This window comes from Molossus molossus, unplaced genomic scaffold, assembly GCF_014108415.1.
Source record: "Molossus molossus isolate mMolMol1 unplaced genomic scaffold, mMolMol1.p scaffold_m16_p_11, whole genome shotgun sequence".
Classification (NCBI taxonomy): Eukaryota; Metazoa; Chordata; class Mammalia; order Chiroptera; family Molossidae; genus Molossus; species Molossus molossus.
Genome location: NW_023425346.1, coordinates 68,093,088 through 68,381,445, shown reverse-complemented (window position 1 = coordinate 68,381,445; position 288,358 = coordinate 68,093,088). Strand labels below are relative to the sequence as shown.

The following is a 288,358-nucleotide window of genomic DNA, read 5'->3' as shown; positions in this document are numbered from 1 at the left end:
ACAAACCACTTTCCTCATAGTTCAATTATATGATTTGTAAATAAATCTTTAACCATTTTTGAAGAATTCACTTGGGGAGTAACATTTTCCTTTCATTCTCTTTTATCCTATGGCAAATGATTGCACTGTTATCCCTGGAAATGTTAATAGTTATATTGAGAGGCCCAAAAGATTTCATGTTGAAATAAACTTTAGAAATAATGAGTTAAACAAAGTTAAATCTTTAAAAAAATAAAAAGGCCTTCTCAAGTCTTTAACATTCGTTATGACTGGCTAGGGTAAGGGGAGATGAGGATATGACATGCAGTGTTTTCCAAATTTTTTTCATATAGAATTTTTCTCTCCAGGTAATCTTATTGAAATATAAAATGCTATTGTTTGTTTAATCTGCAATTCTACTTACCTCAAACCTCTCAGCTCCCCTTTGTCTTACTAAAGGGCAAAAAATTTGGTAAACTGCATCACTATCACTTTCTGATTATATTCTGAATTAGAGATTTCAATACGCAAAATAAAAGTTCCCCCTCTTTTGGTACGTGCCTCTAGCAGGAACCGAACCCGGGACTCTCTGTCCACAGGTCAACGCTCGAACTGCTGAGCCAAACCAGCCAGGGATACAAAATAAAATTTTTATTCTATAAATATTGTTTAAGAATCAGTACCATATCTAGAACCAAAATGCTTTAGCTGACCTACTAGTAAATCTTGTTTTCTAATTTTGAGGTATTTGTTAAAATCTGGAAAAGCAAAAAATAACTAAAGTAATTTAACTGAGCATGTTTCACTTTTGATATAAGCTTTTCTATTTAAAACTGCCCAATTTAACCAGAGTGTGTTTTTGTCCTAGTCTGAATTTGTGGCATTTAAAAAATTCAGCTGCATAAGCATGAAGGTAGATGCCATTTAATAGTATAAGAATAATCTCGCATATGAAATGGATTTTTGCCTTCTGCAATGTAATAATTTCCATAGCTATACTAAGCCAACTGCTTTATTCCATGTGATCCCTATATCACTGGGAAGGTAGTCATCATGATTGTTATTGCACAGATGAGGAACGCGATGACCAGAAATATTAGTTGTCTTGCTCTAGGCCATACACTAGTAAGACATAAAGAGAATTCAAACTTCAGTCTGACACCAAAGACCCCACTGTTTCCACTATATCATGCTCAGTGGAATTATCCACATGTAATCTAAATTCGTTTCTTTCTCATCTTGTGAGCATCAGTGACTCAGACATCAACCTTTATGCAGAATTTCTGCAATGTGGATTTGCAGTTGATCTACAATACAGTACTTGTTTGGAAAAAAATCCTTTATGAAGCAAACAGCTACACTCTCCTCATGTGTGGTAGGACATTCATTACTAAATAAATAAAACACCTTGGCATTAAAAAAAAAAAATCCTCACCCAAGGATATTTTTCCATTTATCTTCAGATGCAAGGGGTATGGGGGATGACACTGATGTGAGAGAGAGAAACATCTATGTGAGAGGGACACACTGATTGGTTACCTCCCGCTCAATCCCTACCAGGGCTGGGGATCAAACTGCCACTGAGTTACATGCCTTTGACCAGAATCAAACCCGCAACTCTTTGGTCCTTGGTCAGACACTCTAACTGCTGAGCCACACTGGCCAGGGCCATTTTTTAAAATCTCAAAGTTGAGAATACACTTATAACCCTTACTTTTAAAAACAGGTTGCTGTTTCAAGGATTTCCTTCTCTGTTATTTCTGTATGTAACATTTTGCATTAAAAACTACCATGTAGAAGAAAACATGATTGTGCTATTGGAGATTCAACGATTGCTGTTACCTGTTGGCAATTTTTCTTTACTATTTGACTGTGTGGTTTGGTTTTCAAATATAAATTATGGATCATTATTGCTTTACTCAAGAATTCTTTGTTGTCTAAAAGTGTGTTTAAACAAAATAAAACTAAATAAAAGAATAGATCTTAGGGAAACAACACGAAGAAAATATTTTCTCCATTCCACTGCCCATTCTGAAGAACATGAAGAATAGAAAATGTCCTTCAAAAGAACTCATTGTTCCTTGTGGGACTGGCACTGTATTAGAAGTGTAAAGAGTGCAGGAAGAATACCAAAGAATGTTCTTTATTCTCTCACAGTTTACAATTTGGCAGGGAGGTCAAATATATCCTCAGAGGCCAGTTATATTATTTACTGGTCCCCAGCTAAATTATATAGATGTTATTCAGTTGCATATTAGAAAATTACGAGAGGGTGTGACTGGGAGTGGTGGATAAATGTAGTGGAGAAAAAATTCTGGCTCAACCAGATCTTGAAGACCATGAAGGTACTGGACAGAAAGAGCAGGAATGAATTGAGAAGTGAGGACATAGAATCTGCAACAGCCTGTGGAGATGATGGAATTGAGCTGGGAGCAGCAGCTGGGTAGGATGGGTTCCACCAGGGCCCAGTGAAAAGGGAGACCGTATACTTTGTGTCTTTTGACCTTTGAGTGCCACCTCCTCCCTGTCTCTCCCCTTACCTTTCCTACAGGCAGCTCTACTCTGGCCTATTTTGGAGGGTCTTTAAACTGTTAGCTGCTTTTAGCTATGGGACTCTTGAAGGCTGAAAAGTCTTTAAAATTTAAAGAATAATAGTGACATTTCAAACCAATAATATAAAAGTATCACTGTTATAGCTCCCTTCATATTTTGCAGAATACATAAGGCCCAGAATGATATTAAGATGGTTCTGGAAAGTTAGCATGGATTTTGGATATGATTTTATAGATACTGGTAAACCATTAGAAGTTCATGTCTGGCTTTGAAGAGGATTTTATAGTCTTCCTGCTGAGATTTTAAAAAATAAAACAAAAGGGAATGCTCAAACGCATTTGAAAAATAGTTCTGAACCTTGACATCACTTGTTTCCTGTAGTATCGTGTTGCACCAAAATCCAAGCACATCTTCCCAGCCATTCCTTGCTCTATTTTTCTTTCCTTCTCTATGTCCAGCTTCAATGTGGAATTTCCAGATTAAATATTCTTTCTCAATTCATTTGCATATATAACACAACCATCATAAACAACTTTCTTAAGCACGACTGCAGCACTCCACGAAGCATGGTCTTTTCCAGTTTTGACATTTTGACAAGATGAGGACGACGAGGACGCACCTCTTTCTTTCATCTTTGCCCACAAGTCCTTGGACACAATTCCTTGGACATCTCGGATAACTCAGCGAGCCCAAGCAGACACTTGTTTTGATGCGGTGAAGTCCCTTTAGTGAGACCTGGCCTTTCCGCACTTTTCTGCTTTGGAGTACAGAAGTCTCGAGGAACAGAACACTGTTAACAAACTAGCAAACAAATCTCACCCACTCTGTGGGGCAGCAGGTCCAAACACACCGCTCCCGCCGCGCTGCTCCGCGCCCTGCCCCGCCCCGCGCGCCCCCAGCCGGAAGGGGGCGTGGGACGCCGCCGAGGGAGGGGCGCGCAGACGCGCGGTGGCGGGCCAGGCCCAGGGCGCGTCAGGCTGGAGGCGGGAGGCGGGGGTGAGAGGCAGGGGGCGGGGAGAGAGGCGGGGGCCGGGGGGCGGGGAACTGGGAGTAGGGACTGGCGGGTGCTCGGCTCCCAGCGGCGCACGTTCGGGCCACTCGCGCTCCCGCGCCGCCGGCTTCATGTGAAGCGCCGGCCCTCCGCCTCCTCCCTCCCCTTCCTTCCCTCCCTCCCTCCCATCCCCTCCTCCTCCTCCTCTCCCTCCTCCTTCTCCTCCTCCTCCAGCTCCCGCTGCCCGGGGCCCCCAGCCCAGCCGGGCGCTGACAGCAGGGGCGGGGGTCTCCGCCGCCGCCTTGTCTCGCGCAGGCTCCGGCTGGAGCAGCGGAGCCCCCCGTGAGGCCATGGACCGGCCCCTGGTGGCGTCGGCGGAGGCGGAGGAGGAACTGGAGTGGCAAGTGGCGAGTCGCAGGAGGAAGGCCTGGGCCAAGTGCCGCGGGTCCTGGCAGGCGTCGGAGACGGAGGACCTGTCCACAGAAGCGACGACGCAGGAGGAGGACGAGGACGAAGAGGAGGACCTCCCGGACACGAAGCTGCCGGCGGCCGCGGGGAGAGGTCGGTGCGCCCGGCAGCTGCGGCGGGCGGGGGACTCGGGGAAAGACGGGCTGGCGCGAGGGGGAAGTCTCGTGCGCCTGGGCGACTCCGGTAAGTTGTGAAAGATCCTCCCGGGCTTGATAGGCCGAGGGGAGAGGAGACACTTCCGACCTTTAAACACGCGCGCTTGGTGAGGTGCCTCCAGCGTCAACACAGGCACCCCGGTGCCGTCGCGTTTCTCTTCTGGTGCACCCTAAGACGTGTTGCCTAGGCTGCATTTAGCCCCCAGTAGATTTTCCTGCTTGGAAGTGTCCCGGTTTATCCCGCCTTCGGAGCCCTCCCGGGTCTGTAACGAGCTGTCCCTTCCCTCTGCCCCGCAGGAAACGTGCCCAACGAGAAGATCGCGATATGGCTCAAGGACTGCCGGTGAGTCCTCGCTGGCGCCGCTCGCGTCGCGGAGGGAGATCCACGCAGATGGGACGCCCGAGCCCAGGGACTCGGCTGTCCCTGTGGGTCCCATGCTGTTGTAAACTATGCACCGGAAAGTGAGCCTGCGGATAGCTTCCTCCTTTAAGCGATTAGAAATGGAAGTACTGTGACCGCTGATTATTTGACGGCCGTGTTGCCTCTCCAGTTGTTAGGACTTGAGCTCCGATGCATGATGTGTTTATCATCAAAGATCGCAAACCTAAAACAGATAATCGTGCCATGTTATTATGTTTGCCTGGTTTTTATTCGGAAGGATTTTCACATTTCACACAGTATTTCATTTTGCTTTTTGACATCTGTACATCTGGCCTCGAATCATTTCCCTTTCAAATGTGTTTTAGATTAGTTTAATTAACTACGTTACACTAACTGGGCTTTACTTTTGTGTGTGCCCTAATTCTATTTGGAGAGCTATTAAAACCAGCTAACTTTGTTCTTGTAATTTACTTCTTGGAAATGCATTTGTCAGATGGCGCTGGAATTCACGGAAGGGAAATAGAGCTTTGAAGGCATTCAGACTGCATAAATCTGTTTAATTACATGCTTTGGCAACTGGTACAAAAATGTTTGATAAAGCACGGAGGAGATGAATCATATTGCAATTAAGTCTTACCAGAGTGAAATGTGCTTATTTCACATTTTAATTATTTTTTTCCCAATTTACTTGCTACTTATAAAATCTCAAATGAAGACTTTTGCTTTTTAATTTTGATTAAGATGTTAGCTCCTGCACATATTTTTTGCCACAACACTTCGTACTTTTCTTAATCTTTTTGTTCAAGTACCAGAGTTTGGGAAGTTTTTTTTTTTTTTTTTGCAGGGGTGGGGGTGGGGGATTGATTCTCATGTATGCCAGTTTATTCTTCTTTCCTAAAGATAGATAAAATATTGACCACTACTTTATTGATGTCCTGTTTTAATGAGTTGCCTGGAGCCTTCCTGAACACACTTTATTACAGAACTCCTTAACCTTTGTTGGGAGTGTCATAGACCCTTCTGAGATAAGATAAAATATATAGACCTTCTCTCTAAAGATGCACACAAAAAATGTTAAGAGTAAGAGAAGAATCACATTTTGTTTGTTTTATGATGTAAAGGAATTAACATTGTATTAGAGTATCAGGTGGATCTCCTTGATTGTATCAAATAGTAAATAAGTGCATCTTTTAAGATAAATGCAATAAGCAAATGTTAGTATTCACCAGGACACATTATGTCTGAAAATTCCAGAACTTTTATTGCTAATCTTGATTTATTTAGGCAGTTTCTATAGTCTGACACTCCTTTCCTCAAAGGTTTCCTTTTTGTTCTCTGCAGTTGCATCTGTTCTGTACAAAAGTGACATTCATTTGTACCTGGGAAAGCTAGAACAAGTCTTTTTCATGTTTGCTTTATTATTACAGATGTGACTTCTAGGATATATGCAATTGTGGTTTTTTTAAGTTTTTTTTTCTATCACGATTTAGGAGCCTTTCCAGAGTTGAGCATCTATCTACTTGGTACATTATGTACAAATGATCTGAGAACAGCATTTTTTTTTCTTGCTAAGTTCTCTAACAGTCTTTTGTTTTCTTATTGCGGTCCATGTCCTGAGTAAAGATACCATGCTGTCTTTCCTTAAAGGGAATCTTTATTTTGATAACCTTTTTGTGGCTAAGTGGAAACAAATTGCTTGAATTAGCATCTAAGAAGGGACAGAGTTTTTGCTAGAATTTGGAAGAGAGTAATTCTAAGAGTGAGATGCTTGTGTTTGAAGGAGAATGCCAGTTATATTCTGCTTATTTGCCACTTTGTGTTAGTGCACAGACCAGTGGATACATCTACACAAGAAGTAATACAGTGTTTTGTTCTAAGAAAGGAGCCATCCGGAAGAATGACTTTTTGATGGCATACATTTGAGTTTTATTAAAATATATGCAAAAACTTAGGTCAAAGGTTTTATTAATATCTTTATGGTAGTATATGATTATTTTACTGAAAACGAATCATAAACACTAATTTTGCTTAAAAAGCATTAATTTTTGAAGAACTGCCATTGCTTGTATATTTGTTTGCAGAAAGTCAGCATGTAACTTAACTGGCATTTTAGTAACATTTGTTTAAAACTCTTATCTCTTATTTTTATGTTGATTCTCTGATGGAATTTTAACAGGTGTAAATTGTTATGAAAGTAGAATTTTCAAACTAAAACAATCTGTTTTTTAATGTAGTTTTGAGAAAGAAGTGAAAAACTATTTTACATTAAAAAGATTTCTAGGTTATCTGTGAACTATAAGAATGAATGTGAAAGGATTTTAGTAATGGCTAGTTCTTAAGGTTGATTCTCAAGCTGATTTTTTTAAAGTAATTTTCTTTCCAGAGTTAAATGAAAAATATATGTACTTTTTAGTTTAAAAGCAGAAAATAAATCTCCAGCCTCTTCATTTATATCAATAAAGGTAACTGGGGTAAGGGAGGTTCCAAGTGTTGCTCTAAAATGCAAGTGATAGATTTAACAGATAAGGGTTAGGAAAACTGTTGAACCTTATTTCTAACTAGATCTGACTTTTAAATTTTATTGAGGTAAAGATTTGCTTTCTTTTAATTCTGTTTCCTGTTTCTAGGGAGCAGACTGAGGGAAGCAGACATTTTCTTAATTCCTGCTGTCATTCTCTTCTGTTTTTGTAAAGAAATACCAGTTCATATCATTTGTAATTGCCATTCTTGCTCTTAATTGCTGGCAGATCAGACATGTGATTAAATCATTCCTGGTAAACTGACTTGACATAGGTATTTGCTTAGTTAGTAGCATATTCCTTATGTAATCCACTTGCATTCCTTGTGTGTTTGGGAGGAGAGTTACACTGTGATTAGAAGCTTGCTTAGCTATAACCCTTTAGTGTTAGGCTGTGTGGTGACAGCTCTCCAGACAGCTTTTCAAGACTAAGGTTTATATGTTTATGTGGTTTCAGTACCCCTTTGGGAGCCTCACTGGATGAGCAAAGCAGTAGTACACTCAAGGGTAAGAAAAAGTTGCCTTTCTAAATCTGTTCTTTACAGGGTCCTGCTTCATTTGTCCTCTGAGTAAAAGTGTATATATATGAATTACAAAAGTGATATTCACGTTTAAAATATGTTGTTCTGCGATAGAAGCCAAAAGGGAGAAATCTTGTCAATAAACTTTAAAACATTGGTGAGTTGAAGCAAATTACCAAATGTTTCCACAATGTGAAACTCCTATTTTTTTTTTGTCCAGCTAAAGACATTATAAAAACCAGGTATAGAAATGTGATATGCGAACATAAGGAAAATATATATTGGGTGAACTAGATCAGCTTGAGTGCAGCCTTTCTTTGCTTACATTAACTGAAATTGCCACACCTGAAATTTTACCACAGAATCTGAAGTTCAAAGTACGACAAGAATGTGCAGGTAGTGGCAAGGCGTATAAGAACCATTTACAGGAAAATCTAGCTTGAGCTCCTGACTTACTTACTATAGGAGCACGAAAGAAATGATGGCTCCAGGATCTGGTTTTCCATGAAATTCTTGGGTAAGATTTGTTACTTCTTTGAACATCTGCAAAGGCATAAGTATTAAATAGACTGTAGATCGGCTTCTAAGAACTTCACCCGCCTACAAATCATGGTTTCTTTATGATAAAGTTTATACTTATTTCTTGAAATTGAATAATCAGAATAATTTCTGAGGGCATTCAAGTCTGAAACACCTTACTGTATCATATACTTTCCTTGGTCAATTTGATTTACTAAGACAGTGATTTTACATGGGGGTCAGGAAGAAGAGAACACCAGGATGAGTCTTCTATTGTTTCTTTCAGGTGTGCTTGTGAGAAATGGAGGAAGTTTTGAAGATGATTTGTCACTGGGAGCTGAAGGTATGAAAAACCATTGTGAAATGTCCATGTGTCTTCCTTGGACTTAAATGCTCAAAGGAACTGTTTGGAGGCAGACAATGGTGATATAACCTAGGGAAGAATTACCCTGCAGAAGGAAGGAAACTTAAATATTTATACATGAGAAAACTAAATTGAAGCTTATTTTTAGTATGAGGTAGCCTTATGTCAGACTTACAGCTGCGGCTTGTCTTTCTCTTTGCATTCAAGTGTCTCCCGTCTTTCCCTCTTCCTCTTTTTCCAGATTTTTAGGAGATTAAAGGATAAAGACAAAATAGAGTTACTAGAATTTTATTAGAAATAATTATGCTGATGTGTATTCCAGACTGCATTAGCATTTTAGGCGTATTGGGCTGTGTTTAAATTTTCACAGATTATATGATCTTTTCCTGTGGGTTCATAACAAAGCTTTCTACAATGTAAAATTAAGAATTTATTATTTTATAATTTTACTGGCATTTTAAGATTATTGGTAGCTATATATAGCATGCTTTTTATAAAAACGTTAATTAAGGATTTTATTAAATCTTTTAAAATTGTAATTTGATGACTAGTGAATTTATCCACTGAATTTAATATCCTTGATCTTTTGCTGTTTTAAATCAATCTGTATGTATGGTTTAGAACCTTCTAGTAAATATTGAAAAGTCTAGAATATGTTAGTTTTTATTATCACTGGTAATATGCTCTCAAGGAATAAACTCTGTGTAAGGAGCTTAAACTTACTGCTTTCCAATCAGTACAGTTGAGCATGTTGTCAGCCCATTTTTAAATGCATTTCAGTATTACTGTAAATAACACTGACATTTGTCTTAGTAGTGTCTTCGAAATATGAAATTATTTTTTAAGACTTTATTTTTTTAGAGCAAGGGTCACAAAAAAATGGAGGGGAAGGTACAGAGATTTCCCATGTACTTCTGTCTCCTTTATGTATAGCTTCCCCGTTTATCAACATTCCCCACCACAGTAGTACATTTGTTGAACCTACAATGAAGCATCATAATTACTCAAAGTGCATACTTTACATTAGGATTCACTCTTGGTCTTGTTCATTCTATGAGTTTGAACAAACATATATATATATATATGTATATATGTATATATATATATATGTATAATTACATATAGCCATCACTATAACATCATATAGCATGTTTTCACTGCCCTAAAAATCCTCTGTACTCTGCTGTTCATCCATATTGAATGATGTTATAGGAAACCAGACCCTAAAGGGGTGTCCCAGAAAAGAGTGGAGTTATGTTTTACTGAAAATTATTTTCATTCATTCAGTAAATATTTATTGAGTTGATATGTGTTAGGGATCTTTCCGGTTGATGTACAAAGAAAAGAAATTATGATTTTGCAGATCAGAAATGAAAAAAATTAATATGCCGAAATAGGTGTTTTAAATTAATTTTCTTTACGTTTGTCTAAAAAGTTAAATGCAGTAAGTTTAACTTACTCTAAACTTAACATTAACCACATTTATCTGTTTAGAACTTTAAGTCTGGGGTAATCTTGAAAGGCAATTTTAAAAGAAAACTTACATTGAAATGAGTAGAAATTTTCAAAGTATGTGCATTAAAAAGTGGTTGTAACTGGAGTGAATTTTCAGCCTTAATAAAATCACATTAGAAACTGATGCATACTATTCCCTGCATATTAAAATAGTGCTGAACCATGCATTTGTTTTTAAGATACTCTTTATTAACATCTTTTAAACTTAATAATTAGAACCATATATACCACATATACTGTACGTCTTCTTACCACTTAATGAAGTTTGATTGGTTATCTATATATCTTTTTATTTTAAACATCCAGTGGAGGTAGTTTTACATTGCTATTTCACAAAAACACCCTGGCATATTAGGCATTTAGCAATAACATTCTGGCGAATTTACTCCCTTAATGATTGTGTCATGGTAGTGACTGCCCTGAGAGTTGTGCTCCACAGTTACTCTTTTTACTTGCAGCCAACCACCTCCATGAAGCTGATGCTCCAAATGAAAACTGGTATGTAAAAATGTTTGTTTTCCTTCTTTTTAAAAGTGAAGGACATTTAGGAAAGTAAGGTTTTATATCATCCAATTTTGTTTATAGCAGCAATATCTTGGCCAAAGAGAGAAGACTACAGTTTCATCAGAAAGGGAGAAGTATGAATTCCACTGGATCTGGGAAAAGTAGTGGGACAGTCTCAAGGTAACTTCCCATGAAATTATGCTGCAGTTACACTGTGCCATAGATGTCCTACTCTTGCCACATTTTCAAACTTGGATTTGGCTTAATAGTCTGAAAGCAAAGGGAATCCAAAGTGTTTCATGGTTCAGCATGATTGACAGGAGCTCTTTTTTTTTCTTTTTTATTTAAGATGAAATAAATAGCAACAAGTATGTTTATAGTGCTGTTTGAATTCATGAATAACTAATTTGAGCCCTATGAACAACTTGAAAGAGGAACTCCATAGTGGAGTAACTTCTGCCTCTCCAAAATTCTTTATTCTGTTAGGGTCTTGAGTTACACTGACATAAAAATCACAATAAATCTTTCTGATTTAAAGCTTGATATTTAAGCACAGATTTTTCTTCATACTAAACCAAAGGTCTTTATACTATATATTAAAATAAATACATGTGCCTGTGGAACCAGTTATTCAAATTATTATATTAGGATCTGGGCATTTTCTTTGAAACCGAAATTTTCTTCTGTTCAAGTTCTGCCTCTAACAGTCCTATTTTTCGCAGCAAGTCTCAGTGGAATTAGAGTAAGAAGTTACCTTGATGTAACCCGTACTCACCTTACTCCTCCTACTTCCTGAGTGGAAGTGGTTAGGGAAAAGTTGAAAGAAAGCTCCTCCCTCAGTTTCCTGAGTGCACGTTGTTACCTGTACTGCCTCTGCAAGGACAGCCCAAGATAGCAGAGGAGCTCAGGTCTGCCCAATGGCACTTGGTGCCAAAGTTCTACCAGCTTCCTAGTGTGCTTTCCCTTTTCATTTCTTCTTTGGTTCTTTGTATTCCTTATTCTTCCGTCTTTCCTCTGATTGTTTTGTTTTAGCTGCTTTACTGGGAATCTCTTAAAATGACAAAAAAAATAAGGTGAGGAATCCCTTAGAGAATCTCTGACTGTGTTCTTAGAGGGTAGCTCTTTTTCCCCAATGCTAACAGCTTGAGAGAATGGACAGTTTTTTAAGGGTTATTCATCACATTGACATTTAGTACACAGTGTAGAAAGATACTGAAATAATAATTTAAAGCTGTGGAAAATTTTTTACCATAGGAAAGCAGAAATATGAATGTACTTATAATGTAATGTGGACTATAAACGTATTTTATATCCTGGTGTGTTGTTTTCTTTTTGTAGTGTTTCAGAACTGTTGGAACTTTATGAGGAAGATCCTGAAGAAATTCTTTATAATCTTGGATTTGGACGAGATGAACCAGATATTGCTTCAAAAATTCCTCCCAGATTTTTCAGTTCATCATCATTTGCCAGAGGAATAGATATTAAAGTATTTTTGAGTGCTCAAATGCAACGGATGGAAGTAGAAAACCCAAATTATGCTTTAACGAGTAAGGTTTTTGAATGTTAGCATATTGTTTTTAAAATTAAAGCATCCTTAGTAAGATGGTCTTATTTTTAAAGCCTTACTAATTTCTAGGAATAGCACTGGTGATTTAATTACTGAGGTTAACACAATAGCTATTTTTCATATTTTGAAATTTTATTATTCTATTTATAGAAGTTAATTTACCTATTCTTCTCCTCTTCCCAGATTCTTAACTTAAGTGCTACTTTACAGAGTTACACCTGCTACCTTGTGGAGTGGAATTTACTTGTAAAACCTTAGGTTTATACCTGTTTCCAGATGGCTTTTGTTCTAGAAGCAAAGAAGGGGGGGAGGGGCCTTGTTACCATTAAATGAAGTCAATTTTAGTTGATTTTCAGTAAATCTAAAATAGCATGGCTAATTTGGTAAATTTTAAGTCATATTGTATTTTTGCTTATTTTTCTCTGTTGACCAGAAGTTCCAAAAATAGTATCTCTAAGTAGTCCTTGGATTAGATTTAAGAGTCTATACATCTACCCTTCCTCAGTTAGATATAAAATATATACTACTTGTATGTACTTTATTAGGATAATTTTTGCAAGAGGCATAGTGGAATCCACAACCTAAAAACAGAATCACAGCTGTAGATCAATACCTTGTCCTTTCTATCATGCTTTGTGCTTCTTTCTGATTTTTGAAACTAGAAATTCTAGTGCTTAGAGTGAAAAATCATCTCCACAGTAAATGTAGAGAAGTTTTAAGTGTTCGGTAGGGGAAAAAAATTCTGGTTTCATGATCTTTTTTATTTAAATGTAGTTATTTGAATTCTGAATAATAGTAATGATTTAATATCTACATATATATGAAAAACATAAAATTATACATATAAATATATAATTAACACTTTCTTTTTTTGTAGGTCGTTTTCGTCAAATTGAAGTGCTTACAACTGTGGCCAATGCGTTTTCTTCTTTATATTCCCAAGTCTCTGGGACTCCCCTGCAGAGAATTGGAAGCATGGCCTCAATAACCTCTAACAAAGAGACAGACTCACCTCCACCTTTAACCCGAAGTAACACTGCAAATCGCTTAATGAAAACACTATCAAAACTAAATTTGTGTGTTGATAAAACAGAGAAAGGAGAAGGTAGTACTTCTTCCCCAGCAACTGAAAAAGGAAAGATTCTGAATGTTTCAATGAGCGAAGAAAGTGGCAGTAAAAATGACCCAAAGTCTCAAAAAATTGTAAAGAAGAAAGACTCATCTTATATGTTGGCTACAGTTAAAGAAGAAGTATCAATTAGTTCAGCAACTATTACAGAGAATGCTGACATTGAGAAACTCTCTGATGAAGCAAACAGTAATTTTAACAAAGAAACTGAAAGTGAACAAAGTAAAGAAACTCAAAGTCATGGTAAACTGGGTGAGGAATCTGGTATAGGATCCGATTTAGGTAGCGATGTCAACATGGCCAGCCACAGTGAGCTGGAAACTAGCAGTGAGGAGAAAAATGTCCATGTGTCCATAGCTGAAAAAGAGCCATGTGCACCGTTACTGATCCCATCCATAAGAAATTTCCTACCGCAGAAGGACTCCTTTGAAATGGAAGAGGTAGGTAAAACATTACTAAGACCTGTTTCAAATACAAAGTTAGGGGGGAAAGTGCCAAACAATGTTTTAAAAATGAAAGGTGGCTAATAGACTTTTACCAGAGGGAAAAAAAAAATCCTCATTTTGACTTTTCAGGTTTTTTTGTTTTGTGTTTCTCAAACCAAGAAGTGGCCAAAGGAATATGTGAAGTCAAGATTATGGTACTGTTTATCCAATGTATCAGCTCCTCTAGATCCTCTGTCGTCCACTGCTGATACAATACTTGAACTTTAACCCCCTTTCTCTCATTTTAAGATCTTGATGCCCTGAGGAAATCCTGAGAGAATATTCATAGTCAAGTCAACATTGCAAAATGGTTAAAAACACAGGCTCTGAAATCCAACAGGTTTGAGTTCTGTCTCAGCCACCAAACTGCTCTGTGCCTTTGGGCAAGCTTTTATTAATGTATCTCAGTGAAGACGACTTTGAGGATAGGTTTGGGTATGGGACTGGAAAGAACAGAAAGACAGGTACTTGAAGGGGAGGATTGAGAACATCAGGAAGGAGGTTTGAAGGGCCACTGAGGAGGATTCCTGCAGGTCCAGAAGAGCAGTGTTTGGTTACTTTTTTCTTTTACCTGGTGATCATCCTGCTACTTTACATACATTTTTAATTGGACAAGATAAAAATAATAATTTTGATGAGGTTCACATAACAGGGCTTTTGAATAGTGGGAGCTGATACTTATGAGTTGGAGCTATATATCTTGGGGTAAAAGATTGAAGTTTATCAAGCACCAAACCCACCTTGGGGCAGGCACTGTACTGGGCCCTTGAAGTGCTTTTCTCTCAGTCTGGGAGGCAGGCAGTGGTGGCCTCATTTCACACAGGAGGAAAGTGAGGCATATATATGTACTACTGAAGAGTTGTGGTTGTAAATTATGTGCAATTTTTCTTTTTAAAATTTCTTACAGAATAGTTTTAGTAATAGCTCACAGTAGTTTTAGAATCATATGTCATTATATTAGGGAATTGGAAAATAGGATAATTGATTTGTCCATAAATGCCCCCCTTAGGTGAGTGTGTAGCTCTCATTAGCCAAGATTTTCTCACTGCAAAATTCTGTTGCTGAACTGATACAGCCATTTACCTCTTTGTGGTCTTTGAATGTATCTTTTTTTTTTTTTTTTTTTTCACCTGAGGACATTTTTCCATTTTTTGTTCAGATAGAGTGGGAGGGAGAGAGAGGAAGAGAGAGAGAGAGAAACATCGATGTGAAGGGACACATCAAGTGGCTGCCACCCGCACGACCAACCAGGGCCGGGGACAAACTGCAACCGAGGTATGTGCCCTTATCGGGAACCGAACCCGGGTCTCTCTGTACCGCAGGCCGACACTCCAACCGCTGAGCCAAACCGGCCAGGGCTGAATGTATCTTTTAATACTTTAATTCCAACTAAAAAGAGTGAAATAAAATGAGCCAGAGCAGCTTTGAAATATTTTCTCTTTTTTGGTAAGCTTTTTTGTCTTTCATATATTTTTATATTTATACTGTTTAATTCCTAATATATTTCTTCTTATAATGAATTTGGAAAATGGCTGATTAAAACTTTTTGTTTCATTTCATTGTTTGATTTATTTTTTGACTATTGTGATCAAAACTTGTCCTAACACTCATAATTAACGGTAACCTCTTGCCTTTCATTAGGGCCCCTCTCTGTGACAGATATGACAGTTTTCTTGTTTTAATACAATAGCAGAGTATAAAAATGTAAACAGTTTGTTAGATTCTTGCGAATCTGTTATCGGTGACTCAGATGAGAAGACACTCTCATGCTGCTTTTTAATTTCTAGAATTCCTGAATTCTGAGCTCTAGTTTTAAAAAATTGTTGATACCATATACGTAAAAAGTCTTTGAAATTGTTTATAAAGTGCTAGATAGATACGCTTTGGCCACAAGTTAACTTTTAATGATAGATTGGACTTTTTTTTTGCTCCCTCTGCTGGCAAAAACACTTGATGGAAAGAAAATGATGTGACATTGAACATTTTTTTGAAGTACATGATTATAGGCATTGGTGGTTGAAGAATAGTGGAATATTTTGTTTTAAAAAAAGTAATATATGGTCAACCATAGCTACATTGTAAATATGGGGAATTTTCAGAATGACGAATCCTTCTTCAGATATATTTGAATATGGATAAAAAGCTCCTGGAATGGAATTTTAATCTTTTCGGGAACTTCAAGGAGAGAGCTTGTAGAACAATGGATAAAGAAGGGAAATAATGTGTTTCTTTAATTTCCTCCCCTCCCAAGCGTTATTTGAATCATAGTGACAAATGAAGAGAACAATCTTACTGAAGCAAACTTTTAGGTCCTATTCAAAGTGTTGTTACTATTTTTCTTTTGGATTCCTTTCCCTTGAGGTTTGATTCCCATTTGGAAATTTCTTCCTGTAAAAAGGGAATAAATATAAGTCAGAGCATGCACTCCCTCTCCCTCAGTAAGCCAGTTTTCAAACAGAGGAGCTGCCCGCTGCCTTGGGAGCTAGGTAGGAGAAAATGTCCCGGGCACGGCTGTGCCATGAGCGGCCTGATCCCTTTGAGGCGCAAGGTAATATCTGACAGTTGCCAGGAGCAAAGAGAGGAAATATTTGATTGTAAAGAGAGTTAAATAGATGACAGGAATGACCCAGGCCCTGGAGAATAAAAGTGACTATTGTATTAAGAAAGAGAAATAAAAAAAAGCCATAGACTATTTTTAATTAAGTCAGCTTACCTTATAAAAAATGTCTTGTAGTCTATTTAAACTGTTTCAGTGTGTCTAAAAGTTGTAAAATATACTCTTGAGTTTTCTAATTCTTCATGACTTGCCTGGATAAGTTTTGTATTTTTGAAATGGTTTATTTTGAATAAATACATCATGGTAACTGTACAGCTGTAGATTACTAATATGAGTGATTCACAGTTACTCCAAAATTATTCTACTCATTAAGCAATTGTTCTTTTAGGTGTAAAGTAAAAATTCGTCATACTTAAATGTGAGAGGAAGGAGGACTCTTATATGTATATTTCTGCAAATAGATTGTTCTGTGTCTTGTCACTCTGTAAATTAGTATATATTCAAATATAGATATTAGTGGAAGTGTACCTAATTTTTAAGCAACCAGAGTTTTGCTAAGTGTTTCTAATCCTGTCTTTACACTGATTGTTGATTTAACTAATGCACCTTGTTATGGTTGGTCCTCAGTTAACATTGTTTTATTCAGCATTGTTTTGTTATGATGTTGATGAGTGGCCACAGGAGACTGACTCTTGTTTGTATCACTTAGCCTATGGTACATTTGGTTTTGTTACACACTGTTCACTTCAAGTCGCAAAACCTATCCGCAACGTTAGGTGAGGACTTACTGTACTTACTTTAAGCCTTTTAAAAATATTTATTGGCCTGAGTTAAAATAATTCCAAATCAGTCAGATACTTGACAGTTAAGTTGTCCCATTGACCTTTCAGACTTAACTGTATGTGTTCTGAAGGCAGGTATTGTGTCTGCAATAGAATATGAACTCTAGCACGTGACATATGCACCCATGTCTGTTACTTCAGAGCTCAGTTAACCACTAAGTTTTGTTATTTGGTATTTATCTAAAAGAGCAAGTTAGCTTTTTTTTTTTTAAAGTATTTACCTAATAGTAAAAGTAAGCCATATATATGCATATGTATATGGGGTTTGTGGTGAAAGGAGAGAGGGAATGTATATGTGTTTTTAAAACTTGGAAAGGTTTTTTTTAGAGGTGAAAATTGCAACTAATTATAGAACCATAAATTAACAGAGAATGAATTCTTTGAATTCATTTTCCAGTTTTCTCCTTTTACAAATGAGGAAGCATTCTTCCCTCCCTAACACTTGATGTTACTTGACAGCTTTGGTTCTCCATCATCTTACCAAGGGTAGTAGTGTTCCCTTTGATAGAAGCACCTCACTGAAGGGCAGGGAAGGGGGGGTCCCTGTAGGGAGTTCCTAGAGGGTGGCAGAGAGATCTGTTCTAAGTCTTCCCCACTTCACTGTTTCAAAATACTTATAATCACATTTGATCATCCTAAAAACCTGTGAGGTAGGAGTTTCAGTGTTTATGTTGCAGTTAAGAATTTGGCACAATTATAATTTCTGAAGGTCCAGTGTTTTTGTGTTTTTTAAACTGCCACACAGGTCTTTTTAAACCTAGAGGAAGGGTTATTTGAGTTAGAACACTCCACATACTGCTACTCTGTGAAATACAATACAATAGTATTGTGCCTAAAAGATAAATTGACAGATGTTATACAAAAAATAAAAAAAAGTAGGTGTCTACCATGGTAGCAGGACATTGCTTCAATGTTTTTAAAATGAAGTAACTCAAATGTATGGGTTACTTCTAAAGCTGTTATTATACAGTTTTAAATCCCCAAACTGAAACCAAGTGATTTTGTCATTTTGGTTTGGGGGGGGGGGGGGGTGTTGTAATTTTATTATGAAAAGTTTCAAGCTTACCCAAAGATTAGATAAAATAGTGTAATGAACACCCATTGTCCATCACTGAATTCTGTAATCATTATTGAGCTTTAGTTAATTTAATGAACAGCAACCTATAGCAAATGACAGAGTTCTACCTGAAATTGAAACCATTGAGTGGGGAAAATCATGCCACATATATCAAAGTTCTGTGTTTGTGTCATAATTTTCTGTGGTGCACCCCATCTTGAATATGACTGCTTTCCGTTGCACATCTGTGACTAATAATGAAACGTAATAAGCTATAAAACTCAGCCATTATCACTGGAGTGTCTGTTTCTACCTTCAACAAAATGATTGATTTTGCTGAGTGAGTGGCAAAAAGATCCTGGCGTTATTAGTAATATATGACCCTCACAGCTTTTTTTTTTTTTTCTTTTTCAGAAGAACCCTTTTTTATCAATTTGGGGTTTGTGGTGAAAGGAGAGAGGGAATAGATTGATCAGTTGATTATTTTTTGCCATAGAGAAGCATCTTGAAGGATAGTATACTGAGGCTACATATTCATTAAAGCCATGCTGTTTTATGGTTAATTTTGTAAATCTAAGGAACAGACTGTGATAATTCTGTATTTAAAAAGGAGAGTTTGTACTTTGTTTTATCATCGTGCTGAGCTAAGTTGAGATTCCTAGAACATAATTAAAGAGACATTTGTATTCTATACTTTTCTGGTCTGTTTGATATAAAACTCTTTGAAGTAGGCTAGGCCTAAATAGAGACTAATAATAGACCCTTTGTTGAATATAAAAAGAAAATGCATTTTGTTTCCTTGCACACAAAACAATGGTTTTCCTGTTGAACTTATGTCTGCTGCTTTGAAGAATATATTATAATGTTTCAATAACAAAGAATAGTAGAAACAATTTTTGTATGTGATTTATAGGAGATGGTTTTATATGGCTAGTGTGCCTTCAGTTTTCAAAACAATCAAACTTGGATTCATGGAATTGTTTAGAACAAAGATATTACAAATTAGACCAATTTTTAAATTAGGTAATAGCATCTTTAACCTCAGCTTTTTTTCTTGTTAACCATTCCACTCTCATGCTTATGGAATATTTATTTTTCTTGAATGGTTTCATAGCCCCAAACTTCCAGGGTTCTACCTAAAACCTATTTTGTGTTTGCTCTCTGATTTGTTCAAGATTGAAATCCCATGTGTTTGGCTAGTTTGCATACATTAACAACTAGGGTGTTATTTATTATTTAAGTACTAATCATTATAGGATTTAAAGTGTTGGGAATTAGTGTTCTCCCCACTAACACACCAGTGTTCAGGCTTAGTGTAGAGTTAGTTATGTTAGAATAGATGGTAGGTATGGTAAGGAAGAATTTGAACATTTGTAAATTATGTAGTAGTACAGGTGGGAAAAAGAGTGTAAAGAGACTGCTTTTGTGGGTTTGATCTCTTTGCGCAGTGTCAGGGAGGATTTATGGTTAATGATCTTTCAATGTTTTAGTTATGTCTTAAGAGAACAATTGTGTCTGGACAAAGGAGTCTTACACACAAGCGATTGTGATACCAGAAATTCATGGGATTTTATAGAATTTTGCAATGGGAGCACAATGTACTGTTTTTCAAAGCTACGGGACTGGTACTTGCCTCAGCTGTGTGTCAGCCATGCCCTGGTCTCCTGCAGTAAACCTATTAGCATTTCTCCTGGGACTGACATTACGCTTCGAAGTTTAACATTTAGAGAACTTTTTTTATGGATCTATTTTTCATACAATAGCAACTTTTTTAAATGAGGTCGTTTCTACATGTAGTCATTTTTCTTTGCTAGCTACAAGCTTGCTCTCCTATTACATAGATCTGGGACATACTAATTTTGAGATAAGGTGTCTTGCAATTTTTAAACTTGTGAAGCTTTTGTACCCTTTTAGTTGGGTTGGTATGTTTAATAAATGATTATTAAGAGGTATTCTTCCTTGCTATAAATTCTTTGAATTTTAATTACTTAAAACTCTTCTTTAGGTTCAAAGTACGGAGGGAGAAGCTCCTCATGTTCCAGCCACTTACCCGCTGGGTCTTTCTAAGCCGAAAAGAGGTAAGTAGAACAATGTCCACAAGATCCCAACCACCTTACCAAAGTGCCCTCAGTTGATTTGGAAAAGGAATTTTACCCACCAGTATTTGTAGTAGATAAAAGTGTAAAATGACAATTATGAACACAGGTATGGATGCTTCATTATGGTTTGGTTATACAGGTTTTTTTGTATCCTTGAAGAGTTTTGTGCTCATAAAGTAATTTTAGTTTGCTTATTCTGTAATGACCTCATGATACAATTCTGTGCCCTTTAATTATTTTTCAGTTCTGCATATAGCTAGATGGGAAGTGATAGAACAACAGATTCAAGCCTACATTTTGATGTGGCTATGATTGAAATATATACCTATATTATCTACCTCTGGGTTTTCATTATTTTAATATGGCTCCTAGGTATGATACATGAATATGCCTCTGGCAAAAAACACCATCTCCGTAATATTTAAAGCTAGTTAAATTCAGTTCAAACTGTGGATCAAAGGTGAGTGGCTGCAGATACCATTTTTCTCTTGAATTATTAATTATTGACCAAAAGACCTTTGAATCCATTCCTTTCACTTTTAATTTACAACATGAAAAGCATGTCTGCTCTTCTTTAAAGTCACAAAGCTTTTGAGATTTAGAGAAAAGGAGAGAGGAAGTAAAGGAGTTAAAATGACCACTGAAGGTAGGACTGTTTATTTTTAAAACTTTACACATGCTGAACCACCCTGGTTTTTTTAAGCAAAGATTCATATGTATGTTCCTAGAATAGGAAATTATATGTTTGTTTTCTTCTGATCTCTGAAATGACTTCATAAGAGACGATTTGCATATAATTTTTCTTTTATTGCTATATGGTACTACAAAACAAGAGTTCCGCTTACTAGGTCACTATAGTTCTCATCAGACACAGAACGAATTTTACTATTTAATTTTCTTCCCCTTGTAAGTCCATAATGTATGTGTTTCTGAGCTATAAGGTAGAGTTCACAGCCAACAAAGAATCTTTGTTATAAGTAGGTAGACAAGGATTATATTGTGTCAAAAGGGGTAATAGTACCTTTCACCTTTGAGCTTTTTTTCATGTCGGTCATTCCACTCTCATGCTTATGGAATATTTCTTATTCTTGAATGGATTCATAGTTCAAAACTTTCAGCATTCTACCTAAAACCTTTTTGCTATTTGCTCTCTGATTTGTGCAAGGTTGAAATCCCTTATGTTTGGCTAGTTTGCCCACATTACTAGGATGTGGGCAAATTTTATATATTTAAATAAAAACAGTATAATTACTTTAAGATCTTCCAAGAGTAAGCTTCCTGTGGTAGGAAAGATGGAATGTGGTTTGTATTCACTTCTGGGTTTCTTCCTCTTATCGATATAGGGTTTCTTATTTCTGGTGGCATAAGTAAGAATGTTAACTTTTTTTTGCCATGTTATTAAATACATTTCATTTTATGTTAAAAATTTTTGTTTATTTTTGTTACAGATGTTTTTTCCCCCCATTGACACCCTCCTTCCCTTCCCTCCATGCCCTGTCCCCAGCTTTGTAGTCCATGTCCATTGGTTATGTGTACATGTGTATAAATTCTGTGGTTTATCGCCCCCCCCCCATCCCTTCTGGGGATTGTCAGTCTGTACCCTACTTCCATGTCTCTGGGACTACCCTGTACTTCAGACTGTTATGTTCATTATATTCCACAAATAAGTGAGAGCGTGTGATATTTGTCTTTCTCTGCTTGGCTTGATTCGCTTAGGATAATACTCTCCAGGTCCTTCCATGTCATCTCAAAGGATAAGAAATCTTTCTTTCTTACGGCTGCACAGTACTCCATTGTGTATATGTACCACAGCTTTTTTATCCATTCGTCTGCTGATGGACATTTGGGCTGTTTCCAGATCTTAGCTATTGTAAATAGTGCTGCTATGAACATTGGGGTACATATACTCTTTCTGATTGGTGTTTCAGGCTTCGTAGGGTATATTCCTAGAAGTGGGATCACTGGGTCAAATGGCAATTCAAGTTTTAATTTTTTGAGATAACACCATAGTGTTTTGCATCGCAGCAAATTAAGATACCTAGGAATAAACTTAACCAAAGAAGTAAAGGATCTACAGAATGTTAACATTTTTTGAATCACATTTTTATAAATTGACAATAAAATGGTTTTATGAGTGCATGAGAGAGAACAATGTAGTGTTTTAGTAATTTTTTAAGATAGCCTGTCAAATTTTGGTAATACAAATATGAAAGTATCTTAGGTTAATCGTAATTGCAGAATTCTAATCACTGGCAATATATTTTACAACTTTAGTAAAAATGCATATAGTATATGTATAAAAATATTTCACACTTTACCAACAGGACTTTTGATATTACAATGATCTTAGTATCACATTCAGTCTTGGCATTTACATACTGAAGCCCAGAGAGGTTTAGTGACTCATCTCATGTCATAAGCTAACATTCTGTAAATATTTTGAGAGCAGGGCAAAATTTTCCTTATTACCGAAGAGAAACAATATTTTCTGTAGTCTAACAGAGTGTACAGGTGTTCTGTTTTGTTTCTTTCTGATACTGGTCAAATAAAATGTCCAGGTTTTGTTTGTTCTCACTTTAATTAGTTTATGCTACCTTCCCAGTTTTTAATGAGAAATGGCTTACCTCTTCTGTTAGGACAGAGGTCTTTTTCTTTTTCGTTCCATCTTTTTCTGTGGAGAGCAGTGCTTTCTGTGAAACTGAAATGTCTGACTCAAGAACCTAGATTGTGATTTACAGGTTACAGAATAGTTTTACTTAGTTCCTTAAGTAAGCCTGTGAGATAGATAGAATTGTTATTCTGTTTTGCAGAGGAGAGAAGTTATTGCTTACAGAAATAAAGCAAGAGCTTAAACTCGGGCCTCCTTGTTCTTTCCTCTGCCTGACACCTGCTCTGAAGGCTGAGAAGTGTACACTTTGACCTGACCTGCTTAACTCAGACAGGGCTAACCACGGACGGGTGAACTCAGCACAGACTGGGCTCCACAGCAGATGAAATGACCTTAGCAGACAACCTGAGTGTAGCTGGTTCAGGCTTCCCTGCACTCTCGGGCAGCTTGCCCTTTGCCCAACCAGATAGGTAATGTCACTTCTAAACATTTAAGTGATTGCTTAATTCCACTGTAGTTTTAAGGAGATAGTTATCATTGATTCATTCCGTAAAAATTTTTTTTTAAATCCTCACCCGAGGATATTTTTCCATTTATCTTCAGGTAGAGGAGAGACAGAGAAACATTGATGTGAGAGAGAAACATCGATGTGAGAGAGACATATCGATTTGTTGCCTCCTGCACAACCCCAACCAGGGCTTCGGATGAACCGCAACTGAGGCATGTGCCCTTGACCGGAATTGAACCCACGACTCATTGGTCTGCAGGCACTGAGCAAAACCAGCCAGGGTCATTCAGTGAACATTTTTTATTGTTAGCTTGTGCTAGATACTGGGATACAAAGAAGAATGAATAAGGTTCCTGTCTTTAGAATGCTCACAATGTAGTTAAAAAAAAAGACATACAAATACATAATTAAGGTGATAACTGCTGTAACATAAGATGTTAATTGTTTTCTTAATATAATGCATAAGTACCTATGGTAACTAACAGCTGATTCCAATTCATTTTCACAATTATTGCAGTTTACATAGACTTATCAAGCATACGGAGCAGTTTCTTATATTTCATTATTCAGTCTTATTAACTCCCAAATGATGTTACAGAATTATTCTAGATTATTAATGAGAAAAAAATATTATTTCATCCCATGATGCTCTAGGCTGAAACTGAGGAAACTGGGATATTTTTCAAAGTCAGGCACACTTTAATTGATTTTGGATTTGGTTCAAACATATTGTAGAGTTTCTTATTTCTATCATTCAAATCTGCAATGAACGTGGATTTGGTGAGCACACTTTTTTTAGCATGTTAGTTTTGAAGTTCTACACAACTTGACTATCTCAGGAAGCATCTCCCTTAGTAAATGAAAGTTGTGAAGTCTCTCCAACTATGGTACTTGTAGTGTGGATGGGTGTGTGATTCTGCATGTTCTACTTAGTTAGCCTTTTTACTTAATGGTGTTTTTTTAGGTTCTACTAACTGGGAATTAGAGTTTTGTGACCAAAAACTAAACATGGTTTTTATAAGATTAGCAATATTATGTACTAGTTGCACCTATTTGACTGAGTTTTATGCAGTTGTTATGAAAAAAATTGTTTAATAATTTACGAATGCTTGCAAATGTTTGACATTTAGGTACCTGCATAAAAATTACTTAACTTATGGGTCTTAATTATATTTTTATTTTCTTATTAGGAAGATAATTGAAGTTTTTATAAATTACATTTAAATTTCTAATTTTACCTACTGCATATTTACATATGTCACCCTTACATTTTTAATAATGGAAATGGTTTATTTGGGTTTTTTTATTTTTTTAGAGCTATTTTTGTTGCAAGAAGTTGTCCTCTAAGAATAAGACATTAATTGGACATACAAAAATACATTATAATTAGAGCTTAATTAGCACCCGAACATTGAGAATTTCTGGTAGATCTGATTCAGTTTTTGTTTGAATTTGACTTAACTCCTATGCGTTGAAGCCACAGTTTTGCATAGTTGCTGCGTATTTTTCTAAGACAGAATACATGTTGTGCACCCTGTGTCTGCTGGGAATCGCATATGTGTTGTAACATCGTTCTCATGGAAGTCCTGTTCAGCAGTGTCGTATAACTGCGTTTCTTTTGGCAGATCAGCTGTTACGTACTGCCAGCCAGCATTCTGATAGCAGTGGCTTTGCTGAAGACCCCACAGACTGTGTCTCCCTTAATCATCTTCAGGTAAAATTTCCTACTGAAGTAGGTACTGTGAGTAACTTCTTCATATTCAGGTGATTTTTTTAGTAGGTGTATATTTCAAGACCCAATCTGTGATACCTTTATTTTTCAAATAACAGTAACAATAAAACTTTTTTCTGGGATGCAGATGTAATCTAAGCATTAGACTACAAATTCTAGGTTTCACTAATTCTTCATCTCTCTCTGGCTGAATATTTAAAAACAGCAAAAAAAAAAATTCTTTATTTTTGGACCATCAGTAAACAGAGGTTATTTTAATCATTAACCTAATCTGTTATTTTTACTTTTATTTTGACCATCATTGTGTTTTAGTATTTTCCAGGAATTGTGTATTTAGTAACTAACACTAAGTGTGGGTCCATAGCTTGGTGATTATCATATGACTTTTATGTGAGAGGGTGTTAGATTACCCAGAAGTTAAGCACATAGCCTGTATGCAGTACACAGAATGTATGTAAAAAGTGTGTAAAACGCCTATATGGAAATTTTAAAGAAAATTGGAATAAGAGAAAAGAGAACCCCAAAAAGAGCCTTTAGAAACAGCGTTGGGGTGGACATATAAAAGAAGTGTCTAAGGAGACTCAGAAAAAGTAATCCACTGGGCATAAAAGTTGGGAGATGGAGGAGAAACCTTCCAAAGGATAGCTGTGGCCATCGGATGAGAATTTGGTTGTTTGGAAATGAAGTAGTTGAGTGAATAGTTCTGATGCAGTAAATGAGGCAGAAGCACAATTGGAGAGTAAATTGATAATAAGGAAGAGAAGATACGAATGTTAACTTTTTTCAAATAAGGACGATAATTTAAGGGCGATAGGTCTTTGTGTTGCTCGCGCAGCAGTGACTTAGGGAAGTTGTTAGGGAAAGGGCCCTAAGAGAAGAGAGTTGGATGCAGAGAAATCTAGTATGAAACTGGGGACAGATCCTACTCTTGGAGAGGATGTGATCAGAAGGACAGGTTGGAAGAATTCATTTTGGAAAAAAGAGTTTCCTTTCAGAATGAAGAGGAGGGAATGATGGGAAGAGGTGTGGAGATGTGGGGGAAGAGAGCCAGTTTTTGCCATTTTCTCTGAGTCAGTGTCATGTGCTGGCAGAAAATGAGATGGGTGTTGAGAAGGGAACTGAAGGACAACAGTAAAGGTCTGGAATGACCTAGAAGGACATTGGAGGGGTGCTGACTTGGGGCAGTAAGAGCAGTTTGAGCAGCATCCGGTCACAGCGGAGGTGGGAGACCCTGACAGTACAGAAGCATCATATCTCTTTGGCATTTCATTCATGGGACTGTTTTGAGTTTCTCGCTCTTCCACCGTCTTCCTTGCACAGGTCCACGAACCGCTGCAAGCCATGGGGAGTAGCGCCGACAGCTGTGACAGTGAGACAACCGTCACTTCCTCTGGTGAAAACCTTGCCGCACCAGCCGCGCAAGGCCAGCCGCACTCCAAGGAGGCCGAGAAGGAGCTCCTTGTTCCTCCGCAGAAGGAAAGTGGGAAGGCGGCAGCAGCTGCTGATGAAGGAGGGTCAGATAGCCAGGGTTCCCCCCAGCGCGGGACTGTTGAGAAGCCAGGAGAGGGAGAGCCCACCTGTGGGGGGGAGACGCCGGGTCCTGAAGGTACCGAAAGGAAAGCAGATGCGTCTCCAGAACAGCCAGAGGAACTGCAGCGGGAAGCGAGCGCGGACAGCGATGTGGACAGAAGCACGGAGTGTGAGTTTGTGCAGTATACCACACACCATATTCTTAAGTCGTTGGCTTCTCTTGACGCTAAAGGCGGCGAGAAGGGCTCTGAACATAATACGGGGCCTCCCTCTTCTGTGGACAGAGTTAACACAGCTTTGCAGAGAGCTCAAATGAAGATCTGCGGTCTGTCTAATCAAAGAGTAGGGCGTAGCCTGATAAAATCGAAAGACCTGTTAAAACAGAGGTACTTACTTGCAAAAGCTGGCTACCCTCTCAGAAGGTCTCAGTCTTTACCAACCACCTTGCTGAGCCCAGTGAAGGTTGTGTCGTCTGTCAATGTTCGACTGTCCCCAGGAAAAGAGACCAGATGCAGTCCACCTTCCTTCACCTACAAGTACACACCTGAAGAGGAACAGAAGTTAGAAAAAGAGGTGATTGAGCATGATGGTCAGTCTTTAGTTAAATCCACTATTTTCATCTCTCCATCCTCTGGGAAGAAAGAAGAAGTCCCTCCGAGAGAGGCGAGCCCGTTGGAGGAGTGTCATCATCTGAGGACTCCCTCCTGTTCCCTGTGTGCGCCAGCACTCATATCTCAGTCCACCTGCTCCCTTCACTCGCTTCACTCCGAGTGGCAGGAACGGCCCCTGTGTGAGCACATGAGGACTCTGAGCACTCGCAGTGTCCCCAACATATCCGGTGCCACCTGCAGTGCCTTCACGCCTCCCCTGGGGTGTGCTTACTCACATAGACATGCTGCCTCGCCTTACCGAGCAGGCTCTGTGAACCCTCCTTCTGCCATCGAAATGCAGTTGCGAAGAGTGTTGCACGATATCAGAAACTCACTGCAGAATCTTTCACAGGTATGAGAACAAGTGTATGTTTCTGAACGTTGTTTTTTCTTTCAATGATCTGAGCCCCTCTTAATTCACTGAGAAGCTGAAACCCGCGAGGCATGAACCTCCTCAGCTTCATATTCTTCCATGTCTAAATTACCTCTACCTGCCCTCCTCCTGTGTTCTTCCCTCCTGTCTCAGGAGAGGCTGTGACGAAGGCTGAACAAGGTTCATGTCTGCTCACAGTCTCCCTTCCAGAGAAGAGATTTTGCCCATGAGGTATCCTTCCTTCCTTTAGCCTCTGCTCCGTTGTCTTTGTCTTAAGTTGTCCTTATTATTCAAACAGCCTCCCCTCTCAAGTACTTTCTCTCCTTCTCTCCGTCGTCTGACAGTGTCCACCACCCTTCCTCCTAAGTGTCCGTCCCCTTGGCCTCAGTGCTGCCGTGCTCTGGCTCTGCTCGTAGCTCTCTGCCCACGCTCCCCCACCCTGCCTCCCGATGCTCGTCTCCTGGCAAGAGTTAGTCTGCCTCCACTGGGCTCACAGGCTGAAACTTCCCCAGAAAAGGAAAACATCAGGTAAAATGTGAATTTGAGTAAAAATGGTGTGTGTCTCGTCACTTAAAGTCACTCCTCCCAGAACTGTTTGTGGGCTGGAAATAATTCTCCTTAGAAAGCTTCGAAAATAAGTAAATTGGCCTAAGGTTTGCCTTTCATATTTCACCTTTTCTTTATATATCTCTTTCTGAACGACTTAAATTCAGGCAGAGGAAGGAAGCCAGTGGAGTGTGCAGTGGTCAGTGTCCGGGAGGCCTGGAGTGTATGTAGTAGATCTCTCATCATGACGGGAGACAAGAAGCCACTTGGAAAGTCAAAGTTGAAGTTGTAGCTTTTCAAGTTATGTAGTAGTACACTTTTTTTTTTAAATATAGATTTTATCCTCATGACAGTTAATCTAATGATTTCCATCTAACCAGAATGTGGGTGTTTTTTTTTTTTTTCCTCTTTACAAAACGTAGTTCTGTCTGTGAATGAGGCATTTAACCTTTCCACTGTAATTGTGTGAAACCGGGGATTCCCAGGGCCCTGTCTACCTCCGCCTTTCTTTCCAGGCCAGCTTGTTCTTCCGCCCTGGGTGTGGTCTTCTCCCCTTGGATGTCCCATCAGTAACTCAGCCAGCTGGTTTCCACTCCCCACCTGAGTAGACAGATGCTCTCCATGACCTGGGCTCTGCCTCTCTCCGGACTTAGTCCTTATGTGTGTGCTCCTGTTGTTACTGGATTGCATGCAGGCCCCTAAATAGTCATGCACTTCTAGGTATCTGTTTTCACACATGCCACTCTTTTTAAATCTTTTTAAAACCTGGACTGGCCTGCCCTTGCCTTTCTTTGCCTGACCAAGTCCTGTTCACTGCTAAGGCTCAGCTCCGTGTCCACACTGCTGGGAATGCATGCTCCCTACTCCGGATTTTTGTGTTTCCATCATAGCATTCCCCTCTACCCAGTAGTATAATTTTTAAATTTCTCTATTATTTCTTTCTTACACCATAAGAACACTGAAAAGGGAATGCCATTTATCTTTCTTTTATCTTTTTTTCACTGCCTAAAATAGTGACATATAGTAGATGCTCAAATGTCTAAGAATGAGCAGTGATGATGGACTGCTACTCTCTCCATCCAAGTCAATAGTTCTTTTATTTTAGAATGACTTTGCTAATGCTTCTACTTTTTTTTTTTAAATCCTCACCCGAAGATATTTTTCAATTTATCTTCAGATAGAGTGGGAGGGATGGAGAGGGAGAGAGAGAGAAACATCAACGTGAGAGAGACACATCGACTGGCTGCCTCCCACATGACCCCAACCAGGGCGGGAGACGAACCGCGACCAAGGTGCGTGCCCTTGGCCAGAGTCAAACCCACGACTCTCTGGTCTGCAGGCCGACGCTCTAACCACTCAGCCAAACCAACTAGGGCTGCTTGTACATCTTTGAGTTTTATTTGTCTGCTTTCTCACGCCAAGAGGAAAGTCCTATAAGGCGTAGATGAACTGGATCCTTTGCTTCAGCCTCGTTCCAAGTAGACTGATACCTGAAAGAGATGGAGTGATCAGTAGCATGAGGGGACTGACTGATTCGGTTCTTGCTTACAATATGAAGTTTGCTTTTATTATTTTTGCCTCAGAGAGAAAGATACAGAGGCCTTAAATGCATATTTTTAGCACTTAAGATTATTTGGAAATAGTCACTTTGACATTGATCTGTAACCATACCTTCACTTTTTTGAAGTACCCCATGATGAGAGGACCTGACCTTGCTGCTGCTCCTTACAGCCCTCAGAAACCATCTGTTCTACCTCTTTATGAAGTAAGTTCTCACTTAAATCATTGTATGCAAAATAATTTGTGTGTCTAGAAGTGTAATTTTGTTGCATTGTATTTTAGAATACTTTTCAGGAGCTCCAGGTGATGAGACGGAGCCTGAATTTGTTCAGAACACAAATGATGGATTTAGAATTGGCGATGCTACGTCAGCAGACCATGGTGTATCATCACATGACTGAGGAGGAAAGGTAAAAGTTTGTCTTAACGTAACTCAAAATGTTCTTTATTCTACAAAGTACTGTCAAACTTTTTTTTTTTTAAAGCTGAGTTGTATTTCTACTGCTGTGTACCCTTTACCTGTTTTGTGAACCAGTGTAAATAAAGTTCCTAAGTGAACATCCCTGCCTTCCGTGAGTGAAGGAAGGTAGTGGCTGTCATCCGTTTTCAGTGTTCAGGACATTTGTGAGAAAGGTGGGGGGAAAAGACCAGTTGTCCTGGTGGTTACGCCTATTGCATCTCTACTGTGCCAGTTTCTAGAACTTGGAATTTCACCACATTCTCCTACCTGGTGAGAGAATCGTGACTGAATTTGCGACTGCTTTATTCAAACTTTGTGCCTGTCCCCATACCGATAGGTATGAAGTTGATCAGCTCCAGAGTTTGCGAAATTCAGTCCGAATGGAACTTGAAGACCTGGAGCTGCAGCTGGAGGAGCGTCTGCTGGGCTTGGAGGAGCAGCTGCGCACCAGGCACCTTCCTTCCTCCTTCCCCTCCGCGGCACTTGTGGTACGGTACCCGGGTGTGCTCGTAGCTTTAGTGAGAATTTGCTTATAGTGCTCCATGTCATTTAAAACAAATGCCTTAACTTAAAAATGTGTTTGTTAATGGCATTAGAGGCATGCAAACTCTGTAAGGAGTCTTGTCCCCAAATCAGTTGAATGTACACATTGTGATTATTTTCTTCAATACTTAGTATATATTAAATTTTTTTTCTTTATTAATTTTTAGAGAGAGGAGGGGGGAGAGAGAGAGAGATAGGACCATTCATGAGAGAGAACATCGATTGGCTACCTCCTTTATGCGCCCCACTGGGGACTGGGCCCATAACCTGGGCATGTGCCCTGACCAGGAATCAAACCAGTGACCTCTTGGTGCATGGGTTGACGCTCAACCACTGAGCTGCACCGGCCGGGCTACATTGAAAAATTGTAATAATAATTTTTAATAATAAAGAATAAGCAGCAATACAGAAGTTCAGGGGTTTTAAGGGAAAATGATATATATATTTCACTCAGTTTTTTCCCCCCTTTTTTTGCTTTTGAGTAAATAACTTTTCTTTAAGCTTTTCTTTTATTTTGGATTCTTTCTATTCTTAATTTTAAGGAGTCAAATGAGATCTTTATAAAGGCAGAAAATGTATACAACCAAGAGAATAAAAAGAAACACTTTATACTTTTAAAACTACCATTTTTTATACTTCTCATGTTTCTTTGAATGAAATTTGAACTTCAGTAGTTGTAGTCTTACTTTTTTTTTCTAATCCTCACTGAGGATACTTTTTGCATTCATAGAGTGAGAGGGAGAGAGAGAGAGAGAAACATCGATGTGAGAGAGACACATTGACCCACACAACCCCAACTGGGGCCTGGGACAAACTGCAACCAAGGTACATGCCCTTAGCGGGAACCAAACCCGGGTCTCTCCGGACCGCAGGCCAACGCTCTAACTGCTGAGCCAAACCGGCCAAGGCAGTTGTGGTCTTATTTTTGCCGACACCTTTGCAGTTGTAGAATATATTGCTTTGAAATGGTGAGATAGTGACCCTTTCTCTGTTACCTGAACAACCTTTTGATTTTGTATAATAAATGGATAATTACCACACACATACACATATATACAAACATATGGTAGAAGCAATAGAATAGGAATGTGTGTGTGTGTGTACACATATGTGTGAATAGCGTAGAATAAGAATATTCTGTATCATTAATGAATATCTTTTTCCAGAGAAGGCTTTAATCCATTACTCTGAGAAATGCGTGTTGGTGACAGCAGGTGTTATGTACTCACCTTCCATCACAGCAGCACATTTTATAGGATCCCATGACAGTTGAGGGTGGACTTTGTGCTCTGGGGTAATAATTAGCTAGTTTATTTTATTATAAAACTGTTGCAGTTTGGAAAACTGTGCATACATACGTATATTGTTCTTTCTTCTTCAGGGTCTGTATGGCAGTAGAAGTGCTGACAACTTGTCCTGCCCGTCTCCACTGAACGTAATGGAACCAGTAAGCCTCTCTCCTCCTAAGTCACAGGGGGCAAATGACACACAGCATTCCTCCTGTAGATGAGTGTTTTCTTAAACACAGAACTCGATAAGTTATTTAAATTGGAAGTGAGTTTGGCAGTCTCTTGCCACCTTAGGCTGCTGGAAAACCAGTTTATTGCGTAGTTGATTTATCTTTATGGCCTAAAGGAGTTAATCCATCATAAACGTATTTACTTTATACTCCAGGGGAAATGTTCTTTTACAGTCTGATTTCAGATTCTTTAAGTAGTTGGGTCTATAAGATGACTACTATTTGAACAAAAGGCTGATTTTTTTTACGTTAAACAAATTAGTTTTGGGGGGCAAAAGCCTAAGTAGCTATTTTGTTTTTCACTAGTTACTCTTCCTCGAACACTTATGTGGTAACAAATGTTATCCAGCTAGATATTCTAGTTGCACTTTTTACAGCTTGATTTCACTATGAATTTAGATTGAGTAGTTACTAAATGAATGAATTAAATCATATCTTTACAACTTAAGTGACTTTTGGCAATCCAGCTAGGACTTTGATTCTTTTTTTAAACTACCAATCTTAATTTCAAGAGAGAAGAATTACAATTTTTCTGATCTCCAGGTCACTGAACTGATGCGGGAACAGTCATATCTGAAGTCGGAACTAGGTCTGGCACTTGGAGATACGGGATTTGAAATTCCTCCTGGAGAAAGCTCAGAATCTGTTTTCTCCCAAGCAACTTCTGAGTCGTCGTCTGCATGTTCTAGTCCCTTTCATCCTAACAGAAGAACTGGAGTATCTTCTAGTGACTCAGCACGCAAACCCAAGACCCATCGGGTATCGAGCAAGAAAGTGTTCCGAGCCTCAGTGGCCCTCACACCGACGGCTCCTTCTCGAACAGGCTCTGTGCAAACGCCTCCAGAAGTGGAAAGCTCTGAGGAAGTTGGTGCAGCTGAAGAAGCTTCAGAGGCTGTAGGACCTAAATCTGAAGTGGAAGAAGGGTGTGGAAAAATCCCATTGATGCCAGCTGCTGAGGAAGTGCATAAAAATGTGGAGCAAGATGAGTTGCAGCAAGTCATACGGGAGGTGAGTAAAATCCACGGTTAATGATTTATTTGGTGATATGTTTGGAGGAGGTTTTATTTAAAACATTAATTATTATTATTATCATTATTTTTTATCCTCACCCGAGGACATTTTTCCATTTTTTGTTCAGATAGAGTGGGAGGGAGGGAGGGAGGGAGGGAGGGAGAGAGAGAGAGAGAGAGAGAAACATCGATGTGAAGGGACACATCGAGTGGCTGCCACCCGCACGACCAACCAGGGCTGGGGACAAACTGCAACCAAGGTACGTGCCCTTAACGGGAACCGAACCCGGGTCTCTCTGGACCGCAGGCCGACGCTGCAACCGCTGAGCCAAACCGGCCAGGGCAAAACATTAATTATTTTTAAGGTATTCCTTTGATTCACTGTATTCAGTCATTTTCATAGAGCTTTTAAATTAACCCCTTTGGTCCAGCTTATGTCTATTAAGATGTTTTTGTAATATCTGTAATAGCATTTCTGTCGACTTTATACTACAGTATGAAATAATTGCAAGTCTGTATTATTCAGTGAAGAAGGTGTTTGTTGAGTTTGAAATAGATAAACATGTGACAAACTCTTCAGATCTCTGTTTCTGCATCTGTAAAGTGAGAGATTACAATTTAGATCTCTTCCAGGATATTATAATGTCATTTTATAATGTCTTTTTTCATGAGAAAATGGTGTTGTGACACCATTTATAGTCAGTATAAATAATTTGATCTGTTTGGTTTAGTGGATGGAGAAATATGGAAATTATATGACTTGTTCAAAGATAGAAATACAGAATAAAAAGGTTTACCCTGGAGGATATTAATTAGTGTGCAACATGAAGCATTTAACCATAGTTCTAATAACCAGAATCACTGCAAAAAATTAAGAAGGTGAAGCCCAGCCGGTGTGACTCAGTGGACTGAGCATCGTCCCATGGACTGAGAGGTCCCAGTTCGATTCCCAGTCGGGGCACATGCCTGGATGGCAGGCTCGATCCCCAGTAGGGGGCGTGCTGGAGGCAGCCAATTGATGCGTCTCTCTCACATCAATGCTTCTATCTCTCCCTTCCTCTCTGTCTAGACAAATCAATAAAAACATATTTTTAAAAATTGGAAGGTGAATAGTAGAAGGTCAAAAGTTAATTAAGAAAATTAGCAAAACATCTGTGTTGGGCACTAGGAATAGGTACTAAGAAGGAATAGTATATATATTTTAAAAGGGAGACCAAGTTGTTTCCTAATACTTTAGTCATGTTTGAGACAAATTGACATTTTCAGAACAAGCATTATAGCAGGAGAGGTTGGATGTATGTAATTTCTTTCCCTGACATTACCTTCAAGTTTGAAAGGTCTTTTGTCCTACAGGTGTGATTGCTTTTGTAAGTGGGCTGTGGCTGACTATGGGTTATAGAGTTGTGCCCCTGCTGCTTGCTAGGTCAGGTGCGACCTATTACCATCTCCTTTTATTTATGTTTTATGTCAAAGTAGATTTTTCAGTGAAATTAAGTAATTGTTTTTCTTCACACTATTATTTGTTAACTGAGGAAGTAAGTTTCAAGCTACTCCCCCTCCCCCCTTAGAAATGTGAATATTTTTGTTCCTGTTAGCTTGATTTAGTTTGAAAGTTTTCCTAGAAAACTCAACTTTATGTTACTAATTTGTCACAAATGCTCCCTAATGCACACTTGAGTCCTCCTTTTTAAAGTGATTAATGGGTGGCTGATGTGTGCTGTAAGTACTTTCCTTGGAGTAAATCATTCCTAGACGAGAGCCTCGAGTCAGACTCAGAACGTAGGGTATAGAGAGTTGGTTGTTCTCTTGATTCCAGAGAATTACTTAAACATCTCTAAGAACTGCCCATTAAATGTAGAAGATTTTATCATTTGAAGACATTTCAACTGACATGCAAGGCACATATTTCCAAAACTTTTCAGAATTTGTTACTAAAACTGTTAGACACTCCCAAATTTCAGTATTTGGCATAGTTTGGAGGAAATATGGGCTTAACATTTATCCATTTACGGTCTAAAAAGAATGACTTATCAAACAAGATGTATAGATCAAACAATGTGAAAGAGGAGTATTTGTGTACTTAAGAAAATTAACTATTTTGAAGCATTTTAAAGCATATATTAATTGATAAATTAGTCCATTGCCATTTATAATTTTTAAGAAATGTATTAATATCATCTTAGCTCAGTTGGAATGATATTCTGTTAAATTTTGTTTACAAAATATTTAAAATTCAGGTTAGTCTCGATTCCAATTATTTCAAATCCATAATCTCTTTACCTAAATACATTTGGTACCGAATTCCAATTTTTTTTTTTAAGTTTATTGTATCAGCTACCAAGAAAATTAAATTAGATTCTGTCTTCCCAGTGAATTCTGGGCCCCTGACCCCATTATCAAAGCCACTATTCAGGAAGCAAGCTTTGAGCTCGTGTTGAACAGTCTTGCAGGTGAGGATTAGGCATGTTTGGCAGACACTTTCAGGGAAGTTTTCTTACTTCACTCATGGGTGCATGAAAACAAGGATGTCTGTCAGCCTTTGTTTCCATCACTTCACCATATATGAAGTTTTTTAAAAGAATGCTTTCATTATTGATAATGTTAATACAACAGAATTCTTCTTTTGAAGGACAGAATTGAAAGGAAGTCCTTTCAGACAAATGTTTAATACACTCGCGCAATAACTAAGCTTTTGTCAGAGTGAAGACACCCCTTTCCTGTGCAGTGTGTGTGTGGTAGTGGGGGAAAGTACATTCTCGTGGAATTTGCCCTGGTGGTCCGTGATGCATGTCATCAGTGGCCTGAAACTGTTTAGTTCCTTAAAAAAAAAAAAGACAGTAAATAAATAAAAAGATTACTGAATAGAATGAATTAACATGTGCCCCCACAGTAGCAAATTCAACAGAATTAAACATCAAAGCTTAAACATCGATGGCTTTGTGTTTAGAGAGTTATTCTTTGTTTATTGAAGTTCCTAGGCTTGATTCATGCCTTTTAGTATCTTCATTACAGTTCATCTGACATGCTTCAGACATGTATTTTGTTAAATCCCCAACTTGATTGTGTTGTTACTGTAACTTTTGTTAGTGATCGCTTGATAGAATGGCTGCCACGAAGTTGGCACTCAGTAGATGCATATTCAATAGATGTGTTGCCCCACACTTAGACTTGCAGTCAGTCTGTTTGTGTTGCCAGTGAGCATTCCTTTCTTAATCTCCAGTAGCCTGTCTTCAGCCTATATCACTTTTTGGAAATTGTGTTCTTGAAAATGCAATTTGACTATCCACCCCAGTAGCATTTTCCCACTCCTAACCCTTCCAACCTCTCTGTAGTTTGGGGGACTTTAGAATGAATTTATTTGTCCATACTTTACTTCCTTCAATACATTGTTAAAGGCATTTTATCGTTTTCAGTACTAGTCTGTAGTCCTTTGTTTTTCTACTTTCTGTTTCTTTTTATGTGTGAAATGGTCTCTCACTCTTGTGCTCTCTCCCTCTGTCTCTCTCGGTCTGTCATTGATTCATTCACACATTTATTGAGCACTTATTTTGCACCAGGATACGTTGATAAATGAGACTCAGTCTTCTCCCTGAAGTAGCTCACAGTAAACACCCTCCATTTGACCTCACCCTTTCTATTCTCATTTCTTTCCACTCCCTAGAAGGAACTGTCTTGTCAGACAGGCTAATTTTTGCTCGAACCCTCTCATCCAGGGTGCTCTTGCTACAGTTTTCTATTCTCACTGTCACGTGAAATCATCTTTCCTTTTTCATGAGCTGCTGCCTTCCAGTCCACCTTTCTCTGAGAATTTTTCATTTTCTCTTCTTCTAGCTCTTATTTTTCAAAATTTGTTCTGTTCTTATGTCATTAATGAATTAATAAATAATTTTTTCTCTTAGTAGTTTATGAAAGAGTATTCATTTTGTGTCCATCCAAGTCATGGCAGCCTTGATGGTGGAGACTTTCATGCTTTACTCCAGAAATGTCTGTGCTCCCCAGATATGTTGGCACACATTTTTGGTTTGTAAAGAATACTTTTTGACAAGTTTGTTTTTGAATGATGAAGAATGACGAGATTTAATAAAATGCCTTATTGCATTGAACAACAAAACTGGAAAGACTATACTACTCATTGTCTCATAAATACAGATTTGCAGTGGTTCTGATTCAAAACACATTGTGTTTGTGCTTATATATTGTGGCTAAGATTCTGGTTTTCATAATATTTGTGTCTAACACATATTTGTATAAAAAAATGAACCTGAAATGCTATGATCTTCAAAAACTTTTGATGGTGTTTAAAGTTTAGAATATTGGTAGAAGGTAAAATGAGAAGCTTATATTTCTTTGAATATATTCTGGGTGATGATGGTTTGGTAGCTAAGGAGCGTTTGTTTCTATGTATACTTATGTTCATATAAATCTATGTATTGTGTGTACCAATTTTGCATGACAGATTAATACAGAGCTATTTTTGGAAAGACTTCAATTGAAATGTGTTCAGGATGTACTTAGAAACATTTTAGGAAATAGATCAGGCTGACAGGAAACTATGGAAATGTAGAATTTTAAAAAGCTGGTTGAGAGTCTCAAGTGCTAATTTAGGAAGGCATTATCAGTTTATTTTAGGAAATACACATTTGAAGTCTTTACAGAGGGCTCTTTGAAGGTGATGCTATAGCATAAGAGAGAAAAAGGCATGAATAGGCATGTACTGTTTGGGCATCTGGAAAAGAAAATCTTGATGGAATTGTCATTGCCCCTAGGTCTGTTTGCCTTTTCCACCAATAAAGTGAGATGTATGTTCTTATCTGAAGCTCAAGTTTCAGACAGGCAATAAACATACCGTACAACTAAAAAAAAGAAAAAAAAATTATTTTTGAAGTTTATGGTTGTTTATTTTCATGTTTTAAAATAATCTGTGCTAAATGATCAGTTCTTTCCACTTAAAATGTGCTTGTTACACTTAGAACAACATATAACTTCTTTAGAAGTTATATGCAGTTGGTATAAACAGACAGTACACTTGTATATTGTTCTGCCTGTAATGGGTTTTCTGACAATGAGCACTGAGCACCCTGCTGACTGCCGTGCACAGGTGGGCATTCAGGAGGAACTCCTTCCAGGGTATTTTGAGTCATGAAGCAAATTATTTAAAGGAAGTTTTTTCACTTATAAAATAACAGTTTCTAATGTTCTCAACCTAAGAAATGTGGTATTTTATAAGATAGTTGTCTAAATTTTGGTCACCCAGACCTAGAAGTCTGATGGGGGTCGGGACAGGAAGGTGATCCCCTCTCTCCTCTGTATTGCAGGAAGGTTCGCATCAAGGTTGTCGTCGTCTTTATGGGTTAGATGGTCACAGACATGAAGTGCTATTTATGTTTTTTTGGGAAAACAAGAAATGGATTATAGTTATATTGCTAAATTCTGATTTTTCTCTCTTTTCATTCTAGATTAAAGAGTCTATTGTTGGGGAAATCAGACGGGAAATAGTAAGTGGACTTCTGGCAGCAGTGTCTTCAAGTAAAGCATCGAATTCTAAGCAAGATAGTCATTAAATGGAATTAATAGGTAAATTTACCGACTTTCTTTGTTTAGATTAATGTAAAATAGTACTTAGTTTTTAATGCTTTATTTTCTTAGTGCACAGGTCTGCTTCTCTAACTAAAGTTTAATTTTTAGAATGTATTATCCTACAGTGTAAAAACCTCATACAACCCCTTTTGAAATGTAAGTCAAAATCTTACAATACTAACCTCCATGGGATTGTTATACAGGGTGGAACAAAAGTTGATTTACAGTTGTTCGTATGGAAAATAATACAATAATTAATAATCATACAAGGATAACCTTTGTGTTTCCCATACTCACAACTGTAAACCTACTTCTGACCCACCTTGTATTTTGCCATTTTACTGAAATTTCATTATAGTAAATAAATGCTGGAATTGGGGAAATCAGGACCCTCAAACCTGAGTCTTATTTTGAGTGGATTGGTTATAGTGGTATTTCAGATGTACTATTTATGGACCTAGATTTTGAGAATTAATCACAAATTCTTAGTATCTTTCTCAAGTTTAGCCTTTTAAAGAAATGTTTCCCATAGTTCTATATCTGGTCATATCATAATATATATATAATTGTTTTGTGTTTTCTTTATTAAAATGAATCACTTTATTTTTTCTTTATTGACTTTCAGAGGGAGAGAGATAGAAACATCAGTGAGAGAGAACATCCATTGGCCACCTCTTGCCTACCCCGCACTGGGTATTTGACCTACAACTTGGGCATGTGCCCTGACTGGGAATCAAACCGACTACCTGTTGGTGCATAGTTTGACACTCAACCACTGAGCCATACCGGCCGGGCTAAAATGAATTACTTTAATTATATCTCATAGCTCTAGTTACATTTTATAAAATATATATTAATAGTAGTACTTGGTGAATGCCAAAGTCGGTAATACATGTCAGTAGAATAATGCCTTTAATAGAACTAAAAATATTTATTCAGTAGAATATGAGAAACAAATATATAATTTGAAAAATATCTAATTTCAGCTGTAGAAAATAGAAAAAAATTTATAAACTATTTCATAAAATAACTAACAGGGGTTTATTCAAAGCCCAGGATAAAATAACTCTCAGGAAGATGTATAGAGATCACAACAGGATCGTGTGTGTGTGTGTGTGTGTGTGTGTGTGTGTGTGTATGTGCGCATTTAGAGAATATTCTCATTTTACTTTTAAAGAGCCTTTTAATAGTATTTGAAAGATTTTAAGGTTCACTTTTTTGTTTTTAAGGTTGGCATGGATCACACTAGCTGTGTAATATTGGAGTTAGCATGGTCTACACTGGTGGAGGTGTTATTACGCTTCAGAAGATACTTGCTGCTGAGCAGGGCTGCTGTATACAGTGTACAATGTTTATTTCTTCTATGCATATCTTTTTAAAACCGTACATAGAAACTTAGGCACTTTGCTGACTTTATTTCTCTCCTAAACTGTCAAAACTGTAGCCATTTGAAAAGCCTAATATTTATTTGTATGTCAATATTTTCCAATTGATTCCCTATGTAGAATTAATTTTAAAACTTGAAAGCTTCCAGACTTAACCAACATATAAATAACATATTTCTTTAGACTAGCTTCCTTAAACACTGACCTCTATGAGGTATTTACTGTGCAATAACTGATTCATTTTTTGAGAGCTTGAACCAACCAATGATTTCCCCTCTACTGCTGTTAATTAGTGTCACTTCCAAGAAGAAAATTTGTTCTGTTGTGAAAATTTGCTCTTAGTTCTTGAGGAAGTTACTATTAGCAGTAGGATAGAATTCTCATATGAGGTTTCCTGCAACTACTTAATGTTCTTACACTGTAAGCATTGTTGCTTTATCCAAGACAAATGTAATTTTATTATGGCTTATATAGTATTTTTCTTTTTGAAACTGTGTCTTATATTAAACACTATGTACTTTTTACATTGTCCAGACTTCTTTATTATAAGGAGATGTTTCTTATTCTGTCTTTTAGACTAAATAGTTGAAAATTTCCAAAATAATGGAGCCTGTGACTTGAATGGGTAGAAATAAATAAGCTGTTTTCTGGGTATTTTTTTTTTGTTTGTTTGTTTGTTTTTTTTTCAAAATGGAAGTAATTTAGATCTGTTCTCTTTACAGTAGATGGTTTTAGTTCAGTTTTAACCATTGAAAACTGTTTTTATGGGGAAAAAAGAGGAAAATGGTTTCCTATTTGGTTATATATGTGTTAAATAAATATGTAAAGTAACAACCAGATGTTATTAGAATTATTTCCTTAGCATTTATAATTTTCAACTCCTAGAATATTTCTTTGTGTGAAATTTTAATCAAAAGTGGTTGAGATGTTAACAATATTCTTTGAAAAACTATCTAAAAGGTTTATAAATGTTTGAATTACCACACAAAAGCTGATTTCTAAAAAAAAAAAAAAAAAAAATTAAAACAATAAAGTATTTATTTTGCCTAACATGTTTTTAGCGGCTTCTTTTCTGGTACTACAACATGAAGAAATTGGATTAGATTTGATGAGTAACAAATAACGTCCAAAAGAATTATAGCATATAACCTAATAGATTGATATTTTCTGTTCCTGAAGAATGCAGTTTAGACTAGACCACCCTGAAGAAAGAGTGTATACTAACGCTTCTTGGTCTCATCTAGGTCTGTGGTCCTAATGATTGCCAGCAGAGGCAAAATAAAACTTCTCTTTAAAGTATACTGTAAAACTATTAAAAATAACATTAAAAAATTATCTTATTCTATGGTCAAATTGCTCAACAATTTTGACTAGTTGATTCTAATAACAGTAATGATACGGATAAACCAGGCACCCCATATTAATAGTAATATAGGCATCAATGATTTTTACTACTCAGCTTTGTACCACTTTTAGTTCATTTCTGATAATACAAGATACCCAGAATTTTCTAATCAAAATATAGGATATAACTTGAAATAATAGGCTGAGCCAGTGGGCAAATCACTTAACAGTATACAAATAAAGTGAACCTCAACACTATTGGTTTCATCTTTCCTCTCCCCATTTCAAACCTTTGTGTACTTGAACCTTTGAAAGCAACTATAGTAAAGCCACATGCTAGCTGCTATGTAGACATGAATGAGGAATACCTGGCTAGTGAGATTTCATGATCATGCAGGTGGTTTTCCCAAGGTGAGGGTTAGCCAGTGCACTGCGGGTGTGCTGACCCTGTGATTTCCCCAGATGGGGATACTCAGATACTCAGCTGCAATTTATGGTAGTGGGGGGGCTGCATTCATGCTATCCCCTAGAAAAAAAATAAATGAATGAGAGAGTCTACAAACTAAGTGGAAAAACAAGGCATATTTGTATGGATGTTTGGAAGCACCAAATAAGTATGAAGAACAATAAAAAGAATTTGAGAAACTGTCCATGGATGGTCAGAGAAGTCCTGACCAAGGAAATGTGATTTGAGTAAAGTCTTAAAGAATGGGAAGTGGGAAGGATGGGGTTCAGGTCATCAAGAACATTAGCAAAGAATGCATAAACTCAGTTTGAATTGCTCTGTGCATCATGAAAGGAGTGTTTTTGTAAGAGCCTAAGTTGTCCATAGCCTGCACCCATTGAGCTAAGAGCCTGAATGAAGAAGGCGTAGAAGAAAAAGTATCTTGCAATGGTGATTTGGAAATTAGGAGTCTCTCTGAATGATAATATACCTTTGTCAATAATGGCAGCTTCTCAGACTTGAAGTGCATATGGTTCCTCTAAGAATATCCCATTGAATTTCACTAATGTTTAAAATGCATTATGTCAGTTAAGACTGTTTGCTCAGCTGGCTATCTTCAACTTTTTCTTAAAGACTATTTTTAGAGCAGTTGTCGGTTTATGAGATACTTCAACCTTTTAAAAGGAAAGTAATAATGCACATAAACTAATATAACAAAAAATATGGGGGATCCTTGAAGATATGTACTGTCCATGCATGCTCCTCCCCTTTCCAAATGGAGGTGGTGCTAGGGGAAGAATCGAGCAAAACTGAAGAAGCATAGGTTCTTGTTTTCCTTTTTCCCCTCCTGGAAAGGAAGAATTTATAGCAGTTTAAAGAAGTGGGAAGAGCTCGGCCTGTGTGGCTCAGTGGATTGAGCGTCATCCCATGGACTGAGAGGTCCTGGTTTGATTCGCGGTCAGGCAAGCCTGGGTTGCAGGCTCGATCCCCAGTGGAGGTGTGCAGGAGGCAGCCAATTAATGTTTCTCTCTCACATCGATGTTTCTCTCTCTCCCTCCTCTCTAAAAAAATCAGTAAAGAGGTGGGAAGAGGAAGCATTCTATCTCATAATTAAAACTAAGTTTCTAAATTTTGAAGTAAGTTACGTATGACTGTTGGAATCATGGATATTGAAAGCATTTAATTAGCACTTATTCTGGCTGCATTCGAAATACGTAAAATTAAGATGTCATATCTAATTAATAGCTCCTCTCATACAGTTTTTAAATTTAGTTTTATTACTGTTAAGTCAGACTCTACCTTGTGTCCTTTGTTCTCATTATCACAGCTGATGCTCTGATTCTCGAATAATAGCTTGTATACAAAATGTCAGTATGCTCAGCAGTGAATCAGAAATGTACTCAAAGATAAACCTATCAACCAAATATCAGGGTCCATTTCCTCACGAGTGTCTTTTTGGATACCCCAAAGGAGACGATCTTTTGTGAACAATGATTAGCTTTCTTGCTCACTCCATTCACTCACTCATTAAAAGTTGACTGAACACCCATCCTTAGGAAGATGGATATATAAAGAAAGAATGAATAACAGCATCTTCTCAGGAAAGGTAATAAAGTGCATTGTTTAGAACTTTGAAAGAATCAGTACATTTAGGAATTAGATGGTCTCTCTTTTGGTAGCAAGGATTTAGAACAGTAGGTCTTACTATCTATCTGCCAGATGCTTAGAAGGGAGAAATCTCTTAAGCAGAAAAAGGACATTTTCTCTCTAAGGAGATATCATCTCAGAGGCAACTTTTCATTATAGCCCAAAGTTCGAAGTAAAGCACAAATGTAATACGGCACATAGGAAGGCAAACATAAGGGAACTACCTAAGTCCTGGTGGACACGCAGTGATCAGGAGGCCTGTGTGCAGCAATAAGGGCGAGAAAAGAACTGTTTGTTGTTAATGGCAGCAGGCAATTAAGTCTCTATACTGTGTTGACTGGACCTTGAGAAAATGCAAAGACAGTGTGAGTGCTTCTGGAGTCAACCAGTCAAGAATGAGAATGAGACCCAAAAAGGCAAGAACTGGCTCGGAGATGCTGCAGGAGGTCAGTGTAGGGCATGGAATTTGTTCCAGTCATTGGTATTTGGAGTTGCTTACCATTCCTGTGGGGAAGGGATTAGTGATTAAAAATAGCTATACCTGTGTGGAACACATTGTAATATGTTATTCATGTTCTTGAGTTAATTGTTTAGTAAATCCATCCACGGACGATTCATGTTTTATTTCAGTACATCACAAAAAATGCCTTTTATTATTACTCCAGTTCCACAGTGGAAAAAAATCCCAAGAGGTATTGCAAGGCAGATATTATCTAATGAGTCAATTCACAAATCTTTTGTGCCTGGGCACAGATTACTCGACTAAATCACAGGAGTCATCAGATAAATCCCAGCCGTGAACATTTTGATTTGAGTTTGGTTAGAAAGTACTTACACCATTATTAACCTATTGCGATATATAAAGTAATCTCACTCATATAGGCCTTTGAACAAAAATGGAATGTGTTTACCCAGGTCTCAGCCTGTGAGGACATGAGGGATTGCACTAATGATGACAGACATATTTTAAAATCTTCCATCATTGCTGAAGCATATCCTCTCCTAAATCTCATACATTTATATTGAGGGGGATCCCCAAGAGTGTTTCATATATATTCACAACTGTTCTTATCTATCAATCCCCGGTGATTTCCTCTTCACAATTATATTCATTCAACATATATTTAATGAGAAAGTGTTGAGTACAAAGCACTAATGACCAAGTTAATATTTTTATGACCTTATTTTACCATTTGCTAATTCTACTAGCATTTGAGTCAAAGTTTTTACGCTTCACAACAGAGGGTTTTTATTTTGGTGCAATTCATTAGTGTCTTTTTTGTTATCTTTTGTTGCTCTTTAGGAAGCAAAAAGCAGAAGACAAATAATATCACAATTGTGTCAGGTGTAATCCTAAACCATTTTTTGAGTGAATATTAATTTCCTAGAAGAATCTCACTTAGCTTGGTCCATTCTGCCTGTAATGCCCATAATGGGGAAGGGAAATAAAGGAAACAACCCATATCTTGTGAAATATTTTACTTCTTTAAAATCTAGATACACATTTTGACAGAAATTATTTGTAAAGAAGCACAACCATTATTATCATCCATGGCCAGAAACTGTGTGGGTAACAAAACACGATCTAAGTATCACTTAGATACTAAAATAGGCTAAACCTTCCAAAGATTTTGGATTTGCATCTGCCCATAGGTAAATTACCTTATTCCTTAGAATTTCAAATGACAGAATGCTTGGCTTTGTGAAAAAAAAAAACCAACCAGAAAGTCGATGAGGAACATCAGTGAAACTGATAAGTAGCCACTGACAATAGGTCTTGGCTTATGGATCATCTGAATTATAGCACCACTGGCAGCAAAGCGACCTTCTTTAAAGCACTCAACACTTTCCAACTAAAAACAAAAATAAAGGGGAGAGAGGAGGAGGCAGTGGGGGAATCAGTAATAGCCTGAATATAAATATTATGGTGAGGAAATATTTCTATGATGGAAAAATCCTAACCACAGGTACCTATGTGGATTTCTTTTATAGGGTGTTCTCAATTTCAGCATTTCCTTTCCTTACTTTTATTTCTTCAAGACGTAGAAATTATTTCCTTATGGAGAGATTTTCTGAACCCCACTTTTCTGCTCTGAGAACATTGTTTTCTTCCTCAAATTTGTGCATTATAGTAGCTGATAGAGCTGGATAAAAATATCACATTTTGCCAACAAATGTTCCTTTCAATGGCATGCCAGTCTGAACACTTCGGGTTTGAGACCTTAGATTGTACAGAACAAGTTGGCTCTTTATGTGATCCAGCCGATACATTCGAGTCTCGACTGGGTTTGCTAAAAAACCAAAGGCATCTATGTTCACTTCTTTTTACAAGAAAATATTGGTAAAATTTATATAACTGAAGGGAGTGGAAGAATGTAAACATTAAGAGGTCCAACCTAGAAGCAGACAGGCCTCAGTTCCAGGCTTAGCTCTGCTACTTTCTTGCTTGTTTTAGCCTCACTCTTCTGAAAATAACAATAGCACCTACCTCTGGCTCACTGGGGTAGATGAATAAGGTATAATAAGGACAGTTAGCATACTGCATAGCGTTTTTCTGTATCATTTATTTAAAGGATTTGGAGCTTCAGAAAACTAGAATCCTTGGTTTTGCCTATTTGTAGCCCTTTATCATTTTTTATAAGAATGCCCTTGACACTGATATTCTCTTAGCACTATCCTCCTGTCTCTTTTTCTTTGCTTCTCACTTTTAAAAATAATGAATAATGAATAGCTGAGCTTTGAAAAACCCACTCAGTGTAGAGATTCTCAGTTGGGCAAAGGCAATTTATAGAATGTGTGCTCTGTGTGTGTGTGTGTGTGTGTGTGTGTGTGTGTGTGTAGCTATGCACACAGAATGGGTCCATGTGTTGTTTTTATTCAGTTTTATAACTTTACATTTGGAGAGATATTCTTTTGAAATATAAACTACAGAAAACACAGCTTTTTAAAATCTTCTGAACAAGTGGGGTATGGGTTAAAAAAGGCTGAGAAAAAATTGGCTAACAAATTCAGCCAATTTATTATCAGCAGAGAAATATTACAAATAAAATGTACTATATTCAGAGTGTGTTATAATTATTTACTTCTGAGGGTTCTTTTGTGCAGAATATTAGAGATCTAATTGATATGCACCAGCCAAATGATTTTCAAGTTAATATAATTCTGAAAGACAATCTGAAGTTAAATAAATATTCAACGTGTGGAAATTGCAAATAATTTGTACAACAATATTTTAAGGCACTTCGATGGGACCGTTGGCACTTCTCTGTAGGGGGAGAATTTACACTTCTGGGTCACGAGGATTGCTAAGGGAGGGACACTTACTTAACCAAGCCTGGTGTGTGTACCTTAGCACCTGAAGATCAGGAAGTGTGGACATCAGTATTTCATGACCTTGATATCTCATTACAGGCAAGAAGAAGAAGAGGCATTTTTGAGAAGTGATGTCACTGCCAACTTCCTGGTTTCTTCTTTAAACAAGGAACATTTAGACATCTCTAAAATATTCTGGTACAATGCTAGAAAAACATCCCGTATGCAGAAAGTGCTTCTTCCCAGCCCTCCTATTTTTATGGTTGCTGGTACAAAACTTCATCGTTATTTCTTTAACAATTAAAGGACTTCCAATTAATGACGATGCTGACCTATAAATGTAACTATAAAAAACTTCATAATATTCATCACAAGCCTCTGATTTGGTGGTTAGGTTGTTTTTAAAATATATATTTGACTTCTCCTTGAGAAGAAACGTGTGAACAGTTTCATATACTTGAGGGTTTTTTTTCTTAAATGTATAGATTCTAAGCACATAAAAATACATTTATAGATTGTTCCATGTCATTTCTTTCCCTTCAAGGGAATATTATATGCAAAGATTATGTCATTGAAACAGCCATTTTAGATTACGTTTTACATTTTTCCCATGTTGAAATAGCTAAGTAACAGCTCTACCAAACTTCCAGTTCTGCTTAGCAAATCTTTACTGTCTTTATGATGCCAGGTACCTTGCTGCTTTCCATCAAGTTATGATCATCGAATTCCTTCATATCTAATAACCTTCACTGCTAATATCTTAGTTCAGGCCCTCTTACTTCTTGCCTGAGTTATTGCACTATTTTCCACCTAGGTCTTCCTGCCTATAGTATTTCATCTGAAGTCCATATTCCCCCATATTGTTAGAGCGATTGTCTACATGCTAATACAATTTGATCACCCCTTCACTGCTATTGTTCAAGACTTCCAATGACTCCCCATTGTTTTTGAGTTGGTCTCTTTTTGCATCTCCATCAGTGAAAGAAATATTCCCCCAAATATCAATTTTTTATGTAATCCTTTTTTTAAAACTTAGTTTAACAGAGTATGTTTCCCAAAGATAGGTCCAAAACAGTACGTCCTGTCCCACATATTCTTCTAAAACCTTGTGATTTCCCCCATTAAGAGCTGGAGTCTATATATCTTCCCCTTGCAACTGGTGGAAACTGCATGGGTATTTCAAATGATGGAGTGTGGTAGAAGTGATTATTACCTGTGACTTTCAAGGTTAGGATATAAAAAATGCCATGCACTGCCGCTTGGGTCTTTCCTGATGCTTGATCTCAGAATCCTGCCACCATGCTGTCAGGAAGGCCAAAAACCTCGGAAGGAGAGGCCTATGTAGAGAAGAACGGAAACTTCTAGCCTTTGATCCTGGCTGAATTCCCAGACACTGAGCAGCATCAAATTGCCAACCACGTGAGTCAGTCATCCTGACGTGGGTTCTCCAGTCACCAGCTGAGCCGCACCAGATGATGCCATGTAGAGCTGAGATAGAAATTACAGATTCATGAACAAAAGAAATAATTGGTGTTGCTTTAAGTCACTAAATTTTTGGGTTAGTGGATGTATCAATTGGTCATTGCTGATCATTTTAATACCTAGAAATGAAATGTTGCCATAACAAAAACCTAAATTTGTGGCACTGGAGCTGTACTGTGGGAAGAAGTCGGAGTGGTGCTGAGGAGACTGGGAAAGCCAAGGTCCCAAGCAGTGGGTGGAAGCCTAAAACATCCTGAGGAGGCTGTCAGCAAAGCCTTACAAGGAACATATTGTTAAAAACTGAAGGAGAGGAACCCTAGTTAGGCGATGGCAGAGAGCTTGTCAAACTCTGGTAGTTCTGACAAGCTCTCTGTGGTGATGTGGTGAAGAAGAGACATACCAAATACAACCAATCATCGTGCTAAGGAGACTTCTAGGTAGAAAATTCAAGACGCCACCTGATTTTTCGTCTCATTGTCTATAACAAAATGTGAGGAGAGGAGAGAGAGAGAGAGATGCGCTAAAGAATAAATCATTAAATATAAGAGTCAGAACTTGGGTTTGAAATATAATTATTTCTCTGAAAACAATTATTCAATTGTAAAATGGCCTCTGGAAAAGATCAAATCCAGGATGAATCGCTAGGCTCTCTGTTAATACCTCAGAAGGATATAAGACTGTTGCTCATAAAACATTTCAAACAGAGGAAAGATGCTTAAAAAATCTTAATGCCTACCTGGCCATCTCATTTCAGTTAAATAGCAGGGCTTCTGAGAATCTCGGTGGTGTTCTACTCTTAATATGTCATTGCGAACACACAATACTCTTCTTGATGATCATGGAGATGCTAATTGTCTTCCTAAATTTGGTGTGATTGAAAAATTACATAAATATCTTTAGCCATAAACCCCAGAATAAGGAGATTATGGTGTTAACTGTTCTATTAGAAACAGTTCATGGATTATGAGAAATAAAGTGGGAAGCAAATATCTTATCAAATGTGGCCAGCAGAAACAGTAAGTACTGACAGGATCCTGTATGAATGCTCATTCAGGATGATTCCATGTGTTTCCTTTTATTCACTTCAATTATATTAATTTAAGGAGGTGAATTAGAGTTTCAATGTCTCTGAAGAACTTTCCTTTGGACTTGGCATTCTGGAATTGGAAGCTGGTGTCGCAGCAGGGACATATTTGGGGTTGTCTGGGACTCCATGAAGTGTGTTCCCTGGGTAGCCTGGATCTGCAGGTCAACAGTAACTCAGCATCAGCTGAGCGGCAGGCCTGCTGGAAGGATGGCGAGCCCGAAGACCTTAGCCCTGGTGAGAATTTCCAGAGTAAAGAGTTCGCAGGATGAAATGGAAAAACATCAGCAGCTCATCCTTTTCTCTGTCATCTTGTTTATGGAAACCTAAATATGCGAATGAGCTTCCCTTATTTGTGTTTCCCAAGCTTCATAGAGACACGTGAGGAATTCCACCCAGTGAGTCAGCACTTCTATGCAAGTTCCATAGAAAGGGCTTTCTAGCGTTTGAACACCCAGTCGCTTTTTCTGGGTTCCAAGTCATGTTCTTACAAGGAAACAAACCCAGTTTGGTCAAATTGTTCATTTAAGACCTAGTGTTGAATGCCGGTGGAATTTCACTTCTTAGTTGTCTGTCATTTGATTAGACCAGTTTTGCGTAATTTAAGACAGTCGATGCCTGTCAAATCTTTATTCCTGATTTTACTCTGGCGGGATACTTTTTATATTGATTTATGCGTATTTCCTTGGTTTTTTTCTCACTCCAATACGACACCAGCCAAGACGTAGACTTTCTTGCTTCAGGGTTTGACGCAGGCTGAGTCTCTGACACTGACGAAGAGACTTGTCTTTTTATTTTATTTTTTTGTTCTTGATCCTCACCCAAGGATATTTTTCCACTGAGTTTTTTAGATAGAGTGGAAGGGAGGTAGGTAGAGAGAGAGGAAAAAAAACATCAATATATCAAGTTGTTGCCTCCCCCACAACCCTGACTGGACCGGAGATCAAACCTGCAACCCAGGTACGTACCCTTGACCAGGAATCAAACCCTTGACCCTGTGGTCCGCTGGCCGATGCTCTAAAAGCTGACTCCAACTGGCCAGGGCTGGCCCTCCCCTGTTTCGGGGAGAAAACCCACTATACAAAGAAATGGTGAGTTATTACTAGATGCGCAGAACAGAGCTACTCAGAAGAGGACATTGCCAAGGGCGGAGGACACCAGCCCTGTAACCTGTCCCCTTGTTTCCTAGGCTGACTCCCTAGAGGCTAGAACTGTGGCTTCCACAGGGGCACAGGAGGCAGAGGAGGGATTGCTGAAGAAGCCAACCATGGCCCTCCCTCCTCGCCCTGGGCCCCCACTCTGGAAATGGGGAAAGCCTGACACAAAATAGGAATTTAGATATTTTTTTTCTTTACAGGACTGGACTCTAGTTTTACAATTATTAGACTAGATTGGAACTTTTCATGCCAAAACATTATCTAAGAGTGAGTAAGCTACGGGCCTACAAAAGTTTTATCTTTAACAGTGATAAATAATATATTTATTTTACTTTTTCACTTTATTACTGACTGAAGTGTCACAGAATCATTTTAATGACTCTGCGAGGTAGTATGATTGATGATTTCAGTAGGAATTCTTTTCTCTACTCTGTGATTGAGGAAACTGAGGCTCAAAGAGCCTCCTGGAAGGGGAGTGACTGATGAATTGGACTTGAAAAGGAGGAATCGGTTTTCAGTAAGCAGAGATGAGAGAAAGGGAATTCAGGAGAGAAAAGAAGAAAGAAGCCAAGGCTGGATAGCACATATTCCAGGAACTGTCTGATTTGGATAAAATGCAAGGTCTAAGCAGGGTCAGGGTAAGGTAAGTCTGGAAACAGTTTATAGCCTGTTTTTCTGAAGATAAGAACATGCTATTTCTAAACCTCAGTTGCCTTGTCTGTAGCAGGAAGACCACTCCACAGGACTACTGCGAGGGGTAAATAAAATAGATGGAAATAAGGCAGATGCATGAAGGAACTTGGCAAGCATAAGTAAGTCCCAGGTATCTTACAGGCTGTCCTTCAGTCTGCTCATTCCATTGTGTTGACAATAACACCTCATGTCAACATTTGAAGTGCATCACAGTCAAGATTTTTTTTTAGGCATAGCAAGTTATTGTTTTCTTATAAATGCTCAGTATCAAGTTTCACTTTTCATGTGTCCAAAATTAAATTTTTTGTTTTAGTTATATAAGAAAGATACTTCTGGTGAGAGTAAGGACACTTAAACTGAAAGTTATATATTTCGGGCCTGAAAATTTTTAATGTCCTTATTTGAAATGAATAGAAAGGTACTTAAGGAAGGTAGCAGTGGTAGGTTTTCTTTTCTTAGGAAATCAATACTCATAAAACTCAAGGTTGGAATTGAGAATTAAAAACCACAGTGAGTTTATTTTAAAACATGTAGTCTGTCATCTTTATTTTCCCTTTGGATAACATAGTGTTTATACCCAGAGGTCTATTTAGGCGGCTGCAACTCTGTCGCTGACTTTGAAGTGAACTTTGTAGGGTGCTAGAATCAGAACCTCAGGGCTTAGAGGTCACGGAGTCCAACCCCTTCATTTCAGAAGAGTAAATTGAGGTCAGCGAGGAGAGTGAGTGGCCGGACACCTCCTCCGTTTCCTCCGTGGTGGAAAACGGAACCTGCTGTTGTTCTAACCACCAGGTCCAGCTCGGGGCAGGCTGGGCTCGTCCTCCCCTGCTCACCGATCACTTGCTCTCCACTGAACCTAGACAGTGCACGGCACACACAGACACTCCGTCCAGAGTTCTTGAAAAAACTGAAAGAATTGTATTTAACTCGGAGCAGAGCACTCCATTTCATCAGAGCCTGATTAGAAACTTCGTGGCATTCTTGGTATGGCTTAGGTGAGTCACTTCTCACTGGTTAAAGAAAGAAAGAAAATCCCTGCTTCTCTTTTCCCAGATACACGCCCCGAGGAGCTGCCTGTGTGACAGACAGTTCGGGGCCGATCAGCTCCTGCGAGGTAAAGCAGTCTACTCTCGAACCTTCTCTCCTGCAGATTCGTTTCAAACCCCCCTTTCCTGGGCCCAGGTCGTCCCTCGTACTCCCTCGGCACCTCTCTTCCAGCTGGCCAGCACGCAGGTCAGAGGCCGCAGAAGGGGTCCATTCAGGATCCCAGAAAAACAAAAAAAATGTCATTTATCCTTATGTTTTAAGTTTGGCTGTGCCAAACAAAGTTTCAATAGTGGCAAAAAAAAAAAAAAAATTGTTTGTCTTTTGGTATGATTCAGATACAGAGACTGATCTTGATTTGTATGGTGATCTTCAAGGCTATGGGGATTGGAGAATGATTCATGGACAATGAAACGGTTCATAGTTGAACAGAACGAATCAACTCGGTGGTCTGTAATTTTGGAAGTTTTTGTCTAGAGAGGACATGGCTACATCTGATATAGCAATGGGCTTCCTGTATATTCTCTGTGGGAGAGACCAGCTGCTGTCCCTCAATTAGGCTGAACGGATAACAATTAGGCGCATTTTTTAGAACCAGGTAACTTTCTGGAGTTCCCATAATGGGAGAAAGAACCTCCATGGAGTCCCTTTCACTTGATTTCAAATCCCATCTACCAAGGCCAGTGCCCCTGCCCACTCCGCCTGGTTTATGGATGACTTAGAGCCCGGGCACCCTGCTCGGGGAACTCGGGCAGCTCCCGGATAGGCCAGAGAAAGCAGTGCCATCTGTCGGAAATCACGCCAACTGCTAATTAAGTTGTTTGGACCTAGCAACTCAATAAACCGAAGTATTAGGTATTTCTTTTGGCCTGGGAGTACTGTGAAACACGGACTGAGACCTCCGGGAGCCATCAACAAAAAAAGTTCAAGAACCTCTGAACAAGTATTACAACACACCAGAAAGATCACAATTCACAAGTCAGTCGGCAACAACAACAAATAAATTGCGAACATTCCACCTTTCTATTTATTGCCTGCAGACTTCCCCATTCTGTTCTCAGCTATGTAAACAAAGGCAGATATCCGAAGTCAAAAACCAGGCTCCAACATCTTGCCTGTGATCGGTTTACTTCCACTTTACTGGTTATGAATGCTTTCTATGTATATATCTTCCTATCTGTATCTATAGATAGATGATCTTCAACTGTACCTGCATATATAGATTTTTTTCCAGAGAAGTCTTAAAATTATTTTTAAGAAGTTAAAGATGTGGGTTTCATGTTATGGAATGTGCTAGAATGGAAGCTGTGGAGGTAAAATCCTAACCTAGGGCTGTGAGAAGTGTTGATATGGAATTGGTCTCATCCTAGGTGACCTCCGTCAACTGTACCAGCTCTTTGATCACTTATTAGTCCATTTACAAAACAAAGAAAATAAGCAGATGTTATTGAGGTTTTTTTTTGTTTACAAAATATTCTAGGATGCTCAGGTGCAAGGTGTGACTCCCAGGAAATGCCAAGTGTGAGATAAACTGTCTTACGCGTTCACAGCTAATCCCTTTCTCTGTGATGGAAACTTGGTTTTTTAAAAACTCCTTTGTAAGAATCCTGTTTTCATCGGCTGTGCCTTTTCTCTGAAATCTGTTTTCCTTTTCTTTCCCCTTGACCACAACTGCAAATTGGGATAAATCATTGAGCAATTTCTTTTCCACCAGGTAAATGTACACATTTAAACACACACACTTTCATATTTGTCCATCAAGGCAATAGATGTAGGAAAATGTCTGATTGTTTAATCTCACCAGTACCAACAAAAACAGTTTGGTTTTGGTTGGCAATACTCCCTTAATTTGAAATGTTTTCTAGGAAGGGTGTATAAGGTAATTCAAAGAGATCAAAGCAAATACCTGATTCACACAAGCCTTTATAATAATGTACTTTCATAATATCCCCACTGTCAGGTGACATTCACCCACTAAGCCTCTATTTGAGAGAACTTTAGAATTATAGGGAGGATCTTATACATGATCTTCATACACAACATTTTTCTTTTTCTTTTTTTTTTTGGTACGTGCCCCTAGCGGGAACCGAACCGGGTTCTCTCTGGTCCACAGGCCGATGCTCCAACCGCTGAGCCAAACCGGCCAGGGCCACAACACTTTTCTTGAAGAAGAAAATAAAATGATCCTCAATCCTAGCACACAGAGATAAACATTATCAAAATGTCGGTGTGTGTGCTTCAGCCCAGCCTTTCATCATTTATTTGGGTAATTTTGAATTCCCACTCACTCCAATTTAATTGATCATGTAATACCTAACACTTTCTTTTTTTGCATAAGCTGTTTACAGAAGCCAATTTAAGATTATTTTAGGTATATGTAAATTGAAGTTGTGAGGTATAGATTTAAAACATATTATTTTATAAATTTCCATCTGAAATGTTCCATAATTTTACATTTATTGACTCACTCCGTAATTAATTCTGAAGCTCATGCCACCAGCTGTTCATATTGTAAACCTTAAAATGGATTTTGGGCAAAAAATAATTTGCTCAGATGTTTGAATTGGAATGAGTAGTATTCATGAGCTTTTCCATTGGATAACTGTGCTGTTATCAAGAAAGCTCTTGAAATTTCAATTTATAAAGCCATCTGGGTTTCATCTGGGACAAGCAGTAATTTCTCCATTCTCAACCACTTAAAAATATTTTATGTCCCTCTGATTGATCAAATCATAATGTGCATTCATTCCATTGTTTATAAATAGAATCAATACATATTAATAGTTGAGGGATAGTCCTATATAAAATTCATGAAGTAAGATAGTCTTCTGCTCAAAACAGTTTCTGTTTGAGCCTTATTTCTTCCCCTCCTGTGCCCAAAATCTGTGACTGAAATCTGATATTGCAGCTTGTATCCTGTGGAACGTGTCTGTCATGCCCCACTCCGCTCCCCTCCCAGCAGGGCTTGTGCTTTGGACTTTTCCTGAACATCAGTCTTTGTTTCAATAATCATCAGCAGTGATGCATATCCTGGTGGCTGAGGGTCTGGTCAGATGACTGTATGGCTAATTGCATTTTGCTAAAATGCAAATCATTGATAAGTGTTTCAGGAGTCATGCCTCCAAGATTGTATCTCCATATAATTGAAATCTTTCAAGACCTTAATCCCTAAAAGGGACTGTTTGCAGAACAAACTGTAGGGCCCCTTCAGTTCAAGGGCACTGTGTGGGTACGTTGTGGTCCGGGAATGCTCTGGCCCCCTGGCAAGTCCATCTTCCATTGGCAGACTTGAGGCAGAGGGGGCACGGTTTTTGAGGAGGCCCCTTCCCAGGGTGTTCTCTTTTCCAGGGTCCTTCTTGTCCACAGGAATGGCATTGTGCCTTTGATGTCCATTGTAGCCCAGGAGCTGGGTGACCCTGAGGTGGCGTAGAGCTCAAAACTGTGGCTAACAGGTGAGCCTTTAGTTTCCATGGGTGGCTTTTTGCTCTTCCTCTGCCCTGTCTCAGTTGTTGAATACATTGAAAGCTATTTCTCCCAGTTGCTCAGCGGGAGTCTCGGGTCCCAAGCCTAGGTTCTGTGACTGTTTCCTAATGCCGGGGCTGACTGCTGAATAAAATGCATCCTCAGGGGTGCTCAGCTCTCAGCAGTCTTGGGGCTGATGTTTGTGCACTTGTATAAGCTTTTGCTGATTGCCCCCGAAAAGGGGCGGGGTGTCCATAGCCTGCAATAGTAGATGTATTCAATCACATGACTTGTATGTTCATTTTTCTCCTTACAACTGAAAAAATGTCTTGAAAGATAAAAGATAATGCTTCATATTAAAAGCTGTCTCAAAAAATTGAAGTCATGCCATTTAACCATAAGGATATGCTCTGAGAATGTATCCTGGGTGATTGTATCCTTGTGAGAGCATCGCAGGGCACACTCACATAGCAAAGCACACTCACACATCACAAAGCACTCTCACACCGCAGAGCACACTCACACCGCAGGGCACACTCACCCGTAGAGCTCACTCACACCGCAGGGCACACTCACACCGCAGAGCACACTCACACACCGCAGAGCACACTCACACACCGCAGGGCACACTCACACTGCAGAGCACACTCACACACCGCAGGGCACACACCGCAGGGCACACTCACACCGCAGGGCACACTCACACACCGCAGGGCACACTCACACCGCAGAGCACACTCATACAGTCCGAGCCGGCAGAGCCTCCTGCACCTGGGCCTCACCGCAGCCACTGTGCCAGGCCCAGAGCTCAGCTACTGCACCGAATACTGTCAGCAACCGCAACACCATGTTAAGTATTTTTGTATCTAAGCCTATCTAAGTATAAAAAAAGAACAGTAAAATACAGCATAAAATATACAGATAGTACAGCTATATAGGGCACTCACAGCATAAAATATACAGATAGTACAGCTATATAGGGCACTCACCGTGAATGGAGTCACAGGACTGGGAGTTGCTCTGGGTGAGTCAGTAAGTGGTGAGAGACTGTGAAGACTAGAATATTGCTGTACGCTACTGTAGACTTTACACACACTGTACACTTAGGCTTCACAATTTATATTTTAAATTCGTTCTTCACTAATAAGTTAACCTTAGCTTACTGTAACTTTTTTATTTCATAAACCTTTAAAATTTTTTAACTTTTTGACTCTTGTAATAATGCTCAGCTTAAAACACATACACAGTGTACAGCAGCACAAAAATATTTATCTTTATCCTTACTCTATGTTAATAGTTGCAAGTGTTGCATCAAGCTGCAGACGGTGTTACTGCAGCTGTGGCATTACAATGGCTGTGACTTCACAATGATGATCTTCCCAGGGCTACAACATTGCGACAGCTACGAAGTCATCACTAAGCAATAGACAATTTTCGGCTCCATTATAATCTTATGGGACCCCCCTCACACATGCAGTCATTATGCAGCGGTGACTGTACAGAACTCTGTAAAACCCCTGCCCTCAGCCTTATTGGCTAACACTTTTCTTATACAATGTCTTATCAGAATTAGTAGAATCAGCCACAAAACACATCACTGGGAAATGATGGCTAAAGGAGAGAAAACCAAGGATAAGAGTGTCTGAAGAGAAAAGAGAGCTGCTCATAAATCACGGAAAAGAAGAAAAAGCTTTGTCGTTGCTCTGTCCTGCTCATTGAGGACGTGTGCAAACCATATGAAGGGCACTGTGAGAATATCGGCGGTCTGGTGAGGCCTATTATTTCTAATATCCAATTCATAGAATCACTCAGTGATTAAACAAGAAAAGAATCTAGGTCATCTTGTAGCCATATTCTCTTTCCCAAATAAATGAACTGTGGCTCAGAAAAGGGTCAAGAACAAACTCAGTGCCACACAAAATTTTTTTTTTTATCATTCTAGAGTTTTATTTGCTTCAAAGACACCCCTCCCCCTTCACCCCCCCCCATCTCACCAGGTTCTATTGTTTTTCATTCACTGAAAAATCAAAATTTTCTCTTCCTTAAATCCTTGCACTTTTTATTTTATTTCTGTGTCCTTGTTCATGAAGTCTCTTCACTTACAGATTATTCGGCTAGGCAGTGGGGATTATCACGACATTGCTGCTGCCACCTGAGAATCTATTTCTAGCAGGGAGACATATAAACAGAGCACAATTACTCTTAATGTACAATGCGATATTTTCATAAAAATTAGGAATCAAAACAGGCTCCCCTTCTGTGCCTATTGAAATTGCAGAAATTCTGCTGAAATGATAGAAAATATTTGAATAGATAAATCCACAATACACCCTAAATAAAAAAGATGAACTCAGCAGACTGGGAGTTCCGTGGAATTCTTGGACAGTGAAAAGCAGGTAAGAGGACCATCTTGCTGGAGGAGTGAGAGGAGAGGGAGCTGCAGTACAAGGCTGTTGCTGGGGAAGGCTCCGCCTTGTCTTAGCATTTCCTGGAGAAGCTGAGAGACCTCATGCTCAGCACGAGCAAATCAAAGAGAGGGAGGAGCCCTGGGGGCACTCAGGGCAATTAATTAAAAACTCATTTGAATAGCAGGCCAGCTGGCCTGCTCCTTACCCCGCTCTCCACCTTCTGTGCAAACACAATTGATAGCAGCCGTGTTCGCCCAAGGATGAAACCTGGAGTGTTTCATATACGAGATGAGTTACCTTCCTGGGAGAGTCTCATGTACCAAAGTTGGGGCTGGAGATGAAGGGAAGCAGAGTGGGAGCTAACTTGGAACTTCCAAACCCAAAGTAAAGAGGGCAGAGGAAGAACCGCTGAACACTGTCCACAGGATACATTTGGGAGTGGAACTCCCTGAAATGGGAGTTCTGACACAGGATACTCACAGAGTGGGCAGTGCTCCAGGTAAGGCACGACAACCAGCAGGGTTGGTGTCATGAGCAAGGGAGCCTCCCCGAAAGGAGTCACACACATTTGTGTCTTTCCACAATGCCAGGCTTTTTAGGGAAGACTTCCACAGTAAGCCAATAGACTAGAGTAACACACAGGTTTCCAAGTGTCCGGACTTGTGATTTGGGGTCTCTTGGACCCCTCCTAAGGATATTCTGTTATACCCCTTCCCTCAGTCTTGACGTAGCACTTGACAAAACTGTCATGGTTGACAGTGGCTCCATGCTGGGTTGTCCAAGGTGTCCAGAAAGTCTGCTCTGGTCTTGCTTTATACATCCGGGGAGACCTCGGACCTTAAATAAAAGTTATTTGTACACCTTGCAAATTTTTCCAGCCTGATCCTCCCCTCAAACATCCAAGGCAGTGTTCTGTATTCATAATTTAAAGTTACTTACAATAAAATAAATTTTCATTTGATTTGAAGAAATACATTCAACAATCCTGTTTGATAAAGGCCCAACCATAAATATAAATAGCAACCTGAAGCTACAAATTAAATGAAGAAACTTAACCATGAAAGTGAGTTACTCAAAATATTGAAAGGATCCAAAAAGTTTCTAAGTAGCATGACAAAAACAAAAACAAAACCCTCCAAACTACCCACATTTAGACACACCTTAGTGCAATTTCAGAATGCCAAACATAAAATCTTAAACGTTTCTCAAGAGAAAAAATTGGGTGGCTAATGAAAGAGATTCTCTTTCAATAAAAATCAGTAACGCTGGATACAAGTTGGCAATGGAGAAATAATATTGAAATACTGAAAGAAAAAAATTGATTAACCTGAGTTCTTTACCCAGCCAAACTTACTCATGTGGGAGCACAAAATAAATATTTGCATTTTTAGATATGCAACGACTTAGAAAGTTTATTGCCTGTGAATCATTTTTAAAAACATTCCTAAAGAACACAGTTCAGCAAGAGGATGAACCCAAGGCGAAGAAGTGGAGTATAGAAACAACGGTGGCCAAATAAGCCAGGAAATGAAGTAGTCAAAACATATTGTAAAGAAAAACAAAAACAAAAACCCTGAAATTAAAATAAAAGATCACTTCTCCATGTCAGGTGAACAAAGACTGGGGAAGGTGACATGCTAAACTTGGAGCCAGATGCACACAATGAGTGTTACTCATCTAATACATTTATTTTTAGATAATTCATTTTTAATAGGGCAGAAAACAACGTACAAACAAAGTCCTGTGAAACCAAGAGGATTCAGGGAAGACATTTCAGAAGAGGGGCATTGGAACTCAGTCCTGAAGGAAGAGGTGTTTGCCAAGTAGCATAGGTGGGTAGAGAGATGTTCTCAGCAAAATGTCTGCACGATGCAGCTTCGTGCAAGGACTTGGGTTATTCCAGGTGGAATAAGAAGATGGTGGCTGCTGGGTACAAGGATTGATGCGTCTAGAAAACAAGGTTTTTAAATTTCTTCTCTGAAGGGCCAGATGATGATCTAATTGCCTTCCTTATCACGCTTTCTTAATTACCTACTCCTGTCATCTATTTGCTTCATGACTCATTATTTGCACTGGAAAATAAGGCTCGGCGCATTACAACCTGTTAGAAATGTTATGCCCTTTCTGAATTAAGAATCATCTCTTTGCTTTCAAAATCATTATGCATATTTTAGATAAGCAGTCTAATGAGTCATGTTAATTATACGGTAAAACCAGGTGGTCATGGAATAATAAAAGAAGGTTTATAATATTGCAGACTCTCAAGAAACAGACTATAGAATAGCACCAATAAAACCCGTAACAGGTTGCTGTGAAATAAACGCGACCAATAAACAATTCTGTCTTAGAGACCAGACCAGAGTCACAACAGACCAATAGAAGCAAGAAACAACGGTGAACACCCTCAGACATCCAATGCAGGTTTCGTGTTCTTACTAAGAGTTTTGCTTTTACAGGAAGTGACTCAACCTAATCAGTGCAGTATTCTATTTTTTAACGTTCCATTACTTAAGAGTGTTTGTGGATAAAAATAAGCCTATGTTTCACATGGAAACATAGGCAAACAATCAAGAATAGCTATCACGTTCCTTTCAGATTCCACTCAGAACCAGAAGATTGCAACAGCATGAAGCCAAAAGTTGCAATCATCTTATAAAGAACCTGTTTTTTCGAATGGAAGCTAGAACAAAGGGAACATGCACAAAGTACTAAACGTGTAAATACCGTTTGCATCGTAGGAATGGAGGTGAGCAGGAGAGTAAGACAGAGAGCATTGATCAAGTTTTATAATAATAATAGAGGCAAAATGATGACTGTTAAAGTGCCAACTTAAGCTAATCATTTCTTGTGGTCTAAGTGAGAAGAGAAGGAATTTTTGGCAAAAAAATACACTAACAGTACAGAAAACAATTGGCGTCTTTCTGCAGAGACTTTCTAATCAAATATATTTCTTGAAAAACATGCTCAATCTGAATATAGTATAAACTCATGTAATACGATAGCCTCACTGACATCTATATTGTATGAACCTTCCCTAATAATATGCTTAATTTAAATTTACATCCTGTTTTCTTAAAAAAAAAAAAAAAAAAAGAATTTGAGAAGCTTGTTAGATCTATTAGCACCCGCTTTCTGTTTCTGGGGATTGATGGAATAATTTGTGACTTATGCAGACATTGGCCCCCATCGCTTCTTCCCTGTATCTTGCCTTTAGGCAATCACCTAAGTATTAGCATTTTACCCAAACAGAAGATTACAATCTGAGAATATTTCTTACTACTTTTCTACGTCATCGCAGAACTTAGATTCTAGTCTTATTACAAACTGTCGCTGGAAAAGACCATGGTCATACCCCCTGCACAAAGATTTGGTTGGTATCTACTCTGAGATGGGATTCTTCCAGAATTAAGATAAGCCGAAGCCTCGCAATCACAGCCTTACACACAGGATGGGACCTTCCTTTGGGGAACTCAAATTTTCTAGTTGTGCCCAGGGTTGTAAGAAACTATTTGAGAGTGTCCAGGCATGAAGAGATGAAGGGGAAGATAGACCAAAGCACCAGCAGAAGGTCAGTTTTGGTTTGGAAGAAGCTCCTAATCTGAGAACCACAAGTCAGAATTCTCACTGGGGTGTGACCCAGAGGTCCGAATTAGGCTGGCAGCAACCCTGGTTGGGATTTACCTGATCTCCCACTAGCTATGCTTGAATATCCTTTAAAATGTTACATGTATTTTAAAGTAAAGTGCTTCACCATTTCATGAGTGCAGTCTTTGCCTGTCTTCTTCAATCATTTAAAATAATCTGTATTCTTAGGATATATTCCTAGAAGTGGGATCACTGGCTCAAATGGCAGTTCCATTTTTAATTTTTTGAGGAAACTACATACTGTCTTCCACAGTGGCTACACCAGTCTGCATTCCCACCAGCAATGTGCTAGAGTCCCCTTTTCTCCACATCCTCATCAGCACTTGTTTAATGATATGTTGATGGCGGCCATTCTGGCAGGTGTGAGATGATACCTTCTAGTCATTTTAATTTGCATCTCTCTGATGATTAGTGATGTTGAGCATTTTTTCATATGTCTCTTGGCCATTTGTATGTCCTGCTTGGAGAGGTGTCTATTCAGGTCCTTTGTTCAGTTTTTAACTGAATTGTTTGTCTTCCTCTTAAATTATATTAGTTCTTTATATATTTTGGAAATTAACCCCTTATCAGATGTGTCACTGGTAAATATGTTCTCCCATACAGTGGGATTCCTTTTCATTTTGTTGATGGTTTCTTTTGCTGTGCAGAAGCTTTTTATTTTGATGTAGTACCATTTGTTTATATTTTTCCTTTCCGTATCTTGCCTAAACGATGTATCAGTGAAAATTCTGCTACATGAGATGTTGAGAATTTACCGGCTATGGTTTCTTCTAGGATTTTTATGGTTTCACAACTTACATTTAAGAATCCTGAAACACCAATCAGAAAGAACATATGCAACCCTATGTTCATAGCAGCGGTATTCACAATAGCTGACATCTGGAAACGGCCCCAATGTCCATCAGTAGATGAGTGGATAAGAAAGCTGTGGTACACTTACACAGTGAAATACTATGCAACTCTAAAAAAGAAGGATTTTTTACCCTTTGAGACAGCATGGAGGGACCTGGAGAGGATTATGCTAAGCAAAATAAGACAGTCAGAGAAAGACCAGTATCACATGATCTCATATGTGGAATTAAATGAACAAAATAAACAGACAAACAAAATAGATCCAGAGACATAGAAGCAGGGAACAGACTGATGGACAGAGGGAAGGGGAAAGAGGGGGCAGGAATAGATAAACCAAAGAACTTATATGCATAGGTGCATAACCAACGGACACAGATACTAGTGAGGGAAGGCAAGGTGGGCAGGAGAGGGGAGGAAAGGTCAATGAGGGGAAAAGAGGGACACAGATAATACTTCCAACAATAAAGATAAAAATTTTAAAATAGTCTAGATAAAGGTAGTACACAAAATGCTTTTTCTCATATCTGTAAAATGAATGGAAGGGTTTAAGATTCTACCAAAATTTTGATGACTATCAAAATCGTGCCTGACATCAATCATATAAAGTTACAAGTCACCGATCTTAGGTGACTCATAAAACCCTGCCTTGAAAAATTGTGAATTTAAAATCTTGGAGGTAACTGAGGTTTGTTACTAGACTTAAGGGCTCCATTTGCCTCTGCACATCCAAGCCCACTGAGACAAGGAACAGGAGTTTGCAGCCAAGAAAATAATGATTTATTAAGGACGTGGCATCATGCCCGGAGTCACACGTAGCTAATGCTTAAAGACCGGGCTCGTGGTTGCTTTTAGGAGACGGGTTATATCTAGGGAAACAATCAATAACCACGGTGACTAGTAGAGTTAGGGTCTTGGTGCCTACCAATTGGTTGGTGTTAGGACAGGGAGTAATTGATCATTGCATTTGGTCCAGATGTTAGCATGGAGCTGTCCAGTTTCACAAAGTTTGTTCTGTGGGATCATTCTGCTTTTTGGGGTCCAGAGCTAAAACACAACTGAGGTCAACGTATGTTTAGTTTGATTGAAAACTCTGTCTCAATAGTCAATAGACCCAGGATCTTGTTTCTAAGGCTACTGGATGCTGACCAGAACCTCATTGTCCGGAGGGTTTAATGACTAAGCAAGGGAGAGGGAGGTGGGTGAGTCAGGGTGCTGGGTGAGGCCAGTTTGAGTCAAAGGAAATAAATCAGAATGCAGGCCAGATGAGAGAGAATAAGGTTTCTTCACAGTTACAGGCTGAATGCTTTGTGTCTGGCATTTGATGACATTTTAAAGAACAAAACTGGAAATATTATGTTAGCTGGGGAGTCATTTGTTACCCATTTTGTTTTCTTCAGAATGTTTTGTGTATTCAAATTTCTCTTTTGCAAGACAACTGAAAAATAAAGACTGGGGAGGACTTTGAGAGAACTGGTTTCTTCAGGTCTTCTCTGACTGAAGTATAGCACCAGAACGTATTTCATACTTTGCCTGATTACATTTTTATAGTATACAACACCATTTACATTTTGAACACTTTTTCTGAGTAGAAGACTTGAAATTTTTTTTTTTTAACCATGTTTGTATTGATTTTAGAGAGAGAGGACGGAAAAGGGAGAGAGAGAGCTAGAAATATCGATGAGAGAGAAACCTCGATTGGCTGTCTCCTGCATGCCTCCTACTGGGGATTGAGCCTGCAACCTGGGCATGTGCCCTAACTGGGATTCTAACCTGTGACCACTTGGTGCATGGGATGACACGCAACCAACTGAGCCACGCAGGCTGGGCAAGACTTGTTTTCTTAAAGTTTAAAGAGCTTCATCTTCTGCTCTGTTAATTCTCTCTCTCTTACACACACACATACACACACACACACACTCATTCTGTTTTAATTATGTGACAATAAAAGTAAGACTATGTTTTGTAACTCATGGCTTAGAGAAAGAATCAACAAAGCTAAGAAAATAAGAAAATAATAGCTGTTTTCAAGGAAACTACAAGAAAACAATTATAAAATAACATGAAATTCCAATTATTGATGCTCCTATGCATCATGTTGCCTATATCAGCAAGTATATTGAAGGGCCCTCTGTGCACCTGCATTCTATCCTGTAATATTGCTCTTACAGGTAAATATAAGAGTGTTATGAACAGTATGAAGAGAACAGTGTTCTTTTGCATTTAAAGGTAAGGTAAATTCAATATCTTATGAAAATAATGATTGCATCCAAAGTAGGTTGTCCTTAATTAAAAAAACAAAAACCAAACATACATGTTTTTTGAAAAACTACTCTATTTTCATTTCTTTGCTTTAAGGGAAAGTGTAAAACCAATCTTTTCATGCATGAAAATGAAGGCCTTTTATAGAGAGTATTATTTAAAACTTATCTTTACTATTTTGGAAGCTAATTTTTTTTAATTATAAAATTAACTCCTGCTCATTTTATAAAATAAAAAAGCATAGAGAGCAAAGATATTCCACCACCTACAGATAATCCTTAGTAACATCTCAGAGTCTGTCCTTTTAAACAGTTTTCTCACATCACACATAAAAATATAAGTATGTGTATTTGTGTACGTCAGCATGTGTTTTATGCATGAGTATGTGGGTATATCTATAAAAATATGTAATGAAATTATATTAAACATACTGTTTAATAACCTACATTTTAATACTTAACTATACTTTTTTTTTTTTTTTTTTATCCTCACCTGAGGACATTTTCCCGTTTTTTGTTCAGGTAGAGTGGGAGGGAGAGAGAGGAACAGAGAGAGAGAGAGAAACATTGATGTGAAAGGAACACATCGAGTGGCTGCCACCTGCACAACCGACCAGGGCCGGGGACAAACTGCAACCGAGGTACATGCCCTTAGCGGGAACTGAACCCGGGTCTCTCAGGACCGCAGGCCGACGCTCTAACCGCTGAGCCAAACCGGCCAGGGCAATACTTAAATATACTTAATACAGTGTGAAAAACATCTTAAATTATTTAAAAACCACTAACACCCAGGGGTAAGATTTTAGAAGTTATTTTATTTATTTATTTTTTTATCCTCACCTGAGGACATTTTTCCACTTTTTGTTCAGATAGAGGGGGAGGGAAAGAGAGAGAGAAACATCGATGTGAAAGGGACACATCGAGTGGCTGCCACCCGTACGACCAACCAGGGCCGGAGACAAACTGCAACTGAGGTACGTGCCCTTAGCGGGAACTGAACCCGGGTCTCTCTGGACTGTAGGCCGACGCTCTAACCGCTGAGCCAAACAGGCCAGGGCAGATTTTAGAAGTTATTTAAACCCAATTAACTGCCAATATAATATTGTTCTATCATATTGTCAAAAATTGGCAAAATATGAAGAATTTTACAAATGAATTATTTCTTCATTAACTTGCTTATTTATATTTTTAAGAAAGAGAAGCACACTCATGGCATAGTAAAGAAGACTGCTCTACTATTCTGGAATCCAGAGTAGTTTTCAGCACAGAAAATAGATGTATAATCTGAAATAAATTGCCTACATTTTATTTTCCTCAACTTAAAAAAATCATATTTACAGTTCTTTTTATAAATTCTCCTTTCCTCTTCTCTGTATCTTCTGTATTTTCATTTTCTCTCTTGAATGGGTACCTCCTTGCAGCCCAGGGCATAGGAGTAGCCAACAATGACTGAGTTTTGACTATATATGCCTGTTCCAAACTTAGTGGTATAATAAACAACAATCAATTTACATGTTGCCAAATTCTGTAGGTCAAGAATTCAGACAGGGTAACGTGAGGACAGCTTCATGAGGCCTGGGGCCTCAGATGAAATACACAAACAGTTTGAGGTGACTCATGGCTGGGGCTGGAATGATCTGGAGGCTTCTTCACTCACATGTCTCATGGGATGGCTGAGATGACTCAAAGGCTGGCCTTCACTGGGGCTGTTGTCTGGAGTCAAGGTATGACCTCTTCTTGTCCTTGGACGTCCACTGCACTTGGTTCTGAAAGAAAGGGTCCCAAGAGCAAGTACCCAGAATGTATGCAGACAAACCAGAGCAGGAATGCTTTTTTTAAAAAAAAATCTTTATGTCATGAATTTCAAAAACACATTTAGCTGAGATGACTTGAGCACTTAAGGACTAGAATGCTTTGGGGGTTTCTTAACTTATAGTCCCGGCATCTTGGCAAGAATGACTCCAAGACTAGGCTTAGTTGAGGCTGTAGATCAAAGTGCTTGCATGACTTTTTTAGTGTTGTGGCTGGCTTCGAAGAGGGACCATTCCCTAATTGAGGGACTAGAGAGGAAATTGTTACAAGAGAACTAAGTAAAATTAGTTTGGCCTTTTATGACCTAGCCTCGGCAGTCATGTGGGATCACTTCCTCTGTATTATATTGGATACTGATGAGTCACTGAGGAAGAGGAATTAGACTCCATTTCTAATTGTAAGTGAGTAGTAAGAGCACATTGCAGAAGAATATGTGGAATAGGAGATGTAACCATCTCTGCAAAATAGCATCCAATCGGGCAATGTGGTAAGCACTTTCCATGAATTATGACTCTGACTGCTCATATCTACCCTATGAAATGGTTATACTTTTAATTCTTATTTTAACATCTAATTTTCACTAATTTTAATGTCGATAAAATGTAAGGAGCATTACCACTTAGAGAGCTCACTGGTAAAACCCAAATCTAAATAAAATTAATTGATTTTTTTGCTTTATATCGTATCATCTTCACATTCTCTGTCTTAGTGAGTGATATCCCCATACGCTAAACTGCTGAATCTGAAATCTGAGATCCATAGCTTTTTCACCTCTCTCTTTCTTTATTGCCATCCAATTCTATTAAATAACCATATTCTGTCCATCTCCCTCTCTCCAACTTCACTGCTACTACTTTAGTTAAGGCTTTTGTGACCTCTTGAGGAAATTATTATAATGTTTTCAGATGCTCATGCCTCTGATTTTGACTCCTTCAAATCCATACTTCACACAGGCACGCCAGTGACCATTCTAGGCTACAATTAAACTAAAGAAATGAATAAAACTTAAAGGTATTATAACAAATGAAAAGAGGGATGGCTAAGGAATCAGTCCCATGTCTTCTTTGCCTTACTCTAGTGCTGTTGCTGGACCTGAGCTAAAAATCTTTGTAACGGTCCACATGCTCTAAAATTTCAAAGGCCCCTGGTCCATACTAAGGTGTAATGGACTCTGTCTCCCCATGAGTCTCCCCTGCTTGGACTGCCCAGTGAACTGTTCCCCCAGTGGTGGTGTCAACAAAGTCCCACAGGTCCAAAGGTCCCTCAAAACAGGCTCCAGCTCAACAAGTCCCTGCAGTTCCCTCTCCGTGATGTGAACTCTGCTCCAGCCACATGGCCGGTAGGAACTTGCTGAAAACCCTTCTCGGCTTTCTGGTTTCTTCAGTGAGTCTACCTCCACAAGAAATAAAGATTAAACAGAATTGAGTGCTGACCCAGAAAAATATTATACGTTAAACAAAACAGCGTGTCCTTAGTTTGGAGAAAAAAATCCTGAGTATTTCAAGAACGCAGTAGTAATTCTTCGATTCAACACACATTGTAAACACGGCATTCATTGATACGGAGTTCCTAGAGTAAATCAAAATTGTTTGAGTGAGCGAAGGCAAGAATATGTGACCGTGAAAAATTAAGAAACAACTTAAAAGGATGTGGTAGGCACTAAATAAATAAATGAACCAATGCTGTCAGCCTTTAAGCATGATTGTGATTGCAAGTACACTTTTATACTTAAGTGGTGTGGGGGTTTAGAGTTTATTAAAGATTACAGGTTAGTGAGCTTAACCTGAGAAGTCTTCTTATAAGTATTGAACTTGAAAACATGTAAGATTTAAAATGGCACAGATGAAGTTAGAAGAAATTCTGAAAGAATTAATATGGTTAATGATTTCCCTGGAGAAATTTAATTGAAATAGGTACTGGGAGACAGTGGTTCATTTCCTTTAGATTAGTGGTACTCAGCCACATTTATAGATACACCTATTTGTCTCGATTAGGTATTGGTGCTTCACTAGTAGTGTGTTAGTACTAATGATGAAAGCTTTGGAGTTCTCTAACAATTTATGTTAAAATAATTGAGATTATTCTACACAATAAAGTAGAATAATGAATAATAATGTCATTCTCCTTTGCCTTCTGATCAATTTTCTCTAGTGGAGGATATGAAGTTACAGCTAGAACTGAAGAAGAGCAGGAAAGGAAATGCATCTGAAATATGACTGCTATTACTGGAGAGTTGAACATAGGAAGTTGAAAATCATTGTATAAGGGCTAGAAATCTTTTTTTTTTTTTTTTACAAAATGTTTTACTGTTTTTTTTTAGAGAGAGAGGGAGAGAGAGAAACATCCATCAGCTGCCTCCTACACGCTCCCTGCTGGGGATCAAGCCTGCAACCTGAGCATGTGCCCTGACTGGGGGTCAAACAGGGACCTTTCAGTTCATGGGACGACACTCAAACCACTGAGCCACATTGACCAGGCAGGGCTTGACATCTTCTCAACTGACATGTATCTAGACACTATAATATGGTTTCTGCTTATGTTCATTATGGTATTGCCAGCTTTTAATGTAGTCCTACCTATCGGTAGGCATGCTTAATAAATATTTGCTATTATTTTTGGTGATATGCAGTTCATCAACCAAATGTCAAACAAAATAGTATTGCATATATGTATTTGTATATATTTCAAGGTTTAAAAACTCAAGATATAGTTTTGAATAGGAGCTATATTAAGGAGTAAAAAAATATTTGATTTTCTTGGCAAACGCTTTCCTCCCCTCCCCTCCCCTCCCCTCCCCTCCCCTCCCCTCCCCTCCCCTCCCCTCCCCTCCCCTCCCCTCCCCTCCCCTCCCCTTCCTTTTTCTTTTCTTTCCTCTTTTCACAAATCAAGCACTTATATGTCAGGTGAATGTGATGGACTGAATGTTCATGGTCCCCCCCAAGATCCATATGTTGTAATTCTAATCCTCAATGTGATGGTATTAGAAGGTGGGGCCTTTGAGAGGTGATTAGGTCATGAGGGCAGAACCCTCATGAATAGGATTAGTGCCCTTACGTTAGAGAACCCAGAGCTCCATCGCCCCTTCTGCCATGTGAGGTTACAGCAGAAAGATGCTGTCAAGAGAGCAGGATCTTACCAGACACCAAATCTCACACCAAAACTGTGAGAAATAATTGTTTGTTGTTTATCAGTCATTGGTCTCTGATATTTTAGCCTAAAAAAACTAAGACAAATGACAATTAAAATATGACTATTAGCAACCTTAAGATACCTCAAAACTCGAAAGCAGCATCAGAAGTATGTATGGATGGAATATGGAGACAGCTGGGGTAGCAAGAAATACCAGTTCTCTGGATGGCATCTTTGTGACAGAGGACAATGACTGATGTTTATATGAATGCTGCAAAGTAAAGGAAAAGGACAAATTATATTTGATACATCCTCTTTTAAAAGGCAGAAAAATATAAAATATATTTTAAGTGCCCCTTAAAATACTAAAATAAAAGCAAGGTGTGATGCTTAAAAGGATGAGCTGCAGTCTGGGGAAAATCCAGTATGTTGGAACACCTTCTGTTTTCTGACAAGATCAGGTAGATGAAGCCTAAGTGGAGTTATTTAGTAGCTTCCAAGTGGCCAACGTCTTGTTTGTTTACGTTTAAGATGGATGAAAAAGGCTTTGCTGTCTAAAGGTGGAGGCAAAGGAATACATAAGAAATTGTTATCGAGTAACGCAAAACTACATATAATTAAATACCAGGAGAGAAGAAAAGGGAATGATTTCTCTTGTCTGGAGGATCTGACTGTGCCTTCCTGTGGAGGCAGAATTAGAGGATGAATCCAATTTGGATAAAAGGAGGGAAGGCAGGAAAGCTTCTCAGGAAGGTAGGAGGAGCCCCGGAAAGGCAGGTGGCGGGGGGCGGAGCACGGCCGGTATGGGAGTCTTCAGGAAGCTGTGGAAACAGGGTCAGATACTACAGAGTAAAATCAGGAAGGCCTAATGGCTTATTTTTTCTAATATTTCACTTCATTGATCACAGTATTACTTACCTTGAAGAGAGACTATAGTTATTGCTTGTTCTAGAGGCAGTTTTCATCTTTAATGATAGAATCCATTACTTAAAAAAAAACAAAAACCAAAAAACAGAAAGAAATGTAAAGCTAGCTTCTTTTAAGTCAGCTTGGTGACATAATACCCAACTCCATCTAGATCATTCATGGCACAGTGATCGTTAATTTGAAATGTGAGATTTTCTTGATTACTAGTATCCTATAATCATGCTAGTTTTTCCCCCCTTTTATTCATATACCATGTTATCTTAAGATTTTTTAACATAGAGCTCTGAACATCTACCTGTTGTAGAGGTGCTGGTGCCCTCCACCGACTTCTCTGTAGGCCTTTATTTTATAGTAGCCATCATGATTAAAAGCCCAGGCTCTAGGCAAAATTGCTTGTGTTTGAATCTTGGCTCTGTCATATATTAGCTGGAGGACCTTGGGCAAATTGCCTAAATTTTCTGATTCTAATTTTCCTCATTTTAAATTAGGAATGGGGATGGCAAGAGCATCTATCCCAAGGGTTGTTATGAGTAGTAAATAAATCAATGCAGGTAAAGCATTTACAGTAGTGCCTGGTACATAGCAAGTGTCATATAAGGGTAGCTATTACTATGATCTCTAACAGGGAGACAAATGTACACCTAATGTTTAGTATAATTACACTCCCCATATAAACACACCAAAAAATTTAGATTATTTCGAATTTAAGTTATATTTTAAGTGACTCTTAGAATAAGAATTTAGCTTTAAAAGGCCCTCAAACACCTGTGAACACAGTCTCTTCTCTAATGCCCTAGCAAAAGGCCTGGCAGGGAGTAAACTATAATATCTACACAACAAATATTTGCTATGTGAATGAGTGGCCTTTCAAATGCTAAACAGTTAAAAAAAAGGTCAGATAGTTATTGTACTAAGTAGAGGTATGGTGGGTGTTTTGGGAACACAGAAGAGGTGAGTCTAGCCCGGCTGGTGTGGCTCAGTGGTTGAGCATAGACCCATGCACCAGACCCATGCACCAAGCACTCAGTGACCAGTTAGATTCCTGGTCAGGGCACATGCCCAGGTTGTGGGCCCGATCCCCAGTGGGGGGCATGCAGGAGGTAGCCAATCGATGTTCTCTTTCATCAGTGTTTCTGTCTCTCTCTTCCTCTCCCATCCCCTCTCTCTAAAACCAGTAAAGAAAAATATTTTTAAATGAAAAGGTGGGTCTAAACTCAGTATGGGTATGAATAAACCTATAAATTTTCTTAGAGGTGATTATCCTCAGCCAAGTTCGGAAGGGTACACAGGAGTTGGCCTGGTGAAGAAGAAGCTTAAAGGGTCTGCATAATCCATTTACAATATATTTTTTCTGGTCAAACTATTCAAAATAGAGCAATCAGTTAATGAGGATTATTTTGTTAATATTTATATAATAATGCATACCTAGCTTTTTACTGTATCACCTATTATCCTGATATCTAATGAAGGAAAAGTAATAGCTATCTTTTACTGAGTGGTTATCATGTGCTGGACTTGAAATGAGCTCCTTTAAAAATTAATTCATTTAAACCTCACATATAGAAAGTTCTACTTCTGCCTATGTTGATAAAATGAGTAGGTGTCAGAGACAGGGTCTGAACTCAAGGCTGCAAAAGTGAATCGTGCTCTTAACTACTACACTGAATTAATTCCTCACTAGAAGCACTTTCTTGTTTGTCTTTTATATAATTTGAAAACATATTCAGAGAAATGACTTAATGAATAATACTAATTCAGATTTCTTTTAGGGCCTTTCTAAGCTGTTGCGGGTAATGTTATTTATGTTTTCCTTCGACACCAGAAGAGTGAACCCATCACAGCATTTCTTGCTGGTCAGCACTGTTCTCCAACTAAAAATGCTTTCACAGCCGCATCTTCATTTGCTTTTATCCCTGGTGGGTATGGAAATCTACTTGAAAAATGCATATTACTTCCTATATTCTTTCTACGGAATGTTGCATACTTCAAATCATGAAGATGGATTCCTGGTATGGATTCAGAATTTAAAAAGAAGGAAAGAAAACTACGTTTGTTAATAACTGGAATAGTAGTCGATGTCTAAATGTATTATACAAATCCCAAAACGTAAGAAAAATAAATCCAAAAACATATTATTTACTAAATAATATGTTTCAAATAAGGCAGTAGAAAACCCATGCTCTTTCTTCCATTAAAGCTGCTTCATTTTCAGGCCCCCTTCACAGAAGGAGTCGGATGCATGAAGGCCATCCGACCACGTTCCTGCCTCCCCTTGACCACGCACAGACGTGGGGAGCAGGCCACGCTCCTCTCTCTCTCTACCTTCACCACTAGTCAATGTGACCATCATCCTCTATCGTTCTGGAGATTACCCCTTTTATACTTTTTTTCAAGTTCTTTCCTTATCTTTGCACATATCCCCAATACGGACCACAAAACACACTGTTGGATACCATTATGTTTCCACTAACATTTTCTAGGCCCTTCTGTAGCCTTCCAAATCCGAGGGCACAACCAGCTCCGCCAGAAGATAAAACAGAGGTCATTGCAGCAGCAGTGACTTCCAAGCTGTTTGCTAAATTTAGCTGTCCAATAATTTCCACTCTAATGAAAACTGTGAACTACAATTATAGAATGTTGAAACAGAACCAGACCTTAAAGGTCACTGAGTCCAGCCCCCTGTTTTTCTGAGGAGGGTACGGGGCCTCCACGCAGCCTGTGATTTGCCTGAGGCTACAGAGCTTGTCAATGGGAGAGATGGAACCTGACAGTTCTGCTCAGCGGGTGGCAATGCTGTCCTGCTACACCACCCATGCTCTGCCGGCTGTGATCAGTCTCACTGAACCAGCAGATACTATTGGTTGTGGCGTACCCTCTGTGGCCATTCATCTATTTGGTGGCTGAATATAAAATAGCAAGGGTGTCTGAATTATAAGTTGCTGCAAGAGAAATGAAATGATTCCATACTCAAACCATGCCCCCACCTCTAAAAACTTCCTGCTTTCTGTTCATCAATAATGAAAGGCCCATCCCTGCAGTACTCAGAGGGAGCTTACGTTGCACTTTTGAGCAGCCGGTTAGTAATGTAGAGTGGATAGAGCCTTTCTTTCAAATCCCAGGGCAGCGGGTCCTTCAAGGCTAGCACTGCATTTTCAATGAGCTGCTGAGTGAATGTTTGGCATGTGTGTTAGTGAAGAGGTACACAGTTAGCTTATTATTCCTTTCTGTATTGTGCTGACAGGTCCGAGAGATTGGTGAGAGAACAGTCAAGCCAGACATCACTGTGGATGTTGAAGAGGGAGTTACTCAGACCTGGGCATCTTCACTCGCTCATTCTGGAATTACAGCTATTTATTACCAAGCTCTCCGTGTGGCTGGGTGGAGTGCGCCCGAGGAAACACATCCCAGACACCACCTGGGGTTAGTCTTTCTGAGCCCTTCGCATCTCTGACTAATTCTCATCATCACCATGGAGCCCAACAGTCCCAAAAAGATACAATTTGTGGTGCCTTTACTGCAGAGTCAGATTGCACCCGAAGCGGCAGAGCAGGTAAGTGGAATTGGACAGGGACCCATTATTGGAAATAAAGGAACATGGACATACATTCCTGTTATTAATTGAAGGCTTCTCTGCCTCTTGAATTTGCCTAACTTTGTAGATTTCCAGGATAAGTGAGTGAGAAATAAATTGATTTCCATATATACTTGTATTTGAGTTGCACGGGGGCACTATTGGTTAAAATGCAGCACTTCATGTGATAGCAAATTAGCACCTGGTAGAGAAAAATGATTATATTAGCAATTCAGATTTGGACCCAAAAATCTCTTTGCTCTTGCTTATTAAAATAACAATTTCAACATTCAGAGAAACTTAAAACAAATTCTAAAAATTACAACATTTAATTTCATTATTTATAAAATAAAAAAATTAAACAATGAAAAAATTACATCTTAGAATAATTTCAGATTATAGACTTTATATTTTAAAGTTTTATTATATATCCAGAGCAGTAATTATAAGTATATGTGATATATGAGAGATAAGATTTGTAGTTATATGTAGAATTTAAAAAACATTTTATTCCGATATTAAAAATAGTGTTCTAACATTTTCTGGATTACTTTTCCATGTTTAATGTCTGTATGTCAGTATTTCTCTCTCTGTCTCTGTCTCTGTCATGTGTGATTGGTTTACATCTGTATTACCTTTCATATTTAGATTTACTTAGACTCGGTGCAGTGGTACCACTTAAAAGATCACTTGTGGTAAAATTATAGCAACGGGGACGCAAAGGCAAAGAAATTTACAGGGTCATCAACCTAATTCACTAATTTCTTAAGACCTAAATTATCCATGAATCTTTTTTCAAATATTCTATACAATGCTTTAAAATAATTATTAAATATGAGACTCATACCTTTCTAGAATGTTTTGATAATCTGAAGTAGACTCACCCAGACTTGGGCCAGATAAATACAACCTTGAACATCTATCAGTCTTGAAAGAGACATTGGTTCTATCTTGGACAAGATGTCATGGGTAAATTTTGTCTACTATCCTACTTACATACACTGTAGAAATTTGCCTATATATTTAAGGAATCAAGTTTTAAGTGAATTACATACTCTCATAAGATCCATATTCATTCTTTATTTGCTAATTTATTCTAAATACTATATTAGAAAATAAGGAAAGTTTATGATATTAATTAAAATAAAATAAAACTCATGCTGTTAAATTTAATCTGCTAGAAATTTTAGTTTTCTAAGCTTCTCTCATTTAGAAATAAGGGTAATGGATCTTGAAAGCATCATCAATATTATGAGGCTCCAAGAGAGTCATTAAAATTAACAAGTCATCTCTCTATCTTCAATGCACATTAACTTTTGGTGGCATCATTTGATTATATACAGCTACTTCTTTTCTGTGAAAATGTAGCTTTTTGGTCAAGAAGGGTGATACTCATAGATGACAGTTCTACTGTCTGACTTTTTATATTTTAAAATAAAATTTTAAGAAAAGGGGACATCTGTATTACTTTCAACAATAATAGAAAAAAACAAAACCCCACAATAAAAAATAAAATAAAATTAGTGAGCACCTACTGTGTGCCCTCCAGATATTTGCTTCTGTATGTTGGGAACAGATGAGGATGGAACAGCGTTGTCAGCTGCAGGGTGACCTGGAGCCGGGCTGACTCTCACTGACCTTAGCTGGGCCTTTGTTGTTCACAGATCAGGAAAAGAAGACCTACACCAGCATCACTTGTGATTCTCAATGAACAAACCCCCCCAGGTAAAGAAGCATGCTGTGTTTCACACTGATGGAACAGAATAGAATTGTTAGAATAACATCAAAGAGTATATCATTGCCAAAAGATTTCAATTCTGGATTTCAATTAGCAATAATCTAACAAGTTAGTTTATACAACGGGTCATAAACAAAACCAGAAATAAATATTATAGAAATGGTCTCAGCCAACAACCTGCTTTTCCTCCAGAATGACACACTGGTGATGATATGCTATGAAATGTTTTGTTAGCATTTGCTGTCATGTGTTCAGGTTTTATATAGAATTTGGTTCAGTGCTTACTAATGAGGCTGGCGGAAAGTTGTTAAATTAGATTTCAAAGCTCAAATTACAGCTCTCGAAATGCTTATATCTTTATAGAACAGGTTTTGTACTTATAAAAGGTTGTCATGGGGTGGGCAATGAGCCAGCATTGGCTATAGCTTTGCTGTGATGTCATCTCTGAATAATGCAGTTGACAAGTAACCAGATCAATTTTCATCACTGTGCATTTGAGAGCCATTATGAAGGATCGCATCCATTTGTTGAGGTTTTACTTTCCATTTCCTGTAAAAAAAAAAAAAAAAAAAAGTAAAGCTGATTATTCCTGATAAAGGACAATGATCTGCAACATGAAAACATTATTTACTTATTGAATGGAGGTGATTTTGATGTGCTCTTTTTAGATACAAGTAAAGGAAGACAGCGAAAATCATGGTATTAATTTGTAACCAGGCAGGACTTGATATTGGATTTTTATAAGCATAAACAATAAGGGTGGACAAAGTTTAAATAGTAGAAACATAAGTCTAAATATAGGTTGTAATAAATTATCCATGTTAAGAATATCAGAGTAAAATTGTCTTTTTCAGATTTCTTTCTTATTAGAGAACCACACATAAGAAAAGAAACTAAAATTCTAATAGAATATTCATCATTGAGCCCAAATGTAGGAAGGTGTTCAGTTGATAAAAAACAAATAAATAAATTTATTCCTGCTAAAAACAAAGAATTCTAATTTGATCCTGTATCTTTAAAGTGCTGTAGCATTTTAAAATCATTTTCAAATATATTATCTCACTTAAAAATGTTATATTTGGATGAATAAGAGGTGTAAATGGTATGCACTTATAATTTACAAATAAGTACAAGTAAGTAAACATAGTAATAATGAAATATCAGATTGGAGGTGATTTTATAGCAATTTTTCATCACTGTGCTCACAGTGGCAGACTTTTCCATAGTGTCCTAGAACTTACCTCCCTATGCCAACTTTGAAAAGCATTGCCCACCTGGATTTATAGGTGTTTTCTGACTACTAAAGAGCAGCTTTCAGAGTCTGCAGGTATTGTTACTGTTTGAACACAGTGAAGCCACGTAACCTTTGTCTCTCATTTGAGCCCCCCAAAATAGTCATTGCCTCTTGAATGCCAAATATTTGCCATTTACAGTTGACAAAAGTGGGTGTCAGAGAGGTGCAGTGATTTTTGCAGAATTTCTTCCACTAGAAGTGACAAATTACACAGACAAACACAGATAACTGTGATTCTAGAGCCCATGCATCTTCCGTGGCATGATTCTGGCCCTGTGAATTTCAGTTTGCGTTATACAGTGAAGGCTCCGTAAATGTGACTAGACATCCAGGTCCTATTGACAAGCAAGCCCAAATGTTAACTAAATCCTTTGTCTAGACCATTTAGCTTAGTAGATTAGAACTTATATTTTAGTATCCCTGTGAACAAAATTTAGATTTTTTTCTAGGAACTTTTTTTTAATGAGACCTCCTAATCACTAGACGGTGTTGTGCCAGTTCCCTTCTTGACACCATCATCTTCTCTTTTTATAAGCACCTTTGGAGAGAACTTAGATGCCAAAAGCTTCTCCCAGAGACCTATGTGGTTTCAGTAATGTCATCTCCCTGCATCCTCGTCCTCCTTTGGGGAATTACGACAGTTTACAAGGGACTGGTCAGCCTTTGGCTGTGTAGGGCGATGTGTATGGCACCTAGAGATTTTTGGGCTAGAGATAGATTCTTGCAGAAAAACCCCCAAATGCTTATATAGTTTCCTCAGTAAAAATGATCTAGAACCATGATTACCGAGGAACTAAATCTAAGGACCCAATAAACAAACAAACAAATGGCAACAAAAGAACAACATACCAAACCCAACAAACCCTGGATGCTGATCTTTAAAAAAAAAAAAAAGTGTGTGTGTGTGTGTATTTTTTAAAATACTCACACAAGGATATGTTTGCATTGATTTTTGGAGAGGAGAGAGAGAGAGAGACATCTGATTGGTTGTCTCCCGTAGGGGTCCCAACCGGGGATTGAACCCACAACCTTTAGTATATATGGGAAGATGCTCCAACCAACTGAACCACCCAGCCAGAGCTCAATGCTGGTCTTTATGAGCCATGCGTTCTTGAGTAAGAACAATAGATCCAAGCTTTATTTTCTCATCTATAAAATAGGGGTGATAAAGTCCATCCTTTCTACTTCACAGGGTTGTTGTAATGGTTGAAAGAATTAATGTAAACACACTTCAAAGATTGCAAAGTACAACAAATGTTAGGTGTCATTAGATTATATGTTCTGGAATACAAACTGCACATGATATTTAAAGTTAAGATATAAAAACTAGAAGAGATTCTTCATAGTCTCATTTTATTAAATATTTCTGCCCTACACAACAGTTCTTTACCTTTTAAATATTACCTGAACACTCTCTATCAAACAAAACAAGACAGATAACAGCAACAACAAAGAAACCTCATGTGAAATGACTTTTTTAAAGCAATTGCTTCTTCTAGCTCTCAAAAGCAATATGTTCTCTGACAAATAAAAACTGATTGCAGCTTTAAATCCTGGCAAACTAAACAAATCTCTTTAATTTTTTGAAATTGCCCAGGAAATAAGTGACTGTTCTTGGAATCAACTATCATTAATGCTCTTTAAAATCCCCGAAAAACCTTTCTTTATTGTCAATTAATGAAGCAAAGAAAATTAAATTTTCCATATAGAGACATAATTAACAAACCCTTTCCGTTCATATGATTAGATCGGTGTATTGCAATCCTTGTTAAATGAGTTAGACATAGCTTATTTTTTAACCTTTTCAAGAGTTAGCAGAAATAATCAATTCTAAATTATTATTTGAGAGAATGGCATAATTTTAAATTTAGAAATACATATGTATCCTGTTTGTATTTGATAGAGGGGAAAGAGAACAGAAAGGTGTTTCAGTATGCAAATCCAGATTGTTTGCTAGTTCATCTTTGCCGGTCTCAACACATGGAGGAGGCAGGCACCTGATCTGCAGGATTCCAGGCCAACAAAACTCCCCATCAATCTCTTTCTAACTAGTAGCCTAGAATTTTCAGCAGGTGAAGCACTATAGAAACATACATGTAACCTGTTAATGATATCATTCTTTGGTATAGGTTAATCAATTTAACTCAAAATAATGGGAAACAGGACAAAAAATTTTGAGTTGAAGACATCATGCGTGAAACAAATGTAATAGTAAAGGGTGTGTGTTTCGGGTGGAGAGGGTGGGAACTGCGTGTGTGCTCCTAGGAATGACTCTGAACAGCCAGAGGCAGTAAAAAGAGGCTGGGAACTTGAGATGGGGTGCAGAGAAGCACAAAAGAAAACTTTCATGTTTTTAAAATGTTTTCTGGGGCTAACAGTATGAGTAACCTTGTAGGAGATTGCTTAGTTTTCTGTGTTTTCAGTTCATCTGTGAAGGGCCTATTTATGACAGGCTCTCTGAGGCCGTCCAGTGCAGCTTCGCTGTCTATCTTGCACTGTGTGCTCTTTGCTTTTACTCTTGAATAATCTGTAGTTAACTAGTTTGATTCCTATATTTTTATTTAGAGGGATGACTACACATAATTTTCTCTATTTAGAAATAAATGTGATGCCACTTTCTACAATTTATTTAATCAGATTTCTAGATTTATTTAATCACACTCGTTTTTAAGTAGACTTATGAGACACTATATATTTGATTACCAGTATTAGAAATGTAGAATCGTAAAAGAATGTCAGAAAATACCTAATATAACCACACATCTTCATGAAATATACTTAAATCAACTCAAGTCCCAGAAACTCACTCTATTTTATATATCTCAGAGAAGAATTCATAGTTACCCCTAGTTTTCAATTCCAGATACAATAGTTATAGATGTTAGAAAACAGTTTCTTACAACAAAGTTGAGTAATACCACACTTTATTCTAAAGCAACTCTACATTTACTCTCTTCAATGAAAGTTTATTTACTCACCTTTTTAAATACATAAAAATATTCTTTATCATTTTCTCTTCTGGATGAATATTCCCAGACCCCTATAAGGCTTTAATGAACTATATCCAAATTCTCCTTGTCTTTCGACCTTTGGAGCCCAGAACTGTACACAATCTTCTAGTCAAAAGCCAACCTAGACCAAGCCTTCTGAATATTAAAGTTTGCAGCATCCATTCCTTTCCACTTAGAGTTAAACAGAGATAATGTGGGTGCAATTAAATGTACTGGTCCTGATGCCTGTTAAACACGAGTGAATCTAAGGAGGCCTGGAGCTTAGAGAAAATATGGGTAAGTACCCAGGAGTTCTGGCATCATTTAAACTCTTGTTGTACATCTGAAAATTAGAATCAGAAATAGAATGTAACATGGTTTAGGGACAATATTTATTGGACGATCACAGCCCAATTTTGAGGAGATTGATTTTTTCTTTGACACTTTCAACTCCCAGTGTTCTTAGAAATGAGGAATAAAAACAAAAACATTTTCTTACATGGATCAGGATCCTAAAAGAGTTAATATGAGACTTATGAATTAAATATCACACCATCTCCTTTCAACCTTGATAGTAAGTCCGTCAATAGAGAGAACTGAGGGTTCCAATTCATTATGCTATTCAGCTCTACAAACTGAAAAAGAATCCGTAGTCCATTCTGGATGTAGCATATGACTTTCTAAATGAAGTTTGCATTTTAGGACTTTGACATGAAGTTGACTAGTGAGGTGTTGAAGACTTTGCATGTATAATCCTGAGACCATTGGCTGTTATGTAGAGAAGACTGCTGGACTCAGACTGAGCTGTTCAAAACAGAGAGGCTCCAGGGATTTCTGATGATGGGAAATTTTGCAGGGTCAACAGAGTTAAAGTGGAGATTTATTTCCAGTGTTAAGGCATTCGTATACATACACTTTCTTTTCATGGAGACCCTCTATATAACAAAATGAATGATTTGTGATCCAAAGGCAATGGGCACCTTGAATGCAAGCTCCAGAAGTCACACTGAGGATTTTCCTGGGACTCTTAACGATGGCTAAGACATCATCAGCCCAGACCTGGAGGTCCCTTGGGAACTCCAATCAAATGTATTCAAGTAAAAGCTATACTGGACCCAAAGTCTAGACAGTTTTGTTTTATTCAAGATTTTTTCATCTTCTCTGGGAATGAGGTTATAATTCATTCTGATCCATAATCCTTGTTGATTGTTCAGCATTTATTTTGCCTTCTCAATATTAGTGACAGTACAAAATAAAAAAATCCCAATGTTTGGAGATCATTTAAGGATCAACTGGTATCAATTTCTAAGGAATTTCAGCAAAACCTTTTTTTTTCTCCTCAGCATTTATTTTTATGAGTTATTCAATGTCAAACCATGCTGAATGATATAAAGGCAAGTGATGCATGCGTGTAGCTTTCAGAGATTCATGTATTATACAATTGATGGACTTATTTCCCCACAACTATTTAATCTGTTCAGCCAAATAGCTCAATCAACTGGAATAATTATGAGCCAAAGATGAGGTTCTAGTTCTTGATAATGCCAAAATTGCTATACTATAAGTATAAACTAGTCTACTTCTCAAATAAATGGAAGAAAATGAAAGGGCCAATTGTAAAACTATGAAATAATTTTACTTGATGTCATCAAGATTACTACTTTTGCTCATTGTGAGTAATATCATATGCTTTTCACCTTTATGTTGACTTTAATTAGAAATAGCTTAGTAAAAGATGACAGAGAGGTGGTAGGGTCAGTTCACTTCATTTTTTGGTCTTTGTTTCCCTACTTGTTGTGGATATAAAGATGAAAATAACTCTATGGTACTTTTGCATGATATAGAGAGACAGTGTTTGTAGTACGTAAAGTGCTGACTTTGGAGTAAGACTAGAGTTTGAATGCCAGCTTTGCCAGTTACAGGTGGTGAAAATTAGGTGTGTACTCATCCTCTATGGGCTTGATTTCCTCTTTTCTTAAATAGCATATTGAGTATGGGACAATGCTTAGCATAGTGCCTGCAATCAAGTAATACTGAAGACATGAAATCCCTTTGTGTCGTGAGATATGCCAGGAAAAGCTGAGTTCTAAAGCTTGCATTTCTTATTGAAAGATGGCTCAGCTCTTTTCCAGTCCTGACTGTACTGGGCAGTGTCAACAGCACAAGAAATGGTTTTTTTATTTTTTTCATAAGAGAAAAGATGTACCATGCTTCCTAATTCATCAGAATAAGAATACACAATTAAGAAGTCATGTATCTCATACTATGGTATTTGTTCAACTGAGCATGTTTATGAATATAATTTTCATGAAATATGAACCCTTCAGAGTTTTTAAAATAAGCATGACATTGGTGTCTGTGATGTATGAAAATACCATTGCAATCATTAGAGATCTTTTTGGAAGATTTTAAATATTCTAATAGTATGTGGAAAGAAGGCAGGTTGAGTATGGAGTATAAAAACCCATCAGAGATAGCTATCAAACATTCATTTGGGTTGGTCACATTTGATCCCCTTCCACTTGTTCTGTCTTCCTTCCATACACCATCCCTGTATTCCGGCTAAGCTTTCTTTCTTGAGTTACTTCGTTTGGTTCTTTGCCAGCTCTTAAAACTAAGTCTAGACTGGCTCATTTATGTACATCAATCTCCATGTTGTCCACCAATTTCTCTTATTTAAATTGTAGCATGAGACTCGCTTACATTTAGAAAGTTTTCCCTGACTAATCTGATCCATTGTCTGGCTTTGTTATTCCAATACATGCCTGCCTTCCCCAACTCTGGAAACTAAATATTTACCAAGTTCTGTTCTAAATCCTCCAGGAACATGTGGTCTAGGTAGCAGAGAATAATATGTTGGAATGAACCAGGATGCCATGGTAATAATAGAAACCCAATTTCTCAGACCATGGTAAGATTACTTCTGGCCAAGACATAGAGGCACTTATTTATCATGCTCACTGGTCTATAAAACATTTGTATGACTTATTTTGATCTTTTTGCTTTAAGCTTTTAAGGATTTAAATTGGAGCTAAAATGTTACTATTTATTCCAAACTAATAGAGTAGATATATCTATTCAAACTGGCAGAGTGAATATCTAGTAGAGTAGATATCAGATGCCCACAGGTTATTAAATTTAAATAGATAAAAATAGACCCTTAAACCCAATGGCCATTCATCAAACTTTTTGAGCACCTACCCTGATTAAAGCACAGTGTTAGATCCTCAGGGATAAAATAAGTAAAACCACCATTTTTACCCTCATGGAGAAACCTACTTGAGATATATTTATAATTTAACACATGTATATTATTAGTAAAACCAACAGCTTGTGGCAAAAATACAAGACATAACTCAGTACAGAAATGTCTACTGCAGATATTTGAGGGGTATTAGATTATAATGTTGTAAAGCTCAGTCAAAGACTGGATGCTTGATAAGTGGCAACTATTATTTCAGAGAGCAGGCATATAGTACCCAGGAGTGGAGGTGTTGAAATCACTCAGGTATGGGTATGTATCTCAGTGGGCTGCTCACTACCTGTACTACCCCAGCAAAGTGGCTCATCCTTCTAAGCTCCATTGAGTGAGAAAGCTAAGTTCATGTGACTTTGAAATACATGTTTTTCCCAACACAAACATACTTCACTAAATATAAAATATTTTCACTAGAAAGAAGATTGTTCTGTGTTCATTGACTAAATAGATGTGCATTGTTGGGTCTGCGTAGTAATACACATGGGCCACGTCATTGTCAGCTGTTCTGAGAAGTTGAAGGGCATATTCAGTTTCAAATTTAAGATTAAACAAAAAAAAAGATACTAACGGCTCTTTCTAGTTCATAGTCATATTCAAGAAAAACAGTCAGTTGGTGGTACTTGGCAACCCCTAAGTAAAAAATATAACTAAGCTATATATCTAACAGACAAGAGTTATTTCCATATTTCTTTATTGCCTGAAAGCCTTTGGATTTTCTACTCTTTCTCCCAACCTTTTGTACTCATGACTTTGACCAAGTAGTGAGTGATCTGACACTGTTCCAACAATTCCAGGCACATTTGGCAGGGCTCACACTAAAATGCCCCCAGGGCCCAGGCAGATGACAGCTATGAGTGTCCTGGCTCCGTGTAGGACATTGTGATGGGCCCTGTGGTCTATGTGGAGGACGTGAACTCCATTCAAGCCTTTTGAGCGAAACAGACAAAATTACAAAGAAAGAAAAAGGACCCTGTGAGGAATGGGGGCATGAACGTGATGAGATTTTAGAGATGCTGAAAATATCTCCCTAAATCAGTTGCCATACTACCTTTTAAAGTTGCTGTTACCACTGTTATTTTATCTTCTAAAATGCAAGTACTCATTGTCCCTGACAATTTGGGGAAGTGGTCTACCTGGAGCTCAGAAAGGACCTTGCAAGCCTGAGGTGGAGGTAGAGAAAAGTCCTGGAGCAAATGTCCCAGCTGTGAAGATAAGGGATCCGGAATGATCTGCTCCCTCCTGGTTGGTTTGCTGTCACTTCCTGCCCCATGCTGTCTCCTTCAGATCTCCCCTAGCTTTTCAGGGGCAACCAACACATGTTGGAAAATGTTGCATCCATGTCTATGAGTCTTCTCAGTGCTATAGGTAGAAGATTATCTTTGAATCTAATTCAATGACTTTACATCACTTAGAGTAATTTGATATAGAGACAATTATAGGAGCTTAACAAAGCCATTTGAAAATCTTCATCATCAAAGGGAGATATATTGACAGTGTGGTTAGAATAAAATGACAGTTTGACCCTGGCAATAATGCCGAGGAAAATGTATTGCGTGAACCAAGACAATCTAGAAAATTTGTAATCTTTTTAGTTTTCGTTGTCTGAGAGCAATTTTGCATCATTATGGGAAACAATTTTCAGAATCACACTCTTTACATATAAACACATATTTACTTGCTTGTAAAAATAGAACTGAATGCACAAAATAAATGGGAACAACAGTTATTTTGCAATCCAAATTTTAGAATAATTTGTTTCAATTATGCGACATTATTTTATGCTTTCTTCTTGTCTGATATAAAACAGACTATTAGAGAACATATACACATGTCTATATGCACAAACACATGTACACATGCATATATAATTCAAATATCCACCTATGTGTAAAAATATCACAGGTTATCTATCAATGTAATAAAATTGACCTTCATGAAGTGATCTGACTTACAAAAAGTCCAGTATCTAACAAAGTATCTAGGAAAGCTTTGTGAATTTAGGTTATAAATGGAATAACACTAATAATAGCAATTTAAATTTCTAACCCTTTAAAATTAAGACCAATAGATCAAAAACTAATCACATAATTTGAGAAACCATCAATAAAAAACATTGAAATTACTCGCATAGATTCAGTAGTGAGATTTATTAAATTATTATTTTTTTATTTATTTTTTATCCTCACCCGAGGACATTTTTCCATTTTTTGTTCAGGTAGAGTGGGAGGGAGAGAGAGGAACAGAGAGAGAGAGAGAAACATCGATGTGAAAGGAACACATCGAGTGGCTGCCACCCGCACAACCGACCAGGGCCGGGGACAAACTGCAACCGAGGTACGTGCCCGTAGCGGGAACTGAACCCGGGTCTCTCAGGACCCCAGGCCGACGCTCTAACCGCTGAGCCAAACCGGCCAGGGCTATTAAATTATTTTTTAAATCAGAAGTGTATCTAAAAATAAGTTACATGTATTAAATATTAGTTGCTTTAAGGCTATTTTCTCATTTGGGTGGGTTTCCTATGTTCACTTTCATAATTTGTGAATATGAGGAGAAGCATTATAATTAGATATAGAAAGTGAGTTTTTCCTCAACCACCTGAAAGTCAGTGTCCAAAATGTGTCATCCAATTTGAAATCGACATTTTGACTCTTGACCTCAGCGTTTCAGTCAACGGTATCCCCATTCTTCTAATTATTGAACCGCACAATCTTGGAATCATCTCTGACTCCTCCATCTCCTACTCCCTAAATCTATCAATGGCTTTTCTGCTGATTCAATTATACAAGTGGAATCTATCATTCTATATTTTTATTGACTGCTCAGTCTAGGACACTATTGCTTTATGCCAAAATCATATAGTAACTTCCAAACTGCTTTTCCATGACTTTGACACTGGAAGTTAGCTTTGTGTAGACCTAAGAGCCCTAACCGTAGAATTAGTAAACACGATGTGTCTCTCAATTTCCGAGTTTTAGTTTCCAGTTCCGTGAAGCACAGATCATGGTAACACAATAATGGAACTGAACAAGATGATGTATGCTAGCAATACTACTGGTAGTGGATTTGTTCTTGCTCCACTCTGCTCCGTACGAGAGGCTTTGGCAAACTTAATTATATATGGGTGATTTACTAGGGAGGATTTACTTTTCATGATTGCTTTATTATGACCTTTAATTTATATCCTATAATTTACCTGTCTTAGCTTTCAGTTAGCTATGATAAGGTACATGAGGTCTTCTCATGAAGGGCTCATATATTTCACTATAATCTGCACATCATTCCTATTTCTTGCTTTAAGTCATGCAGTCATTTCCTCCATAGTCTGTGGATCTTTTATTACACAAATTGTTCATAATTGTACTACAGCTGTGATTTAATTAAAGGAAATAAATGAATAGGGGAAAGAAAAATAATTGTGTTAGATTATGGTTAATATTACTGCTTTATTATTATTATTTACTTTTGACCTGGCCTAATTTCTTTTTCCCCCTATTTATTTATTTATTTATTTATTCATTTTTTGATGTTTTATAACTATTTTGTTGAAAGTATTGCAGATGTCCCCTTTTTTCCCCATTGACCCCCTCCTTCCCCATTTTTTTCTTTTTTATTGAATTTATTGAGGTGATACTGGTTAGCAAAATTGTACAGGTTTCAGTTGTACAATTCTATAACACATCATCTGTACATTGTATTGTGTGTTCACCAGCACAAGTCAAGTCTCCTTTCATCACAGTTTATCCCTCCATACCCTCCTTGATCTCCACCCTCTACCTCCCGCAAGCAGTCACCACACTGTTGTCCGCGTCCATGAGTTTTTGTTGTTTTCTCTCTCTCTTTTTTTGTGTGCTCAATTTCTCCACACTGCCCCGGCACCACCCCCACTCTGGACAGCTGCTAGCCTGCTCTCTATCTGTGGATCTGTCTCTATTTTGTTGTCAGTTCATTTTGTTCATTAGACTTTTCTATTAACTCCTCTATTTTTAGTTGAGAATTCTACAGCTGAATGCAGGAACCTTGCTCATTTGCCATAGATACCTTCTTATTGAAAATACTTTTCCTCACGAGCAGGGATTTCAGATCAAGCAAGACAGACTCAGACTGGATTTGCTTTTCAAAGGATGATCCTCCTTCAGGAATCCTGAGCACTGCCCACTTGCCCCGTTGATTAAAAGATTTTCAATGAATAATGCCAGAGACCTACTCACCATCACATTTCAGTGAAGAAAAATACCATGAATGATTGAGCTAGAATGGCTCATGTCAGATTCTACCACAGGTCATTTTATTTGCTGAATAGTCCAGAATTCCTGCTTTACTAAGCCAAAAAAGGGTAGTTTTTGCTTAAGGTCTTGGAGATGGTCAAAGATATTTCATACCATAGTTTTATGGTTCACAGCCATAGTTGGAGTCAGGGCCAACTCCAGCTGTACTGTTTATATGGACAGATACAGTACAAGGAATATATTAAATATGTACTTTGAGGTACATTTAGGACATAAAAGACAGAAGTACCTCTAAGCTACAAATAAAACACTTTTAATATAATATAAGCTCAAAGGCAAATTTAATGAGGTTAACAGTAATATATCTTTCCTTTTATAGTTTTATAGTTTGGAAACTTATGTCACCTATAATGTGTATCCTCAAAAATGCTGTGAGGTGAATATTACCTTCATTTTACAGAAGGAGGGTGATAAGTGAACTGCTCAAGGTCAAAAAAGCTAGTAAGTTAATAGGTCTGAAATTTTTTTGTTTTATCCTCACCTGAGGACATTTTCCATTTTTTGTTCAGATAGAGTGGGAGGGAGAGAGAGAGAGAAACATCGACTTGAAAGGGACACATCGAGTGGCTGCCACCTGCATGACCCAACCAGGGCCGGGTACTGCAACCGAGGTACATGCCCTTAGTGGGAACTGAACCCAGGTCTCTCCAGGGCTATAGGTCTGAAATTTAAACCTGGGTTGTCTATGCAAGAACAATACCTTTTTCTTTCTACAGATAAGCAACATCATACTCTTGCTACTTTATTTCTATTTTCTTCATGGAAGTAGTTATAAGCAAGTTCCTCTTGGTAACAGCCACGTGAAGTTCTATTTGATGTGATACCAGAATGTACTTTTTTTCCTATTCTATTCCAAAGTAAGTGAAGTTGTTTTGGAGTGGCGATTTTATACCTTTTTCTTTTTCTTTTCTTTGACTATGTATTAAATAAGGTGGCTTTTTAGAGTTTTTAATACTCGATATTTTATTATTTAGGCCAAAAATTCAGCTAATTAAACAGAAACATAAATCTCATGCATTATTTCACTCTTAGAGTTAGAACGTGTTATTTATTTGTGTCTGTTTGCCTGCCTCTGTATCTACACTTATTAAAAACAATCATTGTCTTGACTTAAAACATCAATCGGAAGGCTAACAATTTAAAACTCTGGATCCTGGTTGACCAATGCAACTGATTTGAACACATTTTAAGATGTCATCTTTCCTTCCCATCTCTGTTCTTCTTAGCCTCCTATAGTCAGATCAAATCCCCCTTTCCCTATGAACCTTGCATTGACCACTTCAGTAGGAGTAACAAGTCACTTGACCCATTGACTCATTTGCTCCAACTGATTGTCAGTGACTTTTTGTAACCTTGTAATGCCCTGACGGAATGGATTATAAAATTTTTAAGTTTTGATATGAGTTGGAAGAAGAAATATTGTGTCACCAGTCCCTTCTATGTGTATCAGGCTTTAGTTAAGTCCTTTCTGGGTAGCAGGACTACAGAATAGGACTCTGGAAATCTGGGAGAGTGACTAAGAGGAACCCTTACTCTGCAAGGAAAATAGGAGACCACTTAAAACTAACCTGATTATTTAGATGGTTTACCTTTGCCCTCAGATCTCACACGTACCTGCAGATGATAACCCACTGAATTCCCAGGAGCTCTCACATTGTAAGAGTAATTTAAAGTGGCTTTTACAGCATATACACAGGATGAAACGTTCTTGGAACCATCTCAGCAAGGACACATTTCATCAGTGGAGGACTGGAGGTGGTGGTGTCACTATTCATTATAGACATGTTCTGAATTAGCACCATAGTCAACTCATGTCTGGATGAACAGACAATTTTGCATAATGATGACTTTGAGAATTAGGTCCCAAAGCCTGAGAATGTTTGCTCAATGACCAATTGCTCTCTTTAAATTATTCAAATCTGTTTATAAAAAGTCAGTAAAATGGTGATAGTAGAAAACTGGCTGTTTTCTTACAAGAACATAGGTGTTCAAGGGTTCATTTCAGTACCGTCATATAGCCGCAGTATCTGTCCCATTAATGGTCATTTATTTTCCTTCTAAGTTGATTACTGTATGGGCCTACATACATAGGGTTTAGGTTTTCTTTTGATTTCCTTTGAATTATGAAATAAATGTTTGACCCAGTAATACTCTTAAACTTTGTTTTTCTTTGTAATGAACTATCAGAGAATAGCAACTTATAGTCAATACTGAAAATCAAACAGTTCATGACGTATCAAAAGCATTTAAAATTACACACTTCATCCAAAAATCCATTTGGCTTGTGTGTAAGATTTCAACATAAGTGAAACTTAATGACTACAAGAAAAGTAATTTTAGAGTCAACCTTGTACCTTATCCTTCCTTTTCCTCATTTTTTACACAAGGAAATCATAAAAAACAACTTACTTGGGCCCCAGTGAATGATTTACAGTCCTGTCGTAAGCACAGCTTCACGTTACAACACTCCAGCTGCCTTATTATTTTCTGATTGAGATAAGATTGTGTTCTATGTATTTCTGTTCTCTGGGCACTTAATTAAAAGATCTGTCGTTATGAGCACACTGCTGGTATACGACATGAAAATGAGCTCGTTCAGGCATCAGTTCCTTTTCCTTATTTCTAACTGAGTTTGACATTCTTCTGGGCAACCTTTCCAGACATACCACAGTCTACTTCCCATTGTGGTCCCCCCCCCCCCTTAATATCAAATTTTTCTGTGCAACAGCATGAATTTGAAATTGACTTCATTGTTTTTAGAGGTCTAGGCCTACATTACACTTCAGTGAGAAACCTGAAAGGCTTTAGCATCAAACTCCGAGTGAGAAGATATCTTTCTAGATGTAAAATAAACTTGAACATTTGACATAAAATAAATTGAGAAACAGTGGCATATGATTTCCTACTGCAAAGCTTACCTTCTGAGGAATAAAAGCTAACTGAAACAAACAAGGCAAAACAAAAATACAAGCAATTTGAAATAGTATTTGTATATAAGTCATCAAATTTATATTTTAATTAATAATGTAATTATAAGATACCTTTTCTTAAAGTAGAATACTTGAATTTTACTTTTTACTAAAAATTTTGGTTGAATGTTTTGATGAAGGAAAAAACATGACTAAGACAAAAAGCACCGAAATGATGTTTCAAAGAACTGAAATATAAAATAGTGTTGGCTTTTAACATTTATTAATATGCTTCCTGATCTAGACTGATTTACATGCCTTAAACACTCCAAATAAAATTACAGATACAGTAATATTTATTGCTCCTGAACATTTGGTGCACAAAGCATATGTGAAAGTAAAGTGTTTATAAGATCCTATCAAATATTGAAATTGTCACTTTCTTCTTTTATAGTTAGTTTGTAGACCTATTCCATGCATATCTATGGTAAAAAACAAAAACAAAAATTACCCTTCCTTCCAAACTGTCCTTAATCATCCTATTGGGACAGGATTGATCTGTATTTTCTTTCATTGCCAAGCAAATGGCAAGGGGCTTCCTATGGTGAGGGGTGATGGTGGTGGTTAATAACATGGTGACAACTATGAATGTATCAAAATTATAAAGGGGTGCATAAGTTGTCAATAGTTTAAACTATTGTGATAAAGGTATCTGTAATTTGTGCTTATATTTGAGCTCTGTTCTATATATTCTTGCCTCATTCTTTCCAACTAGTGTTCTTATATTTCAGGGCCTATGCTGTCTTTCTGCTTCTTAAGAATGAACTCTTAGCCCTGGCCGGTTTGGCTCAGCGGTTGGAGCGTCTGCCTGTGTACCAGAGAGCCCCGGGTTCGGTTCCCTCTAAGGACACGTACTTCGGTTGCAGTTTGTCCCCGGCCCTGGTTGGTCGTGCGGATGGCAGCCACTCGATGTGTCCCTTTTACGTCAATGTTTCCCTCTCTCTCTCTCTTCCTCTCTCTCCTTCCCACTCTGTCTGAACAAAAAAATGGAAAAATGTCCTCAGGTGAGGATTAAAAAAAAAAAAAAAATGAATGAACACTTAGACTCCTTAGCCTGATGTCCAAGATCCTGGAAAGTCTGGATCAAGACAAACTCTCCAGCTCTACTTGACTTGCAGGCCTGAACCTGCATCTCTGGCCAGACTGGCTACTTCTCCTCTAACCTTTTCCACAGTAAATCTCTGAACAGAAATTTGTTCCTAGTTAGCCCTCACCACTTCTTTATTTTACAGAATGTTTACCTTATTTAAGGTTCTCAAGATCTATTTCCTTTTATTCATTTCTGGTCATGAATCCTTACCAGAAATAAGTCTTCTAGCAGCTCAGAGCTGGGAAAATACTAAGTACAGTACTGTTAGGTAGTGACATAAGTTCACAAATTTCTTACATTCCACTACAGATGGCAACCCCACCCTAACAAACTCAAAAGTTAACCTGTATAATTGTTGAACTACCACTTTTTTTTGTTTTTGAAACTGAACCTGGTTACCATTTGAACTTGGCACAAATATAATTGCCTATTGAAAAGAGTGAATGCTCAATAGTCACCTTACCTTCCACTAAAACCACTCACTTTTATCCATTTTGTTTGAAAAAGAAAAAGGAACCAAGCATGAAATTAGTCAAAGCCATAGTATTGGTTCTATTTTGGCCTTAACTCTATGCAGGATTGATTACTTTCTCCAGGGGTCCTAACTGGTGGTTAGATTCTACTTGACCATTTCATGATGAGGAGTTTATCTCCTTCTGAAGCACTGTGGTTATAACTGGACAGCTTTGATTGTTAGAAAATTCTGCCTTACGTCAAGTTGAAATATCCTTCTTGAATTTTTCAGCTGCTGATCTTGATATAGCCATCTAAAGGATATCAGGAAAAGTGTAGTACTTCTTCGAACTGAGAACCCTTCACATATTTGGGGATAGAAATCTCTTCTGCCCTGTTCTTATAAACTTTTTCAGTTACATTTAGCTTTATAATTATATATGGTTTTCAGAAATCTCACCATTCTGCTCCCCTGTGATACTCATATTTTTCAGCTTAGTACTTAAATATCACTTATTTAACATCTACTGTAAGCCAGGTAGTGTGCTTAGTGGGAGGATTTGCACTGAAAGGAGGTGGGGTTTGTGGCAGCAGAAATACTGGATACTTCAGAAGCACGCGGTAAGATCACATGACCAGTCAGTAGGCGTAATGAAGGGAGGAAGTTGTGCTCACACCTGAAGGAAAGGGCAGGGATGATTATTCAAGACAACGGAAAAAAACAGGGACAAAGCCTCAGAAGTCGGACGAGGCTTTGCAGATGAGAGGAACTGTGACAAGTCCAGTGTGATGCAATGCAAAGTGGCATCACGGGGGTGGAGCTTGGGCAGCACCCTGTTGGGAGACTGTGAACGTTTCAAGGAGTTATAATTTGGAACCACCAATGGTTTCAAGCAGGAGGGCTCGCATGCTCAGATTTCATTCTAAAAAGGTCCCTGTGGCCACAGATAAAGAATAAGTAGAAGGGAGAAAGTCTGAGTTAATGGAGAGTCAGTGGACTTGATACATTGAATGGCAGATGGGGAGATGGTGATAAAAAAGAAGTTTGACTTAAGGCTACAGATACTAGGGCCTTTTCTAAGACGGCAGAACACACTTGGAGGGGAGTGGGGAGAGGAGATGAGTTTAGAACGAAACACATTACTTTAGATGTAGTGGATACAATCTCATTTTAATTTCATATGAAATATTTAAAGCATTCCTGGAAGTAATGCCTCAATAATGGAGCCACTGGTATTAAAAACCAATTTACCAGAGCCTTTTAAGAGTAAGCACAATGTGCTTATAAAAAGAAAATGTTTACCTAGTAATTATTACCTTAATAATGTCGGTAATTTATCTGTGATAGGTGCAGTATAACTACCTGAAAAACCATTATTGCTCTTAATCATTAAAGAAATCCATTTAGACACATACATAATTAGCCAAGCAATTAAGATTATCCACTCCCATCTATATCTCTGCTGAGTCACAAACTGGCTGCCAGACAATCTATCCTAACACTGACAGATGTTCCATCAGTATGGATGCAAGGACTAGCTCGCTAGTCCTGAATTGGATAACCTCAATGCAACGCATCCATTTAAATTCAAAGTCCAATTGGACCAAAAGTGTCATTCTTCTTCGATGAGTGTTATATCCTTCTCATTTTCAATGTTTAGTAAATTGAGCATGTGTGGTTGAACAAGTTATCTAAGTATGGATCTTAGAAGTTTTGAAGGTTTATAAAGTCAGAAGCAGCACATTGTTTCAATGTGTAACTAAGGGCACTTGGCACGCCTCATGTAAACACCCATATTTTCTATCATTTGTGTTAATAATAGCATTATGTTCAGGTCTGAAATAAATACCTGACTATCTACTTTGCCATTCTCTTGTTCTAGTCCCTTCTATCTCAGTCTTAAGAAAACCATACTTCTAGAAGCAGGGTATAATCAAAAGGTATAACCTTTGATAACAGAGCGACCTAGTCCTGAATCCCAACTCTGCCACTTACTGGTCCTGTGACTTTAAACAGGTCACCCATCCTCTTTGAGTTTCAGTTTGTTCACATATAAAATATACTAATTAATAAAATCTACCTTATAGAATTGTTTTGAAGATGAAAATAGTGAATAAAAATATTTGGCATTACAGCATCACAATATTAGAGCCAGTAGCGGTAAGAGTAAACCATGACTCTGTTGGAAGTTATTGAAGCAAAGAGTTGTGCTTGTTCCTTTCCTCAACTGGAAGTGTTGCCAATCGAGTCGCTGCACTTGTTTGATGGGGATTTTATGAGTCGTGGGATGAAGTTTTCCAGAGACCACTGGTTGAAATTAAGAAACAGGCAACTTAAAAATCATTGAAAGGGAGTTTAAACTAGTATCTTTTATTATTGCCTAACATTTTATTAAACAAGATAGAAACAATGCTATTTGGATGGGTTTGGTTATAAAAGATCAAAGACACTTACTTTGATTTTTACTGAAACATTCTGGAAACTTAAAAAAATTGTCTTTTAATGTGTTAGTCAGAAAATGAGGATTAGCTGAGGGAGACTAAAAGTGGATTTCAAGTTAATCAGATCTGCACAAGCGGCGAAGAGCATAGAGAGAATAAGAAGACTTTTAAAAAAGTAATACTTAAGCCAGTTTGTCTCTCTCTGCTGGTGACACCCATTGGTTCTCAGGCTTGAAGGATAAATGTTTTTGTTGAATGTGGTTCCAATTGTCAGAAAAATGGCATGAACTAATTAAAAATTGTCTTGAAAATTTCCTGAAATTTTTTCTGCCTAATCTTTGCTTTTGTTAACAGGGGCCTTGAGTTTTAAGTAGTGTCTTCATGTAGGCAGGTGTGTTGGAACCTGCATATGAAGCCCTGTGCCTTTATTAGTGAGACACAAAGCCTTTAAAACCCAACCCTACATATGAGCCACGATTGAAATATTTGAAGTATTACAAAACAGCAAGAAGCATAAAGGTTTGGGCAGTGATCAAAGTTAAAAACATGGACTGAAGAAAGACTGCAGTCTCAGGATTTGAATCGGTTAATCTGGCTCCTCACTGCTCCTTAATGGTTTTCAGAGTCCTCATTGTATTAGTCTTCAAAATGAGGATGTAGTGCAGGAGTTCCCTCATTTAAAAGGAGTACTGGTTGGGTTTTTGTCTACAGTACCATGTTTTATCTATAGGAACTGCTTTCAGCAGCAGCATGAAAATAATTAAAAACAAAAACAATAATCTGTGTCCTGGCAAAGACACACTGGTAAAGAGGGACAGATGCAAGACGTATATAAGCGACTTTCATCTTTAACATTTCACAATATGGTTTTAAAATTCTTTTTGTTATAATTCTTAATAATTTCAATCAAAGAAAACTTAGAAAATATGCTTTTGAAATAACTTTATCTTTGAAGTAGTGGAGCAAAGCATGAGGGTGTTGGAGTTTGTATCTTAGTTTTACCATTTAACAGTTAAGAAATAAAAAAAGTGATACAGTTTTCTTGAGACCGATTTTCTCTGAAAAATAATACAGGGCCATTCGCCTCATGTGAATATTAAATGAGGGTTAAATGAAACAGTGCAGTCATTAGCACTATGTGGTACTTTCCTAATGAAATCTTAGTTCTTTTCATTTGGAACATAAAAGTTGACATTGTTTAGAAATAATTATGTATATATTTGAAAGAGAAACTGATTCCTGTTCTTTATAGCTAAAACATGTCACCATTCCAGTTTTTTAAATGAGAGGCATCACTTAGTCAGACTAAGTATCTCATTTTGTCTTTGTTTCTGATTTAAAGAAGCTGTGAGTCTGGGTTCCTAATTCTGTGGTCCATGCACTTATTCCTCTGCTAACTTAAAAGTGGTTAGACATCTGCTTAGTTTTTGTTCATTTTATAGGCTAGGCTCTCAAATATTAAGTTTACATGATTTCCAATTACAGAACTAAAGTTTTAATCTCACTTTTATTCATGACCCAAAATGAATCTTTCCTTGTCTTCACAAATATATGGTAGTGTATAATTTACCCATCTTTGAAGAGGTTTAGCCATCTTTGAAATCTGTGCCAAATATTTGGTAGGCCAACAGGTTTTATAAGTTCCCAGTAATGGTAGACTTTCCAACTGGATCAACTACATCTTTAGGGTATTTATTTATTTATTCATTTAGTATGAATTTAGCAATAAATTAATAAACTGATTCAAAAAGCTACATTCCTGGGAGGACATATATAAGATTATATGTATATGTTGTATATATGTTTATAAATACAGATGTATATGTATGTATATAAATACATATGTATATGTACACTTATAAGTGCATGTATTCAAGATATGTCAATACATTTTGGAGTTAATAATGTATATTTTATGAAAAATACAGTTAATAAAGTTCTAGTCTAAGTCTGTTTCCAATTTGCTATGTGGCTTAGCAAATTGATACATCTTTCTAGCCATCTGGTTTATTGATACATAAAATGATGGAGTAGCTTATCTATTCTCCTTAGGAGATGAGACAGTGTGGGCTTTCAGAGTCAAGGCTAAGGCCAAATCAGTCTGGCTAGAGTTTAGATGCTGGGTGAGTGCGAGGAAGATACTGGAAATTTGTTAAACAGAGAAAATTCGAGGTATGACCAAAGTCAGATAGGAGAGAAAGTAAAACCTTTGTGCAAATCTGGAGTTTAAGGGTAAAATATTCATGTCTGAGAAGAAGAAGGAGGAGGAGGAGGAGGAGGAGGAGGAGGAGGAGGAGAAAGAGAAGGGGGAGGGGGAGGGGAGAGGGAAGGGAGGGGGAGGGGAGAGGGGAGAGGGAGAGGAGGGGGAGGGGAAGAAGAAGAAGAAGAAAGAAGTCCTAGGTGGAGGTTTCCAGAGGCTAAGGTAGATCGTCTAAAGCAGAAGTTTCTCACTGCTTCTTGGTGAATATCCTGTTTTAGCTATAGATGGAAAGAAAAGAACTTTTGTACAAAAACATATGGAAAAGCTAATGCAAGATAAATATGTCATTGTAGAAATTCTTTGGATAAACTCTCAGAGTTGTACCAAAGTATTCTTGAATCTTTCACAGAACTGTATATTTTAACCATCATCCAGTTACTTTTCTCATTGCTAAAATTAGTATCATCAGAATAGTTTCTCCATTTCATTCTAATTTTTTATGCTACTTCTTACAAAATTCATACAAATTTCTTCTTGTTCACTCTTCTTGCCCACGTGGCTTTCGGTTTTCATACAGATGGAAAATGAGTGAGGTTAGAATGAGATGAGATAAAGGTATTTTCATTGCTGAAATAACATGGCTCTGGAACAGATTTCAGTTAATTCAACTTGCTTGTAAACTTCTGAGCCAGTTCTCTGTCTTGTTCGTCTTCGTTGTTAGCAGAGTCTAGCATGGCACTTGCATAGTAGAATGTTAACATTTGAAGACAATTGAATTGAATTTAAATAATTTTTTCATTTGCTCATTTATTCAATAAATTAATAGACTTTGAGCACTTTTAGGTTCTTGGAGATGCAATGGTGAAGAAAACAAAGTCCCCGTTCTTTGGATGTACACATTCTAATGGGCTCTACCCAGAGAAGGGGTCATTAATCACTGAGTTCTCATCTCCAACATGCAAGTTCCTGTCACTTAGTGTTTTGTCAAATAAGAGAACTACATTATAATGTATGACTTGTGCTGTATTTAGCAAACTACATTCTTTCACCATCATGTATTTAACAGTAGTTTACTACAGAACATATAGTCTTCATTGAAACTGTCATACTGCAAACTCTTTGTCGTCTCAAAATAGCTGTGTGATGCTAAAGTTCTAGATTTCTGGGATAAATCAACAAAGGAGAAAAATCATGCTCTTTTGTTTTGCATTGTAAAACAGTGTGCTGTTTCTATTGATGAGTGGTCATTATTCTGAATTAACATCAGTTAAAAGAAAATAGATATAGTCAAGTTTTTTGAGACTTCAGGTCCATTTAGGCTAATGGATAATAACCATTTCTATTGATTTCCCTCAAATTTAATCTTTATGATCTTATCTTCTTAAATATTTAAAGGGATAAAAAGAACAGTAATGTGAAAAAAAATTACTTCATAGTGTATAACTCTGGGCTGTAATGATCTATCCAGATTAAGCCAAAGTAAAAATATTTAAAATGTGATTACTGAATCCAGTTTTTGTGCTAGGTGTTCTAATAAAATAAATGGCAAGAATCTGATTTGTGAACTTACAAAGTCGTTTTAGGAAAAAAGACAAGGAAATGAGAACAATTAATCGAGGCAAGAAGCAGCATAAAGGAGTTGCAGTGAGACAGATGATTGCCTATTGAATTAATGAAGTCAACAGCAAATGCTGTAAAAATTCAGAGGAGTGAGAACTCTCAGAATATTGGTGATTTTAGAGTTGACTTTATGAAGGAGATGAAGTTTCATTACAGGCATAGCTTGTGGAAAATCATGGAGGTAGAACATTCAAAGTTAATTGCATAAGTTAATCGGACTGGAGCAGATGGTTAATTAACATAGGAGACCAATGAGAATTGAGGTGTGTGGGAGCCAATGTGTGGAGGGACTAGAACAAGAAATTCTGAATTTGTTTTGCCAAGTGGAAATCATTGACATTGCTTGAGCTAGAGCTTGATGTGACCAAATGAATCTCAGCCTTGCAGCATACGGTGTGGAATGAGCAATGGTAGCAAGGTCCGCTGGAAGACCAGTGGGATGGTTTAGGAATGAGTGATAAGGATCTGAAGTGAGGGGTGGCGAAGTAATGGATCGTAAAAGACAAGTGTGTGAGACATTGAGAAAAAGGAATCAGTTTATTGACTGAATCTTCGATTGCCCGAATAAGCATGAGACAAAGAAGCTAAGAGAGTAAAGCAGGGCTCCAGGAATAAGTAAGAGGGGTGCTGGGACACAACCGGGAAGAGGGGAATGATTTTCTGGTAAAAATGAGGTTAGTTATAAATGTAAAAGTAATGGTTATGTAGCTACCTAATAACACATTAAACAAATTCATATTGTGTATGCAACATATGTTGTTGATATATTATTATATATATGTAGTATTTATTACCATATTTACACCAGGATACCATGTTTATACACAAAATTCCAACTTCAAAAATAAAACAGAACAATAGCTTTATTTTAAAATGATGTATTTTTTTAAATCCTCACACGAGGACATTTTTGCATTCATCTTCAGATAGAGTGGGAAGAAGAGAGGGAGGAAGAGAGAGAAACATTGATGTGAGGGAGACACATTGACTAGTCGCCACCCACATGACCCTAACCAGGGTTGGGGACAAACTGCAACTGAGGTAAGTGCCCTTAGTGGGAACCGAACTCGGGACTCTCTGGTCCACAGGCTGACACTCTAACTGCGGAGCCAAACTGGCCAGGGCTTAAAATGATGTATTTTTTTTAAAAGAGTGGAGGTTCATATCATCATAGATGCAACTTAAAGGGTCGTGGGACTTGCCAACCTACCTGGTGTGGTAGCCGTTACCTGCTACCGCAGGTAGCCTTGCAAGGTGGGCCTGCAGCCTGATACAAAGTGCTTTCCCTAATCAAATATTTTCTAGGATCCTTTGGGTGAAGTATCACATTTTATCACTTTTCATTGTTTTTACTGCTCCATTGGGCACAGCTGCTACTATTTTGAACTTTTTCAACCACCAGGCACATACTTTTTCCATTTGTAGCCACCCTCAGCCCTGAGCCTTTGGGTAATTCAGTGTCTCCTTGTTTTCTTTGGTCAAAAATGTTTCTCTCTTCTTAGCATGAGCCCAATAATGGGGATCCGAAATGCTTAGAAGAGAATTTAGTAGAGTATTGTGGTTTTACTTATAGCTCCTGTCCCCATTTTTTGGATGACGAACCGAGTTCAGAGAGATTAAATAATGTGGCAGATACCATATGACAAATCAGTGGCAGAGCGAAGCGTCAAACTTAGATCTGTTTGCCTGCACGCGCTGTACTCTTAAACAGGGTTTAAAGATATTTACGACTGTGATGCACTGAAATAAACTCTGAGATCAGAGCCATGTCCTATCAAATCAGTAGGACAGAAACAAACATCTCTGAACTGCAGCCAAGCTTAGTAACTTTTTTGGTGAAGTTTTCTTTAAAATAGGCAGTGACACGTATATTTCTATCCTCAGAGCTTAAATATCAGATGAGTCGAATAATTGAGATGCTTAAAAAAATCATTTCCCTGGAAATAAGAGCATGTTGAAATTGGTTTAAACAAATTAGATTTTTTTTACATCAAATATTGAAAACTCATTAGGAACATAATTAGTTCTCAATTATTACATGAGATTACAGACAATTGAAGAAAAAAAATGAAAGGACTACACTACTCTTTGTGTATTTAAATGAAAGAAGCATTTTGATTTGATAAAATTTTTAATGTACTTATAAAGATTCATACTGTGGGTTTTGATAGGAATATCTGAAGTAAGTAGCTTATGTTTTAATTTACATATTATCATTACATAGAATTAGAGAAAAGGAAAGTAATATCTTAGATAATATAAAATTATTAGACATACGAATTCCAGATTTGGGGGATAAACAATGTAAAAAAATATACAACATGTACTTTTCTCTTATTGTCTCCGAGAACCATATAAGTGTTCTTCTTGCCTATGAAGGACCTAAGGGCAAAGTTAACTATTTGAAGAAACCATATAACTATTTGAAGAAAGCTAAAGTAGAACCAGTGGTCCTTTGAGGTCCCCTCCTGTCCTGAGCACTATTGCTCGTGTATTTCCCTGGTAGCCTCGTTAGAAATCACAGCTCTTCTCAACAAGTAGTTTCTCTTTCTATTCTTGGATTCTTTTTTCCTCTTTCCCTAAGAGTTTTTGGTCCCCATCCTCTCTGGTATCATTATCCTGTTCTTTTCTTCCTGCCTTGTAACATGAATAGGAGCCTGTATCTTAAGAAGAGAAAGAAGCACACTCTTGTCCTGACCTTCACCAACCCTGCTCTGATACTAGATTTCTCTCTGGCTATTTATGACTCAGTTTTTCTAAGGTTAGCCTGTCCTTGCTTTTAAATTCTCATTAGTCACTCAACCCACTCATTTTGGCTTTCACTGAAACTCTTCCCTCAAAGGTCACTTTATGGAAACAAACTTGTCTCCTTTCTGTGCTTATCTTTTTTGATCTGTCAGGTGCTTTGGAAACTGTTAACAATTCCCTTCTTGAAATTCTCTCCACCTTTGGCTTTTGTGATTCCTTGCCCTCTTATTGCCTTAGCCAAGGTGACTTCTCTTTCTCAGTATTGCTGCCTCGAGGTTCCTTGTCCCCCTCTACCTTCAATAACTGGTGGTTTTCCAGGGCTCAACTGTTTTCTCCTTACTCAGAATTAGTGTCACCAACTGCATATCTGTCTGCCACCTCTTTATAGTTACTTTGTATCTCTTCAGCATTTACTGATTTAAGTAACAGTGATCTTTAATATTGTAATACAAATAACTATATATGTTTTTTGTACTTATTAAATTCACAACACTTTCCCAAGGTATTTTAATACATGTTTTGCAAATCCATTTACTGAAGTTCCGGGGAAACAGTCCAGCTCTGTAAATTAAACTTAGGTTTATCTAACTCCATCTTATACTACTCTTACTTTACCAAGATGTTTTCCAATTTAAAATTTTTTGTCTTTATTGATATTAGAGAGAGAGGAAGAGGGAGAGACAGAAACATCGATGAGAGAGAGCATCAATTGGCTGCCTCCTGCATGTCCCCATTGGGGATTTGGCCCACAACTGGGGCATGTGCCCTGACCAGGAATCGAACCAGCGACCTCTTGATGCACAGGTCAATGCTCAACCACTGAGCCACATTGGCCGGGCAAGATGTTTTCCTTTAATTTGCATTTTCATGCAAAGCACTTCTATATTCATAATCTCATTTGCTTCTCTTAACTGTCTTTAGGTAGATAAATTGTGTGTTCTTAGAACTTTTGTTTTAAAGATAAGGAAACTGGTTCTAAATAAGTTTCCTTATTGATACATACCAGAGTTTCTCCTCAAACCCTAGTGTTCTGATTCAAAATCAGTTTTTCTTTCTATTTATCATTCTGGAACATGGTTGTGTTGCTTTATAATTTTCCATGAGTTGTTTGATGAGAGTCTACTTTATATACGTCAGTAAATAAATTTATTGGGTGAGATTGCTTTCTGGATGGCAGAGAGCCAATCAGTGACTGTTTACTGTATTTCCACTTTAAAATAATCCTAGTTATTAAGGAATCTGAACTTAGTAAGCATATTTTGAACTTAGAGTTTTATAAATGAAAATTTATAATTCTAATTGCATTTATTACTTCTAATTTTTTTTTCTGGAATATTTCTGGCTGAGAGATATACCTGAACTTGATTGGAGCCACAAAACTCATAGATACTATATATATTTATATATATATATATATATATATTTAATATATATATATTTTTTAATCCTCACTCGAGGACATTTTTTCATTTTTTGTTCAGATAGAGTGGGAGGAAGAGAGAGAGAGAGAGAGAGAGAGAGAGAGAAACATCAACGTGAAAGGGACACATCTAGTGGCTGCCACCCGCACAACCCAACCAGAGCTGGGGACAAACTGCAACCAAGGTACGTGATCTTAGTGGGAACCGAACCCAGGTCTCTCTGGACCGCAGGCTGATGCTTTAACATCTGAGCCAAACCAGCCAGGGCAAAATATTTTTAAAATAAATTTAAACAAACGGCCTCCTGCGTAATTTACATTGTGGACATAATAGAACTGTATATTTATTTTGACAATTTTGGGACAGTGGCAGTAAAAATTTTATTCCAATAAAATCAATACAATCTCATCACTTTTCAATTGGTAAAAGTCAAGTGTCTTATGAAAGGGCATAGTAAAAATTAGCAGTGGACCTAGAAGGAGAAAACAGAAGAAATTAAAAAAACAAAAAAAACAAAGGGGTGCTCTTCCAATAACCCAAAATATGTATGGGTTGAGGTAATAGGGACACATTTTAATATAATATAAAGCATTACATTATAACAATCAAAGTCTCCACCATGGAGTAGATGCACTAGAATGTAAATGAATCTTCTAACTCAAGCAAGATCTAGATGATCATCTCTCAGAGATGTGGTACAAAGAGTCCTCCATTGTTTAAAGAGAAGGGGGTGGAGTGGACACTTAAGAAGTTTTTTCTAACTGTAAGACTCTATTAATATGGCCCAAGTCATCCAACCTTGTCTAGTGAATGAATGCTTGTTATTTTCCTAAGATTTTAGAATTTTTAATACAGGAAAATGTATGTTAGTAATCTTTCTTTGCTTTTAAAAGAATTCTCCTGGAAGAAAGAAAAATTTGTCAGAAGTGAGCTAATGAGGTAAAAAGGAAGTCATATAAAGGAGAAATTAGTAAGCTCTAGAAAGTATAAAGAAGATATTTACACTTTCCCAGAAAAAAAGAGGAAGTGGTCATTGCAAACAATTGGACTAAAACTTTAGATATCAGAGCTACTCACCTGGCACATTGTAAATGATGAATAATCATCTGTAGCTCTAGCCTGGTGGCTTAGTTGGTTGGAGTGTTGTTCCATACACCAAAGAGTTGGGGTTTTGATCCCTGGTCGGGGTGCTTATAGGAGGCAACCGATTGATGTTTCTCTGTCTCTCTCTCTCTCAAATCAATAAAAATATCCTCAGGTAAGGATAAAAAATAAATAAAAATTAAATTATCTATAAATGAGATGAAAATAGCAAAGGAGGAGAAACCACAGTTGAAAAGTTGTAAGTTAATATTCGTTACAATCAGGGTTAGAGACAAGACAGACTCTACAATGAGTTGTCAATGAATAACTTGTAATTAGATTTTTTTTTTCAATCTTGATCTAAATTGTATGCTTTTTAAAGAAATGTTAAGTAGAATTGGTAGTCAGTGTTTAGTTGATTTATGCTATTATTTATATGAAACAAATAATTTAATTAAAGAAATGCCCACCACATGTTGTAAGAAACAAATTGATGAATATTTTTTAATTAATAGTTTTTGCACTCGAGTCCATTTATAATTTTAATTAAATTCAAAAGGTATTTTGAACTACTGTGCTATGCTTTAGGGAGACATTAGAAATAAAGCATAACTCATAAATCTGGATAAAAACGATTTAATAGAGCTGTATTACAGACTCTTTGTCCTCAGTTCTTCATAATATTTAAAATATAAAATAAAACTAGCAAGAAAATGATAAGATAAAAACTAGCAGAACCAAGAATAGTAAAAGGGTAAAATCACATGCCGTGAATTTTAACAAGTGGCAGCCAAGGACAGAAATAGATGATTCTTTCCCAACTCAGAGCAGCTTCTTACTCCTCCTCCATCCTCACTCCCACTCACCACCACAATATACCTGTGAAATTTTATTTAAAACCTTCAGTTTAGTGAGACTTTTATTTAGGAGTACCCTATAAAATCTTGGGGGAGAAAATGAAACGCTGAAGAGTAGAAGCTGCCCTGACCGGTTTGGCTCAGTGATTAGAGCGTCGGCCTACGGTCCAGAGAGACCGGGGTTCGGTTCCTGCTAAGGGCATGTACCTCGATTGCGGTATGTCCCCGGCCCTGGTTGGTTGTGCGGATGGCAGCCACTCGATGTGTCCCTTTCACGTCGATGTTTCTCTCTCTCTCCCTCCTACTCTATCTGAACAAAAAATAGAAAAATGTCCTCGGGTGAGGATAAAAAAAAAAAAAAAAAAAAGTAGAAGCTGTTATCTACCACTATAAAATCTTTGGATCTCAGTTGAAGCTTGAAAACCCATTAGAGATAATCCTATCCAGGCTTCCATACTTAATGCAAAGAATAAAGGTATCCCTCTGATGAATAATATACATTGCTAACTAGAAGAGTCAACCTTAATGTAGGAAATTTAATAATATGTTGCATAAATAGCAGAGCCAATACCATGGGGTGTTGCCACCCACTTCCTCCCGTACTAAATCCTTAGATTATGCAAAAGTGGACATAAAACACCCATTGTAATTTGGCAAGAAGGTAAATACGTCAACTATAAAGTGGAAAATTTATCAAGAAGAATAATCCATAGTTTATCATATATAAAAAAAAGAAATAGGCCCGGCCAGTGTGGCTCAGTGGAATGAGTGTCATCCTATGGACTGAGAGGTCCCAGCTCAGTTCCTGGTCAGGGCACTGCCAGGGTTGTGGGCTTGATCCCCGGGGGGGGGGGGGGGGGCTGTAGGAGGCAGGCAATTGATGTTTCTCTTACATCAATGTTTCTATCTCTCTCTCCCTTCCTCTCTCTCTAAAAAAATTAATAAAAGCATATTTTTAAAAAAGATATAGAATGACAATTTTGTGAACATAATGCAGAGAAAAAATAAACACCACAATGCAGCTTGCTAATTACAAAAGAAGAAACCAGTATGAAGGAACATACTATGTAAGTGACAAAAAAACTTACTTATCAGTACCTAGTAATACAAAAATACTTAGTAACAACGTAATTATGGTCCCACAACAACAACTTCAGATGATGATTGGGAATAAAGTACATGGGAGCCTCTAGGCCAAAAGGACACCACTACAGAATTGGAGAATACATTCAAAATGGAAATAAAACTTAATAGGCAAGGTAATTTCTGATAATTAGGATTAATGCAGAGGAAAAAGGCAGATTGTAGTAGCTAGAAAACAGATAGAGAGGACAAAGGATCCAATTAAAGACGGTTGGCCTCCCCTCCTCTCCCTCCACCAAAGGAAACAAAGAAACCCGAAGTTGTAACAGCAAATTTTCAATTATAATAATGGAAGAAATAACTGAAGATTAAAAGGGCATCTCATGAACCAATACAAGCTTATATAATATGACTAAGATAAAAATGATATTAATATTAAATTATTAAAATTGAATAATGAATTATTTTTTAAATGTGCAGGCATAAAAGGCAAATTGCTCTTTCCCACAGCACTAAATTACAGAAGGTGGTAAGGGCCATATCTCCATAGTTCTAAAGGAAAGTGCAACCCAATATATTTACACTAACCAAATTACCTTTGTGTCTCAAAGTACTAATATTCTCAAACATGTGACCAATCAGAAAAGAGTTTCCATGAGGCATTCTGAAAAAATAATTAATGATATTTAGTTAATCCACAGGGAAATTAAACAAAAATATTCAGGATGAAGAAACTCTTTTACATTGTGAGTATCTCACAACAGTCTTACAATTAAGGTTAAACAATTGTGTTTTAAAGTGAAATGAATATTATAAATCCTATAATGTAAGAACTAGAACCAAAAAATTCAGGACTTAGGGAAGAAGTGCGATGAAAGGTAGAAATATTAACTTCTTCATTTATTATAGTATAGTAAATTAATGGTAACTAGAAATAGTAGTTAAAATAATGTTCTTATTACCTATTTTTCATAATGTTAGAGTAAACTTTAAAGAGCTAAATTTATTTGAAGCTTATCAACTTCCAATTTTTATCTCAGTGTCTTTTCCTCCCATTACATTGAAGAAATATCAGAGTTCCTTTCAAAACTAAGAAAACTGCCAAACATGTGCTGATGACTTCCAAATCTGTGTCTTAAGACAAAAATATTGCCTGGTCTTTAGATGTTTATGTTTAAAAATTATCTGGACATTTTATTTTGGGTTTCCCAGGGGCATAGCAAACTTAGTATGTCAAAAAGTGAAAATATCACTTCTTTTTACCTCCCCAAATCTGCCCATTTTTATGTATTCTTTAACATTCAACCAAATCCCAATTACTGCCCATTTTGCCATCTAAAATACTTCTCAAATGCAGCCCACATCTCCATTGCTACCACCACCTCTAAACTCAGACCCTTATCATCTTTATTCTTTTGCAGTAACCTTATCTGGTTCATTGTACTGACTTTGATTTTCTCCTCTTTTCCAACAGAGTGATATTCCTAAAACAGTCATCTGACCAGATCCATCCCCTACTTACACACTTTAAAAAATCCTCCACAAAACGCAGAAAAAATCCCAAGTTCCTTTTCATGACATCAAAGGCTCCCTACGACAAGAACTCTACTGACCTTTTCATTCTCATCCCTGCCCAAAGCCATTCTGAACTGCTTCTAGTATCAGGAACAGTCTACTGTTCTTTAAATGGGTCCTTTTATTCATTCTATGCTCCTCTTCTCATCTTCCAGTGGCCCTATCCCTTCTCTTTTGTCAAGATTCAGATTTGAAATCAGGTTTCCTTTGACAATGTGTACACATCATAATATACGTAATCACTTACATGGATAAGTTGCATTTTCAAGGTAAACTCACTAGAGGCCTGGATGCTCACCCTGTCATCTGTAATGTTAGCTGTTTTAATAAGAGAGAAGTCTTACATATTTCGTTTTCAGAAACAACATAAAGATGAAAGAGGAATCATATAGCAACACATAAATTTCAGAGTTTGTGGATTTGTAAGAGCTATGTGAGAGAGGCTAAACATCAGAACAAGTTGAGGATTAAAAATAAAACACCTGAACAAAAAATGGAAAAATGTCCTCAGGTGAGGATAAAAAAAATAAAAAAATAAAAATAAAACACCTTGACAGATACACATGAAATGGCTTTGAGTTCCTTTAGGAGCAGGAAATAAAGACTATCCTAGTTGTTTTGTTAAGGTGCTGTATTCTTAACTTAAAAAGCAAAAGCAAACAAAGAAAAGACAAAAGTCTTCAACTTTGATATTCCTTTGATCTCTTCCTACAAGGCAAATTCCCCCCTAAGTGAGAATGTACTGTGAACATTATTAAAAGAGACTTGAAGATAAGTTTACTATAACAAAAAGAGTTTTTTGTGACTGTAAGGGCAAGTTCCCAGGCTCAGAAAAGAAGTATTCCATAAGATAATAAAATAATAGCAATTATGATAAAAAACCTATGGATTTCAACATTTAAAGACACAAGTAAAATAAGTGAGCTGCCAGAAGTCTGTAGGGAGTCCTGATGTTTATGGCTGAGAAAACATTGGAGTTTAAAACTGTGAACTGTTCATTTGAACTTAAATGGAAGCAAAATCTATTACAGACTTCTGAGTAATCTAAAATGTTGATTCTTAGAAACGCAAGTAGGTTCATAAAAAAACAAATCATGTCCGACAACTTTATTACTACTCTTTTATTAGATTACTACATTGATTGAACAAGGGAAAAGGGAATGCTGAAACCATATGTATATCAGTAAGATATTTGGCAAATAACTCCTGACATTCATACATATATACAGGGTGGAAATAATCGGATTATACTGCATTATGACAATTCATCATTTTTTTAAACTTACCTTTAATGTTGAATGTATTACAGATGTCCCTCTTTTTCCCACCTTGACGTCCTCCTCCCCAATCCCTCCCCACTCCTGCCTTCCCCATACTATTGTCTGTGTCCATTGATTATGCATATATGCATATAACCAAAGTTATGGTTTCTCTCTTCCCACCCCACCTCCTCCTTTCCCTTTGAGGTTCATCAGTCTAACCACCAATTTGTACTTCCCAATCCCTCCATCTTTTTCACCCAGCTCCCCTCCCATCTGGCAACCAACAAAAAGTTCTCTGTATCTATGAGTCTTTTCTGTTCTGCTTGCTCATTTTCTTTGTAGATTCAATTGTTGATAGATATGTATTTATTGCCATTTTATTGTTCATATATATTTTTTTTATCTTCTTCTTCAAGAAGACCCGTCAACATTTCATACAATACTGGTTTGGTGGTGATGAACTCCTTTAGCTTTTTCTTGTCTGGGAAACTATATGGTCATCAATTCTAAATGACAGCTTTGCAGGATAGAGTAATCTTGGTTGTAGGTCCTTTCTTTTTATTATTTTAAATATTTCTTGCCACTCCCTCCTGGCTTACAAAGTTTCTTTTGAGAAATCAACTGACAGTCTTATAGGAGCTCCTTTGTAGGTTACAAACTGCTTTTCTCTTGCTGCTTATAAGATTCTCTCTTTGTCTTTAACCTTTGGCATTTTTTCTTTTTATCCTCACCTGAGGACATTTTTGCATTTATCTTCAGATAGAGGGGGAGGGAGAGAGGGAGGAAGAGAGAGAAATAAATATCAACGTGAGAGAGACACATTGACTGGTTGCCACCCACATGACCCCAAGCGGGGCTGGGGACAAACTGCAACCGAGGTACATGCCCTTAGTGGGAACTGAACCTGGGTCTCTCTGGCCTGTGGGCTGACACTCTAACTGCTAAGCCAAACCGGCCAGGCAACCTTTGGCATTTTGATGATGATATGTCTTGGTGTAGACCTCTTTGGGTTCATCTTGTATGGGGCTCTCTGTGCTTTCTCAACTTGCATGTCTGTTTCTTTCACGAAGTTAGGGAAGTTTTCTGTCATTATTTTTTCAAATAGATTTTCAATTTCTTGCCCTCTCTTTTCTCCTTCTGGCACTCCCATGATGCAAATGTTTGTACACTTGAAGTTGTCCCACAGGCTCCTTATAGTATCCTCATTTTTTAAAATTCTTTTTTCTCTTTGCTGTTCTAATTGAGTGTTTTTTGCTTCCTTGTATTCCAAATTGATGGTTTGCTTCTTGGTTTCATCTGCTCTACTATTGAATCTCTGTAAATTATTATTTCAGTTAGTGTATCCTTCATTTCTGACCAGTCCTTTATTATGCTCTTGAGGTTCTCACAAAGTTCACTGAGTGTCCTTATAAGCAGTGTTTTGAACTCTCCATCTGTTAGATTGCTTATCTCCATTTCATTGAGTCCGTTTCCTTGAGTTTTATTCCGTTCTTTCATTTGGAACATGTTTCTTTGTCTCTTCATTTTGGCTGCCTCCTTGTGTTTGTTTATATGTGTTAGGTAGGATTGCTATGTCTCCTGGGCTTCCTAGGGTGGCCTGTTGTAGTAGGTGTCCTGTAGGGTCCAATGGCACAGCCTCCCTGATCACCCAGCTGAGCCCTCGAGGTGTACCCCTCATGTGGACTTTACACCCTTGTCTTGTAATTGAGTCCTGATTGCTGTTGGCATATCAATGGGAGGGGTTTACTCAGGCTGATCGGCTGAAAGGACTGGTTGTGCCCACTGACCTCTCGCCTCTGACTACCTTGGAGGATCAGCTGTGCAGGGGCCCATCAACAGAGCAAGATTTACTTCAGCAGTGCTTTGGTACCCTCTGAGTTCCTTGAGTGTGTCACTTGAGGTGGTTGGGTGGTGGTGTTTGGATGTGGTCTGGAGCTGTCCAATGTGTGTGCTGGCTCTGGGGCAAGGTCAGCCCCTGCCTGTGTTCTACCCAGGGCCAGCAGGCATAAGCTACAAAGCGATCTACAGATGGCTGTTTCTTGTGCTGGGCTTGGAGGTGCCCAGCGAAGCCAAGCTGTGAACCAAGGCTGGATGCTTCTGGTGCCGGGCCTGAGGCCTCTTAGTGAGAGGTATGGGGCTCGCTGTGGCCAGATGCTGATTGTTTGAGAGAATTTAGGAAAATCTGAAGCAGAGCCAAAACAGGTCAATCCTATGGTAAAGCCATTGGAAACAGCTTGGGTGGGCCTGAAAGTTGGGTGGGACAGAGCCTCAGGGAGTGACCAGGGTGGAGCAAACAATATGGACCAGGTTGCTGGAGTCCCAGGTATGATGGCCATCTGCCTGCCCTGTGGGGGAAGGGCTCACCAAAGGAATATTAGCCTCTACCGGCACTTCTGTCCAGGAGAAAGCTGCCCCTCCAGTCTTCACCCTGATGCCAAACAATTCAGTTCCTGGAGCCTGGAGGGAGGGAGTCTGAGTAAGTCCGTGTGTAGGCCCTTTAAGAGGAGCTGCCTGGGGCTCCAGCCACCTCAGCCTCCCTCAACCTCAGTTCCTGCTGGTTTTATAGCCAGAAAGTATGGGGATTTCTCTTCCTGGCGCTGGAACCCTGAGCTGGGCACCTGGTGTGGGATGGGGACCCCTTGCTCCTCAGGGAGGACCTTCCCAGCCAAAGGTGTCCTCCTGATTTTTATCCTTCACACGTGAGTGTGGGAACAGCCTGTCTGCACCTCCGCACCTCCTACCAGTCTCAATGTGGCTGCTTCTTTAATTCATGGTTGTAGGACTTCTATTCAGCTTGATTTCAGGCGGTTCTGAATGACGTTGTGCTGTCGTTTAGTTGTAATTTTGATATGGTTGTGGGAGGAAGCATGACCACATTTACCTACGCTGCCATCCTAACTGGAAGTCTGACAATTCATAATTTTTTAACTAACCATACCTAAAGATTGGTCAATATATGTGAGCCTGGAGTAAATCATGCTAGTGAGTTCCCTTTTGCTGAGCCATTTTCTTTGATAATTTTAATGAATAACTCTAAATGAAGTCTTGCTGATGCTCCAAAGCAGGAAATACACACATAGACTTTAGATGGCAGACTCAGGGTCAAAGACATCCTGACAAGGTATTTAGATGTGTAGAAAGCCTTCAAGATTAAACATATTAAAGAAAAATGTAAAGGGACTGCTGTAAGAAGAAATATATATATAGAGGAACATAATCATAGAGAATAAAAATGGCAATGAATAAGTACCTATCAATTAAAGGTACTTATTTAGCACAGCACAGTGTGATAAATCAAGGCTATAACACAGGACGCACAAAGTGAGGTTGAAGCTCATGTCACGGGCGTGTAGCTTAGCCTTGACAGAGTCAGAAAGGAACCTGGGGGAAAGGACACCTAAACTGACCTGGCCAATAAAGGCAGGTGGGCTAAGGAAAGCCGATGGGACAGGGTAGTTGAAGAGATTTTCATCTGAAGAAACAGCTGGTGGAACTGCCCTGAGGTGTGAGAGCACATGACATGTTTTTTTTTTTTTTTTAGAAATTAAAAAAATAACTTAAATATTCTAAATATAGAATACCGGGGATGAGTTCAGAGAGGTTACAGACTTAAGCAGGAGCTGGATTATTTAGGGCTTTGTGACTATATTAAGAAGTCTGGACTTGGTTCTAAAAGTGATAGGCAACCACTAACAGGTTTTAAGCCAGAAGAAAATGATTTCTCTTGTAGAAAGATTGGTCTGACAGTTGTGTGGAGAATTGATTGGAGGATATAGCTAGTTCAGTTAGGAAGGTAGTGCAGAAATTCAGGTTATGAAAAATGATGATTTGAACCAGTTTAGAAAGATGTTTAATAGAAAGAAAGGACAGCCCTGGCCGGTTTGGCTCAGCGGTTAGAGAGTCAGCCCGCGGACCATAGAGTCCTGGGTTCGGTTCCCGCTAAGGGCATGTACCTCAGTTGCAGTTTGTCCCGAGCCCCAGTTGGGGTCGTGTGGGTGGCAACCAGTCGATGTGTCTCTCTTACATCGATGTTTCATTCTCTCTCTTCCTCCTTCTCTCCCTCCCACTCTATCTGAAGATAAGTGCAAAAAAAAAAGCGTCCTCAGGTGAGGATAAAATAAAAAGAGAGAGAGAAAGAAAGGACAGAACTTGGAGACCGACTGGCCAAGGGATGGGAGCGACAGAGGAGGGAATCAAAGATTTAACCTTTTAAAAAATTTATATATATATATATATATATATATATATATATATATATATATATATAGCTTTCTCTCTCTTCCACTTACCTGTCAGCATACACAGTATTTTACACAACATTTTACCTAAGTTTAATTGGACTATGTAGTTATATTCACTAAAAAGGAATGGCTGGCCTAGAATTTTTTAAAAAATGCATTTTTTTATACAAGTTTGGTGAAATTTCAATGAAAAATAGAAATGAATACTTCTTGATCTTTGTTTAATTAAGTCCAAATATGTACTATTCCATGTCACAGATAAAATGCTAAATATAAACAACTTAGTTTGGATTCTCTGGAATGCAGAGCCTGGGAAAAGGATTTGGATGAAAGTACTTTATCTGAAATGCAATCCCAGTAAACAAGAATATGTGAGATAGAGGGAAAAAAAGGAAGAAGGAAAAGACAAAGGTCATTGCTGTGGAACGGAGGGTCGGTCATGCTGGGATCTCTTGAGAAGCACATAGAATGCCTTTCTAGAGCTGCCCACCTGGAACACAAGAAACTGGAGCTGGTGTCCATGTTGGTCTCCGGTGGTTACACCAGGAGTTGGTTCTCCTGGAGCCAGAGAATGCCCTGGGGAGAAAGAGGGAAGGTGAACATGATGTGCCTCTGCGAGGGGGGATGCAGATAACAAGAGCAGTATAGGCCTTGACTGGAACATCAGCATCGTCATGGCACGCCTCGATCCGGAATGCCGTGCTCAGTTCTGCGCACCAGCTTTTAAGACAGGTGAAACTAACAGGATAACACAAGTCACATGGAAAAGCACAAAGGATGCTGAAGGTATTAGTCTTAGCAGACAGAGGAGGAAAAGAGGTTCAGTCTGCTAGAGGTGGCTCTGAGCTTCTCTGGACCTTGACTGCGGCCATGACTGGAGTCAGGGATGGGCTGGTGCGATGAGAGATGGCCCATCGGAAGAATCTAGTGCAATGGACGATCTCTAAGAAAACCCTAACAAGAACATTCATTTTAAAACTTTCTTCTAACCTTATGATTATGTGTGCTACTCCAAATAATGAGCCACCAGATAAATCGAAGAAAGAATTGACTAGGAAAGGGTGACGGCCAAATATAAGGACAAAGGGACACACAAATCCACATATGTTCAATTCAGTGCTCACAGATTAGGTTCGGGCAAAATACATTTGGTCAACCATTCACATTTAAGTTCATGTGTGTGGAAGTAAATTTGACCCATCTGTTTCTGAATTATTTTCTTAAACCCCCAACGTTTAATTTTACAAGAACTGATTTCCAAGGAGTCTTATGATATCCCCAACCTCATGCCAAACCTGCTCAAAGGTCTGAAACATGGCTATTGCACAAAATTTCTTCAAAATACACTGTTGTTTTAAAAATTAAAATAAGCAAGAAAACAAGCAAAATAATTTTTGATTCATCTGTTACAATGCCAGACATGTTGAAATCAAGCATATAACATAAAAAGAGAAGAGCTGCACAGTGTTTATTTTTACAATTTATATGCCCAGATATGGTACAAAACATATAATCTCTCTAGAAAGTAAGCCACGTGTAAGCAGTTTACATATGTGCCACTTGTTTAAATGTGGAGCGAATAACCCTCATGCCCACACTGAAGAATGGCTTGAGTCTTAAGATTACCAATAAGCCCTCCCCGCCACCTCTTGGCTAATTTGTTGTCTACTTATAGGCCTCTTTTCCTCAGCCTATCCCTGAACTGCTGCTGGTACTCAGAGTTGCCAGGCCGGCCCACTGGTTCCCCAGTTCAGCCCTCTCTTCCTGGGCTCATCCTCTCCCATGGTATCATTGACCCGCTAGATGCTGATGACTCCCAGACCTGAATCTTCAGCTCTGCTTTCATTTCTGAGAGTGACTGTTTCTGATCTCTTCCTACTTGGATTGTCAATAAGTATCTCAAAATCAACATTTCCATAAGTACTCATATTATGAGCCAGAAACTTGATATAATTTTTGACTCCCTTCTCCTTTGTCACTCCCGCCCCACAGCCAGTCGGTCTCCAAGTCCTGTCCATACCTTTTCTTAAACGTCTCTCTAACCTGGTTCAAATGATCATTTTCCAACACCTGAATTACTACAATACCTTCCTAACTAAACTAGCTATATCCAGGATGGACTCCTCTAATCAATTCTCCACACAACTCTCAGAACAACACTCATGAATCCATAAAAATCCTAGAAGAAAATGTAGGCAACAAAATTTCAGACATCACACGCAGCAGAATTTTCATTGATACAATGCCTAAGGAAAGAGAAACAAAGGAAAAAATGAACACATGGGACTACATCAAACTAAAACGCTTCTGCACAGCGAAAGAAACAAGCATCAAAATGGGAGAGTATAATTGCCAATGATATATCACATAAGGGGTTACTTTCCAAAATATATAGAGTGCTCATACAACTCAACAAAAAGAAGACAAAGAACCCAATTAAAAATGGGCAGAAGAACTAAATAGACACCTCTCCAAACAGGACACAAGAAATGGCCAAGAGACAAGAAAAAATGCTCAACATTACTAATCATCATAAACATGCAAATTAAAATGACTATGAGGTATCACCTCACACCTGCCAGAATCCCCGCCATCAACAAATCACCAAACAAGTGTTGGCGAGGATGTGGAGAAAAGGGGACTCTAGTACACTGCTGGTGGGAATGCAGAGTGGTGTCGCCGCTGTGGAAGACTGTATGTAGTTTCCTCAAAAAATTAAAAATTGAACTGCCATTTGACCCAGTGATCCCACTTCTAGAAATATACCCTAAGAAGCCTGAGACACCAATCAGAAAGAATATATGCACCCCTGTGTTCATAGCAGCACTATTTACAATTGCTAATATCTGGAAATAGCCCAAGTGTCCATCAGTAGATGAGTGGATGAAAAAGCTGTGATACATTTACACAATGGAGTACTGTGCAGCTATAAGAAAGAAAGATCTTTTATCCTTTGAGGACCTGGAGAGTATTATGCTAAATGAAATATGCCAATCAGACAAAGACAGATACCACATGATCTCACTTATTTGTAGAATATAATGAACAAAATAAGCTGATGAACAATATAGACCCAGAGACATAGAAAGGAGTATGATTGACAAACCTCAAAGGAAGCGGGTGGGGGGGGGGCGGAAGAGATAAACCAAAGAACTTATATGCATGTATGAATAACAAATGGACATAGACAACAATGCTGTGTATGTGGGTGGAAGGGAGTGATCAGGAGGAGGATGTCTGGGGGGGGGGGGGAGAAACATCTGTAACAAAAATAAATAAATAATTAAATAAATAAGAAGAAGAACAACCTTTCTACAAGACAAATCTGATCATGTTTCTTCCGGCTTAAAACCTGTCAGTGATTTCCGAACATTTTCAGAATCAAGTGCAAACTTCTTAATATAGTTACAAAGCCTAAATAATCCAGCTCCTCCTTAAATCTTTACCTTCTTCTCTCTGAACTCACCCTTGGCATATTATGATCCAAATATTTAAGTTTTTTTCAGTTTCTAAAAAAATGTCATGTGTTCTTCCACCTCAGGAACAGTCCCACCGGCTGTTTCTTCGAATGAAAATCTCTTCAACTATCCGGTCCCATCAGCTTTCCTTAGCCCACCTGCCTTCATTGGCCAGGTCAGTTTAGGTGTCCTCCCCCGGGCTCCTTTCCGTTCTGCCAAGGCTAAGCTGGGCGCCCTTGACAAGAGCCTCCTCCTTGCTTTGTGCTTCCTGTGTTACAGCCTTGACTTAGCACACTGTGCTGTGTTGTTCCTTTAATTGACTGTCTCTTTCAAAGAGTTGAAGCTCCCTAGCAGGGTTGGATACAAGTTCCTAGCCAGATGCCCAACATATATTATACAATTGATACGTTATTGTTATGATATTAGGTGCATTTTAGATACATGGTGACAACCTTACATACGCAGAACACAGGCAATCCTAGGTGCTTAGTTATAAACTGCATTCAAATATGTTTTTATTCAATTTTCTTTTTGTATCACCATTCCTAAGAAAAAAATAATTTTTGAGGCTTATGCAAATATAGAGGTCTTTTCCCTCCTGATGCACAAACATATATGATTTTTTTTTTCTATTTTCCTATCTGATATATCGGTGCTACATATATTGAACTAGTATCTGATTATAGTACTTTGTCTTTTAATAGGTCTTCCACGTAACTACTATAAATAATTGCTTTTTAGAACCCACTGGGTGAACCTGAAGTAAATTGCATTTGAGACAAGAAAACTGAGCAATTCATGAAGGTTATGATTTTAAAAACAGATAACATACCAAGAGATGGAAAGAGAACCTGATTAAACAAATATTTAATCTTTTATACTTGGAAACTAAATAAATGAAGCATAATTAAAAAAAAAATATTACTTAGAATGTGGTAAGTATAGATCATTTAATGACAGAAGCTGTGTATTTGTAAGCCTATAAAAAGTTATGTAGAGTAGGATTTTGAAGATATAAAATTGACAATGACTTATTTAATCTACTTTGCAATTTGCATTGGCCAGTCAGAGAAAATGTAATAGTTTTCATTTCTAGAAAAGATATTGGGATATAAAGGTAAACTTTGAAAATGTTTCTTTATATATCACGCATTTAATTACTAGTGATTATTCAACTTCAAATTATGAGCAATTTATTTCTTTCCTTTACTAACAGAAATCTATTTGCTATTGATGATGGGATGCCTTCAGTTGATGAAGCCATGAACATTTACCATGTTGCTTATAGGTACCCACATGTATTTAGTGTGTAGAGTGACACCTTGTGATTTTTATAAATATAACTTCCATCTATAGCAGAAAAGGGGAAATTTGCTTCTTGTTATACGTTCTAGTAAAAGGAGATTGTTTCTTTGTTTTATGTCATTTTACAATGGTTTACTCAGAATTATTTTGAAATTCGTAATGGTTTGTCTACACAGTCCAAGATGCAAAGGACTTGGTAAAAAGTTATTTTAATGAAGGATATCAAGTAATATGGTTAGGAAATAAGAATATGATTTAAACAAGAAATCCTTTAGTTTAACCATTTGATCAAGTTAGGGAAGTTCCAAAATGATGGAATATTCACATACATTTATCTTCATAAGAATACATGGAAACCTAATTTTAAGTTTATCTTTGTTTCCTAATTTTTGTGAAAAGTGTACTCCCACAGAATTGACTAATAATTTAAATTAGAAATACATTGATCATAATTTCAAGTTGAACAATCACTAGTAATTAAATATATGATATATAAAGAAACATTTTAGAAGTTTACCTTTATACCTGGAAATCTTTCCTGGAAATGAAAACTATTACATTTTCTCTGACTGACCAATGCAAATTGTAAAGCAGATTAAATAAATCATTATCGATTTTTGCAGCAAGTGTGAAATAAAAAGAAAGCAGTCAATAGAGTGGAAAGAGTAGTACTATCCCAAATATTGGTAAGCAGGTAATTCTAACTTCAGTGCCTCCTAGTCTCATCTCTAAAGTAGGTGTTCTCAAAATTTCCTGTCATCACCATTCATATCGTCAACCTCTGAGTAATTTTCTCATGTTAACCTCAATTATTTCAGTTACTCTGACTTAGAAGGCACCTGGTTATAAGACTTGGGTACCCTGCTTAGAATATCTTTTTAATATACTATGTAGTAGAATAAAGAAATTGTAGTGCCTTAAACTGGTTAAAAATAAAATTATTTATATCCTAACCATTAAAGGAATTAGGTTTATTAGGTTGAAATGACATAGAACACATTGTTGGGAAAATAGTAAGTGCTCATTAAATAATGACTTTATTGGTTGTCCATATTGCCTGAAACATTTAATAATTATTTTAAATAAATCTATAAAATTTATGTAAAAAGTATGATTTGTAATCAATTTTCTAGGTAAGTCTATGAAAGGGAGCTGGAATTTTTAAAATTAGAATTCCTGGAATAAGTGTGGCTGTTTACGCTAATGTTATCCCAAAAGAAAACCCAGGCATTAAATGAATCAATATATTTTCCTGGAGGAAATGTGGGAAATTCAAACCCCAAATAGGCAGAAAAACTTTACCAATGATTGAAAATTACACCTCATAAGATGATGCAATAGTTCTTTGGCTCTCATAAAAACTGGTTCTGTGGTAGGGTAAAATAGGTTTTATAAGAGAAACTATGCTTATAAAACTCAAGAACACTGATGAAAAGCAGACTTTTGAGGTTTTAAATGATCTGATTTTTCTGTTCCTCTTTTACTGTGTTTGGAAGTGGCAGTAGAAATTATGAAATATAAGCATATTAAAGTAGTTTGGAAGATATCTCATCCCCATCACAAGACAATTACTGGTCGAGAGTTCTTTCTTAGTAAAGCAACACAATCTATCTTATACGTTTCTCGTCATCTCCTTCACTATTTCCACAGAGGATACTTTGCCCCTGGCTCTACTGACTGCCTCTGAAATCATTTACAGGGGCCTCTGAGAGAGCCAAATATATTTGTTAATGGGGTTATGTCTTACCTTTCATCGATTAAAAGTGGAAAACTATAAATAATATCATAAGAAAAATACAGCTGTGTGAACATTGGCACAACAGGGTAAAACTATTCCTACCATTTGTTTCTTTTCCCCATGTCCCTTTTTCAGTGCATATAAATCCAGTGCTCTGGTGGTTTCAGTTTGGGCCCCAGTTATGACTAAATCTGAGCTCTCAAAGAAAACCACAGCTGAAACCATTGCCTGGTGGCTTAACTCACAGCAAAAAGACTGATGGACTAGGCTCATTTTGGAAAAGTGGAGAGTTTGATAATAAGTCAGAAAAAGGGGCTTTCTCGTAGCTGTCTTAGGATATTTTGCATAGCCCTACTGAAAACAAACATTGAGTATTCTAGTCCCCTACTCTATGTAAGAAAAGCATGATAGATTTCTCTGTCACTTGACACTGACTGATTCTACGCTAGCATGCTAAAACCACAAGGCAATGACAAATTTACACGCAAAATGAGGAGCTGAGCGGTGCAAGCTACATTCTTTCATTTGTATTTGATGTATTCTCACTCATTTCTGAAAGCTTGCAGGTCAGTGCTTATTCTTGAACTGGTAAACATAATGCCCACAGTTGTGATCCAAGGGTCTCTGGAAAGAGAGATGTCCTACCTTCAAGTACGTTAGGCACGGAAATAGACAATCAGCTGAAATGTGATCATTTAGATTTCCCTGCTGTTTTCAGAAATCTGATGTTAAATTCCTTCGCAGACTGTCATGGATGGTGCCAGTGTTCTTGTGTTTACATCTCTAGGGCACCTCAAAAAAAGAACTGTAAATTGCTTTTCTCTGTTGCTATTCCTCTACAGAACAGAATTATTTTTTTTCCTGCAAAGTAGTGCTAAAAAAGAGTAAGAAAAAAGTGAAAATATACTAAAGACTTAAAAGAATATCTCTATTTCTGCCATTTATTTGATGAAATGGAACATAATAACTAAGAGTTATGCTGAGCATTTCTTTAATCCTCACCCAAGGATATATATTGATTTTAGACAGAGGAAGGGAGAGGGGAAAGATCCATTCATTGCCTCCTATACATGCCCCAACTGGGCATCGAACCCCCAGCCTAAGTATTCGTCCTGACTGGAATCGAACCCACCACCTTTTGGTGTAAGGGATGAAGCTACAACCAACTGAGTCACCCAGCCAGGGCAACATTTTGTGATTTTTAAAAACTGGATATACTTTCTTCTTTACCTCTTCTTGGGTCCCAAATATACTCAATTTTAAAACATTTTTACATTGCTCTGAAGTTTTATTTCATTTGGAGGAAATTCATCTTCCAACTGCTTTTCTGGTATTCTTACATGTTCCTTTTCTTCTTGTTTTGATATTTTAATTTTCAACTCATTGCAAGTGACATATCCTTTACCATCTGTGCTCACCTTTTCTTATTAATGTTCTTGATTCTTTCTCCATTCAATATTACAGATAATTAATCTAGAATCCGATCTCAGTTTGGTGCTCAGGTGTCCCGCTCCATGGGGATTTTAGGAACAGAGCCGAGGTAGTCACGGAACACTCGGTGGCTTGTTCCAAGTTGTCTGCTTTCTCCCGTCTTCCTGGATACAGAGACAGTGTCTTTTCTTAGCACAGACGATAGATCCTCGCTTCTAGTTCAGTCAGCAAGCCTGGCTTCTGTCCTTCCTCCTCATGAGGTCACTCCTTTTACTCAGGAAAAGAACCAGCTGTCTCTGCCTGCTACTAGGGCTGAAGTAGTTCAGGCCCATGGCCTTACCTGCTTATTGCATTTTGCTTTCCTTATGTTTATGGTCCATAGAGATATTGGACTAAACTTTGACTGCGGTTGTGCCACTTGAGTCATCTCTTTTTAGATTTCACCTGTCATCGTTATTGCTTTTGAGCAGAGGAATCGTCAAAGCATGAACTTATAATACTCTTTCTATTGGAAGGACTCCAGTTTCCTCTAAACTGACTTTCCCCTACATTTCCAATATAACTGCCTCAAATAAAGTTTCACACGGCTCTCTGTCATCTAAATTCATCAAAAGCCTATCTTTTGGTTGTATGCTAAGATACTAGATCTCCCCTTATGAAAGCCTTCTGTATATGGGTTAGTGGCCTTCTGCAGTTAATATTCTGAGTAAATAATGCACATTCACACTTTTGTTATTGTCTGAGGCTGATTTTGATAAAATAGAATATTAAATTTGACTATCTATTATTAATTAATTATTTTTAAATTTCTCTTATGATATATATTGTCCTTGACCCAGATATCTTCCCAAGCTCTAGAAATGAGCAATTTAATCCTAAAGCTTTTCCTTTAGGATTACCCTTCAAATGACGTGGACAATATTTACTGGAGGGCCATCACGTTGGATCTGGTAAACCGATGTAAAGAAATAGAAGTCATGGCCTCTGTTTAACAAGTTTTCAAATCAAACACTTACTTGTTTTTATTTATTTATTTATATTCATTTTTTCAATTACTCTTTGCATTCAGTATAATTTTGTATTAGTTTCAGGTGTATAGCATAAGGTTAGATATCAAATACTTATTTGTTAAAACTATTTATTCAGCCCTGGCCAGTTTTTCTCAATGGTTAGAGCATGTCCTGAGGACCATAGAGTCACGGGTTTGATTCTGGTCAAGGACACATACCTCGGTTGCGGTTCGTCCCCGGCCCTGGTCAGGGTCTTGCGGGAGTCAATCAGTCAATGTGTCCGTCTCACGTCAATGTTTTTTTCTCTTTCTCTCCCTCTCTCTCTCCCTCCCTCCCACTTTATCTGAAGATAAAATAGAAAAATATCCTCGGGTGAAGATTAAAAAAACAACGAAAAAAACCTATTTATTCAGCACTTAGTATGAATAACTAATTGCACTACTACTGTATTTTGTAATATAGTGGAACAAACAGGTCATGTTTTATGAAACATAGGCTTTAAGACATATTTATTTGACAATCTGTTATTGTGTGTCAGCTATGTGGAAAAAAATCAAACATGGAAACTAATCCCCATTTCTCCACAGGTTATTTGAAGAGATAAAAAAATAATGACCAGAGTACAGGGTATATAATGAATACGATGAGACAGGCATAGAGAAAATGCTGGGGTTATTGGCTGGAAGAAGGTGGCTTCTAACTGAGAAGAGGGGAGACATGAACTGGGAAAGAGTTTTCGGAGGAGATGCCATTTGAACAGAAGTTGGGAAATGGTAGTATTGAGGGAAGGAGCGTTCTGGGCAGAGGAACACACACACAGGAGCAGCAAGCTCGGGGCTTTGTATAAGCAAACAGGTACTACTAGCATTTTCTTTTTTATTCTGTTCCTTCTTTTTCACCATTTAACCAGTGAATAAATCAAAGAGTTCTCTTTATCACTGAACTTGTCTGAAAATCATTTCACTCCTCATTTTCCACGAACATATCCTTGCTTAAACCATCTTTCAACAACTTTAATTAAACATTGAAAACTTCTCTTCATAACCTTTATCCTACCTTTTTTCTCTCTTTCTCATTAACTGGTCCCATATAACATTTTTTTTTAATTATGTATTTTTCATGAACTCCCTTTCAGTTATAGTACCTACTTTGTAATAAAGACTATCTGGCATTATTCAAATCACATACAGAATCTCAACAGTAATAGCAAAGCATATTCATAATGTGTTTTTATTCATGTTTCCTGATTTTTCTTTCTTTCATTTTCATTGATAGATGAAGAATTTTAGATTTAGAGGAAAATTCCACAGAGGGCACATTGAGTTTGCATTTATCTCCTTCATCACACAGTTCCCCGTTATTAACAGTTTACTTTAGTCATTACCATGTTACATTGTTACAATTAATGATCCAATATTGCTATATTATTATTAACTGAGATGCACAGTTTATTCAGATAGCCTCAATTTTTACCCAGTGCTTTTTCAGAATACCCCCTTGCATTTCATTTTCATGTCTCCTTAGACTTTTTTTTTATCCTTACCCGAGGACATTTTTTCGTTTTTTGTTCAGATAGAGTGGGAGGGAGAGAGAGGAAGAGAGAGAGAGAGAGAGAGAGAGAGAGACATTGACGTGAAAGGGACACAAGTGGTTGCCACCTGCATGACCAAACCAGGGCCAGGGACAAACTGCAATCGAGGTACAAGCCCTTAGCGGGAACCGAACCCACGTCTCTCTGGACCGCAGGCCGACGCTCTAACCGCTGAGCCAAACCGGCCAGGGCCTTAGACTCTTTTTGGCTATGACACTTTCTCATGCTTTCCTTGTTTTTGATGATTATACTAGTCAGGGTTCTCCAGAGAAACAGAACTAATAGGATATAAATAGACATATAGAAAGAGATTTATTATGAGGGATTGGCTCACATTATTGCAGAGACTAAGAAGTCCCACAGTCTGTCATCTGCCAACGGTATACAGCCCCCATCCACATCCGAAGGCCTGAGAACTGTGGGAGGGGAGGGAATAGTCACAATTCCAATTCTGAAGGCTCAAGGGACTTGGACCAGGACTGACACCATCGGTCCCCCTGGTTCTCAGGCCTTCGGATTGGCATTTAGCTTTTTTCTTTTTTCTACTTCCTTAAGTTGTCAAGTTAAGTTGCTGATTGTAATGTTTTTTTAATGGGGAAATTATAGCTATAAAGTTTCCTCTTAACACTACTTTTGCTATATCCCTTCAGCTTTGATGTACTGTGTTTATGATTTCTTCTTTTGGTTGTTTAAGAGTGAGTTGTTTAATTTCTACAAATTTCTGAATTTTCTAGTTTTACTGCTGTTATTGATTTCTAACTTCATCTTCCTAGGGTTTGAGAAGATACTTTTATGACATATAACTTTTCATTATTTATTTATTTTTTAATTCTCACCCTAGGATAGTTTTCCATTGATTTTTAGACAGATTGAGAGGGAGGAAGAGAGAGAGAGAGAGAGAGAGAGAGATTGGTTTCCTCCCTCACGACCCGACCGGGGCTGGGGATGGAACCTGCAACCAAGGCACATGCCCTTGACTGGGAACCAAACCCCTGACTCTTTGGTCCGAGGGCCGATGCTCCAACCACTGAGACAAACCGTCCAGGACGATATATAACTTTTAAAATCTATTGAGATTATTTGTGGCCTAATATATGGTCTAGTCTGGAAAATATCCCACATGCAGTTGAGAAGAACACATATGCTATTGTTGTTGAGTAAAATGTTCTGTTGATGTCTATTTGGACTATTTTGTTAATTATGTTGTTGAAATCCTCTGTTTCCTTATTTGTCTTCTTTCTGGTTGTTCTACCCATTATTGAGAGTGGGGTATTGAAGTCTCCAACTATTATTGTAGAACTATGTATCCTTTTAATTCTGTCAGTTTTTGCTTCATGTATTTTGATGGTCCATTATTAGGTGTATAAATGTTTGTAATATTTACATCTCCTTTCTGTATTAAAACTTTTCTTAATATCTAATGTCCTCCTTTGTCTACTTTTTTTAAAATTTAAAATCTATTTTGTTTGATATTAGTATTACCACCTCTTATCTTTTGGTTTCTATTTGCATGAAATATCTTTTCTCGCTTGTTCACTTTCACCCTATTTGTGTATTAGAACTGAAAAGTCTCTTGTAGACAACGTAGAGTTGGATCATGAGTATGTATCTGTTCTGCTCATCTTTGTTTTTTAGAGATTTCAATATTCACATTTAAATTAAGCACTGATAAGGAAAGACTTCTGTCATTTTCCTAGATGTTTTCTATATGCCTTGTAGCTTTTTCATTCCTCATTTTTCGCATTAGTGTCTTCTTTTGTTTAGCTTATTTTTTTTGTAGTCAATAGCATGAATCCTTTCCTCATTTTCTTTTATGTACATTCTATAGCTTCTTGGCAGTTCCTGTGGGGACCACACCCTAAAGTTATAACACTCTAATTTGAATTTATATCAATTTATCTTCAATAACATAGAAACACTCTGCTTCTTTACAGTTCTGTCCTCACAGTTATTGATATCACAACATTACATCCGTATACATTGCAGGCCTCTAAACATAAACTAACAATTATTAAATTTATTAGACTTTTAAATTACATAGAGAAAATGTGGAGTTAATAACCAAAGTTACTATAATACTAGATTTTTAGACGGGTTTTTAAATGTATTGGACTCTTAAAGCACATAGAAATCAAAAAGTTAAATTACAAACTGCTGTTACAATAATACTAGCTTTTATAATTGCCCATTTATTTATCTTTATTGAGATCTTTATTTCTTCATACAGCTTCGAGTTACTGTCTGGTGTCCTTTCATTTCACTTAGAAGGACTCCCTTTTGGTTATCTGGTAATATCAATTTCTCCCTCACTTTTGAAAAACAATTTTGCCTAAAATAAGATTCTTGGCTGACAGTTTTTTCTTTTAGCACTTTGAATGTATTGACCCATTACCTTCTGGCCTGCAAAGTTTCTGATAAGAAATCAGCTGATAATTATCTAACTATCTTGTATGAGATGAGTTACCTTTCTCTTGCTGATTTCAAGATTCTCTCTTTGCTTTTACCTTTAGAAAGTCTGATTATAATGGGTCTCCATGTACGGCTTTTTGAGTCTATTTTACTTGGAGTTTGTTGAGCTTCTTTAAGTTTATATTCATGGCTTCCATCAAACTTGGGAATTTTTCAGCCATTATTCTTTAGATAGTCTCTCTGTTCAGTTTTCTCTTCCCTCTCTGGGCCTCCAGTGATGTGTGTGTTGGTTCACTCGGCCTCACACAGGTCCCTTAGGCTATATTCACTTACCTTCAATCTTTTTTCTTTTTAATTCTCAAACTCAGTAATTTCTATTGTTCTACCTTCAAGTTTGCTGGTTCTACCTTCTGACTGCTCAAATCTGCCTTCTAGTGAGGTTTCTATTTCCGTTATTGTCTCCAGAATTTCTTTTTGTTCTCTTTTTAGGTTTTCTCATTGTTTTTACTTATATATCATTTTCTTGACTTTCTCCACATTTTTCTTTAGTTCTTTGAGTATCTTTATGACAGTTATTTTAAAGTCATTGTTTATTAGTTCTGTCTCCAGGTCTTTTTCAGAGACAGCTTTTGTTTATTTATTCAATTCTCTTGAATGGGCTATACTTTTCTCTTTCTTTGTAGGCCTTGTGATTTTTTTTTTAATTGAGAACTGGAAATTTAAATTCAATAATTCAAATGGTAACTCTGGAAATCAGATTCTCCCAATTCCCTAAACGTAAGGTTTTCTCAGGTTTTTTTCTGAGCTTGTACCTTTCACTGGGCATACACAGTCACTTTCTAATTTATTTTGATAAGCAGTGGCTTTTGAATTTCATAGACTTTAATGTCTGGCTCACAAATGGGGAAAAGAAAAAAATGAAAGGAGAGCAAAGGGCACTAACGTTTCAAATCCCCTAGAAGTCATTTCAGCCTCAGCTTGGGGAACATTTAACAATGGAGAGAGGGGAAAAACCATGGCTGCTCATCTCTTTGTCTGCACCTCTGAGATCAGCAGCAGCGATCAGTGATCAGAGCACAGATCTCTGGTATTTGGACAGCATCCTCTTTACCCATCCTGACTCCCACAAACTGTGTGCAGGCTTCTCCTATACTATGTACTTGGCTGCCTACCTACCATGGGGTTGGCGACAAGGGGAAGGACTAAAATTAACCAAAATGTACCATCCATGTCTTCCTCTGAAAGTTATAATTCTTTGGTAGTTTTCAGCGTTCCAAAATAGTTACATCCAGCAGATTCTTCCAATACAATTGTTGTAGATGCTCATATTCCCGGTGCTTCCTATTCCACTATGCTTCCAGCATCACCTCTCTGTTGAGATTGGTCTGATGTTTTTCTCCTGAGTAGCAGGGGGCACGGGTTTTTAGGAGGCAGATCACTGAGGTAAAGTGCCATCTTCATCACATTGCAAGAGTTCATACCATTAATATAATTTATGACTGTTGGTGTTGACCTTGATCATATGGCTGAGTTAATGCTTGTCAGGCTTCTCCACCGGGAAGTATTCATATCCATCTTCCTCCTTTCCATACTCTTAAAAAAGGAATTCACTATGGTCTCAGTGAGAATAAGACTTATTGGGGTGATCATTTCATAAGTTATATAAATGTCTAATTTCTATGTTGCATACCTAAAACAAATATAATGTATATCAATTGTAATGGAAAATAAATAAATGACTATAAAGAAATTCACTATGTGCACCCCTATACTTAAGGAGTGGGGGAATTAAGCTCCCATATTTTTCATAATTTTTATTCCTAAGAACAAGCTTAGGACAAAATGAGGAAGGCAGAGAATTATTATGCTTTCCCAACCCCGTTTCACAGATGGGTAAAAGATCTGAAGTTCATGAAGATCAAGTGACTTGTCTCTGGTCATGACAGAAAGTAGCAGAACCATATGAGGAATTATGCATGCTCTCAAGTGCTTTCATCAGGAAACAGATTTCTCAGCCAGCTGTAATCAAGACTCTAGGCTTTCCTTAGTTTTCTATCTCTTTACATTTCGCCCACTTCTTAGTTTTGTAGTTCTCACTCTGTTGTAGTTCAGGAACTCTTCCTTATTCTTTGATCATGGTCTTCTCTACTTCCTTCTCCTTTAGAATTTTTTTAAAATATACACTTGTTGTTTTCCTCAAAATCAGAGCAGGCAGACAACTCTAGTGGGGGTGGGGTGTAGGGAGTAGAGGGATTGAGCAAAAATGAAAAAAAAAAAAGAGGTGGAAGAGGGCACAGAGGGTACAAATGGTGACGGAAAAAATAAAATGAAATAAATTTTTTAAAAAGTTAGTTATAAAAATAATCAGACAGTTGTGTTCACAGTTTATGTGCATATCTACGTAACCATCCCAATTTAATAACAATCTTTTAAGGAAAATGGAACTATACTTACATCAGTGGATCTCAAAAAATCCATGATCTATTCCTGGCTGGCTTTGTACTTTCATCTGAGTTGCCTTGACGTCAGTTGTACAATTCCTTTCATGAATTTAAATGTCTCAAGAGCATTCTAACTGATCAATAAACCCTTTCTAGACCATTTTTATCCCCATTTCTATCTTCAATGACCACAATATTCTCTGAAACATTATGATTAGATGACTTTTACATTTGTCTCTCAAAACAAGGAATTTCTTCAGACAAAATGGTCCCTGAGAAAGGGAAATAAAGATGAGATAAAGCTGAAATAGGTTCAACAACCTATTTTAGAGTATTTGTAGTTTTAGATTATGGATAATCAGTTAACAAACCTTTCACTGATTGTGTTCCTCCTCAATATAGTACTTCTTTTTTAAATTTATTTAATGAGAAAATTAAACAGTACTTGAATATAGGAATGTATCCTTATATTTCACTGATGACTTGGCCTTCCTAAACACTTCTGGTATAGGCCAGGCAGTCACAAGTTGAGGCCCTGAAGGGAACATGGAGATATTATGAACTCTATTTTAATGTTTTTATATAGAATAAAGAGCTGAAGAAGTATGTATATATATTTTATGGGGTCTCCTACTTCAGATACAGCCTCTGTGGTACAAATTAGAGAGAACATTGTGTTTGTTTCTGTATGTTGTCCCAGTATATGTGAATCATATGAGCACGTAGAATGTATGTGTGTGTTTATATGAGGTGGTTGGGAGGCAGACAAGATTAATCTTCCTAATTTAATAAAGGTCTATAAAGGAAAAGGAAAATGTACTTACATCAGGGGATCTCAAAACCATCCATGCTCTATTCTTGCCTTGGTTTGTACTTTTGTCTAAGTTGCTTTGACTTAAAAGTCATGTAATAGTTACTCTTTAATTTCAAGAACACAGTACTGAATTTTCTTGATCCTTGTCTTTATGACAAATATAACTGATTTATGTCAATGAAATTCAACAAGAATAAAAACTCTTTTCATTGAATTATGTAATGAGTAAAACCCACACAGTTGCTTAGAAAGACACTGTTTTAGTGTATATGTCTTATAAGCAGACAATTAAAAAAGTGCAAAGCTGAATGATTGAACTTCATTTTGTTGCTTAAACGATAGATTATCGCCCTGGCCAGTTTGGCTCAGCGGTTAGAGTGTCGGCCTGCGGTCCGGAGAGACCCGGGTTCGGTTCCCGCTAAGGGCACGTACTTCGGTTGCAGTTTGTCCCCGGCCCTGGTTGGTCGTGAGGGTGGCAGCCACTCGATGTGTCCCTTCACGTCGATGTTTCTCTCTCTCTCTCCCTTCCTCTCTCTCTCTCCCACTCTATCTGTACAAAAAAAAAAACAAAAAACGATAGATTATGAGTCCTGGGTTCAATTTTAAAAACTGCTAAGGCATAAACAAAATATTAAGAAACTACATTTACATTTAACAATTCAATGGATCACAATTCATGCATTGTTGGGATGGATCATATTTGATATTTACTTAAAAGGTAATAGCAAAAGATTTCACATTACTAGATAGAACTGTTCAATTCAGTGTATTGACAGCTACCCGATTATGAGCCAGATGCTTCTAGGGATTACATTAAACAACTGTGACTGCTGTCCTCAACCAATAGATTCCTTCCCATCTGCATCCCCTATGCAGGAGAGGTAAAATTCATACATTTTAAAAGTCTAGTAATCAAGATAATAGTATTAGAAAAAACAACAGTTATATATACTATTTATTCTAGTTGCTTGGCTATTTTGGTCTCTTACTATATGAAATATCAACTTTATCATAGTACATAAAAAATTTGACTGTATATATGTGTGTATATATATCCATATTCATTCATCTACATAGTTTTTTATTGTAAAATTAAAACATGTTTACTGTAGAAAGAAAAGCAAACAATATAAAGATAAGACAAAATGTGTTATTCAATCACCCAGAGATAACTACATTTAACATATTGATATATATCCTTTGCATATGTATGTATTTCTCTATCATCTTTATATCTATTTTTTATCTATCATCTATAAAATAAAAAATGCTATGATATAGTTTTCAAATCCTTTTCATCTATATAGCACGATTACACAGATCTATATCTTGAAGCAGATATTCTTTAATGAACTCCTCATTCAGTTTTTGGATCAGTCTCTCAGCTTCAACTTAAGAGTCAGGAAGGGTAACTGGGTCAAGAAGCCTAGAGGCAGAATCCATGCAAAGTAGGCGAGGGGGTAGGAAAGAGGCCCAGCCTGGAAGGTCCTCCCTTTGGGAGAGAGGAGTATGTGAGCACCTCTTTCTACTCTCCCCCCTCCTCACAACTTTTTCACACCGACTTTGTAGAAGTTGCCCTAGCACTGTCATAAGAAATATTTCTGGCAAAGTAACTGATTCTTTCTAGTAGCATATGGAAAAGAGGGCGCTGACTCTCTTAGAGTCAGGGTGATCGGGCTGAATGAAAAGGGAGGTTTGTTCTGCCTAATGGTAAACTTGAGGAAATTTGACCGAGGCTCTAGTCCGTAGACAGTGGCAACAAAATCCCTGAGAGGAGGTGGTCTGTGCCTTAGCACTCTGAAGCTGTTCTGAGAGTCACCTCCGAGATCTTTTCGGGACTGCTCGGAGGTGGGCAACTTGGGATTTCAGGAGGGATTTTTTATTGCCTTTTAAAAGACTTTGAGAGAAGGTTATCTCAGAAGGAACCCACTTTCTTCTGCTCCCCTTTCCATCTCAGCCATAGACTAAGCCACAGAGGTTATATAAACATACGCAATCATTAAATCATTTTGGTCTATGTTATTGAAAATATTAATGATATTATAAGAAAGAATATCACCTTTCTAATTAATTACACCTACTTCTCTTGCAGAAATAGATGACAAGAGGGTGACCAACACACAAGCAGAAGTAAGTTTTCTTATAATTTGTATAAATAGGTGTTCAAATCAATCAAAAACACAATTATTTGATTTTATGTGATGTAAAATATGATATCAATATAACTGTGACGTAAAAGCTATTTTGTTTGCTTTTCCTGACTGAACATACAGTAAAATGTGCCATTAAGTCTCTGGCTATAGGTTTCCTTAATTCTTCTATGAAATGCGAACCCTTGAAAAAGTTCTAAAATAAACCATTGCTTTTAGTGGCAAGATATGGTATTGATAATTTCAATTTAGTGACTGCTGGCATAAGATCATCACAGGTTGGGGACAGCCAATGTTGGAATTCAGGAGTAAAAAGATGGGGGACAGGCACCTCTTAAAGGTTCTGGTGTATGAAGGCAAGAGCAAATCACAAGGCCAGAGTCTCCAAATACACATGTAGGAGCTCAGACAGAGAATAAGAGCCTAGAGAAGCTAGGGGAGCTGGTGAGACAGAATATGCAGGTGCAAGGAAGTGAGTAAACTTGCACCCAGAAATGGACCCAATATTTAATAAGTTGCGTGCAGACTTAGTAGTCAATTTCCATAAGGCTGCACAGGTAGGCATAAAGTAAATACTCAGAAAATGTAGAAAGAACAAAATATTAAAACACTAAAAATGTAATGAGGTGAGGCCCGGCTGGTGCAGCTCAGTGGTTGAGCGTTGACCCCATGCACCAAGAGGTCGCCGGTTCGATTCCCAGTCAGGGCACATGCCCAGGTTGTGGCCTTGATCCCCAGTGAGGGGCATGCAGGAGGCAGCCAATAGATATTCTCTCTCATCGATGTTTCTATCTCTCTCTCCCTCTTCCTTTCTCTCTCTCTCAAATCAATAAAGAATAGAAAAACTTTAAAAAATGTAATGAGGTGATATATGTAAAGATGTTTTGGAAACTGAACTCTCACATAAATATTGTTTTTATTAATTAAGTTTTACTACTGCTACAAAACCGATTTTTCTAAAGAGTTAATTTTCTACTTGACCTTTGACTCTATGTGTGAAAATAAATAGATAAGAAATCCTGGAAGAGATTGCTTTTCAAAACCAACTAGGTACTACTGAATATAGTGGAGGTACACAGAATGTCAGTCATGCACGTGTACACTAAGGTAGGCTGCCCTGCCTGCACCTCTGCATATGGACTGCCACCAAAGCATTCTATTCTGGAGGAATTGGCTTGTAGCATTTGTTTGGTTGATATGAATTTGGCAATTATTTGTCTGAATATTTTTACTTTTTAAAAATAATACTAGTATTTATTTAAGAATCACTTAATTTGCTAAACTATTATGTTAAAACATTATTATTTTCAATTCTTTTCTCTCTTTTTCTAATGTTTTCATTGATTTTTTTTTAGAGAGAGGAAGGGAGAGAGAGAAACATTGACATGAGAGAGAAACATTGATTGGCTGCCTCCCACATGCCCCCTACTGGAGACTAAGCTCACAACCCAGGCATGTGCCCTGACCGGGAATTGAACTGGGACCTCTCAGTCCATGGGACAATGCTCAATCTATTGAGCCACACTGGCTGGGCTTTTTTCATTTATTTTCATTAGATTTTAGTTTCAGTATATTTCTATGTCTTATATTTCTATTTAAATATATCTTGCAGTGACCAAATACAATTCTTAAAAATTTAATTAAATTAACTAAATTTATTATTTAATAATTATTTTATTAATCTGATAAATTAAATTTATTGATTCCTATATAATTTTGTTAACCAATACATTTTTTAAAACTTTTCTTTTATATCTTTATTGATGAGAGTATTGCAGATGTGCCTCCCTCCCCTTTTTTCCCTTGTTCCCCTCCACCTGGTTCCCACCCTGCCCCCGCCTTCGCCACCCTCTTGTCTGAGTCCGTGGGCAATGCATATATGCATATACGTTTTCCATCAGGTAAATATCAACATCGTGATGATACTTTAAGAACCACTAAGCTTTAGTATGTACCAGGAAAGATGCTTCAATTTCTATTTGCAACTTTGTAAAACAGTTTCTAGGTTTTTTTTTTTTTTAAGACTGTACATCATGTTTTTGTCTAATATACATGATACGTCTAGAATAACTCCCTGAAAGTGTCTTGTAACTATTTATACTTGAATTTTTCAAAGCAAAAATAATTGCTCCAGACACTAAAGCCCCTACTTTTGACATATTGAAATAAATATCGACACACTATTAAAACAGAGTCTTTGACATAATCTGATTTGAGCATAGACCACATATATATTATTATAATAAATAATATTATACATACACACACACATGCAGCATGAGTATGAACTCTACAGGTCCACTTATATGAAGATTTTCTTCAATAAATGCAGTCAGTCGTTCCAATCCATGGGTTTTGCATGCACAGATTCAACAAACTGCAGATTGAAAACAGTATTTTCTCATTCCCAATCCAGGTTTCCAATTCTAGATTCCCCATCGTGGATCAAAAATAATTTTTTCCACCGTAGCCTGTTTGGATCAGTGGTTAGAGCCATTAGCCCATGGACCAAAGAGTAGCAGGTTAAATTTTGGTCAAGGGTACGTACCTTGGTTGCAGTTTGGTCCCTGACCCTTGTGGGGGCTGTGCAGGAGGCAACCAATTGATGGGTCTCTCTCACATTGATGTTTCTCTCTGTCTCTCTCTTCTTCTTTCCCTCCCTCCAACTCTATCTGAAGATAAATGGAAAAATATCCTTGGGCGAGCATAAAAAATAATAATAATAATAAAATAATAATTTTTTCCTTAAGTGGCTGGTTAAATCTGCTCATGTGAAGGGCTGATTACAGTTAAGTTTTAGGGGAGTCAAGTCAACTGGGTAGGGCCTTGGTGTCCATAGCCCCCACATTGCTCAAGGTTCATCTGAGGGAAAGAAATCCTGACTCGGTGTGTTTAGGTAAGAGTGTCAAATAGCAGTTTTGTTAGAAAAGGATTTATCGTTTGAAAATAGAAAAAAGATTATCTTAACATTGTAAGTCCAAGTAAATGTAGATATTAGATTGAATCTATCAGTTCCCGAGGGTTATGGGTTGGTATTACTACTAAGGAGGCTCATCATTCCAGCAGAGCCATTTGACAATCCGAGGGCCGGGGCAATCACCCCACAGACATAGCTTCGGGAGTATATTTTTTGTCTTGGTGCTTATGCTTTTCTTTCAAATGGAAAAGATTAGTGTAAAAAGCAATTTTAAAACCTCAATGGATGAAGAGTTTTATGATCAAATATACCCATAGCTTCATATATCTTTCAAGACTGTAAGATCATTGAACATGTCTATAATTTCTCATTGATTAGAGTTCTGTTTCATTAGGGGGGAATAAGAAAACTCTTTGAAACATGCCACAGTGTTTATTTCTCTTGCAGGGCTGATGGCACTGTCTTTTTATCCAAATACAAGACTTTCACTTTTTCTTTTTGTCCACAGTCACAGAATGCATCCCCTAAGCAAAGGAAGCAGAGCGTGTACACACCACCTGCCATGAAAGGTACTGTGCAGGTACTGTTTCGGGTTGTTGCCAGCGTTGAATTCATAACTGGCAGGCTGCTTGTTCTCAGGAACCATATGCTTAATAATAACCGAGATCTAGTCTCAGCTCTACAGCTTAGTAACGTGAATTTTAGTAAGATACTCTATCTATTTAAAGCTTGGTTTCATCACGTGGAAAATAGGTGGTTGAAGAAGGGATAAGTGTCTCAGAATCTGTCTGGAAATTCAGATCTTCCAAAATAATGACAAAGGTTTTTCTTTAACCCTTCCTCATAGTTTCCTCGAAGATAGTTTCCCAGAATCTCTAATTACTCCTGCCAGTATTGGCAGATGAGTGTCATTTTTTTCCTTGGGTTCAACAAAGTAGAATTTTGGTCAGATTTAATGTAAAGCATTGCCTCATTGCCTTGTGTTGGGAGCAGCTCTTAGAAACCCAATCAAACAGCTATTAGCGGTACATGTAACAGCTGTTGGAATAACAACTAAGAATGCTAACTCAGATTCTGGCATTTTCCCAGCATTTCCCCCCAAAATTGGAACTGCTAAAAGAACATCTAAGTGTATCAGAATTTTGACCAACATCAATTCCAGGAAAGGCTTCTTTTATTTCTCACACCAAAATGTTCCTGACATAAGGCAGTGTGTCCAACCTAGTAGCTCGTGTTCCAGCCTGGTGGGCCGTTGGCCCAGTGCTTCATCATGTAGTCATCCAGCTCGGCTTCAGCTACAGGAGAAGCCAGCTGAGCATCTTCCCCTGGAGTCTGGAGAGATGTCTAAACTGAGAGTGAAATTTTCCACTCTGTATTCTCTCTAGATTTGGGGCCTTCTCAGGGAGGCGGGATATAAATGGACACATTAAGAGCTACTTTTCAGTAAACTTCCTTCCTTTGCAGCTATAAAACACCATGTTTGCTTGTTCGTAAGACGGCTGTAAATAATCCAATCATCAGCATTGTATTCTGTGGCAGGGCGATTATTGAATCTATCAGGCATTCCTCTCTGAAGATAAATGTATAATTTGGAGATATTTTCTCTATTAGAAGTCATCCTGTACTTTCAAGACATATCAGTTTTGGCATGAATGAGCCACAATGACAGATATATGTTCACTCACGTAATGATTTCCTCTGTTCTATTTTGGTGAGCTTAACTAAATAAAGTAATACTGTTCTCATGTCCTCAGAGAATAATAGTATTATTTTTTAAGAGAAACCTTAAAATCAAGGCCCCAGGGGCTCATGGTTTTCATTATATTTAGTTCTCAATTATAAGAATGTGGGACCCTAACATTTAGGAGATTTAGTTATATTTAATATTTTTACATATAATCTTACTACTATCAAGCATTCCGAGATGGTCATTCAATGATAATTATTTCTGGTCATGAGTTACAGGCTTGAGAAAGCACAATAATCCTTTCAAGAGACTATGATAGTGTTATTACAAGCCACTTAGATAAACTCATTTATAACTAGTAAATACCAAGGTAAGTATCCTGCTTCTGATAAAAGAAAAGGGAAAGCTAAATCCACATGTTTTATTCTGTTTACCTGTCTCTAAGAACTAGAAATAAATATTTCAAGACAAAATTAAGCAATGGCAACATATGGCACATTGTGAGCACATTAGGCAGCTTCAATTGTAAGCAAGATGAATTAGCAAAGGAAATATTATTGAGATGCTAAATGCAATAATACAATTGCTCTGAAATGTATAATTCTTCAAACTGCATTGGAACATGCAATTATTGAGTGTAAAAAGCATTTTCTGGGAGAGCAAAGCAGTAACAGATATAGTTTAAGAGTTCTGAAAAACAAATCACTCTGACGAAAAGGCCAACTGGACTTCATGAAGAACTCAGAGAGTAAACTGCTTAGTAAAACAAAACAAAAACAAATTAGCAAGGATCCTTTATTCTCCTCCCTTATTAGGTTATGAAGAGTTACCGAATGGCAGGAAGAGAGATGCTACATCCACCCATGCCATTTCAAGTAATGCATTGACAGGCTAGTCTCCTATCTCTTGCATTCATTTATTTGTCCTTCTTTTAATTGCTGTGGTACTTATGGCTCCACCAGGTTTCAGGAAACAGACTGGTTACCTCCTACAAGGAGAGTATCATATGAAGGTACAGGGGGAAGAAATAGAGCAGAGGAGACCATTTTAACAGGCACACTCCAGAACTGATATGCTGATGACTCCCACATTTATATTTGCAGCCCTAACATATCTCCTGAATGGACCTCAGATCCCCCTTTCCAACTAGCTACCGAATTTCTTCAAGTGAATGTTATTAAGTTTCTCAAATTTAATGTGTCCAAAACCAAACTCATTGGCTCTTTTTTTTTTTTTTTTTTTTTTTTTTTCATCTCAATACATTGTATTCAGCTGTTGAGAACAAAAATCTTTGTGTAATCCTTGACTTCTCTCCCTTACCCAATCCATTGGCTACACTTAGCTCTAATTTCAAAATGCATTTCTTACCTGACTGCTTTTGATACTTTCCACTGCATCTACGTTGTGCAAGCCACCTTGCCTGAGCTTAAGGAGTAGCCTTGTTACTGGTCCCCCTGATTTTGCTCTTGTCCCTCCACAATCTCCACATAGAAACCCAAGTAACTCCTCTAACTTACAAATGTGATCATGCCATCCTCTTGCTCAAAATCTTCAGTGGCTTCCTGTTAAATTCAGAATAAAATTAAAACTTTAACCATGACTAATTAACCAAGGCGTATAAGTCACTGAATGAGTTGCACGGGCCTCCCTCTTCGACCTCATCTTTCACACGGCCCCTTGTTCACCGTGTCCAATATATGGGCTTTTTTTGCTGTTCTTAAACATGCCCAACAGACTTGAATTGCAAAGCATTTATACTTCCCATTTTCAATTCCTGGACTGCTATTACCCAGTGGCCTCAGAGGTGGCTCAGCTAACGTTAACTTCTCAGAGAGGCCTTCCTCTCCTGGTAATTGCCCCTTCTACCATCACTATCTATGTCCTTACATACTGCCTTATTTTTTTCCATAGCACTCAATATGATGTACCTAGAATGAGGTGTCTGTGACAACCGTTTTGCTCATTTGAGTATTCCCAGGGCCTAGAAGAGTGCTGGGCACATTATAGGTGCTCAACAGATACTTGTTGAATAAATGAACTGTAATAAACCTGGGCATCCAGCCACACTGCTGGATCAGAAGCAGGTATCTCTTGAGCTTTGTTCTACTAATTGTCTTACCTGTGACTCTGCTTCTGTTTCTCTTTGCTCTCTCTCTGGCTGATTCTCCCTTAACTTTTGTGTTTCTACTTATCTATATGCTTTTGTTTTTTCTGGTATATTTTTTCCCACTCCTCTCCCCTCTGGTCAAAGATAAAATCTGATTTGGTAAATTAGTTACTGTCCAAAATGATGCAACACTGGGCTGGATTCTTACAAAAGATCATCTCACAGACCACTGGAATAATTAGGGGGTTGCCTTTGGCTAGGGACTGGTTCCTGGCCAATGTGACAGTGTCATATTACACAGCCAGCATATTTACTCCTAGAAAATTACAATAGACTGAATATTCAGTCTGGCCATCTCTCTATTCATAAATTTGTAAGCACACAAAGTTTTCAGGGAGCTTAGGTTTAACTAGTGCAACTATTTAGTAATGACTGAATATTTTCACTGCATTTAACCTCAGGGTATTAAATTGGTTATGTTCTCTTGAAGGTTCTAATATATTAGGCCTGGGGTGGAGCCACATCATCAAAAGTTTAAAGTGATTCTGCAGCAACACATCTAAAAATTTACCAGACTCCTATATCCAAGCACCTACCTAATATGCCTTTCTTGTATCATTGGTAGATATCTCATGGAGATCAAAGAGATCATAAGATCAAAATTAACACCTTTAAAACTGACCTTTTGATCTTCTTCACAACAAATTGATTTGTCCTCCACTTGTTCCCCTTCTCAGGAAGTGGAATTTTTGTCTTCCTAGGTATATTTCTGAGTTCTGGGAGTTTCCAGTAACCTTCTCCAGGGTCTTATGGTTTGCACCCCATTAGTATCTCTTCTCCTTTCCTGTTCTTTTATCCCCAAGGTGGCCGCCATATTTCAAGTCGCAATCATTTCTTTGTCAGGATGTAATTGGTTACTCTCCACCTAGTCTTTCTCTTTTTGCCTCCCATTCATTTTCTACACTGTAGTCAAGGTGAACTTTTCTTTTAATACTCACTCAAAGACTTTTTTAGAGAGAGAAAGGATGAGAGAGAGAGAGAGAAAAATATTGATGTAGGAGAGAAACATTGATTGGTTGCATCCTTGCACACTCTGGGTATCAAACTCGCAACCTACGTATGTGCTCTGACCAGGAATTGAAACCACAACCTTTTGGAACACGGGACGATGCTCCAATCATCTGAGCCACCTGGCTAGGACCAAAGTGAACATTTTTTTTTTTAAATTAAAAAAAGTTTTTTTTTATCCTCACTCAAGGACATTTTTGCATTTATCTTCAGGTAGAGTAAGAAGGACAGAGGGAGGAAGAGAGAGAAAAACATTAAGTGGTTGCCATCCACATGACCCCAACCATGGCCAGGGCCAAACTGCAACTGAGGTACGTGCCCTTAACGGGAACTGAACTCAGGACTCTCTGGTCCGCGGGCTGATGCTCTAACCGCTGAACCAAACCGGCCAGGGCCCAAAGTGAACTTTTAACACAAAAAATACTTATGCTACTTTCCCATTAAAACTCTTCAATAGCTCCCATCGCCATTAGATACCTTCCCTGTTCAAGAGCAGACTTTTCAAAGCTTACTGGCCCGCTTCACCCACTAGGTCGCAGCTAGGTGGGCATTTTGCCAGCAGCTGGATGCACGAAGCTCTTTGGTGATTCATTTCTCCTCTCACCTTGAATGCTCATCCTTGTCTACTTCTTGTCACTATCCTTCATTTGGCAAACTCCTACTCAGTTCCCAAAAGGAGCTTTCCTTAACCCTCTATTCTAAATTCTCTATAGCTGTACTTCTCTATTAATACTTATATGTTGCCTATAGTTCTTTCATTGCAAATAATCACAATATCCAATTTTTTACTTAGTGTCTGTCTCCCCAGCTAGACTAGCAGTGACCTATGTGAGTGATCTATGTGGCAGCAGTGACAATGTCTGTTTTGTCCTCTACCATATCTGCAGGGCTCAACATAATGCTTGAAACACAAGCCATGCTTACAAATACACTTTTAAATACGTTTTAAAAATATACTCAACACTAGTGTTGGAAAGTGAATCATTTCCTTAGGAAAACCGCCTTATCTCTAATCTGTCTGTTAGAAAGATCTCTCTATTAAATCCCCTAGAAATTTGTATTCATGGGTCCTTGTCCTATATCATTACCATTTGTGGCAACTTTTAAAATGACAACTATCTAAATATTTCAGGAAATCTATCAAGTCCTTGCCTCATCCTTCATTTCCTTCCTTCCAGGTTAAATATCTAGAAGTCAGTTATGCTTTCCAGTTTCTTCACATTCATTCTTGGCCTCTTAATAAGCTCAACTTTGCCTGCGTCATTCTAGAAGTACATCATTCAAAATCAACCTAATATTTAGGTGCGGTCTGACCAGATCAGAGCATAGACTTCAATTAGGCTTGTCACTGCCTTCATCCCAGATAATTTAATTCTATTAGTGGGATTCAAAATATTATTAACTTTTTCTGGCAGCCTTATACATTGCTGACAAATAATATAAGCTAATACATTAAAAACTTTCAAGCTTTTTTCATGAATTGCTTTCAGCCATATTATTCACCATGTATTCCCCCTTTAAAAATGATGTCCCCCCCCCTTTTTTTTTAACCAAAAAGCGATTTGTTTCCTCTTGTTAGAATGAGGCTGTCACATGAACATACCATATTTCATATTGTGATTCTATCATCCATTCTATTTTCTATTATCTCAATTGTGTGTCATCCACGGATAAAATAATTTACCTTTTATTTTTATCCACATCTGTAATAAACATAACAAATAGAAAAGGGCAAAAAGAGGGCCCTCCCAAATGCCACCATTTAATCACTTATCAAATAGGCTTATTATATAGGATTCCATCCCTTAAAACCAGAGGATATTGTGAGCACTCGTACTAGAGACATTGTTGTATTTCAGATATCCTGTGCTGACCACATATTTCTGCTGTACAGATGAGTCATACATTTCTAATCTATAGTACATGTCAAGTGACAGAAGTTGAAGTTTTCATAGAAAACAGACTCACTTCTCCATCACTCACTTTTCCATTATAGTGATTTATAATGATATAAGTAGGTTCCAAAGGTTATCAGAAAAATGATAGCTGACTGCTGCATACCCGTGTGCACTTCTCTGGTGTTTATGTGGTGGTCAGCCCTGTAATTTACAGAACAGCCAATTAAATTATTGTTGGATAGCTTGAACCATGTTTTCAGAAAAGCAAAGTAGGTTTTAATCTTGGGACAGGAAACGACTGACTCATTTCCACCCCCATTTCGTGTTTATGTGTGTTTTACTGGAATGCCGTTGCCTTCGAATTGAGGAAGGCAGAGCAAGTGCTATTGATTGAAAAGAAAATCTGAACATGAAACAAAGCAGCTGACTGAAAAATGGCTTCGTATAGCTCGGCCTCTTCGGATCACGTTACCACGCTTCATGCACAGCCAGTCAGACTTCCTGCCTGCACTTCTGAAAAACGTTTTCTTCCTCCCATTCTGCATACTTTGTCTAACAGAATAGTGTAGCTAATTCAGCGCCCAGAGATTGTTCTTTGAAATATGTGGCACTCTAACTTCTACACGGCTTCTTTTTTCTTCAAGGATGGTTGCGATCTTGATATTTTATCTCCATTTAGCCTCTTTTCATAATAAAGCAATATATGCAAAGAGGGACTAGCCCAGGGAGAGAAAGTCAGAATGGTCCAATAAGTTGACTGTGGCACCGATGTGACCTGTAATATTAACTGAAGAATAATCTTCAAATCAGGAAGGCTGTTGATCATAATCATTTCGTGGGACACATCATAAAAGAACATGGACTCTGGGGGACAAGGGATCAAGGTTCAAACCTCTGCACCACCACTTATTAACTGTTCTGCTTTAGCAAGTCGGTGAGTTTAACATGTCTCCCTTCTCTCATCAGCGAAAAGGAGATGATGCCTACCACCTAGTATTGCTGTAGGGACAGTGAAACACTATGTATGAAGAGGGTGCTTAGAACAGGCATGCATGCTGTGGGCAATACTTCGAATAATTATTTGAACCCTGGGTTGAGTCAGGCACACCGCTCCTCCATTTCCACTGAGCGCCCAGCAGAAGGAGGAAGAAGCCTGGGGGAAGAGATGGAGGGGCCATGAAGAGACTTGGAGGAGAAGGAAATCCCCGATGGAGCTTTGCTCTCATGGCGGAGGGAACTGAGAAGTCAGCTTCAGAGTGCCTGGCCCGAGTAAGCACGTGGATTACCCAGCCCGGCAACATTCACTCCACTTATATTTGCACCAGTCTCAGGTGGATTTGTGGATCTAACCTCTTACCTTTCACCTCCTTTTTAAGAAAATTGACTTTTCCTTCATTTCACTTAACTTCTCCCCTCAGACACGGTGTCCCTTACTTCCCAGCTAACTACTAGCCCTCTCAGAAGTGTTGATTTTTAAAGAAATAAATCTTGTATTTCAAAACAGTTTAAGAACAAAGTGATAGTCAATGGTGAATTTGGGGGTGCTGAAGATTATACAATAAATATTTCTAGCCAGAGGGATGAGCAGGAAATCACATCATATAAATTCAGCCTGTAATTAAACACAGTAAGTTGGTTAATGATAATTATATAGAATTGTGACCATTGCACTCTTTCTGATTTCAAACCTCTTATAATTGTGGCTAAAAAAATACGCAAGGAAGAGAACAGTCTATTCTCATCCCTCCCTGCACATTGAAAATCGAAGGCAGGGAGAGAAGGTAGCAAGATCTTTTAGCTTCTCCACACTGCATTCCTTTTGAAAACATTTCTGTCTCTCTGTGAGTGTTCTCCAGGTAGTCATCACATTTGCCTTTCTGAATCATGCTTTGTTTTGTTTTTTTGTTTGTGCTGGCTCAGTTTATTTACTGTGTAGGGTGGGGCTTATTTATGCAACTGGAGACACGTTTTAACAGATTTCTAGATAACAAGGAACATTCTAAATATATACAAGTCTTGTTTATTTTTTTTAAACCAAATATGCTTCTATTTCCAGATCCACTTCCTTCACTTCTGTTTAATTTCTTCCACTAAGTTTTATGTTCATCTTTCCCCCTGTCTTTGAATGCAGAAGACAGGGTCAGTTTGGAGAATGTACCTTCTTCTTCTTCTTCTTCTTTTTTAAATCCGCACCCAAGGATCTTTTTTTCCATTGATTTTTAGAGAGAGTGAAGGAGAGGGAGGGGGAGAGAGAGAAACATTGATGTGAGAGAGACACATCGATTGGTTGCCTCCTGCATGTGCCCCAACCGGGGACAAGGATTGAACCTGAAACCCAGGTACGTGTCCTTAACTCAAAATTGAGCCTGCAACCCTCTGGTGCAGGGGCTGATGCTCTAACCACTGGACCACACCAGCCAGGTCAGAATGTACCTTCTTGAAAGTCGTTAAGATGTCCTTTTAGCCCTGGCCCATTTGGCTCAGAGGTTAGAGCCCTGGCCCATGGACCAAAGAGTCATGGGTTCGATTTCGGCCAAGGGCATGTACCTCGGTTGCAGATCATCCCCAGCCCTGGTTGGGGTTGTGCGGGAGGCAACCAGTCGATGTGTCTGTCTCATGTCAATGTTTCTCTCTCTCTCCCTCCCACTCTATCTGAAGATAAATGGAAAAATATCCTAGACTGAGGATTAAAAAAAAAAAAAAAAAAAAAAGATGTTCTTTTATTCTGAAGTCAACTTTGAGAGTGAAGCAACAGGGAAAGACCAGCAAGTATGAGTGGAGTTTATAGTTTATATAGTTTTCATAGATTATTAGGCTGAAAGATCTAAAGGCTCTTGAGATCAATTAAATTGTTGCAAATTTGAAATTTAGGACAAGAAACTTAATTTCATGTAGTGCCACTTACCTTTTGAAAATGAGACTACTATTTGTTAATATAGTTCCATTCATGTATTTACCTGTTTCAAAATGAAGCTTTTAAATTTGCATCCCTCTGCATAAATAATATACAACTTCTAAAACTGCTTCCTACCTTAGAAGCAGGGACAGAGATGAACTTCTACATTTGGTTTAACAGTGTCTTTAGGTTTCCCAAATACACAAATGGTAAAACTCAGTTGTGTAAGCACTGATGAATGCTGCCACAATCACACCTGAGCCTCCACTGGGTGTCAAGTGCTGCACTAATGTGGTGTCTGCAGAGGCAGAGAGTGGTCCCTGCTCCCTGGGAGACCCATCGAGAAGAAGCAACACACAGGCACACAGGTAGAGCTCACCATAAATCCTGGAGTAAGGGTTTGACAGTTATCAGGGGATGTGAGGACACACACTAGCCCTGGGGGACGGGAGGCTGGGGCTACTTTCAGATCACAGAGGGAGAGTCATGTTTACACATGTGTCTGCAGAGTACAATAAACCAAGTCACGGAAAAGTGGAATACGCGGCTCAGCGTTTTCACCCTCCTGCTCATAATAACTTGCAAAGCACTTAAGATGACACCATAATGTAGACAGTTAAGTCCCGCGTGAATCATCACAAAGACCTTTGCCTCCACGCAAAGTCTAAACAGGTCCCACAAATGGACTATGTAGACATCACTTTCCGAAGCATTTGGAAATCCTTGTGCATTTGATTACATTTTAAAAGTTCTGGTTCACAGCTTTGTTTTTGCTGTTAATACTATTACTTTTAAAGCAGCTCAAATGATACTTTTTAAAAATAAACTTTGTATTTTAGAACAGTTTTAGATTTATACAAAAACAATGATGATAGTACAGAGAGTTCCCATATACCCTGCAGCCAGTTTCTCCTGTGATTGTGTCATATATTAGTATGGTGCATTTGTTATGATTAATAAGCCAGTATTGATACATTATTATGAACTGAAGTCCATTTTAAGTGGTACTTGTTTAGTTTTTGCCTTTTTTTTGTTTTAGGAACCCGTCCAGGACACCACATTACATTTAGAGTCATGTCCCCATAGTCTTCTCATGGTTGTGACAATTTCTCATCTTTCCTTATTTTTGATGAACTTGACCGTTTTGAGTAGTGCTGGGCAGGTATTTTCTAGAATTTTCCTCTATTGAGATTTGTTCAATTTTTTTATTTTTTATTTTTTATGATGAGACAGGTTATGGGTTTTGGGGAGAAAGACTGGAGATATAAAATGACCTTTCCATTGTGTGATATGAAGGGCACGTCCTATCAACATGACTCACCACCGTTAGTCTTGATCACCTGGCTGAGGTAGTGATTGTCAGGATTCTCTGCAACAAAATTACTCTTTTACGTGCCCTTTCCGTACTCTTTGGAAGGAAGCCACCATGTGTAGCTCACGCTTAAGAAGTGAGGAGTTATGCTCCACCTCCTCAAAGGATATATATCTACAAAAGGCATTTGGAATTCTGCACGTTGGTCTAGGCAATCATTTATTTCTATGAATATTTATTTTACACTTTGGGTTTTAACTTGATTCTACTTCAGTTTGTTGCTGAAATAGTTGCAGCTTTGGTCACGGGAGCTTTTTCCATTGACTCCTGTGTCCCTTTGACGTACCCATTATTTTGGATTTTGTGTTTGTTTGTTTTAGCATATGCTTCTTTTATGGCACTAAAAGATACTTAAGGCCCATTTGTATATTTCCTGTCCCAATCTTAGGTTCAGCCATTTCTTCAAGGAGCCTTCAAGTTACAATTTTAATTTCTATTTGAATCAGTATACTGTAAAAGATATGTTTGCGTCAGTATGTAGTTACTAAAAATAGAAAAATCTATCTTGCTCTGCAGAAGTATATGTGCATCTTTTCCATCAGTGCTTCGCAGGGCTAATGCTACAATGCTAGCATGCTGCGGTGCCTACTCCACTCTTACCGATGCTAGTGAGTTCCAGGAAGAAAAGACAGTGCCGGATAGTGGACTAGGCAGATATTGCCTTTATGGGCTTGCTGTCCTACCTTGAATACAGTGCTCCCTGATGATTTCTGGGATGAGACTGTATTGCCCCTTTATAGACATGTAATTAGTAATAGGTTTGCTGCCTTCTTGGAGATTGGCTGTTTGCTTTACTTAAATCATGGATTATAAAAAGTAATGTTTATAACATCTTATACTTGTGTAGTGCTTCAACACATGCAGTCTGTTTTGTGTAATTTTTTTTTCCAGAAAACCATCTTAAGTGAGATATTTTAGAGGACACTGAGGATCACAGAAGAGCAGAGTTCCCATGTGAAATGTCACTGTCCTTTACAAGGCTAAATTTCCACATGAGCCTTTCTCTTCTTTTCTATTGGAATAGCAATAGGTCTCATTTTTCCCTATTTACCTTTCTATGCTGTTTGCTCTTTAAATTCCAGAGATCCTTCAACCTTATAACTTGATGCAAAAATATTATAAGATATTTTATACCAGAGTTCCTACAAAATGCTTAGTACCTTTGTTTTCAATCATTTTTGTCTATTAAGCTGACATTATAGATCCATATGTAATAATAATTTTATACTCAAACCAAGCTTATCTATCTATTTATTTATTTATTTATTTATTTATTTATTTATTTTTTAATCCTCACCCGAGGATATTTTTACATTTATCTTCAGACAGAATGGGAGGAAGAGAGAGAGAGAGAAACATCGATCTGAGGTACGTGCCCTTGGCTGGAATCGAACCCAAGAGTCTTTGGTCCGTGGGCCAATGCTCCAGCCACTGAGCCAAACCGGCCAGGGCAAACCAAGCTTATCTTTAATCTTATCTCTCTCCAATCAACCTTCCCACTACCTTAAAGCTGACCACACACATCTGACCCTGTGTCTTTTTGTTTTACAACCCTCCAGTGTGCACCAGTTCCTGTAGAAAGAGACCTTGGGAATAATATGCAGGGCTGTTTATAATCAGGCCCCCACTTATCTGTCTAGCCTCACCTCCTGCCACAGCCTCCTTTTGTTTCATGATGTAGCAATGCTGAACTGTATTTAGTTAAAAATAACACTTGTTTTCTAGCCTGCATCTTTGTCCTACAGCTTTATTTACATAGAAGTCCTTTCTTTGTGCATCTTAATTCTAAATCCTTTGAGCTGTGCTACTTTGAGACTCAGAATGTATTATACATTCTTATTTGTGTTGTAGGGGAGATAAATAATTTTCTTTCTGCCCTTCCAAATTCTTCTGGCTGGTCTAATGTAATCAAATTAACAAAAGAGAGACTAACAGGAGAAAATAACAAATCGATTGTATATGTTCATAGGGTGGTTCCGTAAGAATATGGAATCCAAGAACAGTTGAGGTGTATATGCCACCTTGGGCTAAGGAGAAGGGGGGGTGGGTTGTGGTTTTGGAATTTCAAAAACTGACAATTCACGTGCAGATGGAAAAGCAAATATTTGGTAAACACATGTTTGCTGGGCCATCTTTAACAAGGGGATATAGGGAGGACCTTGATCCCGTGGGCCTCACTGGGTTCCTCCCTGCCTATCACACTCTAGTTCCTATTAGACCACAGTTGTGTCTGATGATACCTCCCTCCCTGGAGCAGGTCCTCTATCTAACTTCTTTTAGGCAGCTAGGGAAGGTCAAAGATTTTTCTTGAGTTTTTCATGTCTTGAAAATAACTTGCTTAAAATAATCAAATCCAAAAAGTCATATTTTGGGGTGGAAAACTCTGCTCCCCCCCCCCCCAGTGTGTATCTATAATCCCCTCTAGATAGACTGAATTCCTAGAGGACAGGGCTAATGTCTTATTTGTCTTCCCGGAATATTCTTATTTGTTTTCCATTTGTATGGCAGAAGGCTCTTAGTAAATGTTGAATCAATGAGTAAATAATCTTTCTCATGTAAAAATATGAATTTAATGGCTTAATTTGAGCCACATTGAAAAAAACATATAATTTCTGATATGCATTTTATTCTCTTATTCATTTACTCACTCACTCATTCTCATTCTACAAATATTTATAAAATGCTTACTTTTCTGCCAGGTCATGTATTAGGATCTTTTAGTTTAAGACAAGATAAATGCATTCTTTGTCCATAGGAAAAATGTAGTCAAATGGAAAAGAAAGTTGTGTAAAAATATAGGTTCTGGCCCTGGCTGGTTTGCTCAGTGGTTGGAGCATCGGCCTGCGGACCAGAGAGTCCCGGGTTCGGTTCCCGCTAAGTGGCACATACCAAAAAAAAAAGAAAAGAAAAGAAAATATAGGTTCTGTAAGATTGACGTGGACAGGATATTTGAATGCAGAGATGGAAGTCATTAGCTCTCCTTGTCACAGATAGTGAAGACTTCACAGAAGAAATAAACACCTGTCAGTTGAGGGACGAGGAAGATTTCAGAGAAGGCTGAGGGTGGATTCCAAGGAAAGTGTTGAGTAGATGCAAAGGTGCAGAATGTGAGGGCATGAGAACCCAGAACATGTGAGGCTGGGGTACAGCCTGTAGAGGAGAGAGCACTGGACAGATGCTGGGGACTTGTCAAAGGACCTGTGTGTCATGTGCTCAGCGGTCAGGATTTTATCCAGAGCACTTTTGGGTAATTGTTAAGATTACTTGATAATGTTACAGTGCTTTCTTGAACACTTTGAAAATATGGGGAGGAGAGGGAAGGGACAAAGAAAGAAGTTGATGCACAGATTTAATTTTTAAAGATTAGTCCACTTTAGGTTTTTTTTGTTTCATTTCATCTGACTGTTTCCAATGCTTTTATTTGTAAAAGAACGAATAACTGCAACCTCATTTTCTTTTCCTTTAATGCATTTGGACTTTCTAAGTAATATTTATTCCTTAGGAGAAGTTGAAATACTCATCATATTATCTTCCAAAATAAACAAAGGGAAATCCAATTAGAAATGTGTTATAATATATAAATGTCAAGATAAGTTTAAAAAAATGGTTTTTAGTGGGGCAAATTAAAGATAGGATTACATTCTTTACAAACTTGTGTTGGTCTATAAAACTTTTCCAAATATTTTCCCTTTTAAAACCTTATCTTCTTGTCTGAACCTCAAAATAAAGTCTGATTTGCAGGATAATTTTAAGAACAGTTTCACTAATTCTTGTCTCAGTAGGTCCTCGTGGCAAAATACCCCAGATTTCAGTTTCCCGAGCAGGCTGCCCTCTTTCTGTGGAGAGTTTATTACGGGGTAATAAAGGCATCAGCATTGTTGTCCATCAGTGTACAAATATTTATTAAACTCTGTGCAAAGCTCTAAGCTATTGTTACTTTAAACAATAAACTATCAAGTTCTAAAACCCCCTAGGTGAAATTTAAGGAAGGTTTACAACTTCGTTTTGTTCATAGAAAGACAGAATGCCAAGTAGAAGTAAGAGTATTGCAAGGTTTGTTTCAAGAAATCACTAGGCCCCCAAGATAAAAATTTCATGATAAGCATTGATTGCGTTTGTGGTCTGTATTCTACACCCCTTTCTTTTGCTGTGATTACCCATGGGACCGTCTGTGCCTTCCTTATCCCTCATAGGTGTGCTGGAGCTGTTTCTTTTGTTGTTGGTTTATAACAGACATTTTATTCACTGCACACTTGAACACCTTTCTAAAATGTTATTCTCAAAATGAAACTTAAAATGGTCTCAGTGGCTTCCAGCAAGCTATCTTAGAGCAAGGTTTCCACATGCTCTCCTCACGATAAAAACCAGAAGTCAGTGGCAGCTTTAAACACGGCTGAACCGAAATTGATCAAGGACTCTGAGAGTTGGAAATGGCGTCACCTTGACTCTTCTGAACCTGAGGCCGTTGCTTAGGCTGTTATTAAATATTTAATTCTTAAAAGCTTATTGGTTCTCCTAGATCCTGACAGTCCAGCAGCAAATGAAAAAAAGGGAATGAGCAGTGCAAGTCACGAGTAAAACGACTGCAAGCGATGTGAGAGCTGCTCGAGGGAAGAAGCAGAAACACCACTCCTGTGTACTCCACGCTGTTTAAACAAAAGATAATCAAAACGAGGACCTTGAGCCGCTCACAAACAAGTTGTACACTACTATTTTTATTATAGTATGTATTTTAAAAGGCAGGGAAGTGAAAGCATACAATGAAAGATTTAAAATCCCACTTTGCTTTTAGAGTTTCTACTCAGCATGGTAGGCACTACCCATTACACAAAAATACCAGTGCTCACACCCTCTCCTGCCTCTCTTGCCCCTCCATGCACACCCTGTGTGCTGCCCCGGCCACTCGGCTAGTGAGGCTGCCCAACGACAGGGCACACGGGAGGCCTTGGGCTCAGGAGCTCATACCTGGTGTTCTGGTCCTTCCAGGACATGAGGAAGGCTGTGCAAGACCTACTTAGCAATTCCGCCTATGTCCACACCTTCACTAAATGCTACATACATTTTGGTTAAAATCTTCCTCAGAAACAACAAGGTAAAGACTAACTTCCGCTATTTCTTCCAGTCTGTACAAACCATTTCACCTGGAAAGTTGAAAGGGTCCCTTGAAAAAATAGAGGCTGTTTTTATTTTTCCTTTTGGAGTGGTGGCTCTTGAGCCAAATCACCGATGTCACAGTGATTCATTGTCATAGATAACCACTTGAAATCAATGAACAATTACAATAATAAGTCGTTCTTCATTGCTATATACCTTGTAGAAATATTTCCCCTGGTTTTAACGTCTTGCTGACTGTTGACCCTATGTAAGATTCTATGTTCATTTCATGTGAAATTATGAAGTCCAAGCATCCTAGTTCAAATTTGATACATTTATTTGGTGGTCTCTATATTATTAGTTTTGCCTCTTAATTTACAGTAGTAGTTCAGTGAAAAATAAGCATATTTCATGTATTCAAAATTATGACGGGACAATCATGCTTACCTTGTGTAATGATAGGTCTCAATATAGATTTTTGTATGGAAAAAAAAAACATTTTGGAAAGTGATTAAAATGTATTTTAGTTTTAAGTGTGTATATGTAATGAGTGTTGTTTTATTTTTAGGTTTTAATTTTGATTCCTCTCTTTATTATTTTGATGTTTGCCTCCAAAGCTTTATTCTGTTACTGTGGGAATTATTCTGGATCTTTTGAGACAGTTCTTAGTGTCTCTATAGGTGACGACGAATCAAGGATTTTGAACTTCTAGAACGGAGCAAGAAGAGAATCTCTCGCCTACCATCTGTTTATCTTTTATTAAACCACAAGCAAAAGGTGCCTGTTCCTACCTTTGATGTTGCAGACGTAATAATAGATGTAAAAATTAGGTCAGGGAAATGGAAGAAAGAAGTATTGGATCTGAGATTTCCTACACGAATCTTTCATATTTTAAGCCCTAATGATTAATAAAACTGATCAGAGCTCTCTCAAATCTTCTAACCCTACCATTCCTCCTTCACAGAACTTCTCCTCTAGACAATAATTAACTGGTACTTGTGCAATACTTTTCTTCAAAATATTTTTCCATTGATCTTTTCCAATAATGTATACCTGTAGTATCTTGCTTAGGTGATTTTCTTCAATGTTACCCTTTTCTTACTATTAAGTAATCCAATTGGATTTTAAATAACATACTTGTAAATCTTAACATAAATAAATGTGAGAGAGAAATTTGTTTGCCAAAGATTCTTAGCCTATTTGAAAATGATCTCTATATACTCCTTTGTAAGAATCATACTCATCCTAAACATTGTGAAAACAATAATAATAGAATTAATTTTACTTTGGACTTTCTTAGAAGATGGTAGGCAAAGTGTCATTTAGTTAACATTTAATTAATCTTTTATAATTACTTGGGCATACAGATGAAAACCTTTTTAAAAATGTAGTCTATTTTCAAATTTAAAAAGAAGTAAATACATCAGCACGTACTTGACAAATTAAAACTAAAATTCTCCTTTACGACCTCAAAGAACCCCAAATGGAATGTAAACATTGATAATGTAAGATATTTGTTTTAGAATAACTTGAAATATAGAAATTAAATGATTTTTTTCTAAGAGCTGAACCAAGATAAATCAGAGAAACATTATCTTTATTCTAATGCAAATCGATTTAATTAACACATCAATTTATTGAAGTTAGCAATAAAAAATATTCCAAAAGTAAATATCACAGGGCCTTGTCAACACGAGTTTGTTTTCATCTTACTAATTGTTGAATCACCACAGGTCCCATGTTTGACTTGAAAAACCAAACCAATCATTTTTGCATGTATATCAGCATCCCTTATTTTCCAGACAGGCATTTCAATCTCTTCCAATCGCTGAGATAAACATATTTTTTTCATGTAACTATGTAATTAGTCATTAGACCAGAACAGATCCCGCGGAGCCACCCCACTGCGCGCTGTGTAAACCTGTTGGCCAGGAGATCCCCCAGGAGCATTTGATCCTTTAAATAAACACTATATGGGCAAGGGGTGGGGGTGTTATAATTTCTTCCTTGGCAGCGAAAACAGAAAGAAAAGCTGAGCATTCACTGCTTATTACATCATTTTAAAACAAGCTAATTGCTTGTGACCGTATAGCTCCCTCTGCTGGTTCAAAAAGTTTTTTAAAAAGTACAAGTAGAAATTTTGTTTATGAACTAGAGCCTCTAGGAGAATAATGTGTCATTTTAGGTATGCAAGGAGGATACACTAAAGACAAACATCAGAGAGACTTCTTATTTTAATGTTTCTTACTTGTGAGCTACCTTACTCATTGTCTTCAGTCGTTTACCACTGTGTATGCCTATAGTCTTACTTTTCACAAATAAAAGCAGGCTCTAGAACAGTGAGCAGGTAATATTTCTGAACAACTTCAACCAAAACAAGCTTCATGAGTCTGTCAGCTCCACAAGGCAGGGGTTTACTTACAGCGGCGTCAGTTACCTTTACCCCTTCCCCGGGGTGGCAAGTGAAAGGTGTAAAGAAGTGAATGTCGTTTTCGAACAGATCAGTTAAAATCCTGTGCACCTCACCTCTGAGCATTAGTGACCATGCTCATTTGGTAAAGCCAAGGTATCTGGAAGGGGGGATGGGAGTCGGAGGCACATAGCCTTGAACTCCAACTCTGACACAATCGGTGGAGTCTTCTTCCATTTATCCTTTCTGCTCTTTCGTGTTCACATTTATAACTTGCAGATGAAATTCTCAGAGTTGTTGTAAAGGTTAAATGAATTAATGTGTATGTAATGCCCCGCATGCGGCAGCTGCATGTTAATTGTAGTTAAAGCTCTTCCTGAGAAATTTGGATTTCTGTTCCAACCACATGAACCAAAGCAAAGAAAAATAACTTCCTTCTCAAAATCCTGAAAGTGTAACACATGTTCAATCATATAAAACATTGTTTTTATTGAAAGAAATTACTGGGATCTGACTTCATCATAGTTACACAATCTACAATCCAGTCATATTTATTTTTTGATATGGAGACAAGATTGGAAATATAGTTGACACTACAGAATTATAAGTCCCAGAAACCTATTAAACTGGTTTATAAAGAAGCTAGGTGAACAGTGTATTCTGATGAGAAGGATTTAGATAATGAGTTGTTATAGATTATAGATTAGCATGTTGATAGCCCTTTTGCTATGCATATAGTAATTTTAGCATAGTAGGCTTTTATAACCCAGTAAACAATGGTTTTATACTTTATAGCTAGATAGGGAAAAGTGCTTTGAGTCTCATGTTTATATATTCTGAGCAACAGTTTGCCTCCAGGGAATGCTGTGCTGTCTCTAGTACTGTGTACACAGTCTGGGTCACTCTTTATTATCAAGTAATAAAAAAATAATAGAGACAATATAATAGTGGTTAAGTGCAAACATTTGAAGCCAGAAAATCTGGGTTTGAAGTCTAGGTCTCTTAGCCGTCCGATCTTGAGAGAGTACATGGAATAGTCAGTCATCTGTGCTTCTTTCTTCACTTAGAAAATAATGCTGTGCAGTGACCCTTGGTATCAGCTTCCTAGGGCTGCTTCAACAAATACCACGAACTTGATGACTTAAAATGACAACTTTATTTCTCCCAGTTGGGAAGACCAGAAGTCTGAAATAAAGTTACCAGTAGGGCCATGCTCTCATCAAAAGCTCTAGAGAAGCCCTGGCCGGTTCGGCTCAGTGGTTAGAGTATCAGCCTGTGCACCGAAGGGTCATAGGTTCAATTCCCAGTCAAGGGCAGGTACCGGGGCTGCAGGTTTGCGATACCCTGGGTGTAATGTGTGTGGTTGCAAAGCCACTCAGACAACTCTTCACATACACCTCATATCCTGTGTAAGACATTCTCCTCTTACCATAGCTGCATATTTTATTCTGCATATTACCAATATCTCACATATTGTCATAAATGTCTAGGAAAGAAACCTCATATGCAGAAACTTTGCAGTTAATGGGAAAATAAATACCAACAAAGTTCTAACTACACACACACACACACACACAAATCCTTTTTAAAATGCCTTTTTTTTTAGCAGCTTAATAACATAAACACAGAGCTATTACTTTGACAAAGCAGACATAAACACACCGAGATTTGCACAGGGTTATATGTTGCCCTGTAAGTACCACTCTGACATTTTTTGCTCATAAGAAGCTCGTGAGCTGGTTAGGAAGTCTCACTGCACCCATACAAAGGACAGAAATACACTCCTAAAGCAACAGATGAATGCGTGCCTGTGATATTGGGAGTCATTTGCTCTTAAAGTAACAGCGCTTAGAAAGAAGATCAGAGGGAATACTGTTTCGAAAATATTGTGTAGCAAAGATCTCACCAGGTTTTTCAGAATGATCCAGATTATGTGTGACAAAATCATGACACCTTGTCTCTAAAGAATGTTTGCATATGTTTGGCATAGAGCTCTAGTGAAGTTACTCCGAAGGACAGAGGGACCGGGCTCTCTGAGTTTCTGTTTGACCTGGTAAGAAAACCTTAGTCATTGAGGGACTAATTCTGAGCACAGGGTCCATCCTGTCGCTCACACTGGTTTCCTGCTCTCTTTATTGGCCTTGCGTCTGAGTCCTAGAGGAACATGGGCTAGAAAAATGTAAGTGCTGAATATATGTTGACTCTGCCAGCATTAGAAATAATGAAAGACTAAGGTAAATAACAGAGGACTAAGAGGCTGAAAGAGCTGTTTCAGTAAAGGCACTATTGCACATTGAAGGTCTACGCAATATTACTTGGCGAAGGGGAGGGGGGGTTCTAATCAACTGCAAGATGAAGGGAGAAAGGACATTATTTCCTTCCTATTTTGCCCCAGAAAATCCCCTCTCTGCCTTGGTGTCAGGAGGAGCTTAGTTGACACTTGATGAAGCAGATAGACCTGATGGAAAGCGGCTCCACTGAGTGGAGTCTGGTGACACCCAGTGGGAGACCACGGTACCTGGCAGGACAGAACCCATGCAGTCCAATGGGAATGCGCAGAGGTGCGAACGCGGTCACATCCGCACACCCTGAAAAGTCCTGAGTGCCTTGGGACAGGACCAGGGCAGAGTGGATTTTCAAAGAGGCCTTAGGCCTTAGGCGGGTTCAAGAGTCAAAGAGATTTGAGGTACATATTACTGATTTTAAGATCCCATTAGTTTCTCAGGTTGCTAAAGCCTAGAAAAAAAATCAAGATTAAATTTTTATATTTCCAATCGATAGAGTTGGATAACTAGATTAAAGATAAAAATTAATTTTTCCTTATCCATTTTATTTTGCAATTTTTCTCTTATACACACTCATCTCCATACACATAAACACACAGATTATTCCAAATATCTGTTCTTAATTGTAGGAAATGGGTAGTTACAAAAGTTGTTTTCTAAAATGTCCACCAGTAATTTATGTAGCTTTACGCTCCAGCCTCAAAGGTACATAACATGAACATGGGTGCCAAACATGCTACTTCCAAGTGATAATTAAATCCTGGTTCAATTCACTTTAGATAAAATGGGAAATGTCTTGTATTTCATTGCCTTCAGCTTCTCACACCAAGAACAATTTCTAAAGAATTTGCTCTGTGGAATGCTTTTGCTGCCCAAGGCAACTGTCTATTCTGACTCTACGACAGAATCAACCTTTGGTTATACTGGTTGAAGTTCAAATATTTGGCATTTCTTCAACGAATAGATTACACTGCAAGATGCTGCAGGGAAACCGTTTTAAAACAGGGAAGGGACAGAAAAGAAAGCTGACCACATAACACAAGTTTGGTCTTCTTTGCTCTCCAGTATAATTTAGTGTTTTGATCAAATGAAAGTATATTGATAAATACTTTAAAAATAAAATCAGAAGGATCGTAGAATAAAAAAATGTGTAAATGATGATCTAAAAAACACCTGGAAGACAATGTGTCTACATATGAAATATATTTACAAAATATATCTAAGACATAAATGAAAAGTTAGGAATTTACCCAAAAATATGTGAGAAAGAAGGCTATAGAAATGAATAGAAAAGCAAAATTCTGAAAGCCAAAACATTGAGGAATAACTGGCTGACTGGAAATATGGTAGACAAAGTGTTATCATTATTATATCAAGAGCTCTCATAAATCAAGGAGAAAATATGTCCTTTAAAAAAAATGAATTAAAGATGTGAATACTTTATAGAAAAACATCAGTGTCCCCAAACAAACAAAAGCTAAATCTATAATTGAAGAAATAAAAATAAAACAACACATACATTCAGAATTCTTTTTAAAAAGATAACATTCAAACTTTGTGAGAGTATGAGAAAAGAAACATTCATGTATTGTTATTGGAATATAAATTGGACCACTCACTGTAGCAAGAAACAACAACAACAAAAAATGCTCAAACCTCTTACTATAGAATTCTATGCTTATGAGTCTGTTTTAAATATAACACGGGGAAAATAACCATTATAAAACAGTAAATGAAAGAAGCTGGATTTACAATGATACTTGTTTTATTCCTTGTATGATCTCAATTTTGCAGTGAAAATGAAAGAAAATACAATGCTAACAATGGTCCAGTATGAGAAACTGTTTTAAATCAAGATAGAAAGTAAAAGATTAAAAAAATAAGACTCTATACATGTATACTGTATTAATCACTATATCTTTGCCTGTCTCTCTATATATCTCCACAATATTCTACAAACATAATTTCATTAATTAATACATTAACCACCTATGTAAGATCTACTATATGACTAATATGATATATGATGGATGGTGTGATATTTAGGGAGTAAATTTTTGTCAAGTAAAGAACATAGTCTTCTTCAAACAAATTAGATGATCTATGGTGATACAAAATTATATAAAGAATATTTTACTTTTTCCCTCTATTGAGGTGAGTTTAGATAGCATTAACTTAGTACTATATTTAACACTATGCATTCTAAATTAAAATTGGGCTCTTAAAGTTTTTATCAGGATCAATGGAGAAGTGATGAATACCACACAAATTAATATTTGTAGAATTAAAAGAAAATGTATTACTAGCAAGTTATCAGCCACTGCATATTACTAAGAAGATCTATTTAAAATGCTCTCTTGTACCCAGCCAGTGTGGCTCACTGGTTGAACACTGACCCATGCACCAGGAGGTCACTGGTTCAATTCCCAGTCGGGGCAAATGCCCAGGTTGTGGGCCCAATCCTCAGTGGGGGGGCATGTGGGAGGTGGTCAGTCAGTGTTCTCTCTCATCAATATTTCTTTCCCTCTCTCACATCAATTAAAAAAAATTTTAATGTGACTTTAATCATATTTTTAATGATGTTTCTGGTCTTTCTCTTACTTGGCAGGATTTGACTTAGTTGATCACTTCCTCCTCTCTAATGTACTTTCTCTCCCTGGCTTCTAGGCACTGCATCTAACAGATTTTCCTCTCACCTCACTGGTTGCTTCTTCTCAGTTTCTTTTATTTTTTCATCTTCTTCTCTGAGACCTCTCAATGGTGGTCTGACCACCTCTATCCATATTCATCTTCTTGATATTCTCATCCATTCTAGTGGCTCCAAATACCTTTATGTGCAGATGATTCTCAAATTTATATCCTTCAAATTCCATATTCACATATGAAACTATCTTGAAAATATAAAGGATATTAACATGGATAAGAAACAAACATCTCAAACTTAACATGTCCCTAACAGAAACCATGATGTTCTGCTCCCTACCAACTCCCTCACCAAGAAAAAACAACAAAACATGCATCTCCTGCAGTCTTCTTTCTCCCAGTTAATGACATCTCCATTCCTCCAGTTGCTCAGACCAAAAACTTGAGTCCCCTTGACTTTATTTTTCTCTCGCACTTCACATCCAATCTATCAGGGAATCCCATTGGCTCTACTCTTAAAAGATATTTAACCACTTCTCTCAATGCCTATTGTTATCTGTCTTTTTGCGCTATCATTACTCTTCACCTGGATTAAGGCAATTACCTCTTAATGGGTCTGCTTTTACCTTTGTACATCACAGTCTCTTCTAATATATCAACTAGACAGATTCTTTATGATCCTTATAAGACCCACAAGTCCCAGGATCTGGATCCCCATGGCCTCTCCGACCTCTCCACCTGCTACTCTCCCTCTTGCTCGTTCTGCTGGAGCAATGTCTTCTTTTTTGTTCCTTGAAAATGCCAGTAATCCTCTTGCCTTAGGGTCTGTGTACTCCCTGTTCCCCTTATCCTACTATGTTTTTCTTCTAGATATCTTCACAACCAACACCCTAGTTCTATCAAGCCTTTCTCAAATGTTCCACCTTCTTGATGAAAGTTACATGGACCACCCTATTTAAAGTTACTGCCACTGAACTGAACACTTGAGTACCCTTCCCCTGCTCAATATTTTCCCATAATAGTTTTATCTTTTTGCATATTTTATCAATTATCTATTTATCTTTTTTTGTTTTTTGGTGTGTGTGCTTCTTCTCTGGACTTTCCCACTAAAAATAAGCTCCACGAGGTCAGGAATTTTTCTTTGTTGTTTACTTGCATTTTATAACACACAGAATGCCTGGCATATAGTAGGTACTCAAGAAGTATCTCCTGAGTGAATTAATGGACTCTGAATGAATTAATGGACTCTAATGGACTCTACAGCTCCATGAATCAGTGATCATGCCTATGCTGCCTACTGGATCTCCAGAGCTTAGTACATTGTTTAGCACTAAGTGTACTAGATAAAGATTTAATGAATAAATGAGAATGAGAAGTGGGTTTATCTCATGATACAACTTTTGGTCACAAGTCCATAGTTTATGATAGCATATAGTTATCTTTGTTGCTCAAAATTAAAAATACTTACAAAACTACACAAAGTTAACAGTATTTAATGAGCTCCCATAGACATAACCGTAGACTAGGAAACGGAGCAGCGTCAATCTCATGGCTGCAAATGATGCCATTAAAATGACTTGGTCTGCCCTGGCCGGTTTGGCTCAGCAGTTAGAGTGTTGGCCTGTGGTCCAGAGAGATCCAGGTTCAGTTCCCGCTAAGGGCACATACCTCGGTTGCAGTTTGTCTCCGGCCCTGGTTGGGTCGTGTGGGTGGCAACCATTCAATGCGTCCCTTTCACATCGATGTTTCTCTCTCTCTCTCCCCCTCCCTCCCACTCTGTCTGAACAAAACATCAAAAAATGTCCTCAGTGAGGATTTTAAAAAATGACTTGGTCCAAATGCATCCTCGAGGAGAAGAGTAGTCTCTTGTTGGCTATCTTTTAAGTGATACTTTTTTTTTTTTCAGTAGTTCTCAGAAGATTTTCCCCCTAACTTTTATTTTGAAAATTTTTAAATTTATATGCATTCCCTAATTGTAAACAGACATCGCATGGAAGATGTAAAGCTTCACAGATAGATCTCTTAGACAACTGCTTCGAACATTTTTTTCTCTGTGGTTTCCTGGGGTAACCAATAAGAATGCAAGCAAACCTTGCAACAATTCCCTTTATCCTACTTGGAGAGTTGACGTTCAGTAGATTCTGACCACCATGATTTAGATGATTAAAAACAGATACTTCACAGATGTTTTTGGGACTCTTCCTATAGAAATTTTCTAGTCCACAATTAAGTTTCAAGAAATTTCTAAAATGTCACTAAACTGGAAACCACAGTTTGATGATGTTTGGAGGAAGGTTGTTGATGTTCATCCATAGCAGCTCCATAAGTGGTATTTATCTGCCTGCTTGGTCATAAAGTTCATGGGTAACAGCCAAGGTGATGGGGACATCGAATGAGGCTGTAACCAAGGAATATCTATGATTTCCCATGACAAGGCCGAGACTGACAGGCCAGGGCTGACTGAGGGTTTGGCCGTTTTCACACTGTTTCTCCTGCCTTGAAAACTTCTGTGGATATTTCAACTACATCCATTATTTTTTTGGTCTCAACTGCTTAGTAATGTGTTCTTTTCTTGGCTCTACATGTTTGGTTTAATGTAATCAAGACTGAGACAAATTTGCTGATAGAGTTACTCCAAGCAAGCATGCTATAAACATGCTATATTTAAAGGAATCACAATTATTCTTTGGTGCACACAACATTTTGTATTTAAATTAATTCACACTATTCTAGCAAAATACCAATATAAACTGGATCTCTGGGCTTTTTTAATAAAACGAGGCCATTTTAAAGGCCGGAGAAAAAGAATGAGCAGTTGGGCTTTCTTCTATCTAACCAAGTAAAACCAGTCCTGTGCAGGAACACCACTTATGTCTTAGTTTTGTAAATGACATTCTGTGATTACAGTGAAAATCCTGCGCTGAACAAGAGGTTTTGTGTTTTTTCAAAGGCACGTCCAGCTGGAGCCAGACAACTCTGAAATAGATCCCAGCTGTTTAGACGAGCTCAACCCAAGAACAACTAAATGCGGCCACAGAAAAGCACTACCAGTAGTAAATTCTGGTTTGGAGTTCCAGGTAGCTAGCCAGGTCCTCAAAGGCCACTCCCACTCAGCAGTAGCTTGGAAGGGTAGTAAGAGGAAGAGATTAATTCTTACTTGTGGTTTAAACGGGCCCCACAACCACGAGTCTCTCGGTATCTTAAACTGTTCCAAGCGAAAGCATGAGCAGTTGCTAGATCTGCATGTTTCCAAGTTGGAAAAGCTAGCCTTTTTCCAGGAAATTAAAACATTTGCCAGTTTTGAGATAAATGTTTCATGTATCATAATTTTTTTGTGGATTGTATTTTGTCTCACATTTCAGCTTTTTTGCCTTTTTATACATGGAAGCAGGTATAGATGTTTCTATATAGAAAGTCTCATTTTCATTATACAGCATACAGCATGAATTATTGGAAGCATACACAAATATTCGAAGAGTAACCTGGTAGATAACCAGATGGTAATTTCCTTTCACAACAATAGCCATAACTATATTGCTACATAATTGGGTAGTAATCTGTCTCGGGCATCATACACTTTTCTACTACTAAAACGAACAATAGTACACATCACTTTCTGACAATTAGAGTGAATAATTTTATACTCTAGGCAACTAAATCTCCTCAGTTTACTTTGTGTTTAGAATTATCTTCCAATAGCAAACATTTTAAAACAGTTTATATAATATAAATTTGCAAATATAAAATTATTATGAATCATATTACCATTTTTACACACATCTGTAGTATATTCTTTCAATACACACATATTCATAAATTATACATTAAATGTGGTTTTTGTTTGAACACCTGACCAACAGCAAATCATTCCAAGTGTAAATATTTAGTCTCCCAAGCAGAAGTGGATTTATTGTCTTTTAGTGTATGTGTTGTATGTTTCATTTGGACATTCTTGTCTATGGAAACTTAACAAACCTATCCCGTAAAATATTTTGTGTAAATATATATACTCATTCTAATTGGGAAACAGTTTGGAACCATAGCCAAAATTCATTTTGCCACCTGCTGTTATGTCATGTTACTGTAAAACAAGTCTCTTGAACTATAAATTTGTGTTTGTGCACGTGTGTGAGATGAAACTATGTAGTTGAATATACCTTCTTAAAATAAGGCTGCAGAGAGTTAATTGGAGAAGGATGTTCTAGCAACCTTAAACAAGTAGTAAATTATGTGACATTTGCTATTTATAGCATATAAAAACCAGACAAGAATTTCTTTCTGGTTAAACCTCTGATAACTAGATAAACTCAGTTTCTTTAAATGCTGTTCTTAATATTTAAACTGAGTCTTATATTTGAAAAGATAGTCTAGGATGAATAGATGGAAACATCCCAAGTATAATTTTTCAGAAATAACAATATAATCTTAATTTCTCTAAGAATAAATTTAGGTAACATGCCAGGTTTCGAGAGTCAAATGTTTTTAGATGATAACCATTAAGTTTCCCATACCATGTAAAGTTGCAAACTAAATATTTAATACCCAAGTTTCTAATCTTAAGTAATAAATTACCCTGGGGAATACTAACATTTAAGAGGATAGTAAAAGTAGAACACAAAGGAGACAGAGGAGGATTAATTACATGCAGTAGGGAGACCACCAGTAGAATTTTATCTCAGAAGGCAAGAGAAGTTGAATCCTCAAAAAGGAGTGAACATTTAACAACTAACAACAGCAAAGGCTGAAGAATGGTGAAATAAGAATAAAGCTGCTTATTCTGCTTAGGATAATACTTTCCAGGTCCCTCCAGAGATGTGGTAGTAGGGTACGGACTGACAATCCCCAGAAATGGGGTTGGGGGGGAGATAAACCACAGAACTTATATGCATGCATGCATAACCGATGGACATGGACAACAAAGCTGGGGACAGGGCAGGGAGGGAGGGGAAGGAGGGTGTCAATGGGGGAAAAGGGAGAAACTTCTGTAAATAAATAAATTTTAAAAATGCAACACCCTTATACTTTCAAAAAGAAAAAAACAAAAGAATAAAGCTGCTTAAAAGCCAGTTGGATTAGGTCAATCAAAGGTCATTCTATAAACAGTTTTGGTAAAGAGATCAGAGTGCAGTTCATATTGAAGTTGGTGGTTGAGTGAACAGGAAGTGAGACAGTGGGACCAGCCACTTTAGCAACTCCTTTCTTAAAAGATGAGACAGAGCAAGAAGAATATGCATGGTTCAAGTAGGTTTTTGTTTGCTTGCTCATTTTTAGGATAGAAGATTCAGGAGTATATTTTATAAACTAAAGAAGAAGGCAGTAGAGAGAGGATAGGATGAAGTTCTAAACAGAGGGCAGAGGCAGATCCCTAAGGAGACTGGAGTTGGAAATGTGTGTAGAAATCCTCCTAAGACCATCAGCCTTTCAAATCTTCTTTATCTGCTCTATATTTCTTTCTCTACAGCATTACCTTCTATGATACTAGATAATTCATGTATTTATTACATTTCTCACCTGTCTTCTCTACCTCTCTACCCTTATTCTCTTCTGTCTTTTCATTTCCTACTATTCCCCCTTTTTCTTTAAATTCAAGTGTCTTCTCAGGGCTTTGTAAAGTTCATAGGGGCAGATCTTTACCTTTTATTCATTCATATATTTCAAGTACCTAGAACATGGTGGGTACTCAGCAAATCCTTGTGGAACAAACAAATATTGGAATGTAGAATTAAAATGTTGGGATTAGCCTGAAAGAATTTGTTTTTTACATGCAAAGCAGAAATAATTAATAATCTGCAATTTACAAGAAAGGTAGGTAAAAGAGAGATTTCACACATACTGAAAGTTCAACATTTACTCTGTAGATCAGAGATTATTTGTGGAAACCCATGAGTCCTATGTAAGTACATGATTTGTTTATCCCATATAATAGTTTTTTTTTTATTATTAGCTGTCATCATTTTAACATAGATTGAATGCAAAGGTTCAGATATATGGCTTGTCTTGGAAAGAAAAAGGATGGGCAACACTTGACTCACATTTCTGTGTGACAACAATTGCCTGGGTCTGATTTGAGGATGCCCCCTCACCATGTCTCCCCCTCCCCCAGCTCGTGGGCTCACAAGATCAAGCATATGATCTTCATTTGCCTAAGTCATCACCATTCACTATAGTAGCCATAACTCTTAAGTCTATAGTTAAGTGTCATTTATTATTGAACTTGAGTATTGTTTTCTATGGTATGGTTGTTTTATCCATTTACGTTACCTGACTGGCCTCTTCAGTCAAATGTGATTGCAATCCATGAAATTGATAGTATTCAATTAACAAATAATTTGTGTTCCAGTGGGGTTTTCTGATGCCTTAGAAACACAGGCATATCATTTTATTGCACTTTGCTTCACTGGGATTCACCGATGTTAACTTATTTTTACAAACTGAAGGCAAGATCCTCCACAGCAAATGATTACGACTCTCTTCACTGCAATACTGGCTTTATTGCAGTGGGCCGGAATTGAACCCACCATATCTTTGAGGTATGCCTGTTGATGAAACTCCTCACCGTGGCTAATCAGGCCCTATATAACCTGTCTGACCTGCCTTCCCAACTCTCCAATTGGCTTTACATGCACTCCAACTTTCAGTCTTCAATGCCCTCTGCCTTTTTCTTAAGTACGTCAAGCTCCCACTAGCCTCTATACCTTTAGTTTTTGTTTCCTTTACTGCAGTTTCTTTCTTTTAGGTAATCAGCATGGCTGGCTCATAATTTTGCCACAAATTCATACATTTATTAAAAAGCAGCTCCTTCTCTCAAAACATACAAGATGTTCTGGAATCTCAATGCATATCAGCCCTCTGTTCTTTCAAGTCCTCCAACAAGGACCTTCCATGAAAGGCTAGTCATGGAAAAGGAGCAGGATTTCCTAGTGGCAGGATTATTTAAACTCCTGGTCAGAATCAGGTGACAATGACCTCACAAAGAACAAATTGGACTCACAAGACTTATTCCACTTTAAAGAATGTATGCTATTCTGTTTACTAGATTAAAAACCCTGCTCGTGCCAATGCACAATTACTCCTTCAGTGTAACTAATCAATAGACATATCTTGAACACCACTAATTTTCCTGAAGAAAATTATTTGTAGCACATCATATGCTAATTAATAGACTTTCTAGTATTGATTGGAATTAAAAATGGTGTTCCTCTCGATGTAGGTTTTCCATTGGAGTCTTTCAAATACTAAAGGACTATCCCTGGAGTATTAGCCCTTATTAGTGTACTTGAAATATTAATCAACCATCTCTAAGAAGTAGATAAAATTAACACACACTCACTCTTATACACATGTGCTCACACACATCATATTCTCTATTCTAATATGTTTTAAAGTAAATCATAGGAAAACATAACAATTTGGGAATCACTCATACATAGAACAAATGACAGAATACTGTCCGCTCTGTGCACCTCTCATACAGATTTTGAGGGAGTGGACATGAGACTGAAATGTTAGGTTGCTACAGGGACTAATAGTGCCTGGTTCAGCCCTTTTCTCTTTCCATGGCTCAGATGGACTTTGAAGAAATTGTTTCTGACACCTCCCATTGTAACTCAAAATGAATTTGGTCATAGAAACAAAACCAGTTTGGATTTGACTTAAAATGGAGCTGTTGGTTTGCATTTCTGGATCTTTATGAGTTAAATAGGCATTGCAGTCTTCCCTCACTAATTATCATAAAATCCAAATTAGGTCTCTCTTTTTTTCCTGCTCCTCTAAAAAATGCATTTCACACATGTGTAAGTAGTACTATTAAATTTACTGAATTTCACAAGATAAGTTGAGCAGAGAGTTTATTGTCAAATATTCCAAGGTGAACTCTCTTAAATTTCTTATGAGGCATCATTCTTCTTTCAGGCCTCTGCATCTCACATGTGACCAAGCAGATGTCCTCTCTTCCTCTTTCCTTCCCTCAGAAGCTGCCCAGCTCCTACTAATTCCTTCCTTCTTCTTTTCCAAAAGCCTACGTGTTTCTTTTTTTTTTAACGTACATAATAACCTCCCTATTTACTCTGAATCCTAGATACAAAGTGATAGCACAGGACTCAAAGCCCCAGCTTTTACTGTGAATGAGTTTACAAAACAGCAAATGTAGGTCTCTTCCTCTGGAGGATTTGTATGTAAGCAGGCTAGAAAAATAAAACTAGCCTGACCGGTGTTCTCAATGCTTAAGCATCAACCCATGCAATAAGAGTTCATTGGTTTGATTTCCAGTTAGGGCACATGCCCAGGTTGTGGACCCAATCCCCAGTGAGGGGCATGCAGAAGGCAGCCAGTTGATGTTCTCTGTCATCAATGTCTCTATCTCTCTCTCCCTCTGCCTTCCTTTCTCTCTAAAATCAATAAAGAAAAAAATTTTTAAAAAGAAAGAAAAATAAAACAATTTCTCACATTGTTACATCTGTTCTTATAGAAAAATAGATTGAGTTTCAAACACCTTACAAATATATTTTGGAACACAATCTCCCCTTAATTTGGACAATTCTTGAGTAATCGATATAGGAAAATATGATCATTAATTTTGAATTTTTGTCAAATATAATGGATGTGGCTTCTTATGATGGCACACAGGAATAAACTCAAAATAAGTGAAAGAGTTAAATGTTTTCTTACCAGAAAGAAAACATAGGCTGTAAAATCTTGGACATTTCTTGTAGCAATATTTTTTCTGATGTATCTCCTTGGGCAAGGGAAACAAAAGAAAAAATAAACAAATAGGACCTCATCAAACAACAGACTTTGCACAACAAAAGAAATCATCAATAAAATGAAAAGACAACCTACTGAATGGAAGAACATATTAATCAGTGATGCATCTCATAAAGGGTTAATATCCAAAATTTATAAAGAACTTAGAAAACTGAACACCAAACAAATGAACAATTCAATTTTAAAAAATGGGCAAAGGACCTGGATGGACACATATCCAAAGAAAACATACAAATGGCCAATAGACATATGAAAAGACACTCAATGTCACTAATCATCAAAGAAATACAAATGAAAACCACAATGAGCTATCACCTCACACCTGTCAGAATGGCTACCAAATCAACACACAAGTGTTGGTGAGGATGTGGAGAAAAAAAAATCCTCATGTGCTATTGGTGGGAATACAGATTGGTACAGCCATTATGGAAAGCAGTAGGGAGTTATTAAAAAAATTAAAAATGGAACTGCCTTATTACTCTGTGATTACACTTCTGGGAATATATCCGAAGGAACCTAAAACACTAATTCTAAAGAATATATGCACCCCAATGTTCATTGCAGCATTATTTACAACAGCCAAGATTTGGAAGCAGCCCAAGTGCCCATCAGTAGATGAGTGGACAAAAATCTGTGGTACATTTACACAATGGAGTACTACTCAGCTGTAAAAAAAAGAAGGAAATTTTACCTTCTGTGACAGCATGGATGGACCTTGAGAAATAAGCCAGTCAGAGAAAGAGAAGTACCATATGATTTTACCTATATATGGAATCTGATGAACAAAATAAACTAACAAACAAAATAGAAACAGACTCATAGATACAGAGAACAGACTGATGGCTGTCAGAGGGGAACGGAAGTGTGGGGGAAGGTAGAAGAGGGTAAAGGGGAATAAATGGTGATGGAAGGAGACTTGACTTGAGTGCTGGACGCAATACAATACACAGTTGATGTATTATAGAATTGTACACCTGAAATCTATATAATTTTATTAGCCAATGGCACCCCAATACATTCTATTTAAAAATTAATAAACTGTATTAATTTTTCACAGAACCTCAATACAATAAAATAAAATACAGTACATTTAAATAAGAATATTATATAAAACCATTAAAATGTATTTATTTACAAAGAGTTCTTAATGACTCCCCATATTACATTAAGGAGAAATTTTTATAATATAATATTAAATGGGGAAAGTAAGAAAGATACTGTATTTTGATCTAACATGATTAAAATGTATAGAATAAAAGCTGATGGGAAATGTTAATAGTATTTTCCACTATGTAGAGGGATCATGGATAATCTATGGTCTACTTTGTACTTGAATGGGTTACCAACAAAGGTCACATACTATTTTTATACAAGAATAATAAAGTATTACAGCATAATTACAAAAAAATTTTTTTTGTATTTTTGTCAAATATGATAAATGTGGCTTCTTATGATGGTATCTGGTATGTGACAAAAAGGTACATGCTGTACTGTCTCAACACACAATAATCTACAGTCATTTGTGTACAGAGCATTAATCTAAGAACAAATATCTAAAAATAATTGGGAGATCATAATAAGATCCTTAAAATAACTTTGTTGGAAAAAAACATGAAAAATTGGATTCTAGTAATTGACTCTTCAACAGATGTAATCTGTCTCTCTGCATTCTTTTGGTGATGATAATTTCTAGGAAAAAAATCTGGACAAAGGTCACTTGCAATGTTGCAATAACACTGGTTCAGGAGATGTTGGAATTCCTAGGACATTTCCATAGTTTATGGGAAAAGCACTTCAGAATATTTGAAATTTTTACTATCTGCCTTATTTTTTATTATTATTATTTTTGTCAATCCTCTCACCCAAGAATAATTTTTCCACTGATTTGTTTTAGAGAGGATGGAAGGGAGGGAGGAAGGGGGAGAGAGAGAGTGAAACATTGATATGAGAGAGACACATTGATTGGTTGCCTCCGGCACGCACCCCAACTAGGGCCAGAGACCAAACCTGCAACGCAGGTATGTGCCCTTTACTGGGAATAGAACCTGTGACCCTTCAATGTGCAGGCCAACACTCTAATCACTGAGCAACACCGGCCAGGGCGCTAGCTGACTTATTTTTAAGCAGCATCTGTCTGACAAATAGGCAGAGACCTGGTACCTATCTAAATATTATGATGTAAGGAGCAGTACAAAGTTGTAATTTCCTAAAACATCCCCACCTAGCATGGTCTTTCTTGACACCTGGTTTAAATTGGCCATTATTTGAACATTTCTTTGGAAATATGATAAAGAAATGTATATTCTTCAGGGAAAAGATTGTTAAAATGTTCACCATATTACATTGCAAGGGAATGAAACATGATCCTTAGTTCGGAATAGTTTGTGACTAGAAGAATGATATTTTGGTCCAAAGGGAATGAGAAATTAGATTCCATAGTGGGAAAAGAACTAGATTAGAATTCAGGAACTTTGAGTTCTGGTGCTATTTTTGATATTGACTTGACAAAGCATCTTGGGTGACTCATTTCATTATTGGCAGTCACAATTTCTCCAACTATGAAATGGGGATCATAGAAGTAACCCTTCCAACTTTACAGTGCTATGCTAAGGATAGAATGATATGCATTTTTCCCTTTAAAAAACTGAAAAGTGTTAAAAATATATAAGGTGCTCTGGCCGGTTTGGCTCAGCGGTTAGAGCGTCAGCCTGCGGTCTGGAGAGACCCGGGTTCGGTTCCCGCTAAGGGCACATACCTCGGTTGCAGTTTGTCCCCGGCCCTGGTTGTTTCGTGCGGGTGGCGGCCACTCGATGTGTCCCTTTCACGTCGATGTTTCTCTCTCTCTCTCTCTCCCTCCCACTCTATCTGAACAAAATATCGAAAGGTGTCCTCGGGTGAGGATAAAAAAAATATATATATATATATGGTATTACTATTATTAAACAGGATAATAAAATTAAAATCAGGAAAATTATAAGGACAGCAGAGAGAGCCTCAGTTCAGGTTAGCTGGTGATCATTGTAAATACCGATAATATAGAATAAAAACGCAAAGGAAGGTAAAAGGACAGAACCTCCAAAACCATCTTACACTCCAAGACGGACTGGATGCCCATGGGGGAGTTGGGATAAGCCATGCTTAAACTGAACTTTGCTTTTACCTGGATTTACCTGTGATCATAACACAAGTCTAAATTGAGTGGGAAAATATATATATGAACATAAAAGAGTATGACATCAACAGTATAGATCCTGTTTACTTGTATTTTCAAAGCCAAATTGAAATAATGATAAGGTCACCTGGCCGGTGTGGATCAGTGGATTGGGCATTGTTCCATGAACTGAAAAGGCCCCAGTTTGATTCCCCTTCAAGGCACATGCCTGGGTTTTGGCTCAATTCCCAGCAGTGGGTGTGCAGGAGGCAGCCGATCGAAGTTTCTCTCTCTCTCCAAAAAAAAAAAAAAAAAAAGAGGATAAAGTTGAAGCACAACAGCTTATTTACTAGAGAATTTTAAAGTTTTTTGCTAAGTTTTCCTAGAGTCTTTAATGTCAATATATAGTATGTTGTCTCCATAATTTATTTACATAAATATTTAATATGAGAAAACTGACAAATTATAAGCCTAGGTTGAGATACTTCTGGGTAAAACACTTCTTTTGGAATCACTCAAATTCTTTTATTTGATTATTTAAAAATCCATGCGCGGAGAACTAACCATAAATGCTCAGGCTTTGTAGGAATAAAATTATTGCCTCAGGCCCAAGGAAAGCACAGAATGAGTTGTGATAATTTCGACCCCTAGTCTGCAAGTTTACAATACTTAGCCTTCAAAAGATGCCTTGCCTGTAGGAAAACACTGAGTAATTTTGTAAAAAAAAAAGTCTTAAATTTTCTCTATTACCTTAATTTCAGTAATGAGTGTAAGTTTTAAATGTAACTTGAAAGATACTCTTGAGACACAATGAAACATTTCCCACCTTTGTCTTGTTCTCATCTCAGCGAAAGTGTCATTCAAACCTGGGGGTATAGCCAATAAACAACAACAGAAGGAGGAGGATGAGGAGAAGAAGGAGGAGGAGGGGGAGGGGAGGGGGAGGGGGAGGGGAGGGGGAGGAGAAGAAGTAGAAGATGAAGGAGAAGGAGAAAAAGAAATACCTGAATTGCCTTTCATTTCGCTTCTGTCTTCCATCCCAAAAGGAGATTCCAAAGAAGATGCAAAACAGAGACAATAGACTATTCAGGACACTTTGGGTTCCACATGTCATAAACTTACACCTAATTAGCTTAGGCAAAAGGAAATTTATTAACAAATGATTGGTCAGTTCATGTTATTAAACAAACCCCAGGAAAGCAATATGCCTCAGGACACAGACTCCAATGAGGCTGCCATCTCTTTCATGTCATTCATTTTGCCTGTCAACTTGACCCTCCCCACAGTCCCCCACAGCCCAACCGTCTCCTTAAGGAGGAAACAAGTTTATCCAGAGCAAACAAGTTTAATATTCCACACCATCTCTAATTTAAAAGCTCTCTCGTGATGGCTTGGTTTCAGACAACAAGCTCATGGGGAACGGATTATGATTGGCCCAGCATGGGTTAGGTATGCCTGGCCTCGCTAGCCCATGTTCGGAGTGTGGAGAGTGGTTCCTGAGGGGCCGGGAGTGAGGAGAATAATCATTGACTACAAGAAGGGGAGGGTAGAGAGTATTGGCAAAGAGACTAAGCAATACTAACCATAAAGAACAAATCAGGAATATCTGGGGGATAATGTTACTTGTTGAGAAATTAACAAATCTTCCTTAGAAAAGTACACCTCTTATTTCTGTGCCTTTCTAACTATAATCTGGTAGCACTGTTGGTGATTTCCAGAAGATGCAGCCTCCACTTATAAAAATGAACTGTGTTACGAAAATTGACTTGTACGGGATTTGGATTTGGATATTTACATAGAATCAATATTACTAGTGGTATTTATTTTTCAAGTCAGTTTATAGAAGCAGAATTTGTACTATGCCTAAAGTATTCCGCTAACAGTTCGTTTGAATGTCACAAACATCTATGAGAGTATCTTTCTAAAGAGCCCAGCTTCCACATGCTGTCAGATACATTTTACCTCTTAGAGGTTTGTGCTGGCAACAGGCAACCTGGTCATAGTTGGGTAAAAGAAGGCAGGAGAGAGGACTCTGCTAGAACTCCAGCACCCAGCCCTTTATTCACGCTATCTGTGTGGTACAATGCAAAGAATACGGAATAAAAATCGCACAAGTTATGTTCTAATCTGAGTGACTGCTACTTGCTGTGGAACTTTACAAAACTGGCCTTGGTTTTCACATCTTAATGATAATGATGGTGGTGGTGGTGGTGCTGTGTGTGTGTGTGTGTGTGTGTGTGCATGTATATGTGCTGGGAGGTGGTTGGACTGCCATTTAAATGAAATATGCCCTGGCCAGTTTGGCTCAGTGGTTGAGCATCTGCCTGCTGACTAGGGAGTCCCAGGTTCGGTTCCTGCTAGGGGCACGTACCACACACAAAAAAAAGAATAAATAAATAAATGCAATACTACCTTTTAAAGCTTTTTCAACTGTAAAAGGGCATGCTTCTATGATTGAGAAAAAACACTTTCCACAGCATTATAGCTGCTTAAGGGAAGGCAGCTCTGTAGACTACTAATTACGGGGGAAGGAGACTGGAAGGGAGAGGGCAGGAACACAGGCAGTACCCCTTCCATGCCCATCGGTTTATGTAATTTCTTTACTAGGCCTTTTGGAGATCAAGGGAGGGCTGGCCACTCTCCTTTTTTGAGGTTCCCTATATTAACAAATGAAGGAATGCCAACACAGGATTCCCAAAAGGATGGGAAACTTCCATTTGACAAAAAAAACTTTATAATGTGACATCATTAAACTATTCATAACTATGATATTTATAAAAAAGAATCATTCATGGTACAATCCAGGTAGTCTGGTTCCAGTAATCAGAGGTATTTGTGAAGTTTTATGAGAGATACTTACTTTAAGAAAATATTGTCAATAAGCATGTCAATAAATTCATCTGTTACTGTACATATGAACTGACTTGGTGATTATATCAAAAGTCTAATTCAGGGCCAGTTTTGTGTAAGAGGCCATAGCCAAATGACCCTTCCTGCATCTTCTGCGAGGTCTTGCTCTCTTGTGTGTGTGTGTGTGTGTGTGTGTGTGTGTGTATACATATAATTACATATGTAAGCTTATATATATAAGTGTATACATAAAGTATATATAGATATACTTTAAATATATAAATATATACTTATATATGTGTCTATAAATGTACATATATAAAGTATATATTTTTTCTCAAAGTAGCATATATTTTTTTCAAAGTTGTTTCTATTATTTGAGGGAGAAGTAGAGTAAATAGCTAAGAAAAGTTAAGTGAACTATATATACAGTAAGTTTGGGGACAAGTTAAAATGATTTCAAATCCTTGATAACCTATAAACATTAAAAGAATTTTTCCTGCCCTGGCTGGTTTGGCTCAGTGGTCCAGAGAGACCCGGGTTCAGTTCCCGCTAAGGGCACGTACCTCGGTTGCAGTTTGTCCCCGGCCCTGGTTGGGTTGTGTGGGTGGCAGCCACTCAATATGTCCCTTTCATGTTGATGTTTCTCTCTCTCTCTCCCTCTCTCTCCATCCTACTCTATCTGAACAAAGAATGGAAAAATGTCCTTGGGTGAGGATAAAAAAAAAAAATGAATTTTTCCTCTCAGGTGATGGGTTTAAATAAAATTCAACATGGGTTTTTGAAAAACCTTACATTAATTTTTAATAATAGTTTTAGACATTTTCTAATACAAAAATTATTGCAAATTTTTATAAATTGAATATAGTGTTATATACATTGAAAATAAAATTGTTTCCCTTTCAAGAGAAAATTTTGGAAATTAAAAAGCCATGATTTTAGAGCAATTAATTTGTGATATCTGAGAGGGTTCAGGAGGGTTCCAATTTTGATATTAAAACATAATTTCCCACGTACATGATACTCACAATATCCTCGAGTAAGGATTAACAACAAAAACAGAAAAGAAATAACCAGAAAGAAAAGAAATAGTATCAGCTCAGCTAAGAAGAGTATGTTAAAGTTCTATGTAAAAAGGACAGAGGTTGTGACTTTACATGTGGACAACCAGTAGACCAACTGTTGGGGAGCAAACAAAAGAAGAAAGTGAGTCAGGGAGCCCATGGAAATGCAGTGAATTACTACTATTTAAAAGGGTAGTCAGAGAGTAAACCTGCCCGTGAACAAGAATGCCTGTGAGAACAATGGTAAATTGAACAGAAAAGCAGGGTCACAGCAAAACAGTCCCAAGGTGCGGAATGTGGACTCCGTGTCCTTGGGTCAGGCAGAGGATGAACAGCAGAACACTCATCTTTCAGGAGCTTCCTGGAGGCCAGCAAGCTGGTGATGAGAAACCAACAGAGCTGAGTCCCTCCTCAAAGTAGAGGAAAACCGCCTCAGGCTATGAAGAGAGCAGAGCAGATTTTGAGGCTGGATGTAACTATCAACTCACCAGGAGTAGTACTTTCCAATAAAAATAATTTTTTTTAAGTAAAATTAGAATCACTGAGGGGACCAAAATATTTGGTCAAATTTATCTACATTACTTATGCTGTGGAAGCCACATACCCAATGGGATTAATTAGCTGTTTGGTGATCAGAGCAACATGATATACTGGGGAAAGTACCCTTTTTTGTTTCCATCTTTAAGAGTTAATGCACCTTTTCTTGAACTAGGTGGAATTGCAAAATCATAATTGCTAAGTGAGTCAGATTGGTAATCTAAAACAGTATAGGAGACTGGGAAGAACAAACTAACTCCAGCCAAAAACACTGCACCCTTTTCTATGCATCATAGGAGATGTGACTTAAATTGATTGGGGAAAAGCTCCTTCATCTGAAAATAATTGAAAATTATTTTTACTTTGAACAGGAAATATTTTTAATGAAAGAGAGATTGAAGTCAGTCATTCTATTCACTTAAAATATATTGAGCGTCTACAAAGTTCAGGCATTGTTCTAGGCCCTGCTGATCAGTGAAGAAAACAATATAGTGGTTCTGATTTTACGATGCTAGCTTTAAAGTGTACATACCACAAGTCCATAAATAAATATGACACCAGGGAGTGATAAGTGCTCTAAAGCAGCAATTTTCAACTGATATGATGCAAGAATTTTTAAAATATGCAATACTTGACCGTGTAGTCAGAGGCACTGACCTTTTTTCCCTCGGGTTGTCAACTAAAAAAATGACAGCAAACACAACAACAGCCATCTGGTGTAAATGAATAAAAATTATACCTATATTTCTTGTCAGATCAGCGAAAATGTATATTTTTTGGTGTGCTGCAGAATTTTAGTAATTAATTTATGTATGCCTTGAGATGAAAAAGTTGAAAATCGCCGATTTAAAGGAAGACAAAAATAAGATAAATTGTGGTAAGGGAATGGAAAGTAAGGGACAGAAGCTTGGCATGCTTTAGATGGGATGGGCAGTGAAGGCATCTCTAGAGTGATGACATCTGAGCAGAGACCTGACGGCCCAGGTGAGGTGAAGGAAAAAGGCACATGGGCCCCGCAGAAGAAGAAGAATCCAGAAGAGAGAGCAGCAGGAGGACAAGGCCTTGGGGCTGTATATATAATGTCTGAGTGTAAAAGACCAATGTAGCTAAGCAAGTGAGAGGAGAGTCGGAAGGAGAGAAAGGAGATAAGATCTAATTGTGAAGGATCTCAATAATTACCAGGTGTTGGAATTTTATTCTAAAAAAATAGAGAAGTCATCAAAGGTTTTCACCAGAGGAGTGATGCAATTTGATTCATTTTTTAAAAGACTCTTCTGTAAATTGCTGGGGAATTAACTATAGGGTTAAAGGAGAGAAAGTGGGGTGACCATTTAGGATGTTATTGAGGTCCCCTCGGTAGAGATTAGTGATGGATTGGACTAAAGTGATAGTAATGGGATTGAAAAATGATTAGACTTGGGATATCACTTTGAATGTACTCTGCTTACACTGGAAGCAGAGTATGAAAGGAACAAAAGGAGGCAAAGAATACACTGGACCTAAGAAAATTCTGTTAACTAAGAATAACAACATTTGGGAAAAAGTAGGTTGGTAAGGGGAAGAAGCTTACTTACAGTTGTTTGTTTGAAGACTGGGGGCAGACTCAATATCAAGTTTTGGATATACTAGGTTTGGAATACTTACAAAGCATTCAAAATTTATAACACAGGCTAATGGTTATATGAACCTGAGCTCAGATGAGGGGTTGGGACTGATGATATACAATTGGAAGACATCAATTTATAGATGATATTTAAAGCAATAGTACTGAACGAGATTAGCTAAGGGGTGAGTGTTAACAGGAAAGACATTCACTAACCGAGTCCTGAAACTGGATGGCATGTCGGGGTAAGAATGAATAAAATGGCTAGCAGACAAAACCAATGGGGTAGGTAGCAGAACGGGAGTGTTATCATCTTGAGGTCAGATTAGTGATTCAACAAAGAGAAATGACCAATTGTGTTGAATGTTGCCAATGTTTTACCTAAAATGGGTGTGAAACGGACCACTGGATTTCTCCAAAGGGAGTCTGTTGGGAAACCTGACAAGAACTTTTTTACAAGAGTGATGAGCATAAAAGTCTGATTGAAGTGTGTTAAAGGGGGTGAGAAAGTGACATAGCCTCTTTAGCATGCTATAAGGAGTTTTGATATAAAGAGCCAGGGCAGTACTGGAGCGAGCTTCTTGAAATGGGAGATATTAAAACATGTTTTTGTGGTTGTGGGAGTATTTTTGTGGAATGTAAAAAAATTGATAATGCCAGAGAGAAAAGCTAATTTTTGGAGCATTACTTGAAAGGGGAAAGGATACTGTAAAAAACAATTTATGAACATAAACAATAGGTGGGTCCTAAGAGAGAAGGCCGAGACGGGTACAGATCCAGGTATATTGGTAGGTTTGCTCATGCTAATGTCAGTTCGTTGATAATTGCTTCCGTTTTCTCTGTAAAATCACCTGAGTGTAGAAGGATATGGGGTTTTTGGAGATTTGAGGAGTAAAATAATTTAAGAACAATTTAGAAAAATAAAGTAGATCTTTCAGGAAATGTTGAAGCCCACTGAGAAATGTGGTTAAAATATCTATGTGAAAGTAGTCATCATGGTTATAAGCGTCTGTGTCCATACGATGCCTGAACTCCAGGTTCAGCATTAATGACAGAGAACTGGGTCTCATATCAGTTGTTCTTTGTCTCTGATGCTGTTCCTTGCTTTGAAGTTTGTTCTGCCTGAAAGCAACATAGCTATTTTTTTAAAATTAGCAAAGTATATTTTTCTTTACCCACTTACTCTTAATCTGCGTCTTAATATTTAAAGTAGATTTCTTGTGGCAATCTGTAGTTGGGTCTTCTTTTTTGATCCACTCTCATAGCCTCTGTCTTTTAATTAGTGCATTTAGACCTCCGACATGCAGTGATTATCGATATAATTGAATTAATAGCCTGTTTGTTGCCCCCCCTTTTTTGTGATCTTCCACTTCTTTTTTGTCTTTAGCAGTTTTAACTGAGCATTTTTTGTTATCGACATTATTACAGATGTCCCCTATTTCTCCCCTCCTTGCCCACCTCCACCCGTCCCTGTCCCCTTTCCCTGGCCTTCCCCACACGGATGTCTGTGTCCACGGGCTATGCACACATGTTCTTTGGCTGATCTCTTCATCTTCTTCCGTGCAGACCTTCCCACCCTCCTCCCCTCTGTCAGTCTGCTCCATGTATCCGTGCCTCTGGTTCTGTTTTGTTCGTCAGTTTATTTTGCCATTTTCTCTCTTAACATATCAATTATACTTTTTTTTCTTACTTTTTTTAGTGGTTGTCCTAGGAATTGCAATATATTTTACAACTAATCCAAGTTTACTTTCAAAGAACACTATTCCACCTCACAGTTATTGTCAGTACCTTAAAATAAATTAATTCTATTCCTTTTTCCTGCCCCTTGTATCATTGCCATCATGTATTTTCCTTATATATAGGCATACATATGCGTGTATACATATATAACACATATATATTAGTATACATAATTGAATACATCGTTGCTATTATTTTGAACAATTGATATCAGATCAATTAAGAATAAGAAAAGTTAGTTTTAATTTTACTTTTACTTATTCCTTTAACAATTCTTTTCCTTTCTTTATGTAGATCCAAGTTTCTGACATATAATTTTTCTTGCAAGAAAGGTCTAAAAACAAGGCAAGTCTAGAAACAACAAATTCCCTCCATTTTTATTTGTCCGAGAAAGTCTTTATTTCTCCTTGACTTTTGAAGGATAATTTCAGAGGGTGACAAATTGTGGGTTGGTAGGCAATTTTTTTTTTCCTCTCAACATTTTAAATACTTCTGTTCACTCTCTTCTTTGCATGGTTTATAAGGAGAAGTTGCATGTAATTCTTATCTTTGTTTCTCTAAAGGTAAGGTTTTTCTTTTGGTTTATTTCAGGGTTTCACCCCTCCTTTATCTTTGATTTTCTGTAGTTTAAATATAACATGCCTACCTGTTGTTCTTTCGCATTTATCCTGCTTAGTTTTCTCTGAGCTTTCTGGCTCTATGGTTTGGTGTCTGACATTAATTAGGGAGAAATTCTCACTCAGTATGGCATCGAATAAGACCTCTGCTTCTTTTTCTTCCCCTTTTGGTATTCCCATTACGTTACACTTCTAGCGGTGGTCCCACAGTTCTTGCATACACTGTTTTGTATTTTTTATTTTAACTCTCTGCTTTTTATTTTTGAAAGTTTCTATTGTCATGTCTTCAAGCTCAAATATTCTTTCCTCATCCATGTCCCGTCTACTAAAGAGCTTATCAAAGACATTTTTTACTTTTACTACAGTGTTTTTTCCTCTAATATTTCTCTTTTTGTTCTTCTTCAAAATGTCCATTTCTCTGCTTATAGGATCCATCTGTTCTTGCATATTGTCTATTTTTTTTTTCTCATGAAAATCCTTAGCATATTGATTGATTTCTTTCTTTCTTTATGTAGATCCACGTTTCTGACTTACATAATTTCATTAAACAAAAATCCTAGTCCCATAATTCCAACATTCCGGCCATAGCTGACGCTGGGCCTGACGCGTGTGCAGTCTCCTCGCACTGCATCGCCCACGGTCTGCCTTGCACTTCTCTGCGGACAGGCGAACATGACGTGCTGGGTACGAGAACTGCGCCAAGTAGGCGGTTAGTATGCGGTGGCCAGGCGTGGGCAAGAAGTGCTCTGTAGGCTGGGGCCAGGTCTCGGCCTTCCGGACAGCCTGTGCCTCCGCGCTGTGAACTCCCCGATGCTTCTCAGTCTCCCTCCTCTGTTAGGTGACACAAAATCACTAAAGGGGACTGGAATTGGCATTTCTCTTCCGCAGGAGGGTTCGCCTCTGATAAAACCTCAGAAGGTTGGGCTGCAGTAAAACAATTTCTCCAGAAAGTAGATCCTGTTAAGAACAGAGTTCTCTGTTTTTGAAAATGGCTACTGTTCCCCTTGCCTGTCAGAGAATGAGGTTTTTCTTTGATTTTTATTGCGAGAAACTAATAGAGCTCCAGGAGGTAAAATTTACAAAAGTGTGAAGTCCCCTTCTGGCTGACCTCCCGTTCCCTTCCCCAACCAGAGCTTTTAATCTCTTAGGCTTGTCCACACTGAGCCTCTAGCCATTTCTCAGTTGCAGTTTAGGTTTTTCTACCCTGGCCCATGGTCCTGCAGAGGCTTCTGCTCCGGTAAGTGTGTTTCTCTCTATTAGCCTGTCTGTCCGTCCACAGTTTGGCAATGCGTGGCAGTGATTTGCCCTGTGGCCTTACTTCTCTAACAGAGCTAAGTGTTGTTATTATTATTTTAACTTGTTTAGCTTTTTAGTTGTTGTTAAACTGAGTAGTAACTTCTAAGTTTCTTACATCCCGGACCCTAGAATGATTCTTTAAAAATGTAGATCAGTCCTGGCCGGTCTGGCTTAGCAGCTAGAGCGCCGGCCTGTGGACCTAAGGGTTGAAGGTTCAATTTCCAGTCAAGGGCACGTACCTGGGTTGCAGGTTCAATCCCCAGCCCTGGTCCGGGTTGTACAGGAGGCAACCAATCCATGTGTCTCTCTCACATGGATGTTTTTCTTTCTCTGTCCCTCCCTTCCCCCCTCCCACTATCAATGGAAAAATATCCTCAGGTAAGGATTAACAAAAATAAATAAATAAATAAAAATAAAAATGTGTAGATCAGATCTTATTGCTCCTCTACTAAAAAAAAAAAAAAAATCTGCCAGTGGCTCCCCAGAGTAACAGCCCAAATTCTTATAAAGTCCTATGAGGCCCTCCATGGCAGGCGCCTCCTCCCTACCTGTGTCCATACTCTCTAAGCTTACCTCCTTCTGTTCCCCATCATTCACCTCATTTCTGAAACTCCAGGCCTGTTGCTGTTCTTTGACCACGGCAGTCATGCTCCAAACTTAAAGCCTTTGCAATTCTTATTCCATCAGCCTGGGATGGTCTTTTCCCAGAAAGACTCATGAGTATCTTTAAGTCTAGTCAGGGTCTTCTCTTTCTGTGAGCATGCTCTGTTGTTACGGGGAGGGTTCTCCGTGAACTAGAGTCAGAGCTAGATGATTTGGTTATGCGATTGGGCATACACCGGCCTCAGGCTCTGGTACCCTGTAGTGACCATGGCCTCGCCTGGAAGACAGCCTTTAAAAATACCAGCACGTGACATCCTCCTGTGGACACACTTGTAGAATACAGACAGCATTGGCTTTTGTCTCTATAAATGCAACTCTCCTTGCATCATTTTATTTTTAGTGCTTTCAAGACTAACCACTGACTTTTGCCAATGGATGCATTCTTTTTTTTTTAGATATGCTATTGTGTTCAATCAATGGCAGTCAAATCTTGCAGACTAGGGAGCCATTCTGTCTCTTTCTAAAGTGAAATTGCCCAACATAGTTTAGCTCCATTATATGTGGGCTTAAAAATTAAACACTACTTCTGAGTTCATGGAGAACACATTAGCTAAGAAGAAAAGGGGGTATTAGAAGGGCACTTAACTGTAGAGGGCAAAAGAGGCGCTCCGTCTACCAAGTGCTTCTCACCCTAGGTCGAGTAGTAGGATCCGTGCAAAGTTAATATATATATATTCTTGCCTGGCCCCAACCTCAGACTTACCGATAAAGATGTGATTTTGATAAGTGAGACAATATTACTCTCCAAAGATTTTATTTCAATCCACACTTCTAACAATAGCATGTAATTGTGTGCCTCCTCCCCTACTTCCTTCTTGGTGTTTACTGCGAAATCGGTCACCTCGGCTTTACTCTCGGGCACCAGTTTTAGTAAAATATATGATAGGTAAAAATAGGCATAAAATAGATAATACTTATGAATATCAAAAAACATGCTGCCCCTATTCATATGAATTATGAAGAGATAAACATATCACCTACTGATTCTCCTGTAGAAAAATGCTTCCCAATGTGTTTATTTACAGTCTATCTTAACTGACCAGTCACCATATTACAACAGAGGTGAACTGTGCTGTGTATATATAGTTTACTTCAAATAAAGTAGAAAGAGACAGATTTAAGGTGAGTGCAGAATATGATAAGGTTTAGCTTTGAAATGACATCAATGTCATTTGATCTCTGTGACCCTCAGTGTATTAATGTGTAGCTATTCATTACAAATGAATGACAAGAAGATTACATAAACTATATATATATGAAGGCATTTTGGGAACTGTAAAACACAATTTTAAAAACATCTGAGAGATGATGAGCCTTTACTGAGGAGTTTTGCTGTACTATATTACAGTTTAAATTATATTTCTCAAGTATATCTAGCATGATTACTTTGGTCAAACTTGAAGGATCAGTACACAAGGAACTATTAGAAAACTATTTTTCTAGGGCCACTGAAATCACTCTCTTGTATATAGCAGACTTTCCGAAATCTAAAGTGTTTTGAAAATTGTTTTCTCATAGAAATCAGATTTGTTCTTTCCCATACTCTAACCACTGTGCTGCTCAATAAATGGCTGTTCTGATTCTATTCTGAATTGGCTCTTCTTTCCCATATCAGAACTTTATAAATGCATTCTCTGTTCTACTGGTTCATATCACTGCTTCAGTGAATTAACTTCATTTATGTGCACAACATCCCTGGACCTACATCCCATCTCATCTGTATCTGTGTCTCTCTCATGCTCAAGACAGTGTGTGGGGATGGGGGGGCTTTTTATATTAACTCACATGGCTTGATGGCTTCTATGTCTCATCTCCCATACTAGATCATAATATAATGTCTGTGTCTCTCAGAGACTAGTCCCAGGTCTGAACATAGCAGAGAGAAAGGCTGCTTCTTTTCTAATAACCTGAACATTATTTATTACTTGGTTCTATGCTGGGAATATTCCTGGAAGGTTAAAGTTTATGTTATTTCCCTTTCCAAATTCTATTAAAAACAACAACAGAGAATGAAAAGTTATATCTATCTATCAGCTATGTAATGTCCTTTGAAAGAATTTGATAATAAAAAGGGTCTCATGATCTTAAATCACCAAATTTTCCTTCAGATTTCAACTTTAAAGACCAGTGACAGTGGAAGATGGAGTCCTGGTGACTCAGATGAACAGCCCCCACCAGGAATTAGAGACCCTGGTTTGTGTTCCAACTCAGCCAATGATCGCTCTGTGAATGTAAGCAAGTCATTTTGCTATCGGAAATCGTTCTTTCATCTTTAAACTAAAGAGATTAGACTAGGATTTATATTCAAAAATTTAAAAATTATGAAATTTAAAAATTTGTCCCCAAAGGCACAAATACAACTATAAATAGAAATCCAAGATGGGTCAGAGTCTCTCTATAATCTACCCACAGATTCATTAGTGGGCGTTCAGATTATTTCTAAGGTCTAAAGCCTGTGGTTAAAAAGAATGAATCCATTTCCATTTGCTGTTCCTGATGTGAATTAGTTTTAAAATATAGATTTGGGCCACTTATGTCTTTTGACATTATAATTACCTTTTTGTAACTTAGACTACTCACAGCAGAGCATTTTTTTTCTCAGTTAAATAAAAAGGTCTCTTGTACATTAATATTAACATCTTAGGGTCAGTGAAGTTGTTAGTCTAACCTGCTACTCGATGCAGAGTTCCTTCTATAACTCTCCTCAGTGATCAAAATGTAGCTTTGACTTGAACACACAGTGATGGGGAGCTCACTCACATGTTTATTGCTGGGTGAATATAAAGAGTTTAGGAATTTTCTTCTTTGTATTGGGTTGTAATCAGCCCTCACCACATAAATTTCAGCCTTGGCCCTATTTCTGCTTTCAGGAGCTACATAAATAAATTTTATTTCTTTCTCCAGTCTTTTAGGTATTTAGTGGCAGCTTTTGTCCTCTCTTAATTTTCTCTATGCTGAGCATCCCAGTTTCATATATAATTCTTCTAGAGAAGTGATTTCATAGGATTACCTTTACCCCAATTATTTTCTTCACTGGTACCCTTAAAATTCAGAGCCAAGAATTAAGCAGCACGATCCAGAAAAGTTCTGACCCACACGTGGGTGAGAGCCAGGTCCTCCCTCAAGCTGCTGACTAGTGTTAGGAATGCCACCGTCAGCACTAAGAGCTATGTCTCTAGAAACAGGTGACTCTACTGGACCATTTTGAAATTGTGGTCTCCTGAAACCCCAACTATAATCTAGTTGCCCTTATTCTCTATATTTTAGATAAAAAATAATCTTTCTAAAAACAAAAGTGCCTGTTGCCCTCTACCATAATTGCTTAGCCCATCTCTCCAGCTCCTAGAAACCTTTCTGAATACTGCTGGTATTGTCATTAATTATGTTTTCTTCTCTTCCATGTTTTATGTCATCTACACGTGTAATCAACCTCCCCCCCCCCAACTTTATTGATAAGCATATTGACCTGTGGTTTGCCAAATATAAGCCTCCCTCTGTGGATTCATTATTCATAATTCTTCACCCAGTCTCTTCTTCACAACATCCTCCGACTCACACTTAACCTCGTGATCTACAGAACGGAGAAGAGCATGAGTACTGTGTTGTTTGGGGGCCATGCTTATTTCTTCTCCTTTTTTCTTTTACTCAGTCTCCTTTCCTCCAACTCTGCTTTTGTTTCATTCCTTCGTGTGCTCATATGGCATATCCTGCTCTCATGTATGCTCCCCTTTTCTATGTGTTCATTTGCTGTGGAGAAAAGAACATACGTGGTGCTTGTTGGGAGCCCTTTGTCCTCCGCCCGGTGCAGGGCTGGCCGCGCCTGTGCTGGCCCCAGAGGCCCCGAGAGTCAGCCCTGTGCAGGTGAGGTGTTTTCCTACATGCTCATTAGCACTTGGCAGAGGAGGAGGCTCTGATAATTTCATCAGCACCCCCAGGCCAAGTTACTTCTCTCCTCCTCCAGAATTTCTCAAATATCAAATGAGAGCTTAAAGAAAAATTAAAAACAAAGTATATTGTATTTGGATGGGAGGAGAAAGATGTATTAGTCTTTACAGACTTCACACTTTAATCTCAGCATTATTGTGTCTGTAACCAAATAGATCTTGCTGGGGAAAAAAAAAAAATCAAAACACGAATTTACCAACCACCCATTATCTAATGGAAAGATGACATGAGTATTAACTGCTTTGGGAGCCAAAAAATGTGTGGTTTTGTAGAAATGTCCTACAGAACATCTCTGAGAGATGTCACTAACTCTTGCTTCATCATCAAAACCTTTTACCTGAAAACAGTTCATGTCACACTCAAATAAGACTAAGAAAGGCACCTTTCAGGGTTTGCCCAAGTGATTTTACTTTTGAAAAGGCGTATTTATACAACTTTGTGGCCATTAGTATTGTGAAATAAATTAAATGTGGATCAAGATAAACAAGTAGAGCTATTCCCAAGTATGAAAAGTTGATTATGGTTTAATAAGTTGGGTATTTTGTTTACTGTTTTTGTTTGTTTGTTTGTTTTTAATGTTTAACCCCCTAATATAGACAAATCAATGTTGGCATTAAGTTATTTACCTAATTTAAAGAAAATTGTCTTGAACACAACTTTATTACTCTGTAGTTAGTTACCTTGCGGATGAAAGGGTTGAGCTCTGGAGGCAATAGAACCTTTGCAAACCCAGAGAGGCACAGATAATTTCAGCACAGGAAAGAGTATGGCAGGCAGCTGAATGATTATTGTGAGAATCCTGAGATCATCCGGGCCAGGTTAATAGGTACTGTAAGCCTATGATAACTCCTAGAGAGCATTAGGAAACTGTAGGTCAGTGTTCACAAAGCTAAGGTGAAAATAAGTTGGAATCTCCTGATAGTGGAAGGCACTCAGCCAGTGTGTACCGAGGGACTATGGTGTGTCGGACCTCCGCGGGAACTATACTATCCTTATAATCTTGAACAAATGTAATCTTCTTGGAGGCCAAATTTCACCATCCAGGTATTTATCTTATGGAGTTGTTGTGAGGTTAGTGATTCAGGTATGTGAGACTCTAGTAGTGATTAATTGGGTGGTTTATGAACTCTTCCTTTCCCCTTAGCATTTAGACTTCTTTTTTTCCTCCATGTAATTTGCAATAACATGAAAAAAGTTCCTTTTGTTAATAACAAACGTCTCTCTACAGTCTTGGGTCAACAGGAATTGTGAGTGATCTGTGTTTGCAGATCAAATTAAAGTATTTAAATATTATTACAACTGATCAAATATTTTTGCAAGATAATCCACCAAGCCCAAGGATGCCATTCTTTGCCAAAAAGCACTGTGAGGCTTGCTAACTGCAGTACGTGAAAATCCACTTTTTTTTTTTTAAGTTTCTTTGTTTCATAGCAAGCATGAGCAGTGACTTTCTTTCATTTATCAATTCTTACTGATACATTTTTCAGTAATACTTATAAAAATCTCATAAACCAATTTTCTAAAATGTAAAATATGTATAAAATTTCTTTCATGCACAGAGTGTCAGCCCATATGATGTTTTAACAGAATAAACTCATGTGAAATTAACGATAATTTTGCCCATTGAATATGGCTGTAGTAGTTGTCTTCTGATTTATATTCCAAATTTGAATTAATTTTGAAAAAAAAAATCCAAATATACATTCTTGTGGAATGTCTAAAAATGTATACAAAATTGTTTGTTGCTTCATCAATTTCATCAATCGTGTATGTAATAAATATTAATGAGCACCTACTGTTTGCCAGACACTGTGTCTGGGACCCCAAAGTGAAACTACATAATCCTGACATCAGGACATTTGCTCTCATGAGAAAGATGTGTAAACAAATACAGTTCTGTTGGGTGACTGATGCAAGAGAAAGTGATTCAAGAGCAGAGGGGAAACATGAGAAAGATCTAGGTCCCTCTGCTTGGGGAATCAGGGACCTTCAAGAGGAGGCAAGCTGAGACCAGAAGGATGAACGGCAGAGTATCAGGTGGGTGAGTAGGGAGAAGCTCTCTGTCAGAGAACAGAACAGAAAAGCGTGGAGGCTTGATGGAACATGGGTGATCAGGGAATGTGGAAGAGTAGGTTGTATTGTTAAAGAGTAAATTACTGTGAAAGGCAAAACAGGAAGGGCCTGTGAGAAATGAGGCCAAAATAGGTAGGGAGAGGCCAGCTCACTTAAGCCTGTGCAGCAGGCAAAGGTATGCCAATGTTTTTTCTCTCTGTAGGCGGTGGGGGAAGTTATTGAAGAATTTTGAGTCCAGAAGTTTCATAATCATATGGGTATGTTCCTATTCCCAATAACAATATTATGATTCTTTTGTTATTTACAAGTTACAGAAATGGCAAACAGCAATCCCTTTGTTTCTAGGGGTTTCAATGGTTCTCCTTGTAATAGAATTCAGGGATGCCAAAAGAAATATTTGAACTGAAATGATATATCAGAATTACAATAAGAGCTGTGAGCAGATTTTTTAGTTAACAGGTTTTTAACAGGTTGTGATGCAATTCTTACTGGAGAAGATGACCTTATGGAAGGTGGCCTGCCTAGCATGGAAATGTGACTAGGTATGCTCCTGTTCCTTGGTGAATTAAAAGGTTTACGTGGGATTAGATTGTTGAGATTCTTGGAGAAAATACATATATACCAGCGAAAACTTTTTCTTTATTTCTAGCAGCAAAACAGTGAATCTGTCAGGATACATTTCATTTAAATCAATTTGTATAATTTCAGGGATTAAACATCTGAGAGGCCAGAATGAATCAGCATTCCCTGAAGAAGAAGAAGGCGTCAGTGAAAGAGAGAAGCAATGGGACCATTAATTACGGGTCTGCAGCAAGAAGGCTTCTTGGGAATAACTGGACTATGAACTTTTCTGAACAACCCTTGGCTTCCAGAAGCATTTTCCATCTCTGCTCTCCACATACATACAATAGTAGTACACCTCCGGGGAGGCCTCCTTGACTGAACTTGAGAACTAAGCACAGCTTGTTCCATATCACTTACAATCATTTACTTTACAATGATTTTTCTTTTTAATGACACTGACATTTGCAAACATATGAGTGTTCTAACTTTAATATGCTGAGCTTAATCCCTGATGTTCTACTGACATAGTTTGCCTTCTAAGGTCAAGTGTAAATAACATCAATTTAAGAGTAAAAAATAAGTATTAAATACATTTAGACATGAATGTGTGTCTGAGTTTAACTTACAGAAGAATATTTAATGAATTTAATATTGTTAACTTTTAAGTTAAGATCTGTACATAATATTTATTTCAAAGTAATGAAGAAATGTCAGATTTCTTGATTCAAAAGACCACAATATATTAGTCCTTAGACTAGTTATTAAAAAAGAAAAATGCTAAATCTAAAATAAAATATGCAAAACCTGTCCTGCAACGTTTTTTGTTTATTATTTGAAATCAGCTATTTCCTATTGCATTTTAATTAATTATTAGCATTTTATAAATCTTCTATTATCATAAAATAAGAAATCCCATTAATTCATGCCTATAGTCTTTCATTAATTCAGCAACTATTTTTTACAAATTTATTTCTAGGAGGGCACCTTGCTGAGGGTTATGAAAATAAGGGAAAAATAATTTCTTTCCTATAGAACCAGCAGACAAAAAAAGCATTAGTATATAGCAAGCTTTTCTAAGACTATATATTTATTAAATATTGTTTTTGATAATTCAAAGTCCTTGCCTCCTGAACAATGTTAATTACTTATGGCATTTTAATGTAAAACTTTGGAATGCTCAGCTTGGCTCCCACACTGATGGTATTAGTGAGGTTCAAACGTTTCATGAAAAGATTTCTCAAAAGTCAGTAAAAAGAGAAATTAGGACAAGATGAGAAATATCAAACGTGAATTCCATTGTGGAATCTTAATATCAAAATTCAAAGAAATAATACTTAAAAAAATTTAAATGTGATATTTATAATATAGAGATTAAGAGAAAATGTGGGAATTTATAAGATACTATGGTAGAGATGATCATTTTCATTTTCTTTAGTATATTTTCCACAAGAAAATAAATGCAAAACACATGGATAAGTAATACCTAAAATATGAATAAGTACTCTATTTCCAAGTCCGTCCTTCCTTCCTTCCTTCCTTCCTTCCTTCCTTCCTTCCTTCCTTCCCTCCCTCCTTCCTTCCTTCCTTCCTTCCTTCCTTCCTTCCTCCCTCCTTCCTTCCTTCCTCCTTCCTTTCTTCCTTCCTTTTCTCCTGCGCCCTTTTTTTTTTTAAGTGAATTTCACCTAAAACTTTCTGGAGTTTTCAAACCACCTGCTGTGCCTGTTTGACTTCCTAAGTTTAACTTTACTGAAAACATGATTAAGGCACATATTTGCTTTAAGAGATTTTGAATTAATTGTGTTTGGAAAACGTCCCGATACTCCCTGAGATTATTTGAGCACTCTGAGGTGCTAAAAAACAAAACTGCCCTTCCCTTTCCTTGAACAGACACTTTTATAGATGCTTTTTCAAAAGATTCAGACAAACAAAAGAACCAACGCTTTTGCTGATTTTGTAACATCATTTGGGAAATAAACAGCATGGCTTCTGGATTCTTCTCCATTTTTAAAAACACAAAGAGATCGAAATTAAAAGCATAAATTTTCCTTAGAAAATGTTGGTTTCTTCTATTCTGTTCCCCATTCTCAAAACACAGAGATCACAATTAAAACCATAAGTTGTCCTGGGGAAATGTGTTGGTTTTCTCAGAAACTTGAAGGAAATCAGCTGAGATAATGGCTGTTTAGTTTCCTTTCACATAGTACTTACAGTTTACAATACAATTTTTTCAAGAAGATAACTTGGCTTCAGTTTGGCTGAATAGGCACAGAAAACTTCTAACCAAAACAAAATAAAATGATAACTTTATCTTTCCCAGACCACATTTATAATATAACATAATGGTTAGTACAGGGCTTTGAGTCACTCTGACTTGGGTTCAAATTTAACCTCTGACAAATTTAGACTCAGTTTCTCTACTTGTAAAATGGATACAATCATTCATATTCCTTCGGTTTTTTGTGAAAATTAAATGAGATAAGACCTATAAAATGCTTAGCTCAGCTTAATGAGCATTTAATTGGTGCATTTTATTATTATTATAATTATTATTATTGTCAGAAAGGACATGAGGCTATCTATCCAAACCTTATCTAATACATGATCCTCTTCAATATCACAAACGAGTGATGGATCACCTCACTTACTCTTGAATAACTCCAGCTGAACCCCAAACCCAGCCAAAGAGCTCTAATTTTTCTTTTGTATGTTAGAATCTCTTTCTCCTACATTTTACCTCCTTTCCTATATCACAGCCATTCAGATACTGAAGAACACTCTGATGTCCTAAATGATCTCATCTCTGTGCTAAAACATCACCAGTTCCTCCCAACTTTTCTGGTCATCTTGACCACTGGCTTTCGAATCCTCTGCCATCGTGTATACTAAATCTAAGAAAGGTTATGTCTGGTGGAAAAGTTGAGGACTGCATTTTTATCTCCCAGAACTTGAGAAACTGAAGCATAGAGTGTGGCGGGATTCTGGGCCAGAGTTCTTCCCATCACACAATAATTTGTGAATCCTTTTTTCTTCCCAGAGCTGTCCAGGGTAAGGGTCTTTATAAAAATCAAAATTTTTAGATTATTTTATGTTCTCAAAAAGATTTCAGCATCCATTTTAATTGTAATTCACTTATGCCAATATTTTCTGCATTATGGAAACAAATTATTTTAGGTTGGCCATGGGAATAAGATATTTTTATTTTTATAAACATTATTATACTATAAGTTGAAAAAGATGCATAATTAGCAACCCCAAATTTACAATTTTATGGCTATTGTTCCTTAGGATGAGGCAAGCTTAAAGTGTGAGTATGTTTTAAATCAATTTAAAGAAAAATATTAAATAACTACAGTAGAGGTTGTACCTCAAAATCACAAAATCACAAAAGATATACAATTGAGTGAAATTTTGGAAAAACTGATTTTGGGTATTGTCATAGCAAATAACTTAAGTGTAAGTATTTCAGAGTTCATGTAATTGCAATATGCATTTATAAATGAATAAATAAACCACTTACATTGCATTAATTTAAAAATTCTATTTTCTTTACCCACATATAAAATCAGTATAAAATTTGGCTGGATAAGGTTTGGATAGATAGCCTCACTCTAATAATAATAATAATAACAATAATAATAAGCAGCAATTATTAAGGTATAAGTGCAAAGTGAATAGAAAAAGCACAACTAGCTACTTTAAAATGTTCATGCTTATATATAATTTTGAATACTTGCTCTTCCTAAAGAAGGAGGATGGGGGAAGAAATGCCCTTACTTTTCTAAGTCCTTAATTTCACAAACCAGTTCCCAAAGCTCCAGCAAGTATATTAATCATTAAACATTTTTATGTGGCTGAAATGTGAACTGTGTTTAAGCAATTAATTATTAGATTTCATAACATCATAACATTCCAAAGAACTAAATACCAGAGGAAGAAGTGCTTCAGAAAATTATGGAGGACATCGTGGTTCTAAATGACACTGTAAGTACTCAAGGTGTGAAACTGAAAATATCGTACATAATTCACCCAGAAAGGGGGGGTAAGGTTTCTACTTTGCCATACTCTGCGAATTCACTGAAATAATCTATCCGAATGCACAGGTGCCTGATTGCAATTGGTAAAGAGGCTGCCATTCAACTACAGCTCCTCCCTTGACCTTTACATCGCGAGGCCCCCTCACTTCACACGCAGACATTGGTGCGGTCACCTTCCTCATTGCGTTTCATACTTAGCTTGTGCAGATAATGGAGACTGCACACAAGAGTGGATTAGAGAGAAGAGTAGGAGAAGGAGAGAACTCAAAGAATTCTGGAAACGTGATGAAGAACCTGGAGAAGGGATACTAAAATGGTATTGGATTCATCTTCATTTTTTGTTTTTCACTCTACAAATATGACAGCATTTTCTCCCTTTTCTCTGACCTTTAGTAACAAGGAGGCTAATTTGGGGGAATGAGCACAGAAATATATTACACTACCATATAAGAATTCTAAAAGTAACAGAATATTAGAGTATGTTCCGCAAATGATTTTTCATTATTATCCAGAACAAGCATTTGGCTTCAAATAATAGAGAACCCAGCACACAATGGCACAGAGGTCTGTTTATGTCGTGCAAGAAAATGTCCATCACTGAAATTATGGCTCAAGTTGCTAATGGGCATCCAGATACTTTACATTTTTCTTAACATTCTCAAACTTGTTATTTTGCAGTCTCACGAGACCTGTTGCTCTAGCCTTCTGGTCTGTTCCAAGCAAAAAGACCAGTGGGGAAAGAAAGAGAAAGGGTCCATAGCGAAGAAGCAAAGCCATCCCAGAACCCCTCAACTGATGTCTCATTGGCCAGAACTGTGTCACAAGACCACACCTTGATGCAAAGGATTGGAGAAAGTAAGCATTTTTAACCAGGTTCCTTGCCACCTTCCAATTACATTAAGGGTCTCTTTGTAAGGTATAAAATGATCATGGTTATCAGTTAGGCAGGCAGCAGCGTCTGATTTCCAAATCAACAGAATTCAGGAACTTCTCCCCTGGGGCATCTAAAGGAAGGACAGGCTATTTAAACATCTTAAAAAATTTTTTTTTCTTTATTGGTTTTAAAGAGAGAGCAAGGGGGGGAGAGAGAGAGAGAGAGAGAAACATCAATGAGCAAGAACATCTATTGGCTGCCTCCTACATGCCCCGTACTGGGGATTTGGCCCACAACCTGGCCATGTGCCCTGACCGGGAATCGAACCAGCAGCATTTTGGTGCATGGGTTGATGCTCAACCACTCAATCACACCAGCTGGGCTATTTAGACACCTTAAAGAATTGAAAACATTACTTTCACTAGATAGTTTTGCTTTTTAAAATGCATAAATTTGGTGATGTTTACGATAGACCTGAAGCTAGATAGAACAATTTAGACATCCTTGGTTATTCTGTACTATTTTTAATGGAATAATTTGGTGTAGTTTTTAAAAGTCTACATTAGAAACAATAGACCACTATTGTAGTTTGTTATTCAATAAATCTGTATGAACTCCTAGGGCATGCTTGACGTTGTTTAAGACAATCAGCGGCTCTCAACCTATGGGTTGCGACCCCTTTGGGAGTCAAATAACACTTTCACAGGGGTCGACTAATACATAACAGTAGCAAAATTACAGTTATGAAGTAGCAATAAAAATAATTTTATGGTTGGGGGTCACCACAACATGAGGAACTGTATTAAAGGATCGCGGCATTAGGAAGGTTGAGAACCACTTAAGTGGTGAGAATTCTGGTGTTAACAAGATAGTTAAGGCCTTTAAATCCATGGATGTATATTCTCGTGTTTGAAGACTGTCAATATATACATAAATTAATAAATAAATAAGATTATTTCAGATAGTGATAAGTTCCTGGAAGAAAATAATACAAGGTGATGTGGCAGAGGGTGGCATCTCCTGTTTCGTAGCTGTGTGACCTTGGCAAGCCCTTTAATCACTCTGGGACTCAGTTTTCTGATCAGTAAAATGTGGAGAACAATAGGGGTTGGGGGAGTGGGGCGGGTGTCCAGCTAACCCTGGGAGGCTCCTTTAAATTCTAAGATCTATGTTTTTCCTCTGATTCTCTTTCAGGCACTGCAGGCAAGAAACAAAGGAGAAAAAAAAAAGATAGGAACAGACTAAAAACAGCAGTAGTAAGGGAAGGTGGAATCCGAAGAGAAAAGGGGTATGTTGTGTGCTTGTTGGACAGCCAACAGAATCGTTGGTGCTAGAGATGCGCACATGTATGTATGTGTGCATGTGGTAACAACAATAGCACTGCAACCAGTTATGTTTTCTGTCTTTAAAATTTCTCCTTAGAAAATGATCAGGGTTTTTTTGTTTGTTTGTTTTTAAAGATTTAAAAGTCCTTCCAGGAAAAATATCCTCCCACTAATCACTAATTGGATAATGTACTGGATGCTAGCACGCAGCATTGCTGCTATTAAGTGCTGCATACCAGATTTTTCCCTTTACAGAGATTTACGTGACATGATGTTACACCCTCTGGAACACTTCCACTGGGTTCTGGAGTACTTCGTTATTTTCTTTTTCTCCTCCAGGTGCAAAACGGGTTGATAATAACCAGAAGCTGACTTGTCAGCACTGTGCTCCTACTTGAGCTTGGAAAAATACCAACACAAAACAAACACCACCCTCCAACTCCATCTGAGTGCTGTTTCTCCCCCTGGATTGCTTTCTGAAGCACTTCAAACATTGTGTACATAAACATTGACTTTTTTTTTACACTATTTGCTACGTTCCTCATTTTGGATTTATTTTCCTATATGGCTAAAAGGAAGATCTTAAACTTGAGCCAATTTTAAATAATTCATTTTCTAGCCTTTTTCTACAAGTCTTTCAAATGTATTTTCTTATGTGTGTGTGTTTTTAATTATTGTATTTATGTGTTTGTTTATTTCAAATTTAACTAGTCTTGAATCAGTTTAATTCCATAGATATATATTGATAGTTCATTATATGCAGGCTAGTAATTTAAACATCAGAGTTATAAAAATGAAAAGTTATTATCTGTTTGAGAAGTTGAGATCGTTTTGGGGTGGAAAAGCCCATCCTCCTTAGGAACCATAGGCCTGTGAATTTTCTCAGAGCGTCTTACAGATCGACCTGGAACTAAACTTTCTACATTTCAGAAATAATGCAGAAGGGGTAATTTTGCTAAAGAGGCTGGAGTGGGATAGAGAACCTGAGTTCTACTTTAATTCTTTGGCATGGACTTCAAACCAAAATGACCTCTGACCAATAAAGGAAGCGAAATGAAACTCTTTATTAAGTATTTGGCTCATGTAAAATCTATACTTTAAAAAATAACCTTTGATATTATAAAAAGTGAGAGAATTGCTGAGTTTATGACAACCTTAAGTACAATCTTTACTTAAAGAACAAATCGTCAGTCTTTTAAAGTAGTTTCATTTTCTTCATTTCTAATAAAATTAAAAATGAAAATAATTTTATAATTATTATTATTTTTATTATTTGTACCCTTCCCCATGCCCCCCTGGCCCTAGTATTGGAGAAAGTATCATTTTTTTTTTTTATCCTCACCTGAGGACATTTTTTTCCATTTTTTGTTCAGACAGAGTGGGAGGGAGAGAGAGGAAGAGAGAGAGAGAGAGAAACATCGACATAAAAGGGACACATCATGTGGCTGCCACCTGCACGACCAACCAGGGCTGGGGACAAACTGCAACCGAGGTACGCACCCTTAGTGGGAACCAAACCCGGATCTCTCTGAACCGCAGGCTGACGCTCTAACCGCTGAGCAAAACCAGCCAGGGCGAAAGTATCATTTTCATTCAGACTTTGCATTGCTAAAAAATTAAAGATACTATAAACAAGCATAATTACCCCAGACCTAAATACATAATTGTGGAATATACTATGGGCATTAAAAAAGCAATATGATACTTAACAAGGAACCATAGAGAATATTCTGATTGCTGCTCTCCTCAAGCTAACTGAGGAATGATCTTCACTGGAATTTCAAAACAATATTTTTCTCAAAAGTAGTGATGGGACATACCACTTCCAATTATGGCACCTTGGCTTACTGAATATTTCAAGCCAAAGGAATTTGAGAAAATGGCAGAAGCAGGAAGGTCAATTTGATCCCAAGCCCCTTATGAAACAGGCCATAAAACCCTCATGAGAGAGGTGTGCTCCCTATACCTGGAGGATAGCAATATCCTTGCCTCTGAAGACAAAGAGACTGATAAAAATCTGGGCCAGCAGGCCTAGGTACGTTCCCCCAGCCAACTACACTTACCTGGTGCTCCTTAAGCTATCACAGTCCTCCACGACTATCCATTCTCTATCATTCCTAGCACGAAGGTACTCCAGTCTGTCTCTTCAGATCTGCAGTTTCTTTTGAAGTCTCCCTTGTCATGTAAACTTACATTAAATAAATCGGTATGCTTTTTTCCCTATTAATCTTTGTCAGTTTAATTTTCAGACCCAGCCAGGAACGTTAGAGGGCAGAGGAAAACTTTTCTCCCCTGCAGTAGCAAAGGTATCACATGGCTTTGTATAAATCAAAGCAATAAAACAATAAGCACTTAAAAACAAACAAACAAATAGCTCACAGGTGGTTGGTTCAACATAGCTTTAATAATAATAATAATCCTCTCTTTCTTCTTGACTTTATAAAAGAGACAAGCACTCGGCAAGCATCGTAGTAGATGGGCAGAGTCTCAGTACGCAGCCCCTGCAGCATGGATTCTGTGGATGTGTTTCCCTTATTATGTTCCTAGATGTTGCTTTCATCTTTCTTCGTTTGTTTTAATAGGACATAGACTTTCCATTTTGAAATTTTTAGTTATTTGTTATATTTGTCAAATATTTTAAACATTAGATGGGTGTTTTATTTGCTTTTGAAAACACTCAGTAAGCTAAAATTTTAATTTGACATAAAGGTCAATGATGACTAAAATAGGAATTATTCTACTGAGTCCCAGTCTTCTGTATGATACCAAGCTTAAGCTCCACATTTTCACTGCCCGTATAAAGGGAGTTTTCATAGGAGTAGTTCATTGATAACTAAGTAAAAGAAAAAGTAATAATTTTATAGTATGGGCAGAATAAAATTAAAAATTAGACATTGTCACCCTGGCTGGTTTGTTCAGTGGTTAGAGTGTCGGCCCGCAGACCAGAGAGTTCTGGGTTCAGTTTCCGCTAAGGGCACGTACCTCGGTTGTAGTTTGTCCCCGGCCCTGTTGGGGTCGTGTGGTTGGCAACCAGTCAATGTGTCTCTCTCACGTCGACATTTCTCTCTCTTTTCTTCTCTTTCTCCCTCCCGCTCTATCTGATGATAAATGCAAAAATGTCCTCAGGTGAGGATAAAAAAAAATTTAGACATTGTCACCCTAAACTACAAAAATCTGTAATGATATAAAATAATTTAATGTGTGCCCTGGCCAGTTTGGCTCAGCAGTTAAAGTGTCAGCCTGCGGTCCAGAAAGACCCGGGTTCATTTCCCACTAAGGTCATGTACCTCGGTTGCAGTTTGTCCCCAGCCCTGGATGGTCGTACGGGTGGCAGCCACTTGATGTGTCCCTTTCATGTGGATGTTTCTCTCTCTTTCTCTTCCTCTCTCTCCCTCCCACTCTATCTGAACAAAAAGTGGAAAAATGTCCTCGGGTGAAGATAAAAAAATGAAAAAAATATAAAAAATAATTTAATGCAATATTTTGGGGAAAATGTAATTGCCAAAATTAATAAATTTTATTTAAATCACAAGTAAAATTGTATGCTTTTTTCTATTAATCTATTAATTTTTTAAATCTCTTTTTTAAATATGTTTTTATTTATTCATTTATATTTAGAGAGAGAGGAAGGGAGAAAGAGCTAGAAACATCGATGTGAGAGAGATACATCCATCAGCGCCTCTTGTACACATGTGCCCTGACCGGGAATCAAACTGGGACCTCTCAGTCCACGGGAGGACACTCAGTCCACCAAGACATGCCAGCCGGGCAAAAATCTCTTTTTCTTTCATTGTGTAATGTGGTTGAAATTTTTTTCCTATTGAGAAATGTACATGTGTGTGTGTAGAATTTTTATATATGTGTATACATGTATATATACATTTGTATGTATAGAAAATATGTATGTGTACAAATGTGTGTATATACATACGTGTATATATCTATATAGATATATAGGTGTATATATATAGATGTGTTACCGACTCTGATATAAGAGAAAGCTTCTATAAAAAGAGAGAAGAAATTTAACCCATATGCTATTTAATTAAGCACAAAGTATTAAAACTTGGTTAAATGAATACTTCCCTAAATGATCACTTCCAAATTATCTTCTATTCAGGAAGAGCTAGGTGAGAATGGAGGGAGACCCCAGAATAAAGTAAACAAAGAGAAGAACGTGACGCCCTGCAGGAGGGTGAGGTGAAGAGCGTGGCCCAGGGCAGGTGGAGAGCAAAGCAGGCGAGGGCCCCAGGGCGGCGCGCGGCTCCGGTGCCGGTGCCGCGGTCCGGGCCACACAGCTCGCTCTTAGTAAGCTCCCGCCCACGCTGCCAGGTCATCTGCATCTGAATGTGTCTTTTGCACCGGGGCTATTTCTAGCAGCCCTTTGTTCTCGGTGGGTTTGTTCTCGGTTCGGTTTCAATGTTGAGCCACTTGGCCTCTAGACTGCATTTGCCTTATTAATTTAGGGGAAGAGTCTGTTCTTCTCACAAGGGCAGTTCGCTCCTTTCTTTGTTTTCTTTCCAGAGAGACTTTCTTCTGCTGCTGCGGAAGAGTCTACGAAACTGGTGGAGTTTGCTGGGGTGTGTGCCTGTAGTTTGCTTTTTTTCTTTTTTTTCCTGTGTCTGTGAGTCTTTTTTAAAAATTAATCTTTAGATTTTAAAGTATTACCGATGTCCCCCTTTGTAGTTTTCTTTTTTGAGTAACTGCTGCTGTTGCTTCACCATGTACCTGGATGTAGAATAATGTGTTTTATTTAACAAAGCCTTCTAGAAAGTCTAAAGTTTCTTTTATTTTTAGGCTGATATTTTTCTCTTTACTGGTTTCATGGAAATTGTCCCCTAATATCCAATGTCTACATGATATATATCAACAAATATATCTGTAGAGCTATATGTATATATATATATATCAATTTATATCTCAATCAGTCCATGTCTATATATGTAATTTTGCCTTTCCACTCCCCAAGAAGGACATGCATACTGAAATCAGTGATAACACCGTCTTTGCAATGGATTGACTGGCCTCCTTTCCACGTGGAACACCCTTCCCATCATGTGGACTTGTAGGATATTGCTACTGAAGTTAAAGTCATGCTATGGTCCTGAAATGATGAGTCTGAAGTAATCTTAAAGGAAGAGAATGGAGTTCCTGGTTGATTCCTTTATTTTATTTTATTTTATTTTATTTTTTTATCCTCACCCAAGGACAATTTTGCATTTATCTTCAGATAGAGTGAGAGGGAGAGAGGGAGGAAGAGAGAGAGAGAAACAGCATGTGATAGAGACACATCCAGTGGTTGCCACTCACATGACCCCAACCGGGGCCAGGGACAAACTGCAACCGAGATACGTGCCCTTAGCGGGAACCAAACCCGGGACTCTCTGGTCCACGGACCAACGCTCTAACTGCTGAGCCAAACTGGCCAGGCTAGATTCCTATTATTATAGCTCTTACTATTTCAGTTTTTCTTAGGTGTCATTGAATAGTCTCAGCAACTCACATGAGCCATTTCACTTAACCATTCTAACAATCCTATAAAATAGGTACTCTTACTATCTCCATTTCATAGATGAGAAAATTGAGGCTTGTCTAAGATGACAGAGACCATATGTAACAAAGTCTAAAACTGACGGACAGTCCTGGCCAGTGTGGCTCAGTTGACTGGCATCGTCCCATGCACCAAAAGGCTGCTGGTTTGACTCCCAGTCAGGGCACATGCCCAGGTTGCAGGATTAATCCCCAGTAGGGTGTGCCTAGGAAGCAGCCAATCGGTGTTATGTCTCACATTGATGTTTTCTTTCTCCCTCTCTCTTTAAAAACCAGTAAGTGTCGGCTTTAGCTCAAGTGGTTACTTTTTTTTTTTTTTTAATCCTCACCCGAGGACATTATTCCATTTTTTGTCCAGATAGAGTGGGAAGGAGAGAGAGAGAGAGAGAGGGAGAGAGAGAGAGAGAGAAACATCGACATGAAAGAGACACATCGAATGGCTGCCTCGCACATGACCCAACCAGGGCCGGGGACAAACTGCAACCGAGATACATGCCCTTAGTGGGAACCAAACCCAGGTCTCTCTGGACCACAGGCCGACGCTCTAATCCCTGAGCCAAACCGGCCAGGGCTCAAGGGATTATTTCTTTATGGCAGGCATAAAAAATCAGTAAAAAATCTTAAAAAACAATAATAATAAAAATCTAACTGAGAGCCAGACTGAGTACATGGATGAGATATTTCTTGCCTTTGGTTTTACACAAAAATTCAGCAAGAAATAACAGCATCTGGATAAATATAAAATAATATTAATTTATGTTGAGAAAACCAACAATGTGTCAGATAATGTCTAGGTCCTTGAAATATTCTTCATTATCATTTTACCATTCTATCCAAGTCTTCATGGTGAGAGATAGAAAATGTTGAGGTCTACAGCCACAAAACACCAAAAACATACTGTGAATGGAGTTCATTCTTGCTCCAAGGCTTGTCTGGTTCCCACTATGAATCACCAAGGCCAGGGAAATCACTTAGGAAATGTGAGCTTTCCTCCTCAGCAAAGTTGGTAAGATTAGATACAGTTAAAATATGTGCACCAGCAGGCCCATCTCCCCGAAGGGAGACAAGACACAGATGGGGAGATCTGAATGCTTCTCGTGTATAATTCAGGTTTGCTTTTAGTGTGCCATTAAGGATTAATTAAAAATTAATGCACTCCCCATTGCCTGCTCCAAGAGGAAACAAATGCTTGTTGAGAGTCGTAGATCTAAAGTGTTCCAGAAGTGGGTTTCATTTTGATTTACTAGGGATGTTATGTGAGAAGGACGAACTCAATCATATATCAGACTCTTAGGACAAACAAGAATAAACTTTTTCTTCCTGCCTTCATTCATTTATTCCACAAACATTTACTGAGCACCTACTATGTGCAAGGATCAAGGTTTCTTTACCTCAAGACCTGGCAGCAAGCGTGTGACATGGAGCGACAGAGGTCAGTGTTCACCCGAGAAGAGGTCTGGACGTTCTGACGAGTGGTGAGGAGAGGCTTTCTGCATAGGTCCTTGGAGGAACGGGGGACGGTGACAGGGAAAGATGGCAGAGGGAACAGCAAGCTCCCATAGCGCAAAGGCAGACACCCAGGAGCAGTGAGGACTACAGCTCCAAGCATAGGCTGGGGCGAGGCCGCGAAGCGCTCTGAGTACCGCGCTCAGGGGTTTCGGTTTGACCTGTATGCCAGCGGTTCTCAAAGCGAAATCTCTAGTCCAATAGCAACCGCATCGGCTCGGGTCCTGCGCCAGATATGCTGAGTCAGAATCTCAGGATGGGGGGCTGGTTTAGCAATCTGTAGTTTAACAGACCCCCCAGTGATGCTGGGCTTGCTGAAGGTTGGGAGCCAGGGCTGTAGCCGGCCCTTCCAAACTGCTGTGTGCGCAGCGACTGGGTGGCAGGTGGACTGGAGTACAGACCCCTGGTCTCGGGTGGCACGGGCCAAATCCGCCCGGTGGCCTGTTTATGTGGGCGACCCCATTCCCTAAACTAAGAATGGCTTTTACATTTTTAAAGGATTGTTAAAGAGGAAAGGAAGAGGAGGAGGAAGAAAAAGATGAGGAAGAAGGAGGAGGAGGGAAAAAAAACAGGAGGAGCGGGACAGTAGGTAGAATGCAGCCTTGGAAACCTAAAATATTTACTGTCTGATCCTTCATGGTAAAAGTTTGCTGACCTCTGGTGGAGACGAGGAGAAACTGCTTTTGAGAAGAGAAATAGGTCCAAAGAACGAATCAAGGACCTTGAATATAACTGTGCAGAAAAGAAAAAGTGAAAGGACATGGAAGCAGAGAAACCACACACTGAACACAAGTGAGGTGGTAAAGATCTAAACAATGCAGTGTTCTTTGAAGAGAAAGAAGAAATAGGTCAATAATGTTTATAGATATAATATGATTTAACTTTACATGGACTCAAACACTATTCCACAGCAAGGTTCTCAACAACTAAAGAAATCACAGACTAGCCCGGCCGGTGTGGCTCAGTGGTAGAGCGTCGGACCCTTGCACCAAGAGGTCGCCGGTTAGATTCCCGGTCAGGGCACATGCCCAGCTTGTGGGCCTGATGCCCAGTGGGGGGCATGCAGGAGGCGGCCAATCGATGTTCTCTCTCATCGATGTTTCTCTCTCTTTCTCCCTCTCTCTCTAAAAATCAATAAAGAAACAATAAATAAATAAATAAATAAATAAATAGAAAGAAATCACAGCCTCCATCCAGCCCAGCCCAGCCTCGGGATCTGGCTTGCTTTGGTTTTCGGAGAATAGTACAGTTTTGAAAGCAGAGGAGCCTCTTGCTTAGTGTGGAATAAAAACAACCTCATGTTTACATGCATACTGGGGGTTGAGAATGACCTCTATAATATTTAATTATTGTCTAGACGTGATATGCATAGAGATATCCCAGTTATCTTCTTAAAATGCCAGTTCCAGTTGAGAAGGTCTGGATGGATCTGAGGTTCTTCATTCCTAAGAAGTTCGCAGGTGGGCACCACACTTGAGGTCGCAAAGGTCTAGACTGAACATCGGTGGTTATTTGAAAAGTAAAAATGTAAGGCCACATATTACGCATGGGAAGTCATTCCTCCATCCACAGACATCTGCTGTAATACATGACGTCATTGGTCATCAAAGCACACCTGCCCCTGCTATTGGTCACTGGGAGTTCTGTACTATTGGAGGGTAGTTTTCCGGGACACGTGCCTGGATACGAGATGAAAAGCAGAATGGAAGAAAGGGCAGGAAAAGAGGTAATGGGTATGATGGGTGGAGAAGACCTGCAGATCCTCCCACAAGGGCCAGAGGCAGTCTGCCTAATGGTTTGGGGAGTCGCAGTAGCTTAGATTTCAAATCCAGGCTCCTCCGCTTACTAGCTGCATGATCTTACATACACTCTTACTTTTTTTCCCCCCGATTGTCCTTCCTCCATAGATTGGGATAACAACCTCAAAGAGCAATTATAGGGAGGAAAAGAGAGAATGTCAGAAAATAATGTAATGCAGTAGTGATACTATAAACTTTAATAAAAACTAAATAATTATAATCTTTAATTATAAGAGATAAAAAGTATCAGCTTGAGATGCCAAGGAATCTTTAGAAAAATACATATAGTCATGATTGTTTAAGGCTTGCACTAGAGGGTGGGTACGCATTGCAATATTTAGAAAAGCAATTTGACAGAGACAGATGGTTTAACACAGCTTCAAAGGAAATGCGTTTTATATCTAAATTATATTTCTAGGTTAAAATAAAGACTGAACCTTTATTTGTTAGGTGGAAATATATCATGGAATCACACTGAAAGTAAAACTTCAGCCAAGTGTCCTGTCTCGGCTGACAAGGCAAATTTTCACATTTTCGTCAGGAGCGCTTTAGCAGCTGGGAGACAGCCTGAGAGGAGACATACATTGTGTCACTTCCTCTCACTTCAATGAATTGCAACTCTCTAGGTCTTCACCGGGACTCCAAGCCCTTTGCTGCTTTATTGTTCTCTGGTGTTACCCCACTCACAGTGTCCCTCACGAAGCTTCCCTTCCCTCCGCTCCTGCCGACCCCACGGAGGTGCGGTAGACAGAAAAGCAGGCCTTTGGTGCAGAGGCCTGGGACCAAATCCAGAGTGGCCTCCGCCCCTGGAGACCTGCATGGCCTCGGAGAAGGCTCCTTCTCTGAGACTTTCCTTACTCATGGCGATACCCTCTTTGGTGGATTGTGGAGGATGAGAGATAATGTTTGTTAAGAGTCTACATTGATGCTGTGCACAGAAAATAAGCGAGGAACATGGGCCTTTGTTATGGGTTATGATTGAAGTATCAACTCTTGCGCCACCCATTCTAAACTGTACTCTTGGAAGCTCCGAGGATAGAAGCATTTTTACCTCCTTTAATATCCCGAGGTGCATTTTCTTTGCATCTGGTTACTTTTATATGTGACATTTTAATTATTTGATGTACAGATTATGTCCTCTATGGGAATGAAATCTCCAGGAGAGATTTAGGTTTCCAGATTCGTGTGTGCCCTGCATGGAGACAGGAGCTTGCAAATCATAGGTGCAGTAATAAATGCTCAGTGGTGTTTCTCCTAATAGAGCAAAAATCCCTTTCTGACAGGGCTCACATCAAGGTGTTGGTGTACTTCTGGTTTCTCCTGAGTTCTCCAACTTGTCAGTGCCCTACCAGATTGAATTACACCAGACACTAAAGGTTTCACAATATTTTCCCTCAAGTACGATTTATTTAACAGTCATATACAATAAGAAATATAGAGAACTACAGCAGAATAAATCACAAGAATTGTAGCTTGTCATGTTATAATGAAATAAAAGAGGTACTGGTTAAATGAAGAGGCATACGAAAAGGTTGGGTATATGTCAGGTAGCTGGGGATAAAAGTGCAAAGCAGGACATTCAAGGTGCAGCCGCCTAACTCGTCAGTCTCTTCTTCAGGGTGACTCCAGGCTGATGTCCGCAGAAGGGGTGGCCACTGGCAACCCCTGCTCCGACACCCCTGATTCGCACTAGTCAGTAGCTGGAGCTGTCTTAGAGAGGGAAGGAAGGAGGAAAGGAAGGAAGAAATGAGGAGGTAAAAAGACAAGCAGAGGGGAGGGAAAGGAAGGGAAGAGGGCGAGAGGGAGGGAGATTGGGAAGGAAAGAGCACATCCACAGGGTGACAAGTCTTCTGAAGAGAGGGAGCAGGCTTTCTCCGCTTCTTCTGGAAGTTCAGCCACAGTCCCCTATATGTCATGTCACCTGGAGAATTAGGTTAAAGTTTACATACAGACATTGATCAATTCATTATATGCCTCTATTTTTTTTAGTAACAAAGTCTATAGATCTTAAGGTAGTCATAGGAACGAAGTGAATATGTTTCCCATGACACTGGAGGAGGAGTGTTTCAATTTGCTTCTCCCTCGGGAGATTCCATAGCCTCACTGAAAGACAACTGGCTCAACTAGGAACAAACGTAAGTAGGCTTTGCAGAGTCAAGTCCCATTTCAAACGCAGAATGTTTTCTAGCTGGTAAATAACTACTTGAAGAAAATACATTTAAAGTAGTAGTTACAGCGTCTCCATAAATAAAAATAAAAAAGACCTTTTTTAAAGGACAAAAAGTCACCATGATGTACAAATCTATACATTTCCCCCAACACATCATTATAGATCAATCTTTACGGCTTACATTTAAAATATCAATTGCATTATAATATCTATGATACAATTCAATTATATAGATGTCTCCTACACAAGATTCAGGTGAAACAAAAGCTAAGAACTGTATTCACAGAACATTTAAAAGCGCTTTATGCACAGTCTATGCACAAATATATCTTAAATTAGAATGATGCATACCTAATATGCATATAGAATATGGCTTACACATTAAAAGAGATCTAAGTTGTGAGTTATAAAATCCCACTCTTTAGACTTAAAAGCTTCTGGTTGTATCCATTTCTAAAATATTGCTTTGCGTTGTGGAACCCAGAAAAGAAGCAGGTGCAAAAGAAACTTTTTAGGATGGACACACCGTCCTTCACTTTAATTGATGGCTACTCTTGATTTCTTTCCATCCAATGTCTGCCTTTCAAAAACCAAAGTCACTCAGCCTCACAGTCATTGAAGTGTTTACAGTGAAAAGTTACAACACCGAACCGTGCTTGACTTTTCTTGTCAGCTAATAACAAATAAAGGGAGTTCTTCAGTTTGGAGCAAAGGCCAGGCTCTGCACATGCTCAGGCAAAACATGACAAGGGAGCAGAGTCTCCACGGGTAGTACTGTTTCTGTGTAGTAAAAGGTAAAGTCACATCAAATAATGCTATCTGTACAGAAAAGTGTGGGCGTCCATTCTCAGAGATGGTTTTGAGTACACACACACACACACACACACACACACACGTCTTGTCTCTTATCCCTTGGGCTGTGATATATTCTGTTATGTCCTGTTGGGATCAACATCCCAGAGGGCAAAATTCCATTCTCATTTCTCATGTCTGCCTCCCACGAGAGCAGAAGGTTCTGCTGGGCTGGACTGCAGGGACTGTGTGACTCCCGTGCCGACGGCATCCATGCAGGTGATGCGTTCGTGCTTTGAAGCCACGGGGATGGGTGCAGGCTGGTCTGCTGGTTTCCAGGGCAGGATGCACTGTGGATTCCCAGCTTGAGTGATGACGACATGTTGATCAGGTCGCAGGCCCAAGGCTATAAGTCTCCACTGTTGGTTTAGGACTTCGATCACAGCTGCTGAACAGTCCTGCCTCTCATTTTGTTCCCAGGTATTTAAAATAACAGGGACGATCTAAATGGCCTGCTGCTCAGAGCTGTAAAAAATATTTTTCCATAATTTTGTTTTTGCTTTCCTTTTACTGAAGACCTCAAAAAATGTGCAGTTAGAGCACTCCGTGTAAAACAAGGCAGAAGGCGCATTTTGAGAACGCCTCATCTTCCACACACGTGTTGCATAATCACCTATGCTAGAACTGGTCAAAGTGATGACACTTTAAAACCGCCCAACTTTTGTCTTAAAATTTTTTCTGGATTGATGGAAGAAGGCTAAGTCGTGGAGGAAAAATAATGGCAGAAGCACTGCCTCAAAACTCTGATAGCAAATTTGAGTGTATTTATTTGGCCAGTTACTAACAGAATGTGTGATCTTCTTATTCATTCCTCATTGAAGAGTCCAAGAAAGGGCCTGGTCCCAGTGTGTGCTGAAAGAGGAGAACACAGGTCTGCAGAGAGCTGAGGAATTAGGATGTTTTAGTACTGTTCTTATTATCCTGAAATAAAATTCAAATGAATATGAAGATCATGTCTTAGTCATACACAGACATTAATTATTGTATTGCAATTTCCCATTGGACTTTCTCTACCTTGTTGAAAATAAATGATTTGTCAGTATATAATAGATATCGATTTTATATCAGTTAGAATTAATTCCTCTTTCTATTTCTTCTCTTTGTGTGTGCGTGTACGTATGTGGGAATGTATGTGTTTGTTTTGATCCCAGTAATGATTTTGATCCTTTGGATCAGAAGTCACACAATTAAATCAGTGGGCTTATGTGAGTGTAAAACAAGGACTATACTGAAGTAAAGAGCATAACCCCTGTCTAAAGATGTTCAAGAATATATTTTAAATCCGTGTAGAAGTCAGACAATGCAAATGCACAGGCTACATCCAGTCCCCAAACCTTCAGTTTTAGCCTCTTCTTGAGTTTAGCCCACAAACTCAGCCTGCGGGCCAAACATGATCCTCAAACCTATTTTGTTTGGTCCATATAGTGTTTTATAAAACTTTGAGCCAATATTAAACATTGGAAGATTTTTACAAAAATAAAAAATCTCTTAACCAGCAGGAACACCAAGAAACACTGGGCCCTCATTTTCACATGGTGAAACTCTGCCAGAACTAGAGGGTGGCTGGTTGCGGCCCTCGGGTCGGGTGTGCCGTGCTCTCTCTGTCTCCGGGGCTGACCAGGCCTGTTTCCTTCGACACTACGCCTGCATCACAGTTGTCACCACTCCTGTTGTTTTCCGACTTCCCACTTCCATCATGTAAGAGACCTGCCTGTGCCTTGCAGACATGCGCACTTCACCTACCCGATCCCTGGGAGGTTGTGCACGGACAGCACTTTCTCCAACTGAGGAGAAAGCTAATGCACCTAGTAGGTCCTGATGAAAAAAAATATATACAATTGTCCAAAAGTCTGCTGGCCGCTGGGGCTTGAATATTGCTGTTTAGTTTGAGTATGTCTCAAATTTTTCCAGCTTTGCTGGTTTTTATATTTATAAAAAGGAGAGACTTCAACTGCCAACAGAATCCCATCAAAATCTTGTACTGATGAGATGCCAGAATCTTACAGATAATTTTCTTTTTTTGCCTTAGACATTTTCATATTCGTCATCTTTACAAATGTATCGGTCACTGGTTTCCTACATATAATTTTTGGAAAATGTTCATACATATTCAGCTTGATAGCATAAATGTATAGGAAATGCTGAGCTTAAACTTTTGTGTTTGAAGCTATATAGTGTTCATTGGTTTGGAGGCATGCCGTAGGAAAGAATCTTGCTGAATTTTGTTTAACTCCATTTTCTAATGGCATTCATTTGACAACAGAACCTTTGTACTTAAACATCTATAAATATTCCACTGAATTCGTTTTCCCTAAAATACACTTTGAGGGCTCCATCGTATATTGTCAGGCCACAAGGACTCTTCTAAAAACAGCTGTGAGCTCTAAAGGTAATACATTTATCGTCTGGATAAAGGGGAAGGAGAGAAATTTCTGTAGCGTATACAAGACAAGTATATTAAAATGGTTACATACAGAGATGGGTTTTAGTTGCTGATTTCTATTCAACCTTCACATGAAAAACAGGAATCACAACCACTAACTCTGGAATTGTTGCGTGAGATAATGCGTAAGATGTTCACCACAGTGCCTTATACTTGGAAGCTGCTATTAATAAAACTATAATTATCAATAAGTCTTATAACCAAGTGGAAAATACTGAGAAATGAATCATCTTAAAAACAAATCACATTTGATCTCTTTCATATCTAAACTATGATAGCATCTCAAACTCTTAGTATGGTGCCTTCAGCATTTTCTCCTCCCCTCCCCACCATTACTCCAACAGGATGGATTAGAACACTTGGGCTTGGTTTCTTACTTTTCTAAGGAGACACGAAGACATCTCCACTATAAACACACATCCCTCCCTTCTAACTACCTGCCCCTCCTCTGAAGGCCCAATACAGTGGTTCTCAACTTTAGCCTACAAAAGTATCAACAGATGGGTTTATGAAAAATCAGATTTCCAAGGCATCACTCGCAGAGTTAATAATTTGGTAGATTGAAGGCAAACCCTACAAGCTGAATTTTAATAGAACCATGGAGGCACATGTCCATGGATTTTTAGAAAATATTGATGTTTCCTTGGTAACAGGAACATGTTATTATCACCTGTTGTGAAGATTCATGTTTCCTACATGAAGCAGAAACAGAAATCAGGATTAAACCTCCCCATTGACTGTAGCCTACTATTTTTTAAGAACTAAAATGTCTCAGGAAGAATAATTTTTATTGAAAAGCAAATTAAGAACTCTTTGAAAAGGTAAATATTTCAGATTTGCCTCAGAAGACAGAAAACAGAGATTTAAAAAAAAAAAAAAAAAAGAATACGGAGGGCATTTCAATAAAATGACTTTGTCTTTAGTGATATTCTACAAACCATTAATTTCAGAATTTAAGTTTCTTATCTAAATATTCTACAAACCATTAATTTCAGAATTTAAGTTTCTTATCTAAACAATAATAATTACCTCTCATGTTTAAAGTGACAGAAGCCTTCACGGTGTTTCAAACCTATGAATGTGTATCAGCACTTTTTTCTTCAGCATTTACTTGATCTCCTGAGTTCTTACGAAGATCAGGTTCCCCTAGAAGACAAGCAAACAAAAACCAAATGGATCCGTGAACAAAACGAGTAAGGTCAGGAAACGGAAGCCATCAGTACAACGTGGAGGACTGTCACATGATGGATTTTGTGGCACATTTCTCCAAAGAGAGCAAACATTTTCTTGTCAGCCTGTGGGATTTATAGGGTATAACAAATCATCTTCTGGCCATTACACAACTTTGTGAAGTTGCAATTTAATCTGGGAATACAGAAATGGAACAGGGGAGACATGTTTAAACATCTATGAAAGCAAATGTAAATAAAAACTATGCATGTTTTTCCTGAATATTTTTAATTAAAACAAATTCTTTTTGAACAAACCCTCTAATGATCAGTCTTTTACCACACATTGCTTAGTTGCTATGAATTCAAAACAAATGAGTATAAGAGAATAGTAATTTTTAAGATAATCTGCCAAAACAAACTAATAGAATTTATCATTTTAGAGTCACTCGGCTTCCAAATAAACCTTGAAGGAAAAAAATAAGAAAACATTCGCATAGAAAATGGTCCATTTATAGAGAGGTTTCGGGGACTCTATCAAAACTGAAATATAAAGCAAGACGTACAGTTAAAAGAGTCTTAGTATATGAGAAAGAAAGCAAACAACCATCACAGAAATTAATTTATGAGTCAATTACTCAAAATACCTGGATATTTTAGGAAATAGCTTTTTCTGTCTGAAGTTTAATTGAAAATATATTAACAGTTAAACTTTGCACCAATTAACTAAGAGATAATTCCTTCAACATGTGTTGCAAGCCTGCATTATATCAGTTGCAACAGATTTTCTATGGAGCTTATAAAATTAGTGAACATATAGAACTCATAGGGTGCTATCACAAAGTAAATTTATTTTGTCTCTCACTTTATTTTATTTAAAAATTTTTTTTTCTTTATTGATTTTAGAGAGAGAGGAAGGAGGAGGGACAGAAAGACAGAAACATCAATGAGAGAACACTGATTGGCTCCCTCCTGCATGCCCCCCAATGGGGATTTGGCCCACGACCTGGGCATGTGCCCTGACTGGGAATCGAACCAGCAACCTCATGGTGCATGGGTCAACACTCAACCACTGAGCTATACCAGCTGGGCATCCCACTTTATTTTTAAAATATATTGTACCAGGATCAAAATTTCAGACAGTATCATGACTTTTCTGATCATTCTTAGGTAATGAAAAATCGTGTGATCCTATTAAGTTGCCAAAGTCTCAACTCAGATGTTAGAAGTTCTGATCACATGAATACACATCAATCTTAAAACAAAGAAAAAATTTCTTTCCAACATTGAGTTTGTTAGAGAGTCCAGAAATGGTGTAGGGGGTGGGGCATGGTTGATGTTTTTTCTTGTTTTGTCCACCCTCCCCCAAATGACTGCCTTGCCCTCTTGAGCTGGAGAAAGGAGAGAAGACGCCCGCCAGGAGCTGCAGTTTCTCCGTGACCAGCACCACTGTCAGGAGTTCAGAGCTGAATCTTCTGGGAGCACATTCAGGGGCTCTTCGGGGACTTCTTGCCAAGGACAATGGTTAGAGACTTTCACCACTTTGGTATGGGCACATGAGACTCTGGTTCCTTTACAGTGTCCAAGACCTCTGGACATTTGTAGGTACCTTTCACGTTTCTATCTGCTGAGGTACTACTGCCCTTGCACATGTGGGGGGGGGGTATTTGTTCACATGAAGCACTTGTGAAGGAAATGTATGCATTAGTTACTTGAGGAAAGGCTGAAGTCTACTTTGGTCATCTGTCATCATCTAACCCTTTATATTTCTCATGTAAGAACTGGACTCCATTAACCAAATGCCCTGAACTTCAAGCCCCAGCTATTATGGTGAAACTCTCTTTCCTTGATCTGTGATGAAGAAGGAAGCATTTCTACGTTTTTCCCAGTCGCAGAGGGCTCATTAAAGAAGTCTGCCTCACGAATCCTTTTGCAACTGTCAACCTGACCCTTTCACTGTTTGAGTTGGGTGAGGGCAATGAGCATCCTATAATTGGCTTTTGAAACTACTTTGAAATGTTTGTTTCTCAAATCAGTTTGTTTCTGACATTTGTTATCTTAGAGTCTTGGCTTTAATATCCTGTTCCTTATGACTAGATTATAAAAAAAAACAAAACAAAAAAAAACACAAAAACGGACTACAAAGAACAGAACAGAACAGAGTAGAAAAAATACACTGAATTAAAAGACAAGAATATAAGTAATTAATTCTCTGGCTCTCAAAAATTTTTACAATGGGCAAAGGACACTGAGGTCCACCTACCAGCAACTGTTCTTATACCGAGTGGATAAAGGACTCACCAATAACAAAGGAGTTGACAAGGAACAAAATTAGCAAATAGTAATAATGCCATAATTACACACACACACAAAAATGATACACAGATTACATCCAAGTGTAATTCTATATATGTAATTAGAAAAGTAGCAAATAAAAACTATGACCAACTCAAGAATTTTGCAGCATTGAAAACAAAGTGTTTTCCTTGAGAAACTGTAGAATATCAGATGTTTTCAGGAGCAATTGCATGGCAGCCAGATTGCTTTGGAAAATCCCGGAGTCCTCAGCAAATTCAACAGAATTAAAATTAAGCAAGATTTTTTCCTACCAAACGCCTCCAAGCCAATGAACATTATATGGCTAAAAAAAAAAAGTGTAAGGTCAACATTTCCTATGCATTTATGATATACGAAAACTGTATGTAGGAAACATAGGTTACCAGTACACTTGTAAAAATGACAAATATGAAATATCTATAGCAAAAAAGAAAATTATCTGTAAGATTCTGGTATCTCATCAGTAAAAGATTTTGATGGGATTCTGTTGGCAGTTAATGAAGTCTCTCTCTTTTTGAAATAACTCTTGGTTGTGGAATCCTTTACAATGAACTCAGATAATACTACTTGGAAGTAACCCTTCATCTTCCATAAAAAAGAGAGTCATGTCATTTTGACTTATCACTCTGCCAGAGAAGAAATGTTTTCAATCCATCAAAGATCATTTTGGCTTAAGAGTGATTTCTTTGAAACGACATGGAGGAACCTGGAGGGCATTATGCTAAGTGAAATAAGCCAATCAGAGAACGACAAATATCACATGATCTCACTTACTTGTGGGATCTAATGAACAAAATTAGCTGATGAACAAAATAGACCCAGAGACATAGAAGTAGGGTACATGACAAACTTCAGAAGAGGAGGTTGGGAGGAAAGGAAGAGATGTATCAAAGAGCTTATATGCATATCTGCATAATCAACGGATATAGACAACAATGTGGGCGGTGGGGCAGGATTGGGAGGAGGGTGTCAATGGGGGAAAAGGAGAAACATCTGTAACAAAAATAAATTAATAATATAAATAAAAGGCCATGAGGAACATCCATATAGTCCAAGGTTTCAAAAGTTTTTGAATCATGGGCCCTTGTAGTTTGGTGAAACTATGGCTTTCTCAAAACATAATTTATAAATAAATAGAATAAAATACATAGGATTACAAAGGAATCCACTCACATTAAAATATAATTATCAGCCTATTTAAATTATCTTAGTGATGTGATATAGTAATATATGTGCTTTTTGTTTGTTTTTAATTATCACCTGTCCAAGGTTTCAAGACTATCGAGTGGCTACATTCCACATGCAACCAGAATCTCCACCTCGAGTTCCACTATTTCCCAAGTTATAATCATCTGCATATCACGTTGACCGTTTCTGCCATGCTTATATACTGTCTATCCTTAGATACCTCACAACTCTCTTTAAAACAGACTTTAAATCTACTCTCTTTTTAAAAATTAGTTTTGTGCTAAATACAAATTTCCAAAGAAATAACAGGGTATAATTTATTACCTCCTATGTTTCTTTTTTGTTTCTCCTTATTATGAGTATATGCCTTATCTTTTAAATTAAATCTGTTAGTAAATGATAGCTCTTTTTTTTTTTTTTTCTTCCCTGAAGGCAGAGCCAGAGAGTAAGGATAAGTATACTTTTTTGTGAAAATATATTATTCAATATTGGACCCCAGCCAGTCTCAGCTAATTAATTACTGGGGTGCTCCTACTAGTCTTGTACAATTAGCCATTAAGTCAACAGTAAAAGGATCACAGTAAAAAAGATGTAGAGGAGCCATATGTGAAAAACAGGCTTTTCAGGAGGAAATTGACTTGGCTAACCTTAAACTGAATTACATATTGGACAAATTGTTCACAAATTCCACAGAAACACACACAGTGCCTTAAGCCAGTCTAACCCTGCTGTGCACTCCTACTATCATAAACATTTTTTCTGTCCCTTAAAATTTTATAAATCATTATTTATTTTCTTATAAATATTTTTTTTTATCCTCACTTGAGGACATTTCTGCATCCACCATCAGATAGGGAGGGAGAAAGAGAGAGAAACATCGATGTGAGAGAGACACATTGACTGGCTGCCACCCCCACGAACCCAACCGGGGCCAGGGATGAACTGCAACCCAGGTACATGCCCCCAGCAGGAACCAAACCTGGGACTCTCTGGTCCGCAGGCCGACGCTCTAACCGCTGAGCCAAACTGACCAGGGCATAGATAATATTTTAAATGACAGGCATTTGTTCAGAAAAACAAATAACGTTAATATAAAAGATAAATTACGCTTAGGAAAGTCATACTCCCTTTTCAATGCTCTAGAAAAGGGACAGCCAAAGTATAAATAGATGGGTCAGCTTTGTTGCAAAAATGTCAAAATTAGTAAGTATCTGTTCAAACAGCATGTATTGACATTCACATTGTCTTAGTAAAGAGAATTGCTACAAATGCCATTTCAACAGACATTTGAAAGCATAAAGACGCTGACGTAGTGTCAGCTGGATCTGTTCTCATGGCCCCTGGAAACAGCCAAGGAATTTGTAGGTGTTATTAACGTGGTTCACGACTCCAGTCGAGCGATCTGTAAAATGGGTTCCCTTTCTCTCACTGGTGGATTTCCAGCAAGTAGATTGAAATCTCCAAGTCTTTTGGTCAAATTAGTGCTGCCACCATGCATGAGACTTTACTTAAAGATATGTACTAATCAGGGACACTTACACTCTGAGAACAAGTTTATACTTTTGGAAAAAAAAATTACTTATTTTAGCAATCTAGAGAAAATGCTGTGAAGAACTGGTGAAAAAATAAATTTTACTTGGTGTTTATAATTAACAATGTTTGTAGGAATGGTGGTAAATTTATGAAAATAAATATAATTAATATATTTCTTTTTAAGTTTTAATATATTTTACTTTTGTTCCTGAAACCTTTTGTAATTAATATATTCAATAATGATGATCTTGAGATCATTCTTTTTTCTAATTCAACATATTTTTGTCACCACTTAAATTGTTGCCTGAAAGCCATTTAAGATAATAGTCTGGATTTCTAGGGAACTTAATTCTAGCTCATTTTGTCTCGAGTAGAGCTCTTGGAATCTAGTAAGGGGCTTTTTAATCTCCTGAGAAAGCATAAAGAAAATCATTCTGCTTTTCTTATGTGTGTATCTCACAAGTTATAATCATGCTCAATATAATTCTCCTTTTAGTAATTTAATATAACTCTAAAAAGTAAGTTCTATAACTCATAAGTATTGGGTAATTATGGTAGAATGTGGGAGGATAATTTTGGCTGATTATCTCGGACACCACAAGGCATGCATGAAGAGCTATAGAGATACCTCTAGGCCAATTGTTGGGGTTTAGTTTTGTTAAATGGGTTACATTTGAGGCCCAAACTAAATTGTTTTGAGCAACTGAGGGGATTCTGGAGGCAGAGTGAGAAAAGAAAGAGAGAGAGAGATCTTGAATTAAGAGGAATGTAAGATTAGAAGTTTTGTAGATAGAGCAAAGGTGCGTGTTGACAAATGAAGAGACTGACATTCGGTTCTGCAGTATAACGTTAAGACAACAAAGCTTATAATGTACTTTGCACTGAGCTAATTATCAGGGAGTACAAGAAAGTCTTGAGCCTAGTGTGAACACTTTAAGGACCAAACTCTGATTATAAATTCTGGGAGGTGAGTAGCACCTGAAAGAGAGAACCTCTTAGGAGCACGATTGCCTACCTAATGCTCAAAGTCTTCAGTCTCGCTCTTCCTCCATCACCTCTGCTCAAAAGTGCAACATCCCATCTGCCACTTTCATCCCCAGCACTACCTTCTCTACTCCCTCAATTTCCATTGTTGTGCTTTTACCCCCTAGTTTTCAGAGGCTACAAATCTTCTGTAAGCTCTTGCAGGTATAACTCATATTGCAAAGTAAGAGTAGAGCAAGGGAATAGGTTTGGAGTGTTGGAAACATAGCAAGTATGGACACTGGGCAAGAGGAGGATTTGGCATTGGGGAGGGGGCGCCAGGTATCCCTTACGTTTAGTTTTTCTGTTAGCCATTTCTCAGTAGGTTTTTCATTTTGTTTTGTTTTTGATCTTTTGGCTAACAAAAAATTATACAATATAGTGGGTAATATCACTTCATTTATATGGACTCACGGTTAGAATCAGATTTCCGTAGTATAGAGTCAATTCTCCTCTACTGAACTCTTACCTGGCCCTGAACAGGAGCCATCGAAGATCTAAAGCTGAACATCCATGGGTTCTGGTCTCAAAAAATATCTACAGGCATTTGTTTTGCACATAGTAGGCCTCTGTAAACAGTTTCGGAACAATCTCATTAGTCATTCTCAGCTTTCTGTCAGGCTCTATAGTTTTAAAGTGTGCAACACAGTCTGAGCAAATATTTCCTAATGCGCAGCGCCTGGGTGGAGGGGTGTGCAGGCCCGTAGAGGGGAAGGCAGATTCTATCAGGCGTGTGGAACTGGAAACACATCCTGAGTCTCCTCGCCACTCACTCCCACTGCTAGTCTAACACTGGTTTTGGTAGGTCCCCGTTGAAAGCCTTTTTTTAAACTATTTTGAGATTCTGCAAAGCAGAATCTAACTACTCCCACTGTGATATGAATAAGCTATCTATGCTTATGCAAAGACGTCATAGTTCTTAGAAAAGACCTTTTAATGGGGTTTTGGAAGACAGGTAGGATTTTAATGAGTAGACTGGAGGAGGAGACCCCAAAACTTGCATTCCACGAGGAGGAAAGAACAGGGTAAGGTAGGCAGGCCACTGGCTTTCCCAGGAGCAAAGGGCAAACCCTGCAGGTAGAGCTGTGTGACCCACGACAGGTGCCCTAAGGAATAGCATCACCAAAGTACACGCGGTTGTTTCCTGTGTACGGCCTGCCTGGGGGTGCTGGCTCGGATTCCAGTCTGTGCTTGACCAGGAGCTGGTGAAATGTCATGCTTTATTGAGCTTGTCTTTACAAACGAATGGGTAAATAAATGAATAACACAGAAGTACACACTCACAATTCAACCTGTTATTTAAGCTCTTCTCTCTCTCTATTTTTAATTCTTAACTTAGGATATGCTTAGAGAGAGGGGGAGAGAGAAAAAACCCTTCAATGTGAGAGGGAAACATTGACTGGCTGCCCTCCATACATGCCCCGACTGGGGACCAAACCCGGCAACCTTTCGGTGCACAGGATGACACTCCAACCATCTAAGCCACTCTGGCCAGACATCCTTTAATTCTCCGCTTACCTTCTACCTCCCTCATGCCCCTTCTCTCTGGCAATCACCATACTGCTGTCTGTGTCCATGACCTTCCTTATTTTCCTTTGCTTAAATCCTTCATCCTTCTCATCGAGCCCCCAACACCCCTCCCCTTTGACAGCCTCTGTTTCCATTGTGTTTGTCAGTTTATTCTGTTCAGTAGATTCTACATATAAGTGCGAACTATGGTATTTGTCTTTCTCTGATTGGATTATTTCACTTAGTAATAATCTCTAGGTCCATCCATGCTGTTACAAAAGGTAAGATTTCCTTCTTTTAATAACTGCATAGTATTCCATTGTGTAAATACACCACAGCTTTTTTATCCACTCACCTACTGATGGGCACTTAGGCTGCTTCCAAATCTTGGCTATTGTAAATAAAGCTGCAATGAACATGGGGTGCCTGTATTCTTTCGAATTCTTCAAATTAAAAGGAAATTTAAGTTCTAATCTTATTTCTCCTTCAAAGTGGTGAAAAATAATAAATGTTAATCTAGTAATATTGCTTTAAATAAAGTTAATTGAACAATCATATTATTTTTAATTTCTCTTCTGAAAACTACAAAAGCTGTTTATCTTTGTTGATAAGCTGATACTGTGATATATTAACTAGTCTGGTTTTATTCCCACCGTTGGCTACCATGGCCCACACCCATTTGGACAAGTAGATGTAGGTGTTGTGATGGACGTACACAGAAACAAAAGCATACATTCTTAATCATTAGATTCAAAACCCACGTCTGTGTATGGAACAAAGGTTCTTGGAAAAGAATCAAACTCTATCCAGAAGATTTCTAGGATTTTTAGTTCACTGGACACGGATTGAAGCTTTCTCCAAGAAAAGCAATAGGGGTAAGTGGAGAATTCAGGTTGGTGGTGAGCGAGGTTTAACTATTGTTCCAGTGGCAAGTTTTTTTTGTTTGTTTTGTTTCGTTTTTATAATCTATGGCACCCAAAGGAAGACAGAGGCGGGAAAAGAGATGGAAGACACAAGAGAGCTAGATACTTGTAGCCTCTGACACAGGACCCTGGTTTTCCAGTCCTGTCACATTTTGAGTGTGAAAAGTGTGAAAGATTTTGGAAATAACTCAGGGACCCAGATGTAAAAGAGACTCTTGTTACCTTCTCTTATCTGGAATTCTGAGAGGTGGCAAAATTTTTAAAATTCCAGCTCATTTTATGAGGTTAGTATAACCACAATACCAAAACAAGACAAGGTCAGTATGAAAAAGAAAAATGACAGGTTAAGCTTATTCATAAATATAGATTTTTTAAAGTTAGGAAAAGTAATTTTAAAAAGTAAATGCATCATGATTAATTTGGGTTTATCCAAGAAATACAAGGTAGTTCAACATTGGAAAATCTATTAATATAATTCATCCTATGAATCAACTGAAAAAAAATCATATAAATTCTTTTATTTATTTTTTACTTATTATTAAAATATTTCTTTTTGTTGATTTTAGAGAGAGGAAGGGAGGGAGAGAGAAAGAGAGAGAGAGAGAGAGAGAGAGAGAGAGAGAGAAACATCGATGAGCGAGAACATTGACTAGCTGCCTCCTGCATGCCCCCCACTGGGGATTTGGCCCACAACCTGGGCATGTGCCCTGACCTGGAATCGAACCAGCAACCTCCTGGTGCATGGGTTGATGCTCAATCACTTAACCATACCAGCCAGGCCATATGCATTCTTTTAAAAGCTATGAAAAGACAACACATTTTCTTAACAAATTATTTATTGATGGGAATATAATTAACTTCATAAAAAGATCAAAGAAATTAAGAAATATCACACTTAATGCTGACTCGTTAAACACCTTCCCTTTAAATTCAGAGACAAGCTGAGTGCCAAAACCATTTCCATTTCAGAATGTTCTGGTAAACTTGCTTGTGAAGTGGACTCAAGGAAAACAATTGGAAAATCTAATTTACTGTTTTCCTTTCTTGGTGGCCCATATGAGCTACTTAAGCCCAAACCAGGTCTCAAAAAAGCTCAAATGGATGAGATCACACTGAATACATTCTATGACTCTAAAGCAATTAGGTAGGAAATAAGTAACAAAAAGAAACTAGAAAATACTTGTGTGTTTGCAGATTTTAATAGATACTCTAAAATGCCAGGCTTGCCTTTAGCTAGCTCTAGGTTTCCTTCTGGCTCTAAACAGCTGTGATGGGTGCACAATGCAATCCGGTGGCATCTCAGATTCCACATGGCCTCCTTTTCTTCCTTCTTAATCTTCTTTGGGCTAGTTTTTTGGGATTTGAATCAATATCAGATAAGTCAGAATATTGCCCAGCACAGTGAGAAACATGCATTCTATTCCAGGCTAACCCCCCGGAGCCACGGTGGGACACGAGTGTTTCTCAAGCACGCATTCTCCTTGAGAAGATGGGAGAGAAAGCAGAGCGGGGGTTGATGCATAGTTTTGTTCCTATCCAGGGGAATTTGGTGGACCCGATTCCATGCGGAAATCTTTTATCTAAAGGTGAACCAAACTCTCAGGCGGTTGACAAGAGCAACCCTTTTGTTTTGAGGAAGAGCAGACATGTGTTGCCATGCAGGGGCCGCTCTAAACACATGTGCTTGTCTTACAGTTCACTAGTACGGACCTCCTCCACTCCCCGTCACAGCTCCGGACCCAGATGTTGCTCAGACATAGGACGGGAGGCCACCAGTGAAAATGAGCTACATTTACATGGCACTTGAAAATGTATACTTTCTTTCCTGTTTATGATTTCCTTGGTTGTTCATTCGGCATCTGTCACCCATTCACCACCAGCACAGACAAATGTACTTTTGTTTTTCTTACTTCCTTAGGGGCCTTGCTCTCAAAGCTGCATCACAGATCTTCAGGTCTGTGCAGCTTAACTGGAGATTGGGCCAGGACTTCTGGGTGTGTCTGCTCCTTCTTCAGGGCAGATATTATGTTCCCAGTAGTCACATGTTTTGAGGCTAAGTTACATGATTTGCCTGAGACTTTATAGGCAGAAATAGAAGAGTAACTTTTCCCTCTCTTTCCCTCCAACTACCTCACTAGAAAGAGAGGCACACACTCCGCTCCCCAAAATGTCCTATCTGCTCTTACGTAGAACAGAAAAAGGTGCAGCCTGGGCAAAGACTTAGGATGCTGAGGAATACTGAGTAGATTATGAAAGCATTTTCCTCACTCTAAATGGATAAGATTGAACTAAAAAAGTAAACCATTTGGGATGGAGAAAAGCATTTTTTTTAGTTTCTGAAAAGGCAGCATGTCAAAAAGGAATGTGTTTACATACGACATTCTTAGGTGGATGCTCCCAGATCCTTAACAGAAGGCTTGGTGAATGAAATTAGTCATTTAAGAAGTGTTTTGTTTTGTTTGTTAAAACTGATGACCCAGGAGCTCAGTTCTTAGGAGCCTAAGCAGCCACACCTTCCACTGCTGTCGGATTAGTGGGATCTTTCTGAGATATTCTGAGATACGGCTTCAGGGCTAATACAATGATGACCCAACATTCGGGATTCTGTTCAGAGCCTCGGAATTTAATTAATATTCCGTAGCTCTAAGCATCATATAACCTGTTTCTCCTCTGAATGCAATTATCATAAACTTTCACCTTCAGTGTATTGAAGACAAATACATACATATATGTGTGTCTGGCAGGTCATATTTTTTATTATTATAAAATATTGTATTCATACAAGTGGATTACATGTACGAATATAAAGCATATATAGTAGGTAAAACAATATCATAAAAGGACATTTGTGTGCCTAGCACCCAACCTAAGAAATAAAATATTACTAATTCCTAAATAAATCTCAGTCTTCCTCCTAGATTCTGAATGTTTCCTCCACCATTCTTTAGTTTTATCATCTGTGTATTCTAAAACCTATTGCTTAGCTTGTAAGTTTTTTTTAAATGTTCTATAAATGGCATCTTGCTATATTTCAGCAGCTTATATATTTTGCTCAACATAGTGTGTCTTTCATCCGGCGGATGCTCACAGCTAAAACTCATTTATCCTAACAGTAGCATGCTGGTCCATGACATGAATATACCCAGCTTATGAATTGATTTTACTTTTTTTTCAGGTATTTTGCACTCATACCCAATGCTGCTATGAACATTTTGTCCATGTCTTCTGATGCACATGAACAAAAGTTTCTCGAGGGTGAACATATAGAAGTGCAATTACTGAGAAATATGACGTGTGCACCTTCAGCTTTGCTGGAGATGCCAACTTGTTCTGCAAAATAATCATATAAATTTACATATACACAATTAATGTGTAACATAAAAGCCTGAAGTCCTGGCATCCTTCTTGACTCTTAACTTTATCTTATTTTTTCATCTATATTGTTGAAAGTATTACAGATGCCCTCATTTTCCCCCATTGACTCCCTCCTCCCCACTCCCCCTCCTTCACCACACTATTGTCTCTGTCCATTGGCTATGCACATATGCATATACGTTCTTTGGTTTATCTCCGTTAACAAATCCTAACAGTTCTGCTTTCAAAATACATCCAGAATCCAATCTATTTTTGCTATCTCTTTCTATTCATGCAGACTGGCTTAAGCCACCATCTCTAGGTATCCAGAGTTAGGATAGTTGCCCCTCCCCCCCCAAGACCACATGATTTAACCCCCTTCTTTCTCCTGGATTATAAACAATATCCTCCTTTCTGGCCCCCTTGTTTCCATTTTTGCCTCCCACAGGGAAGAATATTGTCCGTTCTGTAGCCAGAGTGATCCTTTTAAAACTTCAATTCAGATCACTTTATTTTTCTTCCTCAGAATTCTGCAAATTTAGCTACCTGTCTCTCTGGCTAGAACCAATGACGTTGCACGAGCCCCATTTAGCACATCCCCACTTGCTCGGTTTCCCTCAGCTCCATTTGCTTCCTGTTATTTTTGCATGTCAGGTAGCTTGACCTCCCAGATATTTTGCTAGTTATTTCTTCCGTCTGAAAATGCATTTCCTACCTCTTACCCAGACCTAACTTCCTTCCATGCATTTACTTAAATTACTACTTTCTCGGCACAGCCTTTCCTGGCCATCCTTATTTAGAATTGCAATCTTGTTCCTAATGTCTGCGCCCTCTTTCACAAGGACAGGCATTGTTGTCTCTTTCCCCCCACATACCCCTAATTCCTAAAACACATAACAGAAGGACAGCAAATAATAATTATAGTACCAACAGCAACTCGTGTAGTGCTGCTATTCCAGGTACTTTTAAGCCGATGACATAAATCAACTCCTCTCATTCTCTCAAAAAACCAATGTGGAGAAAGAGGACTTCCTGTTCCAGTGATGTGAAGGGTCCAAGTGTGGCCCAGCCGGTGTGGCTCAGTGGACTGAGCATCATCCCATGGACTGAGAGGTCCCAGTTAAATTCCCGGTCAGGGCACATGCCCAGGTTGTGGGCTTGATCCCCAGCAAGGGGTGTGCGGGAGGCAGCCAATCGTGTATCTCTCATTGATGTTTCTCTCTCTCCCCTCCTCTCTCAAAAAAAAAAAAACAACACAAATAAAACCATATTTTTTAAAACACCTTCAAATGTTTTCTCTCTACAGAAAAGAAGTATAAATTGGAAGATATGAACGATCCCATCAACTGGAAATCAGTCAGGGCAGCACAGCAACCTGAGAAACAGCTCTTCAAGACAAACTGCGGAGACTCGGGTAGGAGCAGCAGAGACCCGCGCCCCCCGGAGCCGGCTGCCCCCCGCCCTCCGCCAGCCCCGGGCCGGACGGGCTGCAGGACGCGCCTGGCTGCAGAGGCCGCAGACTCAGTCTGGCCCGGCAACAGGGCACTAGTCCCTGGTTTCTCCTACAGGAAGTGAGGGATTTCGTTTAGGAAAAGGGGGAAAACCGACAGCTTTTCAAGCCTGAGGTTGTGGTCCAAGTTCGGGGTAAGTGGTAGACCAGCAGAATGTCACAGACAGATCCCAGCAATTAGAGGTCACAGAAGGGCTGAGACGCCCTGACACATCCCTGGCTGACCGAGGAACTGCGCGTGCGTGGTAGACGCTCCGAAAGAACCTTCCTGCGCTAGTTTAGTTTTGCAAAACTGTTAAAAAGCAGTGGTCCTTATATTCTTGGGTTTCAAGAGCATATTTTAAATTTTTGTAAAACACAAAGTCCGTATTTAAAATTTGTTTTAAATATCAAAGACAAAGTTTTCTACGTTTTTTTGTGTTATTTGGTGGAAAGGTTAAGTTAGTTACTGATTAACCTCACTATTATCTACTGTTGATTATGTATTTATAATTTTCTAATTAATCAGATTTATGTGCCTGAGAAAATGTAAGTTACAGGTTCAGATAATGGCATTGCATCAGTATTTCTTTTATTTTTTAATGACAGAGGTGGAGAATAATGTGACATCATCCAGGATTAATTACTTATTTAATTAGGCAAATATTTGCCGAGAGCCTAGTATGTGCCTAGCACGGTGCCAGTCGCCAAGGACACACTGCACAGCAGACCACGTCCGGACTTTGGTGGACCGCACATTCCCATGTGGAAGTCGTGGTAAACAAGGAAAGAATTAAGCAAATATTGATTATAGATTAGTGATATCACTGTGAAGTGACTAAACTAGGCTGTAATGGGGGAAAATAGGACAGAGGACACATTTCACTCTTAGTGGTCAAAGTGAGTTGCTTTGGGGAGTTCTGCCTAGCATGGGCCTTCGGGCACTGCATTTGGAAAGACTGAATTCTAGCTCCTTTACTTACTAATTGTGGGATTTGGGGCCAGTCACAAAACTGTCCTCTGCTTTGGTTTCCTTATGTAAAATGGGAATAGCAGTAGTGTATAACTGGTAAGATCATGTGAGAATTAAGTTAAATGAGTTATTAAATGCTGTGTTTTTTCAAATTAAAATTGAAAATAGACATGACAGCTAAGAAGGAATCAGCTTTGCAGAGAGACCCAAAAGAATTTCTGGTTGAAGAAACAATCATTGCAAAGACCCTGGGTGTTTTGAGAAGCTGCTAGAAAGCCACTCTGCAGGGAGTGCAGAGCATGAGCGATCCAGAGCTATGGGTCGGAGTGAGAGAGAAGGCAGGCGCCCGGTCTGGAATTTGAAAACTAATTTTCTACATTAACATTAACGATGAGTACTAACTCACGTGTTCTGTAAATGAAACAGACTAGTTTATTTGAATCAGAAAATATCTCAGAAATAACTAGAGCTAGCTTCACATTTGTTTTCTCTGGTCGTATATTACAAATGACTTTTCCAACTCATGAGTGAAACTGTCAGCCAAAAAAGTAACTTAGTAAATTGAAAGAAGAAAGAACCAGACACCCAAATCTCTGACACTAGGTGTTACATTCCTAAGGCAACACAAAAGCCACTCGCAAAGCCTGAAACACAGGCTCAAAAGCACCTCTAGAAATGAACATGTCGAGTTTTGTCACCATTGTATTGTCCCATCCTTTCTATCCACTTCACCGACACCCACTGACACATACTTCCACATCCATGTGGCATAAACAGAGCAGAATCTCTTTTTCTTCAATAGATCAACCAACGTTCTTACGAATCATAAAAGGGTAGCTAAATTCCAAATACCAACAATGACTTACATATTTTATCAAAGAAGAAATCTAGGTGGAAAAATTCCAAAATCTCAGAGGAGTTAAGATAGAGAGAGATGGCAGGAAGGCTTCATGAGCAATATAGATGAACTATACCTTGTGCAGCTAATTCTTTCCATCTCTCCTTGTTCTGCTGGATGATGTCCACCAGGTTGTTTTTGAAGCTTTTCAGGTCCACACTTGCAAGAGAGTAGTCTGGGGAATAGGTTCCATCGTTCATGGTGCCTTTCATATTTGATCGTCTAAAGGAATCAGCAGTGTGTAAATACATAAAGGTACTTGAGCTAACAGTAACAATCAGAGAGACCAGAAAATACAAAGATCGGGACATGGGATGAGGGAGCAAAGCCTGAAACACTTTACAAAACCAACTGGAGAAGCAGGAGGGCAGGTGCTCAGGCCCAATTTGAGCACATGTTAGTGCTGCTCACTTCGCTCCTTTCCTTGCTTCACGGAGAGGACCAAGGACTCTGTCAGGGACTCCCAGGGCAGCAGGTTGGGGTGCTCGTTTGTTATACAGTGGAGAGGCCTGATGAGAGCAGCAGACTTGGGGTGAGGTGACTTAGTGAGTCCATTGATGAACATCACCAAAAGGGCATCACAATTCTGGAGCCCCAAGTGGGCAATGGCACCTGCCCTTCCCCCCCATTTAGTCTCCAGGCTAACCTGAATCTTTCTCAGGTAGAACATTCCCCCAGTTTCCTCATTAGGGCAACATTTAGGGAGCCTGTTGGTATGCTATTAGGAAAAACTGTGTGCTCAGATGGCTAAGAATTTAGCATGATTTTTCTGCAACTGGAAGTTTTAAATAACATCCCTGATCAAATTTATCAATTAAAAATTCTGGTTTGGAATAATGTAACTGTATATAAAATGGACTTTATATAGATTCATTTTATTCACATCATTTAAAAGGCACCTTGATAAAGGCGCTTTGATAAAGGCAGCTTTCAAGATATATAAGTGGGTAGTGATTGATTCGTTGGTAAGCACACTAACATAACCAGATATGTTAGCTATCCAGGACACAAAACCTATATTGTCAATAAAAATTTAAATAATTTTATTCTCTTTGGTATTGAATAGTATTATGCTATACTCCTTAGTACTTTGATATTTGTAATGGACATCCGTTATTTCAAAGGCATATGCAATATAATAAACAGCCACTAGGTGGCAATACCATCTAATAGTTCTTATAAGAACTTTCCTGCCTAGATGTAAGAAATAATAATCATAATTAAAAGGTAGTGAAACATCATAAAGATGAAAAATAATGCAAAAAAAAAAAAATCAAACCTGCTTGCTCCATAAGAATTTTCAGTTTTTGAGTCTTCCTCTATAAGAGGAATAATAATTTTCTCTGTTGAGTCTGTCAGAAGAGAAAATGTTGGCTCTACTATGAAATCGATAAAACCTACAAAAGCAAAAAAAGATAAATTCAAATGTTACTATTTACTGAATTCTAAAATTGGTAATAATGAAGACTTTTTGATACTCCTGATAGCAAGTATCAACTATAATATTGTTTTTTTACTCCTTGCAATGATTTTTCTAATAACACAATCTATGGGGATGGTTAACAGCTATATAAAATATTCTCTCAAACAGTGGTAGTGATACAATTTAATCTTGCTAACTCAAGTATATTGGCTTTCCTACTTAATATTGGGCCTCATACTATTGTTAACAATAAATTCAGATCTACCCAGAACTAATATGTTTGCCTTTCTCAATGAGGGGGATCATTATCCTTTCTGAAAGGTCTTCATTTGAGTGTGAATTTTATTATTCACCAACAAGAAATAATATCTAAGCTTCAAATAAATAAAATTAAAGTATTTTCTTAGGCAACAGGAAGGCAAGCACTTCCCCTCCTGTTACTATGTTAGTCAGAGCTTTCTGCCAGTATTTAATATTCCAGATTGTTGTTTATTATTCTGTGGATGTATAGTGTTAGTTCACAGCGTGTGGGCATGTTCTGTCACATCAGCAGAGAACACTCTCATCTCTGGGGGACAACATTAATCTCACCACTTGGAGATGTCAGAATGAATAAAGACTTTTACATTTAAAGTATTCATCAAGATGGAAAATGACCCAGAGAGAATAGTGCACTTACCACCCAGTGTCTAAGTGGAAGAGAACACAACCTATTCTAAGCACGGTGTGCAATCAACTAAAGGTCCCAGGAGAGGCATGGTGCTGGAAATCTAGTGCTTATTTGCTTATTGCCTGAAACACACCTAGAAGCAATGGACTACCATTTGAGTATAGAATCAGTGGAGGGAGGTTTTCTAGGTAACAGTGCCCCGAGCAATATCCACATTTGAAGTGTAGGCCATCCACCAGATACTCGCATAAAAGTAATTCACATTTCAAATAATTGGATTACTCATAAAATACATTGAGGTACATTTTTAATTTTTTAAAAAATTCAATAGTTTTGTGTTTTAATTGGTGCCTTCAAGCCAAAGCAATGTTAATTGGCCAGCCAGGGTGCTGTTTCAAGTTCTGGCTATGGTTTTAAATGCCTGGATGCTGGAGACTGCCAAATAAGAGGTCAGCTGTACTAAAAGAGCAGCAATGTATATTATAGCAACCAGTCTCAGGCACGTCCATTCTTCCCAGGTTGCCTGAGGAGGTTCTGAACCTGCCACACTCACACCTGCAGGACAGGCACCTGTGTATAGTATCTAGAAAGACAGCTGTTGGAACTAGGGTGGGGAGGGGGAAAGGTCAGAGCAAGAGGCTTTGTTACAAAGCTGACTCAGCTTTGTAGGAGGTAGAGCTGGAACAGCTAGGGAGGGAAGGCAGCCATCTAATAGACAGGAAGTAACGCAGATGCTGACTCAGGGAACAATGACAAACATTTGAACTATGCAGCATAGTGATCCTATGCTTTAATAATGGGCAAGACTTGAAGCGTCCAAAACAAATATAAATAAAAAGAATGAAAATGGTTGGGAGCAGTATCATTTTACAAATGTCTTATTGTTGGCTTGTCTATTCATATCATAAGAATTTTTGTCCAATAGAATATAGGCTAGTATATTAAGCATATTATGCAAACAGTGATAACAGAACAGATACATTCTTATTTTCATTGACTTGTTCTATATTCAAAAGATTAAATTACAAAAAACGGTGACCAGCCAAAAAACATCAAAAGAGGCAGTTTCTTCCACACGATTAAAGTTATCCCTTTTTTTCTAAAAGGATTACCAGCAGAATAACAATCACATTGACTAATACTGAGTCACTGAATTCATTTTGTGAGACTGCTTTAATAATTCCTATGATTTCACACCATATAGTTGGGTCTAAACAACAAATTTGTCAGGAATATGGAATAAGGTTTTCATGGATGCTGTCCCTTTGGGCAACATGGTGTGTCCACTGGAAAACTGACAAGCACACACCCCTTCTTCGTGACCACCATCTTCAGTATTACCTATTTGGGACTGGGCCACCATCGTTGAGTTCCGATCACAAAGCGGGGAAAATGGAAGGCCTAGTTCAGCTTCTTTATCTCCCTGCAGAAAGGAAAGCTCATTAGTACAGACTTAGTTTGGAGAAGCTCAGATAACAAGCCGCCTAGACACAAAGCCAAAAGCCACATTTTTCATTTTTTAATTGGCACTGTGTATTTATTTATTTTGATGAAACCAAAAGCATAGTCTAAGTTTGTATAAATCTATTCTGCTTTGAGAACATATTGCAAAAGAAAAAGAAGTGAGCATTTTTCAGAATGTGGAGACTCTGGGTTGGTATTACAGCCCTTTGATTATATAAACCGATTTTATTTGAATCTTCCATAGCAAGTAACAAAGGATATCTTTAACATTCTTAAATTCTGTTGGCATAATTTTATTTAATAATTTTCTCAGGGAAAATTTAAATGTCAATTTATAAAATTATTAATTAATCTTATCTAGGGTAGATTAACTGAGCCCATATGTTAAAGGATTCCGTTTAAATGTTTGGATTTAACATCAGAAGAGCTCATTGGATTTCCATCTCCTAAAATAAAGACAGCTGCTCTGGGTAAAACTGGATTATCACAAGGTTTATCAAACATCAGTTCTTTCCTTTGCATCTGTGCTTACAAAAGAAACAGAGAAGACTTCGCCTGTGCCTGTTCACTTCAGTTGTCCGGCCATTTGCAAGAAGGCTTTGGGATCTACTTTCTCCAAAGCTATTTGTTGTACACCTCCAAGGGGTGCGCTGGCCTTGCCTAAGACCACCAGTAGAGACACGGTCAGGTCCCAAAATCAGGAGACAAAAGGGAGGGGTCTTCACTTCGCTTGCCTGTCAAGTCCATGCAACAACCAACACCTTTCGGAGGACTTCAGAGCTTCCAGCCGCTCTGCTCCTCCAACACCTCCCCGTCATGGTCTTTACATCAAAGGCCAATTAATCTTTTCTGGTGCATTTCCCTTAAACCATGCCTGTGATTATGAGGGGTGGGAAATTTGAAATCAGAATTGTTCAGGAAAATCTAAATATAGTCACCATGCCAGGACAACGCAAATAGGGAATAGAGCTTCCGTGATCTCTTTCAGCGACTATCCTCATTCCCGTAGAGAATAACAGCATCCATCCCATTTGGAATTAATATTTATGTCCATTTTAACGGGCAGGTGAAAGAGAATTATTAGGGTCATTAGCCTTGGAGTCGCAAGACACAGTATTGAATCACTGCTCTCTTCAGCGGGCTAACTCTGTTACCTCAGACATATCATGGTCTTGGCCAAAACCAATTCTCCTCATCTGTTACCTAACTTGGTAATTTGGTTTATTCATTTTAGGAATAAAGATATAATAGTATCTACCAAATAAAATTACCCTGAGGTTATCTAAGATAATGTATGTGAAGCCTAAGGACAGGGCCTAATATTTAGTAAGTAGTCATTACAGGTTAGCTAATAAGAACAATAAACCATAACAGCAAAAGTACAGAGCTGTGAAATTTGAGGTATTTATGATGCCTAATGCATACCTTGAAGGCATTAAGACACAGGAAAAGGAGGGTAGTTAATTTATGTAGTGGAGAGGCATTGCACCCACCTCCCTTTTCTGCCAAGGAACTGACATGGCAGAAATTAGACTTTGGAAAGATTAACTTGTCAGCAGTGTGGAGGATGGCTTGAGATGAATGGAAATGGACTCTTGGCCTTCAAACCTGACTGCAAAGGCGTCTTTGGTGCCACGAATAACAAAGACAATCTGTATGAGGGCTAGATTTGAAGGTTATAATGGATTTGATTTTTAACATGTTGAGAATAAAATGCAAGAATAATATCATTAATACTTCATGTGAAAATATAAATAATGATATTACTATTGTTGAAATAGAAATACACTTCATGGGAAGTGTGACTCGGAGGACACTTATTTGAAATATGTAGTTACAACTGATTTGTTTTATTGTTCAAGGAGTGGCCATCTGATATTTTAATAGATGTGTGTTTATACTCTATAAGTTATTTGTTTGACCTAAAAATGATTGTGTGGGCCTGAAAAAAGCATGGCGATGATTACCTTCCGTGAGCTAAATTTTATAGAGCGCTGGACGGCAATACCAGGACTTGGGCCTTTGACAGATACATGCAGGGTGGACCTTCCAACAGACAGAGTGAGAGGTTTTATTTTCCATTTGCTTCTTGTTCTCTACTATTGATTGAGAATGTAAAATTGCCACTGCTAAGGCACAATGAACATGAAAGATCATCGATTATTTAATTTGTTTACAAATATTTCAAAGTGTTATTTATTCTGTAGGGTGAATAAAGGCTGTGAGCACAGCCAGACTACGAGGCGCCAGAGACCCAGTTGGGTACTACGAAGGGAGAAGAAAAGATACGTAAAGAGAAAGCTAGGGCCCCGGAGTACACATTTGAATAAGTTTCCTTATTCTGTCCCTGAATGGGGAACATTTACTTTCCATCCAGATACAATCAGGGGTCAAGGGCACAGGTACTGTGACGTCAACCAGTTCTCCGTGGCGGTTGTGCTCTCGTCTGACTGTGCTGACTTCAGGGGGCCAAACGGATGCTTTCAAAGAGCTGTAACGTACCGAATACACAGACGTTCTGAGGTGTTGACTCATATGTCATTGGAGCAAAATTCTAGGGCCCTAAAGCCACTGAACGCAATTAATTAAGCAATGCCACTCAGTTACAACCCTGGATTCTGCCCCTGTTCTTGAGGGTGAGCCTGCAGGTGTGGAAGCAGAGAAAGTGACCCTCCGACATGGGACACAGGCCGCCTGCCGTGCTCAGGCCTGACAGCTGTGTCCTGGAGGTTGCTGGGGTTTCTTCTTCGAAAGGCCACAGCAAAGACCTAATACTTGTTTTTATGCTTTCCTGACAGCGTGAAATGCTCTGATAGCTGTCAACAAGGTGTCAATTCCAGTGACCTACTGGCATTTTTTTTTCTTTTTTGCAATTTTCTCTGAAGGCAAACAGTTTCTATAGTTTTAAAGAAATGTAGAAGGTAGGAAAAAGTGAAGTATGAAATCTTGAGAAACCTTTTTGAACTGACACTTAAGTTTTAATCTCAGAAGCAACAGCAACAACAAACATGTAGCAAGTCTCGTGCCACAGGCTTGGAGGCCACTGTGAGGCCAATAGTAGTACTAGCGGGACCCTGAGTTCAACAGGGGAATTTAATTGACATTTAAAAGGAGGGGAGGCAGATGCAATAGTTTCCCCTTCTTTGAACAACTCATTAAAGGAATTTAGGCCACCTAATTACATTCCTGCGTTCCTCCTAAAAATGGCCCTTCTAAATTCTAAGAAAGTCATCAAAACCATTTAAATGCTTAGTGATCATTAGAGCTAGCATTCAGTTTCAGCACAATTTATATGATATAATTGTATTTTTGTGAGTGTTATATTTTACAGAACTTTAGTATGCCTGTGTAATTGTTTAGACTTTCATGATCTTTAAAACTGTAAGCTTTGCTTTTTTTAGTTTTAAGGTGTTACCCTGGCTCACAGCTACAGTTCTTTACATCTACGAAAATGCTTTGGTGTGTCTCTAAACTTGTGATACTAGATCCTTGGCTGAGAATTCACTCTCTAAATACATTTGTATTACTTTGGGACATAAACTTATTTTTAAATAACACACTTTATACCACTTCCAGCAACACTGAAGAAAATAAAGGGGCACGACTGTATACAATTTAGGCTGAAACAATCATTTTGACCTTCCCTTCTAGATAACTTGAATTTCAGTTCTTTGTTTCTCCTTGGCTGAGTTTTACACATATATCTCTTTTTTTTTTTTTCATGTGTCACAAAGCAACTATTTGAAAAAGAGAAAACTTCATTTAGTCATTGGGTTCATTTAATATGAGGTATGAACACTTTTTAATGATAGTGATTATTTTTTTACCTTTAATTGTATTGACTTTGTGTTATCTTGCCAACCTAATATGTCTGTCCAAGAAGAGAATAAGAAGGAAAAACCTGTCTTTCTTCACTGTTGGTTATTTTCTTAGCTGGTATCTCTGATCTCTCAGTAATCTCAGCCGTAGTTGAAATGAACAGAGCGTTTTCCAAATGCACCCATTGCAGACAGAGGGCAGAGGCCGCTGGGTACATCTGCATGAACATTCGGAGGGGGCACTGACTGTGTTGATGACATCACAGCTACGCGATGAAAACTGACTTGGAGATAAGGACCTGCTGTCTATCTCCTTCGCCACCAGCTGCTTGCTCAAGAGGCAAAATAAGAGTTTATCAAGACTGCAAATTCTGGATACAAGTCCGATCTCCTCTCGCTACAATTATTGGTTTTAGAAGTATGCCTAAAGTAGTTACACCAAAGATTGGGGTAACATTGACAGGATTTTAAAGGATAATAGCTTGGTTTACATTGGTTTGTCTTACAGAAATAGATTGTGTTGAAAATTCTTAATGTCTATTTAAGTTCTTTTGTTAGATTAAAAAAAAAACTTGGTAGAGAAATTAATAAGAAATTGATTTAGAAGTCAACACATCCAAAAACTCCTCTCAATTTTTCTGAAACATTAATTCATACATAGGTATATGTACAAACATACTAGTTACCCAGCTGCGTACAGAAGGCAACCAGTCGATGTTCTCTCTCACAATGAGTTTCTCTGTCTTTCTCTTTCTCTCTCCATCCCCCACCTTCCCCTCTCTCTAAGATCAAGAAGCATATCCTGGGGTGAGGATTAAAGAAAAAAAAATGTGCCCTGGCCGGTTTGGCTCAGGGGTTAGAGTGTCGGTCCATGGACCAGAGAGTCCTGGGTTCAGTTCCCACTAAGGGCACATACCTTGGTTACAGTTTGTCCCCAGCCCCGGTTGGGGTGGTGTGGGTGGCAACCACTCGATGTGTCTCTCTTGTGTCGATGTTTCTCTCTCTCTCTTTCCCCCTCTCCCTCCCTCACTATCTGAACATAAATGCAAAAAATAAAATAAAATAAAAAATGTCCTCGGATGAGGATAAAAAAGAAAGAAAAAAGGATTTGTGTGTGATTATGTGGGCACACACGTGCACATAAATTTTCTTATTGCTCTTGATTCTAAAAATCAGTTCCTTTTCTTAAGTAGTTTTGTTGATTTTTTTTTGAATTGATATCATCTCTAATTTTGTTTAAAGCCTATTGAAATGAATTTCCAATCTCGTGCTATATTCTTCAGAGCAGAAAGAAAATGGTTCTTGTAATTAGCCACTTTTTAAAACATCGTTGTGTTAGAATATGTTTTTTAAATTATAGCCAGATCCTTCCAAGTTTGGCTTTAAGTAACTACCAAATACCAAAATATCAATATCTCTCTAATACTTTGCCTTGGAAACATATAAAGCTTAAAACAGACTTGGAGAATTACAAGCAATACCAATTCCTCATGTGTGTACTGTGTCTGTGAGACCTCTCATGTTTATTCTGCCATTGAGTTCCTCACCACCGTCCTGGGAGGTGGCGAAGTGGAAATGATACCGTCTTATCAGTGAGAAGAATTCTCCCTGCTGGAAGGATGGAAAGCTGGGGCTTACACGTGGGTTTTCTGAAGCCAAGGCCAGTGATCTCTTTTTTGCATCATCAGGCTTCTTATGCTTGGCCGATACAGAAACCCTTCTTTAACCAGGAACATACAGTGTCTGCAGGGACCCTGCAGCTAAAGGCAGTGATGAGTTCTAGGCCGACCTTGCCTGATTTGCCTCAAATTCTCTAGCACACAGTGGATCACATGACACAATAGTTAGATTTTTAGTGTATTCCGAAGGAATGAAGGAAAATATTTTCAAGTTACTTTATAAAAGTGCTGGTTTGACTGTCCGAGGTGAAAAGCCCCGGTCACTTGGCTACACAGCGCGAAGGGATCTGTCGGCACTGTGGGTTCTACAAATGACCATTTCACAGGTGGTGTTATGAGGATGAACAGGAATAAGAGAACACATGGAAGAGCCTTTGCAGTCCTGCCGATGTCCAGGACTTCAGCAGAGATACACAGATCCAGTTAAATAACATGTCAAATACACTCAGAGCAAAGCATACACCAAGGAGTTGCAGATTCACTGCTGTATCCACCTCCCAGGAGTAACATATGTGGCTAAGAATGTGCAGGGGACTGGAAGACTCAGTTAACTGAATGCATGAAAGCATTTTACCTGTTGGAGTCAAGGTCATATTTTAGCGTAAGTCTTATAAACTTGCTTTGCTTGTGAAACATGTTTGTTGGCAGTATAAACGCAGTCATTTTGACCTTTAACTCCACATTCTCCTGTTTTACTATATATGTTTTTGAAGGGGATTTGAACATCATTTACTTTTAAAAATCCAGAGACAGAGATATAAGATTTCAGTATTAAAAACTAAAGTCCTGAATCAATTTCTTATGACTCGAGGGGATTTTCCTAGTTGAAGAAAAGAGGCAATGCTAGCAGAGATAGTTTAATTTTCTAATAACCGATATCAACATGGACACTTGACTCTCCTTAAGGCTGTAGGTATATTGCCTTATTCATTAAGGTCATCGAAGCAAAGACTGTCATTTCTGAACATTTCGGGGTCACACAAATATCTGTCATTGTCCACCAGTGTCTTGTTAAAACAAAACAAAAACCTGATACCTCTTTTTTCTAAGTAATAGAATCTGAAAAATGCAGATCACCAAACCAGGTATGATGTTATACCTATTCTAAAACTTGACCGTCTGTGTTGAGTATATTTTAAACATTAATATTCAGATATATGAGTCACTGTTTACTAAGCCCTAAGGATGACAAAGTAGCTAACTAGACTAATGAAACAATTTCCCTCTACCCTGAAATTCAGATGTCAAAAATTATTGCATGTTGGAGGCTTCATTATTAGTACCATTCATCTTTCTATAAAATTCAAAAATAAGATGAACTTCAAAAACATCTGCACGCAATTCTATTGAATTCATTACTCTCCTGATTCTGTCAGTTATTCTCTGGTTTGAAATCAATACAAGACAAAGATAATACAAGTCATGGTATTATTTGGAGATCTATCAGTAATTTTCAAGAATCTCTGGGCTTCAGTAGAGTTATTTTTTTAACATTGTGATTTGTTTTTAAAGCATTCTTTAAGTCATTGATGAAGCACCTTTATTCTGATACATTGTTGTCTAAATCAAGGAAAATGTTATGTTCCAATCTTAACTGTATAAATTATGAACACACTTGTGTAAATAACACCCATTTAAAATATAAACCATTTTCATCACCCCTTGAAAGTCTTCTAGTGAATCTCACGCCATGTAGGCACCTATTGTTCAGATTTCAATCAGCATAGATTCATTTTGCCAGTTTTTGAACATCATATAAATGGAATCACACAGTATGCATTTTTTAAGATTTACTGTTATTTGTATCTAGTCCATTTTTTATTGTTGTATGATATTCCATTATATGACTATACCATAACTTATTTATCCATTTCTGTCTTTGACGCACCTTTGGACTATCTAGTATTGGGCTCTCGTGAGTACTACTCTTATGACTATTCCTATAGAAGACATTTGGTGGGCATAAGCACTAATTTATCTGGATGATACACCTATGGGTAGACATGCAGATCACAGGTATTAAGTTTAACTTCAGTAGATGCTAACCAGTAGTGTTCCAGATGGGTTGGAGTGGTTTATACTCCCACCAGCAATGCCTGATATTGCAGTTGTCCCACTTAAGTTATTTTAGCCATTCTGGTGAGGGTGCACTGGTATCTCATTGTGGTTTTCATTTATTATTCTCTGATAAGTAACTATAATGAGCATACTTGTATATATTTATTACCCACTGGTGCATTTTCTTTTATGAGGTGTCTGATTTTTTTAAATTTTTATTATTGATTTGTAGGTCTTCTTTATACAATCAGGGAACAATCTCTTGGACAGGTATTTGTCATACAAATATTTTTCTCTCACTCTATGGCTTGTCTTTTCTTAATGGTATTTTTGGAAGAGCAGAAGTTTTAAATTTTGCTTTTGTCCACTTTACCACTTTTTTTTCTTTTATAAGTATTGCTTTCTGTGTCTTCTCTAAGAAATGTTTACCTGAGAGACATTCCCCTGAGTTCTCTTCTAGAAACTTTATAGTTTTAGGTTCTGTGTTAAGCCTGTGGTTATTCTTTTTTTAGTTTTAATTTTTTACATCAGATAGAGTGGGAGGGAGGGGGAGAGAAAGAGACATCAATGTGAGAGAGACACATCAACTAGTTGCCTCCTGCAAGACCCCAACCAGAGCCAGGGGCGAACCACAACCGAGGTACATGCCGTTGACCTGAATTGAACCCTCAACTCGTCGGTCCCTGAGCTGATGCTCTCAGCGGTTCTCAACCTGTGGGTCATGACCCCTTTGGGGGTCAAATGACCCTTTCACAGGGGTCGCCTAAGATATAAGAGTAGCAAAATTACAGTTGTGAAGTAGCAATGAAAATAAATTTATGGTTGGGGGTCACCACAACATGAGGAACTGTATTCAAGAGTCGCGGCATTAGGAAGGTTGAGAACCACTGCTATGAGCCAGACCGGCCAGGGAAGCCTGTGGCCATTCTTGAATTGCTGTATGTGGTTTAGTAGAGCACAGGTTCCTATTCTCCCATAAGTTTAATGTGTTGTTTCGTTGCCATTTATGGACTTTTCCTTTTTGCACTTAAATGTTTTGATGTTTTTGTAGAAAATCAAATGACCATACAATTATAGGCTTATTCCTGGAATCACTATTCTATTTAGTTGATCCATTTGCCTAGCTTTATGTCAACAACACATTAGTTGCTGTAACTTTGTACTGTCTCATAATAAGAACGTATAAATCCTTTAACTTTCTTGGTGTTTTTTCAAAATTGTTTTGGCTATTTTAGGTTTTTATATTTCCACGTAGATTTTAGCATTCACTTTTCTACAAGATAGCCTGTTATAATTTTTGATAAGGATTATGCTAAGTATATTAGTCAATTTTGGTAGAATTGATTTTTCTAGCAATATTAAATCTTATAATACATTAATATAGCATATCTCTCAATTTACACAGGACTTTAAATTTTTTTTCTCAACAGTATTCTCTGGGGGCCCACATGGGGCTGGCATCTGAAGTAAAGCCACAGTTGTGGAAGACTAAGCCCTTAACTGGTGGGATCTGATGCTAACTCCAGATGGTTAACATCCTAGCTGTACAGTAGCATTGTGGATGGGAATGGAAATAGAACAGAAACACACACACACACACACACACACACACACACACACACACACAATGCATACTTATAGCAGAGAACACTGGCTATTCCCTGTATCCATAGCCAGGCTGCTTTTCCACATAACAATCAATTTTTTTTTTTAATGTAGGCATGGACCCACACAGCTAAAAACTAGATTTCTCAGCCTCTCTTGCAGCTATGCATACATGACTAAATTCTGACCCAGATGCACGCAGAAGTGTTCTATATCCTCCCTTTCCCCTTTTAATAAGGAAAGTTGTTTGCTCTCTCTACTCTAGCATTTACCTCTTAATAGCAGGAAACAACTCTAATTTTTTGTCTTTCTCTTCCTTTCTTCCTTCTTTCCTTCTTTCCTTTCTTCCTTTCTTCCTTCCTTCCTCCTTCCCGCCCTCCCTCCCTCCCTCTTTCCTTTCTTCCTTCTTTTTTTCTTTCTTTCTTGAGAGTGACATCTGAGATTCAAGACTCGACTCTCCTTAACACATGTATTTTACCACATAGAATTTTCTAACACATTTATCTGAAAGATGAATACATTTTGCCTAAAGTCCCAAAAATGTACTCTAGCCAGTTGATAATAAATCACTTTTTCTATCAAAAATATGTATGTCAATATACACAGTCACTATTGCCAAATATATTTTCACAGAGTGTGAAAGAAGCACCTGTCGGAAGAACTCCTCCATCAGGGCCATGGTCCACCTGTGGTGCAGCTGCCAGCATTTGGCTGGGTGGCTGATGTCTGCCGCATGGAGAATCAGGGACATGGTTTTGGCTCTGTCGATCCTGCCAAACCAAGGACATCATCAAATTATCAGAACAAAGTAACCAATTACAGTTCTATCTGAGTCCAAACCCATGGACTTTACCGTCACAAAAGAAAATAACCTACCCTTCAGGCTGCTGCAAACAGTTTCTTATATTTTTAATTTGCTGGAAGTGACCCGACATGTCTGTAGACAAAACCATTTCAATCACTAGGTTCCGAAGATCCCTGTGGAGTCATCAAAAGGGAAAAGGGTTTATTTGGCCTTTTATTGTTTTTAAGAAGTACGTTTCCTTGAGCATCACTGATTACATTTTATTTTTCTTAATGGATATAAATAGAAAGAAGCTAGTGTTTATGTATATACTAAAACCACCAGAGGAGACAGTGCTTTGCCCAGTCATGCAGGTAGAACACAGCAGAGGTGAGATTCTATCCCAGGAGTTCCCACTCCCAAATTGGCACTTGGACCACTCCATGGTGCCAACCTTCCCTCTTAGAACCCCAGAAAAACCAAGACTCTAAAGTAAATAGGGTTTTTCTGCTTAAGCTTTTGAGACCCCGCCCCTACATGTCATGGAGCTATAAGTACTATTGAAAATGTAACCAATAAGCTGTAAATATGGTGACCATGTCACAAACCAAATATGAATAACTCCTCACACCAAGTAGAAAGTAAGTTGCCCCAGCAAAGGCTTGCAATTTCCACAACTCATTGCTTGCTCAGTACAGACAGATAACGTACAGGGAGGGGTACAAGTAGGCTTATGGTTGTGAGCATATGAAACACAGAAGGTAATATTGTGTTATTATTTATTAATTATTATATTTTTTTCATATGAAAAACTAAACATATTTTGTCCCACCCTGTAGTCACTGATATGGGAAACAAAATTTTACTTTCGTTTGTGGTGGAACCTGTAGAGTAAGCTACCTGAAGATGGCATGATCAAATCATTTGTTTTTTAAAACAACCTCATATTGGAGGTTTTTGCTGAAAATTATGGGTGCTCATTTCAATTGGCTATTTAGATGGAAACCATGCTAGCTTAGAATATTTTTAGCCAAATAGTAAGGGAAGGAAACATAATAAAATTATTCTCCATTCTTTTTTCTCTGAAATTCTGAAGAGACCCACATTTCAATAGCAACTAAGGAATGTTAACTAAGGAAAAATGAGACTAAAATTTTACAAAATCAATGAAATACATTGTGCTTTTCAGATAACTGATCAGTAAATGCTAGATATTATCAATAATCAACTAATATATCAATAAACTAAACAAAATAGTGGACAAGGGAAATGTTGCTTTATAAATTTTTATTTAAAAAATTTATATTATTGCACTTGTGGTTACTAAAGTTACATTAAGAAACAAACAGATAGCCCTGGCCGGTTTGGCTCAGCGGTTAGAGCATCCGCCTGCAGTCCGGAGAGACCCGGGTTTGGTTCCCGCTAAGGGCATGTACCTCGGTTGCAGTTTGTCCCCGGCCCTGGTTGGTCGTGCGGGTGGCAGCCACTCGATGTGTCCCTTTCACATCGATGTTTCCCTCTCTCTCTCTTCCTCTCTCTCCCTCCCACTCTGTCTGTACAAAAAATGGAAAAATGTCCTCGGATGAGGATTAAAAAAAAAGAAACAAACAGATATGCAAAAGAAAACCTACAAGTCCTTATATATCCATACTTTAATTCTTGGTAAAATGTTAAGTTTATACTAGCAAAATTATAGATTTTTGGAAACAATGTTGAATCTATTCAATTCTACAATCTATATGATATATATATAGTATTTGTTTAAAAAACAATTCTATAAGTCAATTAGGATGACTAAGTTACTGTATAGAAATTTACAAAAGAATATAAAAATAAATCATTAGAATACAATATTAAAGATGTTAAAGAACATGTGTAATAGGAAAAAAATTACACAAATAGCAACAGACTCAACTTTGAGAAGGAAAAAGGTAATTCAAAGCAATAATAATAAAAATTAAAAACATAAATGTTACCACTGTGGAATGATAATCACTACTGAAGAAATACTCTAGATATAAATAGTCAAACTCTCAGACCTTAGGAAACACCTTTAAGCTAGTCTCCTGCTTTTCTGATCATTGTAATTAGATAGTTATTAACAATAATACTAGAAAGAGAGCAAAGGGGAGGCCAGACATCATAGCCATGGTCACCTGGGCAGCTTCACCAGGAAGCTGGTTTCACACTACCCATAGAGAACCACCAATCTATTCCCTGCAGATCACTGGGGGAAGGGATCAAACAAAGGAGGAGATGGTGCATGGGCACTGAAGTCTTGGGGCACAGGGTTGATACTCGCCTGTCAGTCTAACCTGGAATAAAGAGAATTGGCTAGGCAGGTAGAGCCACTGCAAGCATGCCAATCCTGAAGGGTTACTTGGCTCAGCTCCTGGTTACAATGCCAGGGCAAGGAGTTTTCTCTCTTCTGCTCTTTTGTGCTCTTGCTCCCTTACACTCTCTTGCCCTGTGGCCCAGTTAGATACTGTCCTTCCTAGGCTGGAAACCCTCCTGGGCTATTTTTTCCTGCAGAATAAAATAGCCTGAACTGGGTTCCCAAAACAAAATGCCCCCTCCCCACCCACCTTACTCACCCCATCCCCCACTCTCATTTCACAGCTGTTTTTCAGTTGCCAAAGTAGCCTTGAAAAACCAGGAACCTCAATATTTGGAAAAATAACTATGGGTAATTAGGACTGTTTTAAAACCTACTTTAACCTGTAACTTAGGTTCTTGATTCCAGGTTACTTTCTTTTGTTTTGCTTTTGTGTCCACCTCCACCTACCCTGGCTCCCCCTCCCTTGGCCTTCACCACACTATCGTCCATGTTCGTGGGGTATGCATTTATGTTCTTTAGCTAATCTCTTCACCTTCTTTATCTAGTCACCCCCTTCCCCTGGGGCACCAGCCAGTCTGTTTCATGTATCCAAGCTTCTTTTGGACATTGTTTTGTACTTTGATTTAGAAGGAAAAGAAAAGAAAACTTGAATATTTGCATTTGAATGGGACACTTTTCAAACTATTAACTGACTTGTAACAAGACAGACTTTTTTTTTTTTTTTTTGGTATAGTAGGTTCCATAGACTATTAGGGACCTACTTACATTAAACAATTTCTTCTCCTTGATCTAGAGATACAACTGCTAAGACTTTCAAACTCTTGGTAGCATTGTGTTGGTTGAACAGTAGGCCATTCTCAGGGCCACGTCACACTCCCTCCCAGGCGCCTTGTCCCAGAAAAGGTTTCTGTATTGTTTGTTTTGTCCACGGCATTCTAGGTCGGAATTGGGAAAAACATCAGAGCGATATGTATTGGAATCTTCAGACTGGAAAGGCTGCAGATGTTTAGACCATCTCCCGTTGATAGCAAGTCCCCATAGTACATTTTGTGTATTGTAAAAAGAAGACATTTGGTACTTTCAAGATGGGTACAATCTGTGCACTTTCATTGTTGAAAGACTCCTTAAAATTGAATGTGAGATTGATCTTCATATTTTTTCCTTACTCTCATCAGTGCCTCAGATACAATGCTGAATAAAACTCAGAAGTAATTTTGCTTATAAAAAAACAAAAACAATCTTATGTGTATCTGAAATTCATGTTTAGCTGGACATCCTTTATTTTTATTTGCTAAATCTGTCAAACCTATAGTAAAATGAAGGGGATGGTGATGGCCAAGAGATTAAGAAAAAAGAGGGAAAAGTCTGCTGAATAAGGGGGTGCATCTTGTTGTTTTTCCCTATGTGGTGACAACCATCACCATTCTACACAACACTTTCTTTTTAATCAGACAGATACTTTGGAGAAATGTCAGATTTATTTCTGCACTCAGGCCATTTTAATATATTATATTTGTAATGTTTTTATCCAAATAGTGAATTTTTTTTTAAAGCTGAACTTCTCATATAGAAAAGTAATATATGAAGGAATTAGTGTGACATAAAACATTGGAATTTGTATAGGACCACATATTGGTAGAATTGAGCAGAGCTGCATTCCAGAGAGTGGTAACTATGTATGTGATAGTATTTGTTTCCTGTATACCATTTCATGGATTGGCTACAATGCATAGAGACGTTGACTTGGTCTGGAAATAATTCCGCTCCACCTAACAGAGCGTGGCTCCTGACCAACATCTTCTAAGCACCAATCTGTCACCCAAAGGGAATTGAGTTTGTAGTGTGAGTAAGGGCTTAGCTTGCATCTCCACCTTAAATCACATAATTTAACTTTTTCATCAAATTAAATTTTCTCTAGGTTTCCTCTGAAACTCACCTCCAGTCATCTTTGGATAAATTTATCAAAACATTCATTTCTTCTTCTTGCATCAGTCGATATGCTGCACTCACATGGTGGTTTTCAAGGACAGACCGATCGTTGTACAAAATGGCAACGTCTGACCTGAAAATTAAAAAGAAAATGCCTAGTAGAGGATTTCTTTACATTCGTGAGTGTCTAATAAAAGCACTCAAGTCACAAGACATCACATCAGCAAAAACCGTATAATCAAACACCTGCATTTATGGAAGTACTTGTCTTCCTTTTTTAAAAATTTAATATATGACATTTTTTTGTTTGTTTGTTTTTAATCCTCACTGGAGGATATTTTTTTATTTATCTTCAGATAGATTAGGAGGAGGGAGAGAGAGAGAGACATCAATGTGAGAGGGACACATCGACTGGCTGCCTCCCACATGACCCTGACCAGGGCCAGGGATGAACCACAACCGAGGTAGGTGCCCTTGCCCAAAATTGAACCCACAACTCATTGGTCCATGGGCCGATGCTCTAACCGCTGAGCAAAACCAGCCAGGACAATGTATAACTATTTTTTATTTTTTTTATCCTCATCCGAGGACATTTTTTGTTATTTGTTCAGATAAGGTGGGAGAGGGAGAGGGAGAGGGAGAGGGAGAGGGAGAGGGAGAGGGAGAGAGAAACATGGATGTGAAAGGGACACATCGAGTGGTTGCCACCCACAGGACCCAACCTGGGCCTGGGACAAACTGCAACTGAGGTATGTGCCCTTAGCAGGAACTGAACCCAGGTGTCTCTGGACCGCAGGTTGATGCTCTAACTGCTGAGCCAAACCGGCCAGGGCTGTATGACAAATTTTTTTAAATAAATTTTATTTTATTTATGTTTTGGTACATGCCCCTAGCGGGAACTGAACCCGGAACTCTCTGGTCCGCGGGCCAACGCTTTAACCGTTGAGCCAAACTGGCCAGAGCAACCAGTGATCTTTTTACTGCCTCCATAGTTTTGCCATTTCACAATTCTTTTTAGTACTGAGTAATGTTTCGTCTGGATTGATCATAGTTTATTTATCCATTCACCTACTGAAGGACATATTGGTTGCTTCCAAGTTTTGGCAATTTTGAATAAAGCTGCTATTAATATCTGTGTGCATGCTTTTTGTGGACATAAGTATTCAGATCCTTTGGGTAAATACGAAGTAGCGTGATTGTTGGATCATATGGTAAGAGTATGTTTAGTTTTATAAGAAGCCCTCAAACTGTCTCCCCAAGTGGCTGCACTATTTTGCAATCCCACCAGCAATGTATGAGTTCCCGTGGCTCTATATCCTCGCCAGCATTTGCTGCCTTCATGGTTCCAGATTTTGGCCAGTCTAATAGATGCATAATAGTGTCTCATCACTACTGTAATTTGCATTCCACTGAAGACAGAAAAACGGTGTGGAGCCTCTTTTCATATGCTTATTTGCCATCTGCATATCTTCTTTGGTGAGGTGTCTATTAAACTCCATTTTTTTCATCAGAGTGTCTTCTTATTTAACTTTGTGTTTTAAGAGTTCTTTGTATATTTTGAATAGCAGTCCTTTATCAAAAGTACCTTTTATAAGTATTTTCTCCCAGTCTGTGGTTTGACTTCTAATTTATTTTTATATTTTCTTTCACAGAGCATACGTTTTTAATGCCAGCATATAGGAAAGTGATAAACTGTATATCATGCAACCTTGCTAAGATCAATTGTTAGTTCCAGGAGTTTTGTTTTGCTTGATTTTGGGGGGGTTTTCTAAATAGACTATAATGTCATCTGCAAACAAAGAGTTTTGTTTCCTTGTTTCCCATCTGTATGCTTTTGGGTGTGTGTGTGTGTGTGAGATTGAATTAGTTAGGATGGCCAGTATGATGTTGAAAAGCAGTAAGGATAGGGGACAGCTTTGCCTTGTTCCTGATCTTAGTGGGAAAGCTTCAAGTTTCTCACTGTTGGGTAGGGTGTTAGCCATAGGTTCTTTGTAGATGTTCTTTGCCAAGTGGGGGAACTTCTCCAGTCCTAGTTTACTGAGCATTCTTATCATGAGTGGGTGTTGAATTTTGACAAATGCTTTTCTTCATCTTTTGATATCATCGTGTGACTTTTCTTTTTTAGCCTACTGATATGATAGGTGACCTTAATTAATTTTCAAATATTGAACCTGAGATAAACTCCACATGGTCTTGGTATTAAACAACATAGTTTTAATGCATTTATGCCCTCTCTATTTTGTAACACAGATACCTGTGAGATAATCTAGATATACTGAGAGGGAGAAAAAATTACCTAATGTTTTTATTCACTCAGTGAATGAATCAACCTCTTTGTCCCCCTTCCAGATAGTTGATTTTCACCCCTATTCTCTGAAACTAAAATTACTTTAGGCAGAGGGCAGAGGGGATGATGAAAATCATTTGATCTATTTATGATTCTAATTTTTCTCCCTTATAATGTTGTGATTTGATTTAGATATTATATTCTCTAGCATTAAATTAAACTAGCAAAACCACTTTTTAAACAAAATTTAAAATGTATATTTTACCATCAATGTATAATGAACATTATATTTTTAAATGATGAATTTATCGAGGGAAGCCTTTTATTTCTCAACTGTCTGTTTTTTCATATCATTTGATCATCAAATAAGCTACTCAAGTTGCATTGTTATATTTAGTATGCCAGCACAAGGTGTGGGATACTCCAGCACTCTCATGTCTGTAACGGAGCCCTGCTGCTTCTTCCTCCTCTCCTTAGGTTGCCCAATCATTCTGAACGTGTGGAACGGAAGCAGAGCCACTAGGTTCAACAGGATGCTGAGAATATATTCAAATGGTGAACCCATTCTTGTAAGTTGGCAAGTTGGAGGCGGGAGGCAAAAATAGCAAAAGGAAAGTCAAGGTGAAACCCACAGCAACGTTCCACCACTTCCCCCTGTAGCAGGCTCTTCTCACTTTCCCTCCCTCCCGGGAGACACATACTCTGTCAGCCCTAAATTTGCTTCACCAGGACTTACTGTTTTGGGCTTTTTAGTGGGTACAGCCTTAGTTATCACCTAGTACTGACCCGATCACTGAATGCTCACCGGAGAGTAGGCAAGGACAAATCAAACAAAGAGCTACCGGAACCTGGCTCCTGTTCCAAGCAACCCATTTGAGATAAACCAGGCTTTACGATTACTCCCGCAGAGGGGAAATGACCTATCAGGCCACAGAAAGATCACTTCCCCTTTGTTTCTAGAACTTTATCAAAGTGGAATAATATGCAGTTAGCTAATGGTACATACCTCCAAAATAAATTTTCTTTGAATAATGTCAGCTATGGCCTAAAAATTACTTAGCCAATAATCATAGCTCAGCACAAAGAAAACTGAGCTGACAAAGCAGACATTCAATTCTTATTTAAGAGAGAATTAAACAGATCTTGTCCAAGTACCTCCAGAAGTTTGCTGAGACCATGGGAAAATCTACAATTGGGAAACCAAATATCATTTATATGGCCTCAGATCTAGTCATGGCAGTTTTGCCAGGGTTATTAAAAGATATGACTCCAAATATCACTGTCTTTTCCTTTCACCAACAAGAAAATGTGTTTTTGAACTAGATTTAATCGTAGCAAAGTATGTATAATTTTGTCTCATAAATTGAACAGGATGCTGAGAATATAGCACAGTCTTAATGTTTGAGATGGTCTTTGACTGCTAAGAAAAGAACAAGACTCTAAGCAACATCCAGTATCCATGGTAACATAGCCCAGCATTTTCTTTTCACAAGGAAGAAATTATTTTCATTTATTTACACATGTAAGGATTTCATGAATTATAATGTCTATATTAAATTGAAAATTGGCCTTGTATTATGTTTTAAATTATTCTTCAATCATTTTTTATTATCACTAACATAGACTTATTTCTCCTTAGACAAAATATGAAGGTGATAGCGAGACTTTTAAAAAGTATGTTATTCTGTTGCATTTGTGGTCACTATAACATTTTTGTTCATAGAATTTTTAAGTTCTTGTAAAATTAACCCATTAAATAATGGATCCAAGTATATAATTTGTAAGGAAAAAGTAAAATACTAGAACTTTCCCCCTTTATAAAGATTTTAAAATATAAAAATAGAAAAAAGTATGGATTCTTCCTCCTTTTCTTCCTCTTCCTTCTCTTTTTCATCTCCATCCCCCTCCCTGCAGGTCAAAGTGCAAGTGAATTAGGACTGTCCATTCAGTTGTAAATGGATGGCCAACGGAGAAAGCTAGAAGCATCTAACACTGCCGCTGGAGAAGGCCAGTCCATTGCCTTCACTGTCCAAAGTAGAAGAACAAGTATCCATCTGTACCAAACCACTTGCTCCTTTCTCCAACTCCCAAAACTCTTGTCCTATACAGGACCAGGCTCAGTAATGAGCTGTCTTCAGTTAAAACCCCACTCACTATGGATTTGGTGGATGTAGAAGAGGCTTTGATAAGCCAACATGGTATCTGCATAGGCTGCCTTTCCTTTGCTCTTTAACACAAATAAAAACAAAACAACTTCCTTTACTCTGCAGACATTCTCTGCTGCACCAGGTTCAGGGTCCCCCGCTTCCCTTCATGCTCTGTCAGTCAGTAGGACTCTGGGGATAGACAGAATACCTTCCCAATATTCCACTGTTTGAATTTCAACTCTTCTTCTGTCTTCATCAAGGTGCTATGATTTCTAAGCCCATCCATTTCAGGCTATAAAGGATTGGGACCATCATATGTGTGTCTCTGGCCACGGGCACAGGGTTGTGTAAACAGGTGATTGAGCGTGAGTGTCCTTCCAAGCTTCTCATTTGTGCTGCTGCCATCAGTTGACTGTGTGAATGTAAATAGGTCATTTCACCTCTTGAGATCTTTGCATTTTCTTCTAAGACTGTGAGGTTTAGACCATGTGATCCATAATGTGGATCTCAGCCACTTTAGGATCCCTTGAAGCTCTAAAATGTCTAATATTTTATAAAATGTTTCTATGCTTTTCACATCAAAACAGTAACTTCCTATACCTGGAAAATCAATTGTTAGAAATTGCTATTAAAAAACAAATGAACAGCCCTGGCCAGTCTGGCTCAGCGGTTAGATCCTTGGCCTGCGGTCCCGAGTCTTGGGTTTGGTTCCCTCTAAGGGCACGTACCACGGTTGCAGTTTGTCCCTGGCTCTGGTTGGGTCGTGAGGAAGGCAGCCACTCAATGTGTCCCTTTCACGCCAATGTTGCTCTCTCTCTCTTTCTCTCTTTTCCTCTCCCTCCCTCCCACTCTATCTGAACAAAAAGTGGAAAAATGTCCTTGAGTGAGGATAAAAACCAAAAAATGAACAGACCACATAAAACCTGCACACACGAATGTTTATAGCAGCTGTATTCAAAAGAGCCAAGGCTTGAAAGCAACCAATATATCCTTCAATAGGTGAATAAGTAAGTAAACTCTGGTCCATCCAGACAATGGAATATTATCCAGCTATGTAAACAAATGAGCTGTCAAACTATACAAAGACATACAGGAGCTTTACGTGCATATTGCTAAGTGAAAGAAGCCAGTCTGAAAGGCTTCCTACTGTATGATTTCAGCTATATGACATTTTGGAAAAAGCAAACTATAGAGACATTAACAAGATCAATAGTTGCCATGGGTAAAAGGGGAGGGAAGGAGAGAAGAATAAAAGGTGGAGCAAGGAGACTTTTAGGGAAGTGAAACTATTGTGTGTGTTACTTTAATGCTGGATACATGGCATTATTCATTCGTAAAACCCATACAATGTATAACACAAAAAGTAAATCCTAATGTAAACTATGGACTTTTATTGCTAATTATGTATCAACAATTGTTATCAGTTGTGACAAATGTATCACACCAGTGCAAGCAGTTAACAAGAGGGGAAACTGTGGGTTGGGGGAGGGAGCACATGGGAACGTTGTGCTTTCTATTCAATGTCTGTAAACCTAAAGCTGCTCTATAAAATAAATTCTATTCATTTAAGAAAATGAACACATAAAACATAACTAGGTTTAGTTTTCCCTCAATAAGACTAGAGAGTTTTACAGTGGTTCCAGAAAGACATCAGTCTCTCATCTTAAGCATATCTGACTAGTGAAACAGAAATTTCAGGAGCATAATTATGCGTATAAACTGAGTTGGATCCTGATGGGTCCTCAACTAAATCCTGCCTCTCAGGAGAGGAGATTTCTGTGCAACCAAAAAAATTTAGAGCACCTTTCTGTTATGGACCGACTTGCATTCTCCCCAAATTTACATGTTGAAGTTCTAATCCTCTAGTACCTTAGATTATGACTATATTTGAAGGTAAGGCCTTTAAAGAGATCACTGGTGTTCTTACAAAAGGAAGAGACCAGGGATGCTCACACACAAAGAACTGGGAGGACACAGGGAGAGGCGGCCGTCTGCAGGCCTAGGAGAGGCCTCAGCAGAAACAAACCTACTGACTCTTTGATCTTGAACAGTTAGTCTGTAGAACTGTGAGGAAATTTCTGTTACATAAACCACCCAATCTATGGTATTTTGGAATAGCAGCCCTGATAGACTAATATATTTCCACTTTGGTATTTTTAATCTAATAACTGCCATTATAACCATTATTTTTTTAAAATCACATTTTCTATTTATTTTGAATTTAACACCTCATGCTCACCTGGAAGCTAGATTTCTTTGATTTTTAGATTTTCTTTCAGGAGTGCCATGTTATTACTTTCAAATACATAATAACACTAAACTGATGCCTTAGACAATACGTTGCAAGTTTTGTCTCAATAAGTAAATGTCTGACTCATGTGACAGTTCAGAGTGTAAATTCTGGGCAGAAAACAATTATATTACACATCTTTATCATCTTTCAATTGCTAAATTGGCCACAGTATACAAAATTCTTGATAAGTAATAGCTGATTGAAGTGTTTACAGCTTTAATAAATTTTGCTAAAATTTATTCAACCTATTTATTAGACATCATTATTTTTTAAATCTTAAAATAATATGAAGAAAAATAAGTTTCAAGAAAACGTACCACTTCATCGAGCTTACCTTGTCTGAATATGGAAGTTGTTTGTGGTTCCCGTATGCTCATAGTCATGAATGGCGGCGGCAAAGACCATTGCTAAAATTTCCAGTTCCGTGAGCCAGTGCTGGAAAATCAGAGAAAGATTCCAACATGAAAGCAGAGGCCATATTGTCTTTCCACAGAAGAGATTTTCAGTGCACGCATAACTAATCATATAAAATTGTTTTATTGATTTTAGATCAATTTCTCTTTCACCTCCATTAATTGTGCATAATAATGAATGCTCCATGAGGTCAATGATTGTTTCATATCTTGTAAGTTCAAAACCTAGACGATATAATTTTCTTTGCTAATTGAAAAAAAAAAAAAAGTAATTTTCTGATTTAAAAGGTGAACCCTGACTAGATTTTGAATTCATAGCCTTATCAATTTGGGTTCTCATGAAATCAACTACAGTTAAGTGAATTTTAACATACAGCTCATATATCAGTCAAATGTCTTTTAGCTCAACTTTTGTAGAAGACCTTACTATGAGAAAATTTTCCATCTAAGAGTTGAAAATATTCACTTTGCTTTTTAGAGAAACTGAACTTGGTTTTTATATTTAAAGATTTAGAAGAGTTTCCAAGGATTTACCAATTTTACTCTTCATAATACATATATTCTATGACTGTGCAATTAAACTTAATTAGAATTAATAAATAAATGCTTTCACATGAGAACCAGACAACCTGCTTCATATACACTGACATTTTTGTTATCAATTGGATGGTTTGGTGAAATTTCACTATTTTAAGTCCATTTAAATAACTCAATATTCTCTTTATTACTCACTGTTTTGCATAACACTTTCACTGCTCTGTCCAATATAACCACAGGTGACTACTTAAATTTAAAACAAACATAATTCAGTAAAATTAGGTTCCCTTTCTTAGTCACAGCAGCCACATTTCAGCTGCTCCATCATCGTATGTGACAAGAAGTGTCCATATGGAACAGTGCAGATACAAAGCATTTTCATCACCACAGACAGTCCTACTGGACACCACTGCAATTCTGTCATAGGAATGGAGGACACAAAAAGACATGAATCTTGGTCTTAGTAGTCTCCTTCCATACACTTGAAATAATTAAAGACCTTGCACAAGCAACAGAAAAATATATAAACTACATGCACATTTGATAAAAGGTCACAGAATACAGGTGCAACGCAAGGGCAGAAACAATGTCTATTTTGTGGCAGTGGATCTTGAAATTAGGTTGACGGAGATTGGCAGGTAGATGCAAGGTTGGGAACAGAGAGATTCTGAGTAAAAGAGCGAATGTAGAATGACACTGCAGAAATGTATATGAACATGGAGTTGCCTGTAGTGCGGTTGTGTTGGAAAGTCAAGTGAAGTGAGATGGAAAATAGTGCAGAGCGTGGGAAAGAGTTGGTAGAGTGCCCTGGTTAGAGCTGATAAATCTGAACTTTGTATGAAAGGAAAGAGGGAGCTATTGTAGGTTCATGAGGCCAAAAATGAAGGAAGTGACAACTGTTGTGTCTCCTAGTTGTCAAAGGCATGCTCTTTTTAATCTTTGCTCCTTTCATATAAGCTATCATGGCATTTGGTATGTAGTAGGAACTTAATATTTGCCTGCTGAATTGAATTTAACCAGTCTTGCATTTTGAGGAAGTAGTAAGGAGTAGTTGGTGAAGCTATGAAATGAAACAATCTTGGTTTTAAATCTTTGTTAATCCTTAGACAAGGAAGTTATTTTCCCTTTCAGCCAGTGATCATTCCCTGTGGCTTTTAAAAGAAGTTCATAGTCAATGTATGCACTATGCCTATTACAAGTCTTGTCATATAGTAAAATACAGAATAAGTGGCATTTTACTACACTTATCTTAAATACACCGTTTAAGTCATTCAATCTTGAAAATAATGCTGAGCTAACATCTTTAGTGACTGCAATTCAAGAATAAATGCCTCACAAGTGGATGACTGAAACAAAAATGATTTTCAGAACCAAAGGGAGTTGATTTAACTAGCTTTTCTATGTTTATAGGTGCATTTAATTGTGAGTCATTAAAAGAAAGAAAATGACCACATTAAAGGCCTGTATCATAAGCTGAACTGGGATTCAGCTTCCAATGTCCCCATTGAGACTATGGAATTAAGCACCATGAAATGAATAGCAATTGAAATTAAACCAGTTTTTTTTTACTCCCAGAAATCCATTGTGTTATTAAAGAAAATTGTTCCTAGAAAAAAAAAATCACATATTTCCTTATTGATTCTATTTAAGATTTACAAATTTAATTGTGATTTTTTTTTAAAAAAGCAACATACAATAATTGCTACAATATCATAGACTAGGAAACTAAAATGGTAAAAAAATATTAAACAGAAAATAAGAAATTGATATTAGTTATAGATTATCTTGTAAGTATTTAAAATTATTATCTTCCACCCTGGCTGGTTTGGCTCAGCGGTTGGAGCGTCGGCCCCAGACCAGAGAGTCCTGGGTTTGGTTCCCACTAGGGGCACGTACCAACATCAACAACAACAAAAATTATTATCTTCCTAACTATCAATATTTATTATATATGTATTTGCTGTTTTTGGTTTCATTAATCTCTACCTCTCTTAAATAGTATTTTCTCCATGAATCCTCTTATGTATGTATTGTCACACTATAGTCTTACTAATAAAGTTCACATTATAAAGCAATTTTGGAAGAGAGAAACATTGAGCTTTAACAGTTAATTAAAAATACATCTGTTTTGTATCAGCGAAAGAATTTTGAGCTTATTTTTAGCTTCTTAGTTGCGGATTCATTTTATGCTGGTATCAAATGAGAATTCTGACTCAGAAAATGGATGCTTAAATTCATGGCCTTTGTAAATGATTCATGAGGATGAGCCAGAGAAAAAGAGGCTGAATCATACCACTCTTCCCAACAGAACAGTGGTCAGTACTTAACCTGGTTCTTCTGATTCCTGATGAGCAGAAATACAGGGTTAAAATGACGAGGAATAAGCAATATAAGACTGTGCTTCATGGACCCTGAGGGCTGCAGTTTGTCTAAAGAAATGCTCAGGTGACGTTGCTCTCAAATGGGAAGTCCTCAGATTATTTTTTGGGAGACATGGTTGCCATTAATATCACGTACGATGATGATGAAAGAGAAGAAAAAGGAGCTAACATTAACTGAAATTTTTAATTTGTTGGTGCTATTTGATTTTAATAATTATCTTATGGAAGGTAAATATATGTATCCCTATTAGGCAGATAACAAAGCTGAATTCTCAGGAAAGGACTCAACCTGACAAAGGTCACCTAGTTCTCAAGTGGCAGAGCAGTGATTTGAAGCAAAATCTGTCTGATTCAAAAGTTTTTGTTCCTTCCACAGATCACAGTATTTCTTCTATGAATGACAACAGCATTATAGTATTTGTTACTATATAGCATCAGGGGAGGCAATATGCTGAATGCATTCTTGTACAGTTTCAAAAGCAGAATTTCCAGACAGTTTAACCAGATATATTGATGAATAAAAGTTAATAGAGCTTTGATTTAAGATGCAGGATGTTAATTTTCATAGCTGAATTATTTAGAGCGTGTGTGTGTGTGTGTAAAAGAGAACATATGTCTGTCTAGGGCCGAGAGAATTTCAAGTTAGGAAATCATATTGATCTATAAATTCTGGAGTGTCCAAAGACCATCATTAACAACCCTTTTATCCTAAATTATAGGGTTGGACACTTTTTTTCTCTATGCCTTTGAATAAACTGAGATAGTTTTCTATAATTTACTTAGTATAGAAAGCACGTATATTATAATAATAACACATAATACATCTAATTTAATATACATAATATAATATATTAATATTTTTTATCAGTATTAGCGTACGTGCTAATAGCTATTATATTTCAGGCACTAGGTTAGGGACTTTACACAGATGATATAATTGACTCCTCACGGCCACACTATAAGGAGCTCAGTATTACTAACTGCACTTCAGTGACAAGGGAACCAAAGCAGAGAGCGAACAAGCTAGGACATCGTGCACCAGGGTTGCGGACCATCTCTGATGGCTTCCAAAGCCTGCCCTCTTTCCACTCTTCCAAAGAGTGTTGTCTGGGAAGTAGTGTACAAGAACAGAATTTCCGCAGAGCGCAGAATAGAGGCATGATGGCAAGTTTTCTGCAGATTGCTTGGAGGAACACTGAGTCATTTCAGTGTGGGAGGCTAGTTCTGGGTGTAGGAAGTGGACTACAATTTCCACAGGAAATAGGTATCAGGCCATCTCCTCTTTGACTCAGCGTTACCGAGAACACAATGTGAAGCAAGGGTTCCCTCGCCCTGGCGCCGATGACTTCACTCAGAGACCTTTGGAGGTGGCTCGTCCGCGCTCAGTGAAGCCTTTGCTCTTGGCTAATGGGCGAGCTCCCCCTGCCACTGTCGCTGGGACACAGGCTGCAATGAACTCTGGCACCAAAGAGAGCGGAGGCTGGGAAAGCAGCGGGGCTCCCTCTGCAGCGCCCCTCCCAGGCCTCGCTGACAAACTGCAGGACCATCTCGGGCCCTCCCAGCCAATGTCCTCCGAACCAGGCGGCGCCGGTCCCCTTACAGTGTCGGGCCGATCCGTAAAGCCTCCCTGATAAGACCATTCTGAAACTGCAGAAAAAATCAACGGAAACTCTAAAGTTAGTGATATTTTATAATGATTTGTTGTTTTAAAGAACCGACACATTTATATGTATGGAAGTTACTACTCACCTACCACCACCTTATTCACCTAAAGAAAAGCTTTTCAATATAACTGCCCAGAACCTGTCAAGCTGGCAGTGTAACTCAGTTTTGATAAAATCGCCAATAAGTTTGTACATTTATTTTTCCTTTCCTTTCCCCCCGCCAGGACCTTTCTCTCTACTCCTTTAGTTCAAGCGAGTCCCGGACCCGGGACAGCGTGGAGCCCCCGCCAGAAGGTTTCTCTGTAATGGCCACGCGGGGCTAAGCAAAGAGCCCACTGGTGCTTTTACTGCTAAAGGACGAGTAAAAGTATACACAAGTTTTCAAATCAAACTTGCTAAAGTTATATTAACAGTTAGTAAGTCACTGTCTTCATCAATAAGTGATGGCTTAATCTTTCCTAATAACTTCGACTTTCTGTGAGCCCTGCCAGGCTGGGCCAGTTACCCCCGCCTTGCACAGAAGCCGGGCTCCTCGTTAGAACCTGGACCCGATCTTCCTGGCAAGTGGGAGGGTCAAGTCACACCGCGTATTTGAATTTCTCTATTTACCCACTAATACAACATTCCTCGGCTCTTCAACGTCACCTTCAGAACAGAGGTTCTGAAGCTGAAATGGGACACTTTTACTCAGCTCTCTTTACACTTGTGACCCCTCAAAAAAGTACTTAAATGAAACATATTTTTAAAATTCTGGTTACCCACTCCCCTGAGCTGAAATGGCATATACCTTTGCATTGTTCTGCAAAACGTAAGCAGATATTTTGTTATATCAAAGTAGGCATTACTTTTCTATTCCACCTTGTTCTGAAGAAACTTGATCAATTCAGTTTCCATTAAAGAGTAAATCTTAACTATTTCATTTTCAGTTGACTTTTTCAAAACAATAGAATTCAGAAAAAAAAAAAAAAAACTTGTAATGCATGCCACTTCACTATCAGATTCAAGATCAAGGCCTTAGGAAGGAAGAAGTAAGCAGCTCTAACCAGGAAGATATTAAAGGAACTTTTGCAAGTATAACAGCATTGACAGCTGTGGGAGGGGGGGGCACTCTGTTTATCACATTAATTGCCATGCATATCAAACCAAGTGAAAGCAGAATTCAAGAAACAGCTGTGAGGATGAAGCCTTGGAAACCGAAAGAGCTTTAAAAGAATATCTGTGTGTAATTGTGTGTAATGCACGTGAACACATGCTAGAAAGAGAAACAGGTGTAAAGAAGTTTACAGCCGCCCATGTGTCCCAGTGGTTGAGTGTCAATCCATGCACCAGGAGGTCGCCCATTCAATTCCTAGTTGGGGCACATGCCCAGGTTGTGGGCCCGATCCCCAGTGGGGGGCATGCAGGAGGCAGCCAATCAATGGCCTCTCTTATCGATGTTTCTCTCTCTCTCTCCCTCTCCCTTCCTTTCTCTCTAAAATCAATAAAGAAAAAATTTTTTTTTAAAGTTTACATATACTACTTTGAAAAACTTTCACTATTTTAAAGTTATATTTTTGAATCAGCTCAAGTTTCTACTTATTATTGGTAACTTCTCTTTCCTCCCTTTAAATGTCAAATCAGACTCCTAGAATGAATGGTGAACACACTGAACAAAGGACCAGGTCCTGCCATGACTACACTTGATCTGGCCCAATGGGCATGTTTACACCTTAATTCAGTGATGCTCACATATATAACTCAAATCAGGAACACACAAGTTGAGGGTAACAACACACAGAGAAGCCTCCTAGAAGGTCACAAGAGACTCATGCCACTGCATCAGTGAAGAGTTTTGAGATTTCTACCTCCCTTCAAATAGGACTTAATTCCAAACCAGGTTATATTACTTTGCAATCTCATCATAAGTACATCAAAAGTACATATTTTTATTGAATTCGTATTGAGATTCCAAGAAAATTCTTTATGAAAAGACCAGCTGAGCTCCCAGACATTAGCCATTCTCCACTGCCAGCCATGTGAGGGGACCATCACGGACGTCGTGCCCAGTGATGTCTTCATCACAGAGGCAGATGCTCGCTGACTGAAATCGCAGGAGAGACTCCACATGAGAGCCTTCTGGTTGGGACCCTTCTAAGCACAGACCCTTGAGAAATATTAATATATTATTGTTTTAAGCCACTAAGTTTGGGGCGATTTGTAATGCAGCAACAGGTGACTGGAACCCGGGGCAGCAGTGTGATCTGAACATAGGGCACTGATGGATCTGCAACATTTTGGAGGCAAAGAAAGATGGAAAAGAAGAGACAATTTCTTTAGTCATCACATGAGATGCTATTGGATGAATCACAGCAAGTGAGTATGTGTAGTAAGCAACATTCTATGGTTTCTTGGGGGAAAATGAAATAATGATGAAAATTTTCAATATACAATAAATTTGAAGAATTATGAACTTGTTATAAGTCTTTAAGATTGTCAGGACAACCTACTGTGTGTGGTTCTAGGGGCTTTGCTTGGCACCAGGTTAGGAACACAGTTTCTGGTGTAGAAAGAGGAGTATTAATGTCCTCTGGGCCCCCCAAAAGTGCTAGTTACATAGTGCCAGTGACCCTTGCCAGTAGAATGGGTGTGACTTCTGATTTCTAAACAGGTGGGCAATGCACATCATGGGGCTTAGTGGGACATACTCCTTACATGTGCTTTACGGTACTGCTGCAGCCTAGGTTGACCCACGAGGAATCAAGAAGGTACTAAGATCCGGGGATCTCATATGGCCTCTACCCCTTGAACCCATCTCAGTTTGGAATCTGCAGAAGAGCTGCTTCTCTCTTCTCACGTGGGAGTCAGCTAAACTCCGAGACATTTCAGAAACCAGGCGATCTCATGATTCCTGTTGTCTACTCTTTGTTGTCCCAAGGTTTGCATTGCTGAATCACTTATTTACTTATCCATTGGTTCATTTACATGCAAAGAAGAGGAAGGAAATTTTGGAAAAAATTCAGGTGAATAATTTCCCAAAACTGATTAGGATTTGATTGTGATCAGCAATGTATATAAAAGAGAAAAGGTTGCTGAGGTCAGCGTAGAAGAACACAATGATCTGAGGGAAAGGCACTGCAACTAATTTTCACTCCAAAGACTTTCTTGTGGCCACTGCTTCCCCCCTTGGGTGATTACTGTGGGAAAAGGAATTTACAAACAGAAATGTGCCACGGTCCAAATTTTGGAAATTTTCATTTGCCTCTGGGTATTTTTTTTTCACTTTTTGAAAAATGTATGGTACAGATAACTCATTAACCCTCAAAAATCCAAAAGATTATTACTTAAAATACTTCTATGGGCATTAAAGAGATAATGAGAACATAGGGGAATAGAATTTGATGTTCCGAACTAACAAACATCAGTTACAAAGCCTTTCTTACCATGATACCTGTGTGAAGCATTATGTAATGCACAGTTTGAGTGACATCGGCTGCGTGGATCAGATTGTGATAGGGATTTTTGTACTTGCTGTAACCAACTTCTAAAGCTTCTGCAAAGGCAATTAGGCAAGAAACAGGAATCTGCAGAAAGTAATAATCATTATTATAGTTTACCAAAGTAGCTCTAAATCAACATGAACACAACAATTTTCGGGAGGGGACACATTAGTGAGTCAGGTGTGGGCAGTCATTTCTTGAAGTTCAATGCGGACTGTTCTGAAAAACCACTTCATCAACTCTATTGCAATCATGAAGTGTTTAACTACGTTAGATGAAATAACAGTCTCACCCATACTGTTTTTAAATGTTTATATCTTCCAAAGCCAAGTCAGAAGTCTAGTTCTTAAAAGGGTAAAATTTCCCTATTAGAATTGGTGAAGTCTAGTTTTTCTAGCTATGATACTGTTATCATAATTAGATAGCTTATTAATAATAATAGAAAAAGAGCAAAGGGGAGGCCAGATATTATAAACATGGCCATCTAGGCAGCTTTACCAGGATGCCACAGCTTCACACCTTAAGGAATTGAAGCAACTGTCCCTCTAAGAGGATTATCACCCCTCATATCCCCTCCTGGATAGGAGCATGTGCAGTGAAGTCAGGATACTCGCCTGTCAGTGTAACCTGGGAAAAAGATAATTGAGTAGGAGGGCAGAGACGCTGCAAGCCTGCAAATCCTGAAGGGTTACTTGGTTAAGCTCCTGGTTATAACACCCAGACAAAGGGTTCTCTCTCTTGCTTGGCTCCTGCTCCCTTGCAGTCTCTTGCTCTGTGACCCACACTCACCCATGTATTCACCTGCCTTGTAGCCTTAAGCAGCCTCAATGGCCATGCAGACCCCACATGCAATTGGCTGCAGCTGGGAACATAAGCTAAGCTAGCGAGATGCTGCACTGGACAGTACTTTTATATGGATCAGAGACTCTGGACCGTGGCTTTAATCCTAGATCCACTGAAGACAAGATTGGATTTTTTCCATAGCCAGACAGAGGGAGGTGGGACACAGAAGGGAACCCATCTCCCTAGTTCTGTGACCTGTCAGCTAGAAGCATTGTAAAATGCATTGATTAATGACTCAATGTTCATTTTCATTGTTATTCAGATAGCTAAAAGATCAATGTTATTTATTGATTAAATAACATTAATCAATAATCAATGTTATTGATTATTACATCATCAATAAAGCTTTCCATGATACCTCAACCTCCTGTGGGGGCCTCAGGAAATTCCTATCCCTGTGGCAACCCAAGAACTCCACTTGCACTGGTAACAGGTGGGCACCCCACCAATAACAATACACGGTATTAAAATAAATGACCTCCCAGTACCTTCCAGCTCTGAAAATGTCATGACTCCATAGGTAATGATGAAAGGTACAGCTGCAGTGTGCTCAGAAATCTGGATCCAATCAGTTGTTTAAATGGCTCTAAATAAAGTTAATTAGAAGTCCTTTCATTTTAATTGAAGAAAAGCTGCCAGTAAAGGCTCATTCTGGAGCACGGATCATATTTCTTTAAAACATAGCTTTCAGTCTCTACATGACTGTTCTGTGAGTAATTCAGGAGGATGCTGATGTCTCACTGGAATGAGGTTATAATGGATTCATGATATCCAAGTGGATATACAGTTATGTCAGGGACTTGGGAAGATGGCTAATCATGTGATGAACCCATCTCCCTAGTTCTGTGACCTGTCAACTAGAAGCATTGTAAAATGCATTGATTAATGACTCAATGTTCTGCATTTTCATTGTTATTCAGATAGCTAAATCTAAGAGCATTTCACTTTTATTCCATGTTTCTGACCTTGAAACGGTTGATAAGATCGTATCTGGTAAACAGTTCATAAATCATAAACTTCAGACTATGTTCTCCACTTGCTTCATTTAAGGCAAATACATCAAAAGACCATTTATCAACTTCCTGTAGAGAAAAGAGTAAATATTTCAGGTGGCAAATTTATATAGTTTTGTTTCTTCCTATGAGAAATTACTAGAAAGATCAGGCATCATACATCTGGCGGGCCACATTTCAGTCCACACATAAGACTGTATTTTCACTGATGTCTGACATGACAGGGCCACTCAGTACCTGTGAGTCCACAGTTGTGAGGTCATAGGGCTTGATGTAAGGCTAAGACCTTCCCCTTAATCCCAAGGGTGTCAAATGATGTGATAAACCTGATAAAACTTTAATACTTCTCTTATCCTAAATTTCTTTCCAAATTCATGCTCCAAATAATTTTCCCAGTGTGGGCCTCCTTTTAAGGTAGAATTGCAGGTGGTATAGGTGATGTTAATTGAGGGATAAAGGGAAGGCAGGTCCAATTTCTCTTTTCCACCCACCCGCTACATTGCTTGAAATTCCACCATAGGAGTAAGTAATTTGGTTTAAATCTTTGATAATTTGATATCTTTTAAAATGCAAATACTCCAGAGAGAGTCGTTACTACCTTATTACTCCCTCTAAACTTGGCTAATTCATTTCTACTTTCCTCCAGGGAAAAATGGTAAGAAAAAGGAAATGGGTCTTTTGAGTGAGGAGGAGGGTGGTGACTTGGCATTTCAGCAGCTCCCTGGGGAAGGAAGGCCTGTAGGCAAAGAGATGCTCCGGGAAATGCCCCTCGCTGCCACGTGGTTCTGCAGAGGGCTTTCAGGGCGAACTCTTAGAGGAGGCCACAAAATGGACTCGTAGCACGTGGGATCAGTCCCATACATCCTTAGGGAGGTTTTAATGTAAAAGTTTGAGCTCCAACACACACACACACACACACACACACACACACACCACTGAAATTTTAAAAACGCAAAGAAATACATTAGAGTCCGTTCTAAGGATTATCAGAAACTATTAGCGAAGAGGGTCTGATTACGTCATACACAGCAGGTTTAGTATTTGCAGGTAAGTGGACAACCTGAAAACGATGCATTGATTTTGAATATGAACAGGCAATGTTTAGAGCTTCACCCACTTAACACATTTTTAAGGAGGCCAACTGTCTGTGCTGTAACATGCTGAAACTAAATCGAAAATCTGATTTAAAAAGAAAAGCATTCAAACAGTCTCTTTAAAACAATATTTCTTTTGAAAAATAGTAATACTAACTTCAAATGGTCTGTTGAATCACTTGGAAAGACCAAAAAATATTGAATCGCTTGGGTACCTTGTTAAATTCCTTGCATTGGGCCCTAATCTGATCCCTAAGCACGTCCATTATCTGTTTGTCAGTTTAAAATCTCTAAAAGTTCTGTTAGAAGGCAGTTTACCCCCAGTAAAACTCAAAGGAGGCCAGCAAGTTTTTTATCAAATTCCAAAGCTAACACAGAGGAATTAGTTCAGACTTTACAAGGCTGCTATTTACAGTTCCCACGGGGCTTCCCACTGGGTAAAAGGCTAGTTCTCCATTTCTTGGGGATTTTCATGGACAATGATGATTACATTTGTAAACTAACGCAGATGCGTGGCTTTTACATTGTCAGGTTGAGAACAAAGAAGATGAGGAGGTATCTCAGGAAATAATAATTATTTAAGTAAAAATATTCTTTAGTAGTTCCTCCCTCAACCTGTTAGTTCATATTTTTTCTCTACTATATTTTAGAAAAACATTTACGTTCTCTCATACCAAAATATTTTGTTAGTTGGTTTCTAAGCAAAGTTTCTTAAAACAAATAATACACTTTCCCTTAGTTGAGGAAATCAAAATCTCTCAAGAGCTGTGAAGCAATTAATATCCTATTATGTGACATTTCAGTTATATAATAATTGCTATATTAGCTTAGAAACATGAAAATAAAAAAGCATCTAAGGAAAACAAACTATCTTTTTAAATGAAAAACATTGAAATATAATATGCAACAGAGAAAAAACAAATGCAAAGGGGATACATAAAAGGAAATTAAAGGACAAAAGAAAGCAATATACATTTAAGCTAGCAAAGTAGTTTAATACATCCTTCAAATTCTTGGCTAGTACAAGAAAATCACCATAAGACTTAGAGAAGACAAAGTTGAATTTCCTCCACCCAAATTAAGTGATATAAAGACATAAGGAATGTTGAATGATGAATATTCAAAATGTTTCTGTGGAAATAACGGTTAGGAAGAGTACACACACACACACACACACACACACACACACACACACAATGGAGACAAGTAAATGAGCCAAAAACATTCCTCTTCAGAGTTTTGACACTAGTTATTTCTAACTCATTAATATTTTAATACAGCAACTGGGCCTCTGACTTGGGGAGCCATAGGAAAAGCAGAGATAAGAATTATAGCTAGTATTTTGTTTGTTTTTTTTCTTAATTTTATCTTACTTTTTATATTTCTTTGGACCTAAAATTCTAGACAATTTTTTTCCATGTAAGTTTTGTCCTTTAATTGTATTTGACTGAAACATCCTTTTATAAGGCATTCAACTTTTCCATAATGTATGCATAACAAAATACGTACATTCTGACAAGTCCTGGTGCTGTCCTAAAATTGAATTCAAGATCCATATAAATAAAGCATAAAAAAGAAAAAAAAATCATACATGTGCACACACACATGTGTATGCATTGCTATAGGTTGTTCGTGAAAATCAGTTCTCAATTAAGTCCACAACGAGTCATAAGTTGGAACACACAACATATAACATTTTGTAAAATGGTTAAAATATTTTTTACATACCAATAAATAAGCTGTAGCAAAGACCTATTTTCATTTCCTCCTGGCCATTTTAAGAAGATTTTTTTAAAATGACTATTTGAAAAACTAAAATAATTGAAATTATTTCACCTTTAATGTTACTATGACAGCTTCTGGATATGCCAAACCAACCATGTGATAGGACTTTCTGTACATCCTAAAAAAGAAAAATAAGTATATGTATATATACATGTGTATCATTTACTCAATATAAATATAAGGAAAAAGATTACTTTGGACTAGTTCCCCTTTTATCATTAGTTACAGGCTGCCTTTGGGACAACAATGATAACTACAGTCACCATTAATTCGGCATCTACAATGTGACAGATGTTAACACTATTTTGTTTACTCACAATCACCCTACAAAGTTACTGTGATTTGGGTTTCTAGGTAACAGTCTCTGCCTTAATTTCCTCTAACTGAAAGAACTGTCCTTTGTGTCTGCAAACACAACACTTTCTAGCATGACACCATATCACCCTCAGCAGGCTGTTCTTGTTTTGTGTTCATTTACATACCAAGATTTCCAGTATGGAAGTAGTACATCATTAAAATATATCTTTTATAAATGTTTTTCCTATAAAATGGAAATTATAGGAGGGAATTTGCACAACTTTTTTTTTTTTAATATCATCAAGGAAAACAATTTTGACAAACATTGCTTGTTTGTTCAAATTGTCATTTAACATCATTTTAGAAATATTATACAGAAAGAAAAGTTATTTCCCTCTTTGTAGTAGCTTAAATAACAAAGTACTTTTATTAGTCAGTAATTTGTTGGATTTTTCTATCTTTCAATGGGCAACCAAGAACTATAATAACTTCTCCCCCCAAAGTGCCCAGACAAAACCATAATTTAATGATTATATCATTAATTTATATTAGGGTTCAATATAAGAAATAATCATCTTCTATAAAACTACTCTGGAAAACATTAACGTTTTGATTTAATTTATATTATATTAAAGATCCATAAAACATATTACTCAATTTTTATGTAAAAGCTATCTCTTTTTAAGATAATAAAAGCCAAATAATACATCATGTTTTCCTTTTAAATCTTGACTTCTTGGAATATCAGAATTAAAATACTGTTTATGTTTATCTCTAACCTAGGCTTTCTTGATAAAGCATCTCCCCACTTTTTGACAGAGATGTTACTTTATTTTTGTGTTATGTTTATTTTAAATGACTTTAAGTAATTTTTTGATAGTGATCAGTTATAATAAAAATAATTATCCATATCCTCTACTCTGTGGGAAGATTTCAGAGCAGTTTATAAATAAAAATACTTATACTAATTAATCCATTGAAATAGGAATAATTATTCTAATCCTGCAGGGCAAAAAAACTATAATCATACTGTAAAAGACACAAAATAATTATTGTCAATAATGATATTTATTAGGGGATAAAAAAAGTTTTTTTAATCCATTTTTTCTGGTCATTATTACTAAAAAAGTGGAAGTACCAGGGAGATGGAAGGGTAATAGACAAGGAAGAATAGGTCAATATAAAAATCAATAGGAATAAGAAATCTTAAAAATTAAGTAACATTAAATCAGTTTGAGTTAATGACACAAAGGGCCATATGATGTAGCAAAGAGAACATGTGCTTTGAATAATAGGGTAGCCATGCACTAGCTGTGTGTGACCTTTGGAAAACTATTTAATGTCACTCATCTGTAAAATGAGAATAATAAGATTTCTGTGAAGAGTACATGATATAAATGCCTAGCATATTATAATAAGTTCTCAGTACAAAATATTATCATTAATATCACTCTTCTTATTACTCTGCAGCCAATACCCTTGGTTCCAATTCTTAACATTGTTTAGGGCTCCCTGGGTGCCGTGGGAATTCTGGTGCTATTAAGTTTCTTAGACTTAAAGTACGTTAAGAAATGAATACCAGTATATATTCTCACTATATTAAATATAAAAACAGACAAAAAAAAAAAAAAGGATTTCCCACTCCAAACTGATAGAGAAATTTTCCCATTATATTTTCTCATCCTATAATTGGGAATAAAATATAAGATAAAAAGTTAGAAACAGAAAATTCAGATAACTCATTCTGGAATCAGAATGAGTGTGGGAGAACATTAATGCAGTTACCTCACACTTGAGTAGATAGTTAATATACTACAAGTTGCTTAAAAAGAATAATGAATTTCCTGGGCTCTTACAGCTGGTAAAAGTCCAGCTGGACATATAGTGGATTATTTTTGCAAGTTTTGATTATAATTACAACATATAATTAAAAATTTTTAAATATATTTATGCCAGACACGATACTGGGCGACAGATTAATTAGTGGTGAATAAGAAAAATATAGTTGCTCCTTTCATGAGGCTTAGTCAGTAGTGAAGAGGAGCAATGACTAAGAAACGATTTATGAATACAGCAGTAAGTACAATGAGGCACCTCACCGGTTGGTATAGAGAAAGTGATGAACAATACACAGAGTGATCTGGAAAGATATAAAGGGCCAGCCAGCGGAAAGGGTGGGAAAATCATTTCTGATAGAGGAAATAACAGGAAGAAAGGAGTTTAGGGATGTTCACGGAACTGAAATCTAGCTGGTACAGATACTCAGTCAAGATGGTGTAAAAAAAGGGAGCCTAACCCTGCGAAGCCATGATGTAGACATTGCCTCTAATACCAAGTGAAAAGGAAAACCATCAGAAAATTTTAAGCTTAAGAATGACAGGAACTAATTTATATTTTAAAACAGCACTGTAAGGTGACTTGTTTGGAGCAGGCAAGTGAGGAAGAGGGGCGGCCCTTTGAAAGCTATTGTCATCTTTCTGATGGCAGGTAAGGGAGGGGTACGCTGGAGAGGCCCGAGTGAAGATGACAAAGTGACTCAATTCGGGCTACATTCGGGTAAGCTAATTGCCAGCACTTGCTGAGGTATTGAATCTTGGGGAAAATGCTTGAGAAGAGGCTCAAGAAGACTTTCTAACGTTCAAGATTAAAGGTCATTATTTTTGAAAACTCAGAATAAATGCATCCCACTATTTTTATGCATTTATTAATGGGGATTCAGGGCTAATAAAAAAGATTCCTTTCCAAGTGTTTGCAGCACATATCTGTCTTCAAGAGTGCTTACTAATTTAGTTATGTTAAGTACATTTTGATATTTCCATAGGCTATCAAATAAAATATTTTGGGTAGCACATAAAAAAAAATTTAGCATGTCAACATATTTAATAGAATTCTTCTTAATCTTCTACTAAATGGAAATAAAAATTCATTTGATTTACTTCTACAGTTTGCATTTCTTTTGAGTTTGTCAAGTTCTGCAATATTTTCTTAAATACAAAAGACAAAATATACATTACTTCAGTAAATCAAACATACTCTCTATCTGTGATTCTTTCACTGACTTTCTGAACTACTATTTAGATATTTTGAATTTGATGTTATGAAAAAAATCAATAACTATCACACTGTTGCCTAAGTTGCTTTTAAAAATAGGACTATGGTTACAGAAATGTCTTCTCTCCAGCCCTGCCTTCCTGTTTCAGACTTCTGATCCCACTGGCAGAGTTGGGACCAGTTTATGCACTAAGGGTGTGTGTATGTATGTGTGTGTGTGGGGGGGGGGGAGCTAGGATGAGAGGGGGGTTCAACTCACCAAACTAATCATATTCCTTATTATGAGGATTCTTTTATCAAAGCCAATTAGATATGATTAAGAAATACTCAATATAATTTGAGTAGTCATTGAGTGATTGTTATTTTGGGTAACACAGGCACAAGCCAAGATCCTAGAAACTCTACCTGCTGTCATTATAATGTATCTTTAAGTCATATTGAATACTTCTTTTTTATAAATTTTTAAAATTGATTTTAGAGAGAGAGAAAGGGGGAGGAAGGGAGAGAAACATCGATGAGAGAGAAACATCAACTGGCTGTCTCCTGCACGCCCCCTCCTGGGGATTGAGCCTGCAACCTGGGCATGTACCTCCACTGGGAATTAAACCAGTGACCTCCTGGTGCACCAGATGGCGGACACTCAACCAATTGAGCCACAAAAGCTAGACAAACACTTCTTTTCTTTTTAAATTTATTTTTCAATCATAGTTTACATTCAATATTATTTTGTATTAGCTTCAGGTGACACATTGAATACTTGCAATGCATTTTCATTTTCATTTTTAGAAGCCCAAGTATTCTTCCTGTATTAGAGGAAAATTAAAGTTATGTGACATTTATAATGTTCATTAGAGGTAGTGACTAGAGATGTCAGATGATAAAAATGATGTGGTTTCCCTTAAATTTAATTTTAAATGCATGGACAAAAAATCTTTCTCTGCTCTCCTGTTTAATTAGTCTCAAAATGTTAAAATAATCTTTTTACACATAGCTTAACAATATAATTGATTTTTAATCTAAAGAATTTCTAGTAACTAGTTTTTAATATTGTCCGATATTTCACGTCAGATAACATGTTTATTTGTAGTTTTAGTTTTGGGATATCTTGTTTCCTAGACAGAAAACTAAGTTGTGTTTGTAAGGGCTAACAGAATGTAAAACTGGGTCACATTAACATGGATTCCACATGAGAAACTCTGGGGATTTGATTCAGTGTTTCTAGAAGCCATCAAGTATCCCTTGCTTTGGTGACAGAAGGGTTAAGAAAAAACTCTTCGAAAGTGGACATGAGAGAGCTTTCCTCCTATAATGAGAAGAGAATGGTCTTTTCTCTTTGGTGCAGAGAAAGGTTTGCTTGACTTTGGTATGCAGAGTGGAATTTGTTCTATGAGGTGTTACAATTTATTCAGGTAAAATTAGTTGTATACTATATAAATATGTTTTCATTGTTTTTAAAGAGCCATTCACAAAAGTTCATTCAAAAGCCAAAACCTTTGCCTTAAGTCTTTATATCAACTTAAAAGAAATAAAAATAATAATCTAGGATAGGGAACTTTTATTTAGGGAAGTCCATCATAAAGTCCTAGATCTGCTCATTCTATGTATATTTATGATTGTAGTTATGAGCTCCATAACTTTGATAGAGTAAGTATATCTTCCGTCTTTCAAATTCTGTCTTGAAATACCAGAAATTTCACTTACCTTTCCACAAAAATTCCAGCTTGAACAGCATGCACAATGCTCCGAAATTTTGGCTTTTCCTCAGATTTCTTCTTCATCATCCCCATTTTCCGTGTAAAGGTGGAAGCCAACCAGTCCCGGACCTCCAGGGGGACTGAATCTGATTGGATGTCACTGAGCTCATCATCGGTATCCAGTAGCCTTCTGCAAAAATGTATACTGATTAAAACTTTGGGGGAAAAGGAAGAAAATAACAATAAAACAAGCATTGCAATGGGATTTAAGATATACAAATCACTTTCTGAACATTCCTTAATATGAACTACCTAAAAAAAAGAAAAATGATTGTGTTAACATTAGGAGAGATCTGAATTTCTCAAACTGACCATCTTCTCAAAGTAAGACTAATGGACTTGAGCATTTGCAGACTTTGATCATGTAAGTACAAATGACATCAGTCTGGAGATATCAGTTGTTAGTATCATTAATACACAGTTCTAATGATGAGTAAAACTAAGATGAAATCAGGAGGAAAGACCTTAAACAGGTCTACTGTTAAAGGAAGAAACTGAATGGAAAGAAAGAAGAGGGTTAAAAACCATCAAAGTTGCCTTATCGTTCACAATCTTCTGTGCATACAGTTCAGATAGTACCTATTATTTCAATAAGGTCTTGGAGTTTACAAATGCCCTTCATACGTGCTATTTCACTTGACTGGGATCTCTAAATTTTAGGAAAATAATAACATAAGTATTCTAAAAGACATGAATGTTGGTATCAAGATTGCGGATTAGAAAACTGAAGAAGCTGAAAAGAACAGCAAATGGATTGTTTTGAGAACTCATTTCGGGTGAGGAGCCGATGGAAGTGGAAGAGACGCTGCTCCAGCGAAGAGCAGACATTGTCTTGAGGGTGGCCGTGGGGGCTTCAGAACTGCTGGCTCCGAAAAGCAGCTGCCTGGGGGAGGCAGGCAGCAGGACTGATCCCCGGCCCTGCCACGCTCCCGGCAAGCTCCAGACAGCTGCTGTTGACCAGGCTGACAACGTTGATGACGTTAGGGCTGTACGTCCTAGTCCTGTAAGAGCTGTCGTAAGGCTGGCCAGCTCCAGAGACCCAGGACTCCCTAAATGTCTAAACTGGCAAGAGAAGAGTGAGAGGCTCCCTGCAAAATTCAAAACCAGCTCTGCAGAGCAACCGGGCTTGGCCTGGAGGAGGAACACGGGCCAGCTCTGCCTGTCGCTTGGTTTGGTTATTTCTTTGTCAGTGCACCAATTTAATAACTCAGAACTATTTTTGGCACACGTTAGATTTGACCTTTTGGTTCCATTTGCTTTCGTAAATCTCTCTGCACAGAGTGAGGCCTAAAGATTAGGAGCCAATGGCAGGCCGGTAGCCAGAAATGACAGCGTGTGTTAAATAATCCAGAACCAGTCACACACCATCTCGAGAGGACAGGACCAAGGAAAGGGCAAAGGAGAAGAAAACCCACACAGTATTACCAAAAAGAGACTCAAAAGGTACTATCAACTCCTCAGTGTGTTGCCATTGTCTGAAAATTTTCAGAGGATCGTCATTTGCCAGTATTTATTTCTCATGGTATTAATCATGAAAGCATTTATGAAATAACATGTGAAAAACATATTCAGCTTAAGTGCTGGAGTTACAAAACTACATGTATACATATGAAGATGAGAAAGATTTGCAGAGCTGGAAGTTAATCCTGGTTAATACTTACTTTATGTCATTTTTAATTTTCTTGTGGGTCTTAGATTTGGATGATTTTGATTTAGCCTTACTACAATGACACTGTAAATCAAAGTGAACTGCTTTTTTTCTCCTTCCGTCCATTTTAAATTAGATTCCTTTTTGCAGCAAGATGGAACACTGCATAGTTTGAAAAACTCAGGGTGCATGGCATTTCTATTATTTCACATGCGGTGGTCAGACAAAACCCCAGAGCAGAACACATGGAGTGGGAACCATTGTGGTTAACCACTGTGAGGTCACCATGCCCTGAGGATTCCATTGGTGCCTTGTGTTAACAACCGGAGTGACAGACACATGGTAAGGTTGTCAGTGACTCTGTTGATGCTGATGACTTTATAGCCATATGTCCTAAACTCATAAACTGTTCAAACCAGGTGATCAAACACGCAGAAATCAGTACATGGACAGGAGAGTTCACGGAGGGATGTGGTCCTGAAGCATGACGTCAGGAGAAGGAAAGGGCCTATTATCTCAAGCAGAAGGAGTGATATGGATTAGTTAGTAGATATAGGGATAAAGGAAGATTATATGCAAAAAGAAAAGCATGAAACAGGCTATGTTATAACTAAATAGGCAAATCTTGAAAAAGCAACAGAAACCTCTGTGATGGCTGGTTTTATATGTTAACATGGCTAGGCCATAGTCCCCAGTCGTCTGGTCAGATGGCAGTCTAGATGCTGCTGTGAGGTATGGTTTAGATGTGGTTAACATTTAAATCAGTGACTTTGAGTAAAGCAGACAACCCCGCATAATGTGAGTAGGACTTATTCCGTCACACGAAGGCCCTCAGATTCCCGAGATAAGAGGGGGCGTCCTCTGAAGCTCTGGAGTGGAGCAGACTCGGTACTGCAACATGACTCCTGCCGGGGTTTCCCCAGGTCAGCCCGCCCTCCAGATCCCCACCTTGCCGTCCCGGAATCACATGACCACACGAGCCAATTCCCTAAAACAAATCTCTCTCTCTCTTCATTGCTTTTAGGTTAATATAATATTTTATATATATATATATGTACACACACACACACACAAAATAAGGAGTAAGGGTCTACCTATCTATTTTATCTATCTACCTATCTATCTGGACTAAGAATATTCTCATCATTCATGAACACTATGTGGTAACTACCAGCCTGGTTATAAATCATATAGAAGATATAAAAGCACAACACTGTATCATATTAATATTCATTTAATGGGGCATATCAATCCTAATTCTGGTTTTAAATGGTAAAAATGCCATTTGCAAGAGACTAAAATGCTTTTTTAGCCATTATAAATCTTAACACCTTACTGCCTTTTTATGGCTTCATAGCTCATTTCTTTTTATTGCTAAATAATATTCTGTTGTATGGATGTACTCTGTTTATACATTCTACTGTTAAAGGTCATCTTGGTTGCTTTCAAGTTTTGGCAATTATAAATAAAGCTGTTATAAACATTTGTGAGCAGTTTTCAACTCATTTGACTAGATACCAAGGAGTAAAATGCTTGGAACTTACAGTAAGAGTATGAGTAGTTTTTTAAGAAACTTCCAAACTGCCCAAACTGTCTCCCAAAGCGGCTATACCATTCTGCGTTTCCACCAGCAAATAAACGAGAGAGGCCAAGCCATCTTCCTCTCTTGCTCGGCCTACTGCAGCAGCCGGCTGCTCTCTCGGCCCTTGTCCTTACCTGCTTTCGTTTCTTCTCTCCTCTGCAGCCGGTGTACTTTTCACAGTATAAAGCAGACCATGTCAGTGCCTAATCCATGAAGTCCTCCGCAGCTCATCACAAGCTCCGTCTCGTCCTCCACCTCTTAACAAGTCCCATTTAGCCATTTGCCCCAGCAACACCGGCCGCCTTCTGCACTCAAACCCACCAAGTTTGTTTCTGCTTCAAGGTTTTGCACTTGCTGCCCCTCTGCTAAGACTCTCTTACCATATTTGTGGGGGTCCTTTCCTTACGGCTTTCAGGTGAAGAGGGCTTCCCTGAACCCCTTACTCAAATAGTCAACACCCATATTCTTTTTTTATCCTGGTAAGAAAATCCTAATGAAGACATAAATAAGTTATAGCAGATTCATCAAGATAAGTGTTCCAGTTTGGCAGGAAGAAAGTTGAAAGACAAGTGGATAAAACTTACATGTAAACAAATTAAAAAATAAGCCAATGCACCTAGTGCTACATTTCTCCCCAAACTCTTCCTTCTCCCTGACTTGTTTTTCTTCCCCTGGCCCCGACCTTGTTCACTCTGTTATCCTTCCCTGAGCACCACCAGAAACTCCTCAGGTTTCATTTGACCATGCCGGACAGGGCAGGAACACAAACTACAGTAGCACATAAAGTAGGAACCCTGGACTTTGTTAGAGAATTATCATTGACAAGTTTCCTATACATTTATCTAAGATGTGAAAATATCTCAATGCTCACATAAGATTATGTCACATGTAAAACTTATAAGACTCTAGTCTGCCCTCATTTTATTTTGGAAATAAATTTGTTCAAGTAGCTTGATAAAATGGGACATCAAATATTGTAATGAATTTTGCTTTCAAAACATCCTACAGTTGTATTGCCCCTTACCCTAATCCTAGTGTTACCCTAATCCTAGTGAGTATAATTCTCTACACTGCAGTGCTCTTAAAAATATTAAAATATAAAAGAATCATTGGTGCATTTTCCTTGGGAATTCTTACAACACACTACATAGGAAAGAATGATGAGGAGTATATGAATACAATGTTATCACTGTTGACTTTGGAAAAATGCTTCTACTGGTGTTTGATGCAACTTTTTCTTTTTAGTCCCAGTGGAGTCAATAAAGCAGAAAGTGAGGGGTCCCTAAATATGAACTGTATGTTTATGGGGGGCTGGCAAGTTGTGAAAACTGATCCTGTATCCAATCAGTGCTTAACTGATCCTTGGGAGATATTTTTATTCCAAATTTTCTCTCGAAATCAGATGACACAATTCCCAAAGGGCTTATATTTTGAACTAGAAAGTTTGTAGGGGAAGGGAATAAAGGAGGAGGCCACGGAAGGAGAGGTCATGGGATTTTGACTCTTACAATTATATCAGTAAAAATATTTCTTTTCACAGTGGACTCTTGGAAAATGATTACGCCCGTATCCACATGGTTATTTCCAGGCAACTGGTGCCCATAGTTACACCTATTAAGTATTAAAAATTCAAGTACTGAATGCAATCGGAAGAAACTGGCTTCTCAAGCTTGAAATTTTCTTCTTCCTGTTTTACTATTACTATAAAGAATGTATTTCAACAAGCAGCTAAGTCATTTCATTCGGCCCCTAACATTTGCTGGGCTCAGGACAGGAACACATTTTTCCCAAATACTATACAATTGAATAAAGGTATATATCAAGTAAACAAATTGTTTAATATGTTCTATCCTCCTACTTTTTTTTTTTTTTTTTTAATCCTCATCCGAGGACATTTTTCCATTTTTTGTACAGACAGTGTGGGAGGGAGAGAGAGGAAGAGAGAGAGAGGGAAACATCGATGTGAAAGGGACACATCGAGTGGCTGCCACCCGCACGACCAACCAGGGCCAGGGACAAACTGCAACCGAGGTACATGCCCTTAGTGGGAACCGAACCCGGGTCTCTCCGGACCGCAGGCGGACGCTCTAACCGCTGAGCCAAACCGGCCAGGGCTATCCTCCTACTTTTTAATAAGTTTCATAAAAGCCTGACAACTTGAGTCTGAATGAGAATTCTCAGCTCCTGTGTGACCGAGCTGGGCCAGCTGGCTGGGCTGCCCCTCTGCATTGACCTGAACTTCTGCTCAGGTCCTCACAGGAGAAGCAGGCGGACACTGCAGCCTCCAGTACCATCGCCATCAACCTGCCCAGCCTTGAAAACAGCTGCTTTTGGGCCACTCCTTGGGGTGGAGGGGTATACACACCAAGAGTGTCCTGTGTCATCTCAGGGAAAAACCTAAGGAGGAGACCCATAAAGACTTAAGAGACAGGCTCAAGGACCTTTGAGCAGAGAATTTGGGGGTGTTACTGTCCAGGATATGGGAGGGCACACTGGGCAGGGCGTGGAATTCTAAGGTCCAAGTTCCTGGAAGAGGGAGAGGGGCATAGGCTCCGGGTTGTTCTTGGCCTTGGAGACCTATTACCATGGGGAGGGTCACACTAAAAGAAGGCCATTGCTGAGTACCCTAAAGTGGGGGTAGTGTCCAGGTAAATAGTTCCACTGACCCTGGGCTAAGGTTTGTACTCAACTCATACGTGATAAAATCTTTCAGGTGAGTCCTTCCGGGACGGCTGAGGGAATTAAGGAAGGTTGATCTTTTTGCCATATGGTTATTCTTTTGGGGTAAATGGTTCCCCCATATGAAGTTTATTATATTATTTATTTGATTAACACAAATCTATGCTCTGAGCTTCCTGTATGCCACCTTCCCCCCTAAAAAATCCACCCAAGAGTTATCATAAAGCTTCACTTACAGTTAGGAACTATGTGAAGATAGATATGGATGATGATGTCCGCTAACTATTGCTTACTCACTATGAACCAGGGCCAAGCGTTACCTCATTTAATCCTCACAATATCACCATACGGAAGACACAATGTCATCACAGGGAAGACACAATGTCCCCATAAGGAAGACATAATGTCACCATAAGGAAGACACAATGTCCCCATAAGGAAGACACAATGTCCCCATAAGGAAGATACAATGTCACCATAAGGAAGACACAATGTCCCCATAAGGAAGACACAATGTCACCATAAGGAAGACACAATGTCACCATAAGGAAGACACAATGTCACCATAAGGAAGACACAATTATCCCTGTTTTGCTGATGAATACATTGAGGCACAGACACCTTAAGTCATTTGCTGATAATCATATAACCAGGAGTGGCCATGCCACTTTTTGAGTTCAAGTCTCTCAAATTTCAGAGACTACATTTTAGTTGCTGAGCTATCCTCCACCGTAAATTCATGTTTTGTTACTAAATACCCAGACTCCCTTCACGTTCAGACAAAATAAATATCAGTAATCATTATTCCCTATCCCATCTCTACCTTGAAATTTAGAGTTAAAAAAAAAAAAATTGATCTAAAAAAAGCGTTAAGTGAGTTTGACCCAGCAGAGAATTTTTAGTTGAAGGAAGCTTAAATGTATTTCCGAAGGCTGGGCAGTTGAATTATTTTCTCATAGAAAAATATGTCTGGATGGTAGAATTTCAGGGTACTTTGAATTACAACAAGTTAAATGCCAGGACAGAAAAAGGTAATACATTTAAAATGCCATGTGGACTCTCAGTAACCTATTTCTTCAATGCTAAATACATGTGAGCTAATTTTTCCAGACCACCACCCAAGGACATTCATTCATTATTTATTCCCTGTCTTGTTCCATAGGAGACTTAAAACAGCAGGCTCACACATTTATTTCAGCAGTTTCTTTCTTTGTTCTGTGTTTTGTTTTTGGCAGTTTTCTTTTCTTTTTCTGTCTACCTGGTAGCTTTGTTCTAGGTTTCCCTTGGTTTTATTGGTCTTTTTTTTTTTTTTAAACTGTGAGAAGATGACCATTATATCTGAGTGACTATAAAGACTAAACATTTAGATTGACAAGCCAGTTATGCTGGCCTTGACTAAATTCTAAAGAGGCAAATCTTGGCTAAAATGAGGTCAGCAAAGGAGAGTTAAAAGTTAGATGTGGCTTTCTCCAAGTTAAGGCCCAATGAGTCCTCTCCTACACTCCTGCCAGCCCTCGCGGCCTGTCCTGGGGGTGGGGGCTCCTCTGTCTGGGCCTCACCCACGGGAGGAAGCAGAGACCCCACCCCCAGGACAGGCTGCGAGGGCTGGCAGGAGTGTAGGAGAGGACTCTGAGAAGGAATCAAGTTGCTAGGAAAGTTAGGATCAAGAGTTCATTTTTGGAGTCAGTTGGGAGATGGAAATGAAGAAATAGGAGAAGCAGAAAACTGCCCTAGGCCTTGCTGATGACTCTTGACTTTCTACCAGGAAGTCCTTTTGGTTCAAAAATATCTTTGAAAATTAGGCACAAAGCCTGACATTCCAGTAATTACTAATTTTTTCTTGATCAATCAGCATCCTTTGTGATTAGGAGAACCATCTCTCAAGTCAGAGTCTGATTCTAGCTTCAGTTGGGGAACTGGAGGAAAGAATTGAGCTCCTACTTGGAGTAGTACCAGTGTGTGGATTGTGGACTTTGGAGGAAAATAGGTGACCAGCTGAGTAACAATTCAGCCGTTTGAAGCCAGAGAGTTGGCTGCAGAGCAACGTGACATCCAGGACAGATTGGTAAAATCAGTAAACATGCACTGGGCATTCTCATAAACATTAGAATGGGAAACATTTCAGAATAGTAAAGGAGCTTGTACTATTGAAATAAAAGTAAAGCATCCAGAAAACTCTGAGAGCCCTGGGTTATAATCCCCAAATTCACATCTGTAGCTGGCACCTTATTTCTGAGCGCTAGTGCCCATAGATCTGGCATGCTCCAGACCTTCTTTTGTTTGTTTGTTTGTTTTAATACCATAAGTTCTTTTGTTAGAAGCCATGTCTTCAAGAATGGGCATGGGGAGCTTTCACGGGAGACCAACATTATGCAACACCCGCTCGCTCAGCCCTGTCTGGCTCGGGATCCTGACTGCCCTATTCTTACCCCATGTCCCTCCCCCTGGTTGTGATTCCCTGCTGCTCAGTGATCTTCGTGCAGTCTGTCCATGTTCTCACCTTTCTCTCTGTGACTCTGAACCCCCGGTTTCGTGTTTACAGCATTGCTCCTCTTGCTTAGGTTCATCTTCCCAGCTCTTGACTCATGTCTAGACACCAGCTATCTGCACAGTTGTACCCCTGATTCTGATGACCACTGTGCTTGGCATTCCCTACAGGTACTCAATAAATATTTATTTCATAAGTGAAGATTCTTTAACAAACTCCTGTAGAGGTACTTGTTGACTTGAAGGGACTTAGCTTTTAAGGTGTCATGGACCTGATTCTGTTTCTACCAGACTAATCTGAAATGCTGATTTGTCTCCATGCATCCTCGCTCAAGATAATCTCTCAAAATCAAGGACCTTTACACGGAGTAAGGCATAGAAGTCAATTAAGAATGTTTTCATACAGTCAAGATGGCGGCATAGGTAACCACGGTATGGCCTCCTCCCACAACCACATCAAAATTACAAGAAAACTACAACACAACCATCATTCAGAACCACCTGACATCGAGCTGAATGGAAGGCCTACAACTACGAAATTAAAGAAGCAGCTACATGCATATAAGTTCTGTGGTTTATCTCTCCCCTCCCACCTCCTCTTCAGGGGATTGTCAGTCTGTACCCCACTTCCACGTCTCTGGGACTACCCCGTTCCTCAGACTGTTATGTTCATTATATTCCACAAATAAGTGAGATCATGTGATATTTGTCTTTCACTGCTTGGCTTGTTTCGCTTAGGATGATACTTTCCAGGTCCCTCCATGTAGTCTCAAAGGATTAGAGATCTTCCTTTCTTACAGCTTCATAGTACTCCATTGTGTATATGTACCACAGCTTATTTTTTTATTTATTTTTTTAATTTTATTTTTGTTACAGATGTTTCTCCTCTTTTACCCCATTGACACCCTCCTCCCCATCTCCCCCGCCCCATCCCCAGCTTTGTTGTCCATGTCCATTGGTTATGCATACATGCATATAAGTTCTGTGGTTTATCTCTTCCATCCCCCCTTCCCCCCCTTCTTCTGGGGATTATCAGTCTGCACCCTATGTCCATGTTTCTGGGTCTACACTATTCCTCAGACTGTTATGTGCATTATATTCCATAAATAAGTGAGATTATGTGGTATTTGTCTTTTTCTGCTTGGCTTGTATCACTTAGGATAATACTTTCCAGGTCCCTCCATGTCGTCTCAAAGGATAAGAGATCTTTCTTTCTTACAGCTGCATAGTACTCCACTGTGTATATGTACTGCAGCTTTTTTATCCATTTGTCTACTGATGGACACTTGGGCTGTTTCCAAATCTTAGCTATTGTAAATAGTGCTGCTATGAACATGGGTGTACATATATTCTTTCTGATTGGTGTTTCAGGCTTCTTAGGGTATATTTCTAGAAGTGGGATCACTGGGTCAAATGGAAGTTCAATTATATGCATGTATGTATGAACAATGGACATGGACAACAAAGGTGGGGACAGGGTGGAGAGGGAGTGGGAGGGGGGAATCAGTGGGGGGAAAAGGAGAAACATCTGTAACAAAAATTAAATATATATATATGTGTGTGTGTGTGTGTGAGTATATATATATATATATATATATTTTTTTTTTTTTTTTTAAATCATCTGCCCATGACATATGACCATAGTAGGATTTTCTCTTTTTTTTCCATTTATTTTTAGGCATATGAAAATTTATTACTACTGTGTTTTCATCAAAACTTATTATCTTGGCCCGACTTGTGTAGATCAGTGGTTTAGCATCAATCCATGCTTTAAGAGGTTACTGGTTCAATTCCTGGTCAGGGCACATATCCAGGTTGTGGGTCTAATGCCTGGGGGGGGGTGTGTGCAGGAGGTGGCCAAATGATGTTCCCTCTCATTGATGTTTCTATCTCTGTTCTTCTCCCTTTCTCTATCTCTAAAAAATACATACATACATACATACATAAATACATAAATAAAGCAGCTACCTCAAGACTGCTGGGAGGGGCGGAGGCTCGACGGGCTGGTTCTACACCCACGTGTGGTGGATAAAAATTAGGAGAGACCTCGGCTGGGAAAATCCTCCCAGAGAAGTGAGGGGTCCCCGTCCCACACCAGGCCCCCAGCTCAGGGTCCCAGTGCCAGGAAGAGAAGGCCCCATCATTTCTGGCTGTAAAACCAGCAGGAACTGAGGCAGAGGGAGGCTGTGGCTGCAGAAGACCCAGCAGTTCCTCTTAAAGGGCCCGAGCACTGGCTTACTCAAACCCACTCCCTCTGAGCTCCGAGAGGAGGCAGCTTGAGAGGCACCAGAGAACAGGGAAGAACTGAGCTGTTTGGCCTCTTGACGAAGGCTAGAAGGGCAGCTTTCTCCTGGACAGACGTGCTGGTGGAGGCCATTATTCCTTTGGTGAGCCCTTCCCCCACAGGGCAGACAGACGGATGCCGTATCTGGGACTCCAGCAACCTGGCTCACACTGCTTGCCTGGCCCTGGTGATTCCCTGAGGCCCTGACCCACCCAACTTTCAGGCCCACCCAAGCTTTATGATAGGATTGGCCTATCTTTGATCCTGCTTCAGAGTTTTTAAAAATCTCTCAAACAATCAGCATCTGGTCTCAGCGAGCCCCATGCCTCTTGTTAAATGGCCCTAGGCCTGGCACTAGAAGCAGTCAGCCTTGGTTCACAACTTGGCTTTTCTCGGACACCTCCAAGCCCAGCACAAGAAGCAGCCATCTGCAGATCACCTTGTAGCTTATGCTGGGTGGCCCTGGATAGAACACAGGAAGTGGCTGACCTTGCCTCAGAGCCCGCACACCTGGTAGACAGCTTCAGACCACATCAAAACACCACCACCCAACCACCTTCACAAGTAGCACACTCAATGAGTGGACTCAGTGGGTACCAGAGCCCTGCTGAAGGAAATCTTGCTCTGTGTGATGGGCCCCTTCACAGCTGATCCTCCAAGGTAGTCAGAGGCCAGTGGCCAGTGGGCACAGCCAGTCCTTGCAGCTGATCAGCCTGAGTAAACCCCTCCTATTGATGTGCCAACAGCAATCAGGACTCAATTACAACAGAAGGGAGTACAGTCCACACTAAGGGTGCACCTCAAGGGCCCAGCTGGAGTGATCAGGGAGACTATACCACTGGATCCTACAGGACATGTACAATAGTAGGTCACCCTACAAAGCCTAGGAGACATAGCAACTCTACCTAATACATAGAAACAATCACAGGGAGCAGCCAAAATGAGGAGACAAAGGAACATGTCTCAAATGAAAGACTAGAACAAAACTCCAGGAAAAGAACTAAACAAAATGGAGATAAGCAATCTAACAAATGCAGAGTTCAAAACACAGTTTATAAGGCTGCTCAGGGAACTTGGTGAGACATCCAAGGGACTTAGTGACACCTCCAAGGAACTTAGTGAGACCTTCGAGGAACTCCATGAGAACATCAACAACATAAAAGAAGGCCAGTAGGAAATTAAGGATGCACTAACTGAAATAAAGAATAATTTACAGGGGAATTAATATTACAGTATGTAAAACCAAGAAGCAAACCATCAATTTGGAATATAAGGAAGCAGAAAATACCCAACCAGAACAGCAAAAAGAAAAAAGAATCTAAAAAAATGAGGATAGTGTAAGGAGCCTCTGGGACAACTTCAGGCGTGCCAACATTCGCATCATAGGGGTCCCTGAAGGAGAAGAGAGAGAGCAAGAAATTGAAACACTATTTGAAACAATAATGACAGAAAAATTCCCTACCTTGGTGAAGAAAACAGACATACAAGTCCAGGAAGCACAGAGAGTCCCAAACAAGATGAACCCAAAGAGGTCCACACCAAGATTACATCATCATTGAAATGCCAAAGGTTAAATACAAAAAAAGAATCTTAAAAGCAGCAAGGGAAAAGCAGTTCGTTACCCACAAAGGAGCTCCCATAAGACTGTCAGCTGATTTCTCAAAAGAAATTTTGCAGGCCAGAAAGGAGTGGCAAGAGATATTCAAGGACCTACAACCAAGATAACTCTATCCTGCAAAGTTGTCATTTAGAATATATGGACATATCAAGAGTTTCCCAGACAAGAAAAAACTAAAGGAGTTCATCACCACCAAACTTGTATTATATGAAATGTTGAAGGGTCTTCTTAAAGGTAAAAAAGAACAAAAATATGAACAATAAAATGGCAATGAATACATATCTATCAACATTTGAATCCACAAAAAAAATGAGCAAGCAAACAGAAACAGACTCATAGATACAGAGAACTTTTTGTTGCTTGCCAGATGGGTGGGGGTTGGGAAGGATGGGTGATAAAGATGAAGGAAGTACGAAGTACAAACTGGTTGTTAGACTGATGAACTTCAAAGGGAAGGGAGAGGGAGGGTGGGATGAGTTAAACTAAAGAAGTTCTATGCGTATATGCATAACCAATGGACACCGACAATAGTGTGGGGAAGGCAGAAAGGGGGTGGGATTGGGGAGGAGGGAGTCAATGGGGAAAAAAGGGAGAAACATCTGTAATACATTCAACAATAAAGATAAGTTAAAAAATGTTTTTATTAAGATGTGTATTTTATTAAGGTACCTTGCCATCAACTGGCACTTTCTTTCATTTCCTGGTAACTTGAGTCAACCTGTCTTTATTTTTTCATGAACAGAAACTGTTCTCAATAAATTATTTGATATATTTACTAGGAGGTATTATATATCTTAATGTGTTATGTACCTAGAAATATCTGCATTTTGTTAGTACAATAAAAAGAGTGGTTATAATTTAACTTTTATTTTGTCAGATATTGTGCTACATTTAATCCTCAGATCAACCTGGTGGGGGTCAGCATTATCATTATTCTCATTTCACAGATAATAAAGCTAGAAAATATAGAAGTTAAGTAACTTGCTTAAAGAAAGAGAGTACGGAGTGAAGGATACAGGCTTTGAACAACCCATTCTCAGAATCGAGAGTCTGTGCTCTAACTATGGTAATCATAAAACTTGGATTTCTTCACATTAAGAAAATGAAATTATAAATTGTGTTTTAGGTAGTATTAGTAAACATAGAATCTATCACTGAAAGTATACCTCCCAATCAGCCACCTACCCTCACAAATTAGCAATTCATGAGGCCAAGGATGATACTTTGCCTGGCAGTATCCCAATTCAAATAAGGAAAATCAAACAAAAAAAATTTTTTTCAGCCCACATGTTTCTGGATTACAACTGAGCAGCTTTGAAAAACAATGGCCTCTAGGGACACATCGGAAAGCGGTGCTCATAAAATATTGGCATTTGCATTTGAAATGTCTTGTTGAAAAACCAACAAACTGATATCCATTAGGGAATTGTGCTGTAATCCCTCAGAGAAGGTCGGAATTCAAATTCTGTCCGAATCTCTGCTTTTATTTTTCTCCCTGAAATCATTTTTCAAGAGAGATTTTTGTTTTGATTTGTTTTCTTAACTGAAACCCTCCAGTCAGCAAGTCGCCAAGGAAAGGGGTGTGTGTGTGTGTGTGTGTGTGTGTGTGTGTGTTAAATCAATTAATAATTTCTGTTTCATCCTGCTTTACTAGGTGTTGACCTTTCAGTGCAGCCCAGTCCAGATTTCAAACAAAAAAACTGCCTCTCTGGAATAATCACTAAAACTTATTTATCTAGAAAGAAAATTTTCCATTGAAAACATCTCAGCAAGTCAGCAGGTTTTTAACTTAAAGTGTAAAGACAACTTCTTCATCCCTCTTCCTTCCCAAGCAACTATTTTACTAATATTCCTAAGGCAAATGCAATTTAAATCATTGCATATGTATCTCAACAAAAATAGCCCCTGTCTACCGCTGTGTGTCTCACTAAGTCTGTAGGAAACCAAGACACATCAAGTCTTGCTCGAAAATTTCTTGAGCTGGTATTTTAATCTTGAAGTCACAGACTTAATCTTGGATGTCTTGTGACATCCTGAAGGGCAACCACAGCACCCCTGCCAGCACGTGGCTTCCATCACAACTTCCAGCCTGTCCTTGGAATAGCCTTTGGCCAGAATTACTGAGGGATGCAGATGAGAACTGTGCTCAATAGCCCACATAGTAGAGCTGGGCTGCCTGGGCCCTGACTCTATTCTTTAAGTTACTCTGTGTCATTTTGGGTGAGATACATAAATTTTGTGGGACTGTTTCCTCATATGTGAATTAGTAATGAATAAAGTTTCTATCTCACAGGATTTCTGTGACAATTAAATGAAACAGTGCATTACAATTCTTAAAAGTGTTCTTGGCACCTACTGAGACATAATAGTAGGCTATTAGTAATAAATATTAGGTGTTGTTTTTCTAGAATTTGCAATTCCAACAACCAAAAAATTTCACATTTTGTCATCTAAATCTTCCAGAGGTCAGTAAAAACCCTCCAGCTTTATAGCAATACTCTGAGAGGAGCCAGCGAAGAGCAATAACTAGGAAGTCATCCCTGAGAGTCCAGTCCAGGTTTGCAGCGCCTGGTTCTGCGACCCTTGGCAAACCATTTTGCTTCCGAGAGCTCTAGTTCTCTTATTAGTGTAGTGCAGAAAGCAGCGATCAGCCTGTCGGTTACAGAGGATTGTGGCGAGACTAGTATGAGATAATGACTCTAAGAGCCCTTGGAAGATGGTACAAATGAGGGGTATTATTATGAATCCACTTTAGAAATCAAGATGCCATGGAAGCACAGGAGCATCACAATAAAATAGTAGGGAGTGGGAGACTAGAAGAGATTAACCAAAGAACACATGTGCATATATGCAGAACCCTCCAGACACAGACAATAGAGCAGTGAAGTCCTGGGGTGGGGTGGGAATGGACCAGGGTGGAGGGGCAATGAGGGAAGATGGGGGGTGGGGGAGCATCTGTAATGCTCTCAACAATAAAGATTAAAATAGTAAAAAGTTCTGTGTCATTTGCGTAAAAAAAGCATAATTTTACTACAAAGCCATTAAGCATTTTTCTTCCCACAAAAGAGCAATGTTCAAATAAACGGAGCTGTGCTTTGGAATGTAACATATGCTTAAATGAATTAAGGATCCTGGGGAACCAAGTTAACAGAATACCTATGAAATTGTAACTTCCTGGGAAAGCAAACACAACAGAAAATTAATAAATATTACATGTAATAATCAAAAGAAACATTCATGTATAACAGATGGTTAGCATTGTGCCATTATACGATAAATAATGTAAATATCCAAACAATTCTTAAAAGTTATTTAGTTGTATAAATAAATATAAAAACTAGAATGTTAAGGACAGATTGAAGAAACCTTAAACATGTCCAGTTCAGTCAACGTGTGCACAGTCAGGGGCTTACATGAAAATGAAGGAGCAAGGACGTTAAAGGAGCAACATCAGATTTTTTTAAATCGACACCTTGAATCTCTGTTTGTTTAGAAGAATCATATACATTTATATACATTCAATGAAAATTAACCAAGGAAACAATTCTGCATAGAGTTTATAACCTCAAAGCGTGCCTATGCATTATTTCTTAACCTATGACTACAAACCATGCTTTAACAGAGGAGTTCCTATCTGAGGACCGAGAAGCACCTGTGCAACGGAGCCCTCACCGTGCCGCTTCTGTCGGTTGTTAGTGAAAATTCTCGAGATATTAAGAAGTTCAGTATGTGATGTAGGAAGGTCTCCAAGTTCCCTTACTGGGAGAACAAAATAAAAAAACTGTGCACATGGTATGTAACCTTCCATAAAAGAAGAAGAGAAAAATGCGAAATTAAAATTTGTAATAAATTATTGGAAATATAGATAGGACATTTATGATTCAGGAATTTGAGTAGCTTGGGTCAAGGGTAGAGGCAAGACTCTCATGAGACACCTTTTACCTTATTTTGATTTGTTTAATCATGTGAACTTATTACCTATTAAATAGCGTTGTGTGTGTGTGCGTGTGCGCGCGCGCCTGAGCCCAGTACACATCGATATATAAAAACTTCCATTTCACTTCTGGTTCCACGTTTCTCCCCTCCCCAAGCTCAGACCCGACTCAGGCAGGGACACCTGCAGAGGGAAGGGGTCTGAGGTCTCCATTCTCCATGTTCTGACTCCCGTCCCACTCTGCTATTTTTTATTATTCAAAATGTAGTGGGGGACACAGAAAATTATAGGGGTGAAAGGGTCTGCCAAGACCCTTGTGTTTGTCATCTATGTGACAAATGCCCAAATGCTGGTTATCTTTTTCTCCTGGGGAGATTTTGTGAGTTCTTCAAAGACATCTCACTATACCAAAAGGGTACCTTGAATGTTATTATATATTCTCTAATATTTGGGTTGAATATTTATGATTTCTACACTGGCTCTTATATCAACAATCACCCCAAACAGCCTCTTTTTCACTCTCTATTGTTTTTAATCTTTATTGTTGGAAGTGTTACAGATGTCTCCAATTTCCCCTCATTGCCCTCCTCCACCTGGTCCTGCCCAGCCTCCGCCTCCACCACCCTATTGTCTGTGTCCATGGGCAGTAAATATATGCATTTAACTTGTTTGGTTAATCTCTTCCCTCTTCCAGCCCCTTTCCTCTGAGATTCCTGTCTGTTCCATGAAGTCAGTTTCTTTGCTTTCTTTCTTCAAAAGATCTCTGTTCCACCTGCCACTTTGAAAACACTCGGTGCCTTTTTTCTGCTAAATGCTGGAAGTGCATGTCTCTCCCTCCACAGGTTCCTTCTTAACTGTGAACTCAATGTTGTCCTAACGAGCCTGCAACTTTACCTTTTTGTTTGTTTGTTGTTTGTTTGTTTGTTTTTTGGCACACGCTCCAACGGGAACTGAACCCGGGACTCTGGTCCTCAGGCTGACGCTCCAACCACTGAGCCAAACCAGCCAGGGCCAACTTTCTTTTTTGGACATGAGAGTTAGGAAACAGTCTCAGTACTCTCTGAACTTCAAAAGGTACTGGACAAATCTCTCAAGAACCGTCATATCGTGTTTTACTGAGTGTTCAGTTAGCACCAGAGTTTCCAAGACCTCATCTCGTGACTTGAAATCAGGGGTACCCTCTTAGAGAAGAAAGAAAAAATGCACAGTTCTCCCTTTAGGCCAGAAAATGCATAGTTCTCCCTTAACAACCATACTATTCACACTTGGGGTGGATAGTCCTTTGTTGTGGGGAATTTTCCTGTCCATTGTAGGATGTTTAGCAGCATTCCTAGCCTCTACCCATCACATAACAGTAGCATAACCCCATCGACCAAACCAGTATCTTCAGACATTGCCGAATGACCCCTGGAAGGCAAAGAGCCTGGTTGAGAGCCACAGCACTGGGCTGACCACCCCCTTCAACTAAACTCTTATCTCCTAATCTCCTCACACTGCGGTTACAAGGCTAGTTGATGAGGTTTAGGTGATGATCAAACACACTTTGGGACTGGCCCTTAGGAAGCCCTGCACAGACATTCTGACAGACACCTGTCATGAGATGTGTGCCCATGGACACCCACTTCCCAGAAGGAACTCTGAAATCTTGAGATAGTAGAAGAATCCTTACATCGAGGAAAATTCGCCTATATCTGTTTCTGACATTTAAAAATCTGGCCTAAAGACTGTGAGGTTGAGAGGAGAGGGGACTTTCATTTGTTCATTTCATGACTTTTTTTGTTTGATTGCTTTTTGGTATTCAAACATGAATTAAAATGTGCATTGTTTAAAAGAAAACATCATAGTTTAGTTCAGTATGTACATGAAGAACTTCTTAAATGTAAATAAGATTTGATTTTAATATCATGACTAAAATATGCTAAATTCACGTCGGAGATAAAGGACTAAGAAAGAGGAAACGGGGGAAGGAGGCCCAGAAGATAAAAGAGGTAGGAGGAGGCGACAACGTACCTTGTCTCATCGATATAAACTGCTTCCAAGACGGATGCTGCGTATTCTATGTTCTTCTTCAAGTCCACGATGTTGACGTCACCCTTCTCCAGCTGCTTCACTAAGCATCTTAGTCTGTTTCCCGAAGCAACCAGAAGAGAGGAATGGAAAGAGATGACTTAGTCCAATGTTAAATACACAAATCTTTCTAATTCATCAAATAGAAATTTTTTCAGAGGTTTTTAGGGTACAGTTAAGCTCCAACTTTATCAGTTAAACAACTATGAGAAATTCTATATACCCATCAATAAGATTAGGGCTGTAGGTTGCTAGTTTAGGTATTACAGTCAAGGATAGTCTTTCTGAAAGTTCAAGACAATATAGATACTTTCATTAAAGTATTTTCCTGACCTAAAATTTATTCAATGGCTGTTCTGCTTCTTCAGAATCGGCTCTAAGAGCTTTTTCTTTTCTTTTTTTTCTTTTTTAATAGAGCGGGAGGGAGAGAGGGAGAAACACCCATGTGAGAGAGACACATCGACTGGTTGCCACCCACACGACCCCACCTGGGGCCGGGACAAACTGCAACTGAGGTACATGCCCTTGGTGGCAACTGAACCCAGGACTCTCTGGTCCATGGGCCAACACTCTAACTGCTGAGCCAAACCAGCGAGGGCACTAAGAGCATTTTTAAAGTGTACTCTTTTGACCACTACTGTAGCAATTATTCACTGTACATAGCAATAAAAACAAACAAGACAAAGGCAAAAGTTCTAAGCAAATTTAATCAAGATGAGAACACAATATATTTATGTATGCTTGGTGTTTTTACTGCAATGGTTTTCCACGCGAGACAGATCTATGATACATTTTCTCTTGTTTTGTCCATAGAATGATATGTCCCAACTCTGAAGACACAGGGACAGATAAGCCATGTCTGGGTTTCTGACTCACAGAAACTGTGAGATGATTAGTGTTATTGCTTTAAGCCACTAATGTTCTGGGATAATTTTTTATGCAGCAATACCTATTTCATGGAATAAGATAATATGAATTAACTCAATTAGTTTCTAATAATTTTAGAAACTTTATGCATTAATTATACACCAAGCATTTCTGAAGATACTGCTTTATACTAGGCAAGAAAAGAAAACATATTTCTTATTCTCTATAGACTGTAGATAAACAATGTAAAGACAATTTGTTCATTTTCCTGAGTCAATAGACAGAATTTAATTCTACTCCTGACCCAAGGTATTTCAGAAAGAAACAGAGTACATCTACTTTTAGGCATTGTCGTGGAGATAATGTAACAGGTTTTCTGAAAATTTGCTTTAGGTGATTTCCAGTATGAAGGTTAGGGTATAAAGACAAGTCAAAAGTTTTCGCAAGGGTGTTTGACATTCCTTCATCCATAAGAAACACTTTATTTCTCCATGGAAAAAAGTCACATCTAGATAAAAACTTCTTATTTACGAAGCTACAAATACTCTTTATACCATATGCTTCTATATGATAAGATATTACCAGACCATAACATTGCAAAATGAATTCCATGTACCAACAAATCAGTCTTATTTATACGGAGGCAGCAAAACAAAACAAAATAACAACCAAAACAGGTTACTCAGGAAAAATTAGATTGCCTTAAAACGCTGAAGGTGGTGCTGATGGAGTAACGCGCAGAATGTTTTGAGATCACTGTAATGTGTATGTCCCAATCATATTATACTTAGTGAAATTATCTTTTATGTGCGAAATTAAAAGAAAGAGTTTCACAGTTCTGCAATGTCTTAAAAATATGTCACTTGTGTATCTTTCTTGTGAAATTTACTGGGTACAGCTTGATTGTATTTGGATGTATGGTGTGGTTTTAAAGACAATAAGTACTTCAGATGGTTGCCTCCCCTTCCTTCTGAATAAATAAACTCTGTTTTTATTTGCGTTAGTAATTTTCTCCACTAAGAAACTGCATTTCCCAGGCTCACCCGAAGCTAGGTATGCCACGAGACTGCATTCTGGCCACGGGAATAAATGGAGGTTGTTGAGTAAGAGTTCGAGAGCAATTATTCTGAGGACTAACTCAACCGGAAGAGCTTCTCTCTTACCCCTTGCCCACTTCTCACTGCCTGGAACGCCACTGTGTCAACGGTCAGCAGCCATCTAGGATCATAAAGTGACCTGGCAGAAGAAAGCTTCCACTAAGAATGACAGAGAAGGAAGATGGAAGTGGCCTGGGTCCCTTGCTGTGAATCCACCTGAATGAAATCCCCCACCTCTGGACTTATTTCCTATGAAAGAGGAAAAAGGTTGTGCTTAAGCCACTATTATGTTGAGATTTCTTTTATATGCAGCTTATTAATTGATAAATCAAATGAATAAGAAATGATTCAAAATAAAGAACTCAAGTAAGGAGGAATTGTCCCATAACATGAGAGGGGGCACCCCTGGGAAACTGTCCACCAGTGCACCTCCTAACTCATGACCGCCTGCAGGTGTTCTCAGGGAAATTGTCAGGTCTTTATCAGAGCAGCACATCACACCTGATGAAACCTGTGACATCAAGAGACCCTAATACTTGCATACTGAACATGCTCTCTCTGATTACCACTCACATGGAAAATCCAGTTAGACCTTATTATAATTCTGCAAAATCACGACCACTCAAACACGTGCACACTCAAGCAAGCACAACCGTGTGTGCACACACACATACCCCTAAAGTCATTATGTCAACTCAAAAATACTGGAAGGAAATATGTAATTGGAGTCTACTAAAACTTCTTTCTCTTTTATCTCCTCTGCCTGTGTGCACTAAATTTCTTTTAGTAAATATGTATTGCTATTTGCATAAAAAGAGAAACCATTGTATTGCAAAAAGTTCCTTATAATTATAAGAGCAGGTTAATAGAATAATTTACATAATTATCATTACAATTATAAATTCACTTTTTAATTAATTTATGCATATGATAATCCTCAACAATCATATTTAGGCTATTATTTCACTATTATTTCACTTTCTTTATAGTTAATACAAGGCCAAAAACATCTTCATGAATCATTTTCAAATGATCATATATTCTAAACTGGTGGGTTCCAAAGTATTCAGACTTTACTGAATATATCTATATACATTTTTAATTTCTTTAATTAGATAACTATAACTATATACCTAATTCCTAAACCATCCTTTGGGCAAATTTTCAGAACTGAAGAACAAATCAGTCTTGTGCCTTTCTAAGATAAAAAAAAGTCCTCTTAATTCAGTAACAACTCTTTTAAATAATAATTTGATTTCTGTTATCCAAATAGGCAAGCTTAATGAAAAATAGTGTTCTTAATACCAAGTCTAGGTATGTTCTTCTGGTTCCCAAAGCTTAGGTTAAGTACTACGCTTGATGTTCTAGCCTGAAAAGTTTCTGGCCCATTAATCTGTGGATGGAGAATTCACAGGCTACTCTGCTTGGTAGCAAAACAAGTTCACATCTATTCTATCAAACAACATAGAGAAGCTATTTATAAACGGATATTATCAAATGTATTCAAAACCCAAGTCAGTAAAATAAATAATTATTTAGCCTTTATTACTGTACCTGGGCTGTATAAAACCATGTATAAATACACATGTAAGGATACATATAGACACATGCACATATATACACACAAACATATATAGTGAATAGGTACCTGTGTATGTACCATA

General features: G+C 38.1%; 3 protein-coding genes and 1 non-coding gene across 5 annotated transcripts; 3 read left to right on the top strand and 1 right to left on the bottom strand.

The window, feature by feature from the left end:
- The first annotated feature begins 3,789 nt into the window (after window positions 1-3,789).
- Window positions 3,790-41,099, top strand: ITPRID2 (ITPR interacting domain containing 2). 2 transcript variants are annotated; one of them, XM_036253851.1, is made up of 18 exons: window positions 3,793-4,084; window positions 4,444-4,489; window positions 7,504-7,553; window positions 8,373-8,429; window positions 10,424-10,463; window positions 10,551-10,649; window positions 11,808-12,016; window positions 12,914-13,605; window positions 20,112-20,184; window positions 24,947-25,035; window positions 26,374-27,585; window positions 29,840-29,917; window positions 29,995-30,122; window positions 30,510-30,660; window positions 32,097-32,162; window positions 32,778-33,242; window positions 38,701-38,818; window positions 40,051-41,099. In XM_036253851.1, exons 1-17 carry the CDS (start codon window positions 3,874-3,876, stop codon window positions 38,803-38,805), a joined length of 3,771 nt encoding a protein of 1,256 aa, XP_036109744.1. In that variant the 5' UTR covers window positions 3,793-3,873; the 3' UTR covers window positions 38,806-38,818; window positions 40,051-41,099. The 2 variants fall into 2 exon arrangements, with proteins under 2 accessions (XP_036109745.1, XP_036109744.1); XM_036253852.1 differs by lacking the exon at window positions 29,840-29,917 and having other exon boundaries at window positions 3,790-4,084; window positions 40,051-40,218.
- An 811-nt stretch (window positions 41,100-41,910) lies between these two features.
- LOC118625944 lies at window positions 41,911-42,079 on the top strand. Its single transcript, XR_004958792.1, has one exon. It is a non-coding gene; the product is annotated as a U1 spliceosomal RNA (small nuclear RNA).
- A 32,047-nt stretch (window positions 42,080-74,126) lies between these two features.
- On the top strand, window positions 74,127-193,433 carry PPP1R1C (protein phosphatase 1 regulatory inhibitor subunit 1C). Its single transcript, XM_036254831.1, has 6 exons — window positions 74,127-74,457; window positions 76,143-76,203; window positions 131,379-131,416; window positions 134,862-134,922; window positions 186,824-186,918; window positions 193,252-193,433. Exons 1-5 carry the CDS (start codon window positions 74,377-74,379, stop codon window positions 186,910-186,912), a joined length of 330 nt encoding a protein of 109 aa, XP_036110724.1. The 5' UTR covers window positions 74,127-74,376; the 3' UTR covers window positions 186,913-186,918; window positions 193,252-193,433.
- A 10,112-nt stretch (window positions 193,434-203,545) lies between these two features.
- PDE1A (phosphodiesterase 1A) lies at window positions 203,546-284,783 on the bottom strand. The gene is made up of 14 exons (XM_036254962.1): window positions 284,674-284,783; window positions 266,379-266,561; window positions 261,381-261,447; window positions 258,403-258,519; window positions 256,538-256,678; window positions 248,458-248,558; window positions 241,404-241,529; window positions 237,222-237,323; window positions 236,995-237,115; window positions 227,063-227,144; window positions 224,908-225,025; window positions 223,705-223,850; window positions 208,262-208,378; window positions 203,546-205,710 (listed from the first exon to the last, which is right to left on the bottom strand). The coding sequence occupies exons 2-13, from the start codon at window positions 266,462-266,464 to the stop codon at window positions 208,305-208,307; spliced, it is 1,281 nt and encodes a 426-aa protein (XP_036110855.1). The 5' UTR covers window positions 266,465-266,561; window positions 284,674-284,783; the 3' UTR covers window positions 203,546-205,710; window positions 208,262-208,304.
- Between the last annotated feature and the right edge of the window lie 3,575 nt (window positions 284,784-288,358).

What these genes read in the sequence shown, in the direction of transcription:
- PDE1A (XM_036254962.1), bottom strand. Translation starts at nt 266,464, where the DNA reads ATGGGGATGATGAAGAAGAAATCTGAGGAAAAGCCAAAATTTCGGAGC. An exon ending in GGTGGCCCAGTCCCAAATAG is followed by an intron (nt 225,026 to 227,062) that starts GTAATACTGAAG and finishes TTGCTTTTGTAG; the next exon opens with GTTTTATCGATTTCATAGTA. An exon ending in AATTCTTATGGAGCAAGCAG is followed by an intron (nt 223,851 to 224,907) that starts GTTTGATTTTTT and finishes TGATTCCTTTAG; the next exon opens with ACGATCAAATATGAAAGGCA.
- ITPRID2 (XM_036253851.1), top strand. Translation starts at nt 3,874, where the DNA reads ATGGACCGGCCCCTGGTGGCGTCGGCGGAGGCGGAGGAGGAACTGGAG. An exon ending in AAGCAGTAGTACACTCAAGG is followed by an intron (nt 7,554 to 8,372) that starts GTAAGAAAAAGT and finishes TGTTTCTTTCAG; the next exon opens with GTGTGCTTGTGAGAAATGGA. An exon ending in TCTCCCTTAATCATCTTCAG is followed by an intron (nt 25,036 to 26,373) that starts GTAAAATTTCCT and finishes TTCCTTGCACAG; the next exon opens with GTCCACGAACCGCTGCAAGC.
- PPP1R1C (XM_036254831.1), top strand. Translation starts at nt 74,377, where the DNA reads ATGGAGCCCAACAGTCCCAAAAAGATACAATTTGTGGTGCCTTTACTG. An exon ending in TGACCAACACACAAGCAGAA is followed by an intron (nt 131,417 to 134,861) that starts GTAAGTTTTCTT and finishes TTTTGTCCACAG; the next exon opens with TCACAGAATGCATCCCCTAA. An exon ending in CACACCACCTGCCATGAAAG is followed by an intron (nt 134,923 to 186,823) that starts GTACTGTGCAGG and finishes GTATAATTTCAG; the next exon opens with GGATTAAACATCTGAGAGGC.